Genomic DNA, 288358 nt, shown 5'->3' on the forward strand with positions numbered 1-288358 from the left:
TGCAGGGTACATTACGCCCTAAATTTGGAAAGAAGCTGCAAGTCTTGTTGGAAGAGATGCCTCCTGTGCTCAGGCAGTAAGGCAGGAGATGTGCTTGGAGCTTGGACTTTTTATAGAATTTCACTCTGGCAAAATTTCTGTGAACAAGGCAAGAGTTACTGAAGGGATTGCCATATTCTCTGCAGGCTTCATGCTTGTGCCAGTTTGATTCATTTAATATTATTTGAATAGGTCTTTAGATGCATATTGAATGTGTGTGTGTGTGTATGAACAGATATTTTTATCTTACTGGAGATTTAATACTTTGGCAGTTAGCTCTCAAGTGCTTGGGAGCACAGCCAAGCTAATACTTTCTTTTTGAAGAAATCTTTTTGAAGTTTTTCTTTTTTGAACCATGAAAATGCTTCATTTTTTTCATCTCAGACTTTTTCTTTTTAAGAGGATACTGCCAGCTTTGTCAGCCTCACATTATGTATCACCAACCGCACTATGTGAATAACCCCAGAAGAAAAGAGGTCTGGCATTCAACTGCATGTGTACATTGGCATCCTATGGAGAAAATGTGCTCAAGGACTCTCTGTGGATGTCTGGAGCCTCAGTGCATCACTGGAATAATAAAAACCTGCCTTCTCCATGATGTTATGGGACCACAGGGTCTGATCAATGACCTTTTATGAATTCCACTGACTATGAGTGATTTACCTGTATATCCCACTGACCCTATAGGTGAGATACATCAGTCAAAATGGATTCATACAAAAGACTCTGGTTTTCTACCTTACTTGTTTATTCAGGAATAATGAGCTCTGCATTCATGGAATCCAAAAATGTGCCAGGTTCCTCATCTATAGGATAAAATTTGCAATTCAGAGAGAATCACAAAATGAGAGAAAAAGGGAAGGAGTGTCCAAGCAAATAGATGAAACCACATCTATTGTTTCTTCCTGATTACCCCCAGTACCACTTGCTGTGTACTTGGAAATTACATAAAATTCCATTTGATTTATTTATCTATGTATTTAACTTTCCTATTGGCTGATATATACATTCCTCTTAAGTTCAGGTGAGTGAGAGGGGGAAGAGATGGTCCCTTTTTAAGCTAATAAAATGTTTAACTAAAACTTTTTTAAATACCAATATTTTTGTCCCTTACTTCTTATATGTTGCTAAAGCTATAAGGAAATTGCCTAAGTAACCAGAGTTTACACCATTTTCTCTTTTTTCTCTCACTGTTTTTCTTCACTGAGATGCTTGTCTGTCTTAATGAACATGGGATGTCTTCCATTCAATTTTGGACCCATAGTACTATTTGATTTTTCTTTCTTTTCAGATTACAGATTGGAAGGTTTTTTCCTTTCCATAGAGATGTTCACTGACATTTATTTTAGATGTGAGAAAATAAGAAGTTTGCAATACCAATTATTTGTTATTTGTAAATGATCCATTAGAGACTATTATATCATGTTATGTCTACCTGCACTAGGTAAGTAGCATTCCTACCAATACTGTGGATTATGAAGTGAAATGTTAGAACTTTTTGGTGTTCTCATATGTCTGTCATTTATTTCACCAAAACAAAGACACCAGAGACCCTATGGCTCCTCTGTGGCTTACAGCATTCCCCAGCAGCTCCTGCTCCCTTCCACCAAAAGTGCCTGATGAAATACCAGGGTCCCACTGCACATACACAAAACTAAACCAAAGGGAGATGGGTGGGAATGCCGTCAGGAGGAATAGGCTGGATGTGCCCATGTCTACACATGTACCTAGCTATTGAATCAGTCTATTTATCAGCTATTTATCTGTCTTTGCAGCATTTTTTACATCCTTCATTTTATGTTTTGCCCATTAAGCCTGAGCATGTGACACTGTTAAAAGCAACTGCAGAATCCTTCTTGCTAAATTGATAAAAACTGGCTTTATAACAGGACTGAATACAAAAACTAGCACTACTTGGCAAAGGAAGTTGCCAGATTTCTTAAATGAACTATAGAATAAGCCAAAAAAAAAAAAAAAAAAAAGAAAAGCAAACCACCAATCACCAATTGCCTCTCACTTGATTAATTGTAGTGGCAACAAAAGCTCAAAATAGCACCATTTATATTGTCAAGTGATTCCCAGATGAATAGATTTTCTTTCATCTTAATAGCACACTGTCACAACAAAAGTCAGGGGATAATGGATGCATCTAGATTTTCAACCAGAAAGACTGCTTGACAGGAGTTTGGGACTGAACAAAATATGCCACTGAACAGGAATTACAGCAGCAAAGGTGCTTTCCTTTACTTCTGAATTTGGCTGATGATCTATCTAACATGTGTTGCTGAGGAATGCTACTTGGCATTGCCTTAAAGCTTTAGAGCATCTCCTGCTGTAAGTTTTTTGCTTGAAGCTGCTTGAAACATTGTTAAATTATTTGGGCTGTGATTTTCCAGCAGTTCAACCAGTCTCAAATTTTAAATGTTCAAGTGAAAGACTTCCTTTTGTCACTTAAAAAAACCCCCAACATTTTCTTTAACAAGCACTGAAATTCAGTCTGAATTTACTATGGGGATTAGGCCTGTGCTGTGTTTGCCAGAGGGATATGAGGTGCTTTGCATGGAGACTGGGACCTACTCCCTGGAGCAGAGAAGTTCTAGATCAGTGCGGAAGTAGACACAAAGATCACTCCTCCCACGGTGAGTCAGAGATCCCAACATGTGCTGTAAACTCCCTGGCAAAAGCACCCCACCATCCTGTAACGCTGGGCTGTGGTGGGGGTGAGGATCCCTTGTCACCATTCAGGTACTGCAAGGACTGAACAATGAATCAACACAGCCCAAACCATGAGGCTGGAGCTGCTCTGCTGCTAAGCGCAAACCCAGGCCATGTCACAGCTTGAAAAAGATGGTCAATTCTCCCCATATGAGTAGTACTAACATGCTTAAAAAGTATAGCCTTGTTTTGTTCCTTTGGTATAGACAAGTGAAGACAGATTTTAAAGATGGGAGAAAACACCATTTTCCTATGGGCTATTTTTCTATTCAGTAACAGGATGAACTTGTTTTAGGAATGAATCAGGTTCATGTAGTAAATGGAAATTATGTGGTAAGTGAAAATCATGTAGTAAATGAAGAGGGGAATTGAAAGACATCAGACAACTGTCTTTCATCAAGTTAAAACATTAGGCTTTATTTCCATCTCTGGGCAGCCATATGTGGTATCAAAGTAGCAAAGCTGTGATCTTATTTATGGCTTCTTTATTATATTATAATATTATGTAAATTGAAGCAGCTTGGCCAAAATGAGGACCCACAGTTAATGGTGTGACCCTTCTCTCTCTGTGTCAGTTTTATATGCATCTTTGTGTGACTAAGCCCCATGTCTCACAGGAGAGTTATAGCATAAAATTAGCTTGATTATTTGAAAGAATTTGAATGAAGAAAGCTTGGACACCTTCTCATCAGTAGAAACCAACAAAGCATTGGGAAGCTGCTCACAATCTGAGCACATTCCCTGCACTGCAAGAGACAGAGAGCTCCTGTAAATGGCAGGTTATGTGGTGACAAAATTGAAGTCTTTGACCTAAGGAATGTCAAAAAAGAAATCTGAACTACAGATGAATAATCAGTCCTACTTTGGGCATGCCTTGTTCCAGAATTCTAGATCTGGGGCTAGATCATACCAAGGGGCATTAGTGTAGGTTTTGATGTTCAAGATGAGTATTGCTAAATAATCATATGTAGAAAGAGAATAATCTCTTCTCTTTTTGCTCAGTGCCACCAGTCCTCATTTGTGCTATAGGATACTTGCATTGGAGCAATAGTTTTTGCAAACTATTGGAGCAAACATTTTTGCAGAAGAGTACCCAAAACCATTAGAAGTGAAACCAACAGGTCACATTTTATATATATGTGCTTAATATCTGTAGCTGCCATTAATTTCAGGAGCAGAAAAGAACTGAAACAGGCTATTTTTTCCCCTTTAAATGTCAAAATAAGAACTTAGTGCTTAGCTTTAGGAAAATATTTGCAAATGTTGGTGTTAGTATACGATGTGTCAGCCTCCTCACCTGCCAAATGGGGAGGACAGTGCTACATCCCACACAAACACGCTACATTACAGACAGACTGAATCCATAACTATTTATGCTCTGTAAAGCTCTAGGAAAGGAGTGCTCATAGCCTTCCAGATGCCTTTGAAGAGTTGGAGTGTCTTGTACCAGGATGAATATCAGAGGAAGAAAGGACTTGGGGCTAAGCTGCTCAAGTGTAAACACATATTCTGTAAGATGCCATGCCATCAGTTTAAAAAATGTCAGAAGCAATGGTGACAGAAAATGCAGAGGTTCATGAGGCTTAAATCTCTCTTGACTAACTTCAGTGTTTCAGTAAGCATGAGAAGCTAAATTTGTTTAGTCCCTGTTTTCCAATTAAAGTTCTGTTTATTGACAATTGAAAGGTGGACTCATGTCTTTTAATTATTGGATTAAAACCAGTAAGTACCTTTTTACCATGGCTTGATGTGATTGTCAAGGATGAAGACAAATGTAATTCAATCTTTTTGCAAAGATATGGTGCAAAGTGTCATTTCTTTATGATTTTATGCAGGGCTTTCCTCTCAAAATAAAGGAAATCCCCAGCATTCTGTTGAGGACTCTTTGTCTTATCTTTGATAACTGCATGTTATCCACTCATGGCAGGTATGAGTTCCCTGCAAGAAAGAGAGCTTTTGGAAAAGTTAGCAAAACTGGCCTGACTGGATGACTAGCATCAGGCTTTAGCTGAACACATCATGTGTTAGGCAGCATGGAAGGCCTGCATACTGAATCTTTACATGTAGTTGCTTTTGTAGAGAAGAAAACATGACCAAGTGCCTTCAGAAAAATACTCATCATTGGAGAGTCCTCTCCCTTTTCTTCTTTAGATCAGGTAGGATGTAATGTGCCCCCCAGCTGATGTGATACAATTTCTATACGTACTCAGTGGTTTGCAGGAGGCTTATTTTTTCAACTATGGTAAACTAAATAATAAAATTAATATTTCACTGCTTGAGTAAACCTTTCCTGGTAGGAAATGCTACAAGTTTCCTTTGAATTAATCTACAGATGCAGTTATATTTTCAAATATAGATTAAAGAAGAAAAAGACATTTTACCACTATGTCCTGTAACTTTTATATTAGAAGCTGGATCCTTATTCCTCTGTCTTGGTCATTTGACATTAACCATCATTGTGATAGTTAGAGTACCACTTAAAAATTTTTTTAAAGGGCTCAGATTTTCTCAGAAAAGCAGAAGATGGAGAAATTCTTGTCATGGTGTTACTACAACAGGACTATGAATCTTTTAATTTCTTGATATTCTGCTAAGAATTACTCCTAGCCTTTGGCTGGACCAAGCCTAACGCAGTAGTAGAAGAATAACTTGTAACATCTCAGCTATTAAATCCAGTGGCTTTTTTAAGAATTAGATCTTCTTGCTGACGGATGCACTTGCTGTCTAATGGGGCTCCTTCTCTTCTGTGTTTTCCTTCTGTTGTCTCTGCCACTGTGACAGTAAAAACTCAGAGAGAATCCCCAGCTGAAAGGGATGTCTGAACTTGGCCCACAAAGAGAAAGACATAAAGATCTAATGGACAGCATGCAGCACTTCTCTCATCCGGCCCAATCAGAACTCTGGATTTTCATGATTTAGCCAGGATTTCATGGACATCAGAGTGAAACTACTGACAGAGGTCTTTCATGCAGCTCCTCTCCCTTTGTTTATATCATTGTGTGCTGTGTGTGCAATATCCACATGGTTGGGTATTGGCACCATTGCTCTCCCTTCCCAGCCAGGACAGGGACAGCAGACCACCCCCTGGCTCCTGTGCCCACAGGGACAAACAGGGGCTCCCATTTCAGCCTGCATTTTGCTTAGAAGCCAGATGAAAATGCATTGGCAGAGACCTCTGGAGAAAGCAAACAAAACAGCCAGTCATGCAGCTGCCTGCAGGCATTTTCCCCTGTGGAAGGAGAGAAACAAGTGTGAAGAGCCAGGGCTGGAGTTCAGGAGGGTCTGAAGGTGAAGGGAGACTGAGGCTTGGTGGGCTGTAGGCTGTCCCAGACACAGCAGGAAGATGCCCTACACTCACATAGACCCTATGACCTGAGTCCCTTGGAGGAGGATGTCAAGGGGGAACTTCCCATCCTTACCCTTTTCAAAGCTCTGTCCCAAACTGGTCACACGCAGATTGACTTAGTGAACAGCACCTGTCAAATTCCCTGTGGTCTCAAAGAGCCTGAGAGGGCTCTATCTGCCCTGTCATCCTCAGCCAGTGTGACAGTGTGAGCACCTTGTCTCCTGTGCACTTAGGGGACTCTCCTGTGGGACATGCCTGGCCTCTGTAAATCAGTGTTCCCTGACTTTAGCTACCAAGAGGGCTTTGCACAGAAAGTGCTTGTCTCCCCTGTTTCTTCAGTCAGGCTTGCTCCTTTGTGTCACAGGTGACAAACTGTTTGTGACAGGAAGATGGAGCACATAGGTAAGGGAAAGTCCTAGCAACTGAGCGAGTAAATACTGCTTGCTGTGGTGTTTTTGCCAGCTGTGTGTTGTTCATGCCGCTATGAACAGAGGTGCTGAGGCTCAGAGAGCTCTAGATGTGGAAGGGAAACACAAACAACACAAATGTCTAAAAGCAGTACACTGTACAAGAAAGCTTTTGCTGCCCGGGTCCTGATCCTGCTCCAGCACTGCCCCATGCCCAGCCTGCCATGGGCAGGGTAAGCCTTGAAGTTGATGACACCTATCTTAAAAACCAGCATTAAGAGGAGAAAGGCTTGGAGTGTTTTGTAAGTGGTGGGGAAAGGTCTGTGCACATGAACCACTGAAGATGATGACATCTATCTTAAACAAACAGCCCAGCACTAAGGAGGAAAAAGCTCTGAGTGTTTTGCAAATGGTGGTATTGCTATGTGACAACTCAGCATTATTCTGGAGCTGAGACTCAAAGCCTGGATCTTGCTGGGGAAATTAGTTCTCCTTAGACCTGCCAGCATTTCTGTCCTCCTGAGGGTTAACTATGTTGTGGACTGTGGTCTTATATGATGATTTTTATGGCTGCAGCATCTAAGTTTGCCCCAGCTGATGTGACTGTTGTGCCTTCTCTGGCTCTTCTGTGTGATCCATTTATTCCATGAGCTTTTACAGACATCACAAATCTTCCTTTAACACTGATCATGGGGTAACTGGAAATAAGGAAAACGAGGGATCAAAGACAAAACTATTGAATTGTATGGTGCCATTTCCACAGCTATGGCATGTATGCTATAAAAAGAGGCTGAGTAAGAATGAGCAGGAGTAAACTGGCATTGAGATCAAGGTGAGAAAGAGAGTAAAAGGCCTGTGAAAATCTTCTTTTATTTATACACCCTTCTGTGTCCAGGCCTGAGTTGGAAGGAAAGACTGGCTGAGTTTTTAAACATATTTTAAACATAAAGGATTTCTATGCCCAGTTTTCACTATTGTCCATTGTAAATTGGAACCCAGCTCCCTTATGCAGCTTTGAAATACCCTTGGGCAGATGAACATCCCAAAGTCATTAAAAGAAACAAGAGCTGAGCTGGGGACAGAGCTGAGGGCCAGGCTGTGATGCACCAAGTTCATGACCAACAGCGTGACTTGTGCCAGACTGCCCTGTATGAGCACTGGATATACACATCTGGGTAAATCCTGATGTCAGGGACAACAGGAGGGCAAAACTTTCTCATTTTTTTTGTTTTTAAAGTCCACAACCATATTACCCAAGCAGAAACAGCATATTGGAGGGCAGGGCATGCAGCATAGCCACCTCTCAAAAAGGGAAATGGAACTCAGAAGGAAAATCTCTTGGCACTGTTGGGAAGCTGCAGCCTGACAGGCACTTTCCCCTGCAATTGTGGCAAGGCTGGTGCAAAGGCATTGCATCAAATGTTAAGAACAGTGAGCAACAGCAGCCTCAAAAACAGAGATAAGAACAACACCCTCACAACTGCAAAATGGAGCTTGGGGTGGGAAATGAATCTTGAAGAAACTCAAAAGTTAACAGCACAGGTACTCAGCCAGCTTCTCAAGGAAAATGACATAATTCAGGACTTAACGCTGATTCACACACATTGAGGATCTTGGCACTCAGAGGCTTCAGTTTCTAAATTAGCATCACACAGATGCCCATGAAAATCCTGGCACAGTTATTAACCTTGCTAAGTATTCTAGGCATTATTTTTAAGCAGAAAAGAAAAAACACCAATCCAACTCCCCCCCCCCAAAAAAAAAAAAAAAGAAAACAAAACAAAAAAACAGCAAAAATCGGAATAATTACCAAAGTGCCTTCCAAATTAAAATATAGTTTAATTGTTCTGTTTAAATTTTCAAACAAAACATGTATAACACATCCCAGGAAAACACACTCATTCTTTCTTCCTTCCACAAATAAAAATACATTGCTTTGTTAGTGCATTTTCAAGTATAAAAGATATATTTAAAAACTCCTATATCATACATTTTTGAAAACATTACTCAGATTCAGCTTCCATGAGAGACATCGCTCCCAGTGGTGGCATTTAAGCATTTTGCCTTGATAATTTTGCAGTTTGTCTATTTAAGTGCTACCTAACAAGAGTAGCTAATGAATGAAGGGCCAATTCCTTATGTCTGTTGAGATGCAAATCACAGGAACTGTCAGGACTTTGTCAGAAGCCATAAGGGATACACTGCTGGCTCCATGGCACAATCCTGCCTGCCTTGTGAGAGAAATAAAGGCAAATTGTTGTCTTTCTTTTGCTCCTTCTCTTTCCCTGTGTCATTGAGAACAGTGAAGGCCACAGTGAGCCTCAGTGCCATTCAGACCTCTGAGTGCCAGCAGCTCAGGGAGCAACAGCATGAAGCTCGCACCAAGCACCTGCTCGGGGCTGTATGTGCACCAGTGACATTGGGCAGCGTGGGTTGCTGGGCATCCGGAGAGCGATGGACCATCACACCCTGGATTATGGCTGTAGGACTGACAGTCTATTTAGCTGAGAGGGACATCTCACCACAGGCTGTTGGAGGCAGCTGGGGAAACATCTACTTTTAAACTATTGACTTATTTTGAGGCATTCCACAGCATGGAAATTCCCCATCTCTAGGTGATGCTTGCAAGGAAAATACACTCTCGGTGCATTGCAAAGACATCCTGTTGTTAGGAAAACAGGGAGCTGACCAGACACTCGCCTGCCCTGAGCCAGTCCTCCAGGCACACCTCTTTCCAGGAGGGAGGTCTTGCAGATCTGTTCCTGGTTCAGCCTCAGAGCAGCACGGGGAAGTAGGAGTACCACACAACATACCGTGGAGTAGGTGGGGGAATGGATCTCATGCCACCTACACATTGCACGGTGTGCAATAAATAAAGTGGGTGGATTAAATGTCATAGATACATACCACTCCTAAACTCTTATCTGTCTGCACTGGTATCTGTGCCAGCTGCTTCTCCACCTACCTAGAGGCCTTTTGGTTATGGAAACCCACAACTTACAATGATATTTTACTTCTGTAGGGATACATTGCTTACACCCACAGTGAAACCAAGTAGAAAACAAATGCTCTTACTTGGTACCAAAAAGTGACCTGCTCTCTTGGGGGAGCAGTCCCGTTTGTGTGATTTACTGAGATCTGGAAGTTGAATTATAGGCAAAGAAGAGTTTGCTTGTTTTTTTAGTAGTATACAATTTACCTGTAGCACTGGAAATGGCAACCAGTCACTCCTGCTCTCCTCTACTGTCTCTTCTTGGGAGCTTGCAGGGTTTGCCAAAATGTGAGTTCTGGTCCAGATATGGGGCCTGTGGTAGTACCATGCACTTGGCAGCATGGCATTCCTTCTCTTCTTTTTTGCTAATATCCCTGTTGGGAATCTTACACAGATAAAAATAGGCTACAGTGTCTGCTTCTCCTTCCCAATGATTTGCAGACAGATACTTGCCAAGTGTCTAGTGACTCATTTATTTGGGAAAAAAAAAAGGACCACAACAATGCAATCTGCAAAACCACACTTTTCCAACTCCCCAACTCCCATATAAGAAGCATTTTTAACAGTCACTCAGACCTTGTGTAGAACAGATATTAGCAACCTGCTCCCCTTTTTTTGTCTAAAGAGTGATGAATACAAGCCCAGGAGCCAAATTTCCACTGCCTTTTTCTTTTGGTAGCCACTTAGTCCATGCAAAGTGTACCTGACAGCAGTCTGGAGACCCAAGTTATTGAGGTTGGGTGGAGAGGCATGGGCTGGGCTGGTGAAGCTGCCAACACTCTGTCCTTGACAGAAGGATGGAGACTAAATCTCAGGTATGCTTTGTTGCTCTGTGGTTGTGGTCCAGCCATCCATTTACCCAGTGAAAAATAACTTCAGATGTTTATTTCAGCAGCTTGTGCAACATTGCACTGGGTGCTCTGGAGGTGAGTAAGTGCTGTGTTTCTCTGAGGATGTTTTTGTGATTGAATACACTTCGTCAGTCAGGAGAACTTTTACTAAGACATAGACAGAAAAGATTTTGACAACAAAAATAAAAAGGGATAAGAAAAAAGAAAACCTCTATGAACAAAGAGACCAAACTTTTGGCACTTACCACATAATGAAATGTCACTGTCTGTACTCCTGCATTGCAGTAGTTGTAGGTGGACTGACTCCTCAGATATGGGCTCTTGCAAGGCCAGATCCAAACAAAGGCGCCACAAGCCTATTCACAAGTGTAAAGATAAAAAAAAAATCTAGATTTTCTATGTTTAGTGCCACTTGTTTCTGAAAATCCCAGCAGCACTCCAAAAAAGCATCTTGCTGAGGCATAGAGCAGTTCAGGAGACACCAAAAAGCCACAGTGTTTGTGAGTTGCAGAGCAGAAGTCAGGAGTCCCAGTACTTTGCTGTATCCAGAAGCAGTAAAGGTAGGACACAAAAATGCCAGGCAGGCTCAATGGCTATCATTTATAGCTGTCAAGAAACCATATTGCAATTTCCCTGATGGGAGAAGCAGACATCTCAATTTTCAGAGAAGGGCTGGTGTTTTCCCATGTCCTTGGGAAGCAAAATTTGCTGTCATTTCCCATTAAATTCTCTTCTACAACTTGTCTGCCTGAATACAAAGTTACAGTGCTTCTGAATTTTATTAAGATCCCAAAAAGCTGGGGGTTTTTACCTAAGCAAAATCCTTCAACCCTCCATCATCTCACATTCATGATACAATTTAATCAATACCTATCTCCATTTAAACATCCCACCATCTCTTATTCATGATGCTGAAAAGCCCTGGAACAATTAATTATTATACATGACTATTTCCTATTCAAGAAACAAAAAAATTTAAAATTGTGGCATTCTATTTTAAATAATAAATAAAAAATATTTATTTTACAGCATTTTCAATATCATTTTGACAAAAAGGCAGTTTTCATCAAGCATCTGACAGACCAAAGGAAAGAACTTCTACAGAAAGCTTCATAGCTCATACAGCTGCATACACAAGGTGAGTTCTTGCTCTTTAGATATATTTATGTATGTGTATGTTTCCAGTTCTAACAATTACAAACTAAAAGCTAATATACTGGATTTCGAGAAAACTCCTACTCATGATATAATTACATTGCAGTAATAAAATCAGTGCTTAATATGTTCAAAACAGACAGATATGAAAACAGTATATTACCTTGCCACATTGCTGTCTCCTAGTCTATACAAATCTGCAATATTTCTTTTTCTTATCTCTCTCAGATCTTCAAAGACTGGCTTCTTAGTATCAGCTCTGTGCTACTGACAATGTATGTTTTTGGAAACAGCACAGCAGATCTTATACTACAATTATTAGAAGATAGAATTCATTGCCAGTGCAGTGATCAGCAAAGAAGATATGGCATTTTTCTCGCTGCTTTAAGGAGTAATCAGCACTTTAAATAAAAGAAACAGCAACAAAAATTATCCCCCTAAAAGCCCCAAGCAGAACAAAAAATCAACCAACTAACCCTCAGGTGTCTTCAATTCATTATAGAGACATCAATATACTGACAAAAACATGTCTTTGGGCAAAGTCATTTCATGCTTTCCACATCAACGATGATAGCAATTGGTCACAAGTAATATTGAATATTATATATTATTATATAATATACAATATATATTATATCATAAATATATATTATAATAATCACAAACATTGTGAAATGAGAAAAAAAAGACTCTCTCTGGTTTTGAATATGAGCCAAACCTTCCAATACCAATACTGCATAATTAGGGATAAACTATGAGATTTGGATCTCCAGAGAAGAACTGATAACAAGCAGGACTTCTTAAAATTCAAGTGAAAAGAAAGAAAAATAGTAGAATTATGATTAATTCAGAAAAACTCTGCTAGAATATTCAAAAGAAGCATGGTTAAAATCAGGGTTTGCAACTATATTAACAGGAAGAGGTTCCTTTAAAATATTTTTGAAATAAACTGTGGAACTGTGGGACAGATCGTCATCCTCAGCTGAATTCAGCAGCACAAGCAAAGATCATTGCAGCTAAAATCCTGATCTATGTATGTATAATAAGCACATTTATAAATAGGGTAATCATCACTATAATTAAGTTCAGGCTACAGCAATTAGACCTGGACTTTTATCATGCCAGTCATTAGGGAACTTTGGATTAGGCCCATCTCTAGGAAACACATGAAAGATAGAGGAGGAGGAGGAGGAATAAATGACAGAACTACAACTGCCTGGAAGTGACATTTAAGCTATATTGTATATTAAATACAAGAAGTGAAAGAATAAGGAAAGAACATGCAACTAAACATCATAAAGGGTTTAAAAGAACTGTCAATAGCAACACCTGGGAATTTATGCACACATTAAGCACTGGTGAAATTTCCTGTCCTGACATGATTTTATTTTAAATTATCTGAAGCAGTGAAATAGTTGGATTACTTTTCCCGTCTCTCATCTGCAAGAGTTCTAAAACAGACCTTTTTTTTTTTTTTTTTTTTTTTTCTGGTTAGCCACACTTACTGCAAAACATGTAAAATAACAAGTTCTCAATGCACTGTTTATTAATATCTTATGTCTACTTCATAAAATATCTGCAAAACAAAGCACCCTATTATAAGGGTAACGACTGTCTCAGCTTGTATATGAAAAAAAAAGATATGCTAGCACAGCATACAAACCTTCAAAGATCTATCGAATATTTGTACCAATGCGATATAAAAACATAATTTAAACATAAAAATATTCATAGTATATAAGACAAACTCCCAGTGGTAGTTATTGGACATTACTCTTCACACACACCGTACCCACGCATACAGATACACAAACGTACGCTCACTCTCTTGCCGGGAGGCTCCATAACCCCCAATGTGGAATTGCCTTTCTTCCAGACTAACAGTTGTTGCTCTAAGTAAACAGCTATTTCTCAATGCATTTGATTCCAAAGTAACACAAAGGAATGATGCAATGGCATGGCAAAATACGTTATTTTATGAAAAGATAGTCAATTAATATTGTTCTGCTACAGGAAATGTTGTGTAACAGTTTAGCCACATGGTTTTCAACCTTATACAAAAGGGCAGTTTTTTAAAGTCCTTATCATATCACAAGTAGTATGGCAAGGCTTTCTTCAGAAACCTTTTGAGTCTTAACTTATCATATTTCTTGCTCTGCTCACAATCAACATTAAAAGAAGCCCAAATCCCCCAAAAAGCAGCCTAGTATGAAGAACAAATCTTTCAGATAGGAGTCAGTAAGAGCCATGTGCTTTCACATTATGTCATCTCCTCTCCCCAAAATAAAGTTCCACAGTTATGCCACCTGTAGAAATCAGGAAAAAATTGTTTATGCATATATGTCTCATATACAAGTAGCTTTGTTCCCCTGCACCACAATCTGCCCTTCCAGCTCCTGGGTGTGTTACTCCCATAGCAGACAGACAGCAGTCATGACGTGTGCTACTGACTTCTCCAGGTCACACTTCCCAAAGTCCTTTTGAAGCATTGCCAAGAGAGGGTGTGACTAAGTGTGATTATATTTTTTTTTCCTGTGTGATTATTCTTTTTTTTTTTTTTTTTGCTATAGAAGATGTTCCTTTAGTTTGTGCTTTGTTATGGTTTCCTAACATTTTCCCAAAAGTACAGTATTTTTATTTTTAACAGATAGAGAATCTTGAGCCCTCAGAATGGATTTTTTTATTTTCTTTTTGTTTCATTTTAGTTATTTAAGTTCAGGATGAAAATTTTGCCCTGTCATTTGTCACTGTTCTGTGCTCTCTCTCCCACAGCCCTGGGAGGCTTGTCTCCACAAGTCCTCCCAGTAGGCAGCTGCCAAAGTCCTTCCCATCTTGTCTCTTGCAGCATCTACAGGGTGGACGAGCTTTGCTTATAATCCCTCAGGATGACAGAGGCGTAGGTCACATCTGGGGGTGTGCAGAGCGCCGACTCTGACACAGGGGAGCTGGGCACGGAGCTGCCCGAAGCCACTGAATCCCGGAAAGGGGATGGGGGCGTCAGCGCTGGAGAGTCTTCTAGAGTCAGTTTGCTGGTTGCCGGCTCCTCATCCTCCTCCTCCTCTGTGCTCTTTTCATACACATATCCCTGAATGAGCTTCACCTTCTCACTTTCAGCTTCCTCAGCTGGGGGAGACAGGGGCTCCTTGCTGAAGGCAGCCACCAGGAAAGGCTGCAGGGGCGGCTGCTGGGGTGGCGGGGGTGGGCAGGGGGGCCGCACGCCATTCCCTGAGCCAGGAGTGGGGAGGACAGCATTGAAGTCGGGGATGCCGGTGGCAAACTTGTTGACCACTCCTTGCAGCTGGTCCATGAGAGACTGTGGCTGCAGGGGCAGAGTCTTGGGGGACTGCTCAGGCAAGAAGAGTTGGGTTTCCTCCGCCGTGGCCTGCAGTGGGGGGGTCGTTGCCACCCGCCTGTGCACCACCATGGAAGGACTGCTGGACTGGTTGAGGTGAACGGGCTCTCTGTCTTCTTCCTCCACCACATTGTACAGAGTCTTAGTGCTGATGTCAGTAAAAGTCAGACTTTGGCCGTGGTAGTCTTTAGTGAGGGGTTTGATCACCGCTGTCTGATTGCACCCTGTCTCCTGGTTCTTCACATGCACTGAGAGTCTGTGCCACGTATGTTCCCCCTTTGGATCTTGTCTTCCACCTGGTTCAGACCATGACACAGACTTTCCATTAGAACTATGAATAAAATAAAGATGGTTTATTTGCATTTACATTATGAAAACACAGGCAGTATAACAAACAACCCTACAAAAATACTGATTGCTTTGCCTCATTAGTAAGCATCCCCCCTCGAGTTTTTCATGTCCTCCCAGAAATACTACGTGAGAAAACAACACTATGATTTTCATCCAAAAGTGATGTTGGTTATCCATCCTACAGCCAACCTGGAAAGGCTAGCTTGCGGGAAGGGCTCTGGGAGAGCCATTTGTGGTTTGAGGACTTGAGCTGTCATTTAGTATCTAGGTTTGTTCACTGTTTTGCAGGGGGGGAAAAAAAAAACACAGGAAAAAAGTCAGAGGAAAAGATTTAATTAAGCCTGATTTGTAGTTTATAGGAAATATTTTCAAGCAGTTGGAAGAAAAACAATCCACAGTCATAGCCTTTGGCAAACTGGGTAGAGAGATAAATTGTTGCTAACCCCTCCTTTCCCTTTTATTCCCTCTTCCCCTTAGAAACAGATTAGATAACAGAGAAATGAAGGACTCCCAGGGCCTCTATTAGGTGGGAGGTAAATGCACTTCTTCCTGGGTGACTGTTATTTACAAACCAAGCTAAAATTCTGGGACAGAAAACAGTTGGTTTGTGTGGGAGGAGGAACAAGCAGCAGCATGACCGTGGTGAGTCAAGCCCTCTGACTCCTCATACTGGCTGGGTCCCACCAAAACGCTGGGCAGTTTGGCCGAGTGAGGATCTGAGGGTCAGGTCCGACTCTGAGGAGCTGTAGGGTTTTGCATTTCCCTGTACCCTTGAAGGGAGCAGCACACAAAGCCGAGTGGCAGCTTGTGAGCAGCTGGTGGGACAGGGAGCTGAGCAGTTCTTTAGAGGACCAAGCAACTGTTTAATTACAGGTCAGGCAGTAGAGATGGTTCACAAATTCTAAAATACATAATCTGGGTGAAAACCAGAGACAGAGAGAAATTCTGAGATGATTTATTCAAAGCAGCCTTATCTCAGGGTTTCATCCCTCAGGGACCAGAAGCAAACAAAGGATTACATTTTAGACCCTGAGACTGCGGTGCAGATGGGAGACAAAGTGAGTGGGAGGCTGGCACAGCAGCTTCACCTCCTGCTACTGCACACACCAGAGGAGATTGCTTCCCCTACAGTATTGCAGTATTGTTCTAAGCATTTTGCTTTCCTAGCTCAGATTCTCATGGTTCTCTTTTTTAAGGAGTAAATAATTGCCACTTGAATTTTATAAAAAAAACCCATATTGACTGACTTTGTCATAGCTGGAAGAGACTGGTACAAAACATATAGTGTTGTAAATCTGTCAAAACAGAAAAGAAATATACATGACAATGTGTCATTTTTCTGTCAAGCAGTAAGTACTCCTGGAGGGAAAAAAAAGGATTTTAGGTGGATCCAAGCTGGGAAGCTCATCTCCAACTCCAGACTCCAAATGCTGGACCTATGACTCACCACCTCTGTGGGAACTGGGGCACATGAAAAGACCCAATCAAAAAAATGCATAATTTCCCAAAGCATGTTTTTGGTAGGACCTGGAGCTGTTTTGATTTAGAGCTTTAACCAAAGACATAAGAAAGCCATGTTCCCAACTGAAGAAGGAAACCTCTTTATTATAGTGACCATTGAAAAGATAAGAATGAAGGTTTAGAACCATTCCTGTTTTGATCAAATGAGCTATGGTATGACTTTTTTTTTAATGTGCTATAAAGATAAGCAAATGAGTGTAACTCTTGGGTGTGAAAGATTTTTAAAGTAATGTTTAACATGCCAAGAACTGCAAACTCTTCACACAGAAACACATTTGGTCTACTTTAACTTCAAAACAACTCTCTTCTTGTAGAGAGGAAAATAAGTCAAGTGCTCTTGTATTTTGCTGATGCTGTAGCTTACAATTACTGCAAAGGGCTTTTCTAAAAAAATGTTATGATTATCTGCTGCCTTTTGTGCTAAGTCCACTTCTGCATCATTTCTTCATATCTAGTTCTGGTGCATCACTTCACTTTTGAATCCCTCCTCACACCATCTGTTTTTTCTCTATCTCATTTTATTTCCAAGATTTTGTATTTTACATCAAAGGCAAGCACAGCTATTTTAAGGAGCTCACTACCTCTCTCTTCAAGTCTTGCTCCTATTTAGTTAATTTCCCTCTCCCTCACTCTAAAATTCTGCTCCTACTTCTTTCTTCTGTAGCACTCACCATAGTCTCAAGTTAATGGCCATGCTTAAACTATGCTGGGACTGCAATGTCCAAATGTGAGCAAACTATTTCATCAAGATTTGTCTGGTAGCAACTTGCTCCTCAGGGAGAGCTGGTCCTGCTTGCTTCTGCTTGCCAGACCTTATTGCTCATGACTCCAATGGCCTCGTGACAAAGAGCTTTAGGGCTGCAGTGGCCCTCTGTGGGATTTGACAAGATCCATGGATTATCTGCCTCAGATTATTGTTCCAACTCTTTCCCTCTACTTGCTCTTCTTGCTATGTTGAGGCACTGCTAGTCTGTTAATGAGTCACATTTTGAGATGGAGTCCCAAGACTGTCATAGAAATACCTGGGCTGTCTTGTTGGATGGCTGGCAGGGGGTCACATTGAGTTAGACATTTTCAGGGAGAATTCATCATTAAAATGAAAGAACACTTGCTAGAACAAAGAGCAGCCATCTTGAATATCATTAATTGACATTTAGACAAAAAGCAAAGATGAGTCTGGAAAAGCTCAGACCTGAACTGAGTCTCAGTGAGAGGAGTTGTCTCACTTCTGCAAAGCAACAATGACAATCCTGACTGTGTGGTCATAAGTGATTGCCATCTTCTCTTTTGAAGGAAATATCCATTGGAGAAGGTCAAGATCAAAATAATCTGCCTGGGGTAATGGGAGAAGGGAGGGTTTTCCACACAAAGGCAAGAGAGGGTACCAAGCCAGGTCACAGTTGGGGTATTGAAAACCTGATGTTCAATTGCACAGTGACGAGATGACACCAAGTGGTGGTTTCTTCATTTTATCAGTAGGATGATTATCCAGTTCATGTCCACCACATGTTTATTTATCTTCCCTAACTCTGTCCTTTCTCCTGTCAATTTCTCATAGGATTTAGACCTCACACTTTCTGCACAGAGGTGAACTTCTTGGAGTCTCAAGGGATCTTAAGGTTTGTACTCGCCTATACTCAGTGTAACACTCCACATACTATTTCTCCAAATCCTCCCATCTAGTCTATAAATTCAGGCAGATTCCTGTATATCCTATCAGCACATAGGGTGTGTTTGCTTTTGCTTATAGGCAAGAACATACTTTGAATTTAGATGCTTTTTCTCAATTTTCACCACAGCTTTATCTATGTGTTTTGTATTTTAGGGGAAATAGAAGTAAATATATTTTTGGTGTGAGTTTTTATTAGTTTCATGAGCAGAGCTTTTGCTATCTTTGGAAATTCAAAATTCTGCTTCTAATACAATAATTGATCTTTGTAACATAATCTCTGCATGACTCTGGGGAACTTTCAGCTTGCTTTCTTTATTATAGACACGAAACAAGATGGAAAACAACTTCAGATCCTAATAGTTACTTCCTGAAACTCTTTAAAAGAACTGATGCACCCAAGTCTGAGACTATCGTTCAAAATGCTTGCCCAACAGTAGGACATGCCTATAACTTGTTAGACAGCTCATTGTTCATTGTTAATTATCTCCAGATGACCAAAATCTGGTCCCTCCTTGTGACCAGGAGTTCCCCAGACTCAACTCCAGTTTCAGGCCAAGAACAGAGTCCTGCTCTTGCCAGTTCCAGGAGGATCTGACCTTACTGGCTTCCTTGGAGGAGTGTCAAGTCTGAGTACTCCACAACAGTTGGCTCCTCTCCATGCTGCAGGATTCTGAAGATGACTTACATTAGATGTTGGATAGAAAAGGTTTCTTTACATCTCAGAGGCTGAATGCTTCTGAGGTGAAAAATTATTGTCCCATTGGTCTAAGGTAAGTTAGTCTGTGCAACTCTGATCTTTTCACCAGCAAAGTTATAACCTGAGATCAAGAGAGCACAGAGAATTAAATCACCTTTGAGTCCTGTGTCCCTGAAACCTCAGGTTTTTTTGGTTTTTTTTGGTTTTTTTTTGTTTGTTTGTTTGTTTGTTTGTTTGGTTTTTTGTTTTGTTTTGTTTTGGGGTTTTTTTGTGTGTTTGGTTGGTTGGTTGGTTGTTTTTTTGTTGGTTTGTTTTCTTGTTTTTTGTTGGTTTTTTTTTTTTTTGCCTTGAACATTTCATGCTTAACAATCCCAAATTGATAGCACATGAAATAATTAAGAAGAATAGTATGTGTTCTGATGAGGTTAACTCCAGGAACCCACAGGTTGGAAAATGTTTTCAGATGTAGACAGTCAAAATGCTTGAGAAAGTGCCCTTCCAAGAGCCCTTTCTGTTAAAATAGATCTGTTAAGAGTTCATCCCCTGTTTTGTCCTTTCAGGATGCCAGAATGGTGGTCTGCTATCTTCTCTAAGTGGCCATGAGCTGAGGAAGAATCTTAATTGATTAAGATTCTTAATCTTGCTGAGATGAGTGATGCAGTCATTTGAGCCAGCTTCGTGGTGTTAGAAAAGACACAGAGCACAGATTTAATATATAAGGCTGTTTGGTTTTTTTTAAGCAACAATGGCAATTAACCAGAAGGAGAGGTTATAGGAGAAATAATAAATGTTACCTGTCTTTCATTGCCAGCCCAATACTTTGGCCCAACCTGCCTCCTTGTAGTCACTGTAGTAACTGAAATCCCACAGCCAGTAGGAAGCACTGGGATAACCTGGCAGTCCCTTCTGAGGAAAAATTATGTCCAAAATGAACCCTGAACTGTCTTACCAGAAACCAGAGGAGGTCAGAGTCAGGTGCTGCCCAGTCACCAAATGCTGCTCCTCCCTTCAGAGAGCCCAGTTACAGCCACTGACAGCTGGCTGCAGAGCACAGCGCATGCAGAGCTGTCCCTGAACACTGACACTGAGATGACCAGCCTTTGGATGCACTGGGACACAGAGCAAAAAGAAATGCCCTGTTCAAAAACTGTGCATTGGACAAAACCTTTCTCATCCCCACACAGCACTTGCTGATGGATGCCATCCTAGGGAAGCCAGTGGAGGAATTTCTGCCATGCCTACAGAGAGGCAGTCAGTAAACAACAAACTTTCTCCAACCCTACAGTCACGTACATGGTAATGAGCCTGACTAAAGCTCTGTCCCGCTGCTGCTTCATGGTTCCCAGGGCCTAAGCTAACAAGCTGAAAATTTAAGGCTAATACCTGCACTGCAGCACACTGCAGGGGCTTTGTTGATATCCCCAAGGTCTCTTCCGTTATTGTCTCCATTTCAGTAAGGCCACTGGGACATGAAATTTGATTAAGTGAGCAGATTTTATTCCAGGGTAGCAATACCTCCCTGCACTGAGCAGCTGCTCCTCTCAGAGCTGCCACAGCCAGCCCTTATGCTCATTAGCAAAGCAAAACTTCTAGAACACTGGACTAGGGACTCATCTCTTAAACCTGGGCTGGTAAAATTTCTCTGCACTCTCTCCTGAGTGAGAGAGACATCATCAACCACAGTCCCTATCTGGTGTATGTCAGGATTTTTGCCTCATATAATCACCTAAATGAAAAAAAAAATCATAAATCAATTTCAGCTTCAGTTCGTTTACACTATAATCTCTACCTCGGTGACAAGAGGAACTTAAAACTGTTCTCACAGCATGGCTCCAATGCTTTTGTTAGTGCTGTATAATTAGAGCAATGTTTAACCTCCCACTTGTGTTTCTGGAAATTTAAACTACTTAACTAACTTTTCCTTGTTGCTCCCTTCCTCCCCCTTTTTTTTTTTTTTTTTTTTGACAAAATTGCCTTGGGCATTGAACACAATATTCTATGTAAATTAGAGCACTACTTTAAATGTATCATGAAAACTGCTACAAAAAATATAGGAAAACATAATGCTGTCATACTGTCTTGCCAGGGCAGAACCTGATGATACTTAGAGGTGTTGTGAGTGAGCTCAAGTCCAGAGCTGCCTTTCCAACTCTCTGTCTGGCCACTGGTTTATGTAAAATAAATGTAACATATTCATTTCCTTCATAAGTTACTCTAATGCAGAAGTTAAGCATTACCTTATCTGAGTTACACATAGGCTTTTTAATGTATATTAACCCTACTGATAATTGGGATATTTTTCTCTTTTTTAAATTGAAATTTTAATATTATACAGTCTATAATGTGGATGTAGTAGCTATGCCTAGGCTGAGTACCCTGCGATGAGATCCTGGTTTCCATTTGTAATGAACAGTTTTCAGTGTTCCCCAGAGACGCGGGCAGGGCCTTCTTAGTTCCCATGGCAACACTAAAAAAACTACTAACTCTAGCTAAGTACCGATATTGAAATGCTAATTAGCTAATTGCTCTGTTTGTTTTCTCTAAACTACCTGGAGATAACTGGCCTCCCACCCCTCCATGCTGCCATTCTGGGACTAACATGCAAATAAAAAAACCCTTAGGATCATGGGAGTATTTTTAGGAGATAAAAAGGACTATAAATCAAAAACTAAACAAGTAGAGGAGTCTAGACAAATGCCCTAGCTGAGGAAGAGGGAAACACATCCCCTGATTGACTTTTACCCATTGCCATCACCTAAGAAAGAATAGACTAGGTTAGGCTGTGAGACGCAGGGAGACAGAAAAGCAGAGAGGCCTGGTGCTGCCACCAGGGAAGGAGTGGGGACAGCTGTTGTTCTGGATTTCAGCAGCAGACTCTGCACAGCATACCTCCTCACTCTCTGGCCACAGGTGTGCCACAAGGAAAGAAGAAGGGACAGCTGCTGTTCTGGACTTCAGTGACAGACTCTGCACGCCTCCTTCCTTTGGGCCACCGGGCAAAGCTACAACCGCGGGGGTGAGCTCTGCGTTGAGCCCCCTGCCCAGCTGATCTTTTAAAAAAGAGCTGAGCATTAAAAAAGGCATTAGCCCTGTTCATTTCACATCCACAGGGTCTCCAGGTTGGGATCAGATCCTTGGGCAGGATCAGAGGTTGGCAGCCCCCCTCACCCCTCTGCTCTGGTCACCCAGATGGCGAAAGCTGGAACTAGGATTGGGGTCACTCACTTTACATTTGTGCTACCACAGAAGTGGATTGCTGCTAAGCTCATATCTGGCCCAAAGGGTAGGGAATTACTTCCAAATCCAACAGCTCCGATATAGCCAAATATCCCAAAATAAGTAGATTTATTCACTTTGAGACATAACAATAATTTTTATGTACATAAGTGCTTTTGTACAGCTGTGAATTTGGGGAGAGTGGGGGGTGGTGAGAGAAATGGTCAGTGCACTGCTTCAGTGTAGTTGAAGTCTCACAACTTCAGCATGTATCACAAATCTAACCTACCTAGCTCAAAAGAGGTGTGAGAATTCTACACTGATAATGTGTATGAAGGTCTGACTACTCATGATCATTGCTACTAGAAATTTGTAGTCTCATCTGAAATACTGAAGCTGTGTCATATTTCAGCCATCCAATATTAGTGAAAAAAATTGCTTCATCTGTGTGTTCATTAGGTATTTTGAAAAAAAAATCAAATAACTATTAAAGTGTTGCTTTGAGAAAACAATCTAATAGATAATACAAAGTTCAGGATTATAAACAATTTGTCAGAAACAGCAAGAAAATTCATCTAGTGTTCAAGAAATGAAGATGAGAAACCTGCAAATCAAAGTGAAATTAAAAAGTGCTCTTAGTAGTGAACAGCTTTTGAATCTGTTTATTTTATTCTTATTAACAAGTAAAGCCCACTGAATATTCAGAATTAATTCATCCTACTGAATCATTTTTGTAATTTTTTTAAGGATAATTAAGTTAATGCATGGGAAAACATGGTGTAAATCATCATAGGTCCTCTGGTATCAATGGAGAAGCTCATTTGTGTTATCTGAAGGTGTATTTTACACTGCAAATTCAAATAAATGTTTATGACAGTGCAGCCAATGTCAGTGCCTGAGCTGAAGCATTTATTCTTACAGGCTCAGAAGGGAGCACAGCTGATAGAACCTGAAAACTGAAAAGTACAATGTTTTGAGCAAAGGAACCTGGAAAGCTTAGGAACATATGAAGAAAACGCTAGAAAATTAAGTTAATTTACAAAAAGTGTAGGTGGGTGCAGCTAAGGCAAAATAGTCTGTAGGACTGGGAGGCTGTGAAGATCAACAACCTTCAAAAAACTTTACATCAATAGAAATACCATGGAACTGCTGTTGAATAAGAAACACTAATTAATGAACTTTGAATAGAATAAAACCACAAAAATTGCCCATGAATTCTGCATTCCCCACTCAAAAGCACCACACCATGGTGCAGAGATCAGTAGGTCTTTCCTATGAATGCAGTTTAATAGTAATTAGGACAGTTGGAAGTTTTTCCTTGCTTTCTGTAATCCTCTGTGGTTCTGATGGAAAATTATTTGGGCCACAATGTTTTTTACCAAAAAGATATTGACAAGCTGAAAGCTGTATCGTGAACAGCAATAATAAAATACAGGGGACATTGGACAGATTGCATGAGATAAAACTAAAATGTACAAATATATTCTGGTTATTTTCAAGCATCTCAAAGGCATTAGCACCAAGCCTGAAAGGTATTTCACATGGCATAGAGATGCCCAACTGAGACCTCTACATGAAGCTTAAAAAAAGGGTCAAATTATACTGCATGGCCAGAATATTTCCTCGTCAATAGCTGTATCAGAGAAGGAGCAACTCCTTATGAACAGAAAAGCCTGTTGCCCTGGATATTTCCTGCCAAAAAGTGTGCAACCTTTGCAGGGGTAGCGGTCAATGAGACCCTTCTTCCACAATAACTTGTCAGATTATCTGGTATACTTGAGAATAAAATAAATTCTTAACAGTTTAAATAGGGCTTAAAGAGCCATCAGACTTGCCTTAACATGCTAGCATTTTGAGTGCTTAACCCTGTGGCAAACTTAGCCAAGATGCCACAGGAAGCTTAGTCATGAGGCCTCTTGTTTGTAATGTACAGCTCTCCCTAATGTGCTGCAGTAGATAAAGCAGCGTGTAAAGCCTGTGGGTTTTTTGGGTGTATCTGAAAGTTTCCATGGTAACGAATGTGCAGCTTCAGAAGAAAAGAGCCCCGAAACTCCAAGCTAATATTTCTGGGTTTTTTTAATATGATAATAAAATGTTATGATTCTATATTTTGATGATTCTGCATTTCTAACCATCTCCAGCACTGTACAGAGAATGGAGATGAACATTGGTGAAAAAAATGATGCTAAATATTATATGCATCAAAACACAAGACAGTTTCAAGAGTCTACATCTACTTGCTTGTAGGTGAGAGCTGAGGGAAACCATAGCACGTGTGGTGATTTATAGCATGTTGGACTGGTGAAGCAGGGCCTCCTAAGGAAAACCTGGACTTACAAACTGCTGGAGCTCTGGTGAATGAGACTGAGACCAGATGGTGATGATGGGCAGTTGGCAATATGATGGACAAATGTCTACTGCTCAAACTAGGCTGTGTGGCCACATGGAGCTCAGGTTGCTGACAGGACGTGCCCTTCCCTGAGCCACAGTGCAACTCTGCCAGGCTTCTGGACACATCAGCCCTGGCTAGAAGGAGGGGGAAGCCTGAGGGGCAGAGACAGGCAGAGAAGCCAAAATAGAAAGCTTCATGCTCAGCAGATCTGAAAAATTCCCCTGCTTCTTGAAGCTGTTCTTATCTGGGCAGCTACCACAAGCATTTGCAGCCCCATTGACAGGTTGGAGTCCCACTAGAGGTGTTTCTTGGGAGCTCATGTGGATAAGGATTTTTTTTTCCAAACTGAGAAAAAATATCCTAAGCATAGTCATGCAAAAAGCAGGAGGTTCAGCTTTCCCTGTGCTCAGGAGTTTCACAGCTTGTGCCCATGCTTATCTGATTAGAATCTGTTGTTGTGTTTGCTTTTGCTTCCTAATAGTATGCCTGCGTTGGACTCCCATTTGAATTTTCAGACAGACAATTGGTGATCTGTACCCTGAGAATCTGCAGCACTTGTTCCAGTTCAGAAAAAAGGGGCATATTGTTCTGAGTAGAGGATAGTAACAAATAGTCTGTACTGCTCCTTACACTGCGTACAATTTGCCTTTCAGGGTACCAAAACTGGTTGCTGCACAAGCCCCGTAAAGCCATTATGACTGCCCCAAATGTATGATGCATTTTGTGGATTTCTTCTGATCTGCAAATCAGAGAGGCAGGTTGGACTGAATGAACATCATTGCTACATGCCCACAAATTACATAGACTCTCAGAGACATACATAGAGCTAAAATGCTTTGCACTACTCAGAGCAGTGCAACAGCATCTCTGGTTACAGTGAGCAGCACTGTCCAAAATGCTGTGTCAGTGGATCACAAGCATCTTTCCACCGAGTCACTGCACAATCTTCCCTGGGGCAGGGAACAAGACTGTTACACATCTGCTGCTTATCAGATGGAGATGAGCACAGATCTGGAAGAAATGAGGTGAAGTCTTTCCGTTTTTGCAACAGCTTGCTTGTTTTCTCCACCGTGTTTGTGTTTGCTCAGAGAGGACAGAATTTGCACTTCTTGTTCTGAAGAGCTGAACTTCACTATTGTTTGCTGAATGAAGAACTATGCAGAATCTGAACATCTTTCAGAAATTACAACAGAAAAAAGATTCACTGCTGTTATTTTGAGATGCTGTTTGTTCCTACACCATATCCTGCTGGTTTTATTTACATGTGCCTTTTTGTGATTTCCCTGTTTTCTGCAAATCTCACCAAATAAATATTTTCTGTGCTCCCTCAGCTGGGTCTGCAGCCGCAATTTAATAACAAGCATGGGTTATCAAGGGTTGTGCACAGCAGAGGTGTCTTGCCATGTAAAGCACACAGGATAATGCCATCTCTATGCAAAACTACAAAAAGGAGAAAAATGTTGGCTAAATGGAAAAAGAAGATAAAATTAGTACAAGAAAGAGGACATATTCGCAAAGTTGTAGGCATTTAGAAATAAAAATGTAAAAGCTGCAAAAAAGATATTCAGTGTCCTCTTCATTACATCTGGACAATGTTTAAAGTACTGTGTGAAACAAGGGGACATAAGCAAATTTCCCATCTTTAATGGCATGCACCACATTTGTCCCATCATTAGACATAATAAACCAATGAGAAAAAGAAAGCAAGGGGTAAAACCACTCTTTGTCATGCAGCTTCTCTTACACATTCACTGCAGGGATTTTTCAAAGCTGCACATGTGCCGACGGACACTGGCTGGTGGGCGAGAACTCTGGCTGCCTCTTCCTGAAGATTGAAAAGAAAAAGACACCCAGTGAGTGGCTATACACATGTGCACACATGGTGGCTATACCACTCAATAGGTGCCTGTCCCTGACCTATGTCTGTGGGCTTTCCCATTTTTCATTCTCTTGTCACCTCAACTTGCACATAGATTTCTCCTTGACTCCAGCACAATACTGGTTAAAATAGATTTTCATGATGTTCATTCTGCTTCCTGTGCTGAGCCTTGATGCACTTTACATACCAGATGGCAAGGGCTGCTGTGCATCTAGCTGTCAGAGGAACTTCGCCCCTGGTATTCTCAACATAGGATGAAATGATGAAAAAAGGAGCATCTGCCCCTCACATCTTATTTACAAAAGCATCACCAAAAGTTTTTGCTGGTGGAGTTTTTAATATATACTCAGCTGCTGCTTTTTCCTTTGTCTCTCTTCTCCTAATGTGTTTTTTTAAATATTTCTTTTACTTTTGGAGCTCTGGCTGAATAGTCACTAGCTTGCATTATATGTGATTTCACTACTGTGCTTCTTTTTTTTTAAAGGAAGCATTGGGTTTATTGAGGTAGACACAAAATGAACAGTCTCCTAAGCACTCTATCTGCAATGGTAATTCAATACAGAATTGCAGATTGCAGTTTGGGCTGTTAATATAGGATGTTTTCCATTTAATTTCTCTTTTCTTCCTTGCCCTGTCAAGCAGATGCAAATTCTCATTTGTCTTCCCCAGTATCAATAAAAATATACACACAAGCACATGCTTTGACAAAAATCTCATGTATTTTTGCACATGGAATGTATCACTGAATTTCTGAAAAAAAAATAAAATCATCATTGTATTGCAAATAAAATGCAAATTGAAATTCAGCATTTCTCCCCATCAAACAGTCATAGTGCATGCTTTCCAGACTTCTGTGTACCTCCAAATGACAGATTCATGGATGGTGTGTGCATGTACTACATACTCAGTACACGAGCCAAACAAGCCATTCCTCTCACCATGTACTAAAGCACAGGAGCACAGCATGATGTACACAGAACACATGAATACCCATTTGGGAGCAATAGATGCCTTGAGATGACTTCTGAACTATTATGAATAAAACACAAATAAGACATTCTGCTGAACAATTTTGCCAACCTGATTACTTTGAAGCCTCTAGAAAAATTAAATTCCTTACCAGTAATGAGATCACTGAGATTTGAAAATTTAAAAGTGATCATGACTAGGAACTTAATTAGCATGCTCTCTCCTCTACCTTATTAAAGTCACAAGGATTATTAGGCTTCTGATTAGACAGAATATTCAGCATTTCTACAGTCTTCCATTTTTCTTAATCAATTGAGAGAATAAGAGCTTTCTATTTCCTGTGCTTTTTGTTCAGTCACAGAAGCTAATTTTACAAAACAAGTAGCAACACACAGTTGATTATCTGAGAGCAAAACCCAGAGTTAAATGTATTTCACACACATGCAGTATTGTACACTCAACAGAGGGCACACAGCCACAGACAGCCCTGCTTAGGACCATGGAAAAGGTGGAAGACTTTTGTTTCAGAACATGGCTTGGCTGAGTCAACAGGCTTTGGCAGCCGTCATTCCTCATCTGCTGCCATTTGCTGGCACTTACGGGTTACTTAGCTGCACCCCCTTTGTACTTTTTCTTATTAATATATATCCCTTTAGTGAGTTCAGAGCAGTTCGCTCTCCAAGCTTTGTTGGTCTTGTTATGAAAGCCTTCTAAGTGAAAGGAAGAAAGAAGCCTGCTTCCTCAAGCAGTTCAAAATGCCTCAAAACATGTTCAAAATACAGCAAACTCTTCTTTTACTGTGATTGCAGATGTGCTCCTCAGCCAAAATCAGACACAAATGTTACATCTAAGAGAGTATGAAACCCCCAAATGCCTGGCCAGGTTTGCATTCTGGAGGAGGTTGTTGTTGTTGTTAAAATGCTGTCAAGCTCCATCAAAGCAGTGGTCTGTCTTTTGATCAAGGTCAAGGGTGATCCCCACATGGTGATGCACAGCATATACATAGCAGAAATCACCTAAATCTCAGGGTTCATGCTTCAGTAGAATTTGAATTTATAGTGAAATTTAAATTTATAGTATGGGAAATGTAGTACATGTGTTGATAGTTTTTCAGTGAATTATTTTCCAATTATCAAATCAATGTCAACTGTGTAAATAATAATAGACACTTTTGATGCATTGAATATGAAGTATCCTCATAGGCTTTCTTTTATCTTCCTAGTAGTGTGTGCTAATACTGCAGAGCTGTGATTCAGAATTAATGCCCAGATCTCTATACCTTTCTTTTTTTTTTCTTTTATGTTTAATGATGGCAATGTATCCCTGCTTCTTTCTCCTAGCCTTACAGGCAGTAATGGCACTTCACATACATTTCTCTGGTTATAAAACATTAGATATTCTGCCCATCTTTACAATATGAGGATTAATGAATCATTTTGAGGGCAGTCTTCTCAAGGGCAATTCCTGCTGAGTAGTTATTTCTATCCTGAACCCAGAGGCAGGATGGATCTTCTGTGCATTTGAACAAAGAGCTGGCATACCATCATGAAAGTGTCTGAGTTGCTTTATAAGGAACCCCTGGGTGCAATAACAGGGAGTCTGGCAGAGGAAGCAGGGTGGCAGTGCAGAGGGTTCCTGAAAGAAGTGGCTTAATTGCTTTACTTTATGTTCTTTGAAGCAGAAAAATGCTTCTGGCTAGTCATTCAGAACAGGGTAGGTAACAAGCCTGTTGAAATTCGCAGTGAGGAATATAAAGCATCAGAGGGAAGAGTCACTCTTGCCATCAGTTTTCCTCTTAAGTGTAAATGAATCATCCCATGCGGCAAACAACTGTGTCAGGATTATAGGAAGTGTAAATTCCTATCTGCAATGTTTTATATCTGTACAGCTGCGAAACTAGAAACATTCACCTTCTGCTCTGGAATTATTCTCTCTGCTCAATCAGACTCCCGAAACAGAATGAATCTATCTGGTACCCAAGAAAACTGAGATGCAGTACACTCTGCTACTTATTATTTGAAGTCATGGTCAGAGATCCTCCTCCCTAGATGTACTCCAAGCTGTAAAAAATCCTTCTAATTCCCCAGGTGAAAAAGTTATAGAATAGCATATCACCAGAATTTGTACAATCTCATTTAAAACAACTGACCATCAACAACATTAGGAAGAAAGTAAATTGGGGAGGATATTCAAGGGAAGTTAAGTGATAACCCTGAATAAACTCCTCATTTTTAAGAATTTATATATAACCTCTAGTTTTAGTACAGGAAAGGAGAAGACTTGTACCGTGATCCAACACTCAGACTGGTTGCCCTCTGCACTCCCAAGGAATGTATCAGCAACACCAGAAACTTTCTGGCCTGCATTTCACCTCCTCAGTGCTCTAGCAGTCTGCAAGATGACTGGGAAGGTAAGCAAACCTTATGTGCAGAACCAGACCACCAAGGTGTTCAACTAAACTCTCATCCCAGAGCCTCAAGCCTCTCCAGTTCTGGTATCTTCCAAGGAAGAAACATGTTCCTTGGAAGATGTTTGTCTCTTTGAAAGGTCAGGTTTTATGTACAGTTGTCATGGCTGGATCAAAAGATATCTACATAAAAAGAAGCAAGGCCATGTCCTTTTCCTGAAGGATGAGGAGCTGAATTTTCAATACCTTTCATATGAACTAGGACCAAGACAATAGATGAAGTTGGGAAGGTGGACAGATTCTTGGTACAATTTAATTTTTTAAACACAAGTACTAAATCCAGTCTAAGTGATGTCTGGAAATAATTACTCTGGGTTTTAAATTAATTATACTAATCAATGGCACAGCAACAAGTTTTGGAGAGAAATTAAAGAGCCATGGTGCAACGAGCAGTACAAGTCTACAGGGTTATTCACCCTCACCCAGCAGAGTGAGGCATATGGATAATTATCACCCACAGAGGACCGAGAAGCAGGAGGGATTTCATGGCACACCCTTTCTGTTGAGGTGTGAGCATCTGCTGAAGAGGACAGAAGGGTCAAGGTCACCAAGGAGAACATAATCCCAGAAGAATGCCCAGAAAGACCTGGCACTGAGCTGGATAATGAAGATGGAGCAAAGGCTGTGTGTACTTCAGGTCACCCCAGGGCAGCAGGAGCCAGCTGTGTGCTGGGGGAGTGCTCTGGCCCTCCCCAGTTGCTCCCTTCTGCTGCTCCATCTTCTCCTCTGTGTCAGCACAACCCTTGGTGCAATTGTGCAATTATTCAATCATTTGGCAGGGAACAACAGACACAACTAATCTGGGTCACAATTATGCCAGAAAAAAAAAGGAGAAAAAAAAACCCTCTTATTTCCCAATTTGAGTTCACAGTGTGGCTGTCCAGGTTCTTGTCCCTGCATAGGCAAAGTGATGGCATGGGATAAAGGAAGGCTTTGAATGTCAGTTCTGGCTTAGGGCAGCTTAAAGCATTTGTGGATTTACAGGCTATGATAGCCCAAAGTAGCTGCAGGAAAGTCTCTTGGTTGTCTGGGATGATGGCAGGAGAGATTTTTGAGATAACTTATATAACACTACGGATTAAGAAATGTATGTTTCAGAGGATACAGGAAAGTAAAGGAGGAAGGACTGGCTGGGGAGCACAGAGATGCCTGGGGCCACACTTTGTGCTCCACCAGAGCCTGTAGTGCCCAGGCACATGAGCTGCGACTACATGCCCACACAGTCCTGTGCTCCACCCTGCTGAGCCCACGAATGAAGCTGCCAGCTGGGCACGAGAGCCCACAGCTCAGTGGGGCTGGTGCCACCCACGCGCCTCATCTGCTCGCTGGGCACTGTCTGCGGGTGGCTGCGCTTTCAGGTGTAGCTCCCTGTCAGTCCTTGTCCGTCTGCTTGAGGTAGATAATCCCTCCGCAGGGGTTTCCACAGACTGTGGCATTTGCTTTCTTTGGTTTGATTGGTTGTTTCCTGGGTGTGTTGGCTATCTGGTTAGTTAACTTGTCTGGGGGACTTTGATATGCAAAAATATGAGAAATGTGAAATAAGTCCTAATTTCCAGACAATCCTTTCTCTGGGAAGGCAAGGCTTGCAAGCCAGTCAGTGCAGGCTGAGCGGAACCACCTGAAGATTTGGGTTGTGCCACAAAAATAAATGGCCAGAAAATAATACAAAAAAACCAATAAATTCCATTCAAGAAGAGGCAAAAATTAACAAGAACTCTTAAGAAAGTGTGAAGATTCCTGGCTTTAATACACCAAGGATGAGGAAAGATTGTGTTGTGTAAAGAGAAGGAGGATCTACTAACTAGAAGGTGGCTTGTAGATGGTTATTTTAACTGAACCTGTGATTCTCTGGGACGGATCAGAGTGAAATTGCAAACACCAGCAAACAATTTACTAGTGAGGAGTTGCTATAATCAGATCAAGGGGCACTTGTTTTGATAGAGTTTATGATCAGCTTTGATATCTCTGCTCTGTGGTGCTGCAGCACAGCTGTGCTAAACTAATAATTTGCTGCTGAAGGGGACAACTCTTGCCCCCTGTTCCCCAAACCATGGGCATCAGGGACAGTTTCTCTGGTGCTGACATTAGTGTTTATCTGACCTTGAAATCAGGCTCAATGAATCCAGCAGACAGTAATTAATTTTCTTTTCTTTTTTCCTCTTTGTAAGGATAGTTATAGTTTTATAGGGTGGAAGAAAGCCACATCCTGCACACCACAAAAGAAGAACCACAGAGAGCAGAGAAGGGGAAACAGCTTAAGAGGAAATAAACTGAAGCAGTAAGCTAGAAATGGTAAATTACCTATAATGAACTAACAAGAAACCTGGAGTTTTTAGTTGTCAAGTGGGCTTTAAAGTGACAAATTGTGTGATTGCTTTCAGCCTGCACAACTGTTTGCTGTTTACAGTGATAATGACTTTTAACCTATGCTTGTCAGGTGTGGGAGGCTGAATGCCAGAGCACATATAAGCTCTGAAGAATTAGTTGACTTGTTATTTCAAAATTAAATAGTCCCTTCACAACTTTAGTGTGGAGGCAGATGTTATATTGATACAATATACTTTCAGCCCACACTGAAAATGGTTTCTTAGAGTCCTCTGACACAGTACAGAACCTAGCCTCTCATGCTGGCCATGTTTATTAGTGACTCTTTGACAGTGTATGTCTTCTGTGTGGTGGAGTCTGTTCTAGAGATATATCTTGGTCTGAAAACCCTAAAAGAGATCTGACAATGAAGAATTTGCCCATTCAGAGTCCTAGAGGCACAGAGGTAAGAATACAGAGAACAGAGGGGAATGTGGTCAGGTCTCTGCTCTGGGTGTGAATAGTTTTCAGTGTATTTGGGACAGAGGGAAAACAGAATCAGAAGACAAGTGAAAAAAGCATCACTACTATACTAGCTAAAAAAAAAAAAAATATCAATCAGATCAAGCAGAAAGCCAAGAAAGAGATTTTTAAATTCTTCACTTGTCCCTTTACAAACTCTTAAAACCCCAAGAACAAAAATATAAGAAAGCAAGTTGCCCATTACAGAAGTCTCAGGGACAGACCTTTAGCAAAGACTACATCCAGATTTTGGACTGAGTAGTGCACCAGAAGTTAGCCTTTGCTTTGCCATATCCATCATATCCATATACATGTATTTGTAAATGAACATGTCTGAGTCTGCAGATTTTATTTCTGAGAGGGTGTAGAACCATACCCACCTACATTCCCTTAACAGACACAGACCACCTTCTCTCTCTGGGGGTAGGATTCATTTGTGAATTATAGAGTCTGGCTAAAAATCAGGTGCTTTGTCAGCATGTGATCATAACATCTGCAGTTTGTCTTGTGGTGTTTTGCTTTGTGAGGCATCCCTAAACAAAGGGGAGAGTTCATCACAAGAAAGGATAAACTTGGTGCACAAGCCAGAATGCAAAATGCCTTTCACATCAGTGAAAGAGAAGACATGCAAGTGTTGTCCCCTTCTTGGGCTCTCATGTGCCTCTTATGTGTCCCTAAGCAAGGAAAAGGATTAAATAAATAAGCACTAGTTATGCATTTCACATTAGTAACTTTGCACTGAATTGTTGAGATGAATCAAAAGTATTTTTCAGATATCTTAATTTGAGGGGAAAAAACAAACTCCAGTATTAACTGTATATAGATGTGTATAATACTTGTGCTGTTTTATAGTCCTGTTGTTATTTATAAAGAATATCAGTGAGCCACATGATACCCTTCAGTACCCAAATTTTTTCACCCCTAAATTAGCTCAAAGATGTATGAAATCACAAGGTGGCTCAGAGACCCCTGCAGAATAAATGCTTGCAGAACACCCTGCATGTTTATTCTAGCAAGTATTTTTACATGAATTATTACGTGTTTGTGCAGTGTCACAGCTCTCTTAGTTTCTGCTGAGGTGAGGTAAATAACAGTGGCATGGGCTGAAACATCACACTTTGAGAAAAGAAAGGAGGTAAATTACATTCTTGACTTAAAAAATGTTAAAGTGACCTCTAGAAGACTTGTATTAGTTCTTCATTCCATTTCCATTTTATATTTCAGAGCAACACTCACACACAACATGGGTTTGGGGATTGTTTTTTTTTTTTTTCCTAAGGGTATGCTTATGAGAGTTGGAATCTGATTTCCATATGAAATATAGAGAAATATCCAGGGTTTTAGGTGCTTAACTGGATGTAACCTTCAACACGTATTTATGTATCTGACACTCTTTAAAGGTGAAGCTTTCTTCCTTACTTCTCTCACAGAGACAATTGTAACCAAAACAATGTGAGAGTGTGATGCTAAGCAGATAAACAACACTTGCTTATCCCTACATGGGAACACAATTGTTTGTATCACTCACTAATGAGTTGATGCACATTTGCAGCATCCTAACTGGATATGAATAATGTATACAAGTACCAAAATACAAGGAAATGTAATAAGTGATCCAGTCAAGCAAGAAATTAAATTTCAAGTGGTGTCCATATTCATGTGGTTTATGCCAAGAAAGCTACTAACATTCCCCAGGATTTCTGTAGTGCTGCCTTTGCTTCCCCTCAGTCAGGAAGCAGAGATTGTGGTACATAATTGGAAAGCTCCCCTCTGATGTGACTCTGTATCTTTCTGTCATTGTGCTTAAGTATTGAGATTCATTAAACAAAGCTGCCTGGTGCTACACCCCAAGCAGAAAAACATTTTGTGATTCAGCATCTTGAGAGCTGTAAAACAAGAGGAGGAGTAGTAAAGTGAAGTTCTCCAGCAGTCCTTTGCCAAGAACCAGGCTGGACTCAGAGACTGTGCCTTGGATATATGTCCTGTCAAAATCTCCTGGGAGAACAAAGTTGTGCCCACCCCCGAAAAGAGTGTGGTAAAACTGCCATAGACTGGGAACTTTTGAGAAAGGGAGGAAATTGCATAGAAACTTACACAACAGCCCTCTCATTTAAAGGGGCCATGCACATAAGATGTGACTCTGACTGGTGATAAAGAAGCAGAAGTCTGGATTGGGAGCAGAGGGTGCAGGCAATGTATCCTGTAAACCTATTCAATATAACCTGGGTTTTGTCTGAGGGGGGTTTATCCCCACTGTTCTTACTGCGAAGCCACTGCAGAACCTCAGAGATTTTCCAAGTTATTTCTCCAAAATGTAGTCTCAGACAGCCTCTCTTTAGCCCAGAGGACTGAGATTAAATTGCCAGACCTTTTGGTTTTGCTTGACCACAAACATTCCAATCATAGCATGTATTTTTGTCCACTTCTCCTTATCCTGTTTTAGGAATGGCATGTGATCAGCTATGCATGAGCTGGGACTCCCTTTAGCTGGTATAATTTGCAAGGAAAACCTATGGTGCTTTATGCAGCTATGCCCCTTATTTCTCATTAGAAGGATTAGAAAACCCACTATCACCAGACTGGTTATTTTGCACATATACACACAGATAGACAATTTGGTATATAATTTGATATGTGCATATGCCATGCCTGGTTTTTAAAGAAATATGGCTTTTATTAGTTACTTAAATGAGAAAGAATGTAAGTCTGGAAGTGATATCCAAGAGTCTTTTATCCCTTATTTTGTATTTTATTTTTGGTCTATGGGCCAGCACTACAATATATGTGTATCATAATCAAATGCAAATTCAAGGCTATGGAAGACAATATTAGATATAATTATATAGATCAAATTTAACAGAGAAACCCTGCAGTGGGGCTAGATGAGATTGCTATTGGAATGTTAAGTTTCACACTCCCCTGTTATTTTTTGTTTCTTCCCAGTTCTTTAACATTGGTTCTAAGAGTCTCTTTGGAACCATGTTAACTGTCTTCTGGGAGTTTTAAATATTCACTTAATATACTGAGAAGGACAGAACAGCTTGACTGGGTTAGTTGTATTTTCTTACATGAAATTCACACCACATCCACAAGAGAACTGGGTAAGAGTTTTTACATGTCACAGTGCTATGTGTCTGCAAAATCTTTCATGGTTTAAGACCAGTAAACAGCCCAGCAAAACCAGCAAACATACCAGCTGCTGAGAGAGAGATGTTTGGCATTAATACCCTCAGCTATCCTTTGTGAGCATGCAAGAAACTTTCCCAAAAAGGCACTGCAACCTCAGAAAAGGGTGAAGGACTACACTGAATACAGAAGCTGGGTAAATGTTAAGGAGGGCTGAAATAGGAAGATGAATCGGGCCAGGCCAGGGTGCCACTTGCCTTCCCTGTGACAGCTGCGTCACCAGGAGCCATTCTAGAGCTGCCACATCTGCAACAACCTGTGAAGGAAGCAGACTCCTCCTCCATGATATGCCCTGAGTGTGATGCAAGGGTGAACCAAATGTCCAGTGGTTTTGGAGCCCCATGCCATGGCTGGGAGCCCCAAAGCCATGGACCAGCACAGCACCTTGTTCCCCATGGTGCCATTGCCCAAGAGAGTCAGCCCCAAAACCAGGGTGTGGGTGTGGGTGTCAGCTTTTTATTGGAGTTTAATGGAGAGATCAGATATACAGCAACAAATTGTTTAAATAAACAGCCTTATCTGTCCTGTACAACTTTGCCATTTTTTTTCTTTTCAACCTCTGTATAATTTCCCACTGGCAGAAACTCACATCCTTTCTGCTGTTCCAAAATTCTCTTTCATAATATGCCATTTCCCTCTGGGGTAAGTTTCAGTAGGATGGCTGTGCAGGCAAAGCAGGCTTAAGGGTCTTCTTGAAAATCCCCTGGAATGTGGTATTTTCCAGGATCTGTAATGGCAAAAATTAGGGTCTGTCTTATTGTGCAGTAACTTATCTGCAATACTAGTGCAGGACACGAGAAGTTTACCCACTGCATCAGTTTTCTAAATTGCAAAGCAAAGTAGTCTACCATCTCCTATCAGATTCAGCAATCGTCTCTATACTGGTTTGGCACTGTTGTAGGAAGGTAAAACTACACGAGATGCTAATCTGTATAAGAAGCATTTAAAGATAATTCTTGTGTGCTGCACAAGACTGTGTGCTGGATGACACACTTCAGGACCAAAGAAAATACTTCTCACATTGGGCTTGTGTCCTGAAGCATAGTATTTAATATATCTCTTTTACAAAAGACAGTACAATGGTGAACAGTTATTATTTGCACTTTCCACTAAACCTACTTGTTTCAGAAGTTTTGATACATTTTAGCCAGACCAAGGGAAAAATTCCCCCTGTGGCTGTTGCCAGGTTGAGTAGATTGGTTTGTTTCGATTTCACCTACTTCAGCCTGCAGAGATCAGGACAAAAGGCAGTGAACAAAAGTGCTTTCATGTATTCTGTTCACACTTTGCTCTCTCCCTCCTTGCCTCTATAACCCCTTCTTAAAGATAGAATATTGACTGTGCAGAATAATAACATAATAGTGAGAAGATGGAGTACTCCTGAGCACCTATTTCTGTGACAGGGCTGTTAGGCTGGATTAAGTGACAGGCTGTAAGATATCTACATTTGAGCAACTGCAGCAGAGCATGCTGAACATTTACTCTCTGTGTGTGGAAGCTCCAAGTCTTGCCATGCTTCACTGTACATTTGCCTCCTCCCACCACCGTGAAAACCAGTGAAACAAAATCTTCCTGGATGTACTTGTGCTAAGATTCCCCTCACCATGTGTCTGTGGGAGGCTTTGAAAATGAAGGCGGTGAAGAGCCCAAAAGCCTTTGTGGACTGTGAATAGCCAAGGGAAATGAGCACGGCTTGTCAGTACAGTTTGCTCAAGATGAAATGGCAACTCAGCAAGTCAGTTTAAAGAGAAACATTAACTTCAGAATACCTGGAGATAATTTTATAACTGGCAAGACAAAAAAGCAGGTGGTTCCTTAAGCCATGTGTTACTAGAGGTTACTGAGAACCCTAATTCTCAGTTTAAAAACTGCATGTGGGAGCCAGCACAGAGGGAAAAAGGACAAAGGGAAGCAGGAAGAAGTTACTAGGGGATGTTGGGTTGTCTGCAAATTTTTATTGGAATAAAATAAATCACATTTGAGAGATCCATGGCCCAGGTCACTGGATGCCTGTGACAGCAGTTTAGAGGCATGGACTGCTGAAATGTGTGAAAAAGATAAATTACATGTTTGGAAGTACTTTAAATTAGCTATTCATTTCTAAAGGCAGACAGCTAGATGAAAAATAATTGAATGTAAATATACTAAAATTACAAGGGGAAAGCAGGTAGCGTCTGCATTAATATGGAGTCCTGGCCATTCAGCGAGTCTTGCTAATTGGTTTTGTATTAATTCAGATTTTGCTATATAATGTATATTGACAACTAAATACTTACTCTGATTCAAAATGCACTAAAATGGTGTCCAGACATGGGGTCTCAACCATAAGTTTAAAATAATTTATATGTGAAGACTGAGGGAGCAGATAAGCATCACCTGCTTAATAAGCCAGACCTGCAGCTTATTTCCCAAAGACACAAAATTAACTTTCTTCCTGCAGTGAGTCCTGCAGCACTCCTGGAGAAGGCATTCCCTGAACCCTCATCAGAATCAGCATCTGAATTGTCACTGTTTGGTTTTTTTTTTTTTTTTTTTTTTTGTCATGTGCTACAGAAGGGAGCATTGCTTCCTCAGGGAAGGGATTGTTCAGGCACTGTAAAAGTGTCCTTCTCTTCAAGCTCATTGACCCTCATAGACCAAAATAAATTCTGAGACCAAGAAGAATGGTAAAGATCACAGCAAGATCCATACACAAATGTTTCCATCTTACATCTGGAAAAAATAAAAAATAGATGCAAAAGGCTCTCCTAACAAATGCTGCTATGCCATCATCCTATAACAGCCAGGATTTTGTAATACATTCAAGCAGGAAACGAACAATAAATGTCCCCACAAAGCTTCAACACAAGCAGCAGATATCTCTCTCTCTTCATCTCTCCTGATGGAGCTGCTCCATTTTTATATATATTTAAGTATTAATTTGACAAGAGGGAAAGAAAGACAGTTGCTTGGTACTGAAGACACTCACGAGGGATCCTTCAGACCCAGATTCAAGCTCTCTCACAGAATACAAAGTATTTCCCTAGAGTTTGCTCCACAATATTTTTTTCTCTGTTCCAAAATACTGCTGGACAAGAACTTACAGAAAGGAGACTTGCCCTGGATAGTGCATAATCCAGTTATAAAACATCTACCTGGGAAATTAAGGAGAGGCACTTAGCCTAAATGAGTGCTTTAACTGTTGGGGTAAGATTCCCTCATGATTTCCCAATGTCTTCCTCTCTCCACAGGAGAAAAGAATGTCCCCCTGGCCCAGGGTAAATGCTTACCAGCAAAGGCCAATTCTATGAAGCATTTTGAAAGGCTTTTTTTGAAAGAGTATTCTGATGGAAAATATATATATTCCACTGGAAAATTCCCAACCGGCTCTATGGAAAACAATGCTGGTTGTAATTGCTTATAGTTCAACTCAATCAAAATAAGAGAGAGTTCAAATCCTCAAGACTGCACATACCATCTTGAGAGTGAGATCAGTAAAGGCAGTGTGCTTTATTATTTAAGTGAAGACCAGTGTTACTAAGAAATTTATTTTCACTGAAACTGTTGACAATGCAGCTGGGACAGACTTTTTCAAGATGATTTTTCTGACCTCTATGTCAGCACCAGAGACAGCTGAAGGTTTTGAATTGATTTATTGATCCTGTGTTAGTAGAATTCCCTGGTTAATTCTTTTGCTCTACTTTAGGAAGGAGAAAGGAAGAGTGTCTCAACTTGCTTTAGTCCCCAAGCTAAACTAGTTAAACTAACAGCACAACATTGCATGAAAATGCTTTATGAAGGCTTATATAAGTTTGATCTGTCCTTGTAAACGTAAACCAGTTTCCATTTTTAAAACAAATTCAATTTAACCCTGTATCTCCACACCAATTTAATGTAGATGGATGCAACTTTTCTGTTTAGGAATTGGCATTCAATAGATTAAGCAGAGAAGAGATTTGATACAGACAGGAAAAGAGATGAAAACTGAAAAGCAGAAAAAGAAAAGCAAACTAGGAAGAGGGAGAAGGTATAACAAGAAGATAGATTAATACATCTAGAAGAGAAATCTTTTGAGTGCAGAACTGCTGGCCACTTATAGATAAAAAAATGTGGCCACAGGGAGAGACTATTAAAGAATCTAGAAACAGAACAACATACTTACAGGGATTAGAATTACTGAAAACATCACAAATAAATCCCAGATTTTGATGTTTGACAAACAAACCAACCAAACCAAATAATTAAGAAACCCACCCCAAACCAAAACAAAACCAAAACTGTCAACAAACCAAAACCAAACCAAAACCAAACCACAAACAAACCACAAACAAAACCATTGAAAATCAGTCTGGAGATCATTCCTGTGGTCATTGAGCATGTATCAGTTGCTTTAAGTCCTGTTTCAGGAAGGACCTGATTACACATTTGAGTTATCTAGGTGCTTCCAAGGCTGCAGCAAATTCTACATTTTCCTTCTTGATTTCCACAGTGACTCACTTTTTTTATTTGTGTTGTCACAGTGTCCTCAGAAACTTTGCAATGGACTCAGCTAGGAGCTAAAAAAACTCTGCAAAGCCCTTTTTGTTTTGCCTTGTGACTTTATTTCCAAAGCTTCATGTTTGTCTATTAAACTTCTTTCCATTCTTCATGCCCACAAGCAGAGCTGTCCTTTTCCATCAGCAATCCCAGGGTGCCTCTGCACCTGTGCTGGTTTGGGTGAAGGACATGCAGTAACTGCACAAGTGGTTTAGGTCAGAGGTGGGAATTTGTCTGTATAAAAGACATGGATGCTTAACCTGAGGGAAAAACAGGCATATTAACTAGGTATTGAGCTTTTAGTTTAGAAAAACAACTTAAAACTCTGTAGAGCTCTTTTGCTTTGTAACACTCACAAAGGCTTAACATAGAGGTCAAGCAAATCTTACTAAAATTATGTAACAAATTGCTAAAAAGCTCAGGTAAGCCCTGTTTGAGTTTTAAAGGTTACAATTATGAGGGAGAAGCTCCACTTTTCAACAGGATGTAATATTCTCTCCTATTAAAAACTGTATTCTAAGTATTTCACATTTGGATCTTTTAAATTACTTTTTCTTTTTTTAAATAAAGGCAGAAGAAGCATATGCAGAACAGAGAATTAGTTATTAAGTCTCTCATGACCTAAAATATTCAAAAGTCCTCTTTTTTTGACAGACATCAACTTAAAGAAACCAACACTGTTAGCCAGAAACCCCACTGCAGGGACACCACACTAGTTTCTTACACATGTCTGATTCTCCATCTAACTACATAGAGTCAGAGGAAGGTGGATCAGGCTCCATCTTTCTATTTGCATGGAATTCATGCTCTTGGCCTACAGAGAGTTTTGGCTATCTCCCTGCAGGTAGTGGCTGCTAGGGCTGCCTGCCAGTCCCTGCTCTCTCTCTGTGTAGCTCAGGAGTTGGCAGCCTTGATGTGGCCTCTGTGGCATGCTGAGCTGTGTATTTGGGTCACTTGCATCTCCATTCCCTTCTCTTCTGACCCCCTGTCTAGCAAAAAAATAAAATGTACTGAAGTAGCATAAAGACAAAATTAATCACAGCATGGGTTTTTTACAGTGTTGCCTCCATCACCAGAACAGATGAAAATGGTTCTTATGCAAACTGAATCAAAACCAGCCTGAGTCACTCAGAGAAATCTACAGATCCCAAAAAACTGGAAATTAACTGAATTTTAAATCTATTGGGAAGCTCAGAAATGTAGGTTTCACTGGTGCTTTTTTATTTTTATTTTTTTTTTAATTGGGACAAAAATCATCTAAGCTCATATGTAGCCCTATGGTGCTTTTTTAAAGAATAAAAAACAGTAAGATAATAAAGAATGCAAATTTTCAGACAGCTCCTCACAGGGAGATGCTGTTTGAAGTAACAGTTCTCTCTCTCGCTCTGCTGCGTCTGGGTTGCTTTTAATTATTAGCAAGGAATAACAAGTTCCACAGATGTGAATGCAAGTTCATTTTCACCATCAGTTGACTTCTGCAACTTTCACACCAATGCTGACTTTGAGAACATGGAGAGATTTACATGGATGATGAGTAAGGGTATTGCTCAAAATGCTAAGTATTAAATAGAGCACAGCGATAGCACAGAGGGTGCTTTTGAATCACAGTCATGAGGACTGTCACAATACACTACCTTAAAAACATGTTTAGTCCTCAGCTTTCACACACATTCCAGTGGCCTTAGGCAAGTACATGTGATTTACAATCATTCAGACACTGATTTATTTTCTAAAAGGCTACAGTAACACCTCAGTTTGAACCTAATGCAGAGCAACTGCAAGTCAGTGCTTGAGATCCCTGTACACATGCACATGTGACAGGGAGAGGCATGAAGCTGCCATGGAGCTTGGTCACTCTGCCACTGCCTGACCTGCCCCAGAGGTAGAGGGAGCTGTGCACAGGGCTGCCTTCAGAGCAGGAGAGAAGATAATGAACAACATGTCAACATCCATCTGAGGCTTAGAGCTAAAGGGTCATTTCCACCTTCTCTTCTACACATGAAATGAAAAACTATTACATACCTTACTAATCAGCAGACTACAGTCAACCAAGAGAGGATGGCAAATAGGGGGACTTATAAAGATAGATGTGTACCTGGAATCAATCCACTTACTTTGGATTTCCAGCCCCTGGCTTCTTTCTCCGGAATATGTTGAGGAAAGTGTTGGACTTGCAAGGTGCCTTGCCATCCCCGACATGCATACGCACCACGTCTGAGGTGGTGAAGGCACTGCGGACATTCCTCTCAGGCTTGGCTATAATGATGTACATCTTAGGAGTGAACATGCACCCCAGAGCCACTGTCACGCTCAGGCTCACTGCGAAACAGGTGGTGATGATCTTGTAGTTGCTGCCGAAATAGATGGGCACGAAGGCCAGCCAGATGATACAAGTGGTGTACATGGTGAATGCAATGTACTTTGCCTCGTTGAAATTGGCAGGCACATTGCGAGTCTTGAAGGCGTAGTACGTGCAGCTCATGATGAGGAGTCCATTGTAGCCCACAGGAGCCACAACGCCCAGGTTGCTGGTGTTGCAGATAAGGTAAACTTCCTTAATGCTGGGGTAGGAGAGGATGGGCATGGGGGGCTCTAGGATGATCAGCGTGATCACCAGTGTCAGCTGCACGCTGATCAGGATGGAGGCGATGACCACCTGAGCCCAGGCGCTCATGAAGCGGGGCTTGCGGGTACAGATCTTCTTCTTGCTGCCCGCCAGGATGCGCGCGATGCGGTTGGTTTTGGTCACGAGGGCGGAATAACACATGGCGGAGGAGAGGCCCACCAGAAGGCGCTGGAGGTAGCAGGACGTCGTGGTGGGTTTAGCTATAAGGGTGAAAGGGCAGACGTAACCCAGAAAGATGCCAGCCAGGATAATATAGCAGAGCTCGCGGCTGGAGGACTTGACAACAGGGGTGTCTCTGTAGAGCACAAAGATAAGGGTGACAAACATGGTGACCAGGATCCCCAGGCAGGAAAAGGCCACGGCCACAATAGACTCTATATTGCTCCACTGGAGATACTTTACAGGGATGGGTTCACAGCCTGCAATGTACAGAAGAGAAAGAGAGTGTTAGAAAGGCAGCTCCTGGAAGAACCTTTTTTGCTGGATCCCAGTATAATCCAAACATTAGCATATGTCTATGTGACATGGATTATTAAAACCATTTTACAAAGGAGTGAACTGCATGATGGAATAGTTTGGATTAATATGTTCAAAAAACAGCCATGCATTTTGGGTGTCCCAAACATTTTCTCATGATGCTGCAACAGGAAATTAGATGTGGAAATATCTGCTTTTAGAGATACCTGATTACAAGCCCAGCATACCAAAGGCACAGCTGGGAACAGAACCCGGACAAAGTCACTGTCATCTCTTCATTTCAGCAGGGAAAGCATTGTCGCAAATGGGTGATTTTAAACAGATTAATTTATTTAATCATTACCACCATCACTATAGTTTGATCTACTACATTTTTGAGAGTTATTTTATAAATAATATAAATTAATCAGAGGTCTATGGACAGAAAAATGGTACCAAAATTACAAATTTTAAAATCCAAAATTTTAACAGAACTATATCATAGATACTTTCCTTCTTAGTACATTTCCGCTTTTTTTCTCTTCACAGTATCTTATTCTTATTTTGTCAAACCCTCTGCTCATTGTTTTCCCTCTAAATAATATAATTTAATTCTCTTGGAAGAGTCAAACCCACAGAACATTCATGCCTTCAGAAAAAAACTGGAAAGACTTCCCTTTCTGACTAGTACAGACGTGCAAACATACGGGTGTCTGTTAATACAGTACTTAACTGCTGTCTCCCACACTCAAGTTAAAGGAGTCTCTGGATATCTTCCTCACTGTGCTGAAGAAGTAATACCAGCAATAAACACTACAGAGAAAATAAAATCCTTTGTGTTAATAAGAGGTTATAGTTGCGAAGCTGTTATGGACATCTTTCATTATGGCATTTTCTAGTTTCTGTTCTTGACTTAATAGTTCCAAAATGGTTTTAACATGTTTCTTTATCCCAAGTGAAGTATCCATGGCCCCTTCTAGTTCTTGTTTCCGTCCTCCTCCAGTTTCCCTTGGACACAACTCACCTTTTTTTGCCTTTCCCCCACCTCTCAAGCATCTTTCCTCCCAGTCCCTCACCATCCCTGTCTCAGTTCACCTTACAATTCAGTATTTTTAGCCACCTCTCCACTCAGATGTCTTCACTACAAACTGCTGATCCAGCTTTTCTGATCCTGGACTGGCTGCTCATGAACTCTGCCTATCTGAGTTGTTGGACATGGCTGAAAAGAACAGGGAAAAGATGGTAATGTCATCAAGCTTGTGAGAGAAGCATTTTTCCTCTCATTTTTGCTGCTAGATCTTAACAAGGGCCTTGAAGTTGTGATGAGCAAAACTTGTGCTTAGTCCCTTCCTCATCAATGTGGAGTGTATTTGCAGAAACCATCTATGACCTAAAAGCTTCTGAGTTCCACAGTTTTGCCTAATTTATATGCATCTTCCACATGATGACAGAAACTATCAACAGATACCTCTACCATAATGTAGATACCCGTACTGTAATGTAAAGTCCTTCCTTCCAAATAATTGAGAAGTAAGACAAGGTATAGATCAGGGCTAAACAGTTTTACTGTAATCTCATTTTGAGAAACGGGAGAAAAAAAATGGTTTTTGTTTAAATTTAAAAAGAAAAAAAAAGAAATCAGCCCAAGGCAAAGACCTGACATGGAAAATTTCTGCTTGAACTTTTAATGTCTGCCAATGTCATGTGAACTGAAAGAAGGTCTTAAAATTCTGTACTCTTTGTCTCCAAGCTGACTTAACTACTGGTGTTGTTGTTACACATGCCTGTAATGTGGAAAACAATAGAAATTATAGCAGTGGCTATCAGAGGTCTTATTTTATAAAGAAAATATTATAAAACAAAGAGAAAATTTTATAAAGAAAATTATTTCCCTCAATATGGTCTGTTCAAGACTCAGATAGGACACCCGTACTCCTAATCAATACTTTTGTGGTGAAATAGGAAGGAAAAGCTCTTTATTAGAAGTGTGAACCTTTGGCCATCTGCCTCAGCAGCCCTGATTGGAAGCTGGCTCCTCTATGATTTAATAAAAGACTAAGGATCAGAAGCTCCTGCTCATTGATTAATACAAGTGAAGCTCTTCTCATACAAGAATCTGGTCAGTGGTTGTTGGAAGGGTTAAGTTTCAATATGGACTTTAAGCTTAACAACATCAAGACATACTCACATTATTCTATTTTAAACTATATTTTCAGGGGCTTAACCCAGATCCAACATGGCAGTTAAGCCTATCATTTGCTTTAAGCTTATCCTGTGTAAGATTTGCTTAGAAATGTTTCATTAAACCAGTGTAATTCCTGTGCACCAGCAAGCCCAAGAACCACATATTGTACAAACTGCAAAAGATTCCCTATGCTGCTTATTACCAGCTAACAGTTGTTGGTTGTCAGCACCTGTGAAGGTGGCTCATTTCCCAGCTAGGAGAAAGTGGGCTCTGAAACCCCATTGAGACTGGGGGAGAATACTCGGGAAATTGTGCATGCATTTACAAAACAAATCAAAACAAAACAAAAATGCCCCCTCAGCCACTAAACCAAGCCTCAAAAAATCAGAGCAAAAGCTTCACAGTTAAAATTTTCTGGGATAAGCTGTCTGGTAGTTTTCATGTACTATTTTCCTGCATTTTAACTGTAATTTCCAAGATCAGAAGGCTAATCAAATTTTTTATTACTATATTCATAGTGCAAGAATAAAAAGAGGATCTATGATGTTTTCTGAGGTCAGTAACACATCCCAAGTAACTGATGGCCCCAAAACCTTATGATTCTTTTCATAAGACTATAAAACTTCCTACCCTATCTCATTTTATTGCTTATTTAAGATGATTTATGTAAACTAAGTTTACTAGCTTGAAATTCATCCATCTTATCTTATATTCTGGTACTATGAAAGATTTCTTTTGGCACAAGGCCTAAGGTACTGGCTTTAGTGACTATTTCTCAGGTCAGGTTTTCATCATCTGTGGTGAGAAATCCTGCTGAATCCATTTCACTGATTTCATATTTAAGGGAAGCAATCGAAAAAAAAATTGTGTACATTTAAAAATAAAATTAAAATGTCAGGAAATGGTTGCTGAGCCACAGAGACTGATTTCAAATGGAGAAAATGAGCACCTTGAAAAGTATGTCTTACGAAATAGGTTAGTATGTGCTTCACATTTCTTAAAAGGATAAGGATTTTTTAAGGATTTTAGAGCCTCCATCTGTGATGGAAAATGAGTCTAAAATCACATACATGTTTAGCATTTAAGATTTAATGCACAGGGAAAAACAATCTGCACTGTGAGATGTTACTGTCTGTGTCTAGATGCTATGACTGTCAGGCTATGAATACAACACATAAAATCAAGCTATAAAAACACATTTGATAGGAGTCCTGGCAAGAAAGGAGAGTTCCAAATTAAATCAATACCAATGGCGACTCCCACAAAGTTCAAGAGACAGAATTTATCTAGATAAATCCCCTTCTTCTAAAGATTAGGATGGCATCAGCTTCCTTTCACAGCTTTGTACTTTGTAGTATAGTTCAAGTAAATCAATTTTAGGGGTTAAAAAAAGCAGGGCTTTTCTTCAATAAGACAGACTGAAGAAGCTGTGCAGGAGCAGACTGCCATTTCAATGTTCTCTAGGAAATAAGTCGATGGCTATGCTGTCATTTGGCTGATGTTACTGTGATTTTAGAACAGCAGCAGTCCAGTCTCCTTGCTGAGAAGAAACACAAATCAGCAGGTCATCTACTGATTTCATTAAAAGTTAATAGATTGCAACATGCCCTGGAGATTTTTTCCAGCACTGATTCTTTCTGCAACTCTTTTCAGCAGTGCCTGTCTTTTTGACGTGACCCCTTTTGAGCTACTCTGAGCAGCTGGTAGCACTGAACCGTATTCTCTCAAGTGCATATTGATCTCTCACCAGGTTTTTGTTCTGACTTCTTTTTAATCAATAAATCCTTTTTTCTTCCCTGAAGAGAAGATACAAACAATTCTGTGAACCTCCAAGACCAGCGAAACCTGTTTGTGTATGGATATCTGCTTTAAAATTAGCAGATGCTGGTGTCCTAGCAGCAGGAATTAAATATATGGGCTTTTCAAATAGTCAGGACATTTATGTAAGGTTCTGTGGATTTTTTGGTTTCTATTAATACCAGATGTGTTTCCATGATTTGGCCCCTTACAAAATGTATTTTTCATTCACTCCTCTCCCTGCAACCCACTGACGTGGAACTTGAAGGGTCTGAATGATCACTGAGATTTCTGTATCCTGACAAATCTATTTGTCAGTTTAGCTGCAAGCCAGAGCAGGGGCAGGGCAGCGTGGTGGGAGTGGGAGGTATGGAATATTGACGTTTACACACACATCTGGGACACGACCATAACTTTTTTTCCACGGAAAACCAAGACAGACAATGGGTCACATTTCCCAGTCTCTTGTGACTGATAGTGTATTTTTACCTGGAGAGGTGGCTAGCTTTCCCTCTCAAAATACATGCTCTGAGAGCTCATTTGGCTTCAGTTACTAGCTTGAAGTATCTCATAGAAGAAATTATTGAATTTTGGGGATTTTGTCTATGTGCTAAAAGTTGCAGCAACATCTCACTGTCAGCTAGTCATGGTAAAGGACAAAGATGCATTAAGTTGCACATTTGATCTTTGGCTAGGTGTTCAGATTGTTTCTCTGACTAGGAATAATGCCCTGATGAATGCTGGCATCCAAGATTTCCAGAGGTGACATGAGGCAGAGGTGCCTCTAGTCTTTCACAGTGATACAAAGCAAATGTTAAGGTCAGGGTGATGCTTTTCAATGTGTTGTAGCTATATTTATTTGGGGGGGTAGTGGTTTCTGCAAAGCCCAGAGCAGATGTGGAAGTTGGTAAAAAATAAACAGAAGGATGCCAAAGCATGCAACTCATCCAAGGCATACACACAAGGGAGACCAAGTCTAACTCTTTCCAGACTCCAGCTTTTCTCAGGATTTTGTTAAAATTCCTCTTGCTGGTGGGTCCAGTGAGAATGATCTTTATACAAAACAAGATTCTAGTAATCAGTTACTGAAGTCCTGAAATCCCAGATAAAGTGCTACTAATTGCATGGTAAAATGATCAGAAAAGAGTATCAAATCAATATGACAAGAATGCACTGAACTCTTGTGATAGTCACTGCTAAATTGCAGCAAATGCTGCTGAGTTCATTAGCATTCTTAACAGCTTTATTAATACTTGTGCTAAATGAAGGAAAGGAACAGACAGACTATAACATTTCTTCTTGGCAGAAATTTTGCTGTCTTTATTGTCTCTGCTGTTGCACTAAGCTGAAAGACAGTCACCCTAAACTGCCTGGAATGTGTGTCCAAATACGTACCTTTAATATCTCTGTATGCTGCCATCTTATTGTCCAGCACACAGCACTCTCCTTGTGCCCTGTTGAAAAAGAATGTGTTTGGAGGGACACATGCCTACCTGTCAGGTCAGCATTTGGCCACCAGCCAAGCTCACAGGCTTTACATGTGAATTCATCCTGAACAAATTCATTCTCCTTGCAAGCAGTGCAAATCCAGCAGCAGCTCACTTCTCCCTTCCTGATCACCTGCAATACAAAATACATCCTCGGTTCTGATCCTCTATCAGACAACAAAGAGGCACACACTACCACCCCCAGCAAACAGAGAACACAATACACTGTTTGAAGCATGATAGGATTCCTGTGTATGGCACACTTCAAACAGCTAGAAAACACCAATCATGATTTTTTATTGATCCTAATTTGTACTTAGGATTTCAAGGATAACCTGTGGGGACAATTTTATTTTGTTTTGGCAAGAGTTAAAAATACAAATGTCATATTTTCAATCAAATTTGAGGTTTAATCTGTGAGATAGCAGAGGTCAGGACAAGCAGCTCAGCATACACTTAATATCTATTGCATAGTAAAAAGCAGTAAACAAAGTCAGAGTTTAGAACCTAGAGTAATTCATGCATATACATATATATATACATGTACACACAAGCACATTCACATACACATACATTCCAATTTATGTGGAAGTCACTTTGGGGCTCATTACACAGGTCTAAATAGAAATTAAAATGAGAACAAATTACAAAACATCCTGCTAAAAGGATCTATTGATCTTTAGCAGAAAAAAAATTAAGTGACCAATCTCACACTTCGGAACAGCTCTTTTAGGGACAAATGTCCCTGAAAACTTTCTTTCTTTGCTATGAGGGTTGCTAAATGTAATGATTCAATGCTGAAAAGATTATTTCCTTGTCTTGATTCCTAGTTTCATTACCCTGAGGCTGAAAGGAAGATTAAGGATATCTCTGGCTCCAAGGGTTCTGACAACGACTCTGGCCTTGTTTGCCAGGAAGGAGGAATCCAGCCTTTCTTTCCAGGTCTTCCTATCCATCTATATGCAGAGATAAGTACAGTAGTGAAATTCAAGACGTTTGTTTTATTGAATACTGGCTTCATGGGCTTTTTTTTTTTTTTGTTAACATTTCCTCATGCAGTCTGTGGAAAGAGTCCAATAGACTTCAATGAAAGCTGAAGCTGGCATTTTGTATGCATAGTGTTTACATATACACACATACACAAACTGCATAATCTCAAAAACAGGGAAAAGATGTTTTGGAGGGTGGTAAATACCAATAATGTTTCTCCTCCAAGATGCTGGAGTGTGTCACTGTGCCTTTGCCAAATCATCAGTTGCTTATTGCTTAGAGTAGCAATACAGAAATAAAAAGCTGCAAATGTGCTTATTAAATGAAAATAGAAAGGAAGGTCTACTCTAAGGAGATTTTCCTGAATGGACTTCTTGCCATTTTAAACTTAATGCATCCATGCTATTTTGATAGTGGTGAAACATGTTGTTATGTTATCCAGACATGACTGGTAGCAAATTATTTGTAGTCTGATGCGAGTGCTACCGTTTGGTAAACACAGTGATTTCATTTGTGTTTCCATTCGTCCTGTTGTGAACATGAGATATAAATAGGCGTGGGGTTTGTTCGGGTTTTTTTTTTCAACTTTTCCTTGCAGGTGTAACTGCTGGAACAAAATACTGGACTCCTGTGGGTCACAATATTTTCAAGATCAGCCCCCAAGTGAATCACAGCCACTGAATGTTGTAGGCAATGACTAAGTGAAAATCTTTCTCACATAAGGTGAAACTCAAATTCTGTCACACTAGAAAATTCTGCATCCCTACAAAGGGTAATTTTAGAAAACATAGGCCTGTATATACGGTCGTTTAAAAAAGATATTAATCTAGGAGTCTTTCTATCATTTCAAGCCAATGGGTAGGAAAGGAAGTCCTACCCATTGGCTTGAAAGGAGCATGCTTGAGTTTAGGGAAAAACACTGACTGGATATTCATATTTCTATAACAGAAGGTAAGTGTCTGAGGCACACCTTAATCTGGCCCTTCAGGCAAGGCTCGCTGCACACGGATCGGACCATTCCGCTCTTATTCATCTGAATCCTGTAGTCATCAATGTTGAGCACGCCCTCATGCCAGGTCCCAACAAGGACATAGTCGTAGCGGTTGGGCTCTATGTACTGTAGGTTCATGATGTCATATCTGCAAGGAAGAAACAATGAGTCACTGTCCTGCAACATAAAGGACAAAAATTTACCTTGCTCTTCATCCTCTGCCTCTAAATATTCATGTTATCCCATAATACCAGGGACTTGGGTTTCATAAAAGCCCAAAATCCTTTAGGATTTGCAGCAGAATGACAGGAAGTGTCAGCTCTGATTGGCATACAATTGCTGATTGCCTGCCTTGCTTGCATAAAACTGTGGGTAAAAAGTTGTGTGTCCAGGAAGAACTGCGCATCGAAGACAGTAAACTCTGCTGAAGATGCACATGTAGGCAATGGCTGGATGCTGTGTTTTCAAATAATTTGTCAAAACTTTTTTAACCTTCACTTGGTGTCTCCATGCGGGCTGGTTGTAACACATCCTTGCTGGGAGCTCTTAAGCAGAAATGCTCAAACCAACCAAACCGGTTTGCCATAAGTTAGCTGTAAGTTCTAAGTTCGACCATTCGTATTATGCAGCCCAGTGATTCTGTCAGGAAAAGTTAGCACCTCAGTCACAACATTTACTTCCTCACCCTAGGCAAGGAGGAGTGCACTTCCCAAGAATAAAGTAAGGGGAGCATTTTTATGCTGCAACAATTAACATCCAGCCTACCCCATTGCCTTCAATGTGCTGGATCTGATATGTGTACATCCCTTACTGATAATTATTATATTCATTCTCTTACCCACAGAATGTAGCTTGATTCTTAGAAATAAGCAAGAATGGAAGAATGAATGTTGGAGTGTGTACAGAGAGGAAGAACCACACAAGAGGCTAAATCCACAGCCTGGTCTCTTAAGATGAGTAGGGGAAGGACTTTGTTTAATGAATGACAAGAGAAAGAGCATTGAGAACAAGAAATCAGCATTAGAGCTGAAAATAACAAAGCATCATATTTTCCAAGCCTGGGATTCACTGCCTTGCTCTTCTGTACTGGATTGTCTCAGTCTCTGGAGAAAAAAAATGTTTCGTTTATAATGGGTGCTAGAATTATTGTCTAGAGTAGAGCAGAGTCATTTTCTTAACTAAGTCTTAGTTAAAAATTATTTAGAGAAATGCATATTTACAGGTGTAATTAGACCTCAGTTTTCCAAATATGCATGCTCAGATAATGCCATTGCCACTGCAGAGCTCCACTGAATCATGTGTGAAAAGGACCCCTGCCACTGAGTTCAATGGAGCTCCAAGCAGGAGGCAGCTCCACTGGTTGGGAATTGGTCACTAATCAAGGCATTGCTTCTCAAATTCATTAGGGAACAATTACTTCTCATATCCCAGTTTTTCTAAAGGAAGTGCCTAAAAAAACAAATGTGTTTTCCAGGCTTGTGAAGAATCAGGATAGCAAGAAGCAGTGAGAGTCAGGCATTTCATAATGGATACTCAACAGACAGGAGTATAGCTGAGCAGAAATGTACATGCCTCTTCCTAGCAAGGAAAATGTACTTGGATTTTAGTTTGACCTTTTATTAGACTGACACAAAATCAGTTACTCTGGGATGGAAAATTAATTCAGGAAGGGGAATAAAAGATTACTAAAACCTCACATTCCCTTAATGGAATTTTTGAGCCCACATACTTTTTTCATTTTTACAAAAATGCATCATAAGGCACAGAGTGACATTAATGCAGTATCAATTAAGAGTTTCTTCTGTGTTCTTGTAATACTATTCCCTTTCCTATAGGTTACCTGTCAAAGAATAAAGTATGTAGATTAAAAGCTCTTACACAGTCTTGCGTTATGACAAGTTGTAGTAAAATGTTTGCAGCTTTGATATTTTACAGCTTGAATTTAAGTGGAAAATTGTGGTCTAGCAAATACACTGGGTATACGGAGATGTGCTAAAGTTCTTTATCCTTTCCTTCTTTTTCTTCATGAAAAATCTGTGCTTCAAGCAAAGACAAATTCACTGCTGGAATACCTCCTCCCATCCCCTTGCTTATGTATGTACAACTTCTAACAATTTTGGGCTGGGTCCGTGCTAAAAATTATGACCCCAAAAGAAGAGGGTTTGACAAGAGTTGTGAAGCTCTCAGAGAGTGAGACTTCTTGAAGGCAGTTGTATTTCACACACACATGGCAGCATTTAAATAAGCCATTAAAACATTCAGTGGGTAAGAAAATTAATCCTTCTTTTAACATGAGAGCAAGCTCTCTGGTATATTGGGAAATTATGCGACCCAGTAGGTGGTGTCTTATGAACAAGGTACTTGTAAGGCAAGCCAGAATATAAGTCAGATGGTCACAGGCACACTCTTACTCTAGTTAATCTGAGATAGCTGAAGTTACCTTTTTCCATAACCATAACACCTGACTGATACTGATGTTTGCTATCCTGGAAGACAGGAGGGAAAAGAGCGATGCTGAGCAATGGAATGCAAATAATATAGCAATGTAAATGGACGAAATAAGCACCCATGAATCCAAACTCCAAAACAAAAATGCATATTTGAAAAAAAAAAATTGTTTACATGCAAGTTTGAAGGTTTTGCATAAGGCAAAATTTGATTATTTACTCAAAGCAACTGAAGTACATAGTGTTGTCATGACTGAAGCCTGAACAACTATTGGAAATTTTGAACTAAATAGACTTACATGGTTCTAAATCCAAGTTTAGTTAAGATGAAATGTTAGGTGAAATTTTTCTCTTAGTTTGTGAACCTCAGCATTTCTCCACATATCAAAGGTTCATTGTAGGGGCTGAAAGTTCTCTTGCCTGTTGTCACGAAGTGTTTTATGGTCAGAGGTCTATACAAATTGTTTGTTCTAGAGAGGTAAGGTTCTTCATACCAACCACAAGGTAAAAGGAGGCAATTACCTAGAATAGACGAGAGCTAAAAAGATACATCTGTATCCCAGAGAAGAATGTTGTGTTGACTATTGCATACTTCACATCTTCTCTAGCCATTTATGGAAATTTGAGTGATATGATTGCTACAGAGAAAGGAAATGGGAGCTACTCAATGAAAATAAAAAGTGCAGCAAATTTACCACCATGTTCTTAATGATGGTATAGTGAGTACATACAGCTGAGTTTCCAGAGTTACATCCATGTCATTTTTTCCCAGAGGCAGTGCAGTCAGCTAAATTACTGCATTTGTGCCATTCCAATAAAAGTTTCCTTCGTATTTCTGCAGAAGATATATTCAAAGAAATGATTCTTCACAGAAGAAATACACCTTTGGCTACATACTTTGTGTTTTCCAATCTCATTTTGATAAAAACCTTGAAACCATGAATTGAGCCTGAGATAGAAAAAGAGTTGTGTCTAAAAAAATGGTTAAGGTTTCATGAAGCTGTACGGGTTTCAAAACAGGAGATAATGGGAGTGTCAGACAAACATAACTACAGGCAACTCAATCTGCTCTGCTCATGATGATGACAATCAGGATTTCGTGGGAATCAATTGCTCAAAGAACCTCACAGATTTTGAAAATTATGAAAAAGCTTGCTGCCTTCTAAGAGGAATATTATTCTACCTTGCAAAGTTGATTTGTTCACATGATTTGAGGACAAGATATCTAAAAATGTTTTACGCATTTGTGTGACATTCTTGCACTTGCATAGAAAAGCCAAAAAATAAAGAAATTTCATAGCAGGATGACTTTGCTATGTTTAGGTGTTGTATGTGGTGTTTATCTTTCCATTTTGCTGAGGTACAAAAACTCTTGGGTATTGACACAGTGTTATGGTCTGCTCACTGATGCACAAAGAGACTTTCCACATGAAGCTGTGGAAGCACTACAGCCACTCTGAAGCTACAGACGATTCTGTTAAACTGCTGCTGCCATACAAGGTTCTGACAGACTGTGTAGATCACAGTTCATATACACACATATATTATATACTATAGTATCATATACTATATTGCCCACATCATAAATGACCCACAGATTGATGCAAGGATTACAGAATGAGTAACAAAACAGGTTAATTGTATTTGCCCAAACTTGCTAGCTCCAACTGTGAAAATATAAATGAGGATTAATAACAAAAAAACTCCCTACCTAAAATAACCTACCAAATTCTAAGCAGGCCAGGGAATCAAGAAAAATGAACCTTGCTATAGACCAAAATGATGGATGGAATAAATTCTATCATTCTGACATACTCAGAGGAATATCCTGATATAAACTCTCTTATGTTTTAAATTCAGCAGCTGTTCAATATAATTTTATGCTTGGTACTGATGAGAGTTGTGGAAATGCTCTTGGGTGACAAAATAATAAATAAGAATTAGGCTAAAATTGGAAAATTACATCTAAACATCAAATTAAATAGCTAACAGACAGAAAATGCAGCATATGCAAAGCGGGAGTAATGTTTTTATGGACACAAATAGTGTGCAAAAAACATAAAGCTACACTAAGCAGTAATTTCTCTGTATTATCTAAATTATATGTGCAAAGACTTGATTTGTGCATTTGTGTCGATAAGTATGTGTTCAAATGTAAGGGATTTGCTTGCTTTACTTTCAAAGCCTAACCTCAACTGATCTGTATCTTTGACTATAAAAATCCTGAAGTCAACGCTCAACAAGATCAAACTGACTAGCTGTTTGTTACTAATTAAATGTAACAAACTGTTTAAATGTATATACTGTTTAAATATGACAGTAGAAAAAACCATAATAATCTAGAAAATGACAAAACATTGGCCAGTTTTGCCAATAAAACCTAGTCATAGAAGAGTTGCTTTAAGAACACTGTGTCTTATGAATACTCAATGGAGGCATGAAAAGATATGAAAACTCTTGTTTGCTCCAGGGCCCTCCCTTTGTGTGGTGTTGGCACTAGATGCACTTATGCAATAAGCCCAAAGATGGAGTGAGAGAGCCTTTTATAGCACTTTAACAACTCAGTAGGAAAACAAACTTCAGTGAAGCAATCCCTGGGTAGGTTTCAATTAATAATGGACTTTGTAGTTCAGCAGCTGAATTAAATGTATTTATAAGAAAGAAAAAAAGAAACAAAAAAAAAATCCCTGTGTTAAAATAGAACCCACCAAACTAAATGAAAGGAAAGATCCCTGTCACTTCACTCCCATAAGAGAAACAAAGGTAACATCCAAGTCCACAAAGGTGCTGCCTTACCCACTGCTTGGGTACATCCTGTGTCTGCTGAGGGTGCTAAACAATAGCAGCTGCCGCAGCTGGGGCCAGACCCCAAATGAGTGAAACACAGAAAATTCTGCCAAAACCCCCCTTATTATTTGTTCTACTCTACACAGACCTATCTTTAAATTCTGGAACTGATCTGGTTCTATTTGGAGTGAAACAAATTAAGGAGATCATAAAGGATCTTAGTAGTCAACACTTAATAATCTCTGGCAAGGTTTCAGCAGAGCTCCACTTGTGAAAGGATGAGCTCTACAGTCTTCTATTCAAAACCATGTCCAGTAAATTCTTCATTAAATTCCAATCATTTGTATTAGGCTTTATATATACTAAAACCCTGGTACTGAGACCCAATAGTACCTTGCACACCAGAAGTCTGTGAGTTACAAGATTTGTCATCTCCTGTAGCACTAGAAATTTATGAGCTCTACTGTAGTTCCTGTCCCAATATAAGATACCATGTGTATTCCTGTTATACCAGTGTTATTCCTGGCTGTTGGCAAGACTGGTCTGTGCTTTACTTTTCAGAAAAAAGAGCCAAAGAAATCTACATCACCAAACACAGTAACATTCCCACTTCCCACCCTCTGGTTTAATAGTTGAGATGAAACCTCTTTACCTTCCAGGGGCATCTCCCTTTTCATCAAACCAAACTTCTTCTCCAGAAACACCAATGAATGAGGATTTGAGGAGGAACTCCAGGAGCTTGCTGCCATCAATTGGCTTCATAGCATCACACAGTCCAACATGTCCAGGGCAAAGGGAATGATGCATGTTTTGTAGCCCATAAGCCATAGCGTATATTGCATTGATGACAAATCCCATTTTACTGTCCTGCACATAATTTTCTTCTAAGCTCTCATTGCCTACAATGGTAAGAAAAAAAGTGTTATTATAAAGAAAGATGAAATGACATGAAATTATGAATAAACAATTATATATAAAAAGGGATTTCATTCTTTCTTTTATAAAGCTTTAGAGGCATAAGCAAGGTGTCAGTCAGGGATTTTAAATAAATAAAACACTTGCCCACCACCACCCCAGAAATCTTGAATTCATTAAAAGTGAAATGCTTCATGAGAAAGCACCTGTTTAATCAAGTTGTCATTTTTCATTTGTTGTGTTTTTTAATTTTTCCTTGTCATTCCACAATGTTATATATTTTAGGGAAGGTTAATCAAGATGATAAATTTCCATTGAAACAATTTTAAAGTAATTTCCTTGAAAAAATGGTGTTTTTGTTACATTTGAAGGGTTCTTTTTAATCTCATGTTTTTGAGGGTCAAGATAGCAATGTCCCTTTCAGTGTTAATAACTAAACAATGCAAATCAGCATCACTTCTCAAGTTATCATTTTAGCTAAAAGTGGTACTAGGTATGCCAGTATGGGATTGCTACAGAAATCAGCCAAAGTTTATAACACTGAGTTTTTGTGTAACTGCAGCCTGAGCACACACCGAAGTCTCCTTCCTCTGACCAGAAACAACGTGGCAGTAGAGGTTTTCTACACACAGGTTTTCCCTCTGATCTGCAGCTGGGCGGGCACTGTCAGAGGGTGTTGTTTTCGGCAGCACTTCACATCAGACCCTGCTGGGTCCTGGGCTGCTCCCTGCTTGCCTTCTGCCAGCTGAGCTGCTTCAGAGCACCGCCAGCGCCGACCCCAAGGCACTGCAGACCTGTGCTACAGGGTCCTGAGGCAGCTGGAAGTGAGAAACCTCCTTGTTTTGTTTTTTTCCCTTGAGTCATTCAATCACAAAATGCTCCAACTGCAAGTTGCTTTTATCTGCAGGCCTCCCATGTTACTCGATGTTTAACAGGCAATTGTAATCCAGTCTCTGTTATTTTGTCTCAGGAACACCTTGTGTGCACAGGGAAGTAGGATGTGTGAGAGACTAGGTGTTAACTCACACTTCTCGAATCCAGGCTGGAGACGATGTTTGTCATTTTAATACGATGAAATGAGGCAAAAATCTGCAAGTTCACCAAAACTTTCAAGTTAAAAAATAATTCCTTACCCTAATGTAGCTATGATATAGCTTTCAAATCAAACCATGAAGACTGTCCTTACATTTATTATTGGAAAAGGCTCTGATTTGGTAGATCTTCTCAGTTTTCTTGCCCTAAAACTCAGAAACTTCAGCTGGGAATTCACAGGACAGCAGAGATCCCAAATGCAGGGATGTCTGTCTTGCTTTCCCTAGGTTGCATTGCAGCTGAGCAAGAAAATTTTGCCTCAGTAACTATTTTCCAGATGAGCTTAACAGAGCAAACAGACATGATGGTGAATTTAAAAAGCTTTGTGACTATAGCATAATCTGACTGAATGAGTTCATGTGGTCCTCACTACCATACCACCAAGCAAGGAGCAGCTTGAAAGAAAGCAGAAAAAAATTCTTTCCAGAGGCAATGGATCTGCCACTTTCTTTGTGAGAAAAGGTTCACAGCTCCCATTCAAATCATATGAAATGAACACCACTCAGATTCATGTGGAGAAACACAGAAAGAATAAAAAACCTTGTATGCTAGATGACAGAACAGTCACCCAGGGAAGCAGAGAGCATGCCAGTGCTTGTGCACCCTCACTTATGTACAGCATAGCCTTGACATCTGTATGCCTGTATATGCTACTATACAGTCTCAATAAAGTATCTGTCGGAGTGCTTTATCAGCTGATCAGTCCCATAGGACTAGCACACTGTGGATTTATCACTAATTCTGCCTTCCTGTAGCTAGAAAATGAAATTGTTCTCAGTCTCTAAGTGAATGAGACAGAGAAAGAACCTGGGCTTGGCACGGCATTCCTCTTGTGAAGCTTCTAAGCAGCAGGTTGTGGACGAGATCACAAAAAGCAGATAATGCACAGCACTCACTATCTACCCTTTTCTACATGAAAGTTTATCTCCGACCTTCCTCAGTTTTTTGAATTAGTTAAAAAAAGACGCATAAACATCAGTAATGCTTGCAGGAGATAAGGATAGCATCCATGTGTTTCCTGAGGCAAGCCTCCATGCAGGTGATGGTGGTAGAAAACAAAATGTAACAGGATTTACCAATGTTTAAAAAGAGGCCATTTCCATGTATTCACTCAGCAAAACATGCTTTAGATTATCATATTTTAATATAATATGTGTACCTCCAAAGAGAATAAATATTTGATGGTTGAAGGATTTGCTTTTGACTATTTTGGAATGAATACTTAAATTAAGGTTGCAAGCATATAGTCCCACACTACAGAGATGACTACCTTAATGTCACCTATAAAAATAATTGTTTTGTAGTGGAAAGCAACATGTGAATTGTCTGAATGAATTGTCTCCTGATCAGTAATATAAAAATCCTTTTATGTAAATAAGGTATTTTCCAGTAAATCCAGAATGACAAGTCATGTTTTCCCTAAATTTAGCTTCCTAGAGTCAGAATTCACTCTATTTCATTTTCATCATTATAAGTTATTGATACACTTATGCATTTGAATTTCTAAAATTCACTTAAGACAATCAGTAAGAGATATGTGGGTTTTTAAAACAAAAGAAATTATGTAATTGTGTTCATCCAGAGACAAAACAATGTTTAATTAAGTTTTCATAGCAAGTTTTTAATAAATGCAAAAGTATTACTATATTTGTCATGTGTTGTCTCTATAAAGTTGTAATTTTCCTCAGTAAGTCTTTGAAATGCAACAATGAGCAAAACAGACCTCTGAACAGTGAAATTTTAAATTTTTTCTTTGTTTCTCAGCCCTTGGAAGAAAATATTGATCTACAAAGACCAATAGGAAAATATTTTGTTAGCTTTCTTCCCTTTTTGTTAAATTTTAGAGACCTTAGCTTTCACTAAGCAAAAAAAAAAAACCCTGTAAGTCATAAGTAATGTGAATACTGGATTAATTGAAGTCACTCAAATTAGACCATTAATTTTTGGATGACCTTGAAGAATTCAAGTGTCCTAAATATCATACTTAATTTTCTATTGGATGTAATGCAAATCTTCCTTTAATAATTTAACAGCTTCTCAGTAGTCTGGGTCTTTTTTTTTATCACAGTTTTGATTTTAGTCTGTTTCTGTCAGTAAATCTTAGAAGATGAGGGCACGTACACACTACTAACACGTATACACTACTGACCAGAAAGGAAAAGAAGAAAAAAAACAACAAACAAAACCCAACAAAAAAACCAAACACCACATCCTGGCTGCACACAACTGAAAAATGCTCCCAATAGTGTTAAAAGTGATACTGCAGTACTGGTGGAAAGCAGGAAGAGAAAAGAGTCCAAATTTTCATGAAACTCACTGTTAATTTTTCCATTAAAGTTTCAGCTAAGTCCTTAGAAGGATGTGACTGTGAAGCAGCCATGAATTTAGTTTAGTGCTTTTGCTGTGAAGTCAGTGTGGAACTAACAGTGCTCTTGAGAACAGAGAGTGTATTTTGCAAAGCCCACTTGAAAAACTGAAATAAAGAAAAAATGTGCTATTGGAATTATGGAAAGATGAGTTAACTGTCATGTAAAAATAAAGATAGGAGATGTCTCTTCATAGTCAATATAAAACTCAGCACCAAGTATTACTCGTTTGCAGTCCTCAGAAAGATTAGGTCATGAGGGAATTTGTGATGGAAATAAATGTAAAAACATTTTGGTTGGGGAATCTAGCCAGTTGGCAAATTTTGAGCAAACACAGACAGACATTTGATAAAGAACACAGTCTGTTCATAGATGACTCTTGATTAGCTTAAAAAGCCAAAATCTGTTCAGCAAAATTGTTATAAAGGATAATATTTCAACTGGAATAGGCAGACAGTTTTATGATTTGCCATGGTCATCTGCTGAATATTTAGGGTGAAATAAAAAGTTACCAGCTGTCATAAAAACTATCTTAATTTCTGATGGTCCTGACAGAGGTATGAAGTGGTCCTTTACAGGACTGCTATGCTTCATGGGGAGGCCAAATGAGATTATTGCTTGTTGTAATGTACAGCTTGGGTGATGATTGCATTGAATATGAATGCTAATTTATGAAAAAAAAACCCAAAAATCTGGAAGGGCAATTGGGGCAAAATTTTATTGGGAAAATGAAATAAAATAAAAAAGTCTCCCATACGTAGGTTGCATATGCCAGGGAGTAAAGAGGGCTCCCCCCAAAAAATGACAGGTGTGAACTGGTAGAGCAGTACCCAGGCTCATAGAGAATGTCCATATGCATTGGACAAATTGTGCAGGCAGGTTCCTTATCCTCCCCTTCAGCCCCAACATACACTGCTATTACAACAGGGTGGCCAAATACTGGAAGAGGCTTCCTACAGAGGTGGCAAAGGCTTCCAGCCCTGTCAGCAGCTGGAGCTATTTGAACAAAGCCGTTAACAATCTGCTTTAACTCTGGTCAGGCCCAATGGATCTGAAATTAAAGAACTCCAATGAAACAAAAGAACCTCCAGTGGCTCTGAGAAAATTTGCTCACCTTCCTCTGTGCAGGTTTGTGTAGAGAGGTGCTAGTGTCATAGCATGTCCTTGGAAAACACCGGAAGCCACATATCTTACACTGTCTCATGCTAGAGAATACCTGACAAACTTTGACCATAACAAATTTGTGTCATACGATCTTCAAAGAGCAGGGCAGAAAGTCATTTTGAACTGACCAGTCATTTTAAATCTGAGTCCCTAAAGTTAAGAATTAAAGGTTATTCTGGAAACTAAATGGCACATTAATGGTGATGAACAAATTTGTTAATGGTGATTTTTGAAAAATTTTAGGATATTTGGCTACTTAGGAAAGTTGGAACCATTTTAGTTAGATACTTAAATATTTAATTATGGTTTTATCTTTGTACACATAGGAGAGAAAATGTAACAAAGTCTACATTTCTGTTTTGTCACCAATTCCTTGAAAAAAAATTTAATTTTATTTAAAACTATAAATAATTTAGGTTCAGAAAGACTTTTAAGATCATTGAGTCCAACCCTTAACCTGACATTGCCAAGTCTGTGACATTCACAGTCTCTGGACAGAGAGACATAATTCTGTCTCTCAGGAGAAGCACAGAGAGAAGAAGAGAAAACAATCTTTGTTTTCCCCATGTGGAATTTGGTATGGAGATTGTTTACCTGAAGTGACTGCTTGATTGGATTCTGGTGAAGGTTGTTTGGGTTCAATGACCAATTGGATCCAGTTGTGTCTCGGACTCTCAGCAGAGAGTCAGGAGTTTGTTGCTTAGATAGGTAAGTAAGAAGTATGTAGAATAGTATAGTATCTCTTTAAATAGTATAATTAATGTAATATAGTATAGTTTTAATAAAGCTATCCTTCAGCCTTCTGATCTGAAGCCAGACATCATCATTTCTTCCCGTTAGAGGTCACCTGATTTCCGATACCAAGTCCACCAAAAAAGCCTTTAATATCTTTTATGACAGTAGCCAGATTGTATTCTAATTGGGCTTTGGCCCTTCTAATTTTCTCCTTGCATAACCTCATGAAATCCTCATAGTCCTGCTGAGTTGGTTGCCCCTTCACTCAAATGGCATAAACTCTCCTTTTTCTCCCTGAGTTCCAGCCAAAGGTCTCTGTTCTTCTTCCCTGGCTTATCTTTCCACACATGGGAATATTCAATAATGGCTAATCCTCTAACAACAATGCCAAACTATGATTGTATAAAATATCTTTGCAAAGGGTTTCATTTGTTTTAACTCATTTGCCATTATTGATTCAGATGTTTTAGAAACATTGCCAGTTCACTCCCTCTTATATTCTATATGTAACAGCTTTATACATTATCTAACTTCAAAGATAACAACAAAATTATTTAACAAATTTCACTTCAAGGCATTTCAAAATGAGTAACAGATGTTATAATTTCTCTAGATGTGATAAGTACAACGATGGTGTGTTTAAAACCTGTGCATCTTTTGGTTTTTTCTCTTCATATGACCTTTTTGATAAAAAATACATTCTGTTCATTGATATTGTATGGCTGAATGAAATCTGCACATCTTAAGGGTAAAAAGTGAACTTTTCTTCATGCTACTGTATGCACTATGTCCAAAAACAAGTCACAGGCAACAAGTCATTTATTCTATATGAAAACATCCAAAAACTTCTTCTAGCCCACAATCAAATATACAGTAACAAGAATTCCTGAAGTTTTATTTTCCTGTGTAACTGCCTGCTTTCCAAGGCATTTCAAGCTGTAGCTGACTACCTATGAGGAAGAGGCCAGGAAATATTATTTAGTGACTAGAACAAACAACTGTGGATCAAGGGCACAGGTTCCACTTGTCATGGGCTGTCTCAATGTGCAAGCTATAATGTGACCACCAACAATTTGTGGAAAAATTATCTGGGGGGAACATATTTTCTAATCCAAAAGATGTTCAGAAAAAAATGACATTTTGCTTCATTCTCAATTTAAAAAAAATTTACAATTTTCATGACAAAGAATTGATAGGCTGAAAAAATTTCTCACAGACACTGTCACTGTTGAGTCATGACCACCACAAACTCCCAAGGCATTCAGAAGGCTAAGTCCACTTTATTAAGACCCCATTGCTTTTTATACTCTAGTTCACTACAGGTGGACCTGATCGGTCCTTTAATTAAAACACCATCACCATTGGCTAATTAAGAAGCCACCCTTTGGTAAACAACTTTATGGGCAAAACTGCTTATTACAAGACACCAGGTGCAGATTGAAAATTCTTTCTCTCCAGCTCCCTAAAGCTTCCCAGGCTGACTCATGGGAAAGCTTATCTAGCTTTCTCTCTCTGACCAGAGAGCTGCCACCCGACAGGCCCCAATAAATATTTTATTCAATCTACAACAAATGATCCCATCATGGTAAATTATTGTTTCTTTTATGGTTTCTGTTCCCAGAAAACAAGTTACTATACTATTTTCAAACAGAACAGGATATGTGCAATGGTTACTACTTTACTTTTCACTTTGATGTCTGTATCTTTGCAGCAGGGAGGCAAGTCCAAGAGGCAGCTAAATACAGTGAAAGAGAGGAGAGATCCCTTACAGGGATCCTGTACATGGAGGATAGAACTATCAAAAAGATACAAGATGAAACACGTAACTCAGTTCCCATTGTATGTGAATTATTTGTTTGTCTGGACGGAGCTCCTGTATTTGTTAGGAAGGCTGAGGAAGGATGTAGTATTGTTATAGAAGAAAAGATCTTTCCTTAATGTTCCCCTGAGCATCATGTTGCCACTCCATAGGAAGCAATGCATTTCTCTATCTAGAACTGCAAGTTTCTCCACCTTTTGGCAAGAGAGGAGCTTTCACAGGAGAGGTTAGAGGGAAAGAATATCTTACAATATGTGGGTTCTACACCAGATTTTGAAACATGCTGATAAACATTTGACATCTTACAGTACTCATGAAGCAATAAATGAAGTTCATGGGGTTTCAGACTTGTTTACAGGATATCATTAAATCAGAAAGGTTTTGCTTCCATTCTTCAAATGGTTTTTCTTTCCCCAAGCAAAGAGATTCAATTCATGCAATTACATTTGATGTATTTTTCCCTGAAAAGCTAGGATACAATTACAGTTACCAGTTGAGACACCCTGCTATTTTCTTTCTGAGCATGGTAAAATCTATGAGACTCTCAGATACTACTGCTTTGTTACATCTGGTGAATGTTGTTTTTTAATTGGGATTACTGTAGTTCTATTCTTGTACAAAACTAGAGAGAAGAGAATAGAAACAACCATTTGAAAGCTGGGTGTTCAGCAAAAGCTCCTCAAAACTTTACACTAGAATTCTCTAAGGCATTAACATGATGGTAATTGCAGTAGTATTTGTATGGAGAGGGTTATTTTTTATAACTAGCAAAGATAGTCAAATCACTGATGAAATTTCTTCTCTTGAAATAAAGTTGATATTGAATTTAAAAGGATTTGGGGTTTTAAAATTTATTTTTACCAGCATATCTTTTACAGATGTCAACTCTATGGCTAAAAGCAACCAGAATGTGAATTCAGCCATCAAGGTACAGTTTCTCCCTTATTTCAGATATCTAACACCTAAATCTTTGATGATCATCATTTTATATGTACCCATTTTATATGTACTATACACCACCAGTGTCTCCAATTTCCTTGCTGCTTTTGTATGTCACATTATTCCCCAGTGTTCATAAAGAAGTTCCTTTTGTCTCTCACTGTGTGTCAGAAGGAGTGGGGAAAGATTTAATTAAATTTACTTTCTTGGTTCTCCATATCATATTATGTAAGCACATTAGGGCTTTAAGGGCTTAGTGTCAAGCACTCTGGAACAAGTCTGGCATACACAAATACAACAGTGCCACAGTGAAGCTGAAACACTGTGAGGAAAAATGACTGTACAAGTTGCTGACTCACTCATTAATCAGATGTAGAGCGAGTGTCAGAGTCTCTAAGCACAGGGCAGGAGAAAAGGGACCCAGCAGTGCTGCCAGCCCTATGCCAAGCCTGAAGTCACCACATGACTTGGAAGCAAAACAGAAGGAAGCTGATCTAGCTCCTCCTTCATTTCCCAGTCTGCAGACTTTGCTAAACAGATATGACGGTCTGAAGCTTGCTCCCCCATCTGCTTTTTCTGCCTCTTCCTATGGACATTCAGACTCTCACACAACTATATGACTCCAGGAGGAGCAACAAGTGACAATGCACATAACTCGTGCTTATTCTGAGGGAGATGATGAAGATGTGTTCTAATGTGCCTTTGTCCAGGAGAGCAGTCAGTCTCCTTTCTGTGACCCACAGAAGCTAAGGAGGGATGAGAAGACTCTCATCTTCCTAGGGCTGCCTGCAACCTCAAGTGAATGTGAAGACTGAGCATGCCTGATGCCACAGGACAATGCAGGGCTGAGAAGACAGGGCACGTCTGGGTGAGATATCACATATTCACAAGCACTTATATCTGATGTGCAATGCTGCAACCCCAGCCTTTGCAGCAATTGCCAGCATGGCTCTGTCAGAACTGCATCACTGGAGTGGGAGGCTGTGTTGGAGAAAAAATTCCTTTTCCCCCTTCTCCATAAATCTGCATTTCCTACTCTGTCTCTGGTTTTGTTTAGCAGTGAAAGAAAGGACTTGAAGGAAAATATAGTGTGCCACCTGAGGGCCATGCTAACAGCACATCTGTCTGCATACCAGGAGCCCCAGGAGAGTGCTGTCTCTTCCTTCATTAGACTGCCCCTGGCAAGGTGCAGCTCTCCAACACCACAGGTTTTGTAATCTACAGAGATTGTTCCCATGCATTTACAACTCCTATCACCGAGAGCTGAAGAATCTGATCACAGAGTTGAAAAGTTGCAAGTATAGAAGTCCACAAAAGTATGTACAACAAGAGGAAAAGGAGCAAGAAACTAGGTAATAAGCAGAGAAATTCCACAAATTCACGTACAGGGGGACATGCTGTTAAATGCAGGTCTGGAGAAACCCACTTAGAGCAGATGGCTTGACAGAAGCTCATCAGCCTAATAAAGCTTCTATAGGGGATGACATGGCCTGAAGTCTGTGTTTCTTCCCACTAGACTAAAATTCCTCATAAGAAATTTTACTTACAAAAAAATATAGTATTTATGGCCCAATGAGGATGATATGCTGAGATTCCTTCCTCTCTAAACAAGAGAGGAAGCTGGCATATGAAACCCCTTCTGTACACGTTCATTGCTATGAACTGTTAAAAGCTGACAGGATATTTTAGCATTGCTTCCCCTTGTACCTAGCTTTCAGTGGAATGATTTTGATGAAATAGTTCTGCAGTGAAGACTGGTTTTTAATGAAATTAAAATTGAAGGATCTGCAAAGTATAGCTCAGTGCAAGGTGAAAAATACTCAGCCCACTTCAAAGCACAAAAAATAGATTAATAACCATGATATTTGTGTGTGCACTTCAATGAAATCAGCTTGAGAAGTACAGTTTACAGAATGTTCAACAGTGAAGCAAGATAACAAAATCCTGCCAAAAATGCTAAATTTTGAAGTTATTGATTTCCTCATTTTGGCTATTACCTTAATTCCTGTTCTTTGGAATTAATATACTGGGAAACAGAAGAAAATAACTGCCCCTATTTGAAATAAATCACTTCCTGTATCTTACACTCCCAAGTAAGCATCACTACAAATGGTTTGAAAAGAAGCATGACCTTTGTATTTATGTGCCATCGTTTTCATGGCTGCAGTCATGTGCCAAACCAGAAGTATACTTAAAAATGCCATAATGAAATAAAGTTATGGACATTCATTTTTGTGCACATTCTAATGAAAACATTTGGAATTAACTCCATCATGAAGCAAGTAAGCTGTAAAGATATTTCATCTACTTGCAGATCATAAAAATAATCAATATTCAGCTATTCTGGCTTATGGAAGTTCACCCTGATTAAAATACTGTGATCACATATTGGAAGACTCATGGAACTGACCAGGAAATCACATGGAAATACAGTGGCTTGCTATGGTCAAATACTCAAACATGATACACAAGGCTTTAAACTAGAAATCAATAAAATATTGATTCCAAACTTGGGCATCCATCAAGTCAGAAGCAGTTTAGGCTTAAAAGAAATCTATGCTAATTCAGATAGTTAGGACATAACATTAAATTACATATTCATTCTAGAAAAAAAAAAAATAAAAACCATAGAAGAGAATATGAAGTGATTCCAGCATCTTTCTTTTTGAAACAGAGAGCAATTACTATGATAGCTTGACAAATAGTTATTATGATTAATTTGTTTTCCTCAAATGTTGGATTGTGTACAGTCTGCCTGCAAAATGACCACAATATATTCTTTTACTTATTTGAAATTATTATTCACCTTCTGCAGCAACATATTATTTCCCAGTTCCTATTTTAATTAGAAATTAATATTTCATTCTATAATCAGGAATAAAATATGCCAGATTTTTCTTTGAATGGTTTGTATATGTAATCAACAAAGATGCTGATTTCAAATCCTAATATAGCATTTGAAATCCATCTTATCATTTCATTAATTGACAAAAATTTAATGCCAACAAAGGCATTTGAACGGTCAGCTCAGCCTTTGCATTTAAAGGACATAGGCAGCAGCACAGTTATTTTAATGGAAGATTCACAAGCAGTGGGAATGGACTGGATTGGAATGGAACGGAATGGCTTTTGATCTGTCTCAGTTGTCCAGAGGCCATATTCTTATCTCGCATCATGGGTTTTGTTGGGCAGTTTTTTTGGGGTGGTGGAGATTATTATTATTATTATTATTATTATTATTATTATTATTATTATTATTATTATTATTATTTTCTCTTTTCTTCTGTCCCCTTTCTTGGGAATATGAAAGAAGAGAATTTAATTTGTTACTGTTACTGTGTCTCACATAACTACCTCTGTCAGTTAGAGTTCAACAATAAACTATCTCTGAGTCACTCTCAGATTCTGCAGTGTCCATGCTCCCAAGACCTCAGGCAGCAATTTAATCCTAATATCATTTAATGTAGTTATTATCACAGAGACCTTGGATCTGCCTTTGTCTCTTGCTTTCTTCACAGCCCTCTCCCAGTGCCATGTGGATCCTGACCAAGATTCTCTAAGAACAGGATTCCACAGAGACCATTTTCTACATGACCTGAGCTCCTGGGGAGAAACAATTAAAAAGAAAGGAATCCCAATCTTGAGTCTTCCCCTCTCCCTTAGGTAGCTAGGTAACCTTGCTGCCTTACTCACACACTCAATTAAAGACATATTTAGAACTACTATTCTTAACAGATCAGTTATTTGGAACAAGTGTAGCAGATAATAAGTTGCTGCTACTCTTACAGGAGACAGGAATGAACACACTTAAAATCAAATTCATTTACAAATGTAAAGGAATGTATGAATACTTTTATGCTATTTGGCTAGTTTTAATCAAGTGTTCACTCTTAATAAAAAGAAAAAAGGTTGAGTCAGATACCCTTGTTAGATGTTCCATTGTAACACACTACAATAGAAAAATGGAAAGTTCAGGAAATAGGACTTATTATATTTCAGGTGTCATGCTTTTTATATGAAGCCTTAGACCTTATCTGAAAGAAAGAGATGGAACTCAGTAATTGTGCTGCAGCTTTCAGAACATTATCCACCATACAATACTTAAATTAGGAACCTGAATATATATTCAGGAACCTAATTAATTGACTTGATTAATGCCAGAACTTCTCTAGCTGCTGTTGACTTTCATAGAAATTATGGGAGATCAGTACCCTTAAAAATCAGGCCAATTTATCTAGGTCTCAGAACATGCACTTGAGGAGCCTAATTTTAAGCATCTTCATCAGAAAATGCTGGTTCAGAGTTGAAAATAAGCAACTTTCATATTAACCACAGAATGTATTACCCCCAAATGGGGCAAAGGAATTTACAAGAGCTCTATTCTCAGTATATGTTAAATATATGGCACCAGCACAAAACCCAAAACAAAAGTCGGGGTCTCTAGATTAGAGTGGAAAAATATGATAATTGTAATAAAATACACATATTCATCTGTGCTCCTATGTGGCATGGAGACAGAAAATGGAACAAATCACAAACTCTCTTCCCTCCATTGATCTAGATTTGTAAATGTCTAAGTAGTGGCAGTTGTTGTCAGTGCATGGGCATGAGATTCTGAAGACTTCAAAGGTGTGAGTCAAAATTCATGTTAATAGACCAAGTACACCCCTCATGGTAGGACACAAACTAGCTCGCATAACTGGTCTTTTCCTATCTTAAATTCCAGTGGTTCTGCATGAGTACAAAGAGCAGCCAGGAAAGATATCCATTATTTATTGTGCTTTAAATCACTATTGATTTTAGAAGGGCCTCAGAATTCTTGTCTTTACCACCCATCAGCCAGTACTACTGACTTTTTCTTTCTTTTTTTTAAAATTATTATTCGAAGAGAACAAACCTTCTTCCTTACTTCTGTTCTTAATGCTAAGGTGGTATTAAAACCACCAGCATTAGCTGTCAGAATACAAATCAACGTGAACATCAATGTGCCTTACTTCTGCAGAAATATAGCTTACTCCAAATTTCTCCTTTGCCAAGTTTGCTGTTGGTTTTGGGTTTTGTTTTGGTTTTAATAGTCCATAACTTCGCACAAGACAGCCTCTGTCTGAAGGGCTGGCTTCCTGGAGCCACATGGATATCCAATGAGCAAAGCCCAGGCTACACAGCAATCCTGCAAACATGCAGTTTCTTAGCTTCCCAGGGCCAAAGCCAGATGCTGCAGCTGCTCAGGAGCTGCAAAGTGGTCTTGGCCACCCTAACCAGCTGGGCCATGTTATAAATTGGCAGAGTACACTCACAGTTTTTGGTGAAATTAAGCAGTTTTGAAATTATTGTTATGAGCACCCTCATATTCCCTTTAACCCTTGCAATAGGCAATCATTTAATCACAAATACACAGATCACAAAGACCCACTTTATTTTCCCCTCACCTGGACACCTGCCTAGAGCTGTGTTCAGTATCACAGAAATGATCCTTCTTAAAGCTAAGCTAAGATTAGGAGTTTCTGAACAATGTCTGCACAAGAACAATGCACCACTGACTAGCAGCAAACTAGAGCTAAGCAAATCAGAAGATAAAATAAGTGACCATAATCTGTAGTCACATGTCAAATTCAACAGAAAAACAGAAGCAGAATTCTTTTTGATCTGAAAGAATTTTAAAAGCATCCATTTTAGCCCACCTCTTGTTTTCCTGGGTGTAGCCAAATGTGACAATGCAGAAAACACTCAAATAACTGAGATCTCACAAGAAAATGGGCCCTGCGGTATGAATTTTTAGACAAAATAAGCCTAGAAAAAGCAGCCAGACTAAGCTGGCCTCTGCAGAAAGTAGACAGTTCACTGCCTAGCATGATGTGTACAGTGCTACTGCTTCGAAGAAAACAGCCCTGCTTTTTCATTCCTATAGAGCTGAGCCTGAATCCAGAGCTAAATGGAAGCTTTGAACTTGTTGGTGCCTCCAAAGCTACTTTCTACTGTATGAATCTCAAAAATCTCAGCTGAAGGAAACATTTTGAAATCATCTGGTCTAGTGCCTTGCTGTGCTACGGTGGATTTCTGGCTCAGCCAGCAACCCAGTGTCGACTCAGTATCTTATCATTTTCCCCTGACTCTCTCCACACAGGCAGACTTCTGCACTTCCACAGACACCCCAGTATGAATGGGAAAACTGAGATTTATTCTAGCAGCACTACTTTTCAGACCACACCCCTTCCATCAGATTATTCTCCCTGTGGATACTAATACAGCATATTCTGAATAGGAAATTCTGTAGTTTTCATGGTTTAGGTTTTACCACTCAGGCTCATAATTTATTGTTCTTTATGCCACTGCTTGTCCGCAATCTTTTAAGAGGAACCCATTTATTTTAAGAATGCTACTGGCTATTTTTCAGAAAATATCCTTGTGTGCAAAGAGTATCTCTAGTCTGCAGCTAGACAGGTGTGAGTATGTGGGATTGTGCCTACATGCGTTAGCCTCCCCTGCTTCTCCTTTGCACCTGTGTTTATGGGGTAATGCTGCCAGTAATGACAACCTGTAAAATTGCAAGCTGAGTTTAAAACTTTCCACCTACAGGTAAATGAGGAAATGGAAGATATCATCTAATAAAATACATGAGGGGATGAGAGAAAGCAGTTTGCCTTGTGTTCAGATCAGTTACTTGTGTTATTTTATCTGACTTTCTGGTTTGGTTAAATGTTTATATCTCTGCTAATAGTTCTGATGCGCAACCTGCACAAACAATTGATTTCTAGGAACAAGCCAATTTTTGTTTTAATTGTGTGGTTTTGTCCTCACCATTCTCCTGATAAAAGTTTAAATCATCTGTGGCAATCTGAGCAGTCAGGAGTGGCCCTGTCTCTCTCTAGGCACAGGAGACAGGAGCCTGAAGGAGGCACAAGGGAGCATGATTCAGGTGTCCTCTTCCTTAGTAGCACCATCAGTTTTTCCATGTAATGAAGAAGGGTGAATGTCACAAGCCTACCTGAGGATTTTTTAATCCCAGAAGTGCAAGCTTTTATTGTTAAAATCCAGAATGGAAAAGTAGGTGTAGATTCAGAAAACTTTTGTCATATGCTGCTGTAAATATGCATGGTTCTGCAAACTGTCTTCTATGCCATTTACAAAGGCACATGTCATTTTTTTGTTATGGGTCCCAAGAGAAGAAAGATATTTATTTTTATTGTATACTTATAGACAGCCTGGTTTAAAAGTATTTTTGGAAATAAAAAATATAAGATAAATATAACTGTTTTTTTCCAAGCATGGACACAAAGAGCTAGAACCAAATGAACAAAAACCTGGCTGTTACATCTTTTCCAAATGATCCACATGATTTATCACAGATAAGCACATTATTAATCCTCCTCATCTTTAAGTCTTAAAAGCTGCCTGTAACATTGGGAAATAAAATGAAACTACAACTCTCCTGTCTTATCTGCTGTAAAAAAGACTTGACTGAGAAAGATAACAACTAGAATATTTTCAGACAAGTGGTCCCCAGTAGGCTTCGATCTAGGTGCCAATGAAATTGCAATCAGCTTTGATCAGTCCTGGGATCACTAGGATCTTCTGCCTCATACTGAGCAAGAAAGAGTCTGATACAGGACCTAAATACGTAATAAGAATGCAAAGCAGAGGTGAGCACTGACAAGTCACAGGATACTAAATGTACAATATATTTTGAAGAAGTTATGGCATGTCAATAGCTTAATTCCTTCTTCAAAAGCTTAAAAATATGTCTCCTATACACCACAAAGGTAATTTACCAGCAGTGGCTGACTTGCCAGAGTGCACAACAGCCCTTATAATTATTTTTTCTGAATCATTGTAGTGGCAGTAATTCCTACTGTAGGTGCTTCTGCTGATGAAAAATCTCATGGGACAGGTGCTCCATGGGGGAGCCCAGCAGATGTTGAGATAAAAAGAATGTTCTCAGAGAAACACCTACACATTTGTCTGACACAGCAGGATGAGCCCTAATAATGTCTGCTGGATCTAATTTGTCCAACTCTGGAAACAACTCAGACCAGCTCTCACTGGAAATGCATTCACTCCTTCAGAAAAGTGTAGAAAAATCAAGTAGACATCTGGAGTATATTGTCCACTGAGATGAGAAAAGGAGAACCTCATGTCATCTCATATAGATTTATTAAAAGTAGGGTGGGTCTTGAGAAAAAAGTTCATGATTAAGAGAAGCTCTGAACTCCATTATTGGTGGCCTGGATGTAATCTGAAAGATGCATTGGCCAAGTACAACTGTGTCTCAGGATGGGAATACACAGACGGATGTCTTCTGTCTTCCCACGTGTTGCAATAAATGCAGTCAAGGAGAACTTTACAAACAAAACCAGAAAAACAACCATCATGACAGGGATGAACAGAGACCCTCATGATCTTCTAAAAAACATGTTACTATCCTTGTCCTTTTTTCAGCTAAAATCATTGGGAGGGGCTGTAGCCAAGACTGTAATGTTATTTGATATCATCTTACATCATTGCCAAGGTGAGAGAAAAGGATTTTCTCTTATGTTCTCCTCCTGTGGGAGAAAAGGTGGTATGGTGGGGAAGAGTTGGTTGGTATCTGTTGTAGTTTTTCATGTAAATCACCTCTTCGTTCCTTTGTCTTATACCTCCCATTGTTATTATTGTTCTCCTGTTGTTCATTTATTTCATTTTTGTTTCCAGTAAATTTTTCTTATCTTAACCCACAACTTCCACCTTTTGTGCCTCTAATTCTCAACTCCATTCCTAGACCAGGAAGGGGAAGGAGTGAGTAAGCGAGTGGCATCTGGTTTGGGAGAGTTTTGGCAGGGGCACTGAACTGGGGAGTACCATTTTTAAACCACAGATATCCTATGTCAGAAAAAAACCCCTAAAACTTTTCTTTAAAATTATAAGAACTGTGTGTCTGATTGGGATAAAACAAGTTACTTTTTAATGAGTGGGTAATAATGCTGGCAAACACTTAGGGATGCTTTTCAGAGAAATCTTAACTAGAGGCTAACAACTCCACCTGACTTCAGAACCAACTGTTGAAATGATTGGATAATAGTCCACAGATATAAATACACTATTTGAGCTGGTATGTTCATGTAACACTGTGCTGCTTTTTGTATCGCTGTGTGGGTCTCTAATACCTTAACCACCTCTGCACTGTGCTCCACATCTCTTTCAGATTATGGCCATACCAAGCATAGTCCAAGATCTTTAGAGTCACAAAATAATCTGTATTCCCTGACATTTTTATCTCAAGAAGTATGGTTCTGCATTATTCATACCAAAGCATAAATTACTCTTCTGGAATATTTAGTCTTCTTCCCAAGCTTCTTCTGCTATCATTATATTCTGCTCATGATTTAATATAACAATTTATGGTGGTCTTTCAGAGCTGGCCAGGTGTGGTGAAAGTTTATGTCTGCTGCAGAAAGGAGATGGGAAAAGATACAACTTCTTAGGACCAAATTTCACACAAGAATGGGGTGGACATACAGATCCTTGGCAGGAGTGATGGCAAGCAGCGTCCTGTAAGCAGGATGGTAACAACAGCACAACCAGTGACTGAGGCATGTGATTATCTACCACCATCCTTTACTTGGCACTCATCAGGCTGCACCTAGAACATTGCATATGGTTTGTGAATCCCTAATACAGAAAGACACTGATAACCTGGAGTACCTGCAGCAGAGGGCCATCAAGATGATCTGGAGCTGCAATCCTTGCCTTTGAGGGCAGACTGAAGGGCTCGGGCTTGTTCAGCCTGAAAGAAGAGATGGCTGCAGGGGAACCTTACAACAGCACCTCATACCTATGGGATGGTTATGAAGAAGAGGGGCAGTTTTTTCTTAGTGAGGTCTGGTGGAAGAATAAGAGATGATAGGCATAGCTTGAAATAAGAGAGGTTTAGACTCTCTCTTTAGATATGAGGCCAAACTTTTTCACATTCAAGCAGTGGAACAGGTTGCCCAGACACTGTGCCACCTTGGAGGTTTTCAAGGCCTGATCAACCTGGTCTGAATTGATGACTTAACATGCTTTGACAGGGAGTTGGACTACAGTCTTCCTGAGCTACCTTCTAGACTGAATGATTCTATGATCCTTGTGACTCTGGATGCACTCAGACTGATTGCTTGCAGTTCTCTTGGGCCAAGACAGGAATTAGCAAATAAAGCAATCCTTATGGCATGACCAAAGTATGAGTAAGCATCCTAAAAGGAACTTGGACTATGACTTCCTTTGGAGCAAAAAAATCTACATTTCTTGTTCTTATCTGCAACAAATACATTCACTGACAAATAACCCTTCTTCACAAAGATCAATAGAATCGATGAATGAATCATGAATTGCCCACTTTGTTCCACTTTGCTCTATTGAAAAATGTTTGTGCTGATTGCCTACCAATGTATTTTGTTGTCCCAGCAGATGAACTGCCGTGAGCATAATCTGTTATTTGCATCAGTTCCATTACCAATTTCATAGCTGTTTCTTGTGGTGTAGAGGAGGACTCAGCCCACCTGGTTTACATAAACTCCAGCCATTGTATTATCTGCCAGGAGGAGAATAAGGCATTCTGTAAAAGAGCTTTTAGACATCCCTACAATTGTTTGCACTGCACTGAGTTTTACATAATTTCTGTGTATGACTTGCATTTAATTTGGCCTATGTGGGCTCACCACATGCAACAGAGAAAGATTAGCCAGTGTATTTTTGTGTGGAAAAAAAAAACAAAAAACACTTCCATTTGGGCTATCAGATCGGGGAGGAGAAAACATCCTACAAGTCTGTTGGAAAAATATCTGAACTCTGTTGCCTGACGTACACAGTCTATCATCTAACCATGCAGTCAGTGTACAATCTGCAAAATGCAGAAAAGGCTGAGTTTTCTAATGAACTGAGATAAGTAGGAACTCTTTCTTGGGGCAGTGCCTGAGGCTGTGTGCTGAGGTAACTTTCTGTCAGGTCCATCCTAAGTCAGATACAGTACCTCAAATTCAGAAACAGACTTTTTTGTTACAGTTAAAACACTCTGTTCTGTTCTGTTCTGACTTTTCATCTGAAGGGTATGAATAATGGTGTGAATTTCTGAATTCTGCTATGTGTCGGGGGTCCATGCAGAGTTCTAAGACATTGTTTCTGTAGGAAACAATGTCTGTTTCCTACAGAATATAGCATCTACATAGGATACCTTACAAGTAACCTAGTGGCACAGACAATTTAAGAACAACTTTGTACTGGAAGTGGTTTTGCCATGCTAGATATCCAGGAAACTCTAGGAGAATATCCATATACAGATGTGTGTTTTCTACTGTGGTATGTTGACTTCAGCTGGCTGGCAGATGCCCACCAAGCCACTTTCTCACTCCTCCTTCTCAGCAGGACAGGGGACAAAAATATATAAAATTAAAATTAAAATCCCATGGGTCAAAATAAAGGTAGTTTGATTAAAAAAACCCCAATGACCATGTATGGAAGAAAAGGAGACTGTATTCTCTAACTCTGTCAGCAGATGATGTCCAGCTGCTTCCTGGGAAATACAACCTCAGCATGCTGCTTTGCAAGACAAATGCTTTAATAACAAACACTCTCCCACCTTCTCATCCTTTCTCTCATCCTTTATTGCTGACCACCACATCATATGGTGTGGGAACTGTAGTCAGTTTAAGTCAACTAGTTTTGCTGTCATGCTTACTCCCAGCCTACCAGCATTTGAGGGTGGGGGTATGGGGTGGGAGAGAGCTTAAATGCTGTGTGAATGCTGCTCAGCAGTGCCCGAAAAAACTGGTGTGTTACCAACACTTTTCTAGCTACCAATACAAAGTACAGCAGTATGAAGGCTGCTGTGGGGAAAGTTAAACCAATCTCAGCCAGATCCAATACATCCATATGTAATAAAATTTCTATACTTAAATCCTATTGAGGAAGAATATTTCCTATAGGAGCTGGAGAAAGAGGGAAGGAGAGAGGGATAGGAAAAGGCATTCCGTTACAAGAGGCACTTGGCTAAAACATTGCAAAGAATGAGTCAAAAAGAGCTCCCACTCATTTGGCTGCCACCCAAGTGGGAAAAGTAAGTTGTTTAATTTTTGCAAGAAGGGATGATCTAAATGAGCAGTAACTGCAACAGTCTTGATGGATTTCTTCTCTTCCCAAGAATTTTTTGCTACTATTACTTAGTTCTAGTAATCCAGATGAGCTATTCTGAAATTGTGGCAAACTGTTAGGCATCCTACAGCCTTCATGGAGTAGAGAACACTCGGACTTGCTTCCTTCCAATAGTGCTTAGAGCAGATATGTATTTTTTTCCCCTCAAAATATGCATGTACATTCAGGGCTCAGTGTAATATGAGAATTTCTTAAGGACAACATCAGTCTTCTCAGAGACTGAATGAGGGAATTCCAGTAGTAATTCCTGTCATCAGAGAAGGGAGATTTCTAGGAACTAGCTTTCCCTTGCTTCATAGGGAGTATGCAATCCTGAGCTAATGCTGACTCAACAGTAACAGGGTCCAAGAAATTGCAGATGCAGCAGCTGTAATTGCTTGATGAGAAGTCCTTGCCTATCCATGAATGATAAAAATTGAAACTCACATGCCAGTGGCAATTCTGAATAAATTACTCAGTAAACTGATTAGATTGTATGTGAGTAAATTATAATAGGCAGGCAGTAACTGAAAATTCTCAACAGATACGAACTTTGCTACTAATCTCCTTTTCAAAACATAGATAGGTTGAAATATTATGAATATATTTTAATAAGTTATTCAAAGAACAACACTGCCTTTTTTTTTTTTCTTGCTTCTGTCTGCTCCTAGGAAACCCCTTGTTGTGTAAATACAATTACACTATGCTTGCCTATCACAAGAACTTTTTTACATGGTTCTTTTTTTCTAAATATAGTTTCCTGAGATATTAGCTCGCCAGACATGGAACACAAACTTGAGCAGTATTGCCTTCGATAACTGCTGTCTATGTTAAAGTATGGGTGTGTTTTGTTCTCAGTAAGGACTAACAGAGCACTTCTGTAATACAAAAGAGGTCATGACCCAGAGATAGTCACAACACCTGTTAATAATGTGCATGGACTCCTGGGACCACAGGGGACTCAGTTTTTTCCATGATGCATGGCCCTACATGCCTTTTCATGGGAATATTGAGGTAGGAGAAAAAGCTCTTAGATATACTGGAGATCAGGTGCTTGATACCAGTCATGGTTACTGATTATTTTCCTAGGTGGTACAGAAGTGGCAGCAGTACTTAAATTTGTAGTACTACAAAAATCACATCATCTATTGTCAATTTTAATGGGTTTCAAATATTCGTGATAATTGTTTATTGAGCATCATGGATTTTCTTCTTCAAATTTGTGTACAGAGATACTTTGTGAAGGAGGGGAGAGGCAAGAGACCCCTTTATTTTAACAGAGAGTTTGTGAAAAGTCCTGCCTCCAAATCTGTGAGAGATAAAGAAGGCTGTTTCTTGGCACTATCATACTAGACATCCTTGGAGAGAAAGTCTCCACCAAACAGCTTTGAAGCTGCTAGTATTTAAAGTGATATTCTTAACCTTCTAGAAATGTCAGATAAAGATATGTTCACAGAAAGCTTTGGCGGTGCCAGACAGTCAGCAGTCAGATCTATGTAGTTAAGTCCCCCACAGATTTCCTGGGGACATGGAGATCTCTTGATTCTGTAGGTATGTCATTATTGGGAAAGATACCTTGTGATGCTTCCCTTTGTTGTCTTGAGACTATGGATTTTTTTTAGTTGTGTGTGATAAGCCTGAGGGTTATCAGTGGTACATCATCAAATTTAAGAGCTGATTGTTTTTCAGCAAAGCCTAAGAATTGTCACATATTTTGAGGTTTCATGCAAAAATGGACAGCTTTCTAGAGGAAGGAAAGATGTCTGAGTGCCTGACTTGACGCTATTAACTGTCAGAGTCTACCAATGTAGACAAATGATTTTGTGTTTCACTAGTATTATCAGAACTTAGTGCTCCCTGACACCTTGAGAACCCAGAACACTGGGCAGGCATGCAATGATACCTCTTCAGAACTTCTCCAACGTCCAGTGATCTCAAACCTGGGATATCCTGAAAAGTTTGGGGTGAGATATTTTCTTAATAAAATAGCCTCCACTGCTTTTCTTCCATGATTTTCTTAACCTTATTTTTTTTTTTTTTTGATTAAGTACAATTTTATAGTCTACAGTAATCACTGTCTGAAAACTCACCTACACATTCTGTGCAGAAGTACCCCACGTTGACATTTTGAAGTCACCACGTGGGGAGTTCCCTTGCCTTTGATCCACCAGAAAAAGGGTGACTGTGATGGTTCACAATCAAGTTTTTAGTTTCATAACCAAAGAAAGGCTGGATAACAAAGTACTCATGTTTATAACAGCTGCTGAAATGTCTTGAAATTGAACCTTTGTTCATCAGCACGAAATTTATTTGTGTAAATGGAATGAACAAAACCATGCAATTTTAAGTTTCTTTGCTTAAAAAAAAAGGCTGTGCATTTGCACTGTGCATAAATCATTCAATTCTCCTTAGCAATTTTTGCCCCTGTTGGCCTATATCAACTTCTTTGTCTGATTTGAAGCATTTCTAAAGCAGATTAACTGTTTACACAAAAAAAAAATCAATACTCTGGTAAAGTCCAAAGTTAGTAACTAATTTGAGGAGAAATTATCGGTATAAACTCAATATGGATTTAGCCTGTCTGGCCTGCTATTAGTCCTCCAGCACCCAGACAGGCCAGCCTGGCTGCCAGTCAGCGCATCAGGCCAGTTTTAAGTCAGTGACAGCATTTGGTGATGTGTCTCAATGGTGAATAGGAGAACTGGGGAGAAACAAAAGGTACTGTGGAAGTCCTTATAGGAAATATTACTGATAGAAAAGGGAAGAACTAGAAACTATAGTAATGCAGCTCAGAGAGCATGAGAAGACCAACTGAGATTACTGCTAAGGGATACAGGAGGTCAAAATGTAAAGAATATGACAGAAATCAATGAAAAGTAAGGCTTCATTAGTTTTGTTTCTAAGAAAATAACTTCCTTACTATTGAGCACACATTTTTGACTACAAATTAAATATTTGCAAACTACAAACAAAATATTTGCAAAAATCATTCAGCAAGTATTTCACAGAAATGTAATAATCTCCCATTTAATTTACTAATAAATTTACTCTTACTATTTTAGTTCATTTTCTCAGATTCTGAATGGAAGAGAAAAACTGTCTATGCACAGTTACATTTCCCTTGCTATGAGGTAAGTTACTTCCATGTGTAAGACATGCTTTTTATGTGAATGCTATATAATAGAAACAAACTGTATATGTTTTAATGGGTTAAGAAAGAAAAAAAAAGGTAAAGCAGATGACTGGTCAAGTTTAAAACTCATCAATTTTCCTTAAAATTGGTTTTCTGCCATAATATTGTCTGTGAATTTCCTGATTCCTTAGTTGATCAGAAAACCTGACTTTGAAGAAAAAAAGTATAAATTTATTCTTATTTTTGTTAAAATTTTATCGCTCTTTATTTTTTACAAGCCATATTACAAACTTGGGCGCTCAGAATTAGCATAGGCCTAAAACATAAAAGGGGAACAAGTCACTCTATAACAGAGCAGAACTAAAGAACTTGAGAGAAGGCTGTGCAACCAGCACCAGATATACTCCCACCAGAGCTGGGATCATTATCTGTACAACTTGAGGTCACCATCTTTCTTTTCACAAAATAAACAAAATACTCCAACAACAAACATTTAATTAAAAACAACCAAACAAACAAGAAACCCCAAACAAAAAACCAAACAAAAAGCCAATAACAACAACAAGAAAAACCCAAACAGAACCACAGAAAACTTTTTGCCAGAGCACGGATTCAAAAACCGGAACAAATATTTAAAATGTTTGACAAGTTACCAGTGCAATTCTTCTGGAAGTTGGGATTCTCTAGCGGGTGCCCTGGAATGCGGCACTGAAATCTGTGCTGCCAGAACTCGGGAAACCAGGGGTTGCGGGTGTTGGTGTCCAGCCGCAGCTTCAGGTAGTAGTCATCAAATGCCAGCACCTCGGGAGACTGCAGCTTGATAGTAATGCCTCCATTTGCCTCGGGCTCATAGCCTTCAATGACCTCATCTCTGTCTGCCCAGCCGTCACTGAAAAGAGGCAAAAAAACGCTTATTACACAAAGACAGAGAGCTGGTTTTGAAAAAGCAACGAGCCAAAGGCAGGCCGGCACCCTTGGAAAGCAGTGATTAATGGGGAATCTAAAGATGTAAAATTCAGGCAGAGAAAGCAGAGAGATAGTGACTTGTAATGAGCAGTCTGACTGATTTCATGTGGAGTCCTCATTAACTCATCCAGAATAATGAGGTTTTATCCATGTCCTTCTGGAAAGGTTATTTAGGCATAGCTTGTGCTGTGATATCCCTGTGACTGAAGAGATTCTGCTTAATTTCTGCTGTCCTGTAAGAGGTGGAAATCGAGAAAATTATTGCTGTTGAATAGAAAAACAAGCCAGGATACTGGATTTTTTTCAAAATAGACCTCAGCCTGCATGGATCATACAGCTAGAAGAGCAATTCAAATCAAACATGTGAGAATTGCATTCTGTTGGAAGAGAATAGAGTGAGACTACTCCACCCAACTAAAAAGAAAACAACATGCTATTCTCCCACTGCATGGGATTTGTGATAACATGCTTTTTTTTTTTCTTTCCCTCATCCTTCTTCTTTTTCTTTTTCTTCTTCTTTTTTTTTTTTTTTTAATTAAGAAAGAATGGCTTTCTACTTTACTTCCCTGTTTGTTCATATGTAAGATTCTTTTGAAAACTCAAGATAAAGCTCTTTCTTGACAACATTATTTCATGGAAATTCTATCTTAAGAGGTTTGAATAAAGTCCATTTGGCTTAGCAAGTGAGCTTTAGTTTAGTTCTTTGGTTCTTTCTCTCCTTCTTTAGGAGTCCATTGATTTAGTGTCATTCTCCAGTTCTTAGCATCCCCTAAGAACAGTGCTTTTACTGTCTAATTTAAGTGCAAATATAAGTCAGCTATTGCTTAATCTTAAAATGTGGGCATGTAATGAGAGAAACAGATTTTTCTGGCACCTCAGATATAGGTCTATTGCACATAGAATCAAATCAGCTGCACTGCTTCTCTGAATAGCAGACAAATGAAGCACTTCCAGCAGCAAAGAGCTCAAGAGAAAAAATGCAATTCACCACTAAGAGAAGTCTCAGATTCACCCAAAAGAGGGTTGCATCTTGAATTCCAGACAGACTGAAAGAAGGTCCTTGTTAGAAGCCTTTTACACACAGCCTTGACAGAAGTGTTGTGGTGCAGACCATTACCAGCTGAGGGCATTTATGAGACATTCAGCACAATTGTGCCTGGGTCTCCACAAAAGAAAATATAGATGATTTGAAGTAGCAAGCTCTGTCACAGTCCTGGTCAGACAGCTGTAAAGTGACTATGTACTGCACATGTGTGAGCTTTTGGTCCTCAGCCACCAGACTAAACAGCTGCATGGTTTAGTTGGCATTCACATTAAGTGCTGCGTCTCTGCTCTAAGCACCCAGAAAGAAAATGGCAGTTTTCCATGAAAATACAGGAAAACCCATGTAGTAAATTCTTTCCACATCTAAAACACAACACATTCCTCTATTACAGAAGTTATTTGAGACATGGGGCATCTGGCAGTGCAGAGTAATCAATATATTCCTTTCAACTTAGTCTCAGGATCTCACAAAACACTATTTTAAGATAGCACTCCATGGCACCTTCAAGGCAGGATTTCTTCTTTGTTTCCCCCTTTACCAAGGCCTTCCAGTAAGAATCACACAAAATTTCTGAGTTTACAAACTGCTGACAAATATCTGCATACAGCATGAGATATATGTGTGTGCCTGTTGCATTTCAAATGCAGTATGAAAGCAAAGAGCTGGGGGAGATGCAGGGTGTAGGTCACAGGAGGAAGACAGCGATTTTGGAAATCTCTCTGTCAAGCTGGTCCTGGCAGAAGCTGCTGGTCACTTCTTCCCACAGCCTGGGGTGCAGGTTACTCAGTGTCTTGTACCAATACAGCCCAAGTGATACCCACCTGGCTCAATTTTGGCCTGACAGCTGCACTTGAATTGCCACAGGGGTGCACAGAGTTAAAAACCTACAATTTGTCCATCCCTGCTCCCTGCCCAAGCAGACTTCCTGAAATTCTGGAGAGGGGAAGATGCCATGGTTCAGCATCTCTGCATCCCCCCACTCTTCACTTGTCCATATGCTGAAGACAAATAATAAAATGTACCATGCTCCCCAGACTACTTCATAACAGACCATGGTCTAGGTAATCCTGATCTAGATAACCTACACAAAGGTAAATCCATGAAAATTAATTTTCTGGATTTCACATAATTCAAGATGGAAATTTTTACTAGAGAGGAGAAAAAGACACAATATTTATTTTTTCTTATGTGGGGGAAAAGTAAGAAAGCGATCATTCTGACAGCATGAGTAATTAACTCCTAATTGCATAATTACCTCATTATTTTTCACAGTGTTTTTGGTTTTCAAATGGTAGACTCAAGCAGAAACATTAGCAAGACACAAAAATTAAGTAAATTGAGCCATTTTTTTACAAGACCTTGTTGAAATGAGTTAGTTTCACTACTGCTTGGACTCCTACTAGCCAAAAAATAAATCTTTATTTTTCCTCTCCTCTTTCCCAATATGTTTAGCTTGGAAAATGGCCACATAAACTCTGAAGGCAAAACGGAGCAAATCTGGAACACAAGAGAAAATGTATTTTGAGTTCTCTGAGGGCAATTCACTGAAAAGTTCCCCTAAACTGGAACACAGACTGTCACCTAATGTTTCTTTGTCTCTTTTTGGCCCCAAATATTTTTTATTCTCTCTTCAACTTCTTCAAATTGTTAAATCTGTCTGATAAGTTTTATCTTCAAAAATGTGAAGAAAAAGCCCTGGAATCAAAGAAAAAAGGTTCATAGGTATTGAAGCTCATATGGGAGCTTTGCTCTACTTTCAGTAAAGTCAAGGAAGCAAAGAGGAATCCTCTGGTTTCTTAGGGGATCCATGCCATCCTGGCAGCTGCAGGCTGACTGAGCTGAAATTTGCCCTGAGTGGGATGTGCAGCCCTACCTGCAGCTGTAGGAGGATTATTAGAGACCCAAGATCCTTTTATAACATCTTTCTGGATTCCTTTTTGCTGTTTATATACATGTCAAAAAAAGATTGTCTGAAAGGACTACACCCCTGGTGTCATATGAATAAATGGATAGTGGTCCAGAAGATGGTGGGGAAAAAAAAAAAAAAATTTATTGCTGGGTAACTGCATGATTCTGATGGTCAGATGATAGGGTGTCAGTGACAGAATCACAAGACCAATAGCTGAGTCAACATAAAAATGAAATTTCATTTTAAATAGGAAGCACATACTATTCTTTTGTTGTCAGAATAAGTACATTCCACCTACTATCCTCCTTTCATCCTGCTGAATAGCAAGTAGCACTACACACAGCACTTTTTGCTAGCCTGTCTTTCTGTGCCTTTGCTACAGATTTCAGGAGGTGGCCCAATATCCATTACCCACACTGTCATCCCTGGTAAGTGTCCATGCGTGTGACAAGCTAGCCTTGAAATGTGTTGGGTATCTTGCGCAACTGTTGATCTGAAGCTCTGTGAGGGAGTTTAAAGTGTGATGACAGAAACAGTGAGGGAGGGAAAAGCATGTGGGTGTCAAACTAGCAACCACTCTTTTTGCTCTTAGGAGAAAAAGAACAGCTTTTGTTATGGTTTTGTGGTGTTTATCACAGTCAAAATGGTCACTGATGCTCTGCAAGCTGCTCTTGGTCCAAGTCCCAGTCTGGTGGCTGACATTAATGATGCCAAATCCAAGTTTCAATGCTCACTCAAACAAAAATCAGGTGGAAAGGGAAAAAGCTCAAAGCTACCCCAGAGGATTGGAAGTCCTAGTTCCCACTGTCACAGATGGAATTTGAAGAAACAAAGCTATTTTTTTCAGTTTACTGTTCTGTTAATATGTAACAATGGACATCACTGAATTGTGGCTTAAGCATCTTAGCCTCCCTGTATTTTCTGAACTGCAGTCCCATATATTCTTGTGACTGAAACACTGGGAGAAATCGAATGGATTTCCAATTTCCTCTCCTCTTCCAAGCATGAATACTGTCAGCTGCTCTTCACAAGGGCTGATGAGACAACCAGCAATCAGCCTTTCTATTTTCATCTCTTCAGAGCTTAACTCTTAAGTGATGCAGCAGCAGCTCTGCTTCTCAGCACAGTGCTCAGAGAGTTACTCATCCAGATGCTTTTTCCAAACAGGCAAACCCACAAAAGTAAACACACTACTGTTTATGAGAACTGCTTTCCCTGTGATTATTGTCGAGTTAGTATCCTTTCACAGGCAAAGAAAATGAAGTACATTTGTTAGTCACGGATACTTACCGGCAATTTGATCCCTGCACCCTTGAATGGTTTGATCTGACTGACCAAAGCTATAGAGGGCAATTGATTTAGAGTCCTCTGACTGGAGAGCTGCAACTCCCTTTGCATTAACGGAGGTTATGTTTTCTTAAGAAGTTTTCATTCATTATGAGACATTTTCTTTCTCTATGGACAAGTTATAAAAGAGAAGGAATTAAGACCAAGAAGCCCTTTTAAATGCTAAATGAATTATTTCTGCAATAATCCTTCTGCCTACAGTAGATATTCTTGCCATTATAAAACCAAATAAATCAATCATATTAACATAATTTCTATCTCTTTAGTTTCAAGTATTCAACCTTCACAGTAGCTCCCTGCAGATATCCCATTCAAACAGGCTGGCAGGGAACTAGGTGACTGTAACAGGCTCAGAATCTACTTTCTTGCCTTGCCTCCTTTCACAAAACTAAAGTCCACGTCAGTACACCTCCCCTGTCATGTTAATATATATCCCTGCAGATCCCAGTGCTGAATTCCTTCTTGCCACACTCTCAAGGCTGCCAGCTGGCCTGCTGTTCTGTCAAACTTCTAATGCATTTAAGGATAGCACCACTCAGAGAATTCAACATTCAATAAAGTGCCACGACATTTTGTGGATATGTTAATATCTGTATTTTTATAAACAATTATTTTATGCTCGATTATATACATATTTTTAAAAGGCTGGACATTTTAATTGGAAAATGCTTTTGCAAAACTGTCTTTCTGTGTAGTACTCAGATGCTGCTTTTTTAGAGGCTCAGACACTGCGTATGTAGGGGTATTTCAAAATGCTACAAAACCCAAAATAGTGATAAATAGCATTTAAATAATTTGTTCTTTGATTCTGGCAAATACCAGTGGTCTCAATTTCCAGAACTGGTCAGACATGGAAACCTGCAAATTTCACTTTCTCATTTTATAAAAGTCTTTTCTGACAGCATCCCACTGGAAAATCCTGCACACATTCTCCTGTCTGCATGCAAGAGTTGTACATCTCCGCTTCTTTACTGGCAGAATGGATGGAAACAGAACTCAGCATAAGGCCAACCCAAAAAGCAGAGGTGTGGCAAGTGGAATAATTTCATAGGGAAAAAAAATCAGTGTTGCCACTGGCTATGATCATAGGTGGCAGAATCAGGCCCAGAGTTACTCATGAACAGTAGCTGACTGCTCAGCTGCTTTCTTCTGGGAATAGATTTTTTTTTAAGAATTCTTTATTTCACCAGCCTGATATGAAGCAAAAATTATCTTATTATGAAAGAGGATGGGCCTATTCTCTAGCAATAAGGAGCACTACCAAAGATACTCAGTGTCTGTGTAATACATGCTTTAAACAGAAGATGCCATGTAAAGAAAATTGAGACTGTCCAATAGTCACAAGTCAGCAACTCACAAAGTGACTTTCCTCCTTAGGCGTATGCATTGTCAGTCAATCCCAGCAGTCAGCAATGTCAGCTAAAGGGTGATGATCATTACTGCTAATGAGTATTGTTGCAAACATGGGAAACAAAAGGCCATTTTTTGCACTTTAACTAATTCACCAGAATTACACACTTGCATTGAAGGGTGGGAGACCTTTCTTTAGTTGCCAACCAGGAATTTTTAGAAAGCAGAGTTTTACTTCTACGTGTATTATAAGTCCTAACAACATTAGGAAATTAATCCCATGGCTACAGATAAGCCTGTATGTCACTGCTGGCAAGAGCAGGCTGAAAGGCTGTGTACTGTCAGTCTGTAACCTGAGGCCTGCTGACAACTGACTGACCTCCTCAAAACCAGAAGAATCAAGTTCACTAAATTTTCTCAGCTGAAAGGAAGGCAAACAGGTGATAATATGCAAGCATAGAATGGCAATCATAGAATGGACTAAAATGAGCTGAAAGCATGGGAATATGCATACTGGAAGCATGAGAAGAAAACTCCTGAAGCGCCTTCTAGGAACGCTTTAGAAAGCAAAAAGTAAACAGAAGACTGCTGCCTTGACAATGTCATGCACACACAAAAAAAGGTACAAGAAAAGCATTTGGTGCCAGACTGCGCAGATTTTAGACTGAGAACTCACACAGCACTACTAGCGCACTGTGGGCTGTAAACCTCCCATCAACTAGAGACTGAAGAGTATGTCAAAGATCCGAGTGACAGAGGAAGAGATGGGTATGATTTACCAGTTAACCCGGCTCCATTTGAGACAACTCTTTTTACCCATTATGGTTCATCTCTAATATCCTGCAGGAGGTGCTATGTCATGAGAGAAATTGAGATAGGAAGTTTAAACAGTTGAAAAGTAATTCCAAGGCCACTTCCTGCAAGTGATTTGTCACATTTCTTGGTAAAATTTCTGTTCTTGTCAGGTTCTGCTTCATGATATTGCATACAATATTTTTTGCTTCCCATTCATGATTCCTGAGGGCTCACAGTCACAGTAGCACATTTGTTATTATATTTCACACAAAAAAAACCTCTTGGCAAGGGCTTGAATCTTTTATTTAGTCAATCAGAGATTTTTTTTTAAAGAATTGTAAAGAACCTAAAGTTGGTAAATGACAGTTCACAATGTTTCAAATTATCATTATTCACTTCCGTGTGAATGTTCAAAGTTTTTGCACTGTTCATTTAAAAATGTAGATTATAACCTTGTGGACCATGATGGATTGTATTTTGCAAATATGTATTTACGAAGGTTTTAATTATCATATGTGGTGCATATATTTGCATGCAATTTGCATAATGTAATTTCACTGCCTATCATGCAGGCAATATCTTGGAGAGTCTTTACTGTGAAGACTCTTGATATGTTTGGCATTTTTAAATGTAGTTGCTGCTTTTATGCAGGAAAGATTTTACCATTCTCAAGGCTGCACAATGCTGTATATCTTGGAAAATCAGCAACCATTCATTTATTCTCTAAGGCAATGGCTGATTTTTCAAAAGGGATGCACATGCTTTCAGCACAGACTGACAAGTGGATTAAATCCTTGCTCTGCATGTTTGAAATTCATAACATGAGGCATCATGAAAGCACAGTATCTTTTTCCAAATGGAAGCATGCGTGTAGAGAAGAATATCTAATTTTAAACAAACACACACAAATAGGAAATTTTAATCTTAGCATCGTGCCTCATCTAAGGTGCTCCTGGGCTCCAATATCACAGAATAAACTGAATTGGAAGGGAGCCGCAAGGGTCATCGAAGTCCAGCTCCTGGCCCTTCACAAGACACCCCAAGAGTCACACCAAGTGCCTGAAAGAATTGTCCAAACACTTGAATTCTGTCAGGCTAGTGCTGTGACCACTTCCCTGGGGAGCCTGTTCCAGTGTCCAACCACCCTCTGGTATCCAGCAGATATCCAGTGCCCAACCATCCTTTTCCTGATATCCAACCTAAACCTCTCCTGACACAACTTCAGCCACATTCACTGAAATCAAAGATTTTTACCATCTTATTAATACACATAAATGTAAAAACAGAGATGTTTAGCCTTGCATCTCTGTACCAGTTCCTGGGGATTTTTTGTATCCCCTTGCTGCTGCTTTGCTTCTATATATGTGCAAGAAGACTCCATCAAAAAATTAATACGGATAGTAAGGATACAGTCATTCCTGCTATAAAGAGCCCAACTGGAATCCCTTTTCAGGATGGATAATTAGGAAGAAATATTGCTGCTGGTTCTTCCAACCTGTCTGAAAGTTAGAGACTGAGGTCTTTTCTCTGCAACCATGTAAAGGCATCAAGGGGAATGGAATCATTCCTGCCTCTACTCCAGCCAAGTACAGTCTTGGGCCTGGATCTGAACTGGAAAGAGAGATAACATATGGAATGGAAAGAGTCTGGAAATACACGGAAAGATATCTATAGTTATATAAATATATATAAATACAGGAAAGAGATCAAATAAACACAAGTCCCTTCTTTGCTCCATGTCACTCCATCTGACCTTGCTGGATGCTTGGATGTTAATTTTTTGCACTTATGAAAATAATAAATCATAAATGTCTTCCCTAACCACAAGCAGAAAAAGTGGAAGCATAGTTCCTTTCTTCCCTTCTTGCTTTGTTTTTGAGGTCCTGCTGAGGAACAAGAAAATAGAGAAACATCTTAGAATCCCATTTCCATTTTGATACAAACCATACTTTCAAAATAGCATGAATTGCAGCCTTTCAATTTCTCCATGATGGTTGCTTACTTTCACAGGATAATCCAAAGTTTCCCTTTAGGGTTTATATTTTTAGTTGATTCCCTCAAGCCATCAATTACTGTAACCATCTCATGTTACAAGAGTTAAGAGAAATACACAGAATTTATAGGCCTTTTCTCAATATAAATCAAATTTCAAATATGAAGACCTAAAGAGTATGTCCCATGTCTTGCATTAGCTTGCCATTACTGGTTTGCATATCTACTATTTTTCATATCTGCACAAGGTTTCTGGAATGCCTTTTCCACACTCATGCTTGAAAATGGAACCTTTGTTCAGGAACTGCTATTTGCTTTGCTAGCCCTTTAATGAAGCTGTGTCTGCAGAGGAACTGGCAGCTGGAGGGAAGAGCCCATTATCTATTCCATACCAACGTGTACTAAAATGAGCTTTGAAAGTCAGATTGAATAAAATGAAGAACAAAAGAAGTATGATTAAACCCATGATAAAAATCACAAAGCTCATGAAGATATTAATCAAAGTTATCATATATTAGAATATCTCCCTAAATGACTGTTTCTAACAAAACTGTTTTAAATTTGTCCTCATCTGCCATTCTCTCTTTTTCACATTCTGTGCATAATTGAACATCCACATTACTATGAATGTTTATGAATAATATAATTTCCACTCAAGTATTTATAAGTCATTCATTTGAAATAACATATTGATATGGGAAATATCAAATCCATATTATGCTAGTGAGTCTCCTAAGCCCCTAAACCATTCCAGTGAGAGAATCAAGTAATACTTTACGGCATGAATAAATAAACACAGAATAAATAAAATTATTAAACTTCAGTAGCCTACTAGCACAGTATTGTATAGTCTCAGTATAGAAAAGCTCATGAACTGCTAGGAAACCAAGAAACCAATGAATAATTTGAATAATGAATTCACCTGAAAATTAACCAATCTTTTAATGAACAATTGCTGAACATTAAACACATGTAATACCTTGAATATTTTTATAATCCATTTGGTTCAGACAATTCTATTATACTTGACCTGAAGCAAATGTTAGAGAGCATTTAAAAATGTAAAAAAATATTATTGATTTACCTTTCTGCAATTACTGACGTCTTAAAGTTGTACGCATCTATTCCTGTAGCTATACACTTATGAAATAAGAAATTTAAGAATAGTCCTATGCTTGTCTAAACCACATTTAGTTCAACACCACCTGGCTAACCTCTACACCTTAGAGTTCCTGCTGCAGCAAGCAGAGCTAGAGTAGGACAGTAAGAGTCTTTTAGGCATTTAGGTCTCAGATATCCAGTCCACATTAAAACCAAAAAGGTCCGGAATATAACTGGAAATTATCAGATATCTTTCTCAGAGGAACCTCTGAAATGTGCTATGTTGTTTAAATGTACTTATTAAAGACCAGATCATGAGTTTATCATTCAGATTGTTCAAGTGTTATTCCTTCCAGGTGTCCTGCTGGCATCACAGAGAAAGCTAGGATTGCAGATACTCACTGGCATAAGGAAAAGGTTCACACAGGCTCCTGCTAGCATGCAGAAAGATGTTATAATATTGCATCCCACAGTAACCTCATTTTGGAGCATGTGGGGCATGGAATAGCCATAGTGAGGTGCATATTTAAATGCTGAGTTTGCCTGCAGCAATACCTGCCTACCCTCCTGACTATCTAAGGATTGGAAAAAGCAGCTATTAAAGCCTTTTTCTTTTAAAATAATGATTAATATGCAGACTTACTCAAGTGTAAACATAAGTGAAGATTTACTAAAAGTCATAGGTTTCATTTTAGGTTATGCTAATCAGAAATTTATATTGAAGATTTTATAAAAAAATATTTAAAACCCACTTATTGGTTATAAACAATAAAAATTGTGAACAGATGTACATTTAGAAAGAGTAGAATGATTTGCCAAAATCTTGCTCACACTAGATGTACTCTTACAGGTACTTGAAACATGCTTAAAACTACAGGAGTAAGAGAGTTTCATATACTTTTTATATGGTCAAGCCAAACTGAAATTAAGTAAATGTACATTGAGGAAACTACTGACATTTCATTAGACTAAATAAAATACAAAAATGCATCCAAGTCACAACTGAGAAGGCTTCCATTCTTCGAAGTGCCTAATTTACGAAATCACCAAATTAATGCACAATATAATCAAATTAATTTCAAAACGGACAAAACAAATATTAATCCTTGTTAGTTCTGTACTAGAGACTGAGAAGGCATCTTTTTTCCTTCTAAATCCCAAGTTGTACGTGAGTGAATTGGAAGATTTCTTCCAGGCAATATGTTTGGATAGCTTTTCTGATATCAGATATTTTCCTGATGGAAACTTGTCTTAATGACCATCTGTCCCAAAAAAAGATGAAGGCTTTGCCTCTGATCTAGAAGCTGTGTTTGTACCCTTATTTATGCAGTCATGGAATAATTTATGTTGGAAGAGATCCCTGGAGATCTTATAGCTTAGGAAGATACACAGTCTATGCAATCTCCTTTAAGTAATTTGTCTCATTCCTGTCATTTTCTTTGGATCATTAGAGTCATGTAACTTGGGAGACAACAAATCTGCTACTATAAATTAAGTTTTACACTTCTACTTAGGAAGATAAAGCTTCTTTTATATTTCATTAATCTATTGACCCCAGAGTAATCAGTGTGTTCCTAGGATCAAATTCTATTAATTAGTGATGATGTAACAACTTACTAATGGAAAACTGAAGCAAGCTTTTTAAAAATAATACCTGATTTTGCTGGCTTTTGAACAAAGGCACAACTGTGAAAAATTAACTTGACTTTCCTCCTACAAGACACAGCGAGAGAGAACTCTGCTTTTCCTTTCATGAATCTAGACAGAGAAGAAGAATGTGCATGGACCAACAGAAAACACATACTTGTCAATTGCTTCATGCAGTATTGGGATATGCAAGGAAATCTGAAAGCAACATGCAGAAACTTGTCTTGAGTAAAATGATGCATTTTTGGACAAGGAAAGGTAAAAGCCAAATGGAATCAACTAAAGCCTGCTGTCAGGATGCTGCATGGGCCAGCTACTCCTTGGGGAGCTGGGAGCTGAGAGGGAGCCCCAGGCAGGGCAGGGCCATGCCAGCCAGGGCTCAGCCCAGCTGTGTCCAGGCCAGGAGAGCCAGGGATATCCAGATGCTATGGCCAGGTTCAGCATCCATTCTGCTTTCAGCCTTTTGAATGACTTTTAAAATCTCTTAAATAGAGATGGGAGACATTGCCTGCTTAGAGTTTCTGTCCCACAAGTACAACTGCTACAGTCATCACAAACATGCAACATGTCCAGGCAGAAGAGAGAATGGCCCTCGGGACAACAAACCGGACCACTGTCATTTCCTGAAGGCAAGAAAGAAAAGGAAATTCAAAACCATGGAGAAGGTGACAAGTCCCCAGTGTTGTTATTTCCTTTTACTCTATGGCTGAATGACATGCAAAAGGTTTAGAATAAATCTCAAAAAAAAAAAAAAAAACACTTACAGTAATCTACTCTACCTCTATCAACAAGTTCTGAAATCAAATTTTTAAATCCATGTTTATACATGAAAATCAGAGAAAAACCAGTTACTTCTAGGGAAGCATTCAAAATAAAAAAAATACTTGCTTATATTCATCCATTGAAATACCAACAAAACCTACAGAATTTAAGGTTAAGTCACATGCAAGTTAAGAGAAAAGAAACAAACAAACCAAAAAAAAAAAAAACCCCAAACAGAACAACAAGAAGAAGAAAAACAAAACCCCAAACAGAACAATGTGGGGAGGAAAAGGAAAATAGCCTTTTCAATAAAATACTCCTGTGGGACAAATGCAAAAACAGCAGTCTGAAACTTTGAATAAAAGGACTGCTCCTCACAAAAAGGTAGAAGGGATAAAGGAGGAAAAAAATCAATGGAAGTGGAGAGAACAAGATAAAGAGCTCTAGACTTTCTGTATTATGTCCTGTGAGTTGTAAGTGAAGGAAGATTGCACAGTTGGTACTACCTCAGGAGAAACCTGGGATGTGATTAAAAGCCAAACAGGCAGAGTGCTTTCATCTGCTTCCTGCTGTCTTAGGACAAATGTTTGAGTTTTCCAAGTCCCCTTTAATCTTCCACTGGTGGCCACCTGTGCTTAGTCCTGTATTTTCCTCTCTACTTGATTTCTGGTGCATTAAAACTCCTTCTTTCCCATTCCAGTGAGAACAAAGCATGGGGAATTTTAATGTGCCCAGTTAGGAGGAATGGACACAAAGGAAAGTCCTATAGAAGCCTGAGCCTTGAGGACCCAGCAATTCTACATGGAGCAAATTACTTATCCCTTGTGAATACCATGGGGTTGAGTCTGGATCCTCTAACTGTGCTCTGGTAACACCTACTTATCTGAGGGATACAAAAGGAAATAAATGAGATTGCTCAGGATTAGTAAACTTTAGTCAGTTAGAGAAATGAAGGAATATGAGGGTAGTATCAAGGTCACTTCAATCATGGTGCTTTTCAGAAAGTCCATGGTAGGCAGAGGACACAAAGTTTGGGAAAGAATGCAGATGTGTCAGTATTTTGAGGGTCTTAAAGAAGAGTGCATAAATACAGATACATAAAAACATTGGCAAGGAAATAATTTTCTGAGTGAATTAAAACTAAGAGAGAAGACAGAGGGGGGAAAGGAAATACAGTAAATTCCTACATGGCAGTCAATGTAATTTGAAATATAAATACTTCATAACCTATTCAATACATATTAATCATATTTCCAGTTGCAGGAAAGGAAAAAATATTTAACCTAATGCCCCATTTGACATATATTTAGGAAACAATACTAATCGAAACAAGAGAGAAAAAAATTAATACAGTATCTTTATGAAATAACATGTTGTTTTTACTTAAGAGGGAATAAAAATAGAAACATTCACCAAATTAACCATTACCTAAAATCAAAAACTGTTTACTAACTAATTAGAGTAATATCTTTTTTTCCTCAATCCTGCGGTGAACTTCCCTCTGCAGTTGCTATTGGGGGAAGGAGATGGGAGAGCTGTGCAGATGTGAAACCTATGTGTCATCTATATAGCAACCACAGATAAAAGCTAAAAGGGAATTTACATGAAGGGGAATGAACTCTATTTGCCAATCAGTTTTCACCTGTCCCCTAAGCCTTCTTTGCTGTGATATAGGGCCACGCACTCTGTCCTGGACAGTGACCCCCACTATGGCCAAGCAATCCTTGCCACCCCACCCTTTTCTCTTTCTCATCTCCTTGTCTGTTATTTCCCCAGTTATTCTTCCTTTCTACACTACACAACCTTCACCCTTTCACACTGTCTAGATAATGGGACTTCATTCTATGGAAGCCCCTAGATATCACCATGATTTAAGTGACAGAGGAATGTTAAACTTCTCAGCCACTATTTTGTGCATGAGAGGCAGTATCTGTGCATGGGCAGCCAGTGATTGCACACTGAAAACTACATTTTAATCCCTACTGAAATACTACAAGTAGGAGGATGCTGCATCAGTTAAAAAGAATTAGCTGTGAAAGGCTGGCATTGTATTAGTGGGAACTACAAAGCTTTGGCAGAGAAAGAACAGAGCTATCCCTGGAAGTCTGACTCAGTACAAAAAATGAAATTACTACAAAAATGTTATTTATTTCCATCAGCATCAACTTTAACTGTGCTATAAGAAAAATAAACACCACTAAAATATAAATGCATGTTTGTATTCTGAATAATAATTAAAAAAATAAATACAACTGTTTAACAAAATTAGAGCTTGAGCCAGTATTTGTCACAGAGCTACTTGAACTGTCTAAAAACGTAAGGGGTAGAACAGAGTAACACTCTTACTGTGAATTCAGTTATGACTTGGAAACTATATTTTTGCATAGAAAACAAAAGGGAAACAGAAACTATATATTGATGATAGAAGTAAAATATCACTCCCAAAAAAAGATACCAATCTGTCATATTCTAGTCATGTATATATACGTTATATATGTTATGTATGTGTACCATATAATTCTGCCAGCCAAGAAAACAGGAAGGCAGTAAACAATTCTGGAGAGAAAAAAATAATGTACTTAACAGTCAAGGAAATTAATATCTACTAGGTCAATTTTTACTACCTTGTTGGGGAAGTCTCTACCTTAGTACTCAAAAACTGTGGACATAAATGAATTCCAGCTTAGGTCTGTGTTGTCTAATATCCAAAGGGAGTAGAAGAATGACTTTATTATGTGTCTGTCTAATCAATGTCCAGAAATAGCAAAGATTATTTTTAAGGGCAGGTTTGACAGAGAAGTGTGTGGTGGGAATTGGTTTGATAAGACAACCTTTTAAAATGCTATATTCAGGAAATCCTTAGATAAGCTCATACCAGTATTCATTTGACAGCCTTCTCTGTAAAAAATCTTTTTTCTCTTTAAAGAAAATAAAAATAAAAGTCATGAAGTTCGATAAGGACAGATTTGGTTTCCTCCTTTTTTTTTTTTTTTTTTTTTTTTTTCATGAAAGCACAAGTCTAATTTACCAAGCCTGGAGGTTTTTGTTATATTGAAACAGAAGCTCATTTAAAACCAGCGAGATCATCCAACAATAATGGAAATATATACTGCTGCTCCATTGTCCTCTCTGACACCACCTTTACCACATACCATCTCATCACCATAAACCAACTAACATTAGCCCACATTAGTCATTAGCTGATTTGCAAAGAACTTTCTGTTTAATAATTTATAAAGAAAAAAACAATACCAAGAAAAATTACCTCTTTTTACTGCTTCAGAAAAAGAGGTGAAGAAAACTGCCTATCATACAACAGCAATTTATTCTGCATCCCAATTAAAACACAGTACCCAAAATCAAGATGCTTCATCCTCAGAAGTGCTGCAGTGTTGAAGCATTTATTAGTGACTCTTCACATCTTCAAGTAGGTTGGTCCCTGTGATTTTTACATTACCAATAAACCAAATACCTGATGATCACAGGCTACACTCTTGTAAGACATGTAAAAATTATTATAGATTACAATACACAGTATTTTCAGGGACTATTTAGAGCCTTCATTGCTTATATATTTCATTTGTTGAGGCTTTCTTTGAAATCATGAGAGTTAAGCAACTGCTTTATATTAAATGAAAATGAAGATTCTTGTGTTGATGCATGCTTCCAGTAACTAAAATAGAACAGTAATACAAAAGAATTCAAAAAGTTAAAAAAAAAAAAAAAAAAAAAAAAGCCAGGCTGCTCTGTCCTCCAAGGACAGTGAAGTACAGTTAGTAAGCTAAGTGCACACATGACACTAGGGCTAGGAGAAACCACAGTGTTTCATTCCACAGTTTGCTCAAGTCAATTTCCCAGAAAATCTATTCACAAATATCAGAAAATATTCATGCAAGATATACCTTCTGCATAGTATTTCACTGACAATATAAAGTCATTCAAAATCCATCTTAACTTTGTATCTTCATAGTACAAAGCTCCTCAACTTCTTAGACTGGTCCTACAGGCTCATGACAGTTTTGTAGCCCAAAAGGACAGACACCAGCTACTCCTTAGTGTGATACTAAATCCCTAATTATTCAGCTTCTTAATGTCAGCTCTTTTGGGGCATGGATCTGAAACAGCCACTGCTATCCTGGCATTACAGAAAGAAAATAGCTTACAACATCTCAAGAATGTGTGGGATAATTATGGGTATAATGTCTAAGTTTAATAAAAGAGTAAAATTGTTTATTTTCCCAAGTTGAAAAGAAAACAAAGGGTTTATTTTCTCTTGAATCAAAAAATCTTTGGAACCAAGAGTGCATCTGAAATCTGATATCTAAAATAAGATGGAAGAAAATAAAAGGAGATGGAAGTATTATTAGTGATTGGGTTTACGCTTCAGACTACTGGGACTTGCTCACTGCTGCATGATGGCAAGTTTGAAAATTTGCTTCTAGTTTCAAGCTTCATATCTACATAGAAATACACACAGAATTCTTTTCATCCCCTCCTTTTACATGTTTTTGTCAGTATTGTATACATACAACAATCTTCTTCAGCATGCTTTTACACTAATTTCTTTACATGCAAAACATAAATTTGAATCTTTCTTCTGCCTGTTTACATCCTTGGCATTATTTGCCTCTTTGTTCATTTCTACATTTGATTTCTTTCTCTTATATCAGCAGCTATGTGTGCCATGTCCTTAAATACTTTTGCCTGTGTGTGTCATCTTCATTTGTCTTGAGAAAGATTTAAGCAGCAGCTAGTTTAGTAATTTTAAGCTCATTATTTGCTATCTGTATTCATGAGTTTACTTCCTTCCTGCTATTTATTTTTTCTCGTTGTTATTGTATAAGCTTCTCAGATTTTTCTCAACAAACCAGCTATCTCCTTTTATACAGGTTGTAATTTCTTTTCTTCACATATGGTTCTTGTTTGATTTACTAATATATACCTCCACTTGGCAGAAAACAGGAATGCTCAAATAGGCTGAAAAAATCATACTCTTCTTTATGCACAGCACCTTATTGATATACATTGCTTATAAGCATTTTGAAAAAGTTGTTCTTGTAATTTATATTGCAAGTTCCTGGAAGAAAAAGAAAAAAAGATCTGTCTTTGGAATTTCAGTATATAATTTGAAATAATGCACATCAGTAGCAGTGCTTCTAATGCATATCTGATTTAATCTTCAAGCCTATGTATATTACTTACTGCTTGAGGGGATAAGAATCCTGAGCATATAACACTTGTAGAAGTATTGCTTTCTTTCAGTAAGCAATTTTTAAAATCCCTTTTAGCTTTATAGAATCTAACAATTTTAATACGCTATTTCTTTATACGGTTATGTATGTGTTTGAACACATATTCCTATGCACCCGCACTTAATGAAAAATATAAAAAACTGCTTACCTATTTACTGTAGTAATTTCTTTCTTTACAGACCCTCTGCTCCCCAGCTACACAGAGATCACACTGCTCAGCTCTGTTCCTGTTAGCTTTCCCAGTCAATCACCATACCTCAACAGGTGCCAGCACACATGCTGATATGCCTCTACTCTGTTCAAATGGATTTGCTCTCATTTGGGAGGTGGAAAGAGGAACTACAAGACTTTATTTCTGGCAGTGCATCTCCACCGCACAACATGCCACAGCCAAAGCCACAGACTTTAAACCATCTCAGTTCCCACCTCTGTCAACTCAAAATATAGATTAAACTCACCATGAGTGCAGAAAGGTCTAGGTTCATAGGGGAATGGGTAGGGTAAGATAAAAAAACTCTGAACATTTGCATCTTAGAACTTTTGAATACCTGGTTGAAGAGGTATTGCGCATGGGAACTGGGAGATCACTACCTTAAATACCTGGGGTTTGTGAATCTAGGTCTTTCTTAGCGTTAATGGCCTCAAAAAATGATTTGGAATATTTCTGCTTCAGAACTTTGATCAAAGAGATGAAAAGAACCCATTAAGAGAGTGCTGTGCTCAGGAGGGAGCCCAAACCCTCTCACTCACAGTCAATTTCTCTTTCCTGAGAGAGACAGAAAGCAAGCTGTGGGCTTTTGTGGAGTTCTTGGCTACTTGGCATTTTCACAGCACTTAGGCAGTGCAATTCAGAGATTAAGAGAAACTGAGAGGTCAGAAGGTAGTGGCAAGGGAGACAATCTTGGGCAAAGTGATGATCCAAATAAGGTCAATTTCTGTTTACATTATCTCTAAGAGTTTGTGCCCTTGTGCGTGCCTAGCTGCAGACAACACTGTCCCTTTATAAATGACAACAAAAACAGAGTACATCTGGCTGTTCTGGCTTCTGTCACGAGGCTGGCAAGGCATGTTAGACCAAGTAAACAGCAGCCACGTGTTATTAGGACATGGAAGCACAGGGCATTGGTTACACTGGGCTCCTATGACTGAGCACTGGCATCTCCAGCTCTGATAAGGTTGGCTACTGGGTAGATGTGCGTGTAGCATGAAGTTAAATCAGTGGAACTCCAATATATTATAGGACCAATTTGCAGTGCCTTGTCAGTGCATCTTTTGGAACATGTGTTGGTTATCTGATATGGCTTTTGTCTGGGTTATTCTTACATGTGTGTTTCCAAGCCTTGCCTGCACATAACAAGTCCTGCTGCTTTCCAAATTTGCACTTGTTCCCAAGATCTGGGTAGGTAACTTCGAGGGTGCTTGTACAGACTTTGTAACGGGACCGAATCTTTGGATCAGTTTGTAACAGCAAAATATGAGGGGCACTCAAAACAACTGAATCAGAAACAAAAATACCTAGTGGAAAGTTCAGTACAATTGAGACCTTATGATGTGAAGCTAAAGGAGAAGACTTCAATTGAAAACAAAAATTAAAACAATTCAATTAAAATCAGTGGGAAAAAATATTTTGGCCCAAACTCAATTTAAAATGTGCTGCAGCCAGCATGAGAGGCAGAGGTGGTATGTCATGGAAGAGTCCAGAAAGGGTAATGTAGGAGAACAGCTGTCCTTAGTGTATGTGTGTACAGGCCATAGATCCTGTTGCTTTAGAGATCTCTAAACTGGAAACATAAACTCAACCATTTAGTTAACAACTGGCAAGAGATATTAGAAATGTCCTCTCAATAGGTACCACTATCATGGAAAGAAAATCTGCCTTATCTGTTGGTGTTTAGATCTAAGAGAATGAAATAGATCAAAAAAAAGTTCCACAAAGTGAGGCATTATTCTTTCACTAACTTAAATGTATATCTGCTTTGCTTTTACCTCTTTTTACCAAGCATTTAAATTTCCCCAAATGAGAGGAATTCAAGCCATGCCACATTTGATGCACTATACAGGAGGTAGTAGTTTCATGGGCTTCCTTTGGATTGAAATATATTCCCAAGAATTTTCACCAAATGCTACATATTTCTTGAAGGAACTGAATCTATTGAAATGCACAGAGATGATGTTCTGACTTTTGAGAGTACAGCAGCAGAACATCACAAAAGACTAAAAAGTGTGTTTGACAGGGCTATGAAATAGGACCCAAATTATACAATAAATGTAAAGCTTCAGGCTCCAGAAATATTTGAAAGAAGGCAGTCAATTCCTAGGTATTGTAGACTTCAAAGATGAAAAGACAAATGAGTGTGCAGAGAGGGAGGGATGGTAAAATCTGTGGGAAAATTCATGCCAAGCTTGACAGTCTTTATTAGTAGCTGTCAAGCACTTAGAAAGAAGAGCACAAAGCCATTCAAGCTTGGACAGAGACTTTCAAAGTTACAGGGTTAATAAAGTTCCTATTTTTAAGTATTTTGATAACAGTACACAGACCTAGGCATTTTCAGATATTTTGGAAAATTGCTGGATAGGATGCTTACAGAAGAGGCTGAATACAGGGCACCTATGATATCAGAATGCCCCTATGCTTTAGCAGAGGGAGAGGATAGGTGAAAGCTTTACATATTCACTTACAGAAAGCTGCCAATAGCAAGAACTAGTCACACAACATTGGTACTCAGCAAAAGTGTCACTGGTTAAATATAACTGCAAAATAGAGTGGGGTTTTACCAATTGCAGTTATACTGCTTGAAAATATATAATGAATCTGGAATAATACAGATAGAGACAAGATGAATTCTCACAAATAAAGGTGTATTTATGGGAATAGTAACAAAAAATCTGTCTCAGAAGCTATATTGCTGGACTATTATTTGTGTTACTATAAGGCTACACGGAGAAATTTGTTCCAATTTTTTCATGGGAAGAATTAAATCTGCAGTTGCCAGATATGTCCTAGAAACTGCTAGATTTTGTCCTGGTCTAGCACCTGATATTGATTGAGCAGCAATCTCCCTAGCATCCATGCACTGCAAGTCTGCATTGGCTACATTGACCAAGCTTTGTGGGCGTGTTGTAATTGACAGGGATCAGGCAGCTGTGGAAATGTCAATCTGGTTGGATTCCAACAACTCTGCAATTATTATGCAGTCAGTTCTTACTCAAAAATACTGGGAGATGAAAAATTCCTGTGATCTGTGCAATCATTTTAACTTTTTACCCGACATGTAAGCTGATTTCTCACCTTGCTGGGACTAGAGTCAATCAGAAGCAGCTGAAACTAATAGAATTATAGTACCATGTACTAGAAAAAAAATTGTATCAGGACTTATATCTATGTACAAAATTGGATTCATTTTAAACTTTATAGAGTTCCAAAAGCTTTTTGACATGAAGCTTTACATGAAACAATACAACAGGATGGTATGAGCTCCCAGCACACAGCTGCACTCGTCATTAACCTGCTGCCTAGTCTGTCTCTACTCAGGTTAACTCAGAGCCCAGTGCACAATGCAGGAAATTGGTATTGGAAGACACTAAAGAGACAGAGGGCAGGATTACAAGGGCTACTGATAGTCTGCTCTTTGGGCCCCATCAAGCATTTAAAACTCCTTTCTTTCCCCTATGCATAAAATTTCCTTTGTGGAGAATATATGCTTAGGTTACCTAGAGGATACTGTGATGATGCAAATATGTGTCAAAGAGGAGAGATACAATAATGTTATCTTGAGAAAATGCCTATCACTATCCTGAAGAACTACAGCACTTCTTGAACTAGAAAAGAATAAAACTGAGATGATAAAACCAGCAAGAACTCAGAATTTAAAAGAATGCGTTGTCTTAAAAAAATGAGAGAAGAATCTAGGTCAGTGTTACTTTCAGCATCATGAAAAATAGCAACCAAACACACAAAAAGGGAAAGATGGGAATAAAGGTTTATTGGGCAGTGTCAGGACAATTAAATGTTAAAAAAACCCAGTGTTCATAAAAGATCGGTGATAAAAATACCATCCCATAAAAGTTGAAAATAGCAGAATAACCTTACAGGAATAAGTGTCCCATTTTTATGAATGTGACCTATAGGATGAATTACTAAAATATTAGCATGGGTAACTGAAGCTTAGAAGGACAGCACGTAGCTATAAGTGAGTATGTACTGGACTAATAACCTTAAAATACGTAACTGAGGAGTAAGCCACAGAATAAGCCATAATCCATTTAAAAAACTTTAGATCTAAAAGGACAGCAGTAACACGTAGAATATCCATAAAGTGATGCTACATTTAAAGCTAGATGACATATACAGCAAATTAAGAGAAAGTAACTCTTCCAACCTTTTTTTTTTTCCCCTTACAAAATAAAATTCAAAGATGGTTTGTGACACTTAAAGATATCCAGTGATGGTTGTAATGAAGCATATGAAAGGAAGCAAACTAAAAAAAAGACAAGTGATGTAGTGGATCAAAACCAAATTAACTTAATTTCACAAATTCATCACTTGAGCCATTCCATAGCTGTACTTCCATATCTTTCAGAGATGTGCATATTTCTTCTAAACCAAAGTTTTTATATTCCTCTAGAATGAGACAACCTAATCATTTCCATTCTCTCTTTCAGCTGAATCTTTAAAGCTTATTTATACATGAAAGAGCCTGCCTAATTTACTTCTGCTGCTTTCCAGGGGATGTTACTTAGTTCACGGTCTTAGAGGTATCTATGGTCCTATCAGAAAACCAAAAGTTTTTCCTGCAGACTGTCAGGAGTTTGAAAAGACTAACCAAACTTCTAATTATTGTGTTAAGGAGGCAAAGCCTTGTGCTTTGAATCTGAAGAACATAGATTACAGAGACTAAATCCAGAATTAAGGAATTTAAACCTCAATTTATTTATGTTTTCTCAGCAGAAATCCTAGGGACAGGAACACAAAACGCCCTCTGAGAAGAGAGAAAATTACAGTGTGTAAGGATCTACTGTGTCCTGCCCTGACCTAGGAAACATTACCTTAGGTTAAAAGGTACTTCATAGGTACCTAAATCTAGTCAATGAAATGTGAAATCAAAGAGATAACTTGCTTCAGATGAAGAGATTCCTGAAGGAAACATTAAAAGAGTCTGGAGTAAGTACGGAATGTGTGCATGTTAACAGTTACATATGTTTAGTGAAATGAATTTAAAACACATAGATCACCCACACAAGTTTATCCAAGATGCTGGGGCACCCTATGGATTATTCATTTACTCATCTTTAAACTGAACTAACTTCCCAGAAAGCAAAAGTGTGAAGTCTTGCTAGAGACAGCTTTAGAGTTCCTTCTATCCCCTTCCTTCCTTCATCTGTTCCCAGATAGAGTATCATGCTGAACCCTGTTCTGAACAGTAGTAATCACTTTGCTGAGTGGTACAGGGAATCACTATGAGTTTCAAGACTGCACTAATTTACTGTGAAGGCTAAAGCCCTGTCTGACACATCAAGGACCAAGCAGCAAATAGCTGATATACATGGCAGTTCACTAAAACCTCTGTTAGCTGTACAAAAAAAGCCCCCAAATTTTTGAAAGATGCTAGCAGCAGAGTTTGAGGATACAGTTATACAGTACTTCCTTGGATTAAAGTCTACTGAAATTACGTAAATATTATTACCCAGCTGTCAAAGCCCTACTGAAGGAAATGGAACTTTCCAGAATCTAGTCACGTTTGATTGCAAATATAGCAAAAGGAGTGCTCTTTTCTGACAGATTATAAGCAGATTTGCAGAGACATGCAAAAATACTGCAGTTAAACTTAATAACCACTTCCAATTTGAGAATGATGAAAATATGTAACAGTCATTTAAACTGAACTACTTTACCAGCTACTGCTCAAAAATCAACTGCAAATGCATCTTTGAACTGCTTGTGTAGAAAAAAAACCCTCTCTGTATCTAAGATGGTAACACAGCATGGCTGAGAAACTGTTATTTGGGGAAAAAAAAAAAATATATAGAAAATGTATACTGGTCTAAGATGATGAAGACCAGTCAGCAACTTGGAGCATAACCACACTAGGCCTATTTCTAGTACCTGGAAGTTTTTAAGGGGAATGTGAGGTTCATATAAAGACAAGGTGGAGATTTTAAAATTGTGCTAATGTGTTGAGACAGTCAAGTGCCCCTGAGATTTTTCAGATATTGCCATTTTGTATAAAGAGGGTTTTGTAAACAAAATTATCACAAAGACCACATCAAGACAAAATTACCTGGATCTTTCCTTCAAAAAAACAGTGGTGTTAACTGCCTCACAGTGTCATTTTTAACCACCAGGAATCTTGCATTTCAACTCTACATATCACAGGGATTAGTAAAATACGACTGGTAGACCCAAGGCTACCAAATATGATTAGACTAATATGTGAGGAAGAAATCTTGCGTAGACAGAGATGCTGGAGGAAAAGCCTCACGTATGCTTAATTAGTTAGGTTGTTTCTGTTTTAATACTATAAAACTGTCAGACACCCACAGCTTAACACAATGAAAGCTTGCCATCTGAATCCATCAGATAAGCACATGATGTGACAGAGTTAGAGAAATTGTGACATTAATGCTATTTTTAATGCTGCATAACTGAACCTGATAGGATCATCAAGAAGCAAAGGAAAGGGACATAACATAATACAGTGTTCTTGGCAAGCTGCAAATTAGAACAGGGATCTCAGAACCTGAGACTCATCCAGCCTATTTCAATACATGAAACACAAAGGATGCAAATAAACCATAATAATAATAATGGATTACAAAAATAACGGTTTATAGACATATCAAAAAGATACGACCTGTGAACAGTAGAAAACAAGTGATTTAAGTAATTTTCCATCACATTAAATACTAAAGGAAAAAAGAACCCAAAGAAAAACCATATTGTCCTTTCCAGACTGTAAAAATGCATTTTCAATTTACAGAAAAAAACCCATCATCCTTTATACTTTGATGCTTTTGTTTGTCTTTGATGGTCATTTCAACAATGATTTATGAAAAAATGTCTTCCCTGTTCACCATGTTTGCCTGGGTATGAGTGCCTGGGGATTTCATGCACTGTGGTGCGTACATAGATATGCAGTAGCCACTATGTATGAAGATAGCTAATGAGTGGAACATTATATAAAAACACTTATAAAAGTATTTACTGAATTTATCAAGCTGTAATCACAGCAGGTTCCTGTGATTACACATTTCACATGGCTTCCTGACTGCACCTCCTAAAAATTCACCAGAGCACATGTGCATTAGTACTAAGAACCACATTTTACTTAACCCTTCACTTTTTATTCAGACTCTGATTTCTAAGACTTAAAGACCAAGTTCACTTTCTCTCTGAATCAGCCACTGGTAAACTCCCCAGTCATCAAGGTCTCATTTTGAGCAGGCTTAAATAAAAATATTGCAAATTTTACAGATAAATAAATTGAATAAAAATGAGTAAATAAAACATAAGAGACTAGGCTTGACACAAGAAAACCCTACTGAATTGGTCACCACTGAAGAATACAGATTGTTTGAATTATCTCACACTTTTGAAACCCAGTGGTAACAGCTTCCAATGAACATTTTTGCCTAGCTGGCAAAATCCCAAATATTTACTAAAACTTGGGCTGATATTGCTGTTTATTACTAAAATTGTCTGTGACTTTCTAGGATAAGATTTTGTTTACAGTAATATGTAACTTGGAAAAATACCTGCCTCTTTGTCTACTGTTTACCTCAGGCTCTTTTTTTTTATTGATATCTTTTTAAAATATCCAGAACAATTTTGTAATTTCTACTATCACAGCTGCAGCAAAAGACTGTTTGGCCTTTGTAAAAATTCTCTTGTGATCTTCTTTTGAAAAGTTCTTGCAAACTCCATGCCCTCCATTTGTGAGGGCATACAGAATTTTTATTAGACTGTCTTTTGAAAATACACATTTTGTCAATGCTCATCCCTCTCTTAAGTGTTCAGAGCCCAGGGAAGGGCTCTTGACCAACCTCCTGCTCAAAAGAGAATAAGTTCTGAGGTCAGACCAGGCTGAGATCCATGGTAAAAAGTGTTGGAATCAGGGTCAGAGCAAAGAGATCTAACAGGAGACTCCTGTGGGAGCTTGAAAATCTCCTTAGCCCCAACAGTCACTTCCAAAAGTTTTTACCTAGATGGTATTGTTTTTTCTAGAGACTGCTGGTATAGATACCTGAGACCTATACTTCATTTTCCCAGAAAAATATTTACTACAAGAACAGTAAAATCAAGGTATCTAAAGACAGAATGGTGGCTTTTCCAATTGTTAAGCAGAGACAACAATACTCATTTTTCCTTTGTGCCCAAAACTTAAAACTATGTCATCCTCCCCTCTCAGATCTCAGATTTTTTAGGCTGTTGAAAAGACCAAAATTCTTATGCCAAGTCAACTTAAAATACTGTTAAAATTTAAATAATTTGCTTCAGTATTAGGTTAACATATTCATTCTTTTTCCTTTCTAACATGGTTCATTTTGTAAACACAAATTCCTCTCAGAAGACAGAATTTTCATTTACAAGAATCTGAATTAAAATAATTCTGTATGTCATAGAGAAAACATTTCAGATAGGAAAGTCAAAAACCCAATTACTTCTATGTCTTCAAAACAAACATTATCTAATAGTGTTCACTCTCAAATTTCTGTATATTTTTGGTTCCTTCAAAATACCAGCTATATTATTAAAAATTAGAAAAACCTTTTCATCACCATTCATGCATTTTCTTGCATAGCTTCAGAATATGGATTTCTTAACAATGAACTTAACTTCAGAACACACTTGCAAGATGGGAAAAGAGGGTTAGTTATTTTTTTTCATGGAAGCTGAATTGAGACATGAGAGAAAACTAATGAGCTTAAACTAATTTGGAAATCTAATAGGGACACCTAGTAACCAGTCTTTCAGACTACCACTACAGAAATATTTTATTTAATCGATTCTGTATGTATTTTGCATTAATTTTTATGACAGATTAATACACTCAGCAGTTTTGCAAATCATACCTCAAGGCTTCAAAGCCTGGCCACATTCTAAAACCTTGTGCTACATGACTTTGTCACATAAGCGGGGTATTGTGACAGAGACGGGTTTTTTAAAAAAAAAAAAAAAACAACTTTATCATAAATGGGGATGTTGAACTATTTTATAACAGACACTTTCTCCTTAGGAAGGGACCCATCAGGATCATTGAATCCAACTCCTGGCCTCGTTCAGCTCCATCTCCAGGCGTGACACCATGTGTCCAAGAGCATTGTCCTTGAACTCAGGACGGGCTGGTGCTGTACCCGCTTCCCTGGGGAGCCTGTTCCAATGCCCAACCACCTTCCGGGTGAAGAACTTTTCCTGATGTTCCTTCCTCTGACACAAGTTCAGGCCAATCCCTCAGGTCACTGGTCACCAAAGATCAGTGCCCGATGCTCCTCTTCCCCCTATGAAGTGATTGAAGACTGCAGTGAGCTGTCTCCTAAGTTTCCTCTTCTCCAGACTTAGCAGACCAAGTAAACTCAGCTGCTCCTTGCATGGCTTCAACTCCAATCCTTCATCAACCTTGTGGCCCTCCTTTGGATGCTGCCCAATAGTTTAATATATTTTTTATGTTGTGGCACCCAGAATTACCCCCAGCACTTGAGGTGAGGCCGCTCCAGTACAGAGCAGAGCGGGACAATCCCCGCCCTTGCCCAGATGGCGATGCTGGGCCTGATGACCCTCAGGACAGGGTTGGCCCTCCTGGCTGCCAGGGCACCGCTGACTCAGATTCAACTTGCCATAGACCAGGACCCCCAGGTGTCAGCATCGGTGCTTGGCACCAGTCAATGGCGGATGGGAACTGACTGTTTTTGTTAGTTTATTATGTTACTGTAAAACTTTCATACCTTCTCTCTGCAAGTTCTCACAGGCAGCTCCTCACAACACTGACTCTCTTCCTTCTACACGGCTAGCTGACCCTCTTGCAGCACATACCAGCCATTGCACAACCACCTGACCCTTGCCCCTCACAGCAGCACAGCCAACTGACTCCAACTCTCCCTTCAACACACTGACCCACTCTTTTATAACACCCATCCTTATTGGACACAGCTGTGACCTATTAAAGGCAAGGCTGTTCCTACTCTTTGGTAATTAGTACAGCTGCAACTCCTCAGGGGCAAGATTGCCTTCAGCACTATCTCTATTCTCTCACAACCCATCCTCCCACACCCAGGTCGCTTTATGACATGCTGCTCTCCAGCCTCTCATTCCCCAGTATGGGGAACCACCACAATCAGGGCTGTTCCATCCCAGGAGCAAAATCTGACACCCACCCTTGTTAAACTACATATAGCTAGTGATTGCCCAGCCCTCCAATTTTTTGAGGTTTCTCTGCCTTTAAGGGAGTTAACAACTCCCAGTTTAGTGTAATTGGCAAACTTAGTATTCCTTCAAGTCCTGCATACAAGTCATGAAAAGAACTGGATCTAAGAGTTTTTGAAGCACACAGGGCCAGTGATGGAGCCCTGTATAACCCCACTGGTGACAGGTCACCGGTCTGATGTCACTCCATTTACTGTAACCCTTTGCACCTGAGACGTGAGCCAGTTGTTCACCCACTGTGTAACCTGGTTATTCAGCTGTATGCTGGACATTTTGTTCAGAAGGATACTGTGAGAAATTGTATCAAAAGCTTTTCTGAAATCCAAACAGATTATATCAACTGGCTTCCTTTGATCAACCAGGTGGGTTACCCTATTCGAGGAAGCAATCAGGTTCAACAAGCAGGACTTTCCCCTCACAAAGCCATGCTGGTTGTGACCCTTGACTGAGTTGTCCTCCAGGTGTTTTTCAGTACTTCCCACAGTAATCATTTCCATGATTTTAACAGATGTGACTGATGTGAGACTGACAGGCCTGTAGTTTCTGGGGTCCTCCTTCTTGAAAACTGGGACAAAATTCACAAGCTTCCAGTCAACTAGAACTTCTCTTGGTTCCCAAGATCACTCAAAAACCATTGAGAGAGGCTTTGTGATGGCATTACCTAGGTCCTTGAGGATTGCCTGATGAAATCTTATCAGGCCCCATAGCTTTGTAGGGATCCAGCTGGAGTAGCAGGTCCCAGAAAAATTCAGGGTCAACTGCAAGTTGGTCATTCTTGCAGTCCTGGACATCCAGCTTGATCCTTCTTGTCCTCTTGCCCTCTGATTTGTTTATTACCCATGTGATATTTCAGTATTCCCTGAGGCAGAGTTACTCCAAATGGCAGCTGCCTTCCGACACAGCTTTGCCTGTAACCAGAGAAGGTCTGCAGCATGTACTGAATAAAGCAGTCTTACGGAGAAGGAACCTTGCAGTTAATTAATTAAGGAGTGCTTCATGGCATTTTTAAATGCCAAGTGATTTACTTCATAACTTTAGGAATAAAGTCAAGAAGTAATTCTCTGTGTGTGTATGCATATCCACATCACAAATATCCTCTTCCTCCAACTATTTCTTCTCTTTTTTAAGAACATATTTTCCCAGCAACCTCTTGCAAAAGAATATAAGCTGTATGTTATCTCCTCTTGTGAAATTATATCAGGCAAGAAATAAATTAAGGATCTGAACACAGGTTTGATGATTCATGCATCTTTCTGTTCCTCCACAGTTAGATTCCAGAGCCTTTTCATGCTATCATTATTTTTACACCAGTAAGGGTCCTCATAACAAGTAATTAGGCCAAGTACATGCAGGCCAGCATAAATAAGTATACAACATTGAACATCCAGATTTTGTTGCATATTCCATGGTGAAAGCATTTGATCTGTGAACAACATGAGTTTTAAGAGTTCAGAAAAATAAAATGGAAAGCCCATGTACAATTAAAATGTCAATCAGGACAAAATAATGATGATATCTGTTCTTTGCTCAAGTTTTTGCATGAATGAAATGTCTCCACAAGTGCCAACATGTACTGATATGCTTGGGAAAGGTGCAGGGCATAGCTAATCCCTACCCGACAGATAACACCTGCCCACTGACTAGCAAGTGGTCTTGGGTTTGGTTTCACTTCACTTTGGAATTTACTGGGCAGACAGATGGCTCCATTATTATTATTATTAACTTTATTATTAACTAAGTATTCTTACATATAAGTGCATTGATTTGGTCCTGTGTAACATGTTGTCATATACTCGCTCATAAGGGTTCTTTCCAGCCTTGGATACACAGCCTGCCTCTTGACCCTGCAGGAAGAGAGGTCCCACCTAGATGCAGGTTCCCCTAGTGCCCTCTTCAGTGTTTCACCTCACTGCAGGGCTCCTATTATTTTCAGTTCTATTCATCTTTTTTTAATTCTTTCCCTATACATGAGACATTTTCAAAGCTTTCAATACCACATTGTGGAAAAAAAGTTCAGTGCTAACTGCCACAGTTGACAAGAATAAGCTTGCAAGATATTAAACAGTGCTGTGCAAAACCAAAATGCAGGTCTTAAGCTCAGGAGATTTAGTTTCATGTTCCAAGTTAGACATCAAAATTCTCAAGGAAGCTGTTTTTTACCTGAAAATCCATCTAGTTTAGAAAAATGTTGGTTCTTATAATCCATATGAAAAATACATTGCAAAGAAAGCATTGCTTAGGGTAGAGCAAATTCAAAAAGAATTGCATTGGGTTTTATTCATTTTCTTCTCTTGACTTCCTTTTTCATTGTTGAGATTTGATTATCATTTTAAAAAATAAACAAATGTTTTATTCAAAGTGCAGTAAGGGAGAAAAAAGGAAAACACTATTTTCATTTCTATGTAGCTTACAGGGGTTTTTAAATCACCTTAAAGCTGACAATGCAATTAGGGCCTATCTCATTCATCAAATCTGACTAGTGCAGATGTTAATGAACAGATTCTTTTTTTTTTTTTAATAGGACATATCTATTGGAATAGACCATGAGATTAGGAATTTTGCTTTCAGATTTTTCTGTACAGCATCTGCTGACACCCTACCCCTATTTTTTCCTGCTTTGTTTGTCCTTAATGTGTAATTTTTGAATTATATGAATGAGTACAATATTTGCTTTAGTAAATGACTGCAAAATTGATATCATGCCTAGGCTGATAAATTTGTATGATAATTTGGAAAACTCATACTGAATAATTAATAACTAGCAATGTCCAGAAATAATATTCTTTTTCTTGTATTGACTTCTACAGGCTGTTAGCATGACATTGTTGCTATGTACTTCCACCTCCTCAGCACAAATTTAAAGCTGCTAGGCTTGACTCAGTCATATTGTGAAAACAATATCAAATTCCACAGCTGCTTTCCTCAGTAGGGGGATATTTAGGGAACGGTTCTAACAGGAAATTACAACTGATAAATACACACCTCAGACTTGCTTATGGCTATGATAACATTATCTGTTTAATAATATTAAACAGATTCTCAGGTGAGATGTGTAAGTGAAATCATTAAAAGCCCACAGAATTTATTGTGCTTTTTTTTCTGTTTGTTATCAATCAAAAAAAAAATCCAAAGACTTTCTGCAAGTTAAATGGTGACTATGCCAGTTTCCAGACATGATATTCAGCTTCAGAACTTTTTTTTCCTAAGCAAAAGTATTGACACTATCCATAAGTCCATTCAATACCTAACACTGACAATACTCATAAATATATGAATATATAAAAATAAATATAATATAAATATAAAAATATACATAATATATAAAATATAAATATAAAAATATATATCATATATAAAATATAAATATATTTTATATATGTTTAGGAAACACTCAAAGTGGATAAAAGTCAGGGAAGGATATGATTATCAGGCTAAAATGCTTATGTTTCATTCAGAACAGAGTTTAAGTTTTTGCTCTTTCACAGTGACTTTTTCTTTTTCACATGGCAATAGCCACAAACCCACTCCTGCTAACAAGAGCAGCAATATCCACTATTTTGAATAGCCTATTGTCTAGCAAATAGGGTTCATCCTATATTTACCATTCAGTCTACAGGGACAGATTTTCAAAAACCACATAGAAAGTAAAGAGAAATTAAGCAATTGTACTTCAATTAAATTCTGCAGGAGTCAAGAATCTAATACCTTGGACACAGCTTTAAAAATATTGAGGTGAGCACCAATTGACTAGGCAGCACTGGTATCTGGCAAAGGATGTTGATTTCAAGGTTTTTTAGGCAGCATGAGTTCTCACAACACTAAATTAGAATGGGCAAAATTACAGTTAAGCCACTGCAATAGCCATCCCACAAAAGTTGTTCTCAGGATGACCCCCAATATAGGAACTCTTTCTTCTATGAAGAGCCCTTGCCACTCAGCAATCAAAAGACTAAATCATGTAACACTATTGTAGTCTCTGCAGTGGTCTTTGTGAGCCAGAATCAATTTATCAAATGGGATAAATGTACAGAATTGTCTAGCAGATGAAAATGATTCCTGGATAATACCAGTACAGAGAAAGTTATTGCTAGCTATTTTTTTCTTTATCTGGGAAAAGAATAAACTAAAGTCCCAGGAACACTCACAGAGTGATTTCAGGGAGGACTTAGTCTTGCAATCTATTGTTACATGAAAAACTAGAGATCACTTCTTTTTTTGCAAGAGAAAGAAGCCTGAAGCATCTGCTTCTGCTTGAATTTGGACATGTCAAAAACTGATCTGGTCCTACAGCTGTAGGGATGTTGCTCCTCCCTTGGAATACTCTCATTGTATATGCAGGCAAACACTATAATGCACAAGGAATAAAAAAATAGTCAGTGATAATGAAACTTTAGAGCAAGTACAAAATACACCTTATACAAGGTTTTAAAATGCCATATACCAAAAAAGAAATCATTCATCTGGGTGAAGTCCTGCAATATAATTTTATTATAATTTTGCCCAACCTACCTGCAGCACAAAGAACTTAATCTATTAGCTGGTTTTAAACATTCCTCATAGAAATGCTAGAATTTATGAAATATTTGGCTTAAATAGCCAGTTTCCAGACAAATCTCATGGAAAATCAGATATCTCTTTTGGACAAATGTTCTCCCCTACTTTATACAAGTAATGATTATTTTGAATTGATTAGCAATAACCCACAGTAGAGGAAATCTGAACTGGACAGTAGCAAATGTTAAAGAGCATAACAATGTGGGATCAGATTCAAATTTCACATGACTTTTTCTATTCACTTGAGAGAGGTTTGGATTGGCCTGAGAAGCAACATAGAACTAACGAATAGAAAGTGATATTCAGATTACATAGCTACTGGTAAATTACATGGAATGAAGTAAAAGAAAACAAAACCAAGGAAAGTTGGAAATTAGGGTAAAAATATAATAATCTGCCAACAACTGTAGCTGAAAAAATAGATGTATTTATGTCACATTCTGTCTTTTAGGAATCATTGAATGCAAAAAATAAAAGCTGAATACTGAACCCAAGAAGAGACCTGCTGAATGATCGTCTGCCACAGCTGCAACCAGAATCCAACCCTACATCAACAAATTTAAGAGGTAAAAAAAATTAGAATATGTGTATATTTCTAAGGAGTCGAGTTGCAGAATTTTCTCCAAGTCTAGTTTTTTATTATTACAGGAAATTTTAAATATATTTCAAACTATGAGTATTTGAATTTGAGGCTGAATACTTGTACTGATACCTGGTATTGGTCTAATCCCACAAATAACCTCCACAAAGACAGACTTTTACAGCCCTTCAGAAACTCGCTGATTTCAGTGGTTTCTCTGCTACCTATTCAATAGATCACTATTACATTACAAGTTCAGGCCTGTGCTCAGCAGAATATTTAAGAGCACGCTTAAATCCATACTTACTCATCAGAGCACTCAACTATAAGCACATACCCAAACCTCTCCAGTATCAATATCACTTAAATATTTTACTGACTATGAGTAGATATTTCAGCTGGGACACTGGCTAGGTGTGCCAGCATGTATACACCTCATTTCTCTTTTCTATCAAGGAATATGGAATATTTGTTTTGACTTCCACTACTATTAAATTGCTGGATGTGGTTAAAAATTGTCAACTTGCATTTGACCTAACACATTTATATTTTTATCTTGAAAAAAGTTTGTTGGAAGCATAAGTCTTATACACCATTTCTGTAATATTTTTCAGAGGACTCAAGTTTGATAAAGTTTATTATTGCATTGCTGTTTTTGACAAATTTGATAGAAACAAATGGAAAGATAACCCACCTATTTTCACAGCCCACTTCAAAACAAACATCAACTCTCAAAAATGTACATAAGATGTACATGGAAATAATTAAAAATGAATAAAAACCCAGATGTTTTAAGCTGATTTAATAGTAATTTTCACTTTTTTAAGCTAGAGTAATTGTTCTGAAAACTACAGAATATCTGGGCCTGTAAATAAAGCACAGTTAGGATTGTTAGCCTGCAAGTGTTTCCTATGTCTTGACAGTTACTGAATTTAAAAAAGGTGAAAGATTTCATTTTAATTTTGCATATGACCTCTTTTAAACAGACTGCTAGATAAGAAATTACCCACAAATTGCCTTTAAAATAATCTTTGTGCCTCCAAATCTAGAGGTTGAAAGAGGACTGCATTATTTCTATTTCTAAGGGAAATGAAAGATACATAACATACTGCAAAATTTTCAAAACAAATAATCCACAGACCACTAAAAATGAAAGATAATATAATTCTGTTATAAATTAAAACCAACTGTTGAAGAAAGTAAAATAACCATCGTTTGTGCATAATAAATGTCAAAAGTAATTATTCTCTTGTATGCAATCAGATAGATTAAGTCTCTAGAAAAATTAGTTGTGCCAGTCACAGCCCAAACCAAATGCCAATTTTATCTCTCTTTGCTTTAAAACCTTTCCCGCTAAAGAGTTGTGATTCCTAAAATCCAATTTGGCATTTCAATGTCTCTTTTTAATTCTGTACATTTAGAATTGTTAGTGTTTGGATTGTATTTTGATAGTCTGACAGCTGCAGTAGTATTTGCAGTAGTAAATTATGCACAGAACTACAAGTTGCCTGATACTGTTACAACAACCTAACACAAATATCTGGGACAGTTGAAATAGCTAGGAAGAAAACCATTTTGAAAAAACTAAGGCATATAACTAGTTAAAATAGGTTGAAGTTCTCATGTTCTTGTGTCTACTGCTAGTGGTGTAACAAACTGGTGTGACAGTCACATCTGAGTGAGACACACAGGGTCTGTACTGAAGGCACTTAGCAGCAGCCAGAAGAAAACCCCACTATCATCTCATTGTATGTTCCTCTGTGTGTACCTGCAATTGCTGTTTCACATTCCACAGAACAAACGGTAACTTTGGGTGAAATATGTACAAAATATTGTGGTGTTGGCAAAAACCTTTTCCATTTTCTTTTTTTCTAGGTTAGTAGATTGCATTTGCACATAAGGGCTGTCGACTTTGCACAGTGTTTTCAAAACAAAAAGCGTTATGCTGACTGCAAAGGATAAAATCCCTATTATTAGCCTTTTACCTCTGCAAGCTTAAATGGAAGCTTAATAATCAGCTTTGCAGTCTGCAGGTATAGCTGAAAAGGTGTGAAGAAATCTGTATTCTAGCCAATATTGTACTCATAGAAGAGAAGAAAATCTGAGTTTACCTTAATTAATGTTAATAGCAAAAGCAGTTTGAAGTTCAGCCACTGTTCTCTGAAGCAGTAGCCAGGTGTGTTTATGAGCATCACTAAGACTAATAGGAATACTCCAGTGCCTATGTCACCCCTACCAGAACTGTAGAAAAGCTAATCACAATTAAAATTATCTCAATGGTTGAGTAATTTGATAATAACATTTGGTTTAATGCTCAAAAAGACAGACCCTATCTTCAAAAGACTCCCTATCTTCAAATTATTTTTAATGCAAAACTGGCAACACTGAAAGCCTTTAAAAAAATTAAAACACTATTCAAATTTATTTTGAACTTTCTTAAATGCATCATTATAGAAAAAAAGTAATGTTACAGGAAGAGAAGAAATACATTTTTGTAAAATTAATACTAATTTATTTGTCTTAACTATATCACATAACTTCCCAGAAGACACTTCTTAAATTTTTTGTAAATATGGTTATAACATATAGGAAGAAAATAAACATTTGATAAAGAAAGTTCTGAGAGGCTGTCCTTAATGCCAAGCCCTTGCATTAGCAAGGCTGTATAGTCGTTAAAGGTGCTATTCAAAAGTTTTTAATTACTGAGTTGTCCTCTTCACCACTGAGTGCAACCAGCACTAACACAGGTTACCTGGAGTTTCCATCGCTGCAGATACTCAAAAGCCATCTGGATGGTCCTGAGCAATCATCCTTACGTGGCCCTGCTTGAGTAAGGGTTTTGGACCAAATGACCTCCAGTGGTAAAGACCTTCCAACCTCAGGCACTCTGCAATTCTGTGCTAACTCTGAACTTATCGTCTTTCCTATTCTATTCCTTAACTATGAATATTCCACTAAACTTTCCTGAAAAGTTCTTGGACAAAACCCTAGTCATGCAATACAAATTCACTCTTTGGGTACTATTTAATGTCCCCCTTCTTCCCCTGAGCAAAAGGCAACCTAAGCTTACAGATACTATGAAAAATGTGGGACACTCAAACTTTGAAATGGCTTTTGTGCTGCTGACATTGAAAGGCAAGCAAGCACAGTGCTTTCGGGTGCTCAAAGGGAGCTCACTGGCAGATTGCTAGGTAAGCTCAAATATTTTATCAGGCCTATGTCTTGATCCATCTCATTGTTATTTGCTGTACATAGAAAAAGTCATTTGGAGAAGGCATCAATGACAGGCTTTAAAGCTCTGTGCAAAATGCAGTGCAACTGGAAGTGACCGCAAAAACAACAATCTTCATGGTTGCTGACACAAACACAAAGAGACACCAATACAGAAATGTGCTCTTGCTTCTTGTATTCTACAGACAAAAACCTGTCTCAAAAAAAAGAGTTCAATGAACTATGTCCATCTGGTCTCTCTTGCCCAAGGTACTGTTAATCTTAAAATATGCCAAATGGAGGCCATGAGCCTCTCAGCTTCAATGCTGAGCCACTCGACAGAAGTGATCCAACAGAGCACTAAAATCTGTGCAGTTCTGTGTGCCTTTCTCTCGTGGAAAATGGAGCAAAGTGAATCGATAATAAAATGAAATTAAGAGATTGGCACTCAGCAGGCAAAGTCCCCTACAATCTTTGTATTTAATGGTCTTTTTCCTAGTAGTATGAAGGCACTCAAAAGGCATTGAAAACCATATCTTTGGAGAGCTCACTTCTCAGTAAGCCCTGAATGGATAAGAATCTGTCAGGAGCTGTAATAAACTCCCTCCCAACTGAAATGTACTTCTAGAATGCAACAGACAGTTTTGTACAGAGAAGCACTATACAGCTGTGTAAAAGAGAAAACTAAGAAGAAAAATTACAATTAATGACAAAATTCCAAAGGAGGATGGATGACAGAGCTATGCAAAATGTTGTGATTCACACAGAGGTTCAAAGAAGAGTTTGTGGGCTCCGTACAAGCTTATTCCACTCTGCATGGAATAGCAGAGAAATGGTAGATCAGGTTCATAAATCTATGAAACTTAAAGTTCCACCTGAACCCAAAGCTCTATCCTGAAACATCTTCACATGCCAGGGCTCAGGTGAGTGTTCTTGTGGCTGACTCTGAAGTGGAGGCAATGCTTAGAATTGACCTTAACAACTCTCCTTAGTCCTCCTGATCTGCCTCTTGGAAAAGCAAAATCCCACATACTAACACTTGTTGCTCATATTGTGATGTCTCAGCGATGCACAGATTTGAATCACTAGAATTACAGGACTGGATACAGGAATTTTGTGTGTACACGCATCTCAACAATTTCTGTGTTAGAGCACATGGGTTCATTGGCAATTCCACAGTGTGGCACTCTTCTCAGATTATTCACATATCTGTTTGTATTTCCATCTAAAACTTCATAAAAAAATTTCACATGCAAAAAAGTACATGAAGCAGTGGGAGAAGCAGTTTCCTACCACAGGTTGCTCCCAGCCATCTCCCTGGTAGCAGCCTAGAACATGAAATGTGTTCAGATTCTCTCTTAGGGAAAAATGTGTGCACCTATACCTTATAGAAACAATTGTGATTCACGCCATTCCTTGGGGATCAGGGTGAAATCTTCTTCTCAGTGTTTATTGGAAAATTATCAACAGTTTTTCTGCATTCCCTTTCAAATTTGTGGTAAACAAGTGCATTTCGGAAGAAAAAATAATCCTCCTTCATTGAACTGAATGCGCTGTTCCACAACACTAGCAGGTTGCTCCATTCTGAATATCACTGTAAAAAAGACATTTTGTGGTACCAAAAACATTTTGAGCACTAGAATAGTGGGTCTTCTGTATGTCTGTTATTTCAATTTTATTTTATTTTGGGGGCTGGAAAGGGAAGGTTCTTTGCTGTTCAGAGTTTAGTGCAAAACTGTAAATGTAGGTTGCTTGGCAACTGCTTTTAAAAAGTGTTATTTGCTCTCCAAGAGACAAGCTGTTATTTCTTGCCTTTTAAAACAAAAACATAGAAGAAGAAAAATGTAACAAAAAGGAAAAAAAGAAAAAAGGTAATTATTTCACCAGCTATTAATGTAAATGGCTCCTTTATATGCATACAACTGTGACATGCAAGGTCATCGTCCTCTCCACGACATGATTTCCAACATGTAGCAAAGAAGGACCTGTAGCAAAGAAGTGGTTTTCTACAAGAAGTGCAGCCAAGTGGAACTGACATCTCATACCAACTCAGAAAAATAAATTACATGCAAGACAATGCATATCACAGGGGGAAAAAAGCTATTCAAGACCAAGGTCAAAGCAGCTCAAAATTTTCTTTTTTAGAAGTTCTTGCTAGCAGAATCTTGGGGAAAAACTCTAAGGACCCCTGTCCATATCCCCCCACCCAGCTGTTTAATGCTCTGTTTAGAAGAGGCTGTGCACCTTGCTCAGGTGTTGCTCAGCAACACCTGAGCCTCTGCTCCCTAATTCTGCTCTGTGAGCTCTCAAGCCCACAGAGCAGAATTAAGGAAACCCAGCTGAAAGAGACAGGATCACTGGGCTCCCTGAGGAGGACACCCCCTGCCCCCATCTAGTAAGCTTTCACACCTTTTCAAGAATTGAAGCCCAGAAAAACAAACTAGCAATGGCTGCTCAAGACAAAAATGCAATGGGTCCATAAATTCCACCACTTCCATCAGCCTCCCTTTTCTTCCTTATTGAGTATGCAACATCTTAAAACTGCTTTTGCTGAATTTTGCGTGTTTTGGTTTTGTGAAGATAATGAGCATTATGTGGCATCATTACTATCAGCTATTATTTAGCTGCAAAAAGACAGCTTACAAAAACCAGGCACACTGAAGGATCCAGAAAGTAATTCAAATTTATTTGGTATGTGCAGTTAGGGTTGCAACTTCACATGACAGAATGTGTGGTTTATAAAACTTACTTCTCTTGGATGAAAATTTATACAGGGCAGAGATCCAATTCAGACTACAGAGGCTAAACATTTCAAAAGAAAGCATTTAAGGTACACATATGTCCTCAACAGTCCTTTAGCTCAAGGAATATATATATATATATATATATATATATATATATATATATATATATATATTAGCCACTCTAAGCAAGTAAATTAACTGTCTTAGAGGTAAGAGTCAACTACACGACTATCTCTGCAGAAAAAATAGAAAGGAGAAGAATTGATAATAAAAAATTAACCTGAGTAAATACAGTAGAAAACTTTAAAACTGCAGGCCACAAATCAAATATACTATCATGAAGATGGACTATGCAGCAGTTAATATTCTTCTAGTACTGACAGATGAATAGGGGTTAATAATAATCTGATTTCTGTCAAGAATACCTTGTAGATGGTGAAAGTTTCCAAGTCAAAACAACAGCTAGCTAGTCTTCAGAAAGATTAATTCTCCTGAAACCATTATATGACTAGAGTTAGCAGGTTTCCTTTCATTTGCCTGGAAACCTTTGTGCCCAGTGCATTTCAATATCTGCTAGCTGGCAAAATTAAAAAAAAAAAAAAAAAAAAAGAGAGAGACTTATGTATAAGCCTATAAAGAGGCCAAAACTCACCAATTAGGCCTGATTAGTTTACATCTTCAAGAATACCAATTGTGTTACACCAGAAAAAATTGTATTCAAATGATGGACCTATATCTCTTTCAAGTCCAAACCTGAGATACACCAGCACAAGACTCTTTGACTACTTGTGGATTTAACTTTTCTTATCTTTTTTTTAAAGCTATTTTCCTGTGTAAAAATACAGTTCTAGCTATAATTGCTTAAGCATTTTGCAGTTTCTGTGATGGTTACCAAAACAGAGTCTGATTTCAATATCTTATATTCTCATTTTCAGGTGACATTTTAGGATAAAATTTGCATCTGCAGGGGGGAACTAAGATACATAAGTGAAATCCCTTTCCAGGTGTGGTTCCAACACTAAAAGAAGGAACATCTTTTCTGATATAAAACCAGTTCTTCAATGAATGGCCCTAGGAATCTGTATCTACATTTTGTTTGGAAAAATATAAAGAATGCTTAACAGCACTACCAAAAAGAAACACATGTAAAACATGCAACTTTATTCTAAAAGGGTGGAAATTATTTTTTCCTTTGCTTTTCATTCATAAATTACTTTTAGTAACTCACTCTACAGACAAATGTCTCATGTGACTACAACAGAGAGCAACAAAGGTAAATGCCTGGAGGTATACAGCTGTGATCCTATACAATTTTGTCATTGCCCCGGCAGTGGAACCAGCAGTAGTAGTACTACAAAATACTTTTCATGGACACTGTTAATAGAGCAGAACCCATAATCATCTCAGCCAACTTTTAATTTGTTGGGGTGTTGTGGAAAACCTTAATGATTGTAGCAGACATTAGGAAATGGGGTGGTAGACACATTTTAGATGGGCAACTGAGGAGCTGGTCTCTTCCAGGCTTCTGGACACAGCAATGGAAAAGTTGTAACCATGTCTCAATTCAATTTTCTTTTAATCTAAACAATATACAGGGGAATATAGTGAGAAGTAATGAGCTTGTTTTTTTCTGTAGAAGCCATAATTGACCCAAAAAAGTCCACAATGTTTCTCCAGTGTGGTCCTAGTGTCAGTCAATTGGGTACCAAGCACCTTATTCCCCAGATATGCATTTTTCCCATGAAACTGTCAATACCATTCAGAAGCATTTAATATGTGCAGTGGTTACTTTTTCAGGAAGCAGTCTATTGACTCATTTCAGACTGCAATTATTGCCAGTCAGCTTGAACAAGTTAAAGTTTTTTCCCAGAGCTGGAATTAGAGTAAATATACATATCTTTAGACTGCTCAGCCCTTTATAGCCCATGTGCAATATAATAAGGTCCAGATTCGGAGTAATGATAGTGGTCATTCAAATTCTGTACTGCAGAAGAACAGACAAAAGGAATGAAAACCATCAACAGACTGACTTTGAGTTCTAAAGTTAGCATCTGAGCATTGTCAACTGTGGTGTAACCATCTCTATTGGGTAGTAGAAGGTCCTTGTTTCCTAAGCCATTAGACCAGGAATGGACAATCTGGTCTTCTCAGAGGGCATGTACTTTGGGCCTCTCAAGGCAGGCAGCAGGCACTTGGTTGGCAGAACCTGATTAAGTAGGGGCATTGCTCACTTTGCACATTAGCTTAGTGCTAAAGCTGTTAACACAGACAGAAACTTGAGTTCACATTCTTTGTCTAAGCAATTTGAAAGGCCCATATTCCTTCCCAGGTGTCTCAAGGCATTGGTCAATCTAAAGGGAACTCTTAATTTTTGTAGCAGCAATTAGGCTGAAGTGTAGAGAAGAAGCTAAAAGAAGAGCATGCAGTGGTGTCCATTTCTATAGCCTGGAAGCAGGCTACAAGGTCAGGGGGAAGATTGTCGTTTTCACTCACTGTTGCCTGGATTGTTTACACATTTGCAAGACTCTTTTTTCTTTCTTTTTTCTATTTTTTTCCCAGAAAAAAAAAGAATGAAACAAGCCAGGAAATTCTTAGAACTATTCAGCACAGTACGTTCCAATTGCCTATTCACTAAAGTGGCATGAAAAAAACAGGAAAATTATGGAACTCTCCGTATCATGAGACACCTTTTTAAGAGGTAGAAAATATATCTGGATGTAAGATTTATTTTTTGTCAGAACTTTAACCAAAAAAAATTACAGAATGGTGGTCACCATAGCATAGGTGTGAACTCTGGTTTGGTGCATTTTGCATTCTCATTGAGGGAGTGTTTTTTGTCTACTTAAAAAACTACAATCACCTCTCAAATAGCATCCCCAATCAACATTTGGGGCTTCCATTGTTCTAAGCATTGCAGCTAAATTGTAGCAATAAAATTACAAAAGACAATTTTGACTATGTAATATGACATCAATGTGCACTACATGGGGAAACATTAACATTTATATAAAAATATTAATTACTTTCATTTAACTTAGCCTTCTTACAATCAGAGGCACATCTATTAGCAAACACACTCTGCATTAAGTCAGCAATTCCATCTGAGGTTTAAATAAAGAACTTGTGTTTTGATAGTCTTTTGATATTCGGATAACATTCAGACTTTAGATTAGATTTTTTAGTGAAGTGCCATCCTTGTCTGTAAGCTGACAGTTAAATTTATCTTTCCAGTAACAGTCTATACTGAACACAAGTTTGTACTTCAGTACAACTGAAAGGTAGGAATTAGCATTATCTCTTGATAATGAAAAAAATACATGTGCTGAAAAAAGATGCTTGAGCAACACAATGAATGAGTAATGCAGTGGGGAGTGAGAGGCCTGAGCTGATCTGACCCATTGAAATGGGCCAGCTCTGTTTGTCTTGAGAATATACCCCAAAATAAACTATTTCCAGCCTACCAGGCTAGTGTATAATAGGATACTGGCACAGGAACACTGCCTCCACAATGGGTAGGACTTCTAAATGCTGGACCAGACTGGGCAACACCCCTAGAGGAAATTTTCCTTCTCCCTTTCTCTTCCATGATTTTTTTTTTTCTTTTCTGCAGTCCTCCTTTCTACATCAAAACTTCCACTGATTTTCTAACATGAAGTAAGCTGCGTGAACCCTCTCCAGCCTTCCTATAGTAAAGTGGACCACAGTGTGATTGACTAAAAGCACCTAGATTTGGAAAGTATATTTAAAGAAATTTAAATAAAAATTTAAAACCTGGCAAACTACAAGCCTTTGGTCAGCCTGAAGCATCCTTCAGTTAATGCAATTTTTCTATCTCTGCTTGGAAAAGGTAGTTGCTGAAGTGCTCAGAGAAACAGAACTTCTCCTGTTTCAGACCCCCACTGTAAGCTAATTGCTTGAAATACTATTAGGTGACACAGCAAAAGGACTATACTAGTTTTTCTTTGCTGTACTTTTTGCCTTTTCAGGATGAGCTATTAGAAAACATTTGACTTCTCTTTCTCTTTTCAAGGATTTCTCCTGATGACAGGATCATTTACATGAAAATACAGAACAGACACTGACTGACATTGTGTTGAAACTCATAAAACTATCAAATTATGTTAGGTTAGAATAAATGTCATTGGCATACAGGAACATAGCATGCTCACTAAAGCTTCTGCATTATTAAGTTTGAATATTTACTTAAAATTAATTATAGTATAATTATATAGAATATAATAAATATATAATATTTAATATTTAATATTTATTTGTTATTATTTAATATTATTATTAATATAATTATTATATATTATTATATTATTTATTATATTATTATAATTATAATTATTATAATATTATATATAAGTAATAATGTTATTTGATATTTAATATGTATTATTATAATATAATAATAAAATATAGAATTAAAGATAGTATAACAGTCTGTTCAAAATTAGGGAATTCGGTTTGGGGTTTTTGTGTAGAGAAAGGGAAAATACAATTTAATTAAACTACTATGACAGGTGATACCTGATTAGTTTTGCCACACCTCACATTTCTAATGGAGACAGGTTTGAGATTAAGCTGAAAAATGTATTCCAGTGATGAGGCAGTTATTTCCCATTCTGTGTTATTTCATCATGTAAACAAATACACCTATGCATATGGACATTACAGTGTGAGTCAAACTCAAAAATAATGGATCAAATGCTAATAAGAATCTCAACTTTTTTTAAACTACTTAGTTTAAAATAGTCAAGATGTAGCATGGCTGAATCTCAAAACCTGTTACAGGAATGATCTGCAAATCTCACAGCAACAAACAATTCCTATTTCAAGCCAGGTTGAAAATGGTATGTAAAATTCAGGCTGCAGTGAGAGAAAGAATTGTCCAATATTTTGCACAGATGTAAAAGGAACTGGAACAATACAGATACAGCCTACTGACCACAAATCATTTGAACCAGATAAAGTGGCTGAGGCACTCTTGGAGGATGAAGGTACAGGTACCAGTAGTATTCTTTCCTGGGGAAAGTGGATGAAATCACTCAGCAAATGATATTTTAAAGTTGGATAAAAATGAAGAATTGTTTTGAGAATGCAGGGATATAAATTTGGGACCAAGCATTCATGAACTGATACAGAACACTCTAATAATACAAAGAACGAATGAGAGCTGCCTCTCTCATCCAATGAGCTCCAGGGAACATGTGAAAATATATATATATATATATATATGTGTGTGTGTGTGTGTGTGTATATATATGGGGATGTAATGCACAGATGTGTGCGAAAAGTGCCATTTACTGAGGGAGACAGCATCAAACACCAAATGGCACTACCTCCTGGCACTGTGGAAACTGGTAAAAACCAGACAAATGGCAGGTGTCTAATATGGAAATATAAAGAGGAGTGCAGATATGAAGGGATAAAAAAGAAAGTTAAAAAAATAAAGGATAAAGAATCATAAAGATTATACAGGTTCATTTGAACGAAGATCAATACCATTTTTTAAACAGCAAAAGACAACAAATAAATGATGTGGCACCAAATATTTTTCTGGCCTCTGCTTTCAGTAAAGGATTAATCAGTTGTGACCACAATTTTTAAATAAAAGGAAAAAAAGAAAAGAAGAGAAAATTATGGAGTTGTAAGATAAACTATGGGTATCCCTTTTACCAATGTGATGAAATTACTCTTTGGTACTAAGAAATGTATGGAGGCAGTTCCTACACCATTAAGAGTTGTCTTGAAGACCCCATGAAAGACTGAAATAACTGGAAAACAATGGGGAGAATTGGAGGAATGGAGGAAAACCCACAAACTGGGTATGGGTGTTTTTGAAATGTCCTTCATCCTTACTTCTCTTGTCCGGTTGCAAACATTGTAGATACATATTGACTCTTCACACCTTTCTCTCCAATTTCTGATGAAAATTGGGTTTCCACCGTAAATTGTTCTGGACATTGTAAGCAGAGACCATTCACTTTATGTCATTAAACATTCTAAGTCAAGAGAATTTCTGGAAAAAGTAGTAATTACAGTATCTTGCTGATGGTTATTAATTACCAGATGCATAATTTTCAGGTTTTTTTCATTTGGGAACTTTTGGGAAATATCACATATTATGGACATTTGATGTGCATGGTTTTTCATTGCTTCAGATAATTACAAGAGAGCAGAATAAGAAAGTTTACCTGAAAAATCCAAAATCTTCATGTGATACAGACCATAAGAATAAAATAACACATCAATGTTGCTGTAAGTCCTTTAACACAAAATAATGAAACACTCATAAGCTGAAGCAATTAACATTGTTAGAATAATTCTCAACTCTGCTCCAAGTTAGAACAACACTGATGTATCCAATTGCAGAGAAAATTCTGGCACAGATCAACAAGTCCAATCGCAACATGATCTATTTTTCTTCAGAGCAGGGCAGACTTGTGAGATATTAATGTGTCAATGAACATTTCCAATTACAGAAAACTTATATCATTTGAATTTGTGCTCTGATTCATAAAATTTTTGAACTGGTATAATATGCCACTTGAAGAAAGACAAAGGTTCAGCATCCTAAGAGTAGACATCCACAGTGAAGGAGAATATATATCAGGATCTCCCCTTGTATCTCATAGAGACAAATGCATAAAGCATCTGCTAAAAGACGGGTAATATCTTTAACTGAACCTGTGAAAATTATACAGATAATTCATGCTTTGGCTATCTAATACTGAAGACATGTTTAGCTCTATCCTCAAAGTCACAGTTCTCCTAACAGCTGCCTCTGGTGCTTAGGCAGAGAAATGTTTGTTTGCTGAAGCAATTACGAGGACCAAATTAAAATAGCAGCACTAGGAATAATATACTTCTTACCTATTTTCTTCTTAAGGTAAGAGCAGCTGCACTGGATTTTATCTAGGGAAAACACCCAATTTCAAATAAAAACTATGTGGAAGAAAGTAGAAGGCATGAAATGCACTGTAAGGGGTGAAATACTAATCGCATTTGAGCAGCCTGGTCTAGTGGAAGGTGTTGGGAGGAAGTAGCAGGAGAGACTGGAGGAGATAATCTTAAGGGTTCCCTTCCAGCTCAAACTATTCCATGATTCTAGGATTACATTTTATTCTGTGGTTTGGTCAGGGACATGCCTGGAACTTTGAGAGGCCAAAGCAATGTTATAACTCAGACTTTGAGAACAAAAAGTATGTAGAATTTCAATGTTTCTTTGCTGCCCTAGTCTCCAGTCTATGTTTATTTTCAACCCTCACTTTTATTTTTGTACTCACACACCGTTCCTAAGTGTGTTCCTAATTTACTTCACATCTGCTCACAAAGCTAAAGTCCTGATCCACCTGCTGCTTAACTTTTTCATTTAGATCTGTTTTCACAAAAGCCCTTGGCTTGGCAATTGCACAGGTCAAATAAAAGCATTCTCAGGATACAGAGAATAAGGCAGCTCTCTCCCTATGCTGTGAGTTAGATAAACAAACTAATCTTGCAGATATCTCTGTAATTTTACAGAACATCTCCATGTGTCATCCCCTTTCTTCTAGGTACATGTGAAATAATGGCTGGGGTTTTTATAATAAGCCCTTTATACTGAAGATTGTGTCATTATATTTGCACTTTGCCGTTCCCGTTTGTATTTTTTTTCCTCAAACTTATGCAATAATGGGAACAGTGAGATAATAATAAAGAAAAGTTCTAAATCATAATGGCAGAGTACAGAGGGCATTAGTTCTTGCATTCAATATTAAGAGAAGGAAGCCAAGGCAGAACTAGACAAGGCAGCTGGAGAGCTAAGGCAAGGCTAGAGAAAGATACTGAAAAGCCAAGCTGGAGGAAACTGCTGACTTTGACCCAGGATCAGAACAGAAGAAAAGTGCAAAGTAGAGACCAAAGGCAGAACAGGCAATATCAGGAAGTTAATTTTCTAGAAATGAATACACAAATAAAGGGTGGATCTGGAAGGGTCAAACAGACATAACACCAAGATTTCATCACAAACACCAAGATTTTTCATAATAGATTTATGGAAAGATCTGATAAAAAGATACTAATTTTTCAGATCCAGAAGCGTAGGCATACAACAGTGAGAAACTCCTACCAGAAGGACTGAAACTTTGTCTTAGTCTCTGCTTGGAAATGAGGGCCCACATATATCCAGTCCAGCAGAAATCATATCAAGCATCAAGGTAAAATGGTGAAACCCATGACTTGGGGAGAGGTAGAATTTCTACCAGAAGTATTACTCGGCTCTTTTATACAAATTCAGCAGAAAAATATTCAATCAAATTTATGATAAATTAATAAAGCATGATAAACTTTACTTGAAATTTTGATTAGCTCATTTCATTTGTTCATTGACTTTTGGAGAAAAATTATAGTTCCTTCCAAAATTTAGAGATGTACCAAGTCCTTTGTTTCAAGCCTAGCCAGCAGAGAAGAATATCAAGCAGTAACTATTACATCCTGTGTTTGGCTTGTACATCATTCAAGAGTTCCACTCCACAGTGTCAGATAGGTACAGGTATGCCAATGACTCAGTCTGATTAATTATTTTCAGCAAAAGATGTACCAGTATCTCCCAAAGTTCACAACTAATATCACAAAATTTTAAAAGTTGACTACAAACACAAAAAAAATATTTTCAGTAATTTTCTACATTGTACATGCTTGAAAAGAACAGAGTTTGGCAACAAAGACTTTTCTTTATTCCTTCCCTCTCTTTCAAATTATTGAGTGTGCTACCTGTTTTGACCAGTCAGGTATGAGTTCTTTTCTTCTTTGTAGCAAATTGTTAAAGAAGGTGGCAAAATTATTCATACTAGCAATTAGATGACTCAATGTTTATCTTTACCCAGTATTTGCAATAAGGTAATATGCATTTTAGCTGGTTGCTGGGTGATGACATCATTGCTGTCCCATTGCAGTTGCTATAGAAACACAACTGGGCTTTTTACAGGCCAGGCTACAGAAAAGCTGTAGAGATTTGCTTGTTTCTAGTTTTGATACATGACTTGTCAGCCAAAGTATAAGATCCTATCACCGTGTACCTGATAAAAACCAGAAGTATCAAAGGTCATCTATGTCCTAAGAAGAGTGGATTTAGTGAGGTCACTACTAAATGATCATTTTTTCCTGCAATTCAATCCATATTAAACAGATCATGATGCCAGCTAGGGAAGGATGTACTCTGAAGTGAACTGAGTACATGTGGGTATTCTTACACTGGCATAAAAAATAAGTCTAAGTTGTGGTGTTTATACCTCGCCATCACATGTACATTTAGATGCTACCAGTTACATGCATAACTTCCAGCTGCTTACAAAAGCCTAAGCGAGCCTTAAAGGCAGATAGATTCCTCTTTTTTCAGAAAAGTGAAAATACTGAAGAGATCTTTGTGGATTTGAGTGCATTTCTATAAAACTCATGTTGCATAATCTCTGGGGTTATATTCCCTAAGAATGCCACATTTTCTGAGTGTGCAACATTTGGTATTTGCAGTTCGGAGAGAAGACTCAAAGATACTAAAAGACCAGGGTTGACCCCTTCTAAAATATGATCATAAATGAAATCACACTTTATATTTTCATGGTTTGGTGTAGAAATTTTCATCACAGTTGTAAAAGAAGGCAATTGTACAGATTTCAGAATTTAGTTTTGACTTACATAGGTTTCAAATTTAGAAACAAAAAAGTTCTCTTTCAAGGAAAACAATGCTGTACAAAATTAGTTGTGTGGTTTTTGATTCGGCATTTTATAGGAAGCAGTTATTTTAAAGTTGCTTTGAAAGGAGAAACTAAGATTCCATGCTTTCCTAGAAGGTCTGAAAGTGTGACTTCACCACTGCGAGTCTCAAAAAAATTGTTCAGAAACACTTTTATTCAGATCAATGCAATCTATATTCCATGCATTGTATAAGATGCTATACAGTCTTAAAAGAAATATGCTGGTTGCAATTCAGTCTCACAGAACAAAACCTTAATTTATGTGTGTACATGGAGGTGTGTTTGCTTACATGCCAATAAGCAACTTAGGTGCCAAAGTTGTAATTATAAAGAAAATTTAATCAAATGTAGGCAACAGAGACTAGATGATGTTTCAGGTAGCATGTGTCTGTTTTAGGGGACTGGAATGGTTTAAAGGTTGTCTTGACTTGCTCTGCAGTAACAGTAGTGAGATCTCAGTCATACGATACACTTGGACACCTGAGACACTTCAGTTTAGATATCTTAATTTGTAGATAGATCTCAATCACGTATCCAAAAAACAGGGTATAATCACCACATATTAGAATAACACAATAAAGGGGGCAGTTCTAAGGGCAGTAGGAGCAAAAACAGGTGCTGTGTTTGGGTGCTATTCCTCTCTTCCATAGTAATGCAATATGATTTTACCTGGAAACCCAAAACTTGGCTTTGGCTATATGAAACTCCAGGCTCATACAAAAAAGGAGGTAAAAGGGTCTTGGTGTGGTCTCCTACAAAGGCATAAACCTTTTATCAGGGGTGGCTTTACTTGGCAAAGTATCTAACACAACTATGCTATTAAAGAAATTTTTTGTCATGTGATAAATGAGCTACTAGAGAGACTTCCTGTCCTTACACCCCTCTCTAACAGCACTGACCAGCTTAGTTCAACCTCAAGTGTATTAATAAAATAGAAACATAGGATCATAGAATATGGTGAATTGGAAGGGACCCATCAGGATCATGGAGTCCAACTCCTGGCCCTATGTAACACATCTGATGCCCAAGATGGGTGTCCAAATGCTTCTTGAACTCTGTCAGGCTGGTGCTGTGACCACTTCCCTGGGGAGCCTGTTCCAGTGCCCAAACACCCTCTGGGTTAAAAGCCTTTTCCTGATATTCAATCTAAACCTCCCCTGACAGCTTCATGCCATTTTCTTGGGTCCTGTCACTGGTCACCAAAGAGAAGAGATCAGTGCCTGTCCCTCCTCTTCCCCTCACAAGGAAATTGTAGACTGCAGTGACCTCTCCCCTCAGTCTCCTCCAGGCCGAACAGACCAAGTGACCTCAACAGCTCCTCACATGGCTTCACCTTCAATCCTTCACCAACCTCATGGCCCTCCTTTGGACACTCTCCAGTATCTGAATGTCTTTTTTATGTTGTGGCACCCAAAACTGCCCCCAGCACTCAAGGACTCACGGTGAGGCTCCCCAGTGCAGAGCAGAGAGGGACAATCCCCTCCCTTGTCCAGGTGGCGATGCTGGGCCTGATGTGACCCAGGATAAGTTTGGCCCTCCTGGCTGCCAGGGCAGAGCTGATTCAGATTCAACTTGCCATAGACCAGGACCCCCAGGTCACTTTCCACAGTGCTTGCTCCAGCCTCTCATTCCCTGGTCTGTACATGTAACCAGGGTTGCTCCATCCCAAGTGCAGAATCAGGCACTTGCTCTTGTTAAATTTCATGCACTTCCACAGCTTAATTCAGTTTAAAAAGAAGCAACAGTGGAAAACCAAGCATAGTTCATTTTAAACTTAACCGTAACAATATTCAAATTCACTTTTTCCTAGAACAAATACTAAGCAGAGTTTCCAAGAGCATTTTTTTTGTTTTTGAGGAAGAAACACAGTTCCAAAGCAGACAGTGCTTTTTATCTCTGATTATCAGAAATGGATCCAAAACCCACAGGAAATATTCATTAATTACAAACAATAACCAACTTAGCACATCTGCACAATCTTTTTTATAGTTCAGCAGTGTTGAAAGGCTACATTTCCTTTTGTATTACTTTTTAACCACTCCACTTTGAGACTGAACAAGTAGTGTTATATATTTTTAACCACTGAGCTACTAGAGGAAACTTATCTGCATTTCCAAACAAAAAAAAATTGTATGATTTGCAGGCATGTGTACTAGTCCTTAATAAATCATTAAGTGTTAAGCCATTCTGCAAAGTGAATCAGGCTGTTATTTCCAATGTTAAGGAGTATATATGAACTTTTATTCAAATAATGCAAATAAAAATATCCTATATTCTGTTGATGATGTGTTTTTGCACTGGTGAGCAATTACATGAATGTTTCTACTGAAGTCATCCTGCCAACTTCAGCAATGAAGTGCTCAGCTAGATGAATAAGAGACAGACTCTGTAATTTAATTTTCCTTTCTTTTTTTACATAATAGAAGTAAAACCTGTTGGCTAATTGTCTAGCAAACACTCCTATGATGAAAATTAACTATATAAGCAGTTAGATACCAAAAGTGATAAATTTTATCAAATCAAAGCATTTTTTGAAATCCTAAGTGACTACCAAAGGAGGATTTAAAGAAAATGCCAATTCACATGTAATCGCAGTGGTACTATCTCTGTGCAACCATGCATATATTATGGCATTTAAGCAACGCTATCTCCCAAAATGAGTAGCACTGAATGGCTTACAGGACACAGTGAAAAATAATTAATTCCCCTTTAAAACACCTTTTGCAAAAAATAATTGCTCCCTGGTTTAATTAAATTCATATAAATGTCAGTCTTTCCTTTTTATTTGTTCACATTATTTATTTAATGCTGAAATCTTTTATTTATATGGGTTGTGCAGGTAATTTATTTATAAGAGAGGTAATTTAACTGGACTAGCAGTGAATTGTGCATGAGATCACCTGTGTCCATAGAGAACTCAACTTCAGTGATTCAGATCCCATCAAAATGCAATCAGCCTTTGAGCTGTGACCTTAGTCACGGCACTTAGATTTTCCTTTTTATAAAGAGTTAAGAAGGTTCCAGTGCAGAGGACGCCACCACTTATACCATGCTCTATAGATGCGTGTTGCCCATTTCTTGTTTGCAAGTTACAGGCATTAACTCTCATCACTTACACTAGAAATTTTGGGCAAAAGGAACACATCTTACATGCAAACCCAAGAATTTATTGGCAGGTTAATTAGTCTTAATCTGATCTATTATTTTTTACCTAGCTGCAAAGATACTAAAATTTATTACACATATAATATGGTATAAAATGTAGTATGATGTAATGCATACATAGAATTATACACAATTCAAATTATATATATTCAAACTTTCATGATTTTGATGTTTTGTTGACCTTCTTAAGGTCAAAACTTGGTGGGGGGCAGAAGGGGGGAAATGAAGGCATGCAGGGGAGAGAAGAAAAGAGAGAAAGGGAACCTGCAGTAACCCAGTCAGTAGACAAGTAGTGTTGCAAGCTAAAACAAATCTCCAGATAGGCCAAAATAGAGCCTAAGGGAAAATTTGTGGCTTATTACAAGCAAAAACGTCCTCAAATTTACTGGGCTACAAGGTTACATATGTCATTTGAAAAGACAAAAATAAACTTAGCTGGTAGTTTCTAGGACAGAAAAAAAAAAAAAATCAGTGAGAGATTTCTATAGCAAAAGTGCATCTGGAATCTACCTCTGAACATCATATGTGAGAGAAAGCTGACAGTAACATGCTTGAAGTTAAGCCCATTGTGGTTCAATTATGCATCTATGTAAGATCCAGGAAATTACGTAAGTCACCTACATACTGATACACGTAAGTATGCATTTGTATGTCTAGTTGACTATATTATACTTCAGAGTAACAAGATGCACATGGATAATATTTTCAAGCCCATCCCAGTGTTTCCCCAGCCTTTTTGACCCATCTACTTAGCTGAAAAATACAACAGACCAAATCCCAAAGGAAAAACCTGAAAAAGGATTTTGAGCCTTAGCTTCAGAAGTCTCAAAGACAACTTGCTCTTCTGGTCTTCTATTTGCTCCCATACAGTCACCACAAAAGCAGTTCATTTCACTGCCACTTGAATGACATATAAGATTTCATTGGGATGGTGCTGTGCAGGCCAAGAATTCAGACTCAATGAGACTTGCGGGTCCTTTCCAGCTCAGCTCAGTCTGTGATTTTATGATTCTACAGTGTGACAGGCAAAATTTTTCATGCAAAGCTTATCTCAATTGCTGCACATTGACACCATCATGTGATTTCTTCCATATACGAGTACTTCCTTCCTGCTGTTTTAACTACATTGCATCTTACATCCATATGTGTTTTCATTGTTTACTTATAAAATTTTAAAACAAGCCCACACTATGCTAGGTCTGTGATTAAAGTATTTATAGATGTTCCATAGGTGTCATGAGACCCAAAAAAGGAAGCTCTGATTTGTATATCGACCAGGTTGCTAAGCAAAGAAGCATCTTTTCCTTTACAGACAGGATGACTGCAGGAGATTTAGAGAAGATGCAATCCTTAGAGAAAGGAAACTCACAGGTCATCAAGTAAGAATAACTAAGTTTCATGAAAGCTTTCTGTGTGAGAATAGGGGAGGTTTGGTTAAAAAAAAAAAAAAAAAAAAAAAAAAAAAAAAAAAGGAAGTGTCCACTGCAAAACCTCCAACTCATTACAGCATATTGTTCCTTACTTTATTCACAACACATGAAAGAATCAGTTTATTTTCACATGTGGTATTGCCCTTCATAATATAGGATTTCACAAGAGTTGATCTTATAAAAAGTTAATAGGAAGCCAAAATTATTGAAAAAGTCCTTCACATCCAAGACAGACATGTCTAGCAGGTTTCAGCTTCCAACCAAACTGTTGGTATGGCAACAAAAGACATTCATAGTTCAAAGACAGAATTGATAGTGTGAGCTATATTGTGTATTCACTTTCAAAAATACATTTTGAAGCTTCTGTTATTTAATTAATTTTAAAGGCAAATCCTCTTTGGCATATATTTTCCAAGACAAATAGATCTGATAAAATTCTTTCAAAATATTATAATTAGTTGCCACTCCCTCAAAAAGCAGTAGGAAAAGTCATTGTTTACTGATCAGTCCCACATAATTTAAGTTGCTCATGTTTGTGAACCGTTTATATCTTTTTCTGCTTCTCTGTCTGGCACAATTTCTGAAATTGCACTGCGGGGGATTCTGACATTAAAGTAACAACATATCAGGTACAACAAAAACACTGATACCTTATAAGTGCAAGTATACAATTTCAAGTATATAATTTTCAATAATTTCAAAAACAAGAATGGTATTAATGAAAACCAGCCCTTACCTCAAAATAGTATCTTTTATAGGCTGACATGCAAAATCCTTTTTATATAAAAAAGCAAGAGGCTCATCTATATGTTCTGAGATAAATGATACATAGGGCAGTCATCTTCAGGCTCCATTCATCTATCTAACTTAGTCATTCTGTCTTAAACATGCTGAACAACAAGATGTCAAAAATGTCATCAAAGCATAATTTAGGCCTCTGACACTGAGGAACATGGAGGATTTTATTTCTTATAGCTGTACCAAGAGCACATACTGACAGATGCTAGGAAGTTGTGCTCATTTTCACCATACAAAATTAAAATACATTTCTGATGTGCTCCACATGTTGATCTTAGCCCACAGCATCCATCAGTCCTGAGCAGAGGACATCCATCTTCCTGCTTAGTTGGAACTATATGTCCCACTTTTAATAATTTTCCAAAAGACTGGTACTACAAAGGTCCCTATCTTTTCTTGTTGATATATGAGCAGTTGGAAATATAAAATACCAAATACAACATCTGAGTTCTGCTAACAGAATGGCCAGACATTTAAATCTGTGAGGTGCACCTATAATGTATGCTGGTTAAAAAACTTCAGAATTGTCAACTACACCCCTTACTGAAGCAACTAAGCATTCATGCACTGTTTTGGGTTTTTTCTACCGGAAGCTACTTTTACTTTTTGCAGTTGGATTATTAGAGCCATAAAAGGTAACCTTATGCACATGTAACCTCAAGACGGCACATCACACTGTGCCCTCTCCAGCTTGTATTTGTCTAATGTGAAGTGTTCACAGCTAAGTCACTAAAGCATAGTAGATCAAACAGGCAGTGAGAATTTGCTTCATAGGTTATTCTACTAATGGAAACACTCCAAAAAAACTGGCAAAAGATGTAGTTTATTGGCAAGATAACACAGTGTGTGAAGGCAATGCATCTTCAGAGAAAACAAACAAATCAACAACAGCCATTTCATCACTTTCTGAATTCATTAGCTCAAAGGAATTTAATTTCAATTCCTGTGCAGGCTCAGTATAGCAGAATGCGTGCATGTATGTATGTGTTCCACCAGCTTTCTGGTAGATTCACTTGGCACTACACTTTGCAATTCAGCCAAAAGCTTAACTAAAATTCTCTGACAAAAGATCTCTTTTCTTAAATCACATTTTAACTTTTTTATGCCATAGTGTACAGATACAATTTCTGAGTAGCCAAAGGTCATATATATTTATTTTGAACCAAATTTACTTTTGCCGAGTCTATTATTGTATTTGACTTCACTTTGTATCAGTCTGTATATAAAGCAGCCAATCTTCTTCAGATTTCAGAGGTCTTTAAATACTAACTATAAAAAAAAGAAAGAAATAGCTAACTTTTTGTAAGACTTGAAAGTGCTTTCAACAGTGTTCATTTGTTTGGGTGCAAATACAAAGATGGAAAGCTGAAGGAACAGTAAACTCCATGTGAAATGCTAATTCTCTAACATTAAAGGACAATATCACTTTTATCTTTTCTTACATCCTCTTTACACCAGAACTCACTGTATTTTTCAAATCACTGTAATCAATATTTTTCCTACTGGATATTCATCACTAAGTTATTTGTACCAGTTTGTTTCAGTAACAAATTAATTCCAGAAGCACCACAACTAACAAAGCACTTATTGACTGTCTAGCTGCTTTCTGCATTTCTACACAGACCCCCAGTGAACAACCACAGAACAACTTGGTGCTTCCTTTCTTTAACCTCAGATTCAGCAGGAGTCCCTCTGGCCCCATCAATGCTGACTGCCTAAGAAGCAGAAGAGGTAACTTGAGTTTTTGTGGAGTTAAGAAGAACACTGCTTTGGGGTTTCCCCTCTGCACAGAAGTCAGCTGTGGTAAGACTGAGACAAACTTTAATTCTGAAGATCTTTACTTGTCTACCAAATCTGTTTGAAATTGGTCAAAAGTCTTAATACTTATTCTTTTTTATACTTTTTTCTCATAGAGGCCAAGGTAAGGGAAAGTGAATTTTGACCAGATCCCTTTCCTTTCATATTTATTTTCCAAACTAAAATTTTAATAGCTAAGAACTCAGATGCTCAGCTCTTCCAGATTTAGCCTTGCCAATAGAAAGTGTGATTGTCCATAAAGTAAAAGTTATACTACATTATTAAAGAGTGCACTCAGAAGTTTTCTTCCCTTGTGAAAGAGAATTGTGTGTTAAATTTAAAAGCATTCCAGCAAGAATGTGAAATAAGAAATTCAGCAAGCTTAAAAATGCAATCATTCTTGCTAATGAAATGTCTCAGATGCCTAAGCTTCCCCAGGACACAGCCAACTCCTATTAACATTATTATCAGCAATAATATTTAAAGATAACTGGATGATAGACATCTTTTCTTTTCGCATCTCTCACCATTATCCAGAATTGTAGCCTTCATTAGAATTTTTTTACATGGTATTTCTTATTACTGACTGATGGCACATTTCTTGCCAATACCAGATACTTCAATTCAGAACTAAGTTTTATATCTATACTATTTTCTTCAAAGACACACATTTTTCCTTTGATGAGAGGGAGTTTTTAATTAAACAAAAAATACCCATATAATGGCTCAAACTCTTAAACATTTATGTTAGAGACAGTCATCTCAATGCTTTGAAATAACTGCTTTTTAAAAAACTCAATAACCAGAAGAACTGGATAGTTTACAGAAAAAGTAATGAGATGTGAAGACTTCTGTTAGTACGTAGGTCCAGCCATACAACTTAAAAAATTACTGAGATCACCATATCAATGAGTGCCTGTTATTGAATGTTTACTAATGAGAATCCAGTTTCTCATGGAAAAAAAGCAGTCCCACTGGAATATAAATGTAGCTGACATTTTGTTTGGTATCACTATTCCAGAGACAAAGACAGTTGTCCTCTTTCATTTGGAGCATTGTGGTTTTGGGTGTTGCACTAGATCTGCTCAGCCTGTAAAGGATGTAGATTTCTGCTGATTTCCCTCTATTATATTATACAGAAACTTAAGTCCCTTTTTTTTCCCTGAAACAATTTCAAAAATTAGTGATATATTCCAGTTAGATAGCACACACTTGTCCCTTGTGATCTCCCTTATATAACCAGAGTACCATTTGACTTTCAGCATATTTTTACCTCAGGACAACTGAGGGAAATAGACATTCATAATCAGTAGTCCTACATAATACCTGGATACATAGATCTAATCTACAGAACAACAGCAAAGCATCAACACATTAATTCTCAAAACCTTCCCGTAGAGAAACAAAGACAAGAAAGCATTACAGTGTCCATATCACAGACTACAAAAAGACCAGGTATTTGCAGGGGTCATCTGCTCAGGAAAACAAAGTAGGAATAATAGTGATAAATGAGCATTTTCTTGCTATCAAGCTTTAGATAAAGATTACAATTTCTGTTCTTCAAGCTGAAAACAACATACACTCACCAGTCTGCACTGAGAAAAATTAGTCAAAGAGAAGTAGCAGCACAATCTGTACAACTCTGAGTTAAAAATTGGCCAATAACATAGCCCATGGCCTCATACAACTAGTCATTGAACATTATTGCTTCAAAGCATGCTGGAAAAAACAAAGAGCAGGTATTTCTGTTGATGGGAATAGGGATGAAATACACCACCTGTTTCTGTTCTCTTAGTAACACCTACTTCATGATTTTCGGTGACTCTGGATCTTCCAAAGTTCAGCTGTATTACAAATGTCAAGCAGTGATTCAAAAACATTCAGTACTAATTCAGCAGCAGCTGACCACAAACACAAAATCCAGGATTCAGATAGTTTGTCTCTGTTGTCAGTCTGATCTGAAATAATCAAATCAGACTTTTAACCTTTTAAGCAAGTACAAGCCATGGAGTGTGACCTTTAGAGACTGTTTTTTTGGGGTATGAATATGTATTCTGAGACATTAAAAGGTTAAAAAAAAAGTAATTGCATATGTTGTCCACTAAGTGCTCTACCCTGCCATAAACAAAACACTTGCCTCACTGCAAGATATAAATATACTTTTTTTATGAATCTAACATGCATTTAGGCAGGCCTGATCATTGCCAGCAGCTGTTCCTGAAATTTGGTCAGCAAAGCATGCTAAATATTTATTACTTCACCATAGCCTACTATGATGAGTCTGTGTCTATCTCCAGCACAGCATTGCAATCCCTCCCTCACCACATACACTGAAACACCAAAGAGATTCTCTAGGCTCAGCAAGCCTTGCATCAGATCCTGCTTCTACCTGATGGTCTGGCGAAAAGGGAAGGCTAGGGAACAACTGATGCAGAATAATTGCAGCTGCGAAAGCAACTGATAGTTATGTAAGCCTCGGTGCTTGAGACTCTGACAAGCTCACTCCATTATTAGAACATGTTAATTAGCATATGCTCTCTGATTTTCTCTCTGCTCCTCTTCTTGGCACATAGGAAAAAGAACATGAAAATAAGTGTTACTTCACCTAATAAATTAACATGTACCCAGTGGGAAAGGCATTGTTTGGATATTTTTGGGTTGAGTAACTTCATAATACAAAAACCTTAGTCTAGCCTCATAGTGATGTTAAATAATCAACCAATAAGGATCTCACATCAAATATCAATTGTCATGTGTTGATGAAGAGAGTTTTTCATTTTGCTATAACTGTGGAGCATGTCAGTTGGTAATCAACAAAAGCGCTAAGCAAGATTTTCTTATTCGCCTTGAATTCCAAGAAAGAAGATATCTGATAAGAGACCAAGAAGGAAGAAGGTGGAAGAAAATTTAGTAGATGAGAACCTAGAGAAAAACCTTGTCCTTCGGGATGTTGAGCACTTCAGAAAACTCTCCTGCACCACTAAAATCCAGATTAGTGTGACACTGATTAATGGCAAAAGAAGGAATGAGAAGTGCTGGCTTCTCTTCTCAAGGCAGAAAAGAATTATTCAGAAGTATTTGTAAACTAGCCATATGTACCCACCAAATATATCTTTTGGCTCTAGCAGTGCAAAGGGGACTGTGCATTGTATCCTGCAGAGAAACGAAAAACAGGGACAGGAGACCTTCCCTGAGAGATGTGGGACCTGGAAAGACGCTACCTGGCACCTCAGCCACCAACACTTAAAGTGGCATTAGCAGATTTTATGCAGATGGCAGCCTGGAATATACAATTGACTACTGAGAGAATTTTTCTATTAAAAATAGGAAACCAAAAGCCAATGTTCAGTGTTCTACAGATCTTAAATGGCAAAATTGGTAGCATTGAGGGACCCTTCAGAAACAGGTGCTGTTAACTACAGAGAGATGATGACAATGATAACATGCTGTCTTTGTTGGAAATATCACCCTTTGTTCCTCAAAACACAGGGCTGCTATTTAAATGTTAGTTGCAGCCAAGGTTCCGTTTCTCCCATATGTCAGAGCAGAAGATTACTTAATTACATACTTCTACAAAAGAAAATCACTGATTCACCACTGTCTCTGTTTTAAAATATATCCCCCATTCAGCCAGCTGTATCAATTGCATTAAATATTCCTAGTCTGAGTGCTGGTGTAAATTAAATGAACAATCTAATTTTGCAATACAAACAATAGATTCACAAAATTAGTCTTATTTGAAGTTGAAAAGTTAGAACTCTATTCTGCTTAATTTGCAATATGTATTTATACCAAACTGATTGTGGTTGTAAAGCCAAATTGCTGTTCTATTATCACAAATATGATACAGTCCTTAACTTCAGCATAGATTAAAACTCAGTCATAAATCTAAATCCTGTTTTCTTTCTAAAATAGCCCAAAAAATCCCTCTGACATTCATTCCCTTTGAGAAACTTCAAATACTAATTTTTAGATTTTTTTTTAGTATAAAATACCTCACACTTAAAAGTACAAAATTTTTAATTGAAGAGAAGTTCAACACACTGCATCAGTAACAGGTTCTATGTCTACAGGCTGTCAAGCTTCAGGAGAAATCTGGTTTACAACATAAGAGAAATTAGAGGTTTTGTGCCATTCAACAGAAACCACAAACCAAAAAGGAGTCCAGATGTATTAAAGCAGTTGCCCAAGGACCCAGAGATAGACCAAGCTCTCAAGAGATTCCCCTTCTTGAGGTTCTGTGACAACGAAAGAGCCTCCAGCACTGCTGGCCCCAGCTATGAACCAGCTTCCTGAATCACCATCCCAAAGTCAAGTAGTTCCCACACCAACAGTACCACAGAAGACTGGAGACAGCTTCAGGCCTTTCTCTCCCTAAAAAGGGAAGCCACAAGGACTCTTCAAGTTTAGTTAAAGAGCCTCATCTTCAACAAGTTTTCCAGGGATTGTCAAGTACAGCTCCACATCCTAGTGACACTAGTCCCATCTCACAACTGAATGGAAAAGTTACCCAGAACAAAAATGCCTCAACATCACAAATCTACCTTCTTTTTTTGTATGAGTAAGAAGTCTGAATTCTACTTCTAACAAAGAAATGCATGTAAATTAAATAAGCATGTATTTCCCAACCTTAAATTTATTTTGTGAAGGCAATTTAAGAGCTAGGCAATAGGAAGTATACAACTAGAGAAATGGCAAGGAAGCACCTACTAAATGGTCCTTTCTCACCTCTGAATGTTTGGTTGGGTATTTTACTAACACATTTATCTGCTGGTTAACAAATATTTCTGTGTACAGACATGCCTTTGTCTTCTCTAAATATCACAAGCTTTTTTGGCTACCAGATAGGCTCCAGAAATTATAAGAGAAACTGTGGAGGTTCAATTAAAGATTAGTTCTTTGACCATGAGACAGCAAAGAAAGAATTTAAAGAAAATATTAAATATAGCATAGAGTGAATAAGATGCAACAGACTCTTAAAATAAGGAAATCACATATGCCAGCTATATGAAATATGTGGTTATAAAGACAGTAAAAATAAATATTAGAGCAAAACCATATTCTGTCTTGAAAAATCACAAATAGGTGGCCAATTTATTAGAACTAACTTATCTCAATTACACTGAATTCAGAAACAAAATTACAAATAACATCTTACTGCACCCCTAGACAAGGGCCAAGGCACAAATGCAGGTAAAAGAAGCACAAAAAATGCTCGTTTGCAATGTCTTCAGCACTTCATCACTGCTATAAAAGTATATCACTTTCCTTCATGACTATATCTGACATCATTTTTTTCTATACAATGCTTATAAATACATCAGTTGGGTTTTTAATCAAGTTACTTCTTTGACCTTTATGACTGCAAGTCTCAGCTTGTTTCTGAATCTTCTTCCCTTCTGTGCTGTAGTCATCTTAATTAGCATGATTAGAGTCAAGCTGAAGATACATTGGCAATTCTTTGCCACCCTACTATATGTTACTCTGTGCTACTTTTGACACTGTAATAGAATCTTACTGCTTACATTTTATACTGGTAAATTGCTACTTAGTAGTCCAGAATAAAATGTTAAATTATAAGAGCATACTATTGGAGTAATAATTTAAAACCAGAGCCTAATTCATATTTGCTGCCTTTTTAAAGCAAATCTATGCAGAACAAGAATGTTGTCTCTGCCCTTGTGTCAGATCCATCCCCATACAGGCCACCAATTGTTGGCATCAGTTCTTGGTACCAATCAACAGTGGATGGGAACTGACTGTCACTGTTAGTTTATTGCCTTACTGTAAAACTTTCATACCTTCTCTCTGTAAGTTCCCATGGGCAGCTTCTCACAACACTGACTCCTTTTCTTTCTCTTCCACACAGCTGGCTGATTCCTTCCTGTCCCTATCACAGCCACCTGACCCTTTCTGTCCTTAGGAGCACATACTAACCCTTACTGTCCCTAGTACAAGCACCTGACCCTTACTCCTCACAGCAGCACAGCCAGCTAACTCCAACTCTCCTCTCAGTCAGCTAACCCACTCTTTTATAATACCCATCCTTACTGGACACAGCTGTGACCTATTAAAGGCAAGGCTGTTCCTACTCTTTGGTAATTAGTACAGCTGCAACTCCTCAGGGGCAAGATTGCCTTCAGCACTATCTCTATTCTCTCACAACCCATCCTCCCACACCCTTGCCCATACAACCTCAGTAAGAAATGTGAGGACAAAAGTGGGAAGCCTATGTAGGAGGAACCACTAACATGTCCCAGAGGACTGAAGTGTCCAAGACACAAAAAACCCTAAACCAGAAGGTGACCTACAGGTCTCATTTACTTTAACAGGGACCCCTCTTATTAACCAGGGTAAGATAAATGTCTCTGTAACGACAAAATTCTCTCAGCAACAGAAGGGATGGTGCCAGAACAGGATCATTTTCTGTCCTGAAAGGCAGAAGTATTTCATGAAAAACCTGCTAGTTTCTTTCCGTATAGATGCTTTCTGACCTCCTTACCTGATGCTGGAATTCCTGGACTTGTGCATGACTTTGCATATGTCTTATCCTTGTAGCCAATCAAGTAGGGGAGCAGGGAGACCAGGGGATGGACAGACAGAGAGGTGTCTTTAGAGGTCAACTTGGCCATGTGTAGAGAGTTCAGCGTGACTGCTCTCCTTGCTCTGGTACTGCAGGAAGATCCTAACCTTTAAAAGGAGCACTGTGAAGCTGGGCAAGCTCCTCTTTGGGTGTCTCCTCCTTTTGCTGGTAGAGCATTGCATACATAATGGAATTTCTGTGCTACAATGCATATTTGCAGCTATTTTCTGGGGAGCTGTTTAGGGAGTGCTCATTCTGTGCTCTCATGCGTATATTTTTATGAGTGTTGATAAGAGAAGACAGCAGCTAAGCTGCATACCTTATACCCTCTCTCCTAAGGCCAGTCTCAGACAGAAGCTTTGTATTTTCACAGCACTGCTTCATGTTATTACAGAACACTTCCTTTTGGCATTTTGGACAGAAACATCATCTAGATAGCTTTGCCAAAGATCAACACTTTCCTTAAGGATAAAAGGAAAGCTGACATTACATAAGGATTTTGAAGCAAACTAATTCTATGGGGAGCCAAAAAGCCAGGTGATGGTTATCAGGAGCAGCATATTCCATGATGCTGAGAAGGCATGTATCACTGTCCCATGCTCCTAAGGACGTGAGTCTACATAACTTACATTGCCTTTGTGTATGTCACAGAAGAAAAAAAAAAAGGAGGCTTGTATTATTATCATTATCCATAAGAACAGGATGGCATCTCAGACTAGTGAAAATCATGGTAGATTTTGATCTGCGGAGACACTATCAGCCAGGATTTCAAAAGCATAAGTAAAACTAAAAAAATGGATGAATATAATACATCTGCTGGAAATTACACTTGTGGGGAGATCAAAATTATTTACCAATTTGGAAATGATGGAGGGTTAAATGTTATGACAATTTATTTTGACATTTTCTAGAGGAAATAGTTTCAACATTTTCAAAATAGAGCATTCTGACTTTCTATTTTGAAATAACATATTTGTTTTGAAATTGACAGAAGATTGCTCTGGATTTAAGAAAAAAATGTTTAGGTTGGCAAAGAATAAAATTCTTCTTACTGCTGAAAAAAGAAAACCAACTATTAAGGTCATTAAAAGTGGTTTCAGGTTGTTATAAGCATTGCCTCCAGAATGTTTAGTTCAGCCACTAAACTTTCAAAAATATTATAAAATCAATCATTTGTACAGATCTTTGAAAAATCAGCAGGGAGAAAAGCAACTGGAGATGCATACCTTTCAAAGACCAAGGCCCTGAGGTTTGTTTTTCCTTGGCTATCACCCACTGCAGCATAAAATGACTTCATATGTAATAAACTCAAAACAGATACATATAATTTGGAGCGCTGCACAGCTGTTTTTCTGTCTGTACATCTGCCCCTATCATTTAGCTCTCCATATACTCCATAATGATCAGTAGACCTGACTCCTTCAAGAGGGATGCAAATCACTCCCCACCTCAAGGGGAGACTTCAGTTACACAGTAAGGCTCCTTCTGCTTCTCAGTCTGAAAATTTCTGGCAGTTTCATTTAAATGGATCCCTGAGTTTCATATTAAGCTACATATAACATGCAATAATACAGAAAATACAACAGTTGATGTCTTCTTTTTATGTTAAATTCAATCTATACTTGGAGTGTCTCCACTATTTCAGCTTGTGCTGTGCTGCAGATTTAGGCATTAACAATGCATGAAGTTTATTTTAAGAGGCTGCCAGGAGCAGAGGGTTGGAGAATTTGGATAGATAAGGAGCAGGTATATGAAGGTCTGTTTGTTTAAGGATTCAAAGGGATTTGAGGTTAACACAAAAAGTAAATTTTAATCTGGTAGAAGACCTTGCAAGGAAACAGCCACATTCTTTACTGGAAACTTCAGTCTCAAAATCCTTGATTACAAGAAATTCTGACTATTACAAGGGGATCGCAAATCCAGTTTTCTCTAATCCAAGGACTCTGTCTTAAGGAAAGCTTCAATTTCTAAAAGATGAAGAACTAGATTTGATAACACAACTTTTCATTGCCTCAAGCCAGGAAAAAGACTTTAGGTAGATCTCCATCACCTTGCAGCATCTGTTTCTGGAGCTCTGATGGAGAAATGGAAGCTTGTATCAGTGTGTCTATACAGTCTGAAAGAACCACAGCACTTGAATAAACACTTTCTTCCCCATGCTCCCAGTCAACCTCTTTCCATTGTTATTAGGACTTGAGGAACAGCTGCTCCTGCTGATGCTGAACACCTCCACTTAAGCAGTGGGGCCATGACCCTCATGCAACATCAAAATAACATTTTTGTAAGCACACATAATTTATCTCCCTCTTCTGCTTGGTGTTTGGTCTTCCCTGTACATTCTTTCCTAAAATATTTTTATTCAGCTTTAATTATTACATTTGAATGAGTTGCAAACTCAGTTATGAGCCAAGGTTACCTCTCTTTGTATGGCATTTCACTGACCTAAAATATTGTCCTTTCCCCAAAGCGTTTGTAGCATGCAGGACTTTAAAAACAGTGCATTTAGTTAGAAAATGACATGAGAACAAACTATGATGCTATGTCTAACATAAATGATGAAAATGAATCCAGGTAGACTCATGTTCCCTATTCCATTAAAAAGACTTGATTTAATTAAAAGTCAGCAGATGTAAAGTACAAAGACATTCTCTTATATTTAGACTAATACTGGGAACTCACAGACACTGAGTTCTTCTCCAAGTTAATAACTTTGAAGTTCTAAACAACAGCACCTGGAATTTTTATACCAAGGATGAAAATTACAAGAAATGTCAATCATCTGGTTTGAAAACAAAATAGCAGACAACATTCTAGGCGATATATTGCTTCGCAGAGGAGAAAAAAGAGTGAAAGTAAAAGATCATCATTTGAATCACAGGCACTGAATGTTCACCACTGACAAACACAATACTAGAACATATGGATATTTCTCTTTTTTGCAGGTAAGATCTTCATATCAGGAAGATATTCTTATTTCACACTTGCTTTAAGAGCCCAGAGTGTCAATCATGATTCACAGCAGCATGAACACAGAATTCATGCCCCTGATATTTTACTGGAGAGGTTCAGTTCAGCAAAAGCATTCTTGTATGGAAGCCTGATGGGCTAGCAGTCCACCACTTTTTCAGTTTGGAATCACAATTCTGCTTTTTCATGTATCTTAACATACCTCAGTCTAGATCAGAAAAAAATAATCATTGCCTGTAACCAAACCTCTATCACACTTCATCTCTGTCTTACATACAGACTTTTATAACTCATCCTCCCCCACGTCCACATTCTATTTGCCTTCCTATAATGGATGTTTTTCTTTCTCGCATTTTAGTGCCACCTCTTCTCCTTTCTTAGCCTTTTATCTTTCCTCCTTCCTAATTCTGCGTATATTTCTCTAAAACTGCAATTGTTACCCTGCTGGAATAGCTGGCTGTACAATTGCTTGAGATAAGTCTCCATATCTAAGAAGTTTTCCCATAATGGCAAACAGATAAAAGAAATCAGTCGTACTTGGACATAGACCTCTCGAGAAACATTGTGCTCTACCATTTTCTATTTTGATTAAACTTAGAGGCAATGGAGAGTGTCTTGTAAATCCTGCAAACTCCCCATTGCCATTCCAGGTTCATTTAAAATACGATGTAATCACCCTGCTGATACAATTCCTTTGAGATGCAAGCAGATTAACACCTCTAGTCTTGTACTCCAGGTGTTCCACTGGAAACCACTCTGAGCACTGGCCTTCACAGTGGTGCTTTCAACAGACTTCAGCATTTGGTTTGTTTGCTTGCATTATGTTACCTTATAGTGAGTCCCCACATGCACTCTATTTGCAACTCTGAGAATGCTCAGCTGTATACCTCCAAAGTCAGAGCACTGGCCTAGTTTCTCTTCTTTATAACATTGCTTCTCCTCAGAACTTAGTTTTGAAATACCAGGGATAGCATACGAGTCCAGATTCAAGTCAATTACAGTATTTCAGGTCTGTAAAGGCAACAGTGGTTAATATGATAACAAATACTCCATCTTGTGTTTCTAATGGCAATAATAATGCAAACTCCCATCAAGAACAGTTGAAAACAACAAAAAGACCAGTCTTACACAGCTGCATAGCTACTTTTGAGGGGGAGAGCCTCTTTTCTTTGACTGCTTGTTGCACATCCACAAACAAAAAGAGAATACATCATTCCTCAATTGGTAGGTTTATTTAATTATTGCTTTAGATGTAGGGTGCTCATCTGCCTAACACAAAAGAAACAGATGACGCAAAAGAGCCATGAAATTAACCCGTTCCTCAAGCATCTCCTTTATATGAGTAAGATTTTCAAGAGCAAGTTTTGCTTATCTCCATTTCTGATTAAGGAAATGCTAAAACTCTTAATGACTTTTAAGAGAAAGGAAATTACACCAGTACTACAGACTATTTACTACACAAAATAGCAGGTGCTGGAGGGCTCAAGAAGGTCCAGACCCAGGTAAAGGGGGGAGAAAGAACAAGACAGGATCGATGAAGATGCAAGGAACAAAATGAAGCATGCAAGGAAGTGAAGAATGCAAGTTATATAACAATAAGGAAACAGCTAAAATTGTATATTCAGAGATACACCAAAGGAAGAGTAGAGAAAATGTATAGATTATAAATGGTAACTCAATGATATACCCTGTGAGGTGAGAAATAAGCAGAAATAATAACAGGAGTCACATTCTTATTTCTACATACAGAATTGCTTAAATCTGATGTATCATGCAGCTTTACTGATCCTCATGTTGACATGCAAGAGATGATTTTAAGCCTTGTCTTAGCAATGAAAAGAAGGAATTGAGTTTGATTCTGCAAAGCAGAAGAAAATAGCTTGCTCTATTTCTATTAAACAACAGTAGTGTATTTTTCTTTCTAGCTCTGACTTGCATTACATCCTTCCAGTATTACCCTCAAAGAGGGCCAGGAGGAAAAAAAAAAACCCTTAAAACTGACTCCCCACAAAATGAATAAATACAACCAAATCACCAGCATGGAAAATAACTGTATGAGCCTTAGGTATCAAAGCCTACCCACAGATAGCTCATAGTGAATAATGCATGTGGCTTAAAGTCAGTTAAAATAAGTGCCAGGTCACTTATCAGGCAGCAGTGAATTTGCAAGACTTTGAAGCAAAATTCTTCTTTTGATTCTCCCTCTCTGAGGTACAAATAACTAAACTAAGATGCAGGTAAGTAAAGACTGGAGTGTGAAATGTGGTCAAGAACTGGCCAGTCTTTTAGTCCTATAGCAGAACAGGCTGGTGGTGTTGAAAAGGCAATAGTGAAACATGAAAGAGCCAGCCCTGACTTTGTGAAACAAGTTCTTGATATCATTGGGTCCTAAAGCCCTACTATGCCTTGGAAACTTAAAGGATTTTTCTTGACTGAAAAATTCAGCAGAAAACCAACAGATTAAGAATCTATCAACATGGGCCGATTGCCTTTAGTCCGCTTTAATTTCTGCTTTTGAGACATTATGAATTTGGCTGCCAGATTACAACACTTGCACGACCTAAAATTTTCACAGTGCATGTTCAAACAGATGCTTCAAGGCTCGCTTCTCTTCAGATGAATTCATCTCCTCAGACTGCTGAAAGTTGTGCACATTTTCCAGCTTTGGAAATGTACCAGGGTTCTCCAGCAAAGCTCATTAGGTTAAGGGCATTTTTAAAGGGAAGGGAAAAAATTAATGAAAAATGGGCAGTACATAAAAATATATGGCCTTTCTCCACAGCCTCTTTATTTTACCTTCTCTGCTTAATGAGCCAAAGGTTTAAACAAGCACTAAGTTTCTGCACTGAAAGTGCAGCCAACTGATTAGTCACAGAAGCTCTAAAGCTTTTCATTCCCTCCTTTCCAGGATTTAGGAGGAAGGTGCTTAAATTGCAACATAAATTATTTTCCCCTTGGTGTGCTTGTGCCTGTCAAAATAAATGTTGTTTGTATGGGTACAGCTCAGGCAATTATCATTATCTTCAGTCAATAACTTAACCCTATTATCAATGTTTTTCTAGTGATCCAAAGACTGGAAGCATCACTAAGAGTTGACGATATATATTCCAATATTGCAAGAGGAAAATCTATTTTTATACCAAAACATGTCAGGAAACAAGAAAGTAACTATTCTTAAATAATAATTCATAATAATTATTATGATTATTCCAGGTAAGATTCATCTTCAATTTCTGTTTTTCCTCTTAAAAAAAGGTGGTTAATTTGCTGCTTAGAATTAAGAAAATAAACCTTATAAAAAAAGAGTTTATATTTTGAGTGAGGATTTTGATCTTTTTTTTTTACCAGAACTCCTTTAAGTTTCAGTTCTATTTGCACACTAAAAGGAACTGAAAATAAACTGTGGAGATTTGAAAGGTCACAGTATTAGGGACTTATTTTAACTGTTGTGAGAAAAACTTTGCTTTGGTTCTTAACCATTTATAAAGAACCTCAGCCTCACAGAGTCGTGCCTCACAAAGTCTGGCCCTACATAAATTATGCAAAGACCCTTGAAGTAACATAACTCAATATGATTCATTCACATAAAAGTACAACATCATTTTCCGGGTGAGCAGCAGCCATCCAGCTCCTGGTTTCTGCAGGGGCATGATAAAACATATACTGCCTAATAAGTAATCCATGAAGACACAGCACTACTTAATAACTCAATTATCTCACGTCCATATTAGTTCATAGACAACAAGCAGATCTTGAACTTTTGCATACTCTCAGAGTTGGAGAACTTTGTAGAAAACTTAAAGGTAAGTTATTTTTGTCAGGGCTGGTCCTTCCTTGCATACACTTGGACATTACTAGCTTAGATAACTCTTCCTGCAGAACCCATGCCAAGAAAATTTGAAAACACAGAACCAAGTCTCTCCTATTCCAGAGACTTAAGCAAGTAAAAGATAGAATTCCTTTGCTTTGATAATCAATTGCATTACATCTTCAGAAGTATAAAAACACGAGTCCTTTACTTTCTCTCATTTATGGAAAAGGTACATTAACGGCTACCATTAAACAGTGTATATTGCTTTAAAACACATTTTCACACCCTGTTTGTCAAGCCAGCAAGCTTTCACATCACTTCAAAAAACTGAGTAAATATTTATTAAAACATCTTAATTTATAAATTGGAAGTTTAATAATAATTTACAAAAGCATTTACATCTCACCTACAACTTCTGTACATTTCATCCTCATTTAAAGCGCTGAGTATATACACAGAAATAGCTAAGGGTTAATACATGTTTTTAAAACTAATTCTGGATTCCCATATGAAAGAGATTCAATTACATACAAAACCTCATTTAACTCACATCACATAGAAGAAGTGAAAAGACAAAACACCCCCATATTTAACAATTTGCCCATTGCAATATATAAATCCAACTTACCATAAAAAATACGTATCCTTCTTGTATTTTTTTTGTCTCTGTAAAAGTGAGTATTGCTTTTTTTATTAAGACTCAAAACGCAGCTCTGCTCAAATATACTGCTATTTAATTGGCTCTTAATATGCAATTGCCTTTTAACATGGATTGATATTATTGTAGGCTAGAGAGTAAACAAAATGTGCTTGCTCAGTCTTCTTGCATCATGTAATTATGTTTTCATCCCCACAGATTATAAATTCTTGTCATAGTAAATGGGTGATAGACTGCAACTACTAAATAAACCATGAATAAGGTATAAAATTTTCTAGGGACATGTTCTGAGGTTTCAGACTTTAAAGTTAGCAGTGGATCCCATTAAAAACCTTGAAAATGTTCAGGAAATGGTCTGATGTTGCCAGGTGGGACTATCTTAATTGACAATACAAATATCAATCTAACCAACTTTGGCTAGACTCTAAAAGTATTTGAAAAGTGATAACGACTTATTTCAGCATTTTACAGAACCTACCTCAATTTTAATCCAGGAATTTGAATCCAAACCCAGCTAAACTTCTGATTATATCTAAACACTTATTTAAACACAGTCTTCCATTAATTTGGAGTGTCAACAACAACAAAAACATTAAAAGTAGTCATTCTAAACACCTTTGGGCATGTAGGTACTAGGAAGAAAAAACAGCCCTCTTCCCAGAGAAAAATGCATGGAAAGTAAACCTTTGGGTCTCAAATTACTATTTTCCTTTTTATTTTCAGCATGCCAACTGTCTTGTCATCTCTACTTTGTACTTTCAAACCACCAAGTTTTACCACCCAGACTGTCCTCTCAAAGAACAGCACATGGAATATGAATGGTTTGGGTTCAATCACATACATTTGTCAGTGCTGGATTACTACCAGTTTTTCTTAACACACTCCCATTCATAGCAAGTTGGCATAAAACAGTATAATGAGTAACACTCTACCATATCTACTATTTTTGTCAGTTTTATAAGGCCCAAAGCTATCCTAGATAATCTGTGCTAGAACAAGGCAGAGTTTTTTCCCCCATTGACAACATATTGTTGGTTCTTACTGATTTCTTTGTAATCTCTTAAGTACTTAAAAATACCAATTTTTTTTCTTAATGGAATTAGACACATTGGCCCTGCAAAACATTTCAGCTGCTTTGGGAGAACATGGACATTTGTCATTGATTTTTCATAAATATTGGGCAGTCTATGTGATGAAGACATGGTTCATTGCAGAGCAGAGTACAGCATCTTTCTTTCAGCTAGTCAAATTTAAAAGAACATTCATATCCTCTGATGGTCATCTCCCTTATGAAAAATATTCCACTAACAGTAAAATATTCTCAGTCATTTGGTAAGTAATACATGAGCCACTGGCACCAGGGACTCATCAGGGAGCAAGAAGTAGGCAGTCTCCTTAGCCACATATGTGAGGTGGTATTTGTGATACTATTACGTTATTTGTGGTGTCAGAACTGAATGAAAGAGAGATAGATAACATCATGCTTTTGGCAGTGCAAGCTATATCATCTGTAACCTTGGTCAGCAGCCAAATGCTCACCCAGCCACTTGCCAGCTACCCTACTGAATAGGACAAAGGTAGAAAACAAGGAGAAAAAAAAAATCTCACAAGTTAAAATGCAGAAAGGGAGGTTACCATTACAGGCAAGACACTCAACCTGGGGCAAATTAAAACCATTTCTTTCCAATTAAAATAGATTCAGAGAGAAACTTCTGTCACTTCCTTCTCCTGCTTCCTTTCCTGTCAGAAAGGCCAGCTTCCTGACCAGATTTTTCCTTCTCCCTCACTAAATGATGTTATGGACCTGTCAATCTCTGCTACCTCTTTTTGACAGCTGAGATGATTATTGTGCATAGGGTTTGGGTGCCTGCCTTCCTTCCTCTGCTGTGATGGAGCTGAAAAAGGCTCAGTAGTGTCAGTCCTAAGGAACCGATGGGTGTGATTGGGGTAGGCAAAGCATTCCTCTGTCAAATGCTGTACCAACTCAGTGGGATTACATGTGTGTTCTGCCATAAAATCCCAGGCCTTGGAAGGTGATAACTGCCCTCAGTGTCTGCCAAAATCCTCCCACACACCCTGCTGCCCAGGGATTGACCACATCAGGTCACACTTCTCTGTCAACTCACCAACAAGTTGTTTACTCTTGCACTTGGACGCAATCAAGTTCCACCTATCCAGAAATATCAGATAATAGGACCAAACAGTTTACAGTGATAATGCTTTCTCAATATTTTAGAAAGTGTGAATTTAAATGCCAAAACCATTATTTATATTGGCTTTTGAATGGGGAGCAGTCAGAAAAAAATTCCCCACAGTATCTACTCTGAGAGCTCCATCATCCTATGCTAAATGAGTTTTATTAGATACACAGAAAGAACAGACTTGCCCTTCAAAATAGGTTGACAGTAGAGAATCCAACCATACCCTAACTGCTAAGCATTCAAACCTTAAGATTGCTCTACTGACGGTTAAAACTTACAGTTCTACAACAGCCCATACAGCAACATTAATGGAGACTGTAAAGCACTAGAAAGCCTACAGAAGTAAAGCAGTACCTATCCTTTCCAAAGGACTGTACTGAAAAACAGCATGTGCACTAATATAACCCTTCCTTTGTAAAGTTCCTCATACTTTTACACAAACCATTGAGTGTAGGAGTTTGAAAATAAATCATGAAAGAGCATTTCAATATCCAACTATCCATCTAAAAATTTCTCTTATCTAATGACATTAGAACATCTCTTAAAACTGGTTATTTCATTTGTTTTTCATTTGCTTTCCATTACCCATACAGATGCTGAAAAGTAAGTTACACACCTTTTCTTGCATGATCTCAGGGGATATATAGGAAATTCATCAATCTCGCAAAACTCTCACAGAATTTAATTGATGCTTATTAAGTAATATAAAATCCAGTGCCCTGCGTAAACATGATTAGACAAATGAGATTGAGCATCTTCCTACATAATCTCTTCTCATCAAAACTAATTTTGGCTAAAAGAGCTACCACCTGAATTCCCTTAAGAGTACAGTTAAATTTTTGGCATAATTTTTGCCTTTGCTTACTCCAATTCTATTCTTATATTTTTTATACAAAAAGCCATGACCAAGTTCTGCCTTCTTTCCCTTTCATTATCAGTCCCTTTTAAAATTTGTCATCATCATTTTGTAGTTTAATAAATTCTCACTCATTCTCTGCTACATTTCAACACTGTTGATTTCAGAATTTCTGCCATTCTGCCTCAGGCAGGATTGTAACCTCATCTATTGTACTGTTGTAATTCCAGCTCCCTCCAGACTGAGAGAGAGGATCTCCCTTCTCACTAAAATAACAGACTCTCACTTCCAGTAGTAAAGGAAACTGAACTTAGGACTAAACAGAAGTCAAATTTAGTTCCTAGCTCTCTTTCTGATAGCATGAATTTAGTTAAGCTAAGCTGTTCATGTCTACTTTGATAAATAGCAATATTGAAGATGTAGCAGAAAGAGAGCTACTTAGCCAGGTGTTCCTTTGCAAAGGCTCCCTCTTTACAGTGAGTCAGAGCAGAGTATGGGTTTGATAAAATGTGGCTGATAATAAACCTGTGGGTAAACTAAAGGCTTTGTTTAGTTTACTATTAAAAAAAAAATCTTGATTTCACATTCACTCTCACTTCTCTCAATTAAAAGAATGTTCTTAAAAGGCTCATAGTTTTTTGCTTAGCTGGGTACATGAATAAAAAAGACTGAATAGCACATCAAAGTAATGTTAATGTGTGCCTTAGTTCCTGTTTGTATATAGATGACCAAATTCATAGCACTGCAGTTCCACTGCAACTTAATTATTCACAAGTTTGCTAATTTGCCATTTTTTAAAATCACTTAATTAGGACAATTCAAAGAAAATTTCTTTTCTTTTAGTTCTGCAAACACATAACATATGCAAGCCCCATAATACATTTTATTTCAACCAGCTGTCGTGCACAATCCAGACTATGCAAAGCAATAACCAGCCTGTTTTACAATTGACAGAACCCACTCAGCCCTAAAAAGGTGTCTCCCATACTCAACTACCAGCATGAAAGAAGGGTATGTGAAAATCTACCTGAAAAATACATAGTGATTTCCAAAGTAATTACATTATTCCATTTAATAGGTAGGCATTTCTAACAAAAAGCTCAGAACTACACTGTTGGACACATTCTAAGAAAATCAACTGAAATGTATGGACCAGTGTTATGTTTGATAAGGGCTCAAAGTCTAAATTTAAAGCTTAAATTTTCCACATATCCAAAGAGTAGGGGAGTGGTCTAATAGGAGTGGTCTAATAGCAAACCAAGGTTTGTGGCTTAATGTAGGAGGTTTAATTTATTTGGTTCTCAGTATGATCAACATCAAGAGGGAGCACCTAAATCAGTGAACAATGAGACACTGCTACAGTGACAATACATGAAGAAAACATAGCATTGCCCACAGCTTCAGGGTACTTACTAAAAGACTGGGAATGCTGTCACAGACTAATTTTATTATATTCAGTTTCTTCTATTCACTGAAAACCCGTACATAAAATGTGTTACTCCCATTATTCATTTCAACTAATGCAAACTAAATGATGCACTTGAACCACACATACACAATCTGGAACACACCATTTTCAATACAGCCTTAGTCTTTGTTTCATTTTAGTGTTGACAGTTGTCCAAATGTGCTATATCTTTTCTTCATAACCTTCTGGAGATACTCTAGAACCTCAGCTTCAAATAGATAGCAAACAAGGACTGCAACAAAAAAAATTGATGAGAATGACTTAATGCTTTCAGTTTATTCCTTAGGCCAGAGTAGGTATCTGACTTGTGGAAATCATAAATGTGGGTTTTGAGGAGCAATACAGTCAGGGGAAGCCAATACTACAGCACAGAACAAAAGGAGAGGATCTCAGTCACAAACACAGACACAAAGGCTTTAGGGAAAAAATGGGACAAGAAGAAGACCGGTAAGATCAGATGACAGCAGAAACTAAGTAGGCATGGAAACAACTGACAAAGGCTTTGAAGGAATTAATTTAAACATTCCTTCAAGGAATGTTAAAATTACAAATAAAGAAACAGAGTAAATAGAAGGATTAAAGCAGACATTATCAATCCAACACAGAAGCCAGAAAATATCCATCTTCATCATTTGAGCAATGTTCATCAAGACAGAAAAATGGACCAAGACATTGCAGAAATCAAGGTGAAAGTCAAAGAAGCCTCAAAATAAGAATTATCACAAAAATGGAATTGTGGATAAAGTATGTGCTAGAGCTAAATTTACCATATTTCAGTGAATACCTACAAAGAAATTCTAGTAGAGCAAAGCAACCATTCTCATTTTAATAAAAACAGCCTTTTTTCTGTCCAACACACATCTATCTGCACTGTTACTCTGGTGATATAAAAACACACATACATACTCATTTAGTCATCATCAAGTCTGATGTCTTATCAACCAAACAACCTGCATAATATCAGTGCCCCAGCTTTCAACAGCAAAGATCACAGTAAAGTGTACAACTGAGAATGCAAGGTTGTAATCATAAGACTGGAAAAAATTTCCAGTAATCAAAAACACTTGGTAATTGGAGTTTCAAATCATTAAAGGTCATCCTTACAAAAACACAAAATTTTGTCACGTGTCACAGATCACATACTGAAACCAGAATTCTTCACTCCCTACTTCAGGTCTAAAACTCTGTCCATGACACATTTCTCTAGAGTGTGCAAAAGCACAGAAATGGTAATGCCATATATCCATATAAAAGAGTTAGTAATTAACATTTAGTTCAGCAAAAGCTATCATCACTGATCAAGTTGGCACACAATTAAATATGGAAATCACCAGTAGCCTAATCTGCACAGTTCTGAAATCAAAGGCCTGCCTACAGGATGAGAGGGAGAGGAAAGGCAGAGAAAGCACACTCAGAGCCTTACCTTCCAATTAGCAGGAACTCCCCAAGCACTCCCAGGCGCCGCATGGCGATGAGGATGCCCCTGACTGTCATTCCCTCGCAGAAGCACACCACCACTCTAGCCTTGGGTAACCTCTCTCGCAGCTTGCGGAGCAGGCGATCAAAGCTCTTCTCGCCAGCGTTGCTGTAGATCTTGTCAGAGTGAGCAATGCAGAGACCCTCTTGGGCAGCCAACTCTTTGAAGGCTTCCATTCCGCTTTCCCCATAATTTCCTGTCAAAAAAAAAAAATTACATCATGCATTTAACCAATTGAACTGCGATGGGAAAGTTTCCCTCTCCAAAATCAAGCAGCATTAGCAGAAGGAAGAGCAAAAGAGATCCATCAAAGTGAACATGCTCAGAGTTCAGCAGAGCAACAGGATATCCATGTATCAGTAGGTCTTAATGTAAGAAAAACTTGCAGTCACCAGTTCTGTTAACAACAGATAGTAAAGGGGATACTAAACAAGGAATGTATAGGTAGAAAAGGGAACAGATCAGACAGCAAGAGTGAAGTTTTATAAACATTTCTATGGCAAAACCCACAGCCGAGCTAATATAGAAAAACAGTAATAGGAAAGGGAAAAAAGGATTTAATTCCATGCTGTCTGTATAACATGCAGTCCATGTTCACAAAAGTGAACGAAAGATGGATGCACATTTTAAACACGCTGATCTGGTAACATTTTCAAAGTCACACTAATTTGACCAAGCAATGTTCATGACAGCTAAAATTTAAGCTTCATTATGTCTCTCATAGACTGGGAGACTTTCTAACTGAAAGAACTTCAGAAATAACCCTTTCCAAGACAAATATTTGAACTGTGTGGTCCAAACCATATATAAAAACTGATTCTCAAATTCACTTTATACATTCAGCAAGCCAAAACAACAGTTTCACAAAACTCAGAGTGCCTTCTGCTAGAGAAACAGGTGAAACCCACAGTTTTCTTTGAATATTTTATGCCTGACATAAGCACAGAACTTACAATGAATACCCATCACATAAGAGGAACAGATGGATTTTAAAAAACCCATATCTGTTAACAGTAACAAGAAATGGATCAAAAAGAGAATCATTAATTTGATGTTATCCTTATCCATAATGTTTCTTTCATTTAATGAGGGGGTAAGATCTGATATACTGATCACTTCTAGACCCAAACTTTTTCAAGCAAGGAGTGATCGAAGAAGTCCTACTTCCCTGTTTCCACCAACTGTTTGAAACTCCTCAAAAGTATAGCAGTCAGAAAGAAAATACAGCAAGAGACAGTTCAGACACTCTGTATAAACTCAGTAGAAATGTGTGCATTTTTCCAAAAACATGGATCATTTGCCACAGATCATCACTATGCAGATACACTATGATAGTCATTGTCATTCTAAGTTGCAGACAAATCTGTCAAACACAAAACTGAAGTTCCCCAGCCCTTTGCACTGAACTGCCCTAGTTTCTCATAAATTTGAAGTGCAGCAGAATGGCCTCTTTTCTAGTCTGTGACTCAACATCACATTCAGCAATCAGGTCAATTCTGCTTTTTTTTCCTGTGAGCGAGAGGTACACCAGAGCAGCAGTCCTGCATGAGTGTGGGGAGGAGAGATCTGTGCCTGGTGGGAACTCACCACCAAGCAGCCCAATCCCACAATCCTGTACTTGGGTAAACACTGTGGGGCCTTGTCATATGCTGAGAGTGACCCAGATGGAGGCATTTCCAGGTATTTATAGGCCAGGACCTGCAGTCACCAAGGGACTTATTCCAAGACAGTACAGTTTGAGCTGTGCTGCTTTGACGACTTGCCTCAAGTCCCAGACTGAGGCAGGACAACCTCACCTCTGACTTGCTATTAGCAAGAACTTTATGCTTCAGAAGGATCTATTTCCCAAATTGATGTGGAACTTTGTTCAACAGAGACTCCTTTGAAACCAGTAGGGTTATTCTTAAAGTTTTACCTAAGGAGGGACAGGAGACTAAACTGAATCCTATTAGACATTTAGGCAGTGCATATTAAAAAAAATATATAGCAAGTTTCTTACCCAAACTTTAAGGAAGGGTTTTGTCATACATCAGTAAAGTACTAATTCTGCTGTAGCTCAAGTTAATGGTTGCAATAAAGGAAAAATCAATTTGGAATGATTTTTCTCAGCTTTAATTTTGATGAAATAACAATTATCTCAAACATAGTTAAACCCGTACTAACAGTACAACAGCCTACCAAAACATATGCTAAGAGAAAGACTGGTGTCTATAAATTCAGTAAGTGTGACAGAGTTTAGAAGGGAAAAAGCTAATTAAGATCAAGAACAACATAAACACAATATGGAATAGGCAAAAAAACAAGGCAGGAAACCTGTAGCTCTAAAGGAAAGATTTCCAATCCTTATATGAAAGTAGCATAACAGCTGTCCAGTAGCAGCACAAAGAAGTTTGGTGTTTGACTGGAGCTTGCTCAGCTCACAGGAGCATTACATAAAGTTGGTTTCTGCCACAGCCTGAGAAGAAACTTGGCGACCCTGGAGGTTCTCTTAAAATCTGTTTGCTATGCTCCCAGAGCAAGACAACATGCTGCACATCTTTCCCCTCCAAGGAAAAAGATCCGAGAGAAAAAGAATGTGTGACATATGTTACATAGATTGTTCAATGCACTCAGCTACCGAGGTATGGACAATGTAAGGCAACATGCTGCACATCTTTCCCCTCCAAGGAAAAAGATCCGAGAGAAAAAGAATGTGTGACATATGTTACATAGATTGTTCAATGCACTCAGCTACCGAGGTATGGACAATGTAAGGGCATATATGGAATAGAAAGCACCAGTTAATTCTGTGCAATAGCCAAGAACACAGCCAACTGTATCAGCTTGGCGGGTACATCCATTTCAATTCATACTCAGACAGCTGAGAAGGGAAACCTGTAATGAAAGAAATCTCTTTGTGATTGTAGTCAGTGAAGAGTTACATCAGGGCCCCAGGCTAAGACCTTTCTTCCTATGAAAGAGCCATTGAATAAAAGATCTAATCTTATCTGAAACTAACTTTTGCTACCAGGATCAGCCGTGAAAGGCAAAATAACTATTATTGTGATTTTCTTTCTGACCTCTACCCAAAACTAGCTGAGACAGTAACATACTTTGAGCCCTAAAATTGGGTCTCAAACAGCCCATGCCGTTTTTTAACCTTCTTTAAGGTCTGTTCAATTTGTACCCTAATCAAAGGGTACAAATTTTTCCTTATATGCTTCATTCAGAGTCTGTACAGCAGTATAAAGGTAAATTCTAAATCTATCATGACTGCAATTTTACCAAGAGAATTTTTATAACACTTTTCTTTTGGTGCCAAAGGAAGCTTTGCTTCACCACTGCGAAAATTCAAGATAAGGCCATTTCTGAAAGTGTCTGCATATCTAAAGATACTACTGAGAGTTACATATAGCAGCAATTATTCTCACTCATTGCACAACATGCCTTAAATATCTCAAAAACATTAAGATGCTGTAGTAAAAATCAGAGATGTTATCTTGATCAACAGAAGACATACAAAAGAAGAAACTAACAAAAAAATTCAGCCTCATAAATTGCTCCTGTGAGCTAGTAAGTATTACATTTGTGCCACATTTATATTGAAACTAGTACTGTTTGGTTGTATTAACACTTTAGTAGTGGAGGGAGCAGAACCCATGAGCTCCATCTAAAAGGTTTATGTTTGGTTTTTTTTATTACTGCTGTTTGGCAAATTTGTCCCCATTCTCTTTATCAGGAAAATAATTTGTTTTTCGTTTACGGAATGGAGCAGAAACAGCTCAGCAGTGAGGTTCTTATGAGAATCCTGGAGACTGCTTTCTTAAGGGACACATAGAATGTCTGTGTGGATCTTCCCAAGCCATGTAACAGTGTGTTGTGTTTTCAGGGGGCTTAAAAACAAAACAATGTGTCCCACCTAATCTCTACCTTTGAATGAAATCAGCCATTGATTTATTAGGGGCAATAGCATAAGGAACTATTCATATCTGAGCTGCACAGAACATTTCCTTGAAATATAGATTAATTGCCATTTAAAAAAAATCTTAAAGACCATAATGCTGAAGAGAAAGACTGAGACTGTTCATTCTTGCTCGGCTTTAAGTGTTATTAGGAAATACCAACTACATTTTTAAGACCCATTTAGAGAAACACCTACAAAACTGACAAAACACTCAGCAGAGAATTCTGCCCGGAAGAATGCTCCAATGCAATTAGAATGACAAAAGGTAGGGAGCAAGAGTTACTTCACCCACCTCAGGTATGAGTAATCTCTTCAGGTGAGGTTACCAGTTACCAGGGGCTTAGTTGCTGCATTTATTCCTCTAAACCATGGCAACCACAACCTGGATGAGACTTGAACACACAAAAACTCCCATATACCCTGCAAGCACACCACAAAGGTAATGCACCAAATAAGAAAACCGCAAACTCCAGTTTAACTGCAGGGCGCTACAGAGGCAAGTCATACTGCAAGAAAGTTCTTCTTAGCAAGTGAGAAACTATTTTTTTTTGTCCTCTTCTTTCCTCTCTTAACAATATGATCTGTTTTTTCACCTCTCCCAGACTTGTAAATACCTTGCTGGAGGTATGAAGTCTGTTTCATTGTTCATTATTGATTCACTGCAAGACATCTCTTTTACTCAACTAATTAACTACTTTTTGGCAGAGAAAATAAGATGAGAACAAGAGGACTGCATGACATACCAGCAAGTAACTTTTTAAAATCTTCACTGCTGCAAAGGCAAATTATTTGGGAAGAGCAGAGCAAGGACATGATCTGATTGTCAAGTTCGTCCCTGACATACTGCAATAAGTGATTTGTAAAAACTAGTGATAATATTAGATAAGATAATAACTATAGAGTTGTCAAATACAAGTCTGAAAAGATGGGAAAATTTTGGACCACTGAACATAAAAAGAAGGCAGAAAGAGCATCAGTTTTAGCTCCTATAATATGGTATGCCTCCCTATGCCACAGGGCATCTTTGAGTAGGGTCAGTAAACATGAAAAAAATTGAGTTCTCTACTTTTCATGTATTTGTTACAAGTACCATATTAAATGGTACTTGTGTCTAGTGTTAGTTGATTACAAATTTAAAAATTTCAGCCATCAGATTTAAGCTAGTATGTTAGTAACAGGTTGGGAGCACATATAGAATCAACTAACTAATCTGACATGACAAGTAATCACTTTCTAAGCTGTAATAATTCAACCACTCACATCAATTTGTCCACACCTTCAACTGGGAGAGTTACAAATAAAAGTCAAAATCCATATTTATTCCCTGAAGGCACCAGACTGACAAAAAAAACAGAAAAGTTGTAGAAATGGATCTGCCAGTGTATGTTATTGTGGTCTATCCCAAACATAAATGCTATGTTCATAGCAAGCAGCCCTGCTAGCACATAGTTTCCAGGGCCATCGAACTAACACCATGCAGCCTCTGCCAGACTTTTTGTCACTGGAAAAAGGGCAAGGATTCAACACTGCCATGTTTCCCCAGAATATCTTTTTCAAGGCTATCCCACTGATGCCAGGAGGTGCTATGTTTTACCAGTTATAAGTTACTCCAAATAAGAATTGTTTTTTTTCTTTTTCAGTGAACTCTCTACACCTAATGTTGACTTTGCTACCTAAAGCCCTTTACCACACAATTTCTTTTCAGAGTTCAGATAGAAAATTAGATTGAGAAAGCTTCCTTTGCTCAGTAAATTTCACCTCAGGGGTTTTTAAGGGACAACTTCAAAGAAGGTAGTCTATGAGAGTACTTCACAAACCCTAAAGTACTGGCTACTTTATAATAAGTAGAATTCTGTGTGGATGTGGGCACTGATTTTGTTACCAGTCAGGACAAAACAGCAGAGAAAACATCAAAATTACAAACCTCACTTGACCTAAATCTCAGTAAAACTGCAAAGTTTAAAGGAAAGCCTCTACCACTTATTTCATTCTGAGTGGTTTACAGAGAAAGGAACAACCCAAAACCTGCTTTATAAAGAATGCTGAAGCAGCTATTTCAATTTCTCTAAGTACAAAGGCTTTGAAGAGAGAAACAAGTCCTGTAAATATTGGCCCCCAAGGACAATTTATACAGGTTGAACTACACACTGTCAGGGTTCATCCCCATACAGGCCACCAATTGTTGGCATCAGTGCTTGGCACCAGTGAACAGCAGATGAGAACTGTCACTGTTAGTTTATTATCTTACTGCAAAACTTTCATACCTTCTCTCTGTGAGTTCTCATGGGCAGCTTCTCACAGCACTGACTCTTTCTTCTACACAGTTGGCTGACTCCTTCTTGCCCCTATCACAACCACCTGCCCCTTTCAGCACATAGTAAACCTTCCTGTCCTTAGCACAGCCAACTGACTCCAACCCTCTAACTCTCCTCTTAACTAGCTGACCCACTCTTTTATAATACCCATCCTTATTGGACATAGTTGTGACCTATTAATGGCAAGGCTGTTCCTACTCTTTGGTAATTAGTACAGCTGCAACTCCTCAAGGGCGAGATTGCCTTCAGCACTATCTCTATTCTCCTACAGTCCATCCTCCCACAACTCACTAGAGGTTTTCCCCTCCCCTGAAGATCAGCTGGAATGGTTACTGCTTCCTACCACTTAGATTGGGTCCAGCTACCCAGCTCCTCAGTTCTAAAGTTGCTTTTAGCCTGCTACCACGCATCAGTATCAAAGTCCTCCATCATCTTGCCTTCCAGACCAACCCATGGCTCTCTGGAAGTCAGTGTTTCCCTTACATTTCCCTAAATGTTTATCTTTGACATTGTCAAAAGGACTTTGTATTGGATGGAGACCTTACCATCCTTTAGCTATGGAGAAGAAAACTCATTATTAGAAATTAAAACTACACTGCAAGCACTCTGTCTTCATTTAAGCTTAGGAAAGTTTCCTGGATTCTTTCCAAGCAACTGCACTCTAGCCTTACAAAGGCCAGAAGGATATGTTAAATGAATGAACTGAGTCATCTTTAGTACACTACAGATCTCAGCCATCTGTGCTTACAGCCTGTTTTCTTCAGGCCTTTCTAGAAAAACAGAAAGTGAGCTGTTAAGGCCAGACTGTCTTTTTTTTTCATTTCTTAGTGTTAACCAAAATTGAGTACAAGGGATTTTTTTTAAAAAAACCTGAAATGCTGAATTAGATGATTACTACATCCATTAAACAATACACTATGCCTTACATAATTAGAGAAATGAGATTATATTTCAAATAAGAAAACTCACTTCAAATAAGTGAAAACTTCAAATTTGAAAACTTCAAATAAGAAAACTCAATAATTTTATTAAATGCTATTTTGCTTCTTGTCATTAATGACAAAATAAGTACATTTTGCCAATAGCTCACCACAGTGATGTGTTACCTCGGTAAAGAAGACACAGAAAAAGGTACAATTCTGTCACTCAGTAAAGTGGTTATATTTAAGCCTTCATCCTGAAAGCAGCAGGTGCAATATCTTGAACAGCTACTTGATATTCTTGTCAGAAATACAGCCACAGGTGAAGTCAGCCTGAAGTAATGAGACTACTAATGCTACATGACACTTCCGTAATAAGACAAATGCCAAAATGTGGTATCATGCTGTTTTTTCCCTAAATGCATTCAAAGCATACACCCAGTGATTATTTATTATGTATCTATCAAGGAGTTTGAGAGGTTTATATTCTAATGAAGCTATTTCAGCTCCAAACCTAGCTGACACACTACTTGTAACAAATTTGCTTGTTGAACTTCATTTTTCTGTTCATGACTTATTAGCAAGGGGACTTCAGTTCTCTTCAGAAAATATTAAAATTTATCTACTAATTCCTAGAATTAACTGTTGGTTGGTTCTCTTGGTTGGCATTGGTAGAAAAAAGTCGTGCTCTTTTTTGTGTGTGTTTCTTGATGAGTCTGGGGAAAGTAAACATAAAAATAAAAGTTTCACCTGCTATAATAATCTCTTTTTGGTTTAAGCTTTCTGTGAATATTACACTTAGTAAAATCATTTACAAAAGTAGTTATAGCAAGGATACCCAGAAGTGACATCAAAGTAGGAGAACAATATTCCCTTTTTTTTAATATGAGCAGAAATTTCAAGAAGGAGGAAGGAAGCAAATTCGCAGTTCTGCTCATGCTTTGGAAGTTTTGCAATTACATTAGCTCACATTCAAGCACAATATTTAAAACCTTGAGCAATCAAAAATCATGAATACAATTACCCTATTATGAGGGTTTGAACATAAAGGAATTAATGAAAATTTCAAATCATATTTCTACTGGTTACCTGCTTTCTGAACCTGAGGACACATAGCAGTCAGTTTCTGACCTTTCCTTATAATTTTGAGAGTTAAAGATGGCGATTTTATTTTAGTGACTCAAGATACTCACAAGTTATATGTTTTTATGGGCTGGCACTTAGAAGGCCAAACATCATTAAATGCTCCATTAAGAGTCAGCAATACTATGACCAATTCTCAATAACCTGCACTATCAATGACTTCAGGAGGTGTCTGGAAAGGATGTTCGAAATTGGGTTATTTTCTGAGGAGTATTTTGTACTCATTTTCTTATGAAAGAAAAGTTAGTGTTTGGACCTACTCCCACTGAAGTGAGATTTCAGTGTGTCGTGGTTTGACATGGAAGTGAATTTTTTTTCCAGGAAGTTGGGTCAAACCAATCAGTGGTCAGGTTTGGATATTGGCACCTGGAGTGACCACTGAAAGTATGGACATGCCTCTGAGAACACAGGGGGTTAAAAGCAAGAACTCCCAGGAGAACTCTCTCTTTTGGTTCCGGTCCTCAGAGAGTGCAGCCCTAGGGCTGGGTGGGGGAGGGGAAGCCACGTGGCCTTGTCCAGGTAGGCCAAGGGGGCTGAGGGTCTGGAACCCAGCCAGCTCCTGGACAGAAGGGTGGAGAGAAGCGGAGATGCCTTTGCCCCCCCCCCAAGAGGGAAAGAGAGAGCCTGGCGGCACCTGGAAATTTGCCGGCAGAGGAGAAGGAGAAGGGGGGGATGGTGCCCAGCGTGGGAGGCGGCAGAACACCGGACGGAGATATCGGCCACCCAAGGAGTCTGAACGTTTAACCCTTTCCAGGAAATGAGGGCTTTTTAAAAGTATTACTCCTCCTTGATTTGTAGTGGAAGAGAGATAGTCCGGGAACTGAGATGTTAGAAGAAGAAATATTTAGGTGGGAAGAAATTATGAAGTAGCTTTTGGCTGGACTTTTCTTGTTAGCCATGGACTGAACCAAAATCTCCTGCAATGGAGACTGCATTTTAGGGGGATGCAGTGGTGACCCAGGGAGACCTGTTTCAGCTTCGAACAGCGCAAGAATGGCGAGAAACGAAGAAAGCTGAAGAGGGAATGGTGATACCCTCTGTCTTCGGGAAGAAGATGAGTCCTGTTTGGACCCCTCGGCCCCAGGGGAAAATGGGGGGGACTGTAGTCCCAAGATGAGAAACTGAACTGTTATATCTTTGGGTCCGTGGCAAAGCATCCTTAAAGGAGCCCTATGAGCAGTCTGTCCATGCACAGTGGTGAGAGCACTGTGACATGGAGAGTGTCACACTGGCAGATTTTTTTCTCCGGGCGGTTGCCATGTGTGACAGGGAAACACAGGGGGGCAGCTGTGTTTCCTGGGGGGTCTGTGGTGCAAGAGAGACTTCTCTCTCCCTTGATAGTTTAAGCATAGATTACCTGAAGGGTGGTAATTTGATCAAGAACCCCGGGTGATGTTTCATGGCTGGGTGTTTTTGGAATTGGGAGGAGGAGGGGTGGTTTAAAAGGTCTTCATCCTGGATTTAGTTTATGTGTTTTCTGTATTAGTAGTAGTTTAATAAAGTTTTTTTTCCTTTGTTATTAAGCTTGGGCCTGCTCTGCTCTGTTCCTGATAACATCTCACAGCATTTATTTAGAAAAGGTGCATTTTTCATGGGGACGCTGGCATTGCGCCAGTGTTCAACCATGACACAGTGGCAAAACTGTTGGATGTTTATTAAGTTTTAAGAGAGACAAATGAAGTATTAAATTTTATTCTTCATTAGCTGCTAACACACATCATTGAAAAAAAATCCAAAAAGCTTCTGAATTACAACCTCAAAGCTAAAAGTTCCTGACCTTTAAGGCAATTTTAGCTTACATATAATTGTTAGATACTGATACATTCTGTTCATGTAAGTCACAGCTCTAGAGGTGAATTATATTGCATCTGGAATAACATATAACTAATAAATCTTAGTCTTTTCTCTAAAAAACTATACCTAATCCTATTTATCCATCACAAGAGAAACTATATTATCTAATTGGAATAGAATCCTGCAGTTTTTGTAAACCAGAAGAGAAACTTTTTGATTTATGCTTTATCAAATCCCTGAATACTGTAGACTTATTATTCAGAAGAATATTATGTTATTTTAGAAATAATTGTGGTTTAAATTAAATATGTTTAAGAAAAACAGTGACTGCCTTGGTGTACATGTGTATTAAAGGTTTTGATGAAAATGAATATAATTTCAAAATATTATGTGAAATAAATCCAAAACAAAAAACAAATTCAAGTCCCGAGTTTGAAAGGTACTCTCTCAGTAATAAAGTTGCGGAGAGATACTCATACCAGCATTTCCAATTGAGTTCATAACTGCAAGGATTGACACAATATAAATGTTTGAGTTAGACAGTGTTAAATGTCATGTCTGCTGCTGAATGGTGAAACATTTGAAATATCTTTTCCCAAGGCTATCCTAGTATCTGCATGTGAAAAGGTCATTTAATGTTGGGAATACAGGCAGAGCTAGTACAGGAAAATAATGTAAAAGCTGAATTACCACAAGTAAAGAACAAATTAGTAGTTTACTTTACACAGCTCCCACAGAGGTAATATAAAAGAATGAACTCTGGAAGGGCAGTCTTGAGAGCTAGAAAAAAGTGGCCAAATGCAAGTAGGAGAAAGTGATAAACTTGACCATGTGAGATAGTGAGATACTGCCCACAGGTCTGCACCTGTGCAGCTCTGCGAGGCTGCACCCCAGGGATGACACCTTGGACAGGTTGAGTCCTCCCATACCCCCACCCATGTCCACATTCAGGAATGCTCTCAGGTCACCTCCTGTGCTCCAGGACCTAATGGGGGAGGCCTTAGGATTGGCAGGAGGCCCTTGCAGCACTCCTGATGCAGTTCTTAAAGCATCCTTGAGGAGATGAGGGCAATGCTGCTATACAGACCTGTAAAATTGCTTGATGGAGGGAAAATGGAAGGACCTTTTGCCAGGCTAAGAAATAGGAAAAAAAAAACAAATAATGGAGAAAGATGAAAATATTGGTTTTTTTCCCCAAATATTGCAGACTTTGAAGTTTTGCCTCCTCTACAGCTAGGGCTTACAGATAGATCCTGAGAAATGGCTTCTGGGTATTCACAAGTTGTACTGCCATCCAGAAGGTCCCAGCACCCTTCTGTTCTCAGCTCAAAACAACCTGAACCCAGGCATGCCATTTCATCATGGCTTCAGCTGCTCTGTGCTCAAATAAATGTTCCTGGTAAAATGCACTGAGGGCAAGGAGCGGCAGGCCCACAAAATACCTGCAGGTATTTTGACCTCAGTCAAAGGCCCACAAAATACCTGCAGGACCCTGCACGTACCAGGGAAGCTGGACAAGCCCTGCTTGCTCCCACCACCTTGTCTTTTCTCAAATTGTCCCTCTGAGGGCCAAAGCCCACAGATAAATTGGGCACTAGCAAAGCAGCCAAGGGGAGCTGGCACTGGTGCCATGCCCTGGGACAGGGCAGAGCAGCCACGCTGGCCATGGATGGGGCTGTGGCAGCCTGGCAGCTGAGCCGCCCTAGCTCCAGGAGAGGCTGATGGTAGGGCAGGCTCATCCGTCACACCAGCTCCTGGTTATTGGGAGGGGAAGCCAGGATGAGAAGGAGAAGGAGAGCAAGGGGAAGCACATGGCCACAGATGGAGCACTGGCAGTTGTGACAGGGAGAAGCGAGGCTGAGGCTGCGCACGCATTGAGCACATCCAAAAGCAGCAGCTACTGAGGGCAAGGCAGCTGTGCTTGCACAGCTGGCTGTGGACAAGCTCTCCAGGAACACTGTGTCAGCCACTGTCAAAGCAGGCTGTGAGGTGGCAGATTTGGGTGGCCTGCTGGCCTCAGCTTTGGCATCCTGCTGACATTGAAGAAGTAAAGCTTTTGGCCTTGACAGTGGCCAAAGGGTAGCATTGACATGGCTGGCTCTGATCTCAGATCTCAGAGCCAGGAAAAGTACAGCTGCAGCTGTGCAGATGTGATCTTCTTGACAAAAACATTATGGGGGACTCCTCAGCCATTCCATGTGGTTGCTCCAGCACTGGGAAACAGCACAGCCCCCTGTGTGCAAGGAATTTTGATGAAGGTATTCATCAAGGATACCTTCAGTATTTTCAGTGTGTTCAATATTTCTGCCATGACTGAATCAATAAATGATTGACATAAAATGCCTCTTGGTCTTATGACAACATGTGTGGTAGGTCTGATCTGCACGCTAAAATATTCCATATATTTTTCAACAGCAACAAATCTATTTTTGACAAAGAAGAATATAGCAATTCAACAGATGTACTTCTACCATCAGGAGTGTCAGAAAATCTATCCCTAAAGTTCTGACTGGGTACCATGGGGGTATATAAGAGACTTAAAAATCATAATTGCCTTAAACACTATTAAGATCACCAAAGGACTTTGGGCAAACTGTATTAAGAGGCTGCTAACATCAAAGCCCACCCTCTCAATATCACTGTCACCACCAGCCCACCCCAAATATGCCTCCTGCATTTGGGGAATTTGGACTGTGAGTTTACCTGATGTGAACTCGAGATAAAATGAAGGTCGCGCTCTTGTTCAATTATCTCTGGTCTTAGGAAAAGTAAACAAGGCTGAAGGAGAAGAATGTATCCACAAGGAAAGCCAAGCTCAGCAGCTGTGCTGAAAATCAGCTTTGGCTGGGTTTGGGGCAGGCAGGCCACAGTCCACATACTCATTTGCTAAGGCCAGGTATTCACACTCTCTCTGCCAGCCAAGGGGGAGGAGAAGAGTTTTTGTGTGCATGATGGCAAAACCTTTGGTACAGAGGCTACAAGCCAGATAAGAAGCAGACCCTGCAGAGAATCTTCCCTCATACAAACTGGCTCAGTTGTAAAACTCCTCCAACCACTGGGAATGTCACATTCACACAGGACATTGACATGAGAGGCAAGTGTCTTCTTTTAAAAAGAGTCATAAACCATTAAAGACCACAGAAGCACTCCCCAGACTCATTCCTAAGGCCTTCCACAGATCCAGAGTGTGTTGCAAAAGGCAGTGTAAAAGTCCCCGGTGCAGAGGAGGTGCTTGGCATGTTCCCACAGATATCTGAATGCACTGTCTGTTTCATGGGACCCCCACCATCAAGAGGACCAGAAGAAGAGGACAAATGGGACACTGCTGGATCCACAAGGGTGGTGAATATCTTTCTACTTAATCTTCTCTCTATCACTTTTTTTCTTTCTCTCCCCCACCTTCCTTCTGCATTTCCTATTTCCTTCTCCCTCTCTCTCTGATCCAAAAGCACAAGACACTACAAATTCCATTTTGGCATTGTATAACCTAAGATCACTAACATGCCTCTGGTATGAAATAGCATAATGTTCTGTGACAAGATGTAAGCAAGAATGAGTGAGAACATACTGAATCTTTCAGATGTATAGAATGTTTTCAGGCCAAATATCATTGACTTCTTGTATCTAATCCAAATATAAATGAGTGAATTGGTGCTGATAGAAAACACATGTGAGATCAAAAAATAAACAATTTTTCAGTTTCTATTTTATTGGACACTTTATAATTTCCTTCTTTGTTCCTTTCTTTTATTTTATTTTTCAGAGAAAAAAAATCACTTTCTCTTCAAATTAAAGTAATTACCAGTAACCTTCAGTAACACAAATTGGTATTAAGCAGAGGTGTTAGGTTGGCCAAGTGTTAAAAAAAAAGAAAACCAAAAGAACGGAGAGGGTCTTTATGACAGGAAGCTCATAAAAGTTTCATTAAAATGTTAAATAGATGGAGAGGAAAAATAGGTCTTCTTAGAGAAAAAAAATCAGCAGTGAAAAGGCTATTGCAAATTCTGTATACCACTGAGGTTTCACATAAACTCTTTCTTTCTCCAACAAAGCATTTCTGGAACTTAAAATAAGGTCTGTTAGTATTTTATATAAGTCTCACATAATCTCCTCTCTTCCATAATATTTTTTAGATTTGATGATTGTTAGTACAGAACCAAGATTTCATCAAAATAGCATAGAAAATACTGATGCTTCCTGTGCTATTGTGGAAAGAAAATAATGATTCTTCTTAAGATGTAACTAAGAGATATACAAGTCACATGCTACTTTGATGGCACTGATACATCCCTTTTATTAATTGTAAATGTTTTCTTTCTTTTACATGCAATTGAATAGTTTGCTTGTATGGTTTTCATGCACTTGTCTTTTGAGGAGATGATCATGATTCTGTGATCTTACAGGATACCTTTAATGAAATGAGGTTTATCTTGCTCTATTTTGAAGAGCACTCTCTTGTTAGACTCTATAATTAAATTGAGTAAATTTAAAGGGTGATGTTTCTGTATGTAATTGTATAAAGACACAAACCCACAGCTGCTTGGAATAGGGAATTTTGGGGTATCTGTGAGTCTGCACTACATGAGAGCAGAGATGCTCAAGGACTGGGTAGATCCCACTTACATGATAATGATTCCCCTAGAAGGTACAGAATGCATTAAGCTGTTTCCTTTTCAGTAGTGTTTCTCTGTTTCTAAAATTATGGTATATTTTCACCATCTATGTATATTTTGAACATCTATGTGTTCAAAAAATAGTGAACAGTGTTTTTGTTGAAAATATGGTCTGAAGGCAATTTTTTTTTCTGTCTTCTTTGAGAATGTTTGAGCCTCAGAAGGTAATACTGAAATTAGCCCCTGTTCATTTCCTTTGGTATCATCAGGATCCAGCTCAAGACTTCCTGATTGCACAGATAAAACATAAATGGGGAAGGGAGGGAGAAAAGACTGTCAGTCTAAAACAATACACAAATTGTTGTCACAGATTTCAGCCTATTTCCTTCACGGATTCAATTTAAACCCATCTGGGATGCTTACCCAGGTAAGGAGATAAGAAACTCCTTCACATATGCAACATGAAGCAATTCCATGAGCAATGCATTGCAGCTCCTTCCAATGAATTGCAATCCCACAGAGAGAGTGAAAGATGCCCCCAAAGGCTGTCTGGGCTGACTATTTGGGTAACACAATGGCCTCTCTCCCACTGTCACTGTGGCCCCTTCCCAGGTGCAGGGATGAGGGGAGGGTGTGAATGTGCTTTTGATGCATCTGGGAGGGTGAATACAAATGCAGAAGGCTGCTCTTGAAATGTCAGCCTGATGACAGGAATTACTGGCACAACTATGAGCAAGCCCTTTCCTGCAAAATCATTGGCAACAACAAACTTCAAAATTATGGACAGAATTTGTATTAGCTTAAACTACATTTGTTAGAATTTTTTACAGTCCTTCATCCTACATAACAACAGCTGGGTTTCATATTTTATGTGTACGAGATCTTTTGTCTAAGATTAGCTTTTCCTCAAAAACATATCTCACATTGCTATGGTATTTCCAAATGAATTACAATCTTATCCTATACCTCTGTCCAGATTTTAATATAATCAGAAAAGCATATGGTTATGCATATTAACATACTATGAGAAGGAGATGCATTAGGCAGACCTCAATTTTCAGCTTTGATAACTTGACTATTTATAAGCGGTTGGAAAGCATGTTAAATGACAGAGTGAGGACAAAAAAGAACCTGCTGTTTTGAGGAAGCAGATTTAACTTAATGAATCTAGGGTTACATGCATATACAAGTGCAAAAATAGAAGAAGGAGTTGGGCCTTATATTTCTGACAATTTTTAACATGCTGCTGCAACTTGATGCAGAGGGAGGCCAAAGGATGAAGGCTATGTAAGTTTGGAGATTTTAATAGATATCAGTAGCACTTATCTCACTTTTGCCTCTCTTGGTTCCAACATTCCTCTATCTATTCCTTGGGTGTCTGTTGCCTGTACAGATGCAAGGGGACTGTATTTCCAACAGATACAGCAGTACAGCAAGGCCATGTTTAAAAGCACAAAGGCAAAGTTGACAAAACCCACTCATAGGCTTTTGGGAATGTAAGAGCTAAACCAATTATCTTACGAGATTAATTAAAAGAACCCTTAGTGTACAGAGTGGGAAAATCTAACAGTATAAGAAAACCTCAGAAATTGTTACTAAACTCTGGCAAACTATAAAATACATCTTATTTATGTGAAAGAGCCAAGGCAAGATTACCAAAGAATCTGAGAAGACAAATGGTCCTGCAAAAAAAGCTTTTGAAGCCTGATAAAGGTCAGCTGAAATGAAAGATATATCTTTCACTTCATCAAGACATAACTAAAAATGAAATGTATCCATTTTTCTGACTCCTGTATGGGCTATTCACTTAAGAGCTGGACTCAATCCTTGTGGGTGCCTTCCAACTCTGTGAATATTCTGTGATTCTGTGAAAAGGTTTTACTCTATAACAATAATAAAGACTGATGACTACTGGCATAGTATTTTTGCATAAGGATTTCCATTTTTACTTAAATAGTTTGTCTGCCCTAATCTTAGGTTAGTGCTTTCTGAGAAATTTCAAGCTCTTATTAAATTGAAAACAAACATTTCCATGGTGCCTCTTTAAAAGAAGTCTAAATTTATCTGGACTGAATATCTACTGATTTTATTTTTCAAAAACAGAGGCTCAAGCAAATGACTGCTGAAAAATATGAGAGTTTCAGGCTTATACAATGCCTCTTAGAATTCTCACAGTATAGAATGACAGTATTTCCAAACTGCCTTATTGCATCTTCCTCAGCTAACAAAGTGGGCATATCAAACAAATAAGATATGCTAAAAACAAAATTAAGATATTAGACAGGAAACAAAATAGGATCTGATAAAAATAAAGTAAATCACCAGACCCTGCTAGGGCTAAGTTTAACTTCTTATTTAAAGATGATATTTGAAGATAGTATTTTTAATGCATTGTCTGACACTTTACTGCAATTATACAAAAAAGGAAAAAAAGGCAAACTTTATTTACTGAATTAACATACAGGAATCTTCTGAAATAATCTATTGCATAGCACTTTGCAGCCAAAAGAACTGTCTGTAATTATCCTTTTTGTCCTTTTTGTTCACTGAGATTTTTAATTTGTTCAGTTGTGGGGGGAAAGCAAACACTCTCAGAAAGACAACTGAGTAGAAGCTAGGTTCTCAGTAGTGCTGCAACCAAGTTTGGTAGCACGCTCCAAGTACACTTGCCCAGGGAGAATGACCTCTCTTCATGTAAGCCTTAATTGACCTCTGAAGTAGTGCAGTGGTCTGGCAGCTTTGTGCCCTGTACTGCTTCCTAATATAGTTGTGGTTGATGCTTTCCTTGTAACCACTTTCACTCAGTGAACATTAGAGAAGCCTCACTGTAACATCTAAAGAAAAGCTCAGCAATGGCAGAGCTTTTATCTGGACTAAAAGCCTGGTGTGACAAGTTTCACTTGGCACTTCTCAGCCAAAGATTAGAGTTTAACTCAATAACCAGCAAACAATCAAGAGTAAAAATGACATCTAAAAAAACCTCTGCAATATCTTGTTGGAACACTCACTACCAGCCTTACTGTCAACCCTACAACCCAAAGAGAGCTGTAACTGAAGTTTTATGGGAAAGTGACTTGCAGAAGCTCCCCCCACAGTACTCGATCTTCTGTTAAGTCTCAGCAGCAGCTATAATAATGTCTGCATTTCCAATGAAAAAATCCAACCTGAGACAGAAAAGGCTGTTAACAACATCATATTTTAAAATGTTATCACACACATTGCCTGGGAAGAGAGGTTAGATGGGACAGTTTTCCTTGTCAATATTAATCAGATTAATTACTTCATTTTTTTTACAGTCAAAGAAGCTAATGATTTTGCTCTTTTTATAAGCATGTGTCTGCCTATAACAAAAAGTATTGATGATCAAAGATAAATGGATTTAAGACAAAAGAAATCTAAATCTGAATTATCTATTACATTGACATCATAGTGCTTGGAAGAAAAGTTGAAACATCACTTCCTGAATTGCATCCACTTTAGTCACATTTTGTTATAGATGTCAGCTCTGTCAGAATATCATTTATCTTAATGAATTAGTGCAAAATTTAGTACTTCACTTTTAAAGAAGAATAAGATTGTAATGGCATTTCAATTTTCCTTCATCCTCTTGTTAGCACTTGATAAATGCACTCTCACAAGCACTGCTGCTCATCTGACATGATGCCTGCAATCTTAATTTAACAAATCTGAAGAAAATGCAAAGGCAGAAAACTTTCTGGTTTTCTTAACATTTCTTGAGATTTCCGCAAACTATTTTTTTTCTTGACTACTTAGAGTAGATTAATAGGAACTTTTTCTCCCCTCCTAAACTATATTTTATTCTGAGTGGGTATTCATATTAACGGAGGTTGATGAACATAAAAGACAGCGTCAATGAAAAACATCTGAAGCACTTTTGTATATTCATCTATGTATACAGAGCAAGAGACAGACAACCTGGTTTTGTCTCTTACCAATGGGGTGCTGTGAAGTCTTTTTCTTAACCACAAATGAGCATTTTTCTTTATTTTCTCATAGAGTTATGTCTGAACACGACACTTGGAATAGACATTTCCCCTGAGAAAACTGCTGTGCTTACCATCCTTGAAAAACAAAATACCACTGCTCCTTCAATGCAAAACCCAACTGCAGGCACAACTAAAGGCACAACAATGACTCAAGTGCCAAATATTGACTGGGCAATGTTTCTGAGAGACGCCAGTAGAGATTTTCCATCTTTTGAGCACACAACACCACCAGTCATCTGGTACACAGGGAGCTCCGTAGCTGGAGCTGACTCAAAGTTAGTCAAAAGCATTAGCAGGTGGCAGGAGGGGCCCTAGGATATAGGGACAGGTGAAAGCTTTGGGGAAGCTGGTTGGTTGCTCCTGGCAGATCCTAAAGTGTAGATCCTAAAACTGGGCAGCAAAGTTGGGCCTTCCTTTGCCTCTCCCAGTAATCCCTCCCAGCCACTTTCTTTGCTTAGATCTGAACTCTTACAGAAAAAAATGAAATTATGCCATTTGGCTGGTGATATTGCAGTCCAAAAGGTAAAAGAGAAGGTTTAGAAGCTGGGAACTTCAGAAAAGAAAGAAAAAAAGGAACAATGATGATGGGTCAGTGCTAAAAGGGATTCTGCAGAACAGAAAGAATCTTTTAGTAAGTTTTTATTTTCTATATTTTGGGAAAGAGACAGATAATGTATACATACCAGAAAATGGTGATGGTGTTGATGGTGATGATGAATGGTAATGTCCCTTCCCAACTCAGAATCAAGTGGCAGCTCCAAAAGGTGAGGCATTTTTAAATGGATGTGTTCAGATAACTTCTGACAGAAGTTGCTGACGAGCCTCTAAAATACTAGAAACTATTTTCGATAGCTCTTGGCAGTCATGAAGTGCCAGAGGTCTGCAACAAAGGCAGTGTTGTGCAATATTTAAAAGGATAAGTGAGTTAACCTGAGTAATTACAGGTCTGTCAGCCTGACATCCATTTTGGAAAAAAATAACAGGTTATTTTGTCAGCTGACATGGAATTTGTGTACAAAAAATATTAAGGGAATGGGGCAGTGCAAGTGTTGCCAATCATTATGTGTATGTGGAAACTAGGTGTTTCCAATTCAGTTATCCAAATCATCTCTTATAATTGAATTTATAATCTTGGTTATAAAAAGTAATGTAATCAATGCAATACCATTCAATTTCCACAGGACATCTACCTTCATTTTGCATGACATTTTGGCTATGAGCCTGGAATGATAAGAATCAGTGCTGCAGACATAAAATAGATTAAAATCTGGCTGGTCGGTTTCAACATACACTTGCAGTAAAGGAACACTAATTGATTGGGTGCCTCTTTATTGTGTCCCATAAGGATCTGTCCTTAGATTTTACAAGTTAACATTAACCAGTGACCTGGAAAAACAAAAATACAAAAGCATTACCAATAATATTTGCAAATGATAGAAAGATTGGGAGACAGGTTACCGATGCAGTCTGATCTAGGTTAGTCAGTAGACTGGACAGAGACAAAGAAATATGCAGTTAAATACACACATCAATTTAAACTTTCAAGAACTAAAAACGCTGCACATGAAGAATATTGGAGTCCATCATGGGATGCAATTACTGGCATGGTAATTATAACAGATGATCCCTGAAGGTAATGCTGTGGCTAAAAAAATAGAATTGGATTTTAGTTATGTAAATAAGTGTGGTACTGTGGTAACAGAGATTATACTACCTTAGCTCTAATTCACAGTATTACAACTGCTTCTGCACTGATACCCAGCATTACAAGATAATGGGAAAATGGTGAAATCTCAAAGAGTAGCCATCAAGATCATGAAAGACAGAAGGATGTGACTTTAAGTGAGCTATACAAAAGCTGAGTCTCTTTCTCAAATTAAAAACAAACAAACAAACAAACTCCAAAGCAACATCCAAAAGTAAAGCATTAAGCAGGTTTTAATTGTAGAAGGAATTAAATTCTACAACAACATTTCAAGACAACCATTGGTATTAAGGAACTTACCAGGCTGGACTTCAAATTGAGTTTAGTGCACACATACAATTATACAATGTAAGGCATCCTTGAAGAAAATGTTTGGAGAATTGTGTGATTTTTAAGTTGAACTTTGTCTTGGGAAACTTCTGCTCAAGTGGCACTAAGGCCAGACCTCTGTCTCTACTCTGTATTCCTAAAATAGACCTCCTATTTCAAAACAGTTAAAATTCTCATAACACCACAACTTCTACAACCCTTGGGAACATCTTAAAAATGTAGACCTTCTAAATGAAGCACATGAAATGTCATTTATCTGTAATATATTCCTATATCTCATCAGTACAGTTGGTCACACAGGTATCCAGGCTGCTTAAGCATAAAGCATGCAACACAGGAATTGTCCATAAGAGTGCTCTAGGCTGTAAATCAAGATTAAATAATTTTACACTTCTAAGTCCTTGAGTGGCTAGAGTTTGAAATGGTAATGCCATTATCTCTAAGGTATTAGTTGTGAAAGTTTCGGTGTGATGTTACAAACTCAATGAGGACTCTGCAGACATGAAAGTTGAAATCAAGCAGTTCAGCCTTTAGAGCACTCATCAGAAAAGTGGACAATATAGCTTCAATTTCAACCTGAGAGAGCAAGATAATACATCTTTCACATAGAAGAGTGGCTTAATCACTGAATAAGGTGCTTCTTGAGCTGGATTCTACTGGATCTGGCTGCAATGGAGTGAACTTTCCTCATAGCAGTTTGTATGGGCCGTGATTTGGATTTTCAGCTGTTTGGATTCACTCTTGTTTTACCTATTTTTCTCTCTTTGTCCCCTCGGTACAGAGTGGGGAGGAATGAGTGAGCAGCTGTGTTGGCTGCTGGTCAGGGTAACCCTCCACAGGGAATAACAAACACATTAAGAGTTCTTGCAAAATACAGCAGTGTCACATTTGACAGTAATGCTTCAAAACATGGTATTCTCCTCTTCTCAGGGAAAAGTTGATCCATAACCTCTTCAGTTAGTGTAGTCAGTGAGATAACATTTATAATAAGAGCCCCTATCATGTGTCCTTTCTTAGCTCTTAAGAGTACCCCAGGATAAAACATTTTCTTAATGTTGAAATAATTTCAGTTGTCCTAAGCAATTGTACATAATAAATGCATGAATGAATCACTTATCTCTAAAGCCAAGGTGCAACCAATCACCATTTCAAGGCACATTCAGCAAAGGGAAAACATTTCTTGTTTTGTTGTGTTCTCTTCATTTTACTGTGACACATATTTAGATCCCTTTTTTCTACTGGGTCTACTCCTAATTGGCAGTGAGCAGAACTTCTTGCTACATACAGAACTTAAATGCTCTGAGTAAAATCAAAGTTGCAGAAATTAAGGGTAAAGCATCTGTGCTTGCAGGTATGCTCTACCCTGTCCCACTTTTTATTAAAATGCATGCTTTTCCTATTGGTGCTCCTGACTACAGTATAGAGAAAACCATTTTCCCTTTATTCTAAGTAACAATGGGCTTTGTCACCACAAAGATCATTAGTAGCAGCATAAAGTTACCCCGAGATTTAAATTCAAATTTACATTACCATGGAGCAATTCTTTATCGAGATTAACACTTTTAGAATGTATCCCTGAAATCTTCCTACACAAAAGTAAGGCACACTGAAGAAATATTGTTTCTATTTGTAAGATGTACAGGCTTTCCCTCAGGTTCCATGTTTTATAACCCTCTTTTCTCATATACATGTAAAGTTTGCTTATATGCATGTATATTTGCCTTGAAATTGTATAATAATCAAAACCAAACTTCTTCCTACAGAAATCAGTGTTAAATCTTCAATGGACATCAATAACATCAAATTGAAAGTTAATTTTATTCTTATACTAAAATAATCCAGAGGAGGAAAAAGCCAATTATGATTTAATTGTAATGATTACATAGCTTTTTTTCAAATTCTTAGCCTGTCTGAAAATTAAGCTTGCAGGTCAGCTCAGGCATTTAGTTTTTTCAGTCTAGAGAAAATGCACTTGCTATTGACTGAGGGTATGATCATACATTCTGTGTGGTTCAGAGATGCTTATGCCTTGTTTTCCAAGCTACAGAAATCTGGTGGATTATGTTAAAAACATGAAAAGAACAGCACTGGAGATGAGTGATTTTGCAGTACTTGTGTGCTTTTCCAGAAGGCACTACCTTTGGAAAGCAATAAAAAGCCAACTGAGCTTTTTAGAGATTGTTCTAAGTATCAGTATAGATTCTGAGATATAAGCCTGGGAGAGGGAGTTGTAGGAAAGACTAGGAGGCAACATACAGAAAGGTATTGGCTATGATTATTATGGGATGGGATGATGAGACCTGGAGTCGGAGGCAGACACAATTAGAAGATTCTTATAAGATATTTTCTTTTCTCTAAAGTGCTGATTCAGCAAAAGCAAATGATTCAACAAAGATCCTATCATATCAACAAATTTCCCCCCAAAACAAGGCAGCCTAGTGCCCTTTCATGGTTGCTTCCAGTCACCTTCTGCATGCTGCTGTTAGAAAATGAAACCTGCCTGCTAAGAAATGCAGCACAGATAGGGCCTATTCTAAATATGATCTGTGTATTTTTTTAATTTCTGTTTCACAAAACATTGTGTGTTCCAAATTTTAAATTAGCATTTGTTGGAGGCTAGACAATTTAAATAGCATCCTTGGGAGTTAAAGTTTCTAGAAGTAGAAGAAGCCGGGCAACACCAAAAGAGCCATTAGCCTTTTACATCAAAAATCTTTGTGTGGCTGAGACACAGGAGTAGTTTCTTTCTTTTTCTGCTTTGTGTGTTATTTTCATCATGTATTATGATGAAAGAGCTGCCTAAGCTTGAGAATTTAAGCACATACAAATTAACACTCTAAGATTATTCATTATAATGGAGAGAGGAAAAAAATCCAGGTGACATTTACCATAGTGTAATCCAGTATAACAAATGAGTAATTAAAGCAAAACAAACAAAATACTTAAAAATAAATCATAGCTTTTACATGGGTAAATACAATTAAGTTTCAACGTTCAGTTAGCTGCCTACTTACCTTGATCTTTTATTCATAAAATTAGAAAATAATTAGAAATTAGAAAGCAAACCTAATCAGTTTTTTCAGCACTTCACTTTAAATTAAGAAAGGCAGCAGCAACTAACTTTTCTTGTCTCTTCAAAACAGCACATGCAAAATCCTGCCTTTTTTCCCCAGTGGGTTGCAGCCTGTCTTCATTTAACCCACTCATCAATTTTAATAATCCCTTGATATGCACAGTTCTAAGGCTCTTTGGTTTTCCCCTAGACTAACCCACTGCAGAGTCCCTTACAAGGCTTATAAATGTCTGCTTTATCAGTAGAAAGCCTGTCTTTAATGTGAGATAAGCACAACCAGCCTCATCTTGTAAGGCACTGGGCACTGCTGTGATTCCAATCTACTCCCAGAAACTGTATTGTCTAAATGTGTGGTTAGTTCTTGCCCTCCATAATCCAAGTGCCTGAAGTTAAGATAGCATTCACTTGCCATTTGGGATCAAGCAAGAGCATTCTGCACCTTACAGGATCATCACACAGTTATCATCATGGCTAAATTTCAGTCAATAGCTCCTATTGACTTCATTACAGTCAAACCATAGTTGTGAATACAGATGTTTTACCAGAAATTTGAAGACAATGTTATTATTCATGTGTCCTCAGGATATGAGCTATAAAAAGCAGTTATGTGACTCTGGATATTCATGGTACCAGTGCATTCCTGTTTCTCACTTCACAGACAACAACACTTCTGTGCCAAAGGTGGAATGCATTATTTCACATATATTTGGACTCAGTAGAAAAGTCAGAAGTACATGATGTGACAAGGACAAATGATTTTACAAATATGGCTATACTCTTAAGTTGTCTTGTAAAAGAACACTAAGATGTTCATTGCATGAAGGCATTGTGTTATGATATGTTCGTTGGGATCTGAAACAACCAGAAGATATTGATGTCCATATTATAAAATTAAAACAGATAATCAGAAATTCAGCACTGAATTAATTTCTAGAAAAACTGCTAGGTAAGAATGTTAATTAACCTAGCTATCAAGTTCTAGCTTTCTTTCATAGTGTTTTCAATTCATTTACTTTGCATGGGCTGTCACATGAATTAAATCATTTTAGGTACAAAGCAGTATTCTAATTGGTGAGACCTCTGGAAAATGTCATTGCATCTTTTTAGAAAACTTGCGGTTTTCTTCAGTCAAAGGGGCCAACATCTGTGTCACAAGTAAGAGAATAAGTGAAATATAAATTCCACATGCAAATGGAAATTTCCCCCAAGCAAACAAAACCAGTAGGAACTGGGGCCCTGTACTCTAAAGGCAAAATGCATTACAGGCACCAATTGCTGATGAGAGGACAAATACTGACTTAAAATACCGCATGTCAACTGAAACAGTCGGCTTAATTTGACTGATGGGATTATTTTGTCCTGAGTTTCTCTTCCTCTACAATCAGTATCCACAGCACAGTATACTTTGGATGTTCCTAAGCAGCTGAATAAAAAAAAAAATATTAAGATATTCTTCACATAAAACATTTTTCTCACCTCCTTACATTACTAAAACTGTTCACAAATGAACAAGATTTAATGAGAAAAGAATTGTCAGCTCTTATTACCTGTCTACTAGCACCTATCAAATTCCAGCCCATACATTCGCTCCAGATCCAGCTGTGCTGTGTCCAGTGACATGCATTTCAAATAAAACTGTTCTGGAATATCTGCAGCTAATTTTGATAAACATCAAAAGTTTGAACTTTCCTCAGTCATTTATCTCAGTGATTAATCACCAGCACAAGTGAAAATATTAGTCTTTTTCTAATTGGAATTTGTTGGCTTACCAGCAATATGTGCTTGTTTGGCATTTAACCATTAGGATGCAGAGCCCTGTAGTTCCCAGGGCCTTTGTTTGCTTAGAGGAAAGGAAGCATTTTTGACACATAAAAAAAACCTCCTTTAAAAAAAACAGACAGATTAAGCTGGTTTGGATTTCTGCTATTAAGCAATTTTTCCAGCCCTCAAATCATTCAGAGTTTTATCTCTGTCTCTTTTCAGTATTTTAATATTGAGTTTTAAAAGTTGACAACAGAACTGAACAAATACCAAAATTAAAAGTAATAATCCTTAGATTTAGGTGAAGTTCCCACTTTCTCAAGGATGACATTAGCTTTTGGGTTGGGAATTTTTTATACATAATTCCTCTATAATCATAAAGTGTATTAGGACTTCTTTCAAGGACACAATTCTCCTATGTAAGCTCTGTTTGATGGTCACCCTTGACTTGCTGAGATCAGTGTGCTGAGCTTAAATTTATGGGGCATCTGTTTTTCTGACATTGCACGGTGCTTTTTCAATAAAAATATTCTGTAATACTGATTCAGTGCCTGAAAAGAAATCTAAGATACTTGATCTGCACTTTCAATCTGTAACTACCAAGTGCATTTTCATCAGGGAATAAAATCAGGTTTGTTTGAGAAGAGCAATTCTTCATAGCATCACACTGATTTGTTTTAATTTAATTACAGGTTTTTGTCAGCTGAAGTCTGCATCACCATCTTACTATTATTCTGAGGGTTGCTGTCTTGGTAGCCAGAGCTGTCTGGCATAGCTCATTTGTCTTTCGTGTTTGGATTTTTGGTATAACTCAATACTGTCCATTTTTGGCTGCTCTATAATATATTGAAATCAATATTTGTTGACTCACTTAACTTCACAGCACAGTCTCAAATCCACTTTTACTACATCCTTATTCTACCCTTTTTCAGAATGCCAGCATTGAGGGACATGACTAGGGCATGGTTAGGGGCATATGTTTAATAGAGTATTGTTTATCTCTTTCCGAGTTTGGTGACAAATCCATAAGGAACTCCTGGAGAACCTTCCTGTCGTAAGGACATTTCCAGGTTGGCACTATGTGGGAGGAAAGGAATTCTGCCTCTAGGTGACACACACTGACATCATGTCTCTTAGTATGCCCAGACTGAGCTGTCAGATGATGGTGTCCTGGTCTAACTTGACAGGGGAAAAGAATGGTTTGAGTTGTGCAGGTATCCAGCTGAAAGGGGAAGGTTAAGCCTATTTAACTGGAAATGCAGTGATACCTGAGAGCCACAATTGTAGTGCCTTGAGGGTGTAAGGGAACAAGAAAAGACTAAGTGACACCAATCTGCCAGGGCGACTGTCGGGGCTGCTGTCTGGCTCATTCTGCCTTCTCAAAATCTTCGACACTTTTGTTCCAGTGGAGCAGCTGTCCCAGCTCAGCACTTTGCTTCATATAGCTGACAGCTGTAGAGTTTTTAATCCAATGCTGAATGGGTTTATCCTCCCAGGAAATATGGCCTGGAAAATAAGGGAATCCTCCAAAAGAATACTGTCAGCCTGCCACTGTAACCCCTTATGAATAGTTCAATAGGATTTTTTTCTTTCCAGTCTCTCAAATAATCCTACAGTTTCCCAGTGATCATAACACAGCATTTCTTAACAGTGCTACCAATATTCAATTTCACATATTTGCTGTTTTGGCAAGAGACTGAAATCTACTCTTGTGGAACTTGCAGTTAGGGAAATACATTCTCATTAGGAGGATCACCAATTTCAATATCCAGCATGAACTTCTACATGTCAAATTTCTATTTGCTGAAGCCTTTCCACAACACCACATGGGTAAGAAAGGCTTAAAAACAGTCTTCAAAGGTTTTCTCACTTCCTGGCAATTAATTGCAAATTTATCTTTTATATTCTACTCCACCTAGGAAAAGATATTCAATGTTCAATGGAGCGTGGCCAAACATTTTAAGAGAGTATTTATGAACACTTATTCAGATTCCCAATAGTTGTCATTCGAGCAATATTCATGTCTGGCTCTTATTGCTGTTTTCCAGAATGGGTTTTGTTTGAATAAATGTCTGGGAAATTACTAGCTTGTGCAAACCCATCTGTATCCACAGATTAATAAGGATGAATGTTGCTGGTGAAACCACTGCATTTAAGAAAATGAAGGCTTGTTCCTCAAACATTTTACAAAGAGAAGCAAGTGTTAAATTCACTGAGCAGTTTGAATGGGAAGAACTAGATTCAGCCTCCTACTTGGAAGGAAAAAGTTATGTATCTCAATATCCTTTAATATCTATGCAAATTCAACAAACACAGTTTTGTTTTCACACAATTTTACACTACTCCCAATTAACTATGGCATACACCTAGATGTGGAATTCACAACCCCTGCAGATTTTTACAGCTTTCTGAGTATTGTCAGCTCAATAACCTGAAAAGACAACATCTGATGGCTATGCTGAGCTCCATTCAGGATCCACTGGAGTCCACAGGGGGCCACCAATTAACTTCAATGAGCATTTGATAGGTGCCTCATTGCTACACTTGCTCTCTGCACCAGCACAGGACATGATTTTCTCTGCTTTGTCTGCCAGAACTGCCAAATGCCCATGCTTAAAATAATACTGTCAAATTTTCAGGGGACTTATAAATCATTGATGGCTGTTAATATAATTCAAATATCCTTTAAGAAATTCATTTGTTTATAAAAATATTCAAGAGAGATTATGAATGGAAATTGTTTGAACAAATCACACTAGGTTTTGGTAGACACAAGCCACTTAGGCAGTGGCTCAACAAATGAGGAAACTGCTTGTGATGCACAATGCCCATGTCACAAAATGCTGTTAAGACACTCTGGCTCTGTAGGTAGCAGTGCCAGACTGTAGGTTAGATTATGGAAAATGAAGGTAAGCCTTACATACTGTGCATTGATTTCTTTTTCATGTGTTTCTTGTGTTACTCATTTGCTCATTGAACTCACAAAAGAAGAAGCAACTCTTGATTTAGTCTTAAGCCATATACAAATTGTTAAGACCTAACTATCCAAAAAGTGGTCTGCAATTGTGACTATATTTTAGTGATATTTTGACAGAAAAGAGCTACATGTGAAATAAAAAATCAGTTAAAGTAATGTTTAATTCAAAGCAAAATAAATTATATCAAGATGAGAAAGCTATTTTCAAGGACATTAAAAGGAGTAGCCAAAAGAGTGAAATACTAAAAAATTACATAAAAACTAGTTAGGAATAGTCAGAGCCAAAATTCTAAAAGGATTATAAAAGCTGGCATGATAAAGCAAAAAAGTAAATTTCCTAATGCTATTAAAACAAACAAAACAAAATAAATAAAATTAAAACAAATACTTTGAAAAGTCTAAGTTGTGTCCTAATGAGGGAAAGAAAAAAGAGTTTACCTTGACAATTGAAATACAAAACCAGAAAAAATCAAGATGAAACAATTCTGAGACATAAAGGCATAGAATCTAATAACCTACCATTCTTCAAATATTCAAGAAATGGGAAACTAGCCTGATATTCAATGATAGCCAATTATATAAAGAAAGCACTCAGGGAAGATAAAACCACAACAGAAAAGTTAAATTAATTCCCTCAGTCTGCACTGCCAGCAAAGGCAGATAGGAGAGTTCTCCCACAATGGTCATTCCTTATGTAGGATAGAAGTGAACCTTTGTCTCTGAGTGTCAATAGAACGTATTTTAGAACAAATCCAAATTCATAAGGTGGCCTTCAACAGATTTCCAATACCAGCTGATTTTCTATTGTGGTATTAATACCAGTTACAGGGGCCTTAGCACAAAAGCAAGCAGTAAAGTAGAAAAAGCAATTTTATCTTCTCACATATCAGTTTTCATTTTTAAATGAATTTATGGAGAGTAGAGAGGCATAGAGGGTAATCCAATGAAAAACAGACATGATATTTCTGCAGACTTCAGATATTTCTTCACAAAGCTAAGTGGTAGGAACAATGACAAAACAGTATTAAGGTACAAATAAATAAATATGTCATATCAGGAAAAAATTAACATAACTTTTCAGAAAAACCCCCACATATCTCAGAAGCTAAATAGACTTCTTTTTTGGAGGAGGTAATCATATGAGTAATACTATAGAGTACTTAGGATATAAGAAAGCTTTTGATGAGGTCTCTTATTAAAGTCTCTGACAGAAATAGAGAATAGGTAACACAGGATACAACAGAAGGTCCTGGATTAATAATTGGTTAACAGATAGGAACCAAAATGTAGGAAATAAAATTTGTGCTAATAAAATAAGGGTAACACACAAGGATAACCCTGTGCACAATATTGGCCTCTGAAGTAAGCCTTGCCATTTATGAAGAAGATTTTGTGGTAATTTTAAGGTATTTTCTGACTACATTCATTCAGTGCATGGTGGTAATTAAAAAAGTAATGGACAACTGGAAGTTTATCAGGAAAGGTCTGAGAGCAATTCTGAAATGGTTGCCTGACAAGGGAGTTTAACTATGGTGTACCCCCACCCTGAATACTGAATGTAGCTCTGCTTGCCCACATTTCATATTGGAATTAGAAGTACAGAATAATGATCAGGATTAACAAATGATGAATAGTTTTGTATGAACTTCTGAAGGTAATGCAGTTATCAAAGAATAGTTTTAAGGAAACATTTCGTCATACAAGATACAATTAATTTATAAGATTGAGGGAGAACTTCTTTACTGTGAGTGTAACTGAGCACTGGAACAGGCTGACCAGAAAGATTGTGGAATCTCCTCCCCAGGAGATATACAAAAGCCATTTGGACAAAATCATGAGTAACATGCTTTAGTGGACCCTACTTGAGCAGGGAGGTCAGATTAGATGACTTCCAGTGCTCTGTTCCAACCTTAACCATTCTGTGATTCTAGAGACCAAAGTATATATGATACAAAATGGATTAGACAGACTCCTAAAGGAAATATTAGTTGGTGGCTGGTAAGCCCTAGAGCTTGAAAACTTTCTACAGACTGGAACTGTAGAGATGTGCTCTGTCCTGCTCTTGTTTCTTTTCATATTCAGCCTCTTTCTCAACAGCCAACTTTCTGGTGGCAAACCAGATTTAGAAATTGTTCTTTAAGATGTACATTAATAGCAATTACAGTAATAATAGTGTTTGAGAAAACACTATTGAAAAATTAGACTGCAAACCTGAGCTGGTTGCCCACTGGATGGCATTTGTCCTTTACACACCTCTCTCCAACCATCTCTGGTGATAACTCTTAGCATTCTTTAGACACCCACAGGTGAAAGTACAGTAATTTCAGGTGCAATCATGTCCAATCGATTCCTGGCCCTCCAGTTCAGGCTGCAGGCACATGTGTTAATTACTGCCATCTGTGACAGTGGCTTATGCAGCAAGCACTCCTGCCACCCAGAAGATAAACTGAAATCCCTGTGTTGCTTCACATGGGTCAGGGAGCCCCAGTTAGTAATGGCTTTGATCAGCATTTTTCTGGGCTGCATGTGGCAGGTGCAATGCTTCTGGTCTCTCACTACAGTTACCAGATGTATCAGGCCCCTAAAGAATCTTTCTCAGTTGGTGACACTGCTTTAGTTATATTATTTTACTCCATTTTACTTCATATTTTTAGCTTTTTTTTCTGTCTAAGAAACCTCAGTGCAAGCACCTCCATGTTATGAACCTAAGGTTCAAAGGTATATTTTAGAGGCATTTGGACGTAGCTTTTTGAGAAAGCTAAGGTCATTTAACATTTTAAAAAGTCTTCAGTGAGACAAGAAGCCTGCAGGAGTTAACAAGGATTGTAGGACATAAAAATCTAATAGCAAGGACATAATGTAGAAAAAAATAAAGCACAAATGAACACATTGTGCTGACTGATAAATATGAACTCTAGCAATATTGCTGAGAAGGCAGGCACAGGAGTTTGATGAACCTTTTGAGCTGATATAACTCATGCAGCTGCCAGTTGTGTAGTTGAAAAGCTATACTATTTGTGAATTTAGGAATAATGCAAGGAAATATATTTTCAAGAAGGAATCTTTCTTGATCGCTACAGTGTTTGTTACCAACCATAATTTTTCCAGTGTTAATCTATGAAAATTATTCTCCAAGCACCTTCTAATTAGTACAATTAATGGGACCCATACAATGTAGGGATACTCGTTTTGAAGCTAATTTCTGTTTTCCTTGGGATATATGCCTTTCCTTTTTTTTTTTTTTTTGTGTCACAAAGCCTCTGAAGATGATTAGTGAAACAAGTTAAGCACAAAACAAAGTAGATTGAAATATGCATTTATGAGCACACAGCACAATTCATACCACTACATGAGCCTAACCTAATGCTCCTAATAAGACAATTTTTGTAATTGTTGGTATCTATAGAAACATTTGCACTCTCTAGAATTCCAAACATTTGAACTGGAATTCTTTATTTTGTTGCCTGACAATAATTTTATCAAAAAGTATTAATCATTGAGTGACACCATAGAATTAATAATAAAACATTGTCAGAAACACCTTTGAGAAATTAAACACAATTTTATGAAAATCATTCCTTTGAGCTATTTGATCAATATAGCCCCACTTATCTTTAAACAGAAGTGTTATCTTCCAGCATATCTAAAGCTACTTTAGTGGGTTCTACTGAATGAACTTACTTCTTGTGAAATTTGCAATAAAGTACAGGACATGCTCCTTTCCATCCTCTTTCCAACACATATAACCATGTTTATGGTTATCCATGTACACTGGATAGTGTGCAGCAGTCAGGTTATCAAAAATCATTGTGAAGATAATATACTTACCATCCACTTTGATCTGAAAGTCTTTACAATTGTGCCATCTGCTTCATCATAGTTCATTTTAAGCCTTATACTCAAGAAAAAGGTGATACAAATCTGACAAAATTTAATCAAGTCCAGAAACATCTCACTGTTCTCTAGAATTAATTTCTAAACAGTACAAATTTGGTGCAATTATCTTAATCATTCCATTTCCAAAGTTGCTTCTGCAAAGTCTGCATGTTAATCTGTTGAAATGGAAATCTTGTTTATAAAGGGGTATTTGTACAATAAAGCGTAAGCATGGTCCATAAATTACAAACAGCATTCAAATGAATGTTCACATACATTTTATAAGGCTAACAGGTAGGCAATAATTGAAATGGAATCCAGGTACAGGTGCTAAGTATTTCTATTAGCTTATTCAGAAGTGGGGTACTTAGAAGATGAGGTGATAAAAGGACTACTTACACCATCATCTCTCCTACACCATGTACAAGAGGAACAGGTAAAAGTGAGGGATTTGGTGGAGACTTCACGCTGATCACTAGCCAGGGTGATGTCTTGTGGGTTTTGGAAGTCAGTATAACCTACAGCAATCTCATAACCACTCTGCATTTTCTGGTGGCAACCCCAGAAAGTCATTTTCTCTGCCTTCAGCATGAAAGTAGCACAGCAGTGGTGCTTGCTGTGTCTTGTCTTGTTCTGGAGGTAGCCTGGGGGCTCTTCCCCAGGAAAGGGAGAAAGTGTCCCCTGTAATTCTTCACAGTGTTACCAAAACACCAGTGGCTGCCTGGCCTAAGTTGAGAATACCTGACCCTGAGGTTATCTTGCTAAAGACCAGAATATCTCACTTGGAAAGTTACCCTTGGTAAGCGTCCCTTCTGCCCTTATCACACTAAGGATTGTGACCAATTTTAACCCATGTGCTTTTTGATGCCTTTGATTTCCATAGGAAGCTTTGGCTCAAAGTTCAGCATCCACTTATGTGCATTTCAAGATAAGAATGACTTTCAAGCCTAAAATCTGACATATAGACATGCCAAGAACTCCAACACTAAATTATCTTTGAAGAAAACTTAAAAAAATAATAGCCTTGAAAATGCTTTGCAACTACCATATGGTCATACGGCCTTACACTGTCAGATGCACAGATTTGTTAAAGCATTTAATGACTGTTGCCCACTCTGGGAAAAAATTGACTCTCATGATGGGCAACTATGCTCAACTGAGGTACATAATAAAATAACTAAACCCCTTTCTTTCTTCTTTAATGTGGAGTTTTATATGTAAATTTTGTTCTAAAAGGAGCAATGTGTTATGTGGACCTTTGAAAACAGATTTTATTGACTGAGAAGGTTTTACCCAGATAATGTTTATACTTCTTAATAAAACACTGTGTAAAAAAACCCAATAGGTCTGGCACATCTCCATGCAGCTTCGTGTACCAGAGTGTGGAGACTGAGTGTAGTTAAAAGTCATCATCACTAATTAATTATCATATTGGCACATGAAGAATAAATTTCCATGTCAAATGCAAACAACTTAAAGACATCATCCTATATGAATGACCTCTTTATGTTCATTCTTACGGCATGTATGGGCTTCATGTTAAGAAACTTGGGCAAGAAATTACGTGCAATTTATTTCTGATTATCATTAAAGTTATAATTGTGTACCCAGGTATTGGTTTCGGCATTCAGTCAACTTCAGTTAGGCTGCAGGAGCAGAGGAGCTGCATGGTTCAGGCTGGGAAAGGGCTCATCTGTCTGGGCAGTTTCCACGACTCTGCCCTGGGTCAGTGAGGACTGCGGAGTGTGGCTAGCTGGCACAGGCGGTTAGTCAGCTCAGTGATCCCACTGCATCCCCTTGTGGCTGGGCGCCTACAAGAGCCGAGCATTGTCCATGCCCATGAGAACCAGAGGTCAGGTAGGAAGAAAACAGATTTTCTGCTCTGGAAAGGGGGCCAAACTGGATCATGGAAGGGGCTTCTTCACAGTGTCAACCTGTGCATTTCCTAGAAACATGCCCTTTCCTCACAGTCTCTGCTGAAGAGATTCTCCAACCAGTGATGCCCTAGAATTCCTCCCAGCACATTTTGCAGCCCACCATAAAGATTGTGTAGAGGCCTATGAGTAATTGCGGAGGAGGAATGTTTCTGACTACACTTTATCCCCGTATTTCCAAACATAGCATGGATGGACAGCTCTGCTCAGACTATTATTCAGAGTGGCTTCGTGTTGTCTGCAAGGAATGATTTCACCTTTAACAATGCAGTGAATGCACGGGATTTGAAGCAACAGAAATGCAACAATTTACAGCAATTTTAATGAATACTAACGTGACTTTAAATAGGAGGAAAAAAAAGTCTTTGGAATTTACCCAACAGCATTAGGGTGGGGTCTTTCTGGAAAGAAATGCAAAAGTTGAAGCTTGTTACATAATTTCAGTAACTTTGTTTGCTTTAATTTAACAATAAAGGAATGACAGACACAGATTAATAACAAAAAAGCAAATCTGACTCTCAAGCTGCATGATCTGTGAAATTGTTGTGACTTTTCCTAGGAGGAGTGTTGCCCTGTGGGGTACCCCTATTTTCAAAAGTATCACTTCAGAAGTCTAAAAATATCTTGCAACAATTATTTTTCATCAGTCAGTAACATTCATAAAAATAGGTATCTAATTAAAATTTCTCAAAAGCAATGACTGAAGTTGCTGCTTATAATGAATTTTTTTTTAATGAACCTTCAGAGGATTACCCCAAAAGAGGTAAGGTCCACTAATGTTAACATGAGTGGGGCAGAGAGGCAGCCAGTCCCCTGAGGCAACTCTTCAGGCACAGTGAGTTAGCAGAGCACCCCAGAGTGCCTTGAAGGGAAAGATGGCTATTTAGATCAACAAAGAATTTACCCCTTTCATGTTTATTTGTCATCCTGGCCTTCCACAAAATCTAATCATACCTGTCAACAATAGAAAATCTTAATAGCTCATGTTGGAGTCTTGCTAGCAGCTCATTTTCTCATCTGACCAGGGGATAAATGAACTGCAAATGTCAGGTCATTGCTTCATGCTCTCACTTGTCCCCCAGCCCCCTCAAATCTCAGCATTTTCTGGTTTTGGTGTCCAGATCAATCCAGTTCCTTTCAAAATGTTGCAAATATGTAACCCTTCCTGGAGATTCTTTTTTTTTTTTTTTTTTTTAATCACAATATATGTTCTTACCTCATTTTACTTAGTCATCTCTGTGAGAATGAAAGGTGTGGAGTCAGCTCAGTAAGCACAGGGAATCATAAATCAAATCCATACAAGAGATGCACTCAGATAAACAGAATAGTTGCAAAGCTATAGCAATAACGTGGTCAGATTTGCAATTTTATACTTTGAAATCCCATTTTGAGGACTACACCTGGACTACAGAAATATCACAATAATATATCACAAGTTTATTTTCTATCAAATGCAATTACTGCTGCAATTTATGTTGGTCCATCTAGCCTGTCTCCTCTTTAAAATAACGTTATTGCTGCTATTTTTCTTTTGATATTTAAAATTAAGAAGACCTGTTGACTATGAACAGATTGTGCAGAGCGATAGCTTTGACTATTGCTCAAGCTGCAGACAAGACACGTGAGACTCTGCCTGCCCTTTCCCAGGGCACCAGGTTTTGCAGGGACTACCGGGACAGGGGAGGGATTTTCAGGTTTCTTTCCTCACTCTTCGCAGACCCAGGAAATCAGTTCACACGCAGTAAAGCCAGCAGCTAATCCGGGAGTCCCTGACGAGCCCTGATCCCGTTTTGTCAAACTCCCAGCGATAGCAGCAACCGAGCACATCAGCCCCACGGACCTGCCCCGGCCCAGCCGGAGGGGAGCAGCTGCCCGCCCCACATCCAGCTGCTCACATCGCAGCAGTTAACTTTTATTTACAAACACGCGAACCACTCTGTGTGGGAATGGGGACAGCGCCGGGACCGCCGGGGAGACGCCCGATCCTTTGCGGGCGTTTCTGCGCCGCCGAGCCCCGCTCCCGGTGCTCGCAGCCGGAGGGGCCCCTCCGCCCCCCGGAACGGCACTCCCGCACCGCGCCCCCCCCCCCCCCCCGCTTCTCCACGTTCACCTCACGGTCCCCGCGGATGGCAGCGGCCGGCGCTCTCCCGGGGAGGAGCCACACCCCCCGCCCGGGTCCCGGCGGGTGACCCGGCACAGGCGCGTCCTTGCCGGAGCCGCCGCGGAGGGCGCAGCCCCGCAGGGGCCGGCCCGGGAAGGCGGGGGCTGCCCCATACCCACCTTCCGTGTGCACGGCGGAGACGTAGGTCCAGTTGTAACGCTTGACGATGTCAAGCATGGCCCTGGCCTGCAGCGTGTCGGAGGGGACCACCCTGAGGAAGTACTTGTACAGCGTTTTGTCGCTCAGGTCGATGCTGGTGGCAGAGTAGGCAATCTGGGGGATGTCGAAGAGCTGGAGCAGATTTTGGACTTGGATAGCAACTGAGCTGGAGCCAGGGCCGATGACCCCCGCAATGGGCTTTTTCACTCTGGTCTGGGGCTGAGTCTGCGAGTCGGAAATGCAGCGGGTGCCTCCGTCCCTGTCGTCCCTGATGGAGATGAGAGAGTCCCGTATGAACTCGATGCTCTGCTCCAGGGCCACAGACGAGTGCCAGCAGGAGTCTCGGATCTCACTGCCCAGGGTGATGTTAGGTAGCAGGACCGGGTCTGCATTAATTTTATCCAAAGTGTGAAACATGGCTTCGACTCTCTGGATGCCGTATTGCTCCCTGATTTCCCCGCACTTCCTCTCCGGCACTTTCTCGGCTGGTGGCTGGTGATGGACAGAGAAGAGGGCCCCAATGATGACATCCCCATCCATCCGAGCCACCGACCGTTGTGAGGAGGCTGCAGAGAGAAGAACCTTCCAACCACCACTCTTGGGCAGCACGCCCATCTCCAGGAGCAGAGCAGGGAAAAAGACCAGCAGCACACCAATCATTTTGTTGCACGATGTCATCCAGACCCAGGTTACGAATTTCATGGGCTCCCCTTGCCTGCACATGGTTTAAGGACATGTAGGAAATGGCATCTGCTTCTCCCTGATGATGGCCAGGTTGCTCCAAATACCATCACAGCGAAGCCTCACAGCATCACTCTTGAAGGTGCCAGGACAGCCGTCATCCTAGTGACTTTTAACCTGGTGGCATAGAAAGAGGGGATAAAATGGGCTAACCAGGAAATCGATGTCAAACCTGAGCTCGATAAAGCAACTCTGCACAGTTAGAGATGACTGCTTTCTCAAAAGCCCAGAGCAATGTGGTTCAATAAGATGCTCAACAAGAAGTTTCAAGAGGGATTAAATCATGTATTTATTTGCCTTGGCATACGATCATGCATACTCACATATGTTGAGTTTCTACAACCCTTTTTGCATCTGCATTTCAAGCCAAGGTGGCTATATCCCACATCTCCAGCCAGCACACACACCCCCTCTGCCCCCAGGAAGTTTTAAAAGTTTCAGGAGGTAGGCAGCTTGTCGGAGAAGAGCCCTAGCCCAGCCCCAGTGGCCCCAGCCCTGAAAGCAGAGTGACAAGTGCTTCTTTCTTTGCGTTCTGATTACCTGAAGGCATCTTTCTCAGTTTAGACATTTATTTTCTCCATCCATAATGTGAGTAAAATGAGAGAGCGAGCCCTGCCAGCCACGAGAAATGTCATTTAAAGGTCAGTGAAGAGAGGAAGAAAAAAAGCACTCTACAGTTTAGATTAACTTTTTCATGTGTAGGGGGCAAAACTGTAATACAGCAAGGGACACACACATGAAAGCAGGAGAAAATACATATTAGTTACTAAGGCAACCGCGGGCAAAGCCCCGATGTGCCTTACCAGCACGCCTGCCGTGCAGACAGGCTTCGGGCGGGGAACGGCGGAGAGCCCGGCGACAGGGCTTGGCGACTTGAAACGCCGTGCTGGGAGAGAAGATGCCACCGCTGCCACCGCGGCCGGGCCGCGTTCCTGTTGCACGAGGAGCCGTCAGCACCCGAGACAGCGCCCGGCAGCCGGGGCAGCTGCCGGACCGCGGGTCCCAGCTCCGCTATCTTCCTGTCCCGGTGTCCCCTGCCCGCAGCCTCCTGTCCCGCTGTCCCGACACCCCGCTGCCTCGGTGCTCCAGTGTCCCGTTGTCCCGGCCCCGCCACCGCCGGCTCGGCCGCCCGCCAGCACTGCGGGGCGCTTCCCCAAAACTTCTGCCCCCCGCCAGGAGCTGCTGCCGCGCTGTCCCCGGATGCACACGCACCGTGGCTGGCACACGCACACACACTGCTCGCATACACACACTCACACATCTGCACACCCCTCCCGGCGCTCGGAGCCCGCCGCGACACGCGCCGCCCCGGGCTGGCCGCCGCTCCGTCCCTCCCCGCCGGCGGGCAGGGGTGCCGGGGTCGGCGGGGCTGCGTGTCCGCCGAGCGGCGCGGGGGGCTGGAGACGGTCCCGAGGAAGGCGACGCTCCGAGGGGAGCCGCCGTCCTGGCTGCGCGTCCGCATCCGCAGGCGGGCAGAGCCGCCCGAAGCAGGCTCCCGCGGGCAGCCCCGCAGCCCCGTCTCCCCGGGGGCCATCTGCCTGGCCTGCCTGCCCCGCGGGCCATCCCACGGCTGAGCCCCGCGGTCCGCTCGGAGGGTCACCCCTGAGACGTACCTGGCCGGGTGAGGCAGTGGCTCCCTGCCTGCTGGGAGCGGGCATTGGCGGCTCTCCGGCCGCCCCGAGCTGGCGCGCTGGCGGCGGGGCGACGGCTGTGGGCTGGGCGCGGGTGCCCTCTGTCTTCAGCACCGCTCCACCGCAAGGAAAAAAACAGGTCATCCCGGGCTCATCCATTATCTCATACAGAAGGTTCAGTCATTTTCTCCCCCTCCTTAATTTTTTTCGGCTATTGTCTTATAAACGAGTAAGGAAACATCACCCTGAGCACGCTGCGGCTGCAGGGGAGGTGTTGGTTCTCACCTGTCGTGGCTTTTAATTCATTATCTCCCTGCCTCAATTAGCAAGAGTGAGAGTTAAAGCAAGAGGCTGCTGCTAGAAGGGGACCCAGACCATGCTCGGGAGACCCGAGACAATGAAATGCGCCGCTCTACCTCACGGGCAGGGCTTCGCTATTTAAATAAATATTTATATTTGGGGGAAAATAAACAAAACAAAAAAAAAATTACACTGCAACAAGGTAAATCACCTGTAAAGATAAAGGCATAAAAGGCATTGAGATTGCAGTTTTCAGGTCAAGATGAACCTAAATGAAGCATGTGAGAGGCATGCCAGATTAAAATAATACCAGATTGAATAATCATAATTCAGACGACCTGCTTGCATCCCTAACACAGGTCTCGGGTGTTTTACTTGACTGTATGAAAGTTAAAGTTAGATTATTGCCCCGCTGGGAACTCTATAGATATTTGCCCTACTTTTGAAAGAAAGAGGCAAGGACAAACATTTAACTATTGCTCATTCAGAGGCGGGTTTGCAGCGAGTGCTGCCTCAGGGGTGTCTTCTCCTTGTGTCAATATCTGAGCTGATTTTATTGTCACACAGCTAGTTATTTGTCTGCACTGTGTTTATCCATGAGCTCTGTTTGTTATGGAGGACCCAGCTCAACGGGTTGCTGGTGCCCTCTTTCCCTGCAGGTAATGTTTCCCAAGGAGGGAACAAGGGTCAGAAGGGCTGCCTGTCCTCTGCCTGTGGGCATGAAGCTTCCCCAAGGCCAGCCTAGGGCAGTTCTACCAGGGCCAGATCTGTAGAGATGTTCAGATTGTTCACAAAAGGAGGAACAAATTCCCCTTCACCCACGTTTTTAAGATTAAACTTTAATTTCTGCTCTTGACATAATGAGCCTGCAGCATGTCAGCAAATAATTCCAATGGTTAAGTTTTGGTTTGCTTCTCGGGCTTGGGCAAGGGAAGCATTTGCAAATGCTCCCACTGGTTCTTTCCAACATAATAGCACCCTGTAGCTCTCATCCCCATTAAGCCGGTACTCAGAAAGACAGCAGGTCTTTATGCTGAGGCTCATGTAGAGCTGTCACACAGAACTGTTTTCCCTCAGTGATGGTCTGAGTTTTGCTGAGACTTGAAAGCAGGTCACTGGGTCCTGATGCCCAGCCATAGCTGCAAATGCTGCCTCTCCCATCCTTGCAGCAGCAGGTGGGAGTAGGTGGAAATGGGCAGAAGTCTGGGACTCATATGAAGACATCTGGGATATCTTTAGGAGAGGCCAGGGAAAGACAGCACTGGGCCTGCGGTGACTTTGATCTTCCCTTCCATCAGGGGAAGTAAAGGCTTTCCCCACCAAGAAGTAGCACCACTAGCACTGCTATCTTTGTCCCACAAAGACTCCAGAGTCATCCCACTGCCTTTTGTTCCTCACTCCTACACATCCTGATCCTGCTGTAGCCCATAGATCTGGTATTTCTCCCCTCAGAAACAGCCCATGTCCCCAGTCCTACCACCTTCACAAATTTCTCAACATATGGTCCCTTTTTCATCTGGTAACCATCCTTGAGGCACTACATGGGACTGCGTTTTTGCAGAGATATGAGCTGCCATCAAGCAAGGAATCAGGGCAAAACCAGAGCAAGGCTGGAGCTGTCTTGTAAGCAGTGATTCCTTTCCAAGGGAAACTGCCTGCTGTTGAATATTTTTTCTCTGTGAAATGAAGGACAAGTGAATAATTTTCATATTCCCATGTTACACAGTTTAAAAATCACTTGGAGGTTGATTGAAATATTCTGTTTTGATGACATCCAAAGTGTTTTGTTTTGTTTTCTTTTTAAATGTTTTATAGAATGCAGAACAGTTTTTACTTCAGACAAAATCAATCATTAACATAAAATGGAAGTTCCAGTATTTCTTCCAAAAAAATTTCTTTTTTTCTACTCCTATTTCATCAGAATTATCTCTTTTAACAGAAAATTTTCTACTGGAAAAGTTCTGTTCAGCTCTTATGGCCAGTGTACTGTAGAAAATGGTTTGAAAGAAGGTTTTTTTGGAGTAGCAATGGCTGAAGCCTGCAAACCTGGTTTGTTGAAGTCCCACTTTTGCTTTCCCTAACACAGCTACTCCCTCTTCTACTTCCTACCAAGAGAGGCAAGTCAGACTGACTGTCTAGCTATACAGACTCTAGAACTAAATTATCGGGGAGATTTAAAGCTATTCTGCAAGGATCAGTGCTGCTGAAGTTATACAATTTTATTTTGCCTTGGAAACAAGTAGAAAGCTCATGTGTTCCTGACTGAAATGAGTTGAAACATATACCAGCTATCTGATAAATTGTCCCCAGTCCTTTTTATTCTGCTCACTCAGCTGCTTTCCTTTCATGATTTAAAAATGTCACCTGCTATATATAAACAGCATGCATGCAAAATATGCATAGGTAGCCCACTGTTGTAGACGATGAATTGTTTTCTTGTGACCTAAGATTTGGAATCATCATCTAGCAGGTTTGTTCAGATAAAACAGGGATTTAATCTTACTAATATATTCAATATTTTTTGAATTTTCTCCTTTTCTCTTAGCAAAGTAAACATTTCTCATAGGTGTTTGTTTAAAACAAGTCCAGCTACAGCATTATTTTCACCTCCTTTCTTGTATTCAGGCTTTCAAGATGCCCTATCTGTAAGAAATAAAGCACCAGCATTTTTAAGTTTTGATTGCTTATGCTTATTTGCTGCAACAGCTAAGAAATGAACATAAATGGATCGATGTCTGTATATATGGAGCTTTGTAAAGATCTGATTGCTCAGCTGTTCCTTGTACTAGTAGATCCATTAAAATTAAATAGGATTAACTCATGAAATTTAGGACTCACTTCTGAGATATTTAGAAACTCACAATAGCTTCTATACAAATCTATGACTCTATGGGGTTACTTCTTTTTTTTTTTTTTTTTTTTTTTTTTTTTTTTTTGACAGGAATAGACACCTCTTTAACCCAAGGATTCCCAGAAATTTGAAAGCTAACATTGGTAGTCATCTAATACCCTCTTGACCACTGTCCCAAGTCACACTATTGTCAACATATTTTACAGATTTAGGTGATTTTACATCCTTTAAAAAAGTTCCTCTGCTGGGGCTTTCTCAGGAAGAAAGTGTCTGCCTGGTTATGATTTCAGATGTATTTCAAATAAATGTGAGATCCAAATCAATGCAAAATTCAGTATTCAGGGATGTCTTGTAAATTTTTTACACTCTTTGAGGATTATAGACTCCATGAAGTGATAAATAGAGCAGATTTATTCAGACATTCAGCAGTTTTCATCTCTGGCTAGCAAAGCTGTTAATAAGCTAAGAGTAATTATTTCTACATTTAAAAATAAGTAACTGATTGCTTTTATAACTCAGTATTAAAAAAAGTTTCAGCAGAAGTGCTTCATGCCAGCTGCTAAGGAGAGAGACTGGAAGAACATGGTCCATAAAACAAAGGGTCTGATCTCTCCTCTGCAGAAAGTCACCTCACAAATGGTTCCCTTGCCACAAGCCTGTGCCCTCCAAGCAGTGGCATGCAACAGTCAAAGGTAGCTGGTGTCTACTCCTTACAGAGAGGGTACATGTCTCAAATCTTGAAAGTTTCCTGGGCATCTGCTCTTGTGAAACCCAATGACAAATGTTGGTCTCATGGCAATGGGGCTGCTCCCAAATAGTGAATAAGAAGTCAGCTGAATGTCTTCTTTGCTAAACAACATGACTGTTCAGTCCTGGATAATTTAAAAATCATTCCTGTATTTATTTTCTATCTGCAAAAATGTACTTAGGGTGCCCCCTAGGCCAAAATGCTCCACAATATTTGCAATATCAATTCTATCCAGTTCAATTAATTTTGATAAAACTCTGTTGCCCTGAAATCCCCTGATTTCCCTGAAATTATCCCCTGAAAAACAACATGAGTAAATAGATACATTTCTGCTGGGACTCGCATTCCAACAAGCTTACGCTACATAAGGCCAAAAAGAAAAGTGCACTTCAAAGTCAAAGGTCCACAGTTTGCGAGCATCAGACTGTCCATTTAAAATCCACAGACTTCTAATTTAATTTGGAAATGTCAGTCTGAATCATTCTGGCTGAACTCACCAGACAGGGACTTATATAAGTGTGAAAAGAGAGACAGTACCTTGGATATATGGGCTTTAATACAAATTAACGAGACAGGTCTACTTAATTAGATTGTAACTAACAGGACAAGGAATTTAACAAGAAGTCACCATCCCTTATGGAGACAGATTTGGTACTCAGTGGGAAATATGGCAGTTGAAGCATCAGCTAGCCAAATTTTCCAGTGATTTTCAAGGACAGCTCCTCGTAAAGCCATCTGCAGGAATTCAGTCTGGTACCAGTGAAAACTGGTAACACCTACATATGGAAAGGAAGTTCTTGCTGTGTGGATGAAGGAAAGGTGTTCCTGCTCTCTCCTGCCATCTCAGCTTGCAGGCTGCAGCTGAGGGTAAGAAAGACCTTATGCTACAGATTGCAGCTACAAAAGGCACCAGCAACTTGTGAAGATCGAAAGTTTATTCCAACTGTACAATGTAACAACACATCACTGCACCGCTCTGAGAGAAACTGCACGCAGCCAGTAATTTCTGAAATTTTCCCCATGACTACAGTAAGCACTGAAGAAAACAGCTCTGTGTTTACTGGCTGTTGTGTCCTTCATTTCTCCACACAGAACCCTTATAGACATTTTGTAAAACAAAAAGAAGAAGAAAAAATATTAAAAATCACAAATATCAGAGAAGGCTAGCAGTCTTTTAAAATGAGACTCTTTTACACATGACTAAAGAATCAGAGGAAGTTTTACAAATATCAGTTTAGCAAGTAAACAATGTGTGACAAATACCTGACATATTTTAAAAAAATCTTTCCAGTGCATTAAAAAAAATCAAAAAAAGAAAGAAAAGGAAAAACCCCCAAAATTAACACATTGAATACTTCTGGATGTTATTTTTTCCATTTGCAGTCTGTCGCTGTTTATGTAACACTGTATACAGGATAACTTATCAGCTTCCCTAAATACCTATATTTGAAATCTGCAATAGCAAATAAAAATAAAGATGAATGGAATACCTTAAAGATTAGTAGGATTTTGTGGTGACCTTTAACTGAAATGATCTCATTTTCTACACTGCACCTCCTTTATGCATTTCACAATTGTTCAGGATGGATGGAAAGGATGCCCTAAAATCACTGCCAGCAGACTATCAGCTTTATTCACTTTTTTCTTGCTATACCTGGTTGTAAGTGAACTCAGAGATGTCAACTAGGGGAACTTCCAGCCTATTGTTCTAGTTTCACAATCATTATTTTCATTATTTTTCTAAATGTAGGTAATGTCACAGAATAGCATATCATTATATAGTAACTCAATAAAATAACATAAATCTGTGCTGGTTTTGGCTGGGATAGAGTTAATTTTCTTCTCAGTAGCTGGTGCAGGGCTGTGGTGGATTTGTGCTGGAAACAATGCAGAGATAACACAGAGGTAATACAGAGATGTCTTTGTTACTGCTGAGCAGTGCTCACACAGAGCCAAGGCCTTTTCTGCCTCTCACCCCACTCCACCAGCAAGGACACTGGGGGTGCACAAGGATTTTGGAGGGGACACAGCTGGGACAGCCAACCCCAACTGACCAAAGGGATAATTCAAACCATGCAACATTGTGCTCAGCATATACAGCCAGAGGAAGAGGGAGGAAGGAAGGGGCATTTGGAGCAATGGGGTTTTACTTCCCAAGTGACTGTTACAAGGGATGGAGCTCTGCTTTCCTGGGGATGGCTGGACGCCTATTTGCCCATAGGAAGCAGGGAATTAATTCCTTATTTTGCTTTGCTTCTGTGAATGGCTTTTGCTTTCCCTATTAAATTGTCTTCACCTTAACCCATGAGTTTTCTCATAAAATACCAAGTAATACTGTATTTATTTGTAATATATATCTATTACTTAAAGCAAGACATACACAACAAGAATCTTATACCCAGAAATAGAACGAGGATATGGTATACAAACTACACTCCCCCAACTATTTGCAAATTACTTGATACATTTGTTCAAAATGCTGATGCAGAAAAGCGCCTACAAAATGAGATGATAGTTCACAGCATTATAAAAAATAGTTCTCATTAAGTGCTTACACATTTTCTGACATCTTCTGTGCTATAATAAAAAAAAGAACAGCATCAGATGACATATCTTTCTTTAAATACTTATTTATAGTCATCATAAGGAGTTGCCTTGATAACAGAAATTGCACAGACTTTATCATTTTGACTTTCCAAGCAAGCAGTGCATTTCTGGAAGCATTTCATTACTTCAGGATCTATTAGAATCATTGTTGTAGCTCTCTTTTCCCTCATTTCCCTGACAGTATGCTGCTGTGGCTTTGATGACACATTAATTGCTTTTTCTCAGTGACTTCCTTCTGGTGAAGTGGCTGCACTGTCTCACTGGCCACCTGCCACTCCAGGGATGTCAAGACCTTGATTCTCACTGGGTTGCCTGGCTCCTCAGCTTTTTGCTATGACTGGTTGGTCCTTGGGGAGCTTCAAATCCCAGGATCCTGGTTCCTTCAGAATCAGATGTTCTCAGTCTTGTCTACCAATGCAACTCTATTTGACCTAACATTGGATTTATCATAAAAATTTCATTTATTAAGTCAGGAAAACAAACATCAAGTGTAACATAACCGTGGGTGATAAAATGGCTGAAGTCCAGCTGATCCAGCAGCTTGAATTCATTGGCTGTGAATGCCTGTCCTCAGTGAGTACATGCAAATGTTTTTTTATCTTGAATTTCCATCAGCTAGCTGCTTTTTGTCATCCTTTCTCAAAGTAGGCAACATTTCATTTATATCTCTCGTCCGCTTATGATTAATGGCTCACATTTTGTTCATGGATTAGATCGTAGAGCTCCAAACATCATACTTGGATATTTGCTCTCCTGATCATCTTTCTTAACCACTATTATAATTTTTTAGCTCTACCTGAGAAAAGCATGCTTACAAGGCATTAACAGATTTGATTTTCTATAAACATTGAAGTAACAATGTTCTGAAATACCAGACCCTCTCATACACTTCGAACTGGACATTAAGAATGCGCCTAAAACCATTCGTTTCTTTAAAAAATCTTACTTACTATTGGTAGCCATGGGGCTGAATTGAAAATGATCAAAAAGGAAGGCCTGGAGCAGTGAAGAAAACTCAAAGAGAAGAGCCTCACTCAATTAGAAACACTTTTATCCTCCTTGTCTAAGGAAATACAGCCAGCATGTTAACTGTGCCTATTGCCTCCACAGCCCTTCCTGACAAAATACCAAAAGTATTCAGTATGCAACTGAGGAAAAAATTCACTGAAATTTGGAAAGGTATCAAAGGTAAATACATCTGTACAAATTTTTGATTGTCAGTAGTCAACAAGAAGAAGTAGACCAACATAAGTACCCACACTGGGGGAAAGACAGGTAAAATTCTTCACTCTGAGGGAAGTGAGGCACAGATATAGGTTGTCCAGAGAACCTGTGGATGCCCCATCCCAGGAAATGTTTAAGACTAAGTTGAATGGGGCTTTGAGCAAGCTGGTCTAATGAAAGATGTCCTGGCCTAGGGCAGGGGGCTTGGAACTAGAAGGTGTTTAAGGTCCCTTCCAACCCACACCATACTATGATTCTATGAAATAACCAGCAGTTGCAAGCAGGTGCCCAGGCAGCACAGCTCTGGGCCAGCTGCAGAATGGGGTATCTCTGTCCTGGGGCGGTACAACTGAGTCCTCATGAGAGATGACTTTCAGGGGTGGAGGACAGAGCAATCATTAGGCAGGGTAATGAGACATGCCTGATTATTAGTTTTGTGTAGAAAAGTGGGGTCCTCACAAAACCCCTATTCCTCTCATGTATGTAAATCATGTAGATTATTAATTGTAACTCACAAGGTGATTCTCGAAACTTGTTTAGCAATGAGCAGATGAAGGGACAGAAACAACACAAGGCTGAGTAGCTGCATTGTCATACTGTAAATAATAGTCATAGGTACTCCACCTTTGCTTCAATAAATCAGAGAACTCACTAAAGAGAAAATGTCTAAATAGAAATTAGTTGCATTGTTTAGATAATGTCCACATATACAGGATGATTCTATGTAAACAGTTTGTGGTTTTCAAATTTTCTGTACAAATCTGTTGTGAGAGCACATACTAATTTCATGGATAGTCTTTATTTTTATTCTAGAGAATGTTTTCTCAATAAATATAGTATGTCCTTGTTTTCATAGCATATGCTTGGTTTTGTTCCCTCTTTTCTTAGCAACAACTTCTAAAAAGACTCCTTTCATCACCACTGCACTTTTTATTTAGCTGCAAACCGTAAGTCCCCAATAAATTAACCCAAACCAGCTCAACCAATTTGGCAGCTGCTGTCACTACAGTAATAGACAGCTATTGATTTCCACGTCTTTATTTAAATTCAACTAATGCTTGTGCTGCAGCTTCTGCTGCATCTTAATTCCTATTGTGTTTCTGATTTCTAAATGGTACCTGTACTTAATTTATCTTTTCTTTAGCTGGCTTTTATTTTTCTCTAAATTCCAACCACTGTCAACAGGGGATACAAATCTGTACAACACTCTTTCTTCTTGTTCTCCTTTACCAGACAATGTAATATGAACCACTCAAATAACACATTTTCAATCAATTTTCTAAAACATCCTAAAATTTGATTGTTCAGCCCGAACCCACATGAAAAATCTTTCTGTGCTTTCATTTTGCGACTATATGTACATAGACTGAAGACACACGTATAGGACTTAATCCCAAAGAATATTTGGACATATGCTTAACTCCACCCTCATTTAGCATAGCTTTTAAGTTTTTGCCCTCATTTTTCTTTTTAGAAATTGAGGAGGAGGGTAAGGAGAGGAATCCAGGGATATGTGGTGAGAAGACTGCCTTCAGCTTTGGTTATGTACTCAGTTTTTAGTTATGTTTGTTCAATTCTAATATAGTAAAATTAAAAATTACAGTAAAACTAAAACAAAAATAAGTCTACCCAGTAAAAATTCAGAGGAAGTACTATTCTGCGATGTGAGGACCACACCAGTTTTCAGCTATGCCTTCCACCTCTACATATACTTTCTAGTTCAAAACCCTCACAGCTGAAAAAACAGAAATCTTGGCCCATTAGGTGTCAAAAGAAGATCTGATGCTGCAAGACCAGAGCTCACAGTAGCTCCTTGAATCTCCAGGGTACATGTGAGAGTGCGGAAGATCTCTAAGGAGTGTTAAAAAAAGTCTCTTAACATTTCACAGTTGTAAACTGTACTTTTTAGAATGCTGAGATTAAACTGCTTTATTTCTTTTTCCGATTTAACTATCTTGGTTCAGGATATGAAATGTGGGTGAGAAGAAGATGTTATTCTGTTGGATGCTATTTTTAATTTCGTAGTGTAGATAATGTATTCAGAAACCTTTGCTTTGAAGGCAATCTGCATTCAGTGCTGGTAAAGAGTATCAAACCTTTACACAGTTTATGGGATAATTTTGATTAGATGCAGTTCTTACTCTGTAGACAGAAGCATACAACACCTACAATAATTATGGTAATTGTGTATTGGAAGCCAGCTATTCAGGAGAAAGCTATTTGTTTAGCATATAATAGTTCAGGCCTGTAAGATAGGGAAGTATTTGCAGCTGAAGGACAAACAATAAAGACTGCTTGGAAGCAGGTTGTTCTTATGTTACTTCACTTTATACGTATCCTAAAGATCACTCAAACTGAAGTTTTCTTGCTCTGAACAACACTAACGTCACCAGAACCCCTCAGAAATGCAAGGCATATGTGGGAATCAGCTTGGCTCCTCAGGAAACATCCTTGCCTGTGCAGAAGCAGACATGCAAGGGGCATATTGCCTGGGAAAGATGGCACCAAAACATCAAACCACACCAAACTTTCATCAGGCAAACCCAATCCAAAGAAAAATTTTGGCTGTGTCCAATCAGGCCAAACTGTGCAAGCTCTCAAGTCACAAGAAGCTGAAACAAAAAATCTGTGAGGATTTACTTGGTGTAGATGTTACCTCTATTTCCCTTCTCAAATGATGCTGGATTTTTGGCTTGAGAGCAAGGAGCAAAAATTTTGAAACAAGACCAGCAGCTGCAATAATTCTTCTGGAGTTACCAGGGTAGCAAAGCAGAACAAAACTTGGCATCCAGGGTTACTTTTGGCATCCAGGGTCATAAATAATGGTGAGTGGCTGGTTCTATGCAAACAACCTAACCTTTCTGCACTACCAGAGATGTGTCTTCAGGTCTTCTGACATCACACTCCTCAACAATGCCCTGATCCATGCCCAGAGCAGGACTAACCACAGGGCAGCAGCAAGTGCAGGGAGCTCACCTGACTCCTCTCCTTTCTAGAGAGCAGCAGCACACGGCACTGCCATGCTTCTAATCACTTGGGTTAAAACTGGATAATGTCGGTATTTCCCACCAGGTTAATCTTTTCTGGAATGCTTCCTGACAAATGCGGTTTCCAAGTATGAGTGAAAGGAAAAACCACCCTTGGCCTTGGCACCCTCATTGCTCTCTGTGTGGATCAGATATTGTAGGGCTCCCGGGGAGATGGTGGTAATGGGAGATGTCAGCAGGAGTCTGTCAAGGCAGAGCCTGGCAGCCAGGACCCATCCCATCTCCCCAGCCCAGCAGGGATGACCAGGAATGGTCACTCTGGCCTGGCAGCAACATCCCAACTTGTGCTTTGGGCAGGAGCCAGAACTGTTGCAAAATTGATCAGCCATAAACAAGATGCTTACCAAGCCAGCAGATAAGCATTCTTTGTTTTGCTGATATCTCTACACACAACATTGTAGTATTGTTATTTATATCCTATAACATCTTAATCATTTATCACTTTCCATCTGTGCTCCAGACCCAGTATTCCATCAGCTAGGAACATCTGCAGGTCCATAAACATCCCAGAAGAGTATTTTTTGCAAAATTTTTGTATTATGTTCCTATTGCCTAGAGAAACAAACCATAGTTAATGAAAAGTAATACTTTTTTGGAAAAAAGGGAAAATATTTGTTTTGTTCTGACCTCATTACTTTCTCTCACAATCATTTTTCAAATAAAAGCCTGTTCTCTCATCTCTCAATAGCTTCCAATTACCTCCTCAATTAAAAAGGTTTATTTTTACTCAAGCAGGGTCATGAGATGTAATATTTCATTGTTTCATTGTGAGACAAGGTGGGGTTTTTTTTTCCATGAGACTGTGCTCAGATTTGCACAGTAATTTCTGCTGACTCATTTCCCCAGTCAGAGAATGTGGTTGCTACCGAGCCCAGCTAGGAGGCATGAACAGTCCTATACACAGACGGGGCACCATGTAGGACAATGCCTTGGAACAGAACCAGTCAAATAGAAAATCCCTCAGAGCACTGAAAGTAGGAAGGCGATTGGATTGAAGCATGGTTTATTATTGACATTTTTGTACAAACTTTGGATCTGTAGAGCTACATAACAGGTTATGCATCTACCCTAGTGAGAGCACAGTAGACACAGAATTATTTTTTGTTGTTTTACAGCTAGAACAAAATCCATACATCTGGGTTTCCCTGGATAGGGAAAGTCAAAGTAGAGAGTAATAACAAGAAAATACCTACAGTTGCTGGAGACTAAAGAAAAATATTAAAATTTGATTACAAGTTTCTGCAATTTGAAGTGGCAAATATGTATAGAAATACCAAAATACTTAAATTGCTTGCACCACTTGTCCTGGTGATAAATCACAAACCAGAGCTGGTAATTTATATGGGCCATTCCATCAGCCTCCATTAGGCTGGGCTCCCTGTGGTACTATGTAGGAAAACAAACTAAAATACACATTTGGAGTTCCAGACAAACTTCTTATTGCTCACTGCTAAAAATTTTGCATTTCTAAATTTTAGGCCAAAGACAGGCAAAAATATAGTTTGATTAATAAACCTTGGTGTACACATATTTAGAAATACAATGACATTTATATCCAGAGAAAGCATCAAAATAAAACATTTCTCATTAGTTAAGGTTGTTGCCTTAGTGAGTTAAGGTCAAAGTAAAATCTCTGCTCAGGGATGATTCAGGCAACTTTCTACTACAGACTTGCTCCAGGGACCCACATGACAGGGGGTCTAAGGGCTTCTGCTTTCTTAACATTTCTCCCTGAACAGCAGCATCAACGTAGTACCACTACACTTGGTCCTCTCCTGTTCCAGATATACTGCATCTTTCAAGGAATAGTTATAAGGGACCAGGTGCCAGTAGCAGCAGAAAGCAGCCAGTTCTGCTGTCCAGCTGAGATCTGCCTCTCTGTAATTCCCCTGTGGCTCAGTGTCGCATTGTATCCACCTCCCTGGAATACTGCAGAGAGAAATATCCCTCTGTCTCCCACCAGAAATGCTGCCTGGCACTAACAACATCCAGGTAAGGTGTAGCTTCCCTGAAGCTCTGGGCAGTTTGCTGACAGCTTTGGGGCATCTCCTTGGCTCTTCCATGCCCTGTGCAGTCCGTGAGTCAGCACTGCCTGCTCCTGCAGCCCAGAGCCAGAGCAAATGCTGGGCGGTGCACAGCCTGCCCCCTCTGAAACCTACTGCTTTTTCTGACTCAGCTAGTCACCCAAGCGGGCTCAAAGATGAATTTTGGACAGATATTTTAATATAATACTCCTCTGAAGAGAACGATTATTAACCCTCTGCAATGAAGCCACATCAATCTTTATGTACTTATTTTAACATCAGACCTTGTTAAATTCAAAGAAAACATCTGTGGAGGCATCTGTGGATTTTCATCGGTGTTAAATAAATACACTGACTTCTAGCTTGAGAACTGCAGATCTTTCTATACTTCTAAGTTGATAAATCAAAGAAATAACAATGCTGATAAAGTTCATATTTTCTTTAACAGAAACTACCAAACTGCTTATCACTTTTTCTGAGGAAAGAGGCAAAAATAAAATAGTTCCAGAAGACTTCTGAATGAAATAGTTTTAATTTTTCTTTCAAATTCGATTTTATTTGCCTTTTTTCCATAGTATAAAACATAGGTAAGAATTTTGCTAGCAGCTTTGGTTTGCGTGTTTTTATATTACAGAGCAAGTTATGAATTCAAATCTTGCCAGAGTGTGAAAATCAGCATTTTTCACTGTCAAGAAATATATCTCTAATAGATAATGTCCGGAATATCTCTTTTTTTGTGAGCATCCTTCAGTTCTCTTTCAAACCACTGTGCCCTGTATTATATTACAAATATCTATATTTTGAGCCTAAATTTCCAAATGTTTTTACTGACTTTATTATAAACATTTTATTTATTTAATTCCAGTTTTATTAGACAGTTTGTTTTTTCTTAGGAACTTCAGCCTTTTCCTTTATTCATTTTTGTTACATTAAAAAAAAAAGCTTATAAAAGGAATATTAAAGCATTGAAAACACCTTATTTAGGTATATATTTAAATAACTCCAAGAACTGGATTCTAAATCCTACATAGTAACTCTAGATGATGTCCTAGATGCAATGACATGGTTATTTTTTTTTCTGCTCTATATTTAGATAGTCTTTTTAACTGTCCTTTTCTCTTGGAAAAAGGGAGATGGGCTTAACTCCACCAGTGACAGATCAGCTGCTGCTGTCATTCGTGAGGTCAGGTGTATCACCTGGTTTTCACAAAACCAGCACGTAGCTCAGCTGAGTGGCAGATGGACACGGGTGTACAAGAATTGTGCATACACGTGAGCTGAGACAGATGGCCTGCAGTGTGCTATTCTGTGGAGTGCAGGTATATTCCCCCAGGAGATGCTATACTAAGAGGCAGAAGGCACAAGAGATATGCTGAACTTCTCTGTTTTGAGGAAACAGTAAAGAGTGGAAGCCCTGAAGAAGTGAAAATGGGGAGGCTTGCCATCACAATTCCATGTTGTTTCTCGCATGCTGGGTTCTTAGCTTACTGGCTTGCATGATGGTTTCTGGCACACAATAACACTCTGCTTTTTGTAGCTCTCCAAAAAATATTTAAATCCTCCACTCTTTTGTCCAAAGCAGCATTATGCACTGTGGATGGTAGCAATGATATGATAACACTTTGAAAGTCCCACAGTGATGGTTATACTATTTTCTATTATATATACCAAACTGGAAGTTGGTTAGAGCTTAACCTACGAAAATAATTTCCTACCAGGCCACAGAATACTGCTCACGATTTTATTAATCTGGAATAGACTGGAACAATATTATGCCTCCACTGGGGTCTATCTTGCCATTTCTGTCACATGGTGATTTTTATCAAAGGAGCTGAATAAATTTCTCCTGCTGGTTAACCACTCAACTAACACATGGGTTTGCTGAGGCACAGCATAACATCAGTCATTGTAGTGCAGGGAATAGAGTCTATCTACCCTCAGTTTCATTCATTTGCTACAAAGATTCACATTTCCTGCCAGAACCAATTTGGAGGCATGCAATTTTGATTTTCTTTAGATTTCTGCTTGCCTTTGCAACTAAAAAAGGACTTTAAAATACCACAACAACTAGCATGCTGTTTTCTTCAGCCTCCTCAAAAAAAAAACCCTTTGCAAAGTAGCACATCTCCTGATTTTATTTGCTTACTCTTTCTGGGCTTAAAGAGTTGCTACTGAAAGCATAGGGGAATTTTTATTCATAGGCAAGGGAGGCTATATTGACAAGTGTGGTAAAAAAATCACACGGTCTTATTTTATGTCATATTCTCTTCTCTTCTCTTTATACTGCTCTGTTTCATTTTGTTAGATTAAATGGCAATTATCTTCTTTCATGCACTGAAGTTCTTAGAACAGGAGAAAAATTACTGGGTGCTAATCCCTAGGATCCTTAGTCATTAGCTGCTGAATAGAAACAGGGATTTTTCCACCTGCTCTCAACCGTTATTTCAAAAGATAGGTTTGTAAGTGGCTAGATAGAAAAGCAAAACTCCTTCAGACAAAAGATGGACACAGTGGGTGAAGGCCCCTTTGTATCCTCCTAAGAAATGCCTCAAATGCTCCTGTGGAGCCACAATAGGCAAGATATCAGTCAAGTTCCATGAGACATGCCACAAGAAACGTAGCTAAGAGATTTCCATGAGATGTGTGAATGCTGTGCTGAGGGAGAGATCATCCTTATCCTTGCAGTCAGGTGGAAGAGGCAGTGCTGCTAAGGTGTCATGGCTCTGCTCTGCCCTTTCACTAGACCCACAGTCTTTGTAATCCTTCTCTTTGTTCCTCTACGTATAAACTGTTACTTTTACATATAAATTGGCTCCCCTGCCCCCATTTATGATGGCAGCATGGTCTCACCTCCACTTCTTCCAAAAGTAAAAACTATCATTTGAAATCCTTCATGACAGAGGCTGAGAATACAACCACCTCACAGACAAATCAACAGGCCTGCTCCTCTTTCTTCCCCAAAGCAGGGCAGGTCTTTGTGCCTCTGACTGTGTTAGAGTATACTCAAGAGCTTCAGAACTAGTGCTCCTGGTACTCCATTAGCTTGCTCTATGCTGGATGCAGGACAGATGCTCTCTTCTCTTCCCCCCTCTTTTTTCTTTTCTCTCTCTACTTTTATCCCACCCTCCTCTTTCTCATATGATATTGCAAGGTTTATCAACATAGTGTTTTGCTAACTGTGTGCCATTATTCACAAATGTGAATTTTTTCTTCAAATAAGATCGTTACTTGTTAAAGTGTTGTTTCACTGCACCTCTACCTAACGGTATTTTCGAATCTGAGTCACTTTCTTCTCCTTGTGTTGAAAAGAGATACTGAGTCTTAACCCAATAAGTGGGCAGGGAGAGCTGGGAAGAGACTTCTTAGCTTTAATCCAGGAGGGGTTCAAGCAGCGCCAAGACAATGGCTACCTGGGAAAGGCCAGAGCATGATTGTTACCCTGTTTGGAGTTAACACCTCCTTCCCTTGGCAGGAGGGAGGCACCCTCTTGGGGCCATTGTGTTTTCCCCCTCTTCTGAAAGCAAAAATGTTACTCTCTTGCTTACTCGTTTTCATGACATACAGTTGAGAAAATAAAGTTCAGTTTCACAAATGCTTTATAATCTAAATCTTTAAAGACCATCATCACTACCAAAGAAAGCAAAAGTCCCAATCCAGGAGAGGAAATCGTTAATAGAAGACACGGACAATATAAAAATAGAAGAGCTAACTAAAGGGCAAGCAAGATTCATTAAGAGGTTCATGGCCCTGTGAACAGCCCTGTAAATGAGTCTGTGAACAGATCTCATTGAGGCATGAATTGTTGTCCATTATTTCTACAAGAATTCTGGTAGTGTTTTCTTTCCTGTTTCCCTTAGCTGGTGGAGTCCAACTTCACCAAGTGGAGGAGGGTGAGCAACAAACACTTGTGGGACTTTCTCACAGCATCAGGTCATCAACAGTAGGTGCAGAACACTCACATGAGGAGTCACACCTTTGAGGCCCCATGTGTGGGGACTCTATTTTGTCACAGACTCACAGCATGCCCCCCTCACCTCATAAATGTGATGGAAGTTGTCCTCTGGCTGCCCTCACTCCTACCATCAAGAGAGACAATTCAGAATGAGAAAATTTGATATTCGCATATTGCAACACAAACCTGGATGTCACGCCTTTAAAAGTAGCTGTCTACCCTAGCTATCCATATGTATAGGGATGCATACCAGTAGTAGGAGTGAAACAGGGTAGCCTCAGGAATTCCTAGCAAAGTGCATCACTTCAGCTGCTCACTGTCCCACAGACTGAATCAATAGGCATCCTGTATCAGCAATAGTGTGACCAGCAGGAACAGGGAAGTGATTCTCTCCCTGTACTTGTGAGGCCACAACTTAAGTTCTGTGTTCAGTTTTGGGCCCCTCACTTCAAAAAGGACATCGAGGTGCTGGAGTATGTCCAGAGAAGGGCAATGGAGCTGGGGAAGGGTCTGGAGCACAAGTCTTATGAGGAGCAGCTGGGGGAGTTAGGGGTGTTTAGACTGAAGAAAAGGAGGCTCAGGGAGGATCCTACTGCTCTCTACAACTCCCCGAGAAAAGATTTTAGCCAGTTGAAGGTCAGCCTCTTCTCCTGGCAACCAGTGACAGGATGAGAGGACATGGCCTCAAGCTGTGCCAGGGGAGGTTCAGGTTGGACACTGGGAGGAATTTCTTCACAGAAAGGGTAATCAAACATTGAAATGGACTACTCACAAGAAGGTGGTGGAGTCACTGTACTTTAAACGCTGGAGGTGTTTAAAAGAAAGACTGGATGTGGCACTTAGTGCCATGATCTAGTTGACAAGGTGATCAGTCAGAGGCTGGACTTGATCTCAGAGGTCTTCTTCAACATGAATGATTCTGTGTGATTGTGTCTTCCCTTTCATCTCTGTTCTGCAGTAATTTCCTGTTGTAACATAGGACCAAGTGAGGCTTTTTAAGCTAATTTTAATCTAGGAATGTGAAATTAAACATTGTGAATTAAATCAGCCAAACCACATAAGGATGGCGTAAGGGCAAACACTCCAAAGGTACTGCATACCACGGTTTTGAGCAACTCTTCTGAACCCACCCTTTGAGACAGGCTGAACATGGCAGAAAATCAACACAGGTAAGTAAGGAATTAATCTGTAAAAACTAATACTAAAAAATGGTTGAAAGAATTGCTATAAAAGAAACCCCACCTTCCTGCTGTAAAGGGTTCTCTATTTCTGTATTTACTGCTGTCTCCAATTGTCAATCTGTGCATTTCACAGAATCACAGGATCACTTAGGTTGGAAAAGGCCTCTGAGATCACAGAGTCCAACCTTGGATTGAATACCTTGTCAGCTATATCACAGTGATAAGTGCCATGTCCAGTCTTTTCTTGAACGCCTCCAGGAGCAGTGACTCCACCACCTTCTTGTGAGCAGTTCATTTAAATGTTTGATCACCCTTTCTGTAAAGAAATTGCTCCCAATGTCCAACCTGAACCTCCCCTGGCACAGCTTGAGGCCATGTCCTCTCATCCTGTCACTGGTTGCCTGACAGAGGAGGCTGACCTCCGCCTGGCTACAGGCTCCTTTCAGGGAGCTGTAGAGATGATAAGCGCCTCCTTTTCTCCAGGCTAAACACTCCCAGCTCTCTCAGCATCTCCTCCTAGGACTTGTGCTTCAGACCCTTCAGCAACTTCACCAGCTTCCTTCCGTAGTTTTTACTGAAGTGATATTTGTTGTTAAAAATTAATTGGCCTGACTTTGCCTTTTCACAGTGCTAACAGCCCAGAAACTCGCTCTTTCAATACCTCTTGTCAGATGCCCGAACAGTCCTCTCTCTTCTGCCGAGTGTTTCACGCACAAAATCACACAGTGGGGAACGACTGAAGGGACCACGGGGCTCCATCTGACCCAACCCCCCGGCTCAGGCAGGATCATCCTAGAGCGCACGGCACGGGACTGCGAGCAGACGGTTCTCGAGTATCTCTAGCGAGGGAGACTCCTCAGCCTCTCCGGACAATCTGTTCAGTGTGCGGCCGCCTGCACACAAATTCTCCCCCGGGTTCAGGGGGAACTTCCCCGGCATTCCCTGGATCCCACCGGGTTCCCACGCCCCCACCCCAAGGCCCACCCCTCAGCTCCAGCCTGCCCGCGCGCCGCGCGGCCACGCCCACAGGCGTGACGCCACCACGGCGTTCGCCGCGCCCTCAGCCACGCCTCACTGAGGGCACAGGCGCTCTAGCCCCGCCCCCTGGCCGGGGGTGCACCCAGCTGCGCCTGCGCCGCTCCCCGGCCTTCCCGTCACTTTGTTCCGCTAACGTCAGGGAAGGGCGGAGCAAATGCCACGGTTTCCGGAGCCCATTGGCTGCCACTCGGGCCAGCGCGGGTGCGCGCGCTGCCCTGTGCCTGCCTGTCCCTCCCCCCCGCCCGGGGGCTCCGTCCGGCACTGCCAGGGGCGGTGCGATCTCGCGCCCCCCGGACCCGCCCTCTCCGCCGCGGGTGCGCGGGGGGCCCCGCCCGAGCCGGGAGGAGCCGCGGCCGCCGGGGCAGCAGCGTCACCGCTCCGGTACGTCCGCGGCTCCACGCCCCGCTCCCCTCGCCCTGCGCCCCCGGGGCTGCCCCCCATCCTCCGCTACGGCCGTGAGCGGCCGCTCCTCCCGCCTCGCTAGTCCTTAGCTGCGCGGCGGCTGTGCCGGCGACGGGGCCGGGCAGCCCGAGGCCTGTGCGAGTGGCCCCGGGCGGCGGTGGATGCCGCGGGCCCGCTGTACGGCGACCGTGGGCGGCGGTGGGTCACCGCAGCCGTGCAGAGCCCGCCGGTGGCAGGCGTCGCAGTGGTGCAGTGCCGGCTGCCGAGGGTATCGCATTCCGCTGCTGGGCTCGCCTTCCTGAGCTTCCAGTCATTTTCCTCGTTCGAGACAACGCCAGCTGTCCGCGTCCCTGCGGCGGAGCGCGGTGCGGGAGGTCCCGGCCCTGGCCCCGGGGTCGGCGAGCGCTCGGTGCGGCGGTGGAGCCGCGGTCCGCCGAGCTGCCTCTGCAGACAGCCCCGGCCGCTTCCCCTGCCCCGTGTGCGGCTGCTGCTTCCTCTCGTAGGCACGTGCGTCTTCTGGCCGCTAGAGCTGTGGGCAGACCCCACTCACACGGAGCGATTCCCTCTTGCTTGTCCCGCAGAGTGCTATGCCCAAGCTGGCGTGCTCGTGCAGGCCGGGATTCCGCAGGAACCCTTCTGCCTCTGGGTTAAGTGCAGTGTGTGCTCGCCGTCGGGATTTGCTTCGAGTGCTGTCAGCATCGCTCCGTGTGTATGAGCATTGTTTTGAAAAACTCATCCTTCCTTCCCTGAAGTCTGTTGTGTAATTGTGGGAGACTACCATTCTCTACAACTGCCTGAAAGGAGGCTGTAGCCAGGTGGGAGTCAGCCTCTTCTCCCGAACAACTGTGACAGGATGAGAAGAAATGGCCTTAAGCTGTGCCAGGGAATGTTTTGATTGAAGCTTTGGAAGAATTTCTTCACAGAAAGGGTGATCAGGCATTGGAATGGGCTGCACAGCGAGGTGGTAGAGTCACTATCCTTGAAGATGTTTAAGGCAAGATTAGATGTGGCACTGAGTGCTGTGGTCTAGTTGACAGGGCGGTGTTCAGTCACAGGTTGGACTTATGATCTCAGTGGTCTTTTCCAACCTAATTGATTCTCTGTTTGAGTTTCAAACAGAGGAAGACTTGTATATTCTATAATATTTCATTCAGCTTTCATTAATTATCAGTTAGTGTTTGTTTGTTATGTTTTTTGGGTTTTTTCCAAGACCCTTACAAAATTATTCAGTAGCAGGAATTCTTTTCTGTTCCAGGGCCCCTTTAACATTAGGACATGGTATACTGGATTTAGTAGCTTGGAATATTTTCCTCTTATCTTTCTACATTCCTTTAAAAGTTGTATGCACAAGCTGAGTTGACACAAATATCTATACTGACAAAGTGTAATATGAAGTCACAAATCTATTGCTGTGTTCAGGCTCCTTGTAAAAAATCTTTTATTGAAAAAGGTTCCTCCTTGCTTGAGTGTTTAATTATGAGCATGTGGTTTTGGTTATGTAGTTATTAGTTTCCTAGATGGATCCAATATTCTATAATTTGCTTCTTCATATATACCGTTTAGCAGTTGTACTTTATTTTCTTATGTTTTATCCACAAAGTCTGTTCTCTGCCCAGGTTCAGTTAAAGAGTTGGATGTCTGTCTTGACTTAGGTTTGCGGTTAGTCAATATCAGTAAGACTCTACATTTAGTTTGCTGATTGGTCCCTCTGAAATGTACAATAACTTAACTAAGGGCTCTGCTGCAAGGAGTTTATATATCCAGGACCCAGGATGCACAGTTTCCTGGAAGAATTATTCAATACTAGTAGCAAGGTCATTGGTGACTTTGGAGGACAGAACTTGATAGCTTGGGCTCTAAACCATATTTTATGTAGTGGCGGTTTCAGACTAGCCCTATGTCAAGTTTAAGTTTCAGCGCTACGTAGGCTTTGAAAGGAAAGAGGAATTTTATGTGTATTTACCCCACTCCCGCCCCCAGATCTCCTGTACTTCTGCATTTTTGTTTGTGGAGGTTTGTTTTGGGTTTTTTTGCTGGCTTCCTCCACCCCCATCTTTGGAGGATTCTCCTGCTTCTTGGTTTATATCTGTTCCACAAGCTTCTGAGTAACAGCTCTGAAATGAAGCAGTCTTGTTGATATTTGCTGTAGCTGTCTGGCAAACTTGTAAGATCTAGTACAAGACCATGCTTCATGTCCAGCTTCGTGTGATGGCACAGGAATAGGAGGCTCTCTAAAGCTAATACTTCTGAACAGTTTGAGTGCATAGTGCATGTATTTGTGTCCCAGAATTTTGCACAGTGAAATTCTAGTGTGGCCATTTGATTTTGTAATGCCTGTTCTTGACTGATTTACTTCACCTTGCAGAGACTGAAAGCACTGTTGAGAAAACGGCAAAATGAGCAGTCGTCGGAAACGTGCACCTCCATCCAAAGTGGATGAGGAGAAGAAGAAAAAGCTCTGCTGGAATATGCATGAAGACCGGAGAAATGAGATGGTGGCATTAGATGATGAAGTAACTAACGAGGACCAAATTCCAGTTCCAAGCACTTCTGCATCCTTCATTGTTATAAACGATGGTAGCACTGACGAAGATCTTGTACAGAAAGAAGGCAGTGGCTCAAAATCTGTTAAGTTTTTGACAGTTAATGATGAAGAAGACTCTTATTCTATCTTGACTCCTGTGTCTGTACAGCTAAATATTATAGTCTTGCCATACCGTGCAGATAGGTCCTGGAAGGCTTTGTTGGGAGAATTTGCTCTTCGTCTGCCTTCTGAGCAAATTCTAACTGATGAATTCCGTGACAGGAGCTTTACTTTAATGAGAGGAGACTCTGATGATGAGCTGCGGGTCTGTGTTCACGAAAGAAGTGAAGAAGAGTACAGTAATGAAACAAAAGAATACCTAGGCGCTTATGAACAACGTATTCTGGTGGAAGCAAATTTATGTGGTGAAATATTGGAAGGTTTGAGATGGTTGCAAAAGAAAAAGATAATTGGACTTTATCAAAGACCTGGGGAGGCTCAGGCTTTAAAGGTATACATTCATTATACTTGTTTTGCATTTTGAAAGTTTTTTTTCTTTTTTTTTTTTAAATATAAAATTAAAACATCTGAACAACAAAGTCTGGCAGCTGCTCTGTATTTATAATGTGATGAAAATGTACAGTTTCTATGTGCTTTGTAGTGTTTTCAGTGTGTTTTTTCCTATAAATATATTTTTATTTTTTCACCATTAGTAATGTATTACCTGAAGGAATCACAGAAGCTTTTAACTGTATTTCCTCAACATGGTGTTTTTAGTAGATTAATTATATCTGTCTCTACCTGCTAATTTTCAAACCACTGTTATTATTTTCATGCTCCTCTGATTATAATATTCTTGTCAATTTAAGAGTTAATTAAATTGTTAACTGTATATAACCTTTTCACAGGTTGGAATTTACCTTCTTGAAGCTGGACTAAGTAAACCAGAATTTCTCAGCGATGGAGGTGGAAGACCCAAAAAAGCTAATCGGATGATTCAAAAACTCATGGAAAAGTTCTACAGTTTTTTAATTCCAGGTATTGCAAAAAAGTTAATTGTTGACAAACAGAAACAGTTTTGTCTGGTGTAGTAGTTGTAAATGTAAGGAAAAATAGTAGTTATTCCTGCCATCTAGAGCAACTTTTCTTTTCCAGGCAGTGTTATCAGGTAATTCACCCAATACTATTATCTGGCCAATAATCATATGCTAATTTGTTTATACTGAAATTAGAGGTGATAATTCTTCTCTACAAATACTGAAGCATGGAGATGTTTTGAGTCCTTTTTTTGGAAGTAAATACAGTTTTCACTGGTTTGTGGGGGTAGTTTGAACAGATCTACAGTATCTTCTCTGAATTATACAGGAACAGTGTAAAAGAACCAGGAATTAAATTTGGAAGACTTGTTCCCAGGTTGGGGCCTATCATACAACTGCAGCAATAGATTTTTGTTTGGTTTATATTGTGAAGGAGTTACAATGTAAAATACTACAAAACTCAGCTTTATGACAGTTTTGAGAATATACCATTGCAGTTGAGAAATATGGGCCTTCCTATAATTTTAGAATTAAAGGTATGTTTGCCAGATTACACTTACTAGTAATACAGATTTATAGAGTGATAAACAATGGTTTTATGTTGTGATGTCATAGGAAACTTGTGGAAAAACCAAATAAACAACCCAATCAGCCTTTCTCTCATTCCTGAGTGTAGAGTTGATTCAAAATTTGGACGGAAGACTGATTCAGTGACTGTAGTATACAGAGATTGTGTTCTTGTGGCCAAAGCCTAGCACTCACCCCAAACAGGACTGCACTTAATTAGAAAAGGTAGAGTTGTATAAAAATCAGGTAACTCAGGCTAAACAGAAGCTAAAAGGAAGAGCTAACAGAATAAAATCTGAACATCCTTACCTGCTGCAAAGAACAAACCTGCAACTATGAGGAACGACTAGAGATGTACCAAGGGATGGGCAAATATAACTCACTAAGTGGGGAACATACTGCATCCTTCCAAAGAAATCATCCTTCCAAACACTGAAGTCCAACTGACACAAATATGCCAGTTCAGGTTTGAAAGCACGACAAATCAGATCCAAGAAGAGGTCTGAAGAATAAATAGTTTAAAGTCTAGAAATGAATAGTAGTGGTTTTAAATCCACGAGGAGAAAAACATTTTCATAAATGCATTAGAAGCAGAATAGTTGCCAGAGAATTCACAGACTTGAGATGTCTAAGGCATATGATAGAGTGCTGAAATGAAAGTAATGCTATAACAGAAAGCACAGTTTTCTTCTGTGCATATCTTCTCATTGTGGAAGAGCTGGGGAAAGAGATTGTGAAGAAAATGATTGGTGACTTATTTTAAGGTCCAAACTAATTTTCTGCTGGAACCTGGGACATTCATCTTCAGTACACTAAAGGATGTGTTTATAGGGACTACCTGATTCTGTATAGCTTACAGATGAAGAGGCACTTTCTGAAAGGGAAGACATGCCCCTCAAAGTTTCTGGGGCACGAATGTGGTCCTGAGAAGTTGGGTTGTCATGCCTTAACTTTTCAGGAGCCATGCAAGCAGCTCAGGTTCGTAAAGGAGCTATGTTGCCAGCTGGTAAAGACTCAGACCATTTTTCAGCATGTATGTTTTTATGTGCTGTAAAATAATAGTAGAGGCTTGATTTCATGCCAATGAATGCCATGTAAGTGATGAAGTAAAATAGCTGACACAGAGAGCAGAAATAAATGATTGCAAATCACCAGTCAAGTCCTACAAAGGCATGTGCAGCTTAAGGTATTACTAATGCTTTGAGGAAAAGAGTGATTGGTGAAATGGTATTAACAATGTTTAAATGTATTTTTCAGCATAACAGAGATGAAGAACAACTGAAAGCTTGCAAGCAGACTAGGCAATGGAGTTTCAGTAGAAATTCAATAGATGAACAGAAAACAATACAGAAGAAAGAAATTATGGTCTCTTTGCTAACTGTTGCAAGCAGGGTTACAGTTCAGTAGGCAGGTGTATAGCTCAGTAAATGCATCAGCTTAATGTTCAGTGTTAGTGAAACCAAATCAATAGTAAAGAATTATCCTGAAAGTGTTAGAGAACAAAACATGATTGTTAAACCACTATGTAAGTCCATAGTGTGCATTATGCTCTGCTCAGAATTCAGAAAAAGCGTGTCACAGAAAAGAAAAATATTTGTGAAGGGAGACCCCAGGTGATTATGCACTGTGAAATTAGTTTCATTTCCTAACAATTTTTGAGCATGAACTTACTGATGTAGCATAAAATAATATAGCCTTGATTCTGTGCTGATTAATGCATTTCTCTTAAATATTTCTAACAACTTTGTTTAAATTCTACCTGTTTTTAAACAGAACTAGTTGAGGTTTTATAAAATTACACTTAGGTATATATTTTAACACTTACAAATATCCATCTAAAGTGAAACCTATACATTAACATTCCAAGATGATGCTTCTTGTTCCCCACACTGATGAGCAAATTCTCGTGCTGATGGGGTTGTGCACATGGATTTACACAAATAAGGGGTATGGCCTCTCTACTGCTACATTTAATTTTAATATATTTTTCCTCACTGTACTCAGTTAATTCTGTTAATATCCTTCTAGGTAGTTTAGAGACTTCATGGCAGGAAGTTCATCTGTGTTATGGCAAGCATAGCATAAGTGCATTAAGTAATCAGAAAAAAAAAGTGATAAAATATTCAATATGGAATCATTGAATCATTTAAGTTTTAACCCAGCACTGCCAAGTCAATCACTCAACCATGTCCCTAAGTGCCACATTTACAAGTCTCTTAAATATTTCCAGTGATGGTGACTCAACCATTTCCCTGGGCAGCCTGTTCTTATGCTTGACAACCCTTTATGGGAAGAAATTTTTCCCTGTTACCCAATCTAACCCTCCCCTGGTTCAACTTGAGACTATTTCTTCTTGTTCTGTTACTTAGGAGAAGAGACTGACCCCCACCTCACTATGACCTCCTTTCAGGTAGTTGTAGAGAGGACTAAGGTCTCCCCCTCATCTACTTTTTGTCCAAACAACCCCAACTCCCTCAACTGCTCCTCATAACAGTTGTGTTCCAGATCCGGTACCAGCTTTATTGCTCTGCTCTGGATATGCTCCAGCACTTCCATGTCTTTCTTGTAGTGGGGGACCCAAAATTGAATACAGTAACCTCACAACATCCTTGTAGTCCTCCTGAACTGCTGGCCCTTTCTTCCAAAGGTCATAAACTCTGTTTTCCTTGAGTCTCAGCCAAATCTGCCTGTTCAGGCAGATGTTCTCTCCCATCTTACCTTTTTATCATATACCATTTACTCTCAGTTTTCTTAAGAAGAATAGATTATTTGTACAAAGATGTAATTTGTTTGGTATTTGTTTATTTGCTATCATATGTAGGCTGTTTTCATTAATGCAAATATTGTTATACTGCAGTCTGGGAAAGGAAAGATCCTACTGCAGATGCAGTAGCAGAACTGTAGTTTAGTCATTGAAGGAATTAAATAGAGTACTTGAAAAGCATCAGAGAAACTGAATTTTTAGATAGTACAATACAATCTGTTTCTCAAATGTAAAAAAGATTAAGATGAGGCCTCTGTAACTGAATTACATTTTGAAATGGTTGAAAGCATAATTAAATATTCACTGTTTAATAAGTAACGGAGAGAGATAAACTTCCCTAGCACCCCTTTTTTTCAAAATTCCTATGGTAGGTAGAAACATTTAATAATGAAAAAAGATATCTCTGAAAGAATGAACAAAACAAGAAAGGTGTTTTAAAAAAATCCAATTGCATAAAAAAACTTTTGCTTTAAGTTATATGCAGTCTTTGCTCTCCCGTAAAATTCTGGATAGACTTAGTTTATGGAGAAGTAAATTTATTATGCTTAAAAATGTGAGATTTGAAGACTGTTATTTTAGCAAGTATAATGATAGGTGTCATTATATATCAAATTCATTGATCAAAGTTATACTTTGCAAACACTCTAATTTTCTGTTCTTTTCCTAAAGTGAGTGGTATGTGTTAGAGGATGGGAAACCTTTGAATGGTTTCTTCAATATATAAAGCTGAGTGCTTTCTTGGTGCTTTTTATTTGGCTGGATCATTAATAACCCCGCATGTGCACTCTGATTGCCTTCTTTACATTACAAGTCATATATATAGTTTTCATGAATACGTAGAAACTTAATGTCTTTCAGTAGTCTCATTTCCCTTGACAAGCTCTGGGATTGTTCCTTTGATTTAAAAGGACTAGGGGAAGGCACTGATGGCTGCCATATATAGGCGTATAATTTCCTCCTTTTATTTCGGAAATCATTCTTCACCTTCACCACCCATTTGAATGAAAGAAAGCTTTTGCTTTTTATGAAATAGAGTCATAGTACCGGCTTCTGAACCTTATTTTAAGATAAGGCTTTCTGGTTTTTGCCAGGTACATCTCTTCCTTGTTAGCCTGAGGCATCAGAATTAAAATCTGATTTAAATGTGTCAGCCATTTGCTGCTTTAATAGATTGTTAAATATACTTTAAGGTCACTTCATGCTTAAAATGATAGCCCTTGACTTGCTTCCAAATTTGGTGGTTTTTTTTTTGTTGTTTGTTTGGTTTTTTGTTGTTGTTGTTTGTTTGCTTGCTTTGAATATAAAAATTCTGCAAGGTGAGTTTATCTCCAAGGCTAGCTAGGGTTAGAACCAATCTGTATTTTTTTTGATACTGATGTTTTAATTTGAGGCCTAAAACACTGTTAAAACTTGTCCTGCAAGTCTTTCATTCTCTCATATCTGTTTTCTAGAATACCAACCCTTGAATTTTTCATGAATTTTTGTTCTACATTGTTTAGGTTCTGTGTATGCCCATATATCCAAATTATGTGAAAAAATACATAAGCACAAGGCCTTCTTTCTTAGAGGGTAGAAAAGAAGGGTAGGCCTTCTGTCCCAAATGATGCTTACTTCTCTTGATGTGGGTTTTTAATTTTGAAAGTATGCTTTGTCTGAAGTGATGTAAGTGGTGAGAATTATATGTTGTCCTACTGCTACAATTTTCTTAATCAGATGAATAAATTAAGGTTAACTTTTCTCCTTTCTGTAAGGTCATTTAAATCTATAAATATTTAAATCAGAAGCATGAGATACTTGTGATTCTGTACCAATTGGATTTTTTTAGTGGAAAGTGTTTATTAAATAAATAAGTTCTGGTCATTCTCTACCTAAATTCTAAAGAAAGAGCTTTGCTGAGTATGTATACATCTGAGATCACCATAGCATGTTAACTTTTAGGTGTCCTGGTTCCAGCTGGGATAGAGTTAGTTTTCTTCTTAGTAGCTGATCAGTGCCATGTGTTTGGGTTCACAGTGACAATAATGTTTGTAATGCAATGATTTATTACTTCTTACTGAGTGGTGCTTACCCCAAGTAAAGGACTTTTCAGTCCTTGCTCTGCAGGTCCACAAGAAGGGAGGGAGTATGGCCAGGACAGCCAAAGGGATATTCCACACCACAGAACAACATCCTCAGTTTATAAACTGGTGGGAGTTGGCTGGGAGCCACCAGTTGCTACTTGGGGATGGGCTGGGAATTGATCAGTGAGAGGTGAGCAATTGTATTATACATGACTTGTTTCCTGGATTCTTTTAATCTCTTTCCTCTTTTTCATTGCTATTATTATTATTACTGTTGTTGTTGTTGCATAGTTTTTCTTTATTTCAGTTATTAAACTGCTCATTGTTTGCTACTGCTGCTAGCTAAGTCAGATGCAGTCATGGCATATGTTTAAATGACACTTTGCTTTGCTTATTTTCATATGTGTAAACTAAATATGTTGCCATAAAATTTACTGAAATGTCCCAAGTTGATTGATGATGCATGTCTTGAATTATTTGGTGTATGCAGATGAGCTGGAGGAAGATGAGGAAGAATCCGACATGGAACTAGAGCGACAAAATATTGAAGAGCTTTATGACTTTGTACGGCATACCCATCAACAGGATATCCAATTACTGAGAAAGGATGTGCAGCATCCTGCATTAATTCCCATTCTGAGGCCATACCAAAGTGAGGCTGTGAACTGGATGCTTCACCGAGAGAACCACACAAGTACACCAAGTAGTGGCAAGTATATGAACCTGAAAAACTTGCATAATTGAGGAAAGTGTAATTGTATTGTCAGCAGTAATGTTTCCTTGCTGCTTGATTACAAGTTTTATAAGTTATTTCATTAGTATTTTCATAAAAGCTGTTGTTTGGGTGATACGCTAAATGATAAGCTAGGTTTTGCTGAACAGCAGTTGATGTATCGTGTTGGTCATGAAGCTCTGTGGAGGTGGACTTCAGCTTTTTTTGCTCTTAATGTCACAAAAAGGCTGAATAATTCTAAGGAGTATGCTGATGATAGAGAAACTTCATCATAGTAACGTGAATGCTTTCTCCATAGAAAACGTGCTGCACTTCTTATGGCGGGAGGTGATCACTCTGGACGGAGTAAAAATCTACTATAATCTATTTACTGGCTGGTACGTTTTTATAGTTACTTTTTCTGAGGACACCTCAGGGTTGTACTTTGTGAAAACCATGTTGATAGCTTTATCCTGCAGGATAGAAGATATTCCATAACTTGTTTTTCACTTAGCAACTAAAGAATTACAATAGTGATATCTTTAATTTGAAAAAAAGAACAAACTTGAGTATGTAATGCACAGATAAATATGTAGATCTCAAGTTGAAGGTGTAATTATTAAAGCTTTTCTTAAAAATGTCAATAATTTAGTGGTTTAATATTAACTTTTTAAAATTTAGAGTGTTGGAGGCTTTGATCTTCTGATCCAATGTTTTCAAAGTCCAAAGGAAGGCAGCAGGATAAAGCTTTTTATTAATGCTGAGTATTACATTACTGAGCTTATTTCTCTTTTCTCATTAACTTGGTCAGAATAGAACCTTCTGATTGCTAGTTTGCTTTTTATTTTTCCCTTTGTAACTTTCAGGTCTTTTTCACATGTGAATATAAAAATATTTCAAATTTTTTGAGGCTAATGCTATGATATGCTAAGGTTAGCAAGGCAAGCCCTATTAGGAGATGAAAAAAATTCTGAAAATTCTGTCATGCATATTTGTCTTGGTCAGGTTCATACACCCAAAAAGCTTGCTAGTTTTTGTTAATCTCAGCTTAACTAATAAAAGATAATGCCTCACCTTACAAACTTTGCCTTGCTGAAGCTATGCTGTGTGTCCCTGAATGCACACTTCTCTGTCATGACATTCTGTAGTTACTGACTTTGACTGGGAATGTACTTGAATTTTAGCATTATCCGTGAGTATCCAACAGCTGGACCCCAGTGGCCTGGAGGTATTTTGGCAGATGAAATGGGTCTTGGAAAAACAGTAGAAGTGTTGGCTCTTATTCTGAATCATACTGGACCAGACAATAAACAAGATGATCTGACATTACCTGAGGTAAGGAAACCAGGTTGAGAGTTATTATTAAGAAAATGCTTTTCAGAATGAATGCAAGTGCACTTATTTTTATTAGAAGTCCATATTTAAAGCTCTATTACTGTGAAAGTTTTTCCCTTAGTAGGACATGATACTTGGCAGCATAAATGGTGGAACAGTTTGCATGAGAAGCTGTTGATCCTTTGCCATTTTTCAATGGTTTTATCAGGCAACTGTGCTGTTAATATGCTTTGGACAGGCTTCAGGGTTGTATAAATTCATAATTTAGTTTACTATGTTGGAGGTCATTCTCCTTCCCTTCATTGTATTGATGGGTGCCAAATATCCATTAGACACATGTTCTGTGCTAAAATAGGGACAGTTTACATTCTGAGTAAAGATTTCTGCTCTCCCTCTATTTCATATAATAAATGAGCTTATTTATTTTCCATCTTTTCACTTCCCTCATCATGCATACTGTGAAAATTTGGCACATCCACATTTTTATGAAGGGAAAGGACCATTATTTTTAAGTAAACTCTTACCACTTCTTGAATTCTATCCCTTGGAAATCATGGCAGCCAGTTTCATTGTACATTTATCATAGTGATCTGTCTGCTTGTCATTTTATCAGTTAAAAGGACTCAATTCTCAGAGAGAATAAGATGATTCTTAAATATATAAGAGGGTCAGCACCAAGTAGTGCAAAGAGAGGATAAGCACTAAAGTGCCTGGACACCGACTGATAACAATATGTAAGACCAGAGGTTTTGGAGGGCTGGAGTTACTGAAACTGTTTCATGATGTAAGTAGTTGGGACAGACATCTTAGCTAATACATTAATCATAGAGTAAAATTTTGGGAGGCAGTCCCTAAAAGGAGAAACATACTTTTTCTACAGCTGACTAGGGCTCTTCCTCTATATTGCTTACTTCCTTTTGTGTTTCTAGTTATATATTAAATATATTTTTTCCTCCCCCATCAGGAAGCTAGATCACTTACACCTGTAGATTCCTGCAACTTAATGCTAAAGCAGTGGAGGACCCAAGAGCCTTTCAGAGCCGCTCTTTGTGTTTCAGTTAGGGTGCTGAACAGGGTTTGCCAAGAAACTGAACTGAATGATGTGTCATTCTGTACTTTAAAAAAGAGCTATCTGAGAAAATTAGTGAGATCAGAACATATCTGAAACATATTAGTGAGATCAGAACATATCAGAAAGTATCGGCTCATGCTTACATTTAAATATGAGGAGATTAATGAAGGTCAGAGTGACTGTGAAGAGACATGAGCTAATAACTGTTTAATGTTGTCTGCATTAGGGTAAGCTTGTGAACTTCTTTGTTCCACCTCAACCTTTAGAGGGAAATAAAAAGAAAAAACCAAACGAAATGGAGCCTAAATTAAAGGAAAAAATACAGTATCCCAGTAAGTATTTCTGATAAGCTTTAAAATATGTTTTGCTTTCAGCGTTGTTATATTGGCCACTGACTATGAGTTCAAGGCTACTCTTGACTTCTTCAAAATGAAATTATTCTTTTGCTGAGCACTCTCATGTAGGATTGCATGCTACAAACAAGTGATACGCAGTTAAAAGTAAAGTTACTAACTCAGAACTCTGCTACAGAGCTCCATGCAACTAGAGGTTTTTGTAAAGAGTTTATGCATTTAAATGAAATAAGCTGTCTTTTTTATACCTCAGTAAGAAAATGGAGTGATTTATTTCTATTACTATCCAACACTGTTTTAGAATCACTGCAAAACAGCAATCTGTAGAGCTGCGTCAAGTAAAAGCTTGTCAAAACTGCTGCCTATCTGTATTTTTTTAGATGAACACTATGTTTAGAGTTGCCTTAATATGCACTCTGTGAGGTAACTTCATTTTTTGTTTTGATTCTTCATACAGGCTTACGAGTAATGATATTAACAGCTGTAAAGGAAATGAATGTGAAGAAAGGAGCATCCATAATTGCAATATTTAAGTACATCAGTGCTATATATAGGTACGACACGCAGAGAAATAGACGGCTTCTCAAAAGAACTCTAGAAAAACTAATTGCAGAACAGGTGATAGAACAAGTTAAAGGACATGGTCTGGCTGGGTCTTTCAAGCTGGGAAAGAATTACAAGGAAAAGAAGAAGCGAGAAAGAACCAAAGAGCAGGTAAAGCATGCTACTGTAGTTATTTGAAAGAATGTTGCAAAGGCTGTTCTTTTTTTCTGCCAATTGCATGCTACTCTCAGCTGTACTGTCTATGTACACTAGCTCAGTGGCACTGATTTAGTGGTAAAAATGAAGAAAATTGCAGCAATTGCTTCGACACTCCTAAATAAAGAAGCAGAAATTATAAGTAGATAAAATTAGGGGCTAAAATATTAACTACATCTGTCATAAGTCTTCTAAAATAGTGTCACTAGGAGTTGTTTTGTTCTTACTGTGAAGTTGCTTTTTAAACACTGGTAAATATTAACCAAATCCTCAAACTGGAAATTGATATAAACCCTTAATATCTATGTACTGATGTGTTTATATGTTCATTTAAAAAAAGGGTGAGGAGAAGGTTGTTTGGGTTTGGAAGGAACTTTAAAACTCATCTAATTCCACACCCCCTTGCCATAGGGACACCTTCACTAGACCAGGTTGCTCAAAGCCTCATCCAGCCTGGCCTTGAACACTTCCAGGGTTGGGGCATCATTGTCTCCGGGCAACCTGTTCCAGTGTCTCACTACCTCACAGTGAAGAATTTCTTCCTAATATCTAAACCTATTCTGTTTCATTAAAACTATTCCCCCTTGTCCTGTCACTACGTGCTCTTGTAAATAGTCCCTTTAAAGCTTCTCATAGCATTTGCTCAGGTACTGGAAGGCCATAATTCAGCCTGAAGCTTTCTCTTCTCCAGGCTGAACAATTCCAGCTCTCTTAGCCTTTCCTCATAGGAGAGGTGCTCTAGTCTACTGATGATCTTTGTGGCCCTCCTCTGGACTTCAACTAGTCCACACCCTCCTTATATTGGGGGTCCCAAAGCTGGATTGCAGGTGGGGTCTCACAAGAATGAATAGATAGGCAGGATCCCCTCCCTGGCCCTGCTGCCCATGCTGCTTTGGATACCATCTAGGACATGATTGTCTTTCTAGGCTGCAAGTGCACATTGCTGTGTCGTGTCCATCCTCTCACTCACAGTACTCCCAAGTCTTTCTCAGAAGGGCTGCTCTCCATCTGTTCATCCAACCCATGTGCAGCACCTTGCACTTGGTCTTGTTAAACTGCATGAGATTCCCATGGGCCCACTTCTCAAGTTTGCCCTGGTCCCTCTGGATGACATTCCATCCTTCAGGTGTGTCAGCTGTACTGCTCAACTTGGTGTCATCTGCAAATTTGTTGAGGGTGCGCTCAATCCCTCTGGCTGTGTCATTAATGAAGATTATTAAGTTGACGGTAGATGTTAAACATCACTGGGCAAGTCAGAGTGTAAAGTCTGACATTCTTGGTTAATTTTACTTTGTAGGTAGTGAGGACTTCAGAAAACACTCAGAACAAGCAATTGATTGATGCTAAAACTCAAACCAAAGAATCAAGAAATAATGACATAACATCTGAAAATGTCTTTAAAACTGCTTCACATGAGAATATTGCCATGGAAGAACATGATTATTGTACAACTAGTAAAAATAACAGGAAATCTGAAGCAGATCATGAGAACTCTGTAGAAGAGAAAAATGTTAAGCAAGAAAGTATGGTTCCAAAGTCTCCTGATTTTCATGGCAGCCTCCTTGTCTCCAGTGACATGAGCAGTTTTCCTGATGTTGATGCTTCTAAAACTACAGCTGTTGTCCAGCAGGAAATCCCAAAGGTCCAGTCCTCACATTCCCAAGAACATGCTGGCATTAGTGTACAACATACCAGCTCCGTATTTCCATTTAATACCTCTGAATATCGTTTTGAATGCATCTGTGGTGAGCTCGGATTGGCTGACTACAAAGCTCGTGTGCAGTGCCTGAAATGTTACCTGTGGCAGCATGCAGAATGTGTAAACTACAAAGAGGAGAACCTGAAGAGCAGGCCCTTCTACTGTCCCCATTGCCTTGTGGCAATGAAACCAGTTCCCACAGGAGCGACTCTGATAATTTCTCCGAGTTCTATTTGTCACCAGTGGGTAGATGAGATCAACAGGCATGTAAGATCATCATCTCTTCGAGTTCTGGTAAGATTATATAGTTTGATATTCTGGAGAGTTATTTTATCAAGGCTTGGGGCTTCCTGTTTGATATTCTGCATCACTCTGCCAGAGGTCTACATTACTTGTTGCTAGACCAATGCTTTGGCATTATGTGGTGCATCGGTGTCCCAGAAAGACAGTCTGCAATTAGTTCTTTTTTTTTCTGTTTTAGTTGGTCACTGGGAGATAAACCAGTGGACTAGATTGCATAGCAGCTGAAAGCAAATTTTTGTGTGGTTGAAACAACATGTGGTTTCTGAGAGGGAAGGCTGTTTGAAAGACTACCAAGGAACTTAAGAAGGACTATGGGTGTTTTGAGTGTTGTCTTGCTGTACATGTGCACTTAAGCAATTCTCTGACTGTTGCTCCTCCTTTCTTTCCAGATAAAAAAATGTTTCCATAGGTAAAGCCTGTAGTTTTGCATTTCTGGTTCTCAGGCTTTATAAAAGAAGTCTTGGGCATTGGTGTTTACTGAAAACAATACTGTTACATCTTGTTGTGTCTATAACATCTACCAAGTTTATTAGGATGTTGCTTATTTGGAGACCATGTATTGTCCTTTTACTTAATTTCTCATAACCCTGTCATTAGAACAAATCTAATTATACTTAGGATAATAATGGCTATACCGGTTTTTAAAAATACTGTTACCACAGTATTCAAGAGTCTTTTATTACTGATGCAACCGAGTTTTGTCCTTCATATTTTTAGCAGTCAAGAACCTTTGTAATGATCAAGAGCTTTGAAAACCAACAGTCACTTGTATTTTGAACAAAGTAGTGACAGATTGATATGACTTTGTATTCAGGGATATATCTGGTACCTTTGGCTATTATGCATAGTTGCCCAATGTATAAATGAATTCTAGATCTCTAGTGCTATTTGTGTAAGCAGTCCAATTAGATTTAATGCAGGAACTAACAAATGTGTAAAACTCACATGGTTTTCCTAGGGTCCAGTCCAGGTTTAATACCAGCTTTGATGAAAATTATCAGAAATAGATTTACATAGTAACAATAAGATAGTTTAAATACTGAATGTCAGGACTTTAAACTGTGTGACATCTTCCATGCTGCAAGATTGTTTTCATTTTCTTTTAACTGTCAACTGTGAAACTTGTTTTCAGTGTTCCTTCAAAATGAAAATTTGGTGGTTTATTTTCTGTTAAGGTAAAATGAAAGTAGTGGAGATGTTTCAAAGAATCAGTTTCCCGTGTTAACAAGTTTTGCATTGCATGTGAAGTGTGTTTTTTACTCTTCAACTGCTTACAACCCATGGGAAGTTCTAATGGTTTTATGTAATGGAACAAGAAATCAAAATGTATCAGTAAGTCTTGCTTGTGGCAGATTGTCTTTTCCTGCTGCTGTGAAAACCAAAACTTGGCGAAGTTAAAAATCTCCAGAAAATCTATTCATAAGTACTTGAAGAAATCATTAGACTTTGGCAGCGTTTTGTTTCTTCTTGGTTGCTTCAGAGACCATGCTCTTTTTAGTTAATTTGTTTCTTTTTTCTTCCCCTTCCAAACTCCCCTTCTCTCTTTTGTTTCATGTGCAATGACCGGGGTTGCTCTGTTGTCCCACTCTGGGGCTCAACAGAAAGAAATTATCTGCAGGTGTTTCTTTCAGTTGACAGAAACACTGTTGCCATATGTACAAATGTAGAGGAAGATTATTACTGGGAGAAAAAGTAGGATTAAGAGTGAAATTAACAGTGAAATAATGTGCTGATCATCAAGGGGTAAAGAGCAGTTATTTTAACTTCTCTATGTTTCTAAAGGGATTTGGCTTAACATTATGAGAGAGATAAGAAAAGTATTTCTGATAATAGAACAAATGTCAATAGGAAAGGTTTCTGTTAGTGCACAGGGACTGTATTTTACCTAGGATATTTTTTTTCATCTCTTAAGTCTCTGTAGGTAAAACTTTACTCAGAATGTTATTTCTAGTTTTTATGTATTTTGATGCATATTTCTGTCTTTGCCTAATCATTAAATTTCAGTGAGTAAAGTTTTCGGGAGAAAGGTAATGCGTCTACAGTAAAGGAGAGGAGAAGACTGAACATGTAACATTGACTTGCATAATGTTGTTCCATACAACATTACAGAATACTGAATCTTCAAACAACTGTTACAACAAATAACTGTTGTAGAAAATAATGAAGTCCTCTATCCTTCAAATGAGGAAATAAATGTTTTGCAAAGTCATAAAAAGTTAGACAGATTTTGCATTCCTGACTCTATTGTAGTTATTATTAGGATACTTAGATTAATTTCCCACCATACTATTATATGAATACAGATTTTATGAACAGTTTCTTTTTATATGAGCAACACTGTTAAAAGCTTGCACATATTAAGCTGTACTGATGTTTTGGCATTTTTATCAAAGTGTCTCTTACCTCCCTTCTTTGCTATTGTGCTGTTGACTGTAAATCCCTGTAGGTGTATCAAGGTGTGAAGAAGCATGGCTTTTTGCAGCCACACATGCTGGCAGAGCAGGAGGTGGTTATCACCACCTACGACGTCCTGCGCACTGAACTGAACTATGTAGACATTCCCCACAGCAACAGTGAGGACGGGCGCCGCTTCAGGAACCAGAAGCGCTACATGGCCATCCCCAGCCCCTTGGTGGCAGTGGAGTGGTGGAGGATCTGCCTCGATGAAGCACAAATGGTTGAATGCACCACTGCAAAGGTATGACATTCCTGGTCATGCATTCATTTAACTTAAAAATGTTTGGACAAGTTTATTGTAAATAATAGTCTTTCCTTCCCCTCTCTTAATGTTCAGAGTACACTCATGTAATTTGTCCTTGTCCCATGTTCTTCAGAACTGAACTTTCTGTTGAAGATACTTACTATTAAATGGTTCTCCTGTTGGAATTTGGGCAGATTGTGAGGTATATCTAGCTAAAAAAATACTTAACATAATCTATACTGACAGTTTAAAGAACTAGGTCATCATGTTGTATATGGTGTTTGATAGTTTCAAACAAGACACTAGCATTGTTCAGTGATGTGTTTCAGAGGCATAGATATGTCCTTTGGGTCTAGAAGCTAAAATAGTCAGGAGTCTGTCTGCAAACTCAAGCGATACAGTCTGCTGCAGGGGGGATTATTTCAATTAGTCTTTGTCCAGTCTTTTAGCCAAGACAGGAAGACAAAAATGCTACTTATATAATGCCTTACAGGCTTTAATGTTTAATTTTTTTTTAACATACAGTTTATTTTGCTATTTATTTGCCTTCTTTGAACCCTTACTTGCACGTGATTACTTGGAAGAGGACATGGCTTTTATCAGCTTCCAATTACCTTCTAAAAAGATCCAAAATTTTATATATGTTTTTATAATACATTGCACCAATGCTTCTTCTAGGTCTAAGGGTACATTCTGAAATGGTGTTCAAACTTCTCAAAAATAAAATCCACATGTCAGACTGTGTTCCACTGTTTTTCCTTTCCTACCATTGACTCTATGTCCTTTCATTAGGCTGCTGAAATGGCACTCCGTTTGAGTGGAATCAATCGCTGGTGTGTCAGCGGCACTCCTGTGCAGCGAGGATTAGAAGGTGAGATTTTATGTAGTGGTGTAATCTGTGGGCTTTCCTTATGCTGATAACTAGGTGGGGCTTTGAAACAGTTAAAATGTCTGCTAGTTTTGTCCTGAATTCACTAGGTTACTCTAACTTTGTAAGCCATAAACTTTAAGTATGATAATAAAGCCATCAATACATGTATCAATATAAAAATCAAAGAGCTGAAGTCTTTTTGTCTCCCTGAGTTAGACAAGTACTTTGGGGAGCAGAGAAGCTGTATGTCTAATAGCTGACTCAAGTGTGTTCTTCAGTTTTCACTTTGTGGAGTGGATAAATATTAACCCTTCTCTTATAGCAGATAGTCTGCTCTGGTTACAGAATCCTGTGACCTGTCATACAGCAAGCAAAGCTGTATTTGCTTTTTGCATAGCTCTGTATGAACTACCGTGGGCATCCACTGCCGTGAATATAAATTCTAAAAGTTGTGCTAAAGCTTATGAAACTGTCTCCAGTCCTTATGTAAGGACTTAATGAATTGAGATGTGTGTAGTAGATAGCTGTATGTTAGCAGGTTGTCAGAACCCAAGGTGTCCCTCAGACACTCTTGGATGTTCCGGATCCAGGGCAGAAGCCTCTGAGACCCTGGCAGGCAGCCAGAAACCCCTGTGGTTTTGAGTTTGACCCATGGAACAATTTACCAACTTCGCAGGAAGAACAAGAAATCACAAAAGTTTAGATATTATAATAGAAGTAATCACAAAGTAAAAGGTAGGATTTTTGAGTGCTGTACAGGGGGGTTTTAGGCCTTGTACAGAGGGGTCTGAGTTTTGTACATGGGGGTCAGAGGTTCTAAGACGGAGGGATTTGGGCGTGCCCTGTCCTCCTTCTTTCTCCTTCCTATTCCCCATGTTCTTGGTGATGTTGGCACTCACATATTGGTTTAGAGTAAAAAGCCACTGTTCAATATAGGTAATAGGCATTGGGGAAAAACTATAAACATTTAATATGTAATGTGGCAATGTAAAAGATGGCACCAGCCCCTTGGGCGGGGGAGACGGAGACGAAGGCAGAGGGAGAAGGAGTCAGGGAGAATGTCAGGAAGTCTGTGTGCCTTGAGATAACATGCAATAAACTGCCTTGAGACCAGACGACTGAAGACTACTGAGTCTTTCTTTGAAGGCATGGGTTGGAGGAGAGACTGTACCACCACCCGGAGTCACCCCAATCTGGGGATGATTCTGACAGCAGGTGACATTTATCTTGTCTTTTTTTGTGTGGTGCTGAGTTGCTGTAGACAGCCTTCAGACAGAGACAGAATAAAAGAAAGGGAGCTGACTAACTGCTTGATCTCCCTGTGTTCTCTGATGGATTTCGAAATATAAAGTACACATTGGGGCAATGCATTTGAAAGTGGATAAATCAGTGTAAACATTTGTGGACTGTTGTTTGGATACTAAATTGTAAAAATCAATATTCTAGATTAATTAATAATGGAATTTTGAGTTAAATTTATAAATACTTATAATAGTTGTGAGAATACATTATTAATAAAGCAAATCTGTAGAAAGAAGTGATTGATTTTAGTGTTGTGTTGAACTCCTTCAAGGCCCTATGTGTGATAGTGTTGGTTTAATACATGTCTGAAATGTCATACAGTTCATAATACATGTTGACAGACTCTAAGGCAGCCCCCATTACGTTGGGGATGAAAACTGCTGACTCATTTCAATTTGTGCCACTGCTGCTGTAATGTGTAGCATCCCTTGAACTCTCCCACCTTGGTCAGTTCCTAAGTCCTTGGCCCTGGCAACAGCAGTAACTACTCACTATAGAGTCAGTCCTCCTGGGGAGAAAATCAGTCTCCCATTTGGGCTTCTGTGCTGCAACTTCCCCTGTATAACTTCCCCTGGTTTCTCCTTTCCCTGTCCTCTCACTGGATTGGTATCCCTGGTGGCCACCCCCCTTTCCCTGGAGACCAAACCCCCCTGCCCAGCCCTTAGCTCCGCCCCCCACCCCTTCTTAAGCTGTCTCCTCCACGTGGTCGGCCACTATTTACCTCGCAGTCTTCCCTTCAGCCACATGTGATATCCTCCGCTGGAATAAAACCCTGCAAAAAGAGCCTTTCTTGCCTCTATCGCTGAGCTAGCTGTGGTGAGTGTTGAGTGAGGGTCTGACTGTGTTGCCTAAAGGTTATCTCAATTTGCTTTTCCACAGGAGAGGCTTGTGGGGGACAGATTTTAGGTAGCAGCAACCACTACTCCAACACCCGCATTTTTAGTAATGTAGTGAGATATGACCTCTGGGTAAACAATTGCTTCTTGCACAGAAATGATTCCCAGGATTTTTCTTCCTCTGGTCTATGATGTATTTGGTGAATGTCTCAATGCTTTCAGCTGAATATTGAATTACAATAAAGCTAAGAGAATAAGGAATGTAGCCACCAGATTTTCAAGAACTCTCAGATATCATCACATATCTCTGTTTCTGCAGTATCCATGTGAAGCATTTAAATGTGTGCTTCTGTATTTTTCCAGTAAGATTTAGACAGAAGTTTAAAGTCAGTATGTCCTTAAATTTCATTCCAAAAAGTGATAGGTTTCTGAATTAGGCAGAATTAACAAGATGTATTCTCTCAATTAGCAAGAAAACAATTGAAGTGTCTTTTGTTAATTTCTTATGCATTAGTAGAGAAGTGAAAATTCTTCTGAATTGCAGCCCCTTCTAGTATTGTGGGCAGCAGACAGTTGGTGCACAGCAGGCTCTGAAGCAATGATGCTGAGCAATATTGGTTTAGAAAAACCTGGCAAACCCAGTTAACCATATGCAATCATGTAATTTTTGCCTCTTGTCTCTGCTCTGAATAGGCTTAAATTCTTTGCTCCCTTCTGCTAAGCTTGAAATTAGGAAAGTGTCTTACAAACAGCTATATTCTCTCAAGTTGTGTGGAAATAAAAAATGAGCTAAAGGAGAGAATGCCCACCTTCCACCACCCAGTCCCCTGCCTCAAATTAAATATTTTGCTAAGGGAGAGACTGGAAAACAAGTGCAAAAGATAAAGGCCAGCATGGAGATGGTTTTTGCCTCATAGGCTTTGTATGACAGTTAATTTTTAAAAGACATATTGCAAAGTATTAAAACAGAAACACTTTCTTTTTTTGGCAGATTTGTATGGATTAGTCCTTTTTCTTGGAGTTGATCCTTACTGGGTCAAGCATTGGTGGGACCAACTACTATATCGACCTTACTGTAGGAAAAATCCCCGACCTCTCTACAGTCTAATTGCGAAGATAATGTGGAGATCAGCAAAGAAGGATGTGCTTGACCAAGTAAATCAAAGTTTTGAGTTTTAGAATTCCTGACCATCATTTATCAATAGTTTTATTTGTAAATTACTTATTTTCTTTTTTAATTTCAGATTCAAATCCCCCCTCAGACAGAAAATATACACTGGCTTCAGTTCTCTCCTGTGGAGAGACACTTCTATCATCGCCAGCATGAGGTGTGCTGTCAGGATGCATTGGCAAAACTCAGGAAGATTTCAGACTGGACTCTTAAGCTTAGCAGCCTAGATAGAAGGACTGTGACTTCTATTCTATACCCACTGCTACGGCTGAGGCAGGCCTGCTGTCACCCACAAGCTGTTCGGGGAGAGTTCTTGCCACTACAGAAAAGGTAGTGAAATTTCTGTCGTTTCTTAAATAGCCTACTTTATCCAAAGCAAAACTCTGATTGTCTCCAGCAGTGCAAGTTCTTGTACAGTCCTCAAATAAACCTAATTTAAACTTCTTTAGTTCAATGTGTGACTATGGCACACCAAGGTAATCTGACCTCAGTAACTGAACACGGCACAGTGGGGTCATTAGTGTAATTCTTGTGTTAAAGAACGTAGTACTGAAGGCATCTGATTCTCCAGTGGCATTCTAACCTTACTATGACTAGGGTGTTGCAGATAACAGATTGAGTGTTAAAAAAATCAGATTCTTTTTTTGTTTTAAAATAAGCTCGCTGCTTTTTTTTTTTGTTTGTTTTTTGTCTTGTAGAAAACTCACATTCATAAATGAGGGCAGTGAAAGAACTGAATCAACAGAATGGAATAATTCTTAGTTCAAAGAAAATGTTAACATGAGGTTGCAGAATTTGTAAATATAGATCCAAATTTGAAAGCTGTTCAAATGCTCTTTTATTTGCATGCTTTCAAGATCATCTTCCCCCACAAGTGCTCTGCAAGTACCAATTCGGTCTCAGCTTTTGTTAGACCAAAAAAAAAAAAGCATGTTGCCAGTCCTATTGAGAAATGTAGCTGGTACCTTTTCAGTCAGTTAGAAGGAGGCTGTGAAAGAGCAAGCTGTTTCAATTACAGCCTCTCAGAGTGGTGTCTGTGTTTCTTTTTAAAGCTACAGGTAGGGAAGAACTTCAACTTTTAGCACTGCCAATGTTATTGCTACTGTTTCCTAGTCCATCCATTCTATTCAGTCTCCTTCAGTTCTTGTTCAAAGTTTTATGTCCTCCTTGCTCTTTGTTATACAGGGCACCTGCAGTGCCTAAGCAACTGAAGCTGACTTTGCATCTACTTGAGCAGAGACGAATAGTTAGACGCTGTGCTGTCGCCCTTACTGTGGCAGTCTGCTAATGTGGAAGCAAGGACTCAAACATAGGAGAAATCAATATTCCTACCCATCATACAAGATTATTTGCATTAAAATGAGCCAGTGTAGTATAAATGAAATATATGTAAACTGAGCAGAGTATGGTGGGAACAGCTTTGTACTGTGTTGATTTTGGTGGAATGGTTGCACAGTGACAGCTGCATAGTAATTGATGGAAAAACCAGCAATGGAAATAAAATCTTTCTTAAAATAACATGTACAAAGAAAAGTCAATTCCAGCACTGTTTATATACCTTTTTTGTGAACCAAACTTGACTGCAGCAGTGGACATTCCCAGAATAGAGAGAAGATTCGGTTCCTGTCTTTGGTTATGTGTAGGAGAATAATGAAGAAATTCTCTGCTAGGACCTTTGATGAATAAGAGAAATTGACTGAAATAAGAAAGTTGATGCTGGAGCATATAGAAAAGAGACATGGGCCTGGAATAAAAACCTGAGTTTGGAGCATATTCTGTTCTATGATAGATGATTTTTTTTCCCCACCTGTGTAGTGAAGGCAGTAAATGAGATCTACTAAGGAAAAAAAAAAAGCTCTCCTAGTTTAACTGAGGAAAAACCCCTTCTTCTTGCCTTAATTGGTAGTCTCAGGCTGTGTATCAAATTGCATATTTTATATGTAAATCCTTCTGCTGTTGCAATACTTCTTGGAACTGCTGATGTTTTTGAAAATAAAAGGTAAGTAGCAGTGGTAGAAGTATCAGCATATGTCATGTGTATTTACCATTGCCTTTTCAGAATTCAGCAATTATAAATAGTGATTATATTGATTTAAAGCTGACTCTGGTGGAACACTGTACTATAAAACCAAGAATCAGTTTCTGCAACTGGAACAATGTTGCAGGGAAAGTAAAATAAAGGCCTAGACAAGGGTATCCTTCCATAATTTGAGCCCAGTCTGTGCAAGAGTTCAGTACTCTGTTCCACAGTGTTGAACACTAAGTAGTAAATGCTTCTCCTAAAGGTGAGTGAGGCTGAGGAGCAGGGTTACAGTGAGGGGGGTGGCGTCTGGTCTAACAGCAGCAATTGGTATTAGAAGCAGCCTCAGGTCAGCTGCTGTAGGCTGTTGCTATTGTTTACTCTCCTGTCTCTTCATATCAGTCCTCTGATTCTTTAACCTATGGCTTTACTCCAGGGTATCCTTCAAGCTTCCTTCTTGCATCCTCATAATTTCTGTTCCTGCTCCTCTCTTTTCTCTTCATTTCTGGTATTTTTACGTGAAGCTAATTCTCTTCCAGTAAAATTCCTCTCATAATTTGCAGATATGACAAATGCAGAAAAGGAAGTTTAGAATGATTTTTGCTAGTCTTCTCAGTTCTCATTTCACACATTTTCTTCTTTACATTGACACTTCATGTGTTTTGTGTTTGGATTGGTAGCAGAGGGTGGAAGTGTAGTCTGTCATAGCTGTTTTCATCTGAACAGCTTTTGACAAAATGAGGTGTATTTTGCTTGTTTGCAGTTCACCACTAACAGAAGGAGAACAATATTTTGCCCCATGAAGGATTATTTTACCAAGTTCAAGTTTTCTGCTTGCTCCTTATTTTTTGGTGTTCCAGGAGATGGCAACCTCTGGACACACTCAAGTTAGGCTAAAGCTCTAGCGGGAAGAAAATCTGACAGCTAGAGGGTTTTTTTAGTAAGTAAAGAAATCTCAATAAAACATTTGCAATATGTTGGATGGATGTAATGATCTGCTATGCTGCTCAGCATGACCCTCTTACTTTTCTGGTACTGTGATTTTGTTTCAAATTTTGGTCTCCTTTTCAGCACCATGACCATGGAGGAACTGTTGGCATCTCTGCAAAAGAAATGTCGAACAGAGTGTGAAGAAGCTCACCGACAGTTGGTGTGTGCTCTTAATGGCTTAGCTGGTATCCATATCATTAAAGGTAAGACCAGTATAGGAGTAAAGAATATGCTCCATCTCTGTGTACTGGGAGGTTAAAAGAAGTCATACTTGTGTAATTGTACTTAACCTGCTTTTGTTTTATCAGTACTGCTTTCTGGGCTTCCCTTGTGCCTCCAGCCATGCAAACTGCTATGCTAAGATTCCTTTTCCTGCTCCTTCTAGACGGCTCTGTCAATGTCAATTTTGTCTGAATTATAAGGCAAAAAAAGCTTTGAATGAGAAACAAAAATAATTATATGAATCTTGAGTGGCCCACAAAATAAAAAGAAATTAAAATTACTCCATTATGAATCTGTAAAAATAACACTTTTCCAAGTTCTAAAGTTGACATGCTGTTTGAATTTTTCCAGCTCATGTCAAAGTCTTCCTTTGACGAGAACAGGCAAACTGCCTTTTCTCTTACTTGCCTCACAGAAAGACTATATTCAGATTTTTATCTGTAATCAGTAGGTTTGAAATACTTTGTTACAACTGCAGCTTGGAGATAAGTGTTTCTGATAGAGTTATGTGCTTAGAAAGAGTTACATTCTGATGTAATGCTTCTAAAATACACTAGTAACAAAATTATGTTTGGCCTATTTTGTAAACCAGATTGATAAAAATTTCATCTGATGAGAAACAAAAGCAGGACAAAAGAGGCAGAGTTCTGGTCTGTAACTCCTCCCCTAGTATTACTCTTACACTCAGTCTTCTTTATCAGGAAGGGGGAAGCACACCTTACATAAAAGTGAGGCCATGAATTTAGCCTTAGTATAATTGAAAACTTATAGGTCTAATTATTATTAGTCCAAATTTAATTGCTACAGGCAAAGAAAAAAGTAACAATCACAGTTACTTGTTTTTACTTGTCCTGCTTTTCTGCACATTTTTCTGCTTAGGCCCATCCATACTCTGAGGTCAGTGATTTCATAGATGTGGTGGCAGTACAATTGCCAGTTGTCACTACCTTCATTGGGAGGAATAAGATGTTTGTGTTGATGGTTTCTTCCTCACACAAGGATCCAATGAGGGTCATTTTTATGTTTGCTAGCATGTTTGCATCTTTCTTCATTGGTCTGCAGCTCCATGAAAATGCCAAATTTAGTGTACATAATGCCTTTTATGAATGTTACATACTCTTTCTTTGTTCTCTTTGTTGCCCCTAAAACCAGTTTTGTCCAGCTCTAAGTCTGCATTTCTTTGACTGTTGGTGAGTTGTTTATAGCCATGGCTTTCTTATTCACTGCCAAGCCTGTGCACCATCTCTTAGCATCCCATGGCTGTACTCTACACTGCATCCTATATCTTTACTTGTCAATTGCCTCTGCTATTGTTACTAGGCCTATATTTCCCTACACTACATCATTGTGGTAGTTGTAAATATCTCATTCTACATGGAATAACTGCTTGTTACTGCTGTCTATATAAAGCTGTGTTTGTACCACACAAAGATAAATAAAAGTTTAAAAATATACAAAAAAATAGCCATAGACACCTAGTGAATTACAGAAATTGCTGTCACAGCTAAGCCAAGTAAAAGGTTCAGGCAGGTCAAGAATAATTCAAGGGAGGCCTGACAACCTTCTAGCTAACAAATTCAGCGCATAGCTTTTGGCTGGTTACTAGTAATTGCAATCCTATATCACAGGACTACACCCTTAAAAATGCAACTGCTTCAATGTAAGAAGCAGCAAATCATGTTGACATAAATTGGTACACTTCCATATAGATAGGATGATGTTTTTTGTTTTACTCTCTTATCTGTCTTTATGCATTTCTTTTCTCTGTACTTCTCCATGTTTTAAGAGTCTCTAAGAGACTGGCTAAGTAAATTGCTATCAGTTGAGAAATATTTTCTGAGAAATGATTGTGATGCTGGCAGCTTGCATCAGTAGTTATGCTCCCTGCATGTACCTAATCATTTCTGCATTTCTGAAGTATGACACAACTTCCATGGTTTTCACTGGAAGAGTGAAAAATGCATTTGCAGTGCAAATTTAGCAATGCATCACTGCAGTGAGTTGTAGATGATTTTTTTAAGTGCAACATGAGATTTTTTTTGGATTTATGCAACCATGAATACATATTTTAAGATTAGAGGTTTACAGATTTTACAGTCACAAAATATATTTAATTTGGAAACTGCATTAGTCTTTATAGAATATCATATTCTGTCTTTTACCAATTTTTGGCGGGGATGAATGACTAGGAAAGAATTGCTTGAAGACAGGAGCCTTAATATGCAGACTCTCTTGAGAACATGTTAGTATGTTACAAGTAATGTAACACTTGTAAGGTTATAGATGTTTGTGTATTTGAAAACCAACACAATGTGTCTGTGTTTTTGCTACTCCTTTCTTAATTCAGGAGAATATGCAATGGCTGCGGAGCTGTACAGAGAAGTACTAAGATCATCTGAAGAGCACAAAGCAAAACTCAAAACGGATTCCTTGCAAGTGAGTGAGCATTGAAATGTAAAGTGACATAGTTATGAACTGGAATACTTTAGATTTAATTTAAGGTCAGTCTTTTCTTCATTCCAGTGGTATGTTGAATTACTCTTTCAGCCTGCTGTAATGATAACAATCTTTTCATCACAATCTTTAGATAGGAATCTGTCCCATGACCTTCATGTTTCCTTTTTTTTTTTTTTTTTTTTTGACAAAAAAACCAAAAAAAAGCTACTGTGTTTCTAAAAACCTGCTTGTGAGTTTTCTTGATGTCCCTGAAGCAGCGTATGATCTCCATCTGCTGTTCTGCAGTGCGATTAACAAGCTGAATTCCTCGTCTGGTGCATATGACTGTGACTGCTCATGTTAACGGCGTTATATTACATCCTGCAATTACAGAATGCAGGGTTTGCACTGAGAGTGATATTAACGTGCCAAATGATAGAGAATAATAAAATATTCGCACTGCAGAAGATAAAAGGGCATCAAAACATGAAAAAGAATTGAAATGCCTTTTCTCTTTGGGCATTTGGCTTCATGCCCTTTGAATACTATTTAAAAATATTAGTATATTTTCCTGATAAAAAAGTCATAGTTCTCTAACATATTTATAGCTCTTCAAGAGCTATCAGTTCTTAATTAACCAAAATTTTCTTCAGCATAATAAGAGATTTAAAATGTTAGTGACACATAGATAAGAAGTGGTCAGTTGTCTGTCTCTTTATTTGCTTCTATGAGCAAATTATTGTTTGATTGTGTTGCATGTGGTCACCTGATGTCTCTGTTGTGCTTTTTTGATTCTTCCTTTTCCTCTGTGACTTTCTGGTGGCTTTTTTCCCATAGCATAGATGTGTTAGCATAAACTTTTTAAGCTGCTTATAGGTTGTTAATTAAATTGTTCTACTGGATTGTACAATTCAATAAAGTTTTTGATTTCCCTTCAAAGTATATGCTGCCTAATATTGCCTTAGTGTAAAATAAAGTAGCATAAAATAAAATTTTACTTCTGTTAAGCCTTAGTTGTGTAGGATTAGCTCTTTGGGATAATGGCAAATCACTGCTGTCCAGTCCTCTTACGTGACTGAGAGGGCAGAGATAAAGAGAATCCAGGATGTGAGAAGGGCACAGGTTTATGTTAGTGAAGGTTATTAGTATGAATTTGTGGGAGCTGTGCAGGAAGCATATTATTGGTCTGGTTTGAAAAACAAAGAGTGATGCCAGAGAAGAGGAGCAGAGTTTATATTAATAATCAAATTTGTTTTCCCTAAAAGTATACCAAAAGTTCATGTGTTCTTCAATATCTTTTATTTCAGAGAAATGAAAAATCTGAAAAATTATTATAGCTCTTGGGATCTGGTCTTTTCCTTACACTTTATTTTGCTTTAGATAGGCTAAATGAATTGTTTCATCAGAATATTCCAAAAGACATTTACCAATTAAAGTGCTCTGAGATAAATAATTTGTTTTTCCTAATAGTCAGGGGCTGTTTTAATTAGGAGGGTGAGTATGGCGTAGGATCTGATGACCTGGTATCACACTTGCCTGCTGATTTGCTTTTGGGATGTTAAAGAAGGTCTTTTTAATATTTCATTTTCTATCCTAGTAAAATGTGGAATCTTTTCTTTATAAGATGCTTCCATCTTACAAAGATGGAATCTTTCTCTTCCATTAGCAGAGAAAGACAAAACTGATTTTAAATGCATGCTAATTTCTTGCTGTAAGCTTTCATTGCTCTTCAGGTTTTTCCTGGCATGGATGTTGCAATGGATTTTTTCATGATTGCTCTTGACTTTGTGTATATTTAGAGACTTCATTCTACACATAATTTGATGGAATTGTTGGCAAAGCACCCAGGAATTCCCCCGACTTTGCGGGATAGCCGACTTGCAGAAGAGGTAATCGTATTTTGTTTTCACGTAAATATTGAAAAGCACATTTTTATTTTTTGTCCCCTCAGCGTTTTCTCCAACTAAAGAAACAACAATTCATTTCAAAATAAATAGCTTTTGCATTAACTACATACATTTTCCTTATACTTAGTAAAATCAAGAGTTGTTTACTGTGTGATGAGAGCAGAAATGTCCAGTACAATATTGGACATTGTTGTGAGTCTGTTTTATGGAAATTTTAATAATTTTTACCTCTAAAATGCTGTTTCCCCACCCCCATGTTCCTGTGGAAATAACTTACGTAGATGTAAAGATAAAGAATAAGATAATGATAAAGAATGTGTCATCCTGAATTCTTCTGAGTCCTTTATTTCCTCGCTTTTTCTTTAGCATTCCTCATTTTTAACTTCAAATAGTCAGAGTTTTCTGTAGGTTAAGTTTATTTTTCTTTGGTCAGATGAGCAAATCACTGTATATCACTTTCTGTATGCATAAGATTAACTATATCCTTAATCCTAAACTGGCAAACTAGCTGGGATTACTCTTCCCTGCTGGTTACTTGCAGTAAACACAAGGACAGCATTTGCAAGAGAACATCATTGTTGTGTCACTGTTTGGGCTGGAAGGGACCTTGGGACATCTCTAGCTGAACTTCCCCCTCAGAGCAAGGTCAACATGGATTTCTGTCCAGGTATCCCAGGGCTTTATCCAACTGGCCTTTTAAAACCTCCAAAGAAAGAGATTTCACAACTTAACTGAGTAGCCTGTTCCATATACTTCATATAGTAGGGAGGTTCTATGTGAATTTTTTTCCTGTTCCAATTTATGGCTATTGTTCCTCGTTCACTTGCCATGTACTTCAGTCAAATGCCTGGGTTCCCAATCTTGGTGATTTTCTTCTGCCTGCTGGGAAGCTGTTCTTTAGTAATCTCTAAGCTTCTCTCCTTCAAGTTGCACAGGCCCTGTTCTTCCAGCCTCTCCTGTTTTATGCTGGTGATGAGTATCTGTCTTACTATTTGGCTATCTTCTGATATTTTATCATTTTTATGCAAATTCTATGTAAGCATGGCAGTTTTTTCTGTTTTAATGAGCCTTGCTCTCCTAAATATATAAAGTTTGTACCTGACTTAAAGAAGTTCTACAGAAGTACTGCCTGCTTTTTATTGACCTGTAATTCTAGTGTTTTTTTAAATACCACATTATCCTGGCATGATTATAAAGAAAGCTGTTAGAAAATTTGTTTTGTTTATAAATGTGATGCTGAGGTGGTTTTTCATAGCTATCTTTTGCAACTCCTGTCCACTCCAGGTAAACTGGGCTCCGTAACAACAATATACTATCTTAGTAGTAGCAGACACAAAAAGACTTAAACATACACTAAAATGCACAAAATAAATGTATGTAGTGAAATCAGTATGTAATGGTGTAAGATACACCTAAGTTGTTTGTTCATCAGTTTCTAAAATACAAAATAAACTGGCACTGCTTTTATACTGGTGGCACTTAGATGCCAAGCAGGGTTTCACTGTTAGAATTTATCTGAAAAAAAATATAACTGATGATGTAATGAAATTTAAGCCTTTCTTGTTATTTTATGAGTAAGTTTTATATGTAAGTAAGTTCAATTGTGCTGGTCTCAGACTGTTCTTGGATCTTTTTATTGTTTGCTTATTCAACACAGACAAGTAAGAATACTGGGTTATATTCCAGTTCCTTTGTAATGCATTGTATTCCTATTGTGTTGTTTGGGCTTACCCAAAAGCAAAGTTGTAAAGTTAGCATCTTTATAGTAATTTGTCTTCTCACATGTTTTTTGTGGCTTACTAATAAATGCTGGATTCTAGAGGAAGAAAAAAATATTGCTAAATATTGCTTACAAATGAAAGTGGGTAGCACATAGGTAACCATTTAAAAGCACTATGGTAGTTGGGGAGTTTTTATGTTTTCCTCACAAATATGATTTGTGCATAGTTTAAACTCTTATTTCCTTACAGGCAGAACAACTCCGACAGCATTATATGAGTAAATCCAACGCAGAAGTTGCAGAAGCCCATCAGGCCTTACAGCCAGTTCTTCAAACCATTCGGGAACTTCAAAGAAAGGCAGGTACCTCTTAAATGTTTTGCCTCTGACTTTTGGCATTTTTAAAGAATATTATTTTCATCTTTTTATCCAGAACTCTAGCTGTTTATCTTTCACCTGTTAAAATTACAAGGTCACTTCAGTGTTGTTTTATTAATTCATCAGGATCATGCTCATCCTCCACTTTTCATGAAATTAGTCAGTCTGTGTTTGACCATGGCTTAGAGATCATTACGCCTCTGCTGCAATGAGTGGATTGGTTTTCTGTTGAATGTTAAAGGATAAATCTCTTGTTTTTCATACAGATACATTCAGGTTCTCCTTGGTGGTTGGATGTCATCCAGACAGCAATACAGTATGCCATCGATGAGGAGCTTGTTCAACGTGTACAAAACGAAATAACCTGCAACTACAAACAGCAGACAAGTAAACTCTCCATGGCAGAGAAGTAAGAGAATAACTGAAATAGGCTGTTAAATGCAGTTAAATCTACTCAGGTCTTCTTACAAGTTTGTGCTAGCTGTTGCAATTAGATAGCAGACACATTTTTGCTTCAGGGCATCTGGACTGCAATTATGTTTCAAAACCAGTCCCTGAAAAAGCACAACTAGATAGAAGACTTGGAAAGAAAACTGTTTTCTCTTAGATAAGCATTCTTTGAAATGTTCTTCTGCATTATCTACTGTGGTTTTACAGTCTTCTGTACTCATGAAACTGCTGAGTAAGAAGAATTCAAAGTTTGTCGGTTAAATCAACCCCCTTTTTAAGATCCAGACCCATGCTTGTTCAATTCAGTAAAGCTGCACAGAGATTTGACCTGTTAGGTATCTCCAAGGAGGGAGATTCAATAGTCTCTGTGTGAAGCCTGTTCCAGTATTTGGCACACTTGGTGGAAAAAAAAAAGACATTAAAATTATTTTACCTAGTTAATATTTCCTGTGTTGCATCATGTATACATTGTCTCTTGTTCTTTTGCCAGGTGCCTTTGACAAAAGTTTGACTCAATTGTCTCTGTATGTTCCAGTTAGATAAATATAGAAAGCAATAAGGTCTTCCCTCAATTTAACTTAAACTTAAAACAGTGTCTTACCAAGTTCTACTGGTCAGTGGTGGAAGCAACAAGTATTCTGAATTGAGTACTGGATATGATTAATCCATGGTATAGTGAGGGAAATTTTTATAAAGCTGGTATTATTTGGCAACTGATGATATTAACAGCAGACTTGTGGTTTCAATTTACATTTATTTTCAGACTGCCTGGTTAGGCAAACTTTGTCTATGTTATATTAAAATGCACATTACCGAAATAGGTTATATTGAATGCCAAGCTTTAGTAGTGTAAAACCTGTGCTTTGCGCTCTGCACTGTACAAAATTGATGTCTTGGATCAAACTTTCCTTATGGTGTAGAGCCACAATCTTGTGCAGCAATGTCAGACCTTGTAGGAACGATGCACTTTCTTTCAGCAACAGACTTCTGCTCTCAGTAAAAACACAATGTATGAAGTGCTTAACTTGTGTTTATGTTTGTGTTCATTACCACAACACCCCCCCAATCACAAAAGACAGCTAGGTTTTTGGAGAATAGTTTACTGTTATGTCCATTTAATAAATTTAACTTTGAAAGCTAACTTGCTGAATGAAGTGTATTTTTGTGACGGGTGCATGTGTCTGCTGTGAATTGCACAAGTGCGTTGAAAATCATTTTATTGGCCAGCAGATACAAGTAAGACTGTATGTACAGTGGTTTCTATTTAGTAGATCTGCATTGTGAACCAGAATATTGCAGGTTGGTGTTCACTACTAGTATTTGGCCACACCTCTCAAGTCTTGGAAAGAGTCTTTCTAGTCTAAAAATACCAGGCATCAGCTCTAGGGATACACTGGAGTGCTTTCTGACAGCATTGCATATGGTAGTAATAAGCATTTGCTTGTGGTACCAACTTTATATGTTGTCCTAGATTGCTATTTAGCTACTTTTCTTCTACTTTAAAATACTGAATCAAGTTTGGCTTTTGTGTCTTGGTGTACAGTAATTTCTCTTTTTCTTTAAATCAGATTCCGTGACTGCAGAGGCCTTCAATATCTACTCACAACCCAGCTGGATGAAGTGAAGAAGTTCCAGAAGATTGTAAGAGAAGCAGTGAAAAACTTAGAAGGGCCTCCTTCAAAGCAGGTTATTGAGGCTGCCACTATCTGCCATTTGCGACCTGTTAGACTGCCACTTAACAAGTAGGTCTTGAAAACTGAAAATACACCTTAGATGTCTATTACTAAGTTTTCTTTTATTTGAAATAACATAAAGCCTTTATTAGGTACTCAGGAGCTGTATGTACACAGATATCATAGATCTGTTTGTTAGAATCATGACCTTTGGTTTTACTTTTATAAAATCTTCTAGTGTCAGCTATATTCGTGTACGTATGACTGTTATTTTGTTCTTTTTTAAGAATGTTGTGTACTTTTTTATGTTGGAATAGGGGTTTATGATAATTTGGTTTCTGATGAAATTGAGTGCATATGTTTTCAATTTCCTGTATTGCAGCTGTGTCTTTTGTAAGGCTGACGAATTGTTCACAGAATATGAGTCAAAGCTCTTTATGCATAGGTAAGTTCATAGCTTTATAAATTTCTCACTGTTAGAAAAAGTGAAAGTTGGATTGGTTTATGTTGTCTGAAATAAGTTTATGACCAAATGACAGAGACTTCTTGCTGATGGCTTTGATAGTAATTCTACTAGGTTTAATTTTCTGTGTAAATTTCATTTGAAGAAGTGGTGTTCAAGGAATGAATACATGCCGCTTTCTCTCAAGCCACTATAAAATGACCATGCATCTGAAATGAAGTGGTGGCACGTTCAGAAAGCATGTGTGCAAATACAAGTATGCTAATTTAACACTTATTCCTATTTGTGCAAATATTTATTTGCAGTCCAGCTGCAAGTGGTATAATACCACCCTCATTCAATGGTACAATGAGAGAAGAGATCTCAGACAGGATGAAACTGGAAGAAGGGTGACACCAGCGCAGGGTGTCAGAGAAGTGCACATAGTGGGCAATACTGAAAGACATAGATTACAGCTCTGTGCATGCTTTCTTTCGGACTTCTCTCTCTCATATCCCTCACAATGTCAAAATTGGATTGAAAAGTCTTGAGGTAACTGAGAAAACATTTTGAGAAGTGTTTACCAGTGGGAGTTCTGCCTCATGACTGCTGGAATCAGGAGGAATCGATTATTTCTAAATTAGCATTATTTGTCAAGGAGAGAACTGGGAAGCTGTACTGTTCTTTCACAGTGCAATACACAGCAAATTTTGCATCCAAGTTTAACTGTAATTCTTGCTTATATAATAAGTCAGAATTGAAAATTTTTTAATGAATGTGACATTAATAACTACTGAAAGATGATTTACCTGTGTAAGCCTTTACAAAAGCTATAGATAATTTCAGGCTGACAGAATGGCCTGAGGATTGGTACCAAGGTCACTGTGTTCAAAGCAAGCTTTTGATTAGGTAATAAAACAGCTGTTTATATTTGCTTGGTTTGCATTATCCTTTAATCATATATAAGAAAGCTAACATAGATGATGAATAAGTACAGATGGATATGGAAGTACAAAATCAGTGCTAAGTGCTGTGTTTGGTTTGTTTTGAAGTGTTAAAGGCCAAATGGCAATATTCGAGGAGATGATAGAAGACCAAGAAGGGCTTGTTGATGACCGTTTGCCCACCACAAGCAGAGGGCTCTGGGCAACCAGTGAAACTGAGCGTGCTTTGAAAGCTCTTCTTTCCTTTGCCAAAGCTCACCGAATGGATGTTAGGCTAACCGAAGAAGGGAGTGTATTCCTGGAACTCTTTGAAGCATGGAAAAAGGAATATAAGGTACGGTAAATTACATGGTGATCAAACAGATGTGTGATCCATTTAATTTATTATAAACAAATTGCAGCTGAATATTAGCACATCTAAGTTGTATTCCTGAAATTAGGGTTTGCCTACCAACCTTTTCCACAGTGCTTATTACAGGATTTTATTTTAAATTATTTATACGTGAGCTAATAGTTTCTAAAAGCTATACTAGCTACTAATCAAATTACGAAGCACTGTAATTGCATCTATTAAGACAGTATAAAGATATAATTAAATGTGTTCATCTGTTTACTTGAATCAGAATGTAACAAGACTCAGCAAATCCAACACTGGTCCATTCTGTGATTCAGGTTACCTTCAGTCTTGTGAAGAAGGAGCACCGTTTTTTCATGTCAGCCTTTACATTAGGAAACAAAAGATGGGACTAATATGCCAATGAGAATGAAGACCAGTGTTATGATTCCGTCTCTTGTGACTTGGAAATATTCATTCAGTTGTCTGTACTACTCTAATATACACTGAGTTACAAGAATGATACTCTGTGAAATAACTCTTTTTTTATTCAGCAGGGTTTTTTTTTGTTTTGCAAGGCATTTTGTTTCTGAATTTTTAGTTGCATTAATTATTGTAATACTAGTAGTTGTAGAAGAAACGAGTGACAGCTATTTCTAGTTGTTTATCCAGAGAGACTGGAGAAGAGAACAGGCAAAATGATGTCTATACTGCTTGTTTTCCATTAAAATTAGTTGTGTTGTGGCTGAATGCTGTTAAGAAATATTATCTCTTCCTCCAAAAAGATTCTCACATTTCATTTTACATTGTATGGCAGAGTCACGTAAGTATAACTCAATTCAGTTCTGCTGTTCACTTGTATGGGGTTTTCTTGCAGTTACTTCATGAGTATTGGATGGTCCTTAGGGATCACGTGTCTGCTATTGATGAACTGGCAATGGCGACAGAGCGACTGAGAGTGCGTCACCCTGATGAGCCAAAACCAAATCCACCAGTGCTCCACATTATAGAACCACATGAGGTAGAGTACTGGGCAGGAAAGAATGGTTTCTTTTTGAAGGAACCTATCTCCTACAAAAATAAAATCCACATCTGAATCTATGTGTAATGTCTGTAATGTGTCTCTGTTTTCATTTCAGACAGGCTTGGTGGAGTGCAGAATTCTTACCTATTTCTGCGTTAAGTACATGGGCCATCTTGAGCTTGTAATTGTTACTTGAATATATTTTTGCTAGCCTTCTGACAGAGTGGCATGTTTCCAAGAGACTGCTTTCCTTTCAGCAGCAGGAACTTCTTTTCTCTACAATTGCCCAGTTTTCCAAGCCGGGTGGAAAATTAAGTTGACCTGATTCCTTACCCGTATTGATACTTTTCACAAATACCTATATAAAACAGAAATAAACACATCAAAGAAGAATCTTTTTTTCAGTATTTTGAAATTTCTGAGCTACCCCTGGCTCTGTTTATGATGATAGAAAAAATGTTGGGTTGATTTAACCTCTTAATTTTTTTTTTCACCAATTGAAGTGTATTTTCTATAGACACATTTTGTGCTTTTTTTCTGTGAGATTGAGTTAGATAAAACTGCTTCTTTCTATAAGGAAATCAATTTCATCTCTGTATTAAAACAATTTTTTAAAAGGAGCACTTTGCTTAACAAATGCCTAATAAAGTCTTAAGATTTATGTATGTATATGCAGCCGTAAAAGAAACACCCATTTCTTTGGCCTTCATCCTTCAGGTGCCTGCCTTTTCTGCAATATTAAAATTCTCCACTATCAGCTGTAATTAATCTAAAAAAAAAGTCAGCTTGATGTTTCTGTCTTTGTACATGTTAAATCAAAAGTGGAAATTTCTAAGAAATATAAAGAAAATAATTGTCTCTTACACACTGTTTTTGGAACCAGCAGTTAATTCTGATATATATATATATATATATATATACACAACTGAAAGAAAAGAGATGATAAATTGAAGGAACTTCAAAAGAAACTTCTAAAAATTTGGGTTATTTTAATTTAATTTTATTTCTGTAAAGAACCAATAACGTAAATAAGCAATTTTGTGTGCCTTCTGTGTCTCAGCCCATTCACGATGCTGTGTTCATACTGGGTACAGGAAAGGAATAGATAATCAATTTTGCCCGGGAAGAAGCACATCCTAAATTTCCAGCATGAGCTGGTTTTCTGTCTGTCTCCAGTAAATTACTCAGCTGAATTTCACCAAAAAATTAATTTAAGCCTTATTGTAAAACTTAACTTTTTTTTTTCTCTTTTTAACACATATTTAATGTTGTTTTCATAGGTAGAGCAAAATCGAGTGAAACTTCTGAATGACAAGGCAGTTGCCAAATCACAGCTTCAAAAGAAATTAGGACAACTTCTGTACCTCAGTAATCTGGAGAAAGTAAGATTAAGGGTTCCTTGGTCTTTACCTAAGTGATTTACTCTGTTTACCTGTGGAAGGGAAGAAACCTACCATTATTTTTATTTAAAACTTCCATCTTAAAGAAATTTTTGTATTTTCTATGAAGACTTGTTACATTTTGAAATTCACTGTGCTGTTCTTTATGTTACTGTGTGCTCATAAAATTATTTATTGCATTATATATTTTAGTTACTTGTTTAATTACATGCTTATTAAGCTATGAACTAGTTTTAGATGTGTAAAGTTTTCATTAAAACTAACTGGGCCATGTTTAGTATAAGCCTTATAAAATTATGTAAGTCTCTGCATACCTTTGGTATTTTACAAAGAGCTTACTGAAACAGAAGAATAATCATGTCTGGAGTTTAAGTAAGTGTTAAAAAAAAGCAAAACAGACAACCTCCATGTATTATATGTTATTTTAATCATAATGTTTGAGTAAGTGCATTTATGTTAAAGTAAGCATAATTGAGTAAAATTTAAGTGGTTTTGCAACCATGTGAAGCTGACAGAAAATATATGGAGTTTCTTGTTTGAAGCTTGTATTTTACCACAATTTTTCAGAGCTGTTACAGAGCTGCAGATGCCATTAGAAGGACTGTAGAATGAAAAGTGCTCCTTTGCTCCTTTTGCTTACCATAAGTTACATATGTTTTAACTCTTCAAGACGGACTTGAGTACGTGAATATGCTTTTAAAAACACACAGTGTTTTGGTTTGATTTGGTTTCTTTTAAGGGCTTCATTATTAACTTCTAGAAGCTTGTTTTAAATACAGAATAACAAAATATTAAGCTTATTTTTTTTTCTAATTTGTAGTCTCAGGACAAAACTACTGGAGGAGTTAACCCAGAACCATGTCCAATCTGTGCACGTCAACTGGGAAAGCAGGTAAGATACTTATTCAGCAGGTTTTAGTTTTAGAACATGTTTAGCTAGAGGTGAGCCAGTTGTGTGTCAAATTGTCAAGATATGTTTTTAAATTAATGTTATATTGAAACTGGGAAAATGAGCTGTTTCTGTAATGTATCAACCAGCCTCTCCCCTGAAATAACATCTTTCTCAGATTCAAGAACCTCTGCTTCTTTTAAGTTTTGACATCAGTGCTTAAGTGTTCCAAAAATGTGTGTTCATGATTCTTTTATAACTCTGAAGTTACACTTTTGGCAGAAAGATTTATTTCCCATTTATAAGCTAACAGAAAGAAGTAGTAGGTAAACTTCTATTGATACTATTGTATTTTATTGTAGTTGTTCTAATTGATAGTATTTTTTTTCTTCTAAAGAAAAGGATATTACATATGCAAACAGTAGCAAAATCCAATAGAATAAATACTGGCAATGTGGATTTCTTTCCCTGCTGAGCTGCAGGAGTTGAAATTCAAGTGAGACTTAATCTAGATCATAAAGTACAAAGCCGTAATTTAAACTTGATTTACCATGCATTAGGGAAAACCATAAAAGGACTCATATATGGTAAAATTAAATTGTCTCTTTCTTTTAGGGGAGCTATTTTAAGGAGATTTACCTTCTCTTTGCATTATAGACATGTGTAAGCATGAACTGCTGTCCTGCCGTTTTTCCAAAATCCCCTCTGTGCTCTTTTTCCAAGGGTAATACAGGTTTTTACAGACAACAGCTGTTAGTCCCATTAACTGCCGTTGTTCTTTATCTCAGAGCTGGAAGAGCTCACTGAAAGGGAAAATAATATCTTAACTTCCTTTATCTTTTCTTAACAGCAAGACTGCTTCTTTAGATGATAGAAACTTTCATGTTTAAAATACTTCTCATTCTGTTTCTGCACAATTGAAAAAACCTTACAAAGCCTAAAAGACCCGCTTGATAATCAGTGGTTTAGTCAATCCCTTTGCTACTTGGTCCCATGAAAGCTTCTAGTTTTTCCTCTTGGAATAACCTAAAGAACAGACTAGTACAGCAAAAGATATTATTTTGGATTTCAAAACTACTGGTCTACAAATTGCTTCTCTATTATGGAAGGTTCCGGCTGACATGTAGATGCTCTAGGCTCACAAGGGGAGAACAGCTTCTGCAATGCAATCTTGTTTCACATACTTTCTGTCGAAAAGAGATTAAGACACTGTATAAAATCTTTCTTCTTAAGTCCAAAGATGCTGTCTGGGACTTACCAGTAGGGAAAAATTAAAGCATTTTTTCTATCACTTATTAAATAAGACCAATCTACTACGAATGCACAGATAAAGAATTTTAAAGAAGGCAAATAAAAACATTTTTAAAATTTTTTAGAAGTATGTAAATACTTAATCTTTGTTTACATATAAGGCATTAAGAATCATCTTTCACAGAAATGGAAGATTGTAATGTCTTTCCTGAAGTTCAAAACTGAGACAATGGAGCAATGTACAGTAAATTCAGAGACTTCCTGTAGATCATTAATGTCTCTATGCTAGAGAACTTAAAAATTCAGGCTTTTTAGCAACTGGAGTGCAGCAATTGTAAAATTCTGCTTTAATTGGATTAATATAATGAAAATAACGTAATTTCTCTATGAAAATGTTTTTTATCATAGATTAGTACACTGTTTTTCTTTTGCACTGGCCCAAAATTGAAACTGTGTTGGGTTTGGGTTTTTTTGTTTCCTGCATAGTGGGCAGTGCTGACATGTGGACACTGTTTTTGTAATGAGTGCATAGCAATCATCATCCAGCAGTACAGTGTTGGCACCCGCCGGAGCTCAATTAAATGTGCCATTTGCAGACAGACAACATCTCATAAGGAAATATCTTATGTCTTCACTGCAGAAGCTGCAAATCAGGAGGATGATATTCCTGTAAAGGTAAGTTGTTTGCAGGAGCTCTGTGGCCCAAATTTTCAGCACTGCATATTTGTTGTGTTTTGTAGCATACTGCATTTAGGCTGACAAGTATATTATATAGTTTTATAAATAGTTTGTCCTAATGACAAAACCTCTAGACACAAACATGTAGGAATTCAGTCCTGATTGCACTGTTGTATCTGTTTTTTTTTTTTTTTTTTTACTAAAGGAGAGTTTTCATTGGGTTGAAGAGACAGCATTTTTATGAGTCTTTAGCAATACTGACATATATGTAGTGCATAGGTACAAGTTTGCTCTGTATGAATGTCTTGTAGAATTGTCTTGTAGAAAAAAACCTGTGCTTATTGCAGTTGTGGAAAAAATAGAGGATTCTGGGCTAAAATGCAAAGGTAAAATACATTGATAATACTTTGATTTAGATGCTGCTGTCTTTCATTAAAATATGATTATAATACAGCTGGACATAACTTGTCATAATTTTAATCTGATTAGTATAGTTTAAAATAATAACTAGTTGTGCTGACAGTCTTCCATGACATCTGTGCAAGTCTCCTTGAAACTTGCACAATTTCTAGTGTTGGTGCCCTGTATTTGAAGACATTGCTACCACATTCTCACTAGTTATTTCAACCTCCCTGGACAAATGGAATTCCATTTTATGAGTAGATGATTCCTAACTCGAATTTTTAAAGTAGTTGACAGTATGTGGCACCAGGGGGAGTAAATAGGCTGTATTTTTCAAGTGCTACTTCTCAGAACATCATTCAGGGCTTTTTGCATATTAATTCCATATAGAGTTTAGAGATATCACCCTGTTTCTAACAAAATTTCAAACATGTTTCATAAATTGCATTAAAGAATAACTAGAATAACCAAATTTCATAAATAAGACACTGAAAGAACATGTCATCTGCTCTTCTGTGTAAAGAGTTGTAGTGTTTTCTTGAAGTATTTCTGCATCAAAAACTTTGAACGAAGCAAAAATAAACCAAAAATATGCATTCTGTGTGAATTTGTTTGAGCAAAGCTCATTCTTAGTTCACGAAAAACTAAAAATTTACACAGTAGCTTCACTGTATTTACTACTTAAACAAGCAGCACTGTTAAAAATAAAAAATTCTACCTCGTATTCCTTTTAAGTTTACAGTTTACAAAGAATAACAAACTTACTATGGTTTCTATAGAATTCTGAGGTTAAGTATCTTTCAGGACAGATATGAAAATTGTGTGATTTATTCAGTGTTTTTATTTTAATCTGAGCTTTCTCAATCCCTATTAAAGTATTCACTACCTCTCTTTCTTTCTAAATTCTTATTTTACTGACACTAACCATCTTAAGGTAATGCATTAGCTGCAAAAGGACTACTGTAAATGGAAGCAGTTTATACTGAGAGAGAGATTACTGGCATCCCTGCATGTTTTGGTTTTGTAAAAGCTTCCTGTGTCTGGTCAGTATTACAGTGGGTTTGCCAGCCTGTCATCTGAGACAGAAATTGTTTGTTAGAGGGTAGTTTTGGTTCTAATGTTAACTGTTCCATAATTCATTTGAACTAGCCAATTTTTTTATAGTCATCTGAATATTCAACAAAATGACAGACACATGGTGTAGGGCTAATGAGTAGGATACCATTTTTTTAAGACAGACTGAAAAACAAAGTGCTTCTGTCAGTTTCATCTCTCCACAGAGAAGAAAACTGACATTTTTGTGTGTGCTGTGAGCCAAAGTTTTGGTCACTTGTATACTTACTTCAGTAAGTATAATATAGTTTAACATAATGTAGACAAAGGGATGAAGAACTTTTCACTGTTATCTTGTTTAAAAAGGTAACTTGTGACCATTTTGAGCGTTCTTTTTTGCGCCATAGTTCCCCTTACTGATCTTGTATGAAGTCACCTTTGTGTCACCTGAGTCACAGGAATCTGAAAGGTGGAAAAATCAACAACAGTGCCTAAAGCTTGCTATCTGTTATAGCAGGGAAAAGAACCTATGATATGGTCTAAAAACAGTTTTTGAGGAAAAGACAATTAGAACAGATTAGCCAAGATTGTCATCACTGAATCAGAGATGAATAGTATTGGAAAAGCCACAAATGATCCTGGAATTATGGAGTGAGACAGAGCAAAAATTCAATAAAGTAGAAATTTATTTAGATTTAAGTGAAATGTGCCACTTTGAGCTTGCTAGCATAAGTAAAATATGCTGTTTAGTCTGGTAACTGCAGTGCTAGCAAAACTTTCTCAGCTAAGGAGAAAGAAGGCAAATTTCCAAGCTAAAGAGATAAAAGATAAGAAAAACTCCTCAGACCTTGAAACAGACAGTGCAGAGTGACCCAAGAGTTCTCTCTGTACTTTCTGACAAAAACTGAGTACAAGTGTAACTATCTGTAAGTGTAACATGAAATCAGAAGAATGAATATGCATGAATCTATTGTTAAATTCCATGAATATGTAAATTAGCTAAAGTAATTAAAAGGGAAATAGTTTTCAGGAGCACGCATGCCCTTTGAAGGGAGATCCTAGCGTGCTCCCAGTGCTATAATAAAAATACATACCATGCCTTACAAATCTATCAGAATTGTAAGGTTTCGATTTTTCACTGCAATTTAGGAGGAAGTCCTAAAAGCTAGTCTTGGATCTCCTAACTGTAGGTGTTTATGATTGGCAGGCAGCAGCCATAGGGCTGCAAATGTATCATCCTTTCATATCAGAACACCTGCCAGTAGCTGTCCATCTGACTTTGCAAACAGTCAGACAGTCAGTGTCTACCAGGTGCAACAGAAATGATGTGGAAGAAAGCTGGTTAGTTTCTATGTCTGTGACATTGCAGAGTAGGAATCACTGTGGAGGACCCTGGGTAATAAAAGGCACTGCTTACTGCAGCCTTTGGTAAAACAGTCTGCAGTAAGTCTTTTACATGTTAGCTGCCTAATATGTGAGTGATCAAGCAGCCCAGCACTGGTTCCCAGCTTGTGCTGAGACTGCTGATATCCTTCCCAGCCAATTCTGCATGCAGCATGACTTCAGTAAATTTGATCTGTCATTGTAGTGAGCCAACATAGTTAATTCAGTGTTCAAAAGACAGGTGCAGACAGAAATAAAACAGTATTTGTCCTGCTGAATCTAGCACAGTTTGAAATGATGGTGTAGTAAGAAAGTAAAGGCTTCTTTAAAAAAGACATTGGGTAAAGTTGCTGTAATCGAAAGTACATACTGAAGGAGATGGAAAAAGAATTGCATCTCATTGTATCCTTTCGCTGACCTAAGGGGAAAGGGAAGAGTACATAAATCAAAATGGACAAGTTGTAGAATAAATTATTGGCTTCATTAAGCACTGAAATACTTATGAATGCAGAATAGAAATATGTTTTCATTGCAGCTCACCATCATTCCAAAATTAATTACATTTACAATTTTCTTACTGCTTTAAATATAATTAACAAGCTTCATAGTACTGAATGTAAGTTTGATGTTGCCAGAATGAGAAACAAAAGCAACATAAATAGCATTCAGGTAGGTATTTTTTCTTGGTCTGTTTTTAAGAGGTGTGAAGGTAGGGAAATTTTAATGTGAATTTGAAAGATTCACTAAAGACTGTGCCACAAAGTTAAACTGCAGGAGGCCTAATGGGTACGTTTGGTGCCACTGCCCTGCTTGGGCCATCTGTTTTTTGTCATGCAGAACTAGAGAGTGTGTCTGCATGGCACTTCATTCATGTGCTGCCCATGCTGTTACGCGCTGCTGATCCTAGTGCAGTTATAAGGGAGAGGTAAAAGTAGTTCAGTGCTACTTAACCTGCCCTTCCTCAAGACTGATCGTTGTTAACTTTATGTAAGATGTGTAAGAGACCTAATATAACATCATTTAATAAAGCAATGAATGTGGAAGGAGTTTTTACTATCCTATTTTACTAATGCGCTTCTTTGACTTTTCACAGGGAAGTCACTCCACCAAAGTGGAAGCTGTGGTCCGAACACTGAAGAAAATTCAACTTAAAGATCCAGGGGCTAAGTCCTTAGTTTTCTCAACGGTATTAATCACCATTTTCCTGTCTTGTGTTTGCATGTATGTTTTGAGTTCAAAGCATTCATAATATTTTCAGGAGCTAGTTTAGCTACCAAAATGTTGACCCACTCTGTACAACCATTTGATTGTTTTGAGGATTTGTAGGGCAAATCTTGTAACTGGAACAAGAATAATGATCACAGCAGATATGAAAGCTTGTTTCTTTAAAGGACAAACACTTAGATTTGCAAGGAAGCAGTAGAAATTCTAGATAATTTTAAATGTGATGTCCAGATATTTTTGATACATAGTAAAGCTGTTTTGCAAGTGGCTACCAGTTTCCTTTATTCAAGTTGATCTTTCTAAATAACTGTCTTAGTTTTATGAAAGATTTGGTTTCTAGCACACAATTTCTTTAAAAATTGCAAATCCTAGCATTTTGAAAAGCTTTTAAATTTACTCTTTGTTAGGGAAGTTAATTTATTTTTTAGTTTTCATTGCTGTTTGTAATGTTGAGTTACTTTTATTGTGTTGTGTGGTTTTGTTTTGTTTTTTTTTTACAGTGGCAAGATGTGTTGGATATAATTTCAAAAGCTTTGTATGACAACAACATGGTTTTTTCTCAGATCAATGGAATTAGTAAATTTCAGGTACATAAAGGATATTTTTCTTTAATTATTTTCAGTGGGAAAATCATAGTTCATAAAGTTAATCTGATCCTTTTAGCTTTATTGCTTCATTTCAGAAACTAAAAAAGCAGCAAATTTGTATTGCAGAAGCTTTAATCTCTAACTTATTCATTCTAAAAATTATAATATCAAAAATTCCTAGTTTAAAGCATTTGGAGATAAACAGTACATTCACTTTTGAGAAAGATGCATTGGCGTGGAAGTTAAGGATGGGACACACTGATCAGTGTTGCAAGAAGTTTATGCCTTCCCGAGACTGTCATATATCTGTTCTGGGATGCAAGATTGTCACTCTGGAGCCTGTATTAGCTGCCATAATTTGTTGAAAATATAGTCCTGTCCCCCACACTCTTCATTGAGCTTTTGTCACACTGCTGTGATGTTTGCCTTTTAGGAAAACCTGTCTGCATTTAAATACGATCCCAACATCAATATTTTGCTGCTGCCTCTTCACACTGGTTCCAATGGACTAAACATCATCGAAGCAACTCATGTTCTGCTTGTGGAGCCCATTCTGAATCCAGCACATGAGCTACAGGCTATTGGCAGAGTACATCGTATTGGCCAAACAAAGTAGGATTTACAATTGTGTTCAATGAGATATGATCCAGAATAAATCTGAAAAAACCTTGTTCAGCTGCTGCCCTATTTTATGTGTGCCATTGATGCCTTAGTTTTTAACTTTGGACTTCTGCTTGCAAAAAATGTCCAGAAATGTGTTAGCTTTGCAGGTCCAAGCAACTTATCATTTATGTCATATATGGCTACATTCAGGTGTGGCCTTTCTGAGTTTCCTTGAGAGGCTCTTTCTAACTGGTCACTCTCAGCTCCAGATTAGGAGCTGCATAAGTTGTTGGGGTTTTTTTTGTTTCCTTGTTTTGGGGCTTTTTTTCAGTTGGGTTTTTTTTTCCAAAAAGAAAGTTATAGCACATTCTCATTAGAACTGGTAAATTTTTAAATCACAGTTCTGCCCTCACTCCTGTCTTTTCGAAGACAATGAGTTTGCAACTCTTGTTTGTTTCAGTGTTGTTGCTCTGATATAGGTAGTACAGAACACTTTAAAAAGGTTTTAGAAAGTTGTTCGTCAGCATATGAGATGTATGTGTTTTTCCTAAGGTCTCATGATTTTAGAAAAAAATATTTAAAGCTCAGTACATGAAGAAGGAAAATAACTGCACTCAATTCTGGAATAACAATACTGTAGAATAATAGTGGGGGTTGTGTTCTGGAAGTGGACATGATGGAGCATATATGTAAAAGAATGTTATGAACAGGTGGATATTTGTGTGTGAAGGTAAAGATTTTGAATTAACTGTGAGGGCGTAGGAAAGATTGACTGCGACAGCCCACACTGGAATTCTACATGGTGCTGGCACTAAAGATGTGGCAAAAACGTTGCAATAAAATCACCAAGAATACTTTGTACTTTTTAAGAATTAAGATTTCAGCTAGGCTTATTTTTAAAAAGGGCTGTGTCCCAAGTACACTGAGCATTAGGGAATACTATTAAGTGCCACTGATGCAACTATTACCAGTTCAGTTCTTAATTACTTCTCTTTTTTGGGGGTAGACCTTTGTCTATGAATCCAAAAGCATTCCCTCTACGTTCTTCTGTGAAATGTTACCTGCCAAAGTTTCAACCTAAGACCTGAAAACCATCTAAGCATTTTCAAGGATTCTTACCTTGAAAAATGTTTATTCTGGGGAGCATGGTATGCTTTTTCATTTTTTTTTCCTTGGATCTGACTTTTTTCCATTTTACTTTCAGGTGCCTGTCACTTTTCTAAATTACTGCTTTCTTTTTTAAAATTTTATTTCATAAATGGGATTTTAATTTTCCGGTATGTTTATTGACATTTTGGATTTTTTATTTTACCAGTGTTTATTGACTACAGGTACTGACTTCTTTTTAAAAAAAAATATGTGTTGCTGTCTTCAAAAATACTATTATTAAAACTCTGGATATTAGTTTTAATTATCATCACATTGAGCTCTTGTCTCTTGGAATAATTTGTGACAATGAAGTATGAACATTGTATATAACTAGTGGGCAAAACTCTTTTTTTCTTTAGGCTCTGGAGGAATGTTTCTAGTAAGGACACAGAAAGCAGAACTTTGCCCTGTATCTACATTAGGATTTTACCTAATACAGCTTACATTCATTTAGTGTGTGATCAGTAAAGTGAAAGTGTGTTTACAGGGAAGCACTAAGCACTCTGAAATGCCAATGGAAGTTGCTAATCACTTCTAATATTTATTTCTTAAAAACCAGAGGCATATTTTCAACACTTTTAATAGAATTAGTATGAGACAAAAATATGGTTATAAACTTTGGCAGTAGCAGTACAACTTCTGCTCACTTATGGTGGCATTTTCTTTTTTTTAAACACATTCAGATCTACGATTGTTCATAGGTTCCTGATAAAAGCAACAATAGAAGAGAGAATGCAGACTATGCTGAAAACTGTAGATAGAAGGTATGTGTTGATTTTTTTTTTTAAATGCCATTATTGCTCTGAAAATGAAAACGTGGCTCTCCACCATACTTTTATTATGGTTAGGAATGTATATCTTCTATATAAACTTCAACTGTTCTTCAAACTGTTTTGATTGCCAAAACAGTTTTAAGACTTCAAAAGTTTTAACTTGGTTCCAGTAACTTGCAGCTTAAGGTATTTTAATTCTCTGGAAAATATTTTGGTTATGTTTTGTGTATTTTATTTCATAAAAGCCCAAGTAATAAATTATATATTATGGTGTGATTTATCTTTTCAGTTTACCTATATTCATTGGTATAAAAACATTGCAATTGATGGACTAGTACTAAGCCTGCCACTAGCGCAACAATATATCATAAACTCTAACACAGGACATGGGTTCTTTCTTTTGTTATTTTATTTTTTTAATCCTACAAACTTCATCTGATGGTGCTGTGTCACAATTCTTGGTTTCACAGTCCATGCAAGCATTGCCCAGATGCTAAGTCATACATGAGGCTGGTGTGCAGACACAGAAAGCAGTTCTCACTGTGGTTTATCTTTCCAAAATCTATAAGCAGTGATGGTTTGGAGCGGGACTAAAAATGCTATTTACATTCCTTATGCAGGCAGTGTAAGAGGTTTGTACCTTTTAACCAGATGGTATACACATGACAAATCTAGGAGGAGGCCTTAGTTTAAGGAAATTTTGCCTGTTACAGATAATGAAACTAAAAATTACATGCACATCTTTGGCTGTAGTTATGGAATATTTCAGTTTTAACTCTTCAAGAATTATATATTATCCTTATCTGTGAAGTAGCACTACTTTTGCACATAAAATTTGGATAAATGTACAGTGGTCAAGTGATCCCATGAGGGCTAATATTTTGAAAGTAATATTAAACCACATGCTTGGAAGTTCAAGCAAATCCCTTAAATGTTAAGAGGTCAAAGTGGATTATTCCATGGTCTGTTGCCTTTGCAGTGTTTGGTGTTGATCACATTTGGGGACAGCAAATGGACTTTTTATGTTACTTAGAATGTGTAGGAGCAGTAGCTGATGAGTCTATGTGTTTCCTGGACAGAAGGTGTGCTTTCCTGCTGAGCTTCAAAGCTGAGCAGGTATTGACTCTGAACTGTATGCTCTGTCTTCAGTGCACACAGCTCATTACTTGCACTGATTCTTTCTCTGATGCCCGCGTGCAATTTTTTCCCACAGCCACACGAGCTCTTCCATGAAACAGTCAGAAGCGTCAGTGTTGACAGTGGCAGATTTGGCTGAGCTTTTTACAGAGGAAACTGAAGAACTTGAGTAAAACATTGGTTTGACCTAATGAAATTGGAAAGTACCTGACCCAGTAAGCACCAGGATAAAATCCACTTGATCTGTCATTCCTGTAGACATCATCTAACATTTGTCTGTAAGAGAGCAATTGGAAATTGAGAAGTCTCGATTTTTACCGATTTATTCTTTGGTGATGGTCACAGCAGCACACACTTCTGATGGCACTGGATAAAAGTTGCACTTTACACATTATACAAAAACATGGATATTTTTCTCCAAAGAACATTTGAGCTGGATGCTGAAACTGAGATCTTGGACACTTGGCTGAGAGGATTTTTACCATCAGGCTTGATCAGCTAGTAGCTCAGTCTGAGAACAAAACCATGTGTGTGGTTGGGTGGGAAAGGGAAGCAGAAAAATACAAATCTAATTTTTTTTATTGTACAAAGAGTTGTTAGAAAGAATGACTGTAAATTAGTATTCTTCTATAAAAAGCTTGTTAGATTTAATCCAGAGATATTAAATGTCTTATTGTTAACACTTCAGATTACAAATGTTTACTAATAGTTTGGATATTTGTATTAGGCTTTTAGATATTCACAAAGACTTTTGATGGTTAAATATTTCATTGTTAATGCTTACTCGTGGCAAAAAGATGATAATTAAATTATGCTTTTTGTATGTGTGTTGGTCTGGTGATCAGTTAAAGACTTGAACTTGCTGTACTTGTTTTCACTTGAAGCTGTGACTAAGTTAGTGCTCTGTTTGAAAAAACAAGAAAAGCGTTTGCTACAGAATTTTCAAAACTTAATTGGTTACGCTACTGATCACTTCGTAATTATTTGGTGTTTCTGTGCATTGTCTCACCCTGATCTTTTTTCTAGTTCTTCCCCTTAAAGTTGCAGCAATCTAAATGTACAAAATACATGAAATTATGATAGGCAGGCTAGTTATTAAGTCCCTGGTCTAAGTTAGAAAAAGTGTGGAGAAAAATGGAACTTTTGTGAAGCTTCATTTTTAGATACGCAAGAACACGCTACCCCACCTTTGTTGACAGTAGATAGTTTGGAAAAGAAATCTAGGCTAACTTCCAGACTGCTGAAGGTAGGCATGATAAATTTTAAGCCTTTTGGCATTGGGTATGGATGTGCATTTACATAACATTAATTTCTGAAGGTATTACAAAAGCGAGCTTAGTTGTGCAGTTGGTGTTAAACAAAATTTTGTGTTTAGCAAGTGGGCAAATGTGTATGCATAAGCAACAGGCTACTTCTCTCAGTTTGCAGCAAGAGAAATGGAATAGATAGTAGGGTCTTCTTTAGATAAGATTGATCAAGCAGTTTACACAGGAACTGACATCTCAATCCTTGAAAATACTGGGAACTCAAATAACCCTAAGCAACCTGATCCACCTTCGAAGTTGGCCCTGCTATGTGTGATGTGTTGGACCAGATGACCTCCATGGATCCCTTCCAGCCTAAATTATTTTACAGTGTACTGGAGATCATGCTGTACAGACACTCCAGGAACTTTGAACACAGCAACATTCCAATTTCCTCATCAGCTTCAGATAATGTTGATATTATATGACACAATGTGACTCCACAAGAAGCTGCTATTGACTCTGAGAAATGATGTATCTGTGCTACAAACTGTGGAAGCACATAGTGTTTACATTCATAGCTCCCATTTTAATTAACTAGATGTGGGAAGAACAGTTGTCAATGAGTGTAAAGACAGAAAGGCAAACTGAAAAATGTCAGCTATGAGACGTTTCCCAAACTCTTCGTGTTCTTGGCTTGATGCCTTTTTCGGGCTTACCTAGAAACAGAGTCCAGACAAAGTTAAAAGTATAAAAGCAGATATATGTAATGAAGGGCCTTCAGGTACATTAAGGGCAGACGAAGCTTCCGTAAGGGGCTACACCCAAAATGGACAATGGTCATGAATCTTCCAGACAGATGTAAGTTTGGTCTACTTGCAAATCAGGGGGTTAATCCTCCAATTGCAGCTTCAGGTAATGAAGTCATATTCTCCTAGTCTGCACCCCCAGAATTCACTTTTCTTTATACTTTTCGAAGCCTGAGGCTGTAGGGTGTCCTTGAGGTTTAGGCCTAGAGGAATTGTTTTGTCTGACCAAAATGTGAAGACAGTGGTTAACACTTCATATGGAGTTCAGAGTTATGTACTAATGCAGTACAGGATTTGAAAAATAGGCTAAAATCTTAAGGCATCAGGCTTATTTATATAAATATGATGGTTTCATTATTTATAAATATGTGGCTTTTGAATTCCTAACCAAAAGCATAGCTTCTTATCAAGCACTGCATGAGTCCTTAGTCCTGGTTTACCTTTTTTTATACTCATATAACAGCATGGAATGCCAGAAAATGTGGTTCTAGGTGCTCTCCTGGCTGCCCTGGAGCAAAAGCACCTAGAGCTCTGGAGATTTTACGTTAAAATGTGGCATGAGTCGTGTTAAAGCACCTCTTGAAATTGGAGGGTTGAACCATCAGAGTATATAGTCAGTGTCAGTAGAAAAATGAATTCTTCAAGTTTTACATAATTCAAAACACAGAGACCAAACTTAATGCTATTTTCCTTTATTTTTTTCAATATTTAATATCTTTGATAAAGGTTTTTCTTTCGGACATCTTAAGAGACTTCTCATGAAATGTTTTTTTTTTCTTCTTCTTTTCCTGCTAAGTGTATAGCTTGTACATCTGCAGTGTTTTTTTCTTATCAAAGTACAATAAGCTTGTTTTCACGGTGCTGTCATGGTTTTCCTCTCTATCAAAGCACTTTTGAAAGACAGTATCTTAGCTGAGAACAAAGTCTGCCCTATCCTAAGACTTCCAGTATACTCACAGAAATGGGGTTTTCCACTGAAGACAGAAACCTATAAATACTGACTGCAGTGTTTGCATAACATTTGTGTGGACCTACCAGAGGCATATACCAGATTCTTGTGTGTTCTCCTGCTAAAACATGTAAATGTGATCCAGGTTAACAGTATTACTTACCTGGTGAAGTCAGTCCCTTGAAAAATGAGGCTTCACCTGTTTCCAAAGACCTCAGTGCTGACTTTTAATCTCTTTCATTTCCATGACAAAGAATGGTAAGAGTTTTTTTTTTTTTTGTAGTTGGTGAGGATTTTGGGACTGGTTTTCTCACTGTATATATAAAGTTCAGTGCCTTGTAGAACAGAGCTGTCATTTTGGTATCTGTAAAAGCTTGATGTAAATAGTGAACTTCCTTGAACCACACAATATGATCATCTTGGAAACTGAGGTGTTAAACTTCTGTTGTTAATTGAGCTCTGTGAATGTCACTGTGGATCTTTAGGAGAATTTTTAAGTTAAGATTCCCCTTAACTTATCTTAACTTAACTTTTGATTCTCTAAATCAGCCTGTGCCAGGAATAGGTTTACATCTTAACCTGTTAAGTAACTTTTTAACATACTAATGAAAGTCCAGGATATAAGACAATTTTCATTGTAGTGTGTTTCAGGTCGGGTACCACAGAAGAATATTTACCTCAGCCTTCTCTTGCATATTCAAGTTTCATATTAAGACCTGGTGGACAGAGCTGATGGTGCTTTTTGTGAGACAGGCCTTCCAAACCACACATCTGCCAGTGTGTGCAGATGTATTACAGTTATCTGTGAGTGGGATCCTACAGAGATAAAAAATAATTGTGTCCGGTTAAACCCATAATTAGACATAAGTCCTCTTGTAAAATTCTGTCTGGACTAGTAGCTGGGGACCAGCTAACAGCTCTCTACCACTGTCTCTTCTGACACAAACAGTGCATTCATTTTTGCAGTCCTTATGACTGTATTACCTCTCTCAGGAGTCACAGAATTATTCGTTCAGTTAAAACTGTGCTTCGGTTAATTTGGAGGGAAAAAATCTTGCATTGACCAGTGTAAGAAAAAATTAACCTTGAAATTTATTGCTCTCCCAAGGTAAGCAATTAGATGAGTTTCTAAGGAAGACCTAGAAATCTAGGGATTTGTCTAGCTGTAAATAAAGCCCATTTCTGAAGTTTAAAGACTTACTGCTTAAAATCTGTATGCTATGCTTTTCTGTATACTGAAAGGCGAGTTACAAAGCCACTGTGCCTGTGCTTTTTTTCTTCCTTTTATGGTTGCCTGAAAGAAGTGAGATCTTTACAAGATTATATGCTATAAATGTAGATTAAATTAATTTCATAATGGAGAAAAAAATAAGGTGCAAGACATGTGTCTCTCCCTCTGCCTGTGTTTTTCTCTTTTACTGTGTCGGTCATCTCATCCCACCCTCCACCCACCCCCAGCTTGCTCAGTTTATTACAAAGAATGTTTGTGTTTGGTCAGTGGAAGTAGAGTAAAAGAGTTATAATCCATAAAATGGCTACAGTAAAACTAGCTTACTGTATCACAGGAAAAGTATCTGAGGTAAAGAGAACTGTAGCCTGTAGGCACACAGTTTGTGGTAATTGGGAGTGGAGCTGTGGCTGAGCCTCATCCCCAGTGGGCTGCAGCTGTGAGGAGCAGGTGAGCAGCATTGAAGGTAATGAGACCTGGAGTGCCCAGGTGCACTGACCAATCACCAGAGGCAACAGAGGGCACACAGGTGCAGTGCATTAACATGAGGGCTATAAAAGGTTGGGCTAAAGACCAAGAAAGATTAATGCTTGCAGCCTTCTGAAATGATGTGGTGTTACTCTGTTTGAGCAGATGCTTGAAGCCTTCTGATGTGGTATGGTGTTACTGTGTATGGGTTGAAGCATTCTGAAATTGTATGATGATAATCTGTGTATCGTGGCCATCTCAACTGTGGCATATGCTGCAACAATGGCCTTGTATAAATTATTTTTTGTACTGATAATATTTTCATTCATCCATGTTCTTCACCACTGTAGAATCAGATCCTGAATTTCAGTCTGTTAACTTTTTATATCTGGTTTTGTATTGTACAGCTGACACACAAAAAGAACCCTAGTAATCTACTTACTGAGTGAGCAGTGAGGCTTACAAGTTTTTACTTGCCAAGTCTATAGTTTTGGAATTCATAAAGTGTGCCTGAACCACTGTCACAAATCACAGTGTATCCACTGACTTCTCTTCTTTAGAGAAGGGGGAAGGAAGCTACTGATTCATGGTAGCATTGGATTCAAGTCCCAAGTAGGCACTCTGTATTCCACAGTCATACACAGTGTAAAGAGGACAGGTAGTTGGAATTGTAGCTTTCAAATGTTGGTAAGGAATTAAGTCACCTGATGTAGATGACAGGGTTTCTAAGTAATTATTGTCTAAGAATAATTCTTAGACAACTGGATTGTGAGATACTTGTAAACCTCTGATTTGGTTTTCTTCTGTGTACAAGATATCAGCGTTCCAGGGCTGACTTCCAAGTTCACTTGTGTGTATTTATAGAGCTTATACAAGCAAGTGCCCAGCCCAATTCATTGAACTGGATACAAACCAAATTTTATCAGTTGAGGAACAGGTGTCATTGTTTCCATGATATAACATCTCTTAGTTTGACAGCAACCTTCACATCAGGTAGAAACTATCTTTCCAAATGCTACTAAGTGTAAAATCTGACTGCTTATAGGGTGTCTCAAAATGTAAATTGTTGGTGTAGGCTGGCTTTGATAGTTGTGGGGGGGTTTATGCTGCTTTTCCGTCTATCCTGTGGGAACAAGTGAGCTAATGGGATTCATGTTATGTTGCTGTGAATTGTTGCTTCTTTATGCTAACAGATAATCTTCATTTGTCAGACTTTCTCTTGACTGTATCATTTGTTTAAGGAAGAAAATCTAGACTGCCTTTCTTGTTACCTTGATGGAATTTTGCCTTGTCACTCTTGGAGTCTCCTGAAATGGAGGCTCACAAGTGTGAGAACAATGATTTCCCATTTGTGAATGGTAGGGGACTAGCTGTACTCATTGAGTGTTCACAAGTTCATGGGGCCTGATGGGATTCATCCTAGCATTCTGAAGGAGCTAGTGCATGGTATGGAAGAACCCCTCTTGATCAGGAGCTAGTGTATGATATGGAAGAACCTCTGCCAAAGGTCTGGGAAGGTCCCTGCTGACTGAAAGCTAGCTAATGTTCTTCCAGTTTACAAGAAGGACATGAGGGAAGACTCAGGAAACTACAGATTTCTAGTCTCACCTCAACTATATTTATTATACCAACTATTGTTGAAATGTGTTGTTTCTCTTCTAGCCTTCTACAAAATCTTAATGCAGTAAGGTAGGAGTTGTGGACATGATTATACCAGGTAACTGCTGCCCCCATTGTTAGATCTTGTAAGGAGATCTGCTTAGAAGACATTTTATACTACAATTCCTGCCACAGAGGTAGAAAGCCCAGAGCACTTCACCACCAGCCAGAAAAGAGATGGAGGGGATATCTCTGAGACCAAGTGATCCATTAATATCTACTGCTGTTGCACATGCTGCAGCAGAGGTGGAATCTGTGCTAGATGGAGTTGGAGGAGGTTGAGGGGGAAAAATGAAGAATAGTTGTAAAATGTTCCTCTGAGTGCCCTTCTGCTGATTTTTCTGTGGGAGGAATGAGTCACTGATACGAGCAATGAATAAACAAAGGCTGAAAGATTGCAAGTATAGCCTATTCATTGGAGCTAAATGTTCATCTAAATGCAGTGGCACATTTTTGTGGTCCAGATTTGAGATATTAGTCACTTTCTTACTGAAAGTTCTTGGGCTCTAAACAGACAAGGTTTTGCAGTGGTTGAACAAATGGGAATGTTGAAAAGTTTTAGCCCCTAGGATGCGTGTTTTAATGTGCACCTAAGTAATAGGATTTCCCAGTCAAACATATGCTATGGATTTGTGAAGGATAATGGTTCAAACTTGTGATATATACTTTTATAGATTAACCTCCCTGAACCAAACAGGCAAGTTTTGCTTAATAGAGACAAGGTAATTAATCACTTCTGCTGTAAATTAGCAAGTGTCTCTGAAGGGGCAAGACAGTGGACTTTGTAATCACCACTTGGGAAATTCTGCACCTTGAGAACATCTGCAGTGGGGATGTAATGAAAGGCAGTAAGCCCAACCCAGTCCTCTTTTGCAGGGAAATGAGTGCTGAGAAATCTTGCCAAAGGTTTGAGCCAACTGTGTCAAATGAGGGACGTGCCATGGATATTTTTGGGGAATCTCTCCTTCTGTGTACTGTCATCTTCAGACATCTTGTAAGCATAGATTTTCTGTAGTTTCTAGAATTCTTATCATATGCCTTGTTCATCAACAAGCTATCGCTGTTCAGTAGGACTTTTCTTTTTTCCCTGTGGAGTGTGTATTTCTTTTCTGTTACTTGTTCTTAACTAAGGTGAGTGACCCTGGATCATTTACAACTCTTATTAAAAGCCTTTAAAATAGAATTAGAGGACATGAAACACCAAAGGGGTAGGAAAAGCGAATAAAGTGAGGGAGGTTTTACTTCTGCTTACTTACAGCTACTGTAACATAGAGGACAAATGTGAGAGTGGGGGAATGGTAGAGAGGGATGTCCAGCCCTGTCCAGGGGGATTTGATTCTAAAATAGAGAACACACTTCAGGAAATCTGTTGTTGGGCACAGGACACCTTTTGGCCATGTTTTGGAGCCCTTGATTCCATGGAGAGGTTTTAAAGTCCAAAGCCACAACCCTGGACTTACATCTATAATTACACACATTTTGATAGAAAGTGTTTTCTTTCATATAACAGCATATTAACAGATGCTTTGCCAGGAATTTGCAAGCAATTTCATGTCCTGTAATTTAATTGTTCAAGTAACAGAACACTGAAACTAATCAGCTTTTGCCAGCAGCAAGTTAGTGGCTTTCAGAAACCAACCCACAGGATAGAAAAGAACAGTGTTCAGTTATGTTCCAAAACTGAAATTCCTGGATGATATGCCAAGAAAAGAGTATTTTGATTACCTCTGTGTTTCCTTGCTTTATATAGCTATTGTAATTTCAATTAAATAATTTATTTAGAAAGTAGCAAAGCTAAATTTTTATTGGATATGTACAGGTATGTACAACCTTGTGTTCTCTTGGTCTCTGAATAAGTTAACATTCCCATCAATAGCCTTTCTTTTGCACTCAGGGTTTGCTCTCAAAATTACATCATAGTGTCTCTTGAGCTTTGCAGCTATTTCAAAGCCTTTGTGAACATAAATTTTTGTCTTAAATTAACCTGCTACTGAAATAATACTGACTGATGTAACATCCATTACCTTTTCTTTCCATCTTCCTGGTTTGTGGAAAAATAGCTGGTGCCCCTTCTAAGAGACAGCACTTTATCATTTGTGTTCCTGTTCGTCAGTGTGTAACTGAATTGTCTGACAGATGTTACCTGTTAAATACTATTGACTGATAGGAATGCTCTGCAAATATGTAAATAATTGTTATTCAAAATCGCAATTACAATATGTTTAGAAGCACAGGGGTCCATAGTTATTCTTTCTTATGAGGTTGGTTGAAGCCAGCTCCAAAACTGCTGACTTGTGGAAACAGCTTACTCTTCCCTACAGCAGTTCTTCATTGCAGTCTCCTGCTCCATGGAGACCAAACCTGTGACATCTCCTCGATAAAGTTATCTGTTGGATCAGTTGTATCGTATTTTCCTTCCTAGAACTGTAAATCAGTCCTGGTCAATCCCAATATATACAAACTATTTTTAAGAGAGAGGTATAATTAGGAGACCTCTTTGGCCCTTTGGTATATTGCAGTTCATGTGTTACTGTTTATAACTCCTTTTAAAATTTTCAAAGTTTAATAAAGTATTTAAAAAGTCAACTTAGTTATACCTAGATAGAACCTAAAGAATAAAGAAAATAGCTTATACATCTCATAAAACCAAACTTCTTGACAAAGCATGAGAAACTATATTGAGAAAAGGTATCTTTACTGAGTTTTAAGACAGAACTGAAGCAGGGCCTTATTTTTCCTGGCACTGCACAAGTGGGATATAATCCAAAGTACAAATCATAATAGGATATTTTCTGTGGAGTTAAATGGTCTGTGGAGCAGTTATATAGGGAGGGACAACCTTGCCACACTGCACAGAGGCTATGAAGGATCTGAGGGTGATGAAGGGACTTGCCCAAAGCCAGATGGCAGTGGAGTGGAGATGGAGCCACAGCCTCCCCCCTTCTGTGGAGGGAGCAGGCTCACCCACCTGGGCCAGGGGCAGCCAGCACTGGCACAGTGCTGGCCCTGGCTGCCTGCATGCCCGGGGCTGCTGGCACACTGGTGTTGGAGCCATTCAGCACAAGCTGTCGCGCACGGTGCCTGCTGGCACAAAACTGTTCCTGCTCTTACTGTGGTATTTATTCTCTGTTGATGCAGTTCCACAGAGGCTCTTGTGACTTGCTGGGTTCCTTGCAACACTCCCTGCTACTGAGCATTGTGTGCAGGCAGAGCAGGATTGTCTTCCTTGTCCCCCACACTCGGCTGACAGCTTTAGACAGCCGTCCCGCACTGCGTAGCCAGGCAGTCCTCCTCAAGATGTGTCAGTTCTAGAAATAATGCGGAAAAAAGTGTGACCTTGGGGAAAAACACCACATCTCTTAACAGGCCAGAGCATGTTATGGCCCGATATACTGAAGTACTTATGGTGTAAATAGGCAGGAGATCAAGTTTTCCTATCAAAAAGGCAATACACCAGCCAAAACCACTGCAGCCATTGATCAAGGCTTTTATACGTCTTACACTTGGGAACAAACAAACAGCAATGTGTGAAGTGTGTGAGAGGAAGGCACCAAGGCTCTTTGGGGTGCAGTTGTTAAAAGATGATGGCACAGAAAGTCCACAGTGGAGTCTTGTTGATTTGGGAGCTGGTTGGGTGAGTTGCAGGCTTTTGTTACAGCCTGTTATGGTGAGAGCACCTTATGACATCACCTGTGCCAGCACTCACGCTAATGAAGCACACTTACACCTTGCTGGAGACAGACATCCCTTCTGCTCCAAATACTGTAATGTGACGTACAGGGTCAGAAAGGAAAGGTGGGATTTCAGTGGAATCACCCTGAAAACATGCATTTCATATTGAGGTTTGGCTGGGAAGGAGTCAGAAAGCCCCTCTGGCTTTGGGCAGGTGGGGATCTGTTACCAATGGCATATGACTGAAGACTGAGTCTGAGTGTGGCTCCTGATTCCCTCCTGGCTGATAATGCACAGGATGGTCCCTGTGTCAATTCCACAAGCCCCTGCAGAGAGCCCCTGTCTTAAGGAACTGTGAGTGCATGACTGGGACCTGTCATTCTCACCTAGGGAGGATGGGAACAGGGATGTGTGAAGTAGAACTGCAATAAGCGAAGTGGGAGTGCATGGGTAATGCCTGGGGGGAGAAACTTTTTCTTTCTAGCACACACAATAAGAAATTATTGCTACATCTAGTTTTCCTTTGCTTAGCTTTCCATGGTATCCTGAATAAGGAAGATGGTGTGTTAATAGAACAAAAATTGTTAGGCATTCATATGGGAAATGGAAAATCTAGACTTCGAACAGTTAAAAGCCAAACAGAAGTCACAAGTGGAGTGAAAGATCAAAAGGCAAGGTGTGCTACTGGCCATTTCCAATGAGATGTTCAAACAAGTTGGTTCCTTTGGGTATGTTTCAGTATCTGGGGACATGTCTTGCTGTCAGTCAGTCCACTGTAAATCTGGAGCTTTATGGAGTTTTGTCGTGCTTGTGCCAGTGCAACTGAGAGTAAACTTTGGCTCTGGTTACATCCATCTAGAGCAAGCTGCAGCTTGCCTTATCCACAGAAGAATTCCTGTTGCCTTCATGGAAGTTTTTCATGACTTGGGACGTGTTGATTTGGTACAGTAATACTTAACATTGTGATGTTGCTGTAAACACTAGGATGTTTACAGAAAAGAGAGACAGATCAGACCCCTGCTAACTATTTCACGGGAGCATAGGGTTTCTTCCAAGAAAAATATTTGAGTTCTCTAGGGCAGCATCTGCTCCCATATTTCTGTTCTGCAGGAAAACCTATATTCAAGAAGATTAAAATTAGCCTCCATGGATTTCTGGAGTCAGCTTGAGAATTTCCTGTGTCTTGCAATTTCTAATTGCACTAATTCTTCTAAGTGAAACTGTAATGGGTGCTGAGCAATTGTCTCCCGTCCCTTGGGAGTTCCAGCCTCAGTCTACCCTGAGCCAGGGTATGCATCATTTGATAATTACAGTATCAGCCTCTGTTCCAAGAGAACAGTAAGTGAACTACTATGAAAACTGAGGATGAAGATGATGAATATTTAGAAAGGGAAAGCTGTATTTTAGATGCACTTCCCTCGTACCTGAGCCTAAATTTTTGAGACTTTCTGAGTTAGATACACCATATGGTTGTGTTTTTGTTACTCAGTTGAACCCCTTCTTAAGTACAAATCATCCATTCAAAGCAGAAATTGATTTAGCCTATTTTTCTACATCCTGCAGCTCACAAGCCACTCCAGTATGTAAAGTTAAAATGAATAGACACTGAGACAATTTGGATGACAATTAGTACATAAAAACCATCATAAACTGCTTCAGTTACAGTAAGAACTGGTCCTAAACCAGCAGGAACTTTCTGTGTGTAATGTGGGAAGAGCATTTGCAGAGCTCTCTGCCAGGGGCTAGCTGGCAGTGAGAGGGAACTGCTGCCACTGAGGTGGAAGTAACTGGCTGCAGCTTCACGTGGACTGGTCAAGTTGCTGTTAAGCTGGTGACTCAGTGGTAAACAGAGAGCTGAAGCTCTCCCTGTGCAAACTCTGCAAACACAAGAAATAATCTTCCCTTCATTTTGCAAAATATGAGAAGTTGTACAAATAATTTCAAAGGTTGGATAGAAAGTATCAGGGTTTTTTCACCCTGGCCAATATAATTAACATGCTGCCTGGCATGATCACCTTCTTGGGATCTTAGCCCCAGCCTTGAACCAGAGATGTTGTTGGAGTTCAGTCTCTTGTTTACCAGAGGGGGAAGTTTGGTACTTCTTGTTGTTGCTGTTTTCAGCAACTCTACCAGCACGGCTTCCCTTGGTCAGGAACTGAGCCCCAGATGATGTCACATTCAAGTTAACAGCTCATGTGGCTGGAGATCATCTCTTCCACATCACCAACTGGATTTGCTGTTATGGCAAAGAAGCTGAATCTTGCCTGTCTACTACTAATGCAATACTCAATATTTCCTTGTTACTTTTCCTGGAGAGTTCATGTATACACTAAAGGAAGGGGAAGACACAGCTGGACTTTCCTCTATCAGATAATTTTTCAGCTTGAGGTCTGCTCTGTCCACTGCCAGCAGGAGGAAATTACTACAGTCTTCTGTGGAAGTGTCTGTGGGTCACTGCTCTGGTGCTTCAGGAGGTGTTTTTCAGATCAGCTCCTCTGGTACTCAGCTGTGGTTGCTCTGCTGCCAGTGCAGCTGTAAATCAGAGTGAGCTGTGCATGGGAAAAGGGAACTTCCAGGGTTGTTGCACACTGGTGTGGAGTCCTGTCAAGCCATCATTTGGTGTCAGAGTTGACACCTCCAAAGCTGCCTGGTTTCAGTAGTCTTACTGGGCAGTTCATCAAAATTCCCTTTTCACAATGAGGGGCAGGAAAGCCTCTTTGGTACACAGTCTGTGATAAACATCCCACTCTTCCCTAGCCCATCCAAAGGTGTCAGTACATCCTAGTCTCTCAGCATCTATGCTTGTACCCAGGTTAGCCTTTGGAAGCGGCTGTGTAAGCAGCACACGCTGCCTTCAGCACCAAGAGGGTCATTGCAATCAAGAACCTGAAAAACAAGCTACACATGCCCCAGTACAAACTCCATATTAGGATTTGTTCCTTGCACTGATTGCTGAGGTCTGAGCAAAAGGGTCCTGCATCTGACAGGGAAAATAAAGGATGTTCTTTTCCATTCCTGCCTTTTTTTCTGGAGACATGGTGTGCTAGGCACAGAGATGAGGGAAGAGGTGCTTCAGCTCTTGCACACAACACATAAATATTCTGGATCTCCAACAGCCAATCTCCAGTTCTCCAGAATCTATGGAGACTAATGAAACTTAAAATAAACACCTTGGATTGCATTTACCAGATTGGGGTGTTTTTTTTTTTTTTTTGGTTTTTTTTTTTTTTTTTTTTTTTTGTTTGTTTTTTTTTTTTTTTTTTTTTTTTCCTGTACTGGTTCCCAAATTTTAATTCCAGAGCCGCTTGACAACTGAGCCATGCCTTGATCATCTGCTGGTCTCAACCTTAACTCTATGCTGTGGCTGTAAGGCCCCTTTGTAAAGCTCAGAAAGAGGAAGGAATAATTAGTGGTATTACTAATACTGGAGCATAGGGTAGGCTTGGTTTCTTGTTCAGTTTTTACTCAGAAGACTTTTGTTTCTCTTGTTAAGAAGACATTGGCATAGGAAATGCTTGCATTTCTATGAATTAATGTGATGTCCTTTATTAAGGAAATTGTGGGTGGGTGGCTTGTGTAAGAAAAAAGAAGGCGTCAGGCCCAAACAATTGCTTAAATTATGTCCCAAAGGAAGTTTTTCAAGATTGTAATGTATTTCACAACTGAAAAATTGGCCTATGAAAAAGAAAAAAGAGTAACAGAATTGTTTTAATGATGGAGGTTGTTTGCTATCATACATAAAAGATTTATTGAGTCTCTATTGCTACCAGTGGAAAAGGTGCTGGGCTGGTTCCTAATTTCAGTGATCATTAACCACCCTGTGTGACAAGGTGTGGGGCAGTAATTACTGTTTTTCTGACATATTGTTCCAGCAATCTCTGAGTCAGGGAACTGCTGAATTAGATTAGAGCATGATAATATCTCATTAAGGGGCTCTGAGTCACCCCCTCAAGCAACCAGGGATGAGAGTTTCCAGACTAAGTTTTGTCTCCTGAGATGCCCATTCCCCTAATGGAAAGGGCTGCCAAGCAGCCAGGCCAACAGACCCAAGGAAATGTCCCTAAGAGCTGTTGACTGCTCTCCTCGAGGGGTGCCTCTTGCACTATTGTGGAGAGCCAGGCATACACAGGCTTTACCTTTTACCTTTGCAGAACAATGCAGAGCTCTTCATTAAAGTCCATGCTTGGGGTAAAAGACTGATCTGAACACAAGTCAAAGAGAAGAAATGTTTTCCTAAAAATTAAACGTGTACATGAGCTGGACTAGCTCTGTACTACAGACAGCATCACATGCAATTAGGGGCTCACAAGGCAATACCAGTAGGTGGAGTGCAAAGTTGATATGCTGCTCGGGTTACTCTGCTGACCTGGGATTTCTAGGCAAAATACATCTTAAATACAATATTCAGTTTCTGTAAAAGTTTTCCCTGAGTCATGTTCCTTTGAGACTGCTAGTATAAATGCCTCACATATCCCAGGGGCCAAGGTGCACTATGGGATTTATGGGAAAGCTGCAGTGAGTGTCAAGAGGTATGTCACAGGGAAGAAAACAGCCTACAGGGTGGAGTGGAAGTATGAAGGGCTTGAGCAAGAATTTCACAATTCTATGTCCAATTGACTTTAAATTCTTAAATGTCAAAATATTTGATTTTTTTTATGTTCTTGAATTGGCATTTTCAAAAATCTGTTTAATGGAGACTATATTTTCTATTCAGGATGCACATAATGCTCAAAGTATTAGGAAATTATGAGAAATAGATAGTCTGACTTTTCTGCCTTTGCTGTACTTATTTCATTGTACTTTTTGTGACTGAGCCTCAGAACATCTGTATTTCTACATAAATGTCAATCCCAGTATCTTTTCTAGATCTTTAGGTAAGAAGGTTATAGTAAGTCTGAATAAGGATTAATAGGATGAAGACTCAAACTGGCCTTGGCTGTGTGAACTCAAATGCTTAATTTTAATGTTTATACAGAAATCAATGAAACCCTTGTCTGTGCCAAGGACCTGACTCAGATGGAGAGTCCAAGTACCTTTCTTTTGAAAAGATTCCTCAAATTCTAGGAAGTATTCATCCACGTTAAACAAATAGGGTATTTCTATGCCTTTATCTGATGGGCTTTTTTCCCTTGTAATCGGTATAATTTCATTTGATCTCAGTAACAATTACATATTCCTGTAGTCAGACTCACTGAATAATGTAAAACTTACCAAATTTGGACAGACAGATAATATTAGACTGTGAATGCCATGGAGAAACAGCTCCTGCAGTACAGTGGGCTCTCTAGACTTTAATCTGAATTTAGATGACTCACTAGACATCCTTGTGTCAGAGGAAAGAGCAGAAATGATAAACCATTTTCTCTTTATTTCTTTATATTTTTTTCAGTAGTAAAGAACACAGAATTTTTCTTTTTGGAAATTAGAAATAGTGGTGGTAACTCAAGGAGACAACTACAGGCCATCAATGTGGTGAAAGACCAGAACATTAGGAAAAAAAATGACAAAACAACATCTATCCTATTCCTTTGGTAAGTTCAGCTGCAAAACTCTTCTGATCATTGCAAGGACTTTACATAACACAAGACCTGTTGCCCATCTGGCATAAATCAGCAGAGGCTCACAGAAGTCAGACGAGGAAGATCTTTACTAAAGGCTCTTTCCTGAAATGACGAGGGGTTATTCCTGTCCTCAGCCATGGGTTTCTGAAGCATTGACAAGGAATCATCAGGCCTCTGTCACTGTTCCTTCCTGCAGTAGCTTGGAATCTTGCCTCATTCACTGTGAATTTTGATAGCATGTTAAGAAAATATCAGGAGTCTTAAGTACAAGAGAGCTTGCTTGGTCTTATCATAGTTCTATTAATATTTCTACAAGAGTAAAAGTTTGCTTTGCAATTCTCACCCTGGAATATTTTATCTGTCTCTTTTCTCTTACTTTCACATGAACAGATAACAATCTTTACATCCTGTATCACAAGTGACATAAAATTATATTTGGCTCAGTTTGTCATGTGAAAATCCTATTATCCTATTTAAGTAAAATGAAAATGTGTTGATGGTTAAAAATCTTCTATTTTCTCACTTTACCATGTATTTTCCTGAGCTGTGAGAGACTTGCATTCCTATTTGTTGCCTGCCTACAGTCAGTGGTGCACAGTGACTTGCATTTCAAGGTGCAAGAACAGATAATATGGAAAATAACATGAATACAAGAAAATCCAGCTGTTCTTTGCATGCATCTACTGGAACTGGATAGGAAATGCCTACATGGTGTTTACTATTTTGCTTTAACTTCTTACATAATGCTGAGCAATTTATTATTCCCTCAGATCATTAATCAAACCTAGTTGAAAAATTAATTTTTGTGTGGTAAGAAGGCGGGGTTGGGGGGCAGAAACATAGAATTTGAAGGTGAATTTGGCAATATGTTCCAGTTAAACCAAAGAGGACAGAATTATAGAAATACTGTAATTTTTGATATTTTAATTGTTTCATGTTGGAAGAGTAAATATAATCTTTCAATGTCTCTAGAAAGAGATACATTTATATATGATTATAAATAATATATAAATATATATGACATATGATTTATATATGATTATAAATAAATTATATTTATATATTACTTTAAATCATATTTCTCATTTTGCAATTAACCTATGGGAAAAGCTGAACATTTGAATTAGTTCAAAATGTTCCTGTTTGTTGGTCTGCTTGTTTCATCAGAGATAAACATCCATTTGATTTCCATCCAAACAATTTTGTGTTGTTGCTTTCTTTCTTAAGTTTGGCAGTTGATTCAAAAAACATGTTTAATTGTCTAAAAGTGCTGAGATTTAAGCTCAGGGAAATGTCATCTGTTATGTAAGTGTGTAGTTTAACCCCAGCTGCCGACGCAGCCTCAGGCAGACACTCACTTCCTCCTTGGTGGGACGGGGGAGAGAATCAGAACAGTGACAAAACTCGTGGCTTGAGATACACCCAGTTGAAGGGGAAAAGAAAAGCTGCATGCATGACCAAAGCAAAACAAGGAATTCTTTCCCTGCTTCCCATGGGCAGGCAGGTGTTCAGCCATCCCCAGGAAAGCAGGGCTCCATCACGTGTGTAGGTTATTTCGGAAGACAAACACCATCATTTCAGATATCCCCTCCTTGCTCCTTCTTCCTCCAGCTCTATATGCTGAGCATGATCCCATATGGTTTGGAATATCCCTGTGGTCAGCTGGGGTCAGCTGCCCCAGCTGTGTCCCCTCCTAACTTCATGTGCACTCCCAGCCCCCTCACTGGCGGAGTGGGGTGAGAGGCAGAAAAGGCCTTGGCTCTGTGTAAACCCTGCTCAGCAGTAATGAAAACATCTCTGAGATATCAACACCATTTAAAGAAAAATACAAACCACAGCCCTGCACCAGCTACTGCGAAGAAAATTAATTCTATCCAAGCCAATACCAGCACAGTAAGAAAATGTTTTGCAGCAAAAATCAAGCAGTAAAAGTGGAACAAGACTTATAACTGGAGTTCTCTAAATTAAGCTTAGAGGATTTTATAATAGCTGCCTTCCAATTCAGATGATCCAGGCAGATGATCAGACACAGGAGATTGGCCCCTTCCAATTCAACAGCAAAACTCTGCGAGAAAAAACCCAGTGCTTCTGCCTGCATTATTTCAGGACTGTCTATGGAGCCAAAACGGGAGCTCTACTCAGCTACCAAAGAAATTGTGGGTAAATGAGGATATAAATCTCCTGCAACTCATCATCCTCCATCAATGCATCCTGCAGGTGTGCGGTTCACAGTTCCCCATGCCATAGCTGAAAGCTTGATTCCAGGAAAAGACCCAGGCCCCTATTTCAGTATTTTGAACGTATGGTCTTTCTGCTGTAGAGCATGGCTATAATCAATAGCTCCTTATTTATTTTATTCTTTAGAAATTAAATGTTTCTCTTTCAGAGCCTAGAATACATGTAGATAATGTTGCTACAAAATTACCTGATGTTAACACATAACAAAATGCTAAAAGTTATTATTTAATTCCTGATCTAAATTACACCTGAATGACTCCAAATGAAAAGGGAAATGTTTGTGTTCAGCATTGAAAACAATTTGACCAAAGGAGGAAGAAGAATGGCAATTTGTGCCACAGCCTGCTCTCAGAAAGAAACCTATTTTTCCTTAAATGCTGTGTTTATTTCTTCTGGTGCTGTAGATGGGATGGCTTATGTTTGAGGATTAGGCACACAGTTCTGTGCCTTCTCTGTCTTTTCTTCACACTGTTGACCTGTCCAAGTTTCTTTTTATTCATTTGAACATCTGTGAGGCCTCCTGATGTTTCCAAAAAATTTTATGACCATGAAGAATTTGCATAAATTTATTACATCTTTTGAATAACTAATATCAGTAGTAAATTATTACTTACATTAGGCAGTGAGAGCAAGTATGTCTATTCTGCAAAACTGTAAATTTTGTTTAAAAGACTGACAGACAATAAGCACGAAGCTGATGTTGCTCAAAGTCCATGGGAATAGATCTTTGCATAGACAAAAAAAAAACTTATGTGTGCAGTTTCAGAACATACATTAAAAAAAGACTCTTACAACTATAAAGAAAGGTCAAATTCAGAAGATTTACTAGAGATATAATTTGAGAGGAAAAAATCCAGCAAGGTATGTCAGCTTTCTACACTTACATTCCTTGGATTAATAGCCATAATTATAATTTGCAATGTGAATTATTAAAATGTGAAAAAAATCATGACAAATAGATGTGCACTTTGGGGAATTGAGAAGAACAACAGTTTCCCAGAAGCCAGGGTACTCTGCATGTGTAGGGAGGGGACATGTGAGTGAGACTGCCAGAATTCCAGATTTTGAAAACCTATTGCAGAAAAGGTGATGTGTGCTTTTGTCTTCACTGCCTTACACAGTGTGAGTTTAATCATGTCTGGCACCAGCTGTTAGTTTGAAATTAGACTAATGAATGTTCATTTTCTCCTCTTAAGCTGCTCGGCTTTGAAAGCTAACAAAGCCTGTCTCCTTATGAATTTGCATGTCACCTCCACCCTGCTGCCTTGGCTCCAGCCTCTGTCAACCCCTCCACTGCAAAGTTTTGTTTCCTTTCAGGTTTTCTAGAATATCTACCTTCTGCCAAGCATTCAAAGAATCTGTTCCAGAGCCTCTGGGCTGGAAGGACCGGGTGACTGCATGGTCCCAGCTTCTGCTGAAAGCTGATGTTCATCCAGGACCTCATCAGCCCAAGCCTGGAGTGTCCCTTCCCATAGACATTTGCACAGTAATGCCTCTATCTCTCCTACACCTCCTTTTTAGTCCTTCACCAGCACGTGCAAGCACTCCAACACAGTGGTCTGTAGCTGGGTGGAAGGCAGCCTGGGGCTAGTGAGCAGTGTTCATTGAGCCAATGGGTCAACGGGGCTGCCAGCAGCTCACTTCCCAGGAAAGGGAAGGGAGAGACGTGGCCCTTCTCCTTCTCAGCACTGACAAAGTCTCCCTTCTCATCTGGACACTCCTTTACACGTGACACATGTGGCACCTTACTGTCCCTGGTAACTGCACCTCTATCAAATGTGGCTGAGTGTGGGCTGTAGGCTCAGAAGCTGCCAGGACCATGCTGGCAAACAGATGGTGTGATGCTTCAGGGAGCTCCCTGCAATGCACTGAAGTGCCCCCTCAGAGGCACTAGGGTGAGATTAGGGCGGTATTAGGGTGCCAGCAAAAGCAAGCCTGGAGCATGTGCCTAAGGCTCCCCTCAAACCACCCCATTCCAAAAGCCAGACTCTGGAGCAGAGCAATCTCATGCCTCAGTGCTAATAAAATAAACATAATTGCTTTTAACAATTATTGCTTTTAATGGAGCTGTGTGTGCATAAAGATGGAAATGTTCCCTTTATGAAGGTTTGTACAAACAGCAGCTGCTAACAAGTCTCCTTGTCTCCCAATATTTCTTCATTAACCTTCAGACTTCCACTGGTGCACATACTGTCTTCACGAACACAATACAGAGCAACATCTCTAGTATAATTGCAAGAACCTTTATCAGTATTTTGTTTACTTGCCAACACCCATCCTATTAGTTATATGTCACAATGGCCTGACAGATAGAATAAAACTGGTGTTGGCATCAGGTAATTCTGTTTTTCCCTTTAACTGGAGCTAATAAACTGTCCTGTTTAAAGACCCAGTAAGAGAAATATTAAAGTCTATGGATGTTCCTCACCTTGAAAGAGTGCCTTTTCACATGGCCTCTGTAATAAAGAATGAGTCTGGCAGAATGGGTTCTGGTCTGCTTCAAACTGTAAGATCTCATTATTAACTTACATACATACAGTGACTAACTGCAGCTGTGGCCTGTCTCCAGGCCACAAAGCACTACAAATTTTCAGTACACTTACTGGGATCCCATAGATAAAAGTCTCAGAGTCAGAAAGCTCTTGAGCTAATGCCTTCATTTGCACAGGGATTGTGACCAACACCTACAAACAGCTTCTCCCCTGAGGGGAGAAGATTTGTGGGACTGGCCATTTCTCTTTCTTGTGGGAATGTAGTGTCCTGCAGTTTTGAGTGGGGAATTTCTGGCTCACACACTGGACTAATGTCAGAACTGCCCTGCACCAACAACGTAGAGGGGACATGCTCCTGCATGGACCAAGGGCTGATCTGACAGTATGGGCAGCTCTGGGCCAGCTTCAGCATTCCTGTGAAAAGTTCAGCATAGCCTTTCACACCATGGATCCCAATTCAGCAGAGCACTGAGCTCATGCTGCAGTTACTGTGCCTGTGTCCTAGTGGCTTGAGTAGGATTTGAGTTTTAATTTCTGGCTTTGCTGAACTCAGTTTCATCTATCATCTGACAGAGAGTGGCATCAGAAGAACGGTGTGTCTGGCACCACCAAAGTTTGGAAAATATACTGGCTTATGTTATTTCAAAAGCAGTAATTTTGTTTCTTGAAATAAGAGGCTATTCAAAGACACAAGAGGGCAAATAAAAACTAAAGCCACCAAAATATGGATAGATGTAAAGCATGCAAAAAGTGATTTTTCAGTTCAGACATGCTTTTTATGGACTGTTTCACTGTAACTATGTGATTGATCTGAATAGTTCACAGAACAATTACACCAAAAACAAAAGATGGTAATTTCTCCATAGATGAAAATTTGAGGATATATAAACTGTTAATGGTATTTTTAAGGACAGCATTTTTGTTAAAATCAGTTTGGTAAGTTATATGCTTATATTTTGATTCTGTGATAAGCTTTTGATTGTGTGGGGGGCTACAGAGGTGGCTTCTGTGAGAAGATGCCAGAAGTTTCCTCTATGTCTGACAGAGCCAATGCCAGATGGCTCCAGGACAGACCCACCAGCAGCCAGGACCAAGCCCATCAGTCACTGTGCCTGTGCCTCTGGGATCACATATTTAAGAAGGGGGAAAAAAAACTCTGCTGCACAGCAACACCTGGAGGGAGGTGTGCAAATGGAGAGGACCAGCTCTGCAGGCACCAAAGTAAGTGCAGAAGGAGGGGCAGGAGGTGCTCCAGGCACCAGAGCTGAGGTTCCCCTGCAGCCTGTGGTGCGGACCATGGGGAAGCAGCTGTGCCCTTGAAGCCCATGGAGGTCCACAGTGGAGCAGAGATCACCTGTAACCCATGGAGCAGCCCCATGCCAGAGCAGGTGGTTGCCCAAAGGAGACTGTGACCCTGTGGGAAGCCCATGCTGGAACAAGACTTTGGCAGGACCTGTAGCTGTGTGCAGAGAGAGGAACGTATGCTGGAACAGCTTCTGAAGAACTGCAGCCCATGGGAAGGATTCAGGTTGGAGAAGTCCATAGAAGACTCACTCTCATGAGAGTGACCTCACACTGAAGCAAGAGAAGAGTGGGAGGAGTTCTCCCCCGAGCAGGAAGGAGAGGCAGAGACAACGTGTGACAAACTGACTGCAAACCCCCACTCCAGTTTTCCCTGTGCAACTCAGGGGAGGAGGTAGAGAAATCAGAATTGAAGTTGAACATGGAAAGAAGGGAGGGGTGGGGGAAAGGTGATTTTAAGAATTGAGTTTATTTATCAGTATTCTACTCTGATTTTAATTGGTAATTAATTCAATTAATTTCCCCCAAGTTGAGTCTGTTTTGCTTGTGATAGTAATGGGTGAGTGAGCTCTGCCTGTCCTCATCTCAAGCCGTGAGCCTTGTGCTCCATTTTCTCTCCCTGTCCATCTGAGTAGGGGAGTGATAGAGTGTTTTTGCTGGGCACCTGACATCAGCCAGGGTCAGTCCATCAAAGTGATTTTTTTTTTTCTAAATACTTCTGAGATGAAGGCTAGAAGACAGACTGATGCCAAAAAGCTGCTACCACTACTGTGCTTCACAAGCACAGAATCACAGAATCATTTAAGTTGGAAAAGACCTTTAAGACCATCAAGTCCAACTGTGGACAAAAGAGAGCACTTCATAAACATCAACATTTAATCCAGGGAAGAGGCTTAATGATGTAACAAAGGAATAATTTCAGTTATTAAGCACAGAGGGGTTTAATACAAATTTTCTCATTAAGAGTTAATTAAATAAATAAAAAAAAAACTTTTGAAGGACAATGACTACCATATCTCCTCTGAGGCCAAAGTGCTGAAATGGCAACAAATAGCAGAGAAGATTATGACTCACAAACCTCTGCCATGGGGTTCTGTGCCCTTTCTGTCACAGTGACAATCACCACTAGGACTACTCCAAGATGTAAGCCCCAGGACCTTCTCCGGACTCCTGTTTATGCTTCTCTATTCATGCTTCATTCTGGTTCCTGAACTTTTCTCTTTTCATAGGAAAGTTCCATTGCACAGTTAGATCATGCTTTAGATTATCATAATGAGTGATGGACTAATGTGGCTTGCATCAGGTTTTGAGCCTTTGACTTTCCTGTCCTGAGTTGGTGGAAAGGCACCCTTTGTTGTTTCCCCATAATGACAGAGGCAATCAGATGGCAATGGAAAGTAAACAACTCACAAGAAAAATGCATTTCATGGGTATTACACACAAAGGATGCCGCCAGAAAGGTTTCTATCCTCCCCTAGCTGGTACATAATGCATGGCTTTTGGTCAAGAGAGGAGATCACAGAGAATAGGAGGCTCAAGAAACACAAAGCCTCATCTGACACACCTGCTGTAGCTGACCAAGGGAACAGGCCTCCTTGCTGCCATGAGTCAATAGAAGAGTCAGGCCAAACAGCACCTTCAGTACTTTTGTGATTCATTTTCTCCTGGGTTGTCTTTTCTTTTGTCTCTGGAGTTCTCTGCCTGGCTACTTTTGAGAAGGAGATTGCTCAGAAGACCTCACCTTTGCTCTCCTGTGTCTATACCTGGTACCTTCTCACTGTGTATTTGCTCTGGTCCACTCATCCACCCTCCCTGGACATGGACTGCCAACACTGCCCCTGTGCTCCCATAGCTTTTCTGTCCCCAGCAGCCTGTCTCCAGACATAATACCTGGGACATCCAACTTTC

At 38.8% G+C, this 288358-nt stretch overlaps 2 protein-coding genes across 7 annotated transcripts; one reads left to right on the plus strand and one right to left on the minus strand.

The window, feature by feature from the left end:
- Positions 1-9953: 9953 nt before the first annotated feature.
- On the minus strand, positions 9954-194691 carry GRM1 (glutamate metabotropic receptor 1). Of its 5 annotated transcripts, none has more exons than XR_008430133.1 (9): positions 193909-194691; positions 157184-157433; positions 81272-81507; positions 56967-57213; positions 51060-51228; positions 49106-49232; positions 42663-43593; positions 10596-15188; positions 9954-10497 (listed from the first exon to the last, which is right to left on the minus strand). XR_008430133.1 is itself a non-coding variant. In XM_053938914.1 (9 exons), the coding sequence occupies exons 1-8, from the start codon at positions 194669-194671 to the stop codon at positions 26471-26473; spliced, it is 2784 nt and encodes a 927-aa protein (XP_053794889.1). In that variant the 5' UTR covers positions 194672-194691; the 3' UTR covers positions 15076-15153; positions 26451-26470. The 5 variants fall into 5 exon arrangements, 4 of the variants coding, with proteins under 4 accessions (XP_053794885.1, XP_053794886.1, XP_053794889.1 ...); XM_053938914.1 differs by lacking the exon at positions 9954-10497 and adding an exon at positions 26451-26531 and having other exon boundaries at positions 15076-15153; XM_053938913.1 differs by lacking the exon at positions 9954-10497 and adding an exon at positions 26451-26531 and having other exon boundaries at positions 15106-15188.
- A 21540-nt stretch (positions 194692-216231) lies between these two features.
- On the plus strand, positions 216232-265651 carry SHPRH (SNF2 histone linker PHD RING helicase). Of its 2 annotated transcripts, XM_053938644.1 has the most exons (30): positions 216232-216509; positions 218060-218729; positions 219127-219256; positions 225137-225355; positions 225678-225756; positions 226543-226693; positions 227992-228097; positions 228576-228832; positions 230175-230870; positions 233326-233577; positions 234373-234451; positions 237581-237744; positions 237834-238090; positions 240852-240973; positions 243340-243428; positions 245228-245317; positions 247306-247413; positions 247699-247841; positions 249451-249624; positions 249938-250000; positions 251050-251275; positions 252153-252296; positions 253580-253681; positions 254520-254591; positions 256326-256514; positions 260449-260541; positions 261080-261166; positions 261600-261778; positions 263602-263682; positions 264905-265651. In XM_053938644.1, exons 2-30 carry the CDS (start codon positions 218091-218093, stop codon positions 264999-265001), a joined length of 5088 nt encoding a protein of 1695 aa, XP_053794619.1. In that variant the 5' UTR covers positions 216232-216509; positions 218060-218090; the 3' UTR covers positions 265002-265651. The 2 variants fall into 2 exon arrangements, with proteins under 2 accessions (XP_053794619.1, XP_053794618.1); XM_053938643.1 differs by lacking the exons at positions 216232-216509; positions 218060-218729; positions 219127-219256; ... (1 more) ...; positions 225678-225756; positions 227992-228097 and having other exon boundaries at positions 226618-226693.
- The last annotated feature ends 22707 nt before the right edge of the window (positions 265652-288358 follow it).

Source organism: Vidua chalybeata, chromosome 3 (assembly GCF_026979565.1).
Source record: "Vidua chalybeata isolate OUT-0048 chromosome 3, bVidCha1 merged haplotype, whole genome shotgun sequence".
NCBI classification, from domain to species: domain Eukaryota; kingdom Metazoa; phylum Chordata; class Aves; order Passeriformes; family Viduidae; genus Vidua; species Vidua chalybeata.

What these genes read in the sequence shown, in the direction of transcription:
- GRM1 (XM_053938910.1), bottom strand. Translation starts at nt 194,671, where the DNA reads ATGTGCAGGCAAGGGGAGCCCATGAAATTCGTAACCTGGGTCTGGATG. An exon ending in CTTCCAGAAGAATTGCACTG is followed by an intron (nt 57,214 to 81,271) that starts GTAACTTGTCAA and finishes TTACCATTGTAG; the next exon opens with GCAATGAGAGCTTAGAAGAA. An exon ending in CCAGGGGCTGGAAATCCAAA is followed by an intron (nt 15,189 to 42,662) that starts GTAAGTGGATTG and finishes TTTTATTCATAG; the next exon opens with TTCTAATGGAAAGTCTGTGT.
- SHPRH (XM_053938644.1), top strand. Translation starts at nt 218,091, where the DNA reads ATGAGCAGTCGTCGGAAACGTGCACCTCCATCCAAAGTGGATGAGGAG. An exon ending in GGAAAAAATACAGTATCCCA is followed by an intron (nt 228,098 to 228,575) that starts GTAAGTATTTCT and finishes TTCTTCATACAG; the next exon opens with GCTTACGAGTAATGATATTA. An exon ending in TCAAAGCTCTTTATGCATAG is followed by an intron (nt 250,001 to 251,049) that starts GTAAGTTCATAG and finishes TTTGTTTTGAAG; the next exon opens with TGTTAAAGGCCAAATGGCAA.